The 280,521-nt window shown below is 49.0% G+C and overlaps 11 protein-coding genes across 17 annotated transcripts in view; 8 read left to right on the top strand and 3 right to left on the bottom strand.

The window, feature by feature from the left end:
* Positions 1-49,344, top strand: part of SLC2A4 (solute carrier family 2 member 4) — a 50,643-nt gene extending 1,299 nt beyond the window's left edge. The window contains exons 1-13 of one of the 2 annotated variants that reach the window (XM_083706807.1): positions 15,658-15,813; positions 21,339-21,458; positions 24,152-24,312; positions 30,629-30,753; positions 33,267-33,382; positions 35,590-35,752; positions 37,552-37,739; positions 39,509-39,613; positions 42,471-42,572; positions 44,176-44,379; positions 45,585-46,814; positions 46,891-47,219; positions 47,760-49,344. In XM_083706807.1, coding sequence (XP_083562933.1) covers positions 15,673-15,813; positions 21,339-21,458; positions 24,152-24,312; positions 30,629-30,753; positions 33,267-33,382; positions 35,590-35,752; positions 37,552-37,739; positions 39,509-39,613; positions 42,471-42,572; positions 44,176-44,379; positions 45,585-45,788 — 1,629 coding nt within the window. In that variant the 5' untranslated portion in view covers positions 15,658-15,672 and the 3' untranslated portion in view covers positions 45,789-46,814; positions 46,891-47,219; positions 47,760-49,344. Of the gene's footprint in view, positions 1-15,657; positions 15,814-21,338; positions 21,459-24,151; positions 24,313-30,628; positions 30,754-33,266; positions 33,383-35,589; positions 35,753-37,551; positions 37,740-39,508; positions 39,614-42,470; positions 42,573-44,175; positions 44,380-45,584; positions 46,815-46,890; positions 47,220-47,759 lie in introns of those variants that run through there. The other variant, XM_083706808.1, reaches the window with a different exon arrangement.
* Positions 49,345-52,431: 3,087 nt separating this feature from the next.
* On the bottom strand, positions 52,432-67,365 carry YBX2 (Y-box binding protein 2). Its single transcript, XM_083706921.1, has 10 exons — positions 67,063-67,365; positions 62,624-62,687; positions 60,355-60,388; positions 59,269-59,358; positions 58,883-59,176; positions 57,947-58,059; positions 56,777-56,951; positions 55,027-55,206; positions 53,977-54,069; positions 52,432-52,765 (listed from the first exon to the last, which is right to left on the bottom strand). Exons 1-9 carry the CDS (start codon positions 67,229-67,231, stop codon positions 54,019-54,021), a joined length of 1,170 nt encoding a protein of 389 aa, XP_083563047.1. The 5' UTR covers positions 67,232-67,365; the 3' UTR covers positions 52,432-52,765; positions 53,977-54,018.
* Positions 67,366-80,508: 13,143 nt separating this feature from the next.
* Positions 80,509-95,282, top strand: EIF5A (eukaryotic translation initiation factor 5A). Of its 3 annotated transcripts, none has more exons than XM_083707229.1 (6): positions 80,509-80,814; positions 87,444-87,630; positions 90,548-90,652; positions 91,463-91,594; positions 93,653-93,726; positions 93,890-95,282. In XM_083707229.1, exons 2-5 carry the CDS (start codon positions 87,466-87,468, stop codon positions 93,713-93,715), a joined length of 465 nt encoding a protein of 154 aa, XP_083563355.1. In that variant the 5' UTR covers positions 80,509-80,814; positions 87,444-87,465; the 3' UTR covers positions 93,716-93,726; positions 93,890-95,282. The 3 variants fall into 3 exon arrangements, with proteins under 3 accessions (XP_083563355.1, XP_083563356.1, XP_083563357.1); XM_083707230.1 differs by having other exon boundaries at positions 80,693-80,814; positions 87,441-87,630; XM_083707231.1 differs by lacking the exon at positions 80,509-80,814 and adding an exon at positions 84,371-86,647 and having other exon boundaries at positions 86,901-87,630.
* Positions 95,283-97,602: 2,320 nt separating this feature from the next.
* GPS2 (G protein pathway suppressor 2) lies at positions 97,603-111,225 on the bottom strand. The gene is made up of 11 exons (XM_083707003.1): positions 110,999-111,225; positions 109,176-109,285; positions 108,980-109,092; positions 107,264-107,343; positions 106,189-106,271; positions 104,123-104,273; positions 103,908-103,994; positions 102,834-102,913; positions 102,348-102,443; positions 102,003-102,086; positions 97,603-97,864 (listed from the first exon to the last, which is right to left on the bottom strand). The coding sequence occupies exons 1-11, from the start codon at positions 111,090-111,092 to the stop codon at positions 97,778-97,780; spliced, it is 1,065 nt and encodes a 354-aa protein (XP_083563129.1). The 5' UTR covers positions 111,093-111,225; the 3' UTR covers positions 97,603-97,777.
* A 3,804-nt stretch (positions 111,226-115,029) lies between these two features.
* NEURL4 (neuralized E3 ubiquitin protein ligase 4) lies at positions 115,030-184,764 on the bottom strand (the record flags this gene model as incomplete). Of its 2 annotated transcripts, none has more annotated exons than XM_083706502.1 (29): positions 115,030-116,871; positions 118,324-118,534; positions 120,028-120,140; positions 121,427-121,571; positions 123,992-124,099; positions 125,377-125,470; positions 126,288-126,467; positions 128,301-128,459; positions 130,054-130,218; positions 131,584-131,736; positions 132,924-133,022; positions 135,890-136,105; positions 137,495-137,640; positions 139,206-139,334; positions 141,284-141,459; positions 144,606-144,684; positions 146,130-146,206; positions 147,849-148,047; positions 149,798-149,960; positions 153,357-153,442; positions 155,002-155,183; positions 156,860-157,127; positions 158,898-158,970; positions 159,070-159,158; positions 161,300-161,411; positions 163,360-163,643; positions 166,503-166,568; positions 167,238-167,663; positions 184,572-184,764. In XM_083706502.1, 29 exons carry the CDS (start codon positions 184,651-184,653, stop codon positions 116,667-116,669), a joined length of 4,485 nt encoding a protein of 1,494 aa, XP_083562628.1. In that variant the 3' UTR covers positions 115,030-116,666. The 2 variants fall into 2 exon arrangements, with proteins under 2 accessions (XP_083562628.1, XP_083562627.1); XM_083706501.1 differs by lacking the exon at positions 184,572-184,764 and adding an exon at positions 173,306-173,518 and having other exon boundaries at positions 167,238-167,616.
* On the top strand, positions 175,015-185,193 carry LOC310829001 (zona pellucida sperm-binding protein 3-like). Of its 2 annotated transcripts, none has more exons than XM_083707137.1 (5): positions 175,015-175,755; positions 177,451-177,569; positions 179,824-179,936; positions 181,464-181,577; positions 185,030-185,193. In XM_083707137.1, exons 1-5 carry the CDS (start codon positions 175,453-175,455, stop codon positions 185,140-185,142), a joined length of 762 nt encoding a protein of 253 aa, XP_083563263.1. In that variant the 5' UTR covers positions 175,015-175,452; the 3' UTR covers positions 185,143-185,193. The 2 variants fall into 2 exon arrangements, with proteins under 2 accessions (XP_083563263.1, XP_083563264.1); XM_083707138.1 differs by having other exon boundaries at positions 181,464-181,552; positions 185,030-185,096.
* Positions 185,194-189,566: 4,373 nt separating this feature from the next.
* Positions 189,567-205,174, top strand: ELP5 (elongator acetyltransferase complex subunit 5). Its single transcript, XM_083707082.1, has 8 exons — positions 189,567-189,642; positions 191,267-191,327; positions 193,515-193,595; positions 195,235-195,461; positions 198,209-198,402; positions 199,736-199,846; positions 202,509-202,609; positions 203,986-205,174. Exons 1-8 carry the CDS (start codon positions 189,591-189,593, stop codon positions 204,092-204,094), a joined length of 936 nt encoding a protein of 311 aa, XP_083563208.1. The 5' UTR covers positions 189,567-189,590; the 3' UTR covers positions 204,095-205,174.
* Positions 205,175-206,913: 1,739 nt separating this feature from the next.
* On the top strand, positions 206,914-232,388 carry CTDNEP1 (CTD nuclear envelope phosphatase 1). 2 transcript variants are annotated; one of them, XM_083707154.1, is made up of 8 exons: positions 206,914-207,458; positions 219,962-220,028; positions 220,172-220,290; positions 222,457-222,528; positions 226,138-226,254; positions 227,120-227,231; positions 230,671-230,755; positions 231,572-232,388. In XM_083707154.1, exons 1-8 carry the CDS (start codon positions 207,357-207,359, stop codon positions 231,630-231,632), a joined length of 735 nt encoding a protein of 244 aa, XP_083563280.1. In that variant the 5' UTR covers positions 206,914-207,356; the 3' UTR covers positions 231,633-232,388. The 2 variants fall into 2 exon arrangements, 1 of the variants encoding a protein (XP_083563280.1); XR_014557119.1 differs by having other exon boundaries at positions 207,077-207,458; positions 227,120-228,283; positions 228,785-230,755.
* A 2,266-nt stretch (positions 232,389-234,654) lies between these two features.
* On the top strand, positions 234,655-243,093 carry GABARAP (GABA type A receptor-associated protein). The gene is made up of 4 exons (XM_083707262.1): positions 234,655-235,659; positions 240,284-240,362; positions 240,631-240,749; positions 242,464-243,093. Exons 1-4 carry the CDS (start codon positions 235,570-235,572, stop codon positions 242,530-242,532), a joined length of 357 nt encoding a protein of 118 aa, XP_083563388.1. The 5' UTR covers positions 234,655-235,569; the 3' UTR covers positions 242,533-243,093.
* Positions 243,094-247,642: 4,549 nt separating this feature from the next.
* PHF23 (PHD finger protein 23) lies at positions 247,643-257,143 on the top strand. Its single transcript, XM_083706970.1, has 5 exons — positions 247,643-247,786; positions 249,319-249,350; positions 249,982-250,083; positions 252,662-253,364; positions 255,603-257,143. The coding sequence occupies exons 1-5, from the start codon at positions 247,765-247,767 to the stop codon at positions 255,851-255,853; spliced, it is 1,110 nt and encodes a 369-aa protein (XP_083563096.1). The 5' UTR covers positions 247,643-247,764; the 3' UTR covers positions 255,854-257,143.
* Positions 257,144-259,398: 2,255 nt separating this feature from the next.
* Positions 259,399-276,026, top strand: DVL2 (dishevelled segment polarity protein 2). Its single transcript, XM_083706689.1, has 15 exons — positions 259,399-259,597; positions 261,140-261,209; positions 261,636-261,790; positions 262,512-262,621; positions 262,748-262,880; positions 265,074-265,164; positions 265,440-265,509; positions 267,470-267,609; positions 267,770-267,846; positions 267,936-268,003; positions 268,298-268,432; positions 270,473-270,604; positions 270,764-270,940; positions 273,244-273,468; positions 274,731-276,026. The coding sequence occupies exons 1-15, from the start codon at positions 259,410-259,412 to the stop codon at positions 275,198-275,200; spliced, it is 2,241 nt and encodes a 746-aa protein (XP_083562815.1). The 5' UTR covers positions 259,399-259,409; the 3' UTR covers positions 275,201-276,026.
* Positions 276,027-280,521: the final 4,495 nt, after the last annotated feature.

Genomic DNA, 280,521 nt, shown 5'->3' with positions numbered 1-280,521 from the left:
TTCCAGGAATGGATGAGCCCCATGGGAGGGAGGGCAGAACACAGGCCTCTTGCAAAGAACCCAAGGCGTCTTTCACGTTTTCAAAATGGAGGGTTTCTAGACCTCATGGAGTTTCGGGAATCAAGCCACCGAGTCGTGTTTGCTAGCAAAGTTTCTAACGCTCAGTGGAGAAACCGGATATTTTTTATGGGACGTGTAATGAATTGTCTTCTTTGGGGCACACCCGTTGTGACCCATTGCGGCCTGGAAGGAATAAAAAAATAATAATCGTAGAGTTGAAATGCACCCAAAGGTCATCTAGCCCAACCCCCTGAAATGCAGGAATACCCGGAGTGCTTCCTTTTGTTTGGGGACAGTCTTCGTGCTCGGGTGCCACGTTGCAAGGAGCTGTGTCCAGCCCAGCTCCTTTCGAGTGGATTTCGTTTTGTGTGCTCGGGGTCTGAGTGCGAATCGTGCCCCTTCGCCAACACAGGCTGGATCCCTTGATCGCGAGGAGGGAGCGCAAAAAGCTGCGTTATACTACTCCAGACCGGCACTCTGATTCCTTGCAAAAGGCGTTGAGAGGGGTTATTTAGCTGCGAATCCCAAATCCAGGGGGCTGGGCTGGATGTCCTTAGGGGAACCCCTTCCAACTCCCCCATTCTGTGATTCTTTGAGAAGTGTGCTGCCTCCGAGAATACAGACCTCGTGGGTCCAAGGCTTTACCTTCTTTTAATGCTATCCGAGTTGATGCCATTGCTACGTCTCGCGGCAGCGAGCGCTGCAGCTGAGCTATGCGCTGGGTGTAGCTTGGCTCGCTTACACGAGCAATGCAAGAACACAAAAAAGCTGTTGTGCACTGAGTTGGATCTAATAATAATAATAATAATAATAATAATAATAATAATAATAATAATTTTTTATTTATACCCCGCCCTCCCCAGCCAAGGCCGGGCTCAGAGCGGCTTACAAGCAATAATAAAAACAAGTTGAATGAATACAACTTAAAAACAAAATTAAAATACAACAATTAAAATATTGAAACATTAAAATATTAAAATGTAGCCTCCTCGCAGGAGGAGAAGGAAAAGAAAAAAGAAAGAGAGGGAGGGAGGGAATCAAATTGGCTCCAAGCCAAAGGCCAGGCGGAACAACTCTGTCTTAGAGGCCCTGCGGAAAGAAATCAGATCCTGCAGGGCCCTGGTCTCATGAGGCAGAGCGTTCCACCGGGCCGGAGCCAGTGTTAAAAAGGCCCTGGCTCTGGTTGAGGCTAATCTGACTTCCTTAGGGCCCGGGACCTCTAAAGGTTTGCTATTTATGGACCTTGAGGCTCTCCGTGGGGCATACCGGGAGAGGCGGTCCCGTAGGTACGAGGGTCCTAGGCCGTGAAGGGCTTTAAAGGTCAAAAGCAGCACCTTAAATCTGACCCGATACTCCACCAGGAGCCAGTGCAGCTGGAAAAGCACTGGGTGAATATGCTCCCATGGCAGAGACCCCGTGAGGAGCCTCGCTGCAGCATTCTGCACCCGCTGGAGTTTCTGGGACAGCTTCAAGGGCAGCCCCACATAGAGCGAATTACAGTAGCCAAGCCTGGAGGTGACCGTCGCATGGATCACTGTGGCCTCAAAGCAAGATTCTAGTCCTCATATTTCTGCGTGCAAGGCTGAAGGTCGGTAGGAATGCGGGAAGTTGATATTCCTGTTGTCCCGGAAAGCCCTGCGGCTCCCTCTCTGCCCCACATTATCTCATCTATTCCCCCAGCTCTGCAGGAATCTTTTTGCCCAGCGTGGGATTCGAACCCTGAACCCCAAGATTCAGAGTACCGACTGAGCTATTTTCGTCTATCGTTCCTTTGACTTTCCAGACATTTTTGCTATTTCCCCAGGGCTAAGTTTATTGTTTTGCCTTTTTCTCATTCTGACCTTCTTTTTTTAACCATCCATTGTTGTATACATTTTAAGAAAAGCATGCATTCGTGTATGCAAACGATGCAAAATTTGCATAATTTAAACTGTTCCCAAACCGCTGGATTTCTGCAGCGTTCTCCCCCGTGCTTGCCCAATTATGCCGCTCTGCTGAGAGAAACGCCATCAAGCCACTGCGGTAATTATAATCCCCGAACCAACCTGAGTAGCTATTTAGGAATTTTAATTGCTGTGGGTGTTCTTATGGGAGGCAGCGCGACCGAACCCATCCCTAACGTTACATTTGCTGCTGCAATTATTAGGTCAAGCCGTAACACACCCTCAGCTTACCTGTGTTACTAACTTGCAAAAACTTGACCTTCAAATGACCCTGTAGGCCGCTCTTGCGCCCATTTTGCAGATAGAAGGACTGAGGCTCAGAGAGAGAGAGAGAAAGACTTGCCCTAAGTTGCATGGGCTCAACTCTCTTTTCCCTTCTAAGCCAGGTGCCATTGGTGTACAGGACTGGAGACCAAAACAGGCAGGAGAAGGAATGCACAAATATTATTATTATTATTATTATTATTATTATTATTATTATTAACAATAATAATATATTTTATTTGTATCCTGCCCTCTCCAGCCAAAGCCGGGCTACTAACAACAAGTTAGTGTCCATAAAACCGCACAGTCAATTAATTAAAATATATTCTAATAATAATAATATCGGTAAATACTGGGAGGTGTTAACCGGAGAATATAAGCAGCGACACGGGTTCAACTTGGGACTTATAAGGAGAACAGGGAGCTGGTTTTGGAAATGGTTATCAATTTATTTGGCTGTGATTTGTAATAACTTGGAAAATCAATAGAAGCAATTGGCAAAAAATGGAGTGTGTTTTCTGCCTTGGGCTGGATGAGTTGGGGGGTCCCTTGGAAGCATACAGTTCTATGATTCTGTGACCCCAGCCTGGAAAAAAACATGAAAGGGACTTAGGGTTTGGGTGAGATGTTTGCGGGAAAGTGTGTCGCCTTGGGAGAGTCTTGAGGGCCGTTAGAAATTTTTGGAGGGCCGCAATTGAGGTTTTCAGGCCTTGCTCTCGACGCTGATGCAGACAGCAAACAGTGCCCCATATCTCTCTCTCTCTCTCTCTCTCTCTCTTTCTCTCTCTCTCTGTCTCTCTGTCTCTCTGTCTCTTTCTTTCTTTTCTTTCTTTCTTTACGTTGTGTTTTCTCTTTCCCCCACCCCACCAAGGGCTTCCTGCAGCTCCTCTCCCTGATTTCTCTTCCCATATTTTCTCTGCCTATTATAAAATTGTACATATCCTTACATATCCATCCGTCATGTTATTAACCAATAAATGTGTGTATGCTTATTCAACACTTGCCAAGGAGTCCAGCTCATTTTGTTGTCTTTTCAAATAGTTTGTAAAAAGTTCCCATTATCCTTATCTCAATTATCCTTATCTTGCAATTTGTAAGTCAGTTTGGCCAATTCTGCATAATTCATCAATTTTTCTTGCCACTGTTCTTTCATTGGGGTTTCCTCGTTCTTCCTTCCTTGTGCTATCAAGACTCTTGCCGCTGTTGTAGCATACATAAATAAATTCTTTGTGTCCTCGGCAGGTCTTGTGCTACAATCCCTAACAGGAATGCTTCTGGTTTTCCCCCACAAATGTCATTTTAAACATTTTTTTCAATTCATTGTATATCATTTCCCAATTTTTTAAACTTCTCTACACTCCCACCACATATGATAAAAAGTCCCTTCTTTTTCTTTACATTTCCAACAAATGTTTGAGCCGGTTTTGTACATTTTTGCTATTTTTCTTTCTTATTTAATACCTTTATTATACATTAATTAACATTAGTTGACACATATAATATTTAACTTCAACAATACATATAATACAAACAGGACACACCACACACATTACAACATAAACACACCTTAAACACTAACTTCTGAGTCTTCTCATTTTACCATTTACCATTTTGTTAATCTGTACACAGTTCATTTTTATTTTTTTAGCTTTCTTATCAAGAAAATTCTGTTATGTACTCTCTTTATATTTCAAGATTCATTCTAAGTTTGCCAGGAGTTTACCATGATCACAATAATTTTTAAGGTATTCTTTAAACATTATCCAATCTTTATTAACTTTCTGTACTAAATTTCCCCTTAATCTCCCTGTCATCCTTGCAAGTTGTAAATAACTGATGTTATCAGTTCTTTTCCTGTTCTTTACTATTAAAACCCTAGCTGCTGTGGTTGCGTACATGAAAAGAGGTCTAAGATTTTTCTTAATTTCCGTGGACGTAATTCCTAATAAGAAGGCCTCAGGTTTTTTTGTGAATGAGAATTTGAATATCTTTTTATGTTCTTTATACAGTATATGGTATCCCAAAATTCTCGCAATCAGTGCCCCATATGTAGTCCCTTTTCAATAGGCTGGTTTGGGCCCAGAATGGGTCACATCTGTGCAGGGTGGATAAAAATCCATGATTAAAATAAAAATAATATTAAAAAATCAGATTTTAAAAAATTTAAATCAGATTTTTAAAATAAAATGCTTTTGGAGGAAAAATCGTTCTAAAGATAGTTTAGACAGATTAGAGAACTGGGCCAAAACAAACAAGATGAATTTTAACAGGGAGAAATGTAAAGTATTGCACTTGGGCAAAAAAAAATGAGAGGCACAAATACAAGATGGGTGACACCTGGCTTGAGAGCAGTACATGTGAAAAGGATCTAGGAGTCTTGGTTGACCACAAACTTGACATGAGCCAACAGTGTGACGCGGCAGCTAAAAAAGCCAATGCAATTCTGGGCTGCATCCATAGGAGTATAGCATCTAGATCAAGGGAAGTAATAGTGCCACTGTATTCTGCTCTGGTCAGACCTCACCTGGAGTACTGTGTCCAGTTCTGGGCACCACAGTTCAAGAAGGACACTGGCAAACTGGAACGTGTCCAGAGGAGGGCAACCAAAATGGTCAAAGGCCTGGAAACGATGCCTTATGAGGAACGGCTAAGGGAGCTGGGCATGTTTAGCCTGGAGAAGAGGAGGTTAAGGGGTGATATGATAGCCATGTTCAAATATATAAAAGGATGTCACATAGAGGAGGGAGAAAGGTTGTTTTCTGCTGCTCCAGAGAAGCGGACACGGAGCAATGGATCCAAACGACAAGAAAGAAGATTCCACCTAAACATTAGGAAGAACTTCCTGACAGTAAGAGCTGTTTGACAGTGGAATTGGCTGCCCAGGAGTGTGGTGGAGTCTCCTTCTTTGGAGGTCTTTAAGCAGAGGCTTGACAACCATATGTCAGGAGTGCTCTGATGGGGTTTCCTGCTTGGCAGGGGGTTGGACTCGATGGCCCTTGTGGTCTCTTCCAACTCTAGGATTCTATGATTCTATTTAAGTTACATTATAGTCCAAAGGCTATTCATCAGGAAATAAGGATTTTTAAAAGTTTTTTCATGTCTGCTAAAACTCAGTCTAAGTTTTTTTTTTTTTTTTAAATTGTTTAACCACATCAGTTAACAAACATGGATATGTATGCTACAATGTTATTGCTTTAGTTAAATAAATTGTTTAAATTGTTATTAAGCGAATGATTGTTTTTCTCCTTCCAAAAAAGCACAGCGGAAAAGTTGTACAAATATAAAGAGTTAAATTATCAAACCTCACAATAATTTCATAATTACCTGTCAATGTATTTCTAATAGTAGAATCAAATCAGTAATTTCTGATATAACTGTAAAAACTACTCTGAAGATTTATTATTCCGAAAATGAAACTTTCATCTGGTTGGTAAATATTAAGATTATCCCAGCAAGGATGGGTCTTTCTGTTAAATAAAAAAAAAAGATTTAAATCGGGTCTTACTGACTCGTGATTTAAATTGATTTGATTTAAATCAGATCCATCCTGCAGCTGCAGAACTCTGCACGTTCTCTTGCGCAGAGTCTCCTGCAATTGTCTGTCATTCTGATGCATGTGCAAAGCAGAACTACCTTCTGTGACATCACGGAAAGAGCACGCATGTGGCGAGCGTGGCCTGGAGCTGTATTGCTAAATTCAAATTTTGTGGCCGTGCAATGGCTGCATCACATCCAGCAATTGGCATTTTGCTACCTAGCAGGGAGACAGGATCGCGTCCAAGTCGCCTCTGTCATTTAGCTCATGCACAAACGAGCGCGCTTTGCACCGATCTTTCACCACGCGTGCACCTCGCCTGCGTTATTCAGTGCGCACATAAATCCTGCACTATTTAGCCTTGCCATATTGGCATCCTGGAACATTTTCATGTGTGGCTCAGCTCCTGCTTATAAACATTGCTTTCATTTATTAAATCGCAGACCGGTTTGCAGTATAAAAACACAAAAAATGCTTAACAAAGTAACAAACTAAAGCAACACATACACACCCACAACGGTTTAAATGGCCATAGATTTAATTAGACAAAGGCCTGGGAGAATAGGAACATTTTTGCCTTGCAGACGGGGGAGCCACCACAGACAAGGCCATGTTCTTGCATCGCCACCCTCCGGACATGGAGGAGGCACACAAAGGAGGTCCTTGTGTGATGATCGCAGGGTCCCGGTTGGCTTATATGGGGAGAGGTGGTCCTGAGCCGTTTAAGGCTTGATAGACAGGGCCAGATTTAGGTTGGATGAGGCCCTAAGCTAAGAAGGTAATGGGGCCCTTTATATGTCCAGCTGTCCTTTGTCAACAACAAATTGTCCCGTTTTGTGTGTGTTGAGTATATGCTATATGGTCATTTATAGACCTAATAGGTCCATACACAACACAGAACACAGTATGTAGGTTTTATTTTATTTGTTTTTTTATCTTATATTTTGGAAATGTACATCCAGGTCTCTAAAGCCATATGCACATAACAAAATATGTATTTTATCAAAGTAAATGTTGAACTGAAATACAATTAAGAAGAAGTATTTTAATAGGGAAATATAATTGAGAAGAAGTGAAATAATTATTAAGCTCTAACTTAAAATGATTTTTCATTCATAACAAACTTCATAATGCAAACACATTGGCATTTGGCGATAACAAAAGTTCCTTTAGATAGACAATTTACAAAGACTCATAACCTAGTCTCGGGAAACTTGCTATAACCTGAAATAATAATAGGTGTAACTATATGGTGCAAACTAGCAGAATGTAGGCACCCTCTATATAGAAAGGAGCAAACCAGTGATATTTTAGGAGCAGGCTAGCAGGCAGGGCTCATTACTTACATCACAGGAGCCTACACAACACACAACACTGTTGCTGTAGGTGGGTGTTATTTCATTTCTTTTTTATCTTATATTTTGGAAATGTACATCCAGGTTTTCTTTCCTTTTATTTTTTGGGGGCCCCAAGAGAGTGGGGCCCTAAGCTAGAGCTTGTTTAGCTTATACGGTGGACGCTCGGGTTGCGAACGTGATCCGTGCGGGAAGCACATTTGCAAACCTCAGCGTCCGCAACCTACAGCAACACATCTGCGCATGCGCAGGTTGCGATTCGGTTCTTCTGTGCATGCGCAAAGCGCAATTTAGCGTTTCTGGGCATGCGCAAGCGCCAAAACCCGGAAGTAACCTGTTTCAGTACTTCCGGGTTCGGAGCGGTACGCGACCCGAAATCGCGCAACCCAAAAGCATCTGTAACCTGTGGTACTACTGTACGTAAATCGGGCACTGCTGATAGGTCAAAAGCAGAAACTAATCGGCAGCCAGTGTCATCGGGCCAGGATTGGCATTATAATGCTCAAACTGTTTTGCTCCGGCGCATAAATGGGCTGCTGAATTCTGCACCAGCTGAACTGTATTCAGAGCATAGCTGTCAACTTACAGATTTGAAAATAAGGGACCAGCAGCCTCGAAAATAAGGGAACAGCAGCCAAAATAAGGAAATTTCCGGGCACATGTATGTTCAACTTCTGAGCCAAAGGCAGAAAGCCCAGCCAGCAGCCAAACAAAGCCTCAAGCGGTGGTTCCCACAGCGCAGCAACCCGGCAAAGGGGATGCAGCAAGGAAAACCACCGTCCCCTCTCCGCTGGGAAGCGCTGAGCAAAGGCGAGTCCCCAGGCAAGGCAGCCGATTTGATTGGCACAAGGCATGCAAGCTCCACCCCCCAGTCGTTCTCAGCAACACAGTTGGAGCCTCCCTCCTCCCTGGCCGGCAGGGAGGGAGGGAGAGGAGCTGCTTCCTTTGAAACCCGGGAAATTTAAGGGACATCATCAGTAAGGGTCAGCAGCGGGACACGGCGCTGGGATAAGGGACTGTCCCGCCAGATAAGGGACGGTTGACAGCTATGATTCAGAGGCAGCCCTACATAGAACACATTGCAGTAATCTAACCTAAAGGTTACCAGAGCATAGACAATAGGAGTGAGGCTTCCATCAACACAGGCTTATGCCCTTATGTTTATTTTGGATTCTCCTTTTGGCTGGGAGAGCATCCATTTCTCAGATGAGATTCCACCAGGCTAAAGAGTCTCTGATCTGGAAGCTTTGGGTCCCTAAACCTGCTCCTGTAGGGCGATGCTGAGCTTTACTTGCTGGTGAGAGACATTCACCCACTCTGCACATGCTCAGAGGAACCGTCTTTTTTTAAAAAAAATCATTTCTTGCATTTCTACCCCGCCTTTTTCCTCCAAGGAGCGCAAAGCGGTTTGCACGTTTCTCCTCCCGCTCCTCATTTAAACCCCACAACGACCTTGCGGGGTAGTTTAGCCTGAGTAAAGGCAGTGGCTGGCTGAAGGAAGGCCAATGAATTTTGTGGTTCTGGGGACTTGAACCTTGGTCCCGCCCAGGTCTTGGACCAAAAAGTAGACCTGAGTTAGGCATATCTGTTAATGTCCATTAATTTCAATTAATGGTTCCCTCAGCACAGAATTCACCATAATTAAACATGACAAGTAAATATTGGGTTGTGACTGCTGGCAAATTGTAAACGCAACCACTTTCCTTCCTTCCTTCCTTCCTTCCTTCCTTCCTTCCTTCCTTCCTTCCTTCCTTTCTCTCTCTCTCTTTTTAAAAAAAACATTAATTTTATTTCACTTAATAATACGCATGAACATACAACACAAAGCATTAGGTTCAAAAATCAAAACTATATTATTATTATTATTTCCCTTTAATTCTATACACAGAGATTGATATTAAATCCTTAATGAATCACTTTACATAGACAAAGATATAAATACAGTATTTAGCTTTTATAAGATCGGCATAAATACAATCAAATATTTGCCACGAAAAGGTGTAAGATATTTAAGCTTTTAGCAAATAATTCCAGATTATCGCTCTCATTTTTTGCAAAGCTTTTGGTTGTTGTTGCTGTTTTTCTAAAAAAAAAAAAACATTTTATAATGTATATAGAAGGGCTATAACAAAAGACGGAAATTAAAAGCTGGAAAACCAAAACTATAAAATAGGCATGAGTACAATTGCATGTGGGTTAAGATAACAAAACCCAAGTGAAGAATATCTGATTATCAACCAGATTAAGTTACTGGGGCAGTGCGGCATAGTGGTTAGAGCGTCTTCCTAGGACCTGGATGAGACCAGGGTTCAAATCACCCTGAAGCTCACTGGGTGACCTTGAGCCCAGTCAGCCTGACCTCCCTCGCAGGGTTAAATGAGAAAGAGCCAGAATAGAGCCCCATACAAGACTTAGATCTCCTTGCAGAAAACACCTGGATATAAATGCAATTTTTAATGATAGCAATATGATACAACTGACCTTTTGCTGCCTCTTTTCGAAATCCCTGTGGCTTTTTTCTTCCTGCCTTAGCTTAGCTGGTAGTGCTTTGCCTACTCGGAAGTAAGCCCCAATGAATCCCAAGGGAGCTTGCTCCCAGGGTAACTGGGGGGCCGGCCTTATTCTGCAAGCAACGCTGAGCTTTTGCAGTGGGGATCGGAGCCGATTGCCAGCAGCCTGCAGACCCTCCAAGTGCCCCTATTTTCCCGGGACAGTCCCAGATTAACAGAAGAAGGGCCCGATTCAGGTCCGACGAGACCCTAAGCTCCTGAAGGCAATGGGGCCCTTTATATGTCCAGCTGTCCTTTGTCAACAACAAATTGTTGCTGTTTTTTGTGTGTTGAATATATGCTCTATGGTCATTTATGGACCTCATAGGTCCATACACAACACAAAACACTGTATGTCGGTTTTATTTTATTTGTTTTTTATCTTTTGGAAATGTACATCCAGGGTTTTTTTCCCCTTTAAATTTTTTTGGGGGGCCCTAAACTAGAGCTTGTTTAGTTTACACGTAAATCTGGTAATGGACAAAAACCATCCCCATTTTTTATTTGATCCTACAATGTCCCGCTTGCCCTTTCGGACGTCCCTGTTCCCATCGGGAAAACATTGGGACTTTTTTTTTAAAAAGCACTTTGCAATTGCAGTTCTTCCAGGCCTGGAGGCAGGAATGAACCTCAGCTGCTGGAGAGAGAGAGAAAAAAAGCCATATTTGGCTGCTTCCATCCAGATCAGGCCCGTCTCCCATTACGCTGAGTAATGGAGGCAAAGGCGCATGTCTCTGCGTATTCCCCTCTGGCCCTTTAAAAAAAAATTAAATTAAATTACACTTGCCTCGCCCAGCAGTCGAACAGGTGCTGGGTGCCAGGCCGCCTCCTGATTGACAGGCTCCAGGGGTTGTCAAGGCAGCCGCAGAGGCCCCCACCCCCTTCCTATTTCGGGAAGGGGGCAGTGAGAAGCCTTAAAAATAAATAAATGGATGTACCGTGCCATATTAGAAGCAAAAAACTTGTTAAGATGAATCGGAAGAGCCGCAAAAAGATCCCACTGAGCACATGGATTGAAAATATGGACAGACTAGTTACATACGAACAAATTGCATATCAAGAATGGATAGATATGAAGAAATCTGGAAGGAATACTTAAGCGATAAGGCATTAAAATGGTGGGAATTAGGGGGAGGAGAGGTGGGGAAATAATGTTAAAAGGGCGTAGTTATAGGTATATCAGTACTCAACTCTGAATTGTTAAATTGTATTCTTTTCTTTCCCCCCCCCCCAAAAAAAATTATTGGTTTTCCCAATATTATAAACAAACAAACACATAAGACAAACAAACATAAATCATAACCTTGTTGAAAATTACACTTATTAACTTTGTAAAAGTGACTTCCTCGCTCCCCCTTGGTTGAATTTCATTGCGTGTCCTTTTAACGGTTTCCCAAGTCACAATTCTTATCAAATTTAACTTAAACATTCACATCCTTAAATCTTCACTTTATGAAATTAAACATATTAATTCATCACTTAACATAAATAAAACCCTGAGCCAATTTAGTATCTGCAAGCTGTTTTCAGTTCATGTAACTTAACGTATTTAACTAAGTAATCGTTAAATTTAAATGGTATTCTTAGTGTTATTGTGGTTTTTGTTGCATGTGGTTTTTGTGGTTGCTGTTGGTATTTTTTTTAAAAAAAATAAATAAATAAAAATAATAAAAAAAAGCAGACCCAGTTTCCCAACCTGAACTTCAGACCCTGTCAAAGATGTTGCTGTCAAAAACAAAATTTTTTTTGGGGGGGGGGGAGAAGAGGATGGTGGGACACACACAGAGAGAGACAAGGACATTGGGGGGGGGGTCCTGCGCGTGCGAGTAACAGGACCCTCTCCCACACAGTGACATGCCCGTCACCTGCCACTCAAACGCATCGCGTGTCGTTCCCCACACACACACACACAAACAGAGGATGAAATCCTAGCTTACCTTGGAAACTTTCCCATCTCAGAGCTGGAAACTGGCAGGTGAAACCTTCGTTTCCCCAGAGACATGGGAAAGGGATTGAATGTTGAGGAGGTGGGGAGGCAGCGAGGCCAAATTAAGAGGAGGTATTAAAAGAAGGGGGGAGATAAACGGAAATTCTTACCGCGGATTTCTATTCCCGGAGGGCAGTCTGCTGGGATGGGATGGATCCTTCTCTCACACAGGTAAGAAGGGTCTAATAATAATAATAGTAATAATAATAATAATTTGAATCCTTCCACCCTTTGGAACTCCCTGCTGATTGACACCTGCCAGGGTCTTCGCTCGATTCTTTTTGACACCCCCCTGTAAACATCCTTGTTTAGACAAGCCTACCCAGGCTAATAATAATAATAAATTTTATTTTTACCCCACCCTCCCCAGCCAAGACCGGGCTCAGGGTGGCTAAGACCAGGTATAAAAACAATTGATAAAATACAACTTAAAAACAAGATTGAAGTACAACATTAAAATGCAGCCTCATTTCAGTAGAAACTTGGTTATAGAAAGTTGGTTTTAATCTGTCGTCTTCTTCTTCTTCTTCTTCCTTCGCCCTTTTTAGCTTCAAAGCATCCCGTTTTATCTTTCCGTAACAATTGGGCGGTGCCTACTTTTTAGGAAATAAATAACAACTTGTTCTGTTTCCCCTACCTACCCATCTCAAATATTCCACCGTGACCTTGAACGACCTTGCGCAACTCCATAAGGAGAACCCGGCTGCCTGATCATGCCAAAGGCTTTTTGGCATTCCTAGACAAGCAGAATCGTAGAGACCTCAGGGACACCCCAGAGGTCATCCAGCCCAACCCCTCTGGCAACGCGGGAATATGCAGGTGTCCCTTACGGGGCTCAAACCTGCAACCTTGGGGTTCTCAGCGAGAGCTAAGTGGAGCCCCCGTGTCCGGGCACAGTCTACCTTTGAACCCTGGCAGCTCAGGAGGAGGACAGTAATTATTATTATTATTATTATTATTATTATTATTATTATTATTTATATATATATATCCCGCCCTTCCCAGCTGAAGCCGGGCTCAGGGCAGCTAACAACAATAAAATAATACTGCATTCTAAAATCATTTCATTATAAAATTAATTCAAATCAAATTAATGGCAACCATTGGGCTGTGAAGATTGCCAAAGGAAGGGGTCAGACTGTGCCTTGGCCAAAGGCCTGGTGGAACAACTCAGTCTTGCAGGCCCTGCGGAAAGATGTCAAGTCCTGCAGGGCCCTAGTCTCCTGTGACAGAGAGTTCCACCAGATCGGGGCCACAGCTGAAAAGGCCCTGGCTCTGGTTGAGGCCAGCCTAACCTCTCTGTGGCCTGGGACCTCCAGGATGTTTTTGTTTGAATATCGTAAGTTCCTCCAGGAGAGGTGGTCCCGTAGGTACGAGGGTCCTAGGCAGTATAGGGCTTTAAAGGTTAAAACCAGCACCTTAAACCTGATCCTGTACTCCACCGGGAGCCAGTGCAACTGGTATAGCACCGGGTGAATGTGATCCCGCAGCGAAGACCCCGTAAGGAGTCTCGCTGCAGCATTCTGCACCCGCTGGAGTTTCTGGGTCAGCCCCACGTAGAGCGAGTTACAATAATCCAGTCTGGAGGTGACCGTCGCGTGGATCACAGTGGCCAGGTCAGGGCGAGAGAGGTAAGGAGCCAACTGCTTAGCTTGGCGGAGATGAAAAAATGCCGCCTTTGTTATAGCTGCAATCTGCACCTCCATGGAAAGGGAGGTGTCAAAGATTACACCCAAATTCTTAACGGACGGTGCTGGCACTAATTGCGCCCCCGCAAGAGATGGGACAAAATGACAGAGGGCGTTTTTGCCACCCCTGGGCTGGCGCAGTCAGACGCCGGATTGTGGAGCAGGTGGGGCTTTTGTTCCGAACCACCAGGGCTCTCTGTTTTCTGCCTTTAATGTTCATTTATTATCTTTGCACCGGCCGGCGAAATGGGGCGTTGTGAGCAAAAAGACCGCGTGCCTGAACTTCCTTCTCCTTTGAACCTCTCAAAAAAAAAAAGTTTTGATCTCACAATGGACCTGATGGCGCTTATTTATAGACTTCGCAGACGGCAGGCGGGCTTAGATCCGTCCGCCGAAGAGGGGAAGTGACACGCCATCCTTTAAATGCGGTCGCATTTTCAGGCACGTACGCTCCGCAGCGTCCTTTGCCAACCGGGCGCCCTCCTGGCGCCTTGCGCTACGACTCCCAAGACGCCTGGAGGGCGCCATGTTGGCGAAGGGCGTGTTGGAGACGGCCTCCCCCCAGGCCGGTCGTGAACTAGGGAGGCAAAAAATTAAGGGGGTCTCCTCTACATTTCCCCCAAAGCCATGATTAAAAGGGGGGGCAGGCATTGAATTAGATGTGCATATGTTATATTACAATTTCTTCCTTTTAAAAAATATATCTTTATTAAATTAAAATAAATACACTGATGAGAAAACAGAGGTACGTACAAGTAAGCAAACATACAATCAAAGAAATAACAGAAAAATCAAACAAACTGCCACACTATAAGATACAAGAAAGTTATATTCCACTTTTTTGCATTCAAACAAACATTAAAAATGAGTAAGTAAAAAGGAAACATCAAACATTATAAAGGCAGTTGGAGTCTCTGCCAGACTTCATCTTCTATTATCCCCCAGCGGTTAATCGCTCCCTTGTGCCACATCCTTTGTCGCAGCCGCTCAAACAAATGCAGGGAACTCTGCACGCGCTCAGAGGCCCTTTGTTCGCAGGAGCGAATTGTCGCTCAGCAAAATTTAATCTGTTGCCTGGTTGCCAGAAGAAGCCCCTTAAAGGTTTGCTGGAAATGGCTTGAGATTTGTTGCCGGTTAACCCTTGCTGTCCCTCCTCCTCCTCCTCCTCCCTTTTTTGGGGGTCAAGAAGCCCTTTCCGTGTTTACATTTCTGAAGCTTCCTGGCTCCAGCAGCATCCCCTAATATGGTCCTCTCTTGTGCGGATGTCTGTCAGGACAAGACGCCCTCCCCTGGGTGCTTGGGGTGGGAGGTCTGTTCCAGATTGCCAGAAAACAAATGCACTAATAAAAACACACACACACACACACACACACAACACTAACCTTAGCCACACTGCTGTCTCTCTCTTCTCCAGCAGAGCACAAACTCTCAGGGCCTCCAGACAGCCATCCTTAAAGTCTGCCTTTCCTCCTCCAGCTAAAAAAAAGAGAAAACCCACAATTTCCCCCCTCAAAAGGGGCTCCCAGCACCCCTGACCCACAAGCCAGCGGTGTTTGCCTTAAAACTCAAGCGGCAGGCAGAAATCCAACCGGTAAAGCGCCCCAACAAAGCCCCACGTGTCGGATCCCCCCCCCAAAGGAGCTCCCAGCCCCTCTCCACTCTGACCCACAAGCCACCAGCGTTTGCTTTAAAATTCAAGTGGCAGGCAGAAATCCAACCGGTGAAGCGCCCCAACAAAGCTCCACCTGTTGGATTTCCTCCCCTCAAAAGGAGCCCCCAGCCCCTCTCCACTCTGACCCACAAGCCAGCAGCGTTTGCTTTAAAACTCAAGTGGCAGGCAGAAATCCAACCGGTGAAGCGCCCCAACAAAGCTCCACGTGTTGGATTTCTGCCTGCCTGCTCAGGTGTAGAAAAACACGAGGAGCCAGCAGCGTTTGCCTTAAAACTCAAGTAAGTGGCAGGCAGAAATCCAACCGGTCAAGCGCCCCAACAAAGCCCCACGTGTTGGATTCCTGTCTGCCTATTCAGGGGGGAAAACAGGAGGAGCCAGCAGCGTTTGCCTTAAAACTCAAGCGGCAGGCAGAAACGCAACCGGTGAAGCACCCCAACAAAGCTCCATGTGTTGGATTTCTGCCTGCCGGCTCAGGGGGGAAAAAAACCCTGCCGGGAAATTATAACTTTGCAAGGGAGCTTTGCTCCGCCCGCTAGGCCGCACAGCCTGCTGCAGGGATCCCCCCCCCCTTCACCTCCTTCCTGGCCTGTCTGGCTGCCCCTCCCTGCCTCCCAGTGCTATGGAAACGGGCCTCGCCCAAATACCAGACCCAGAGGAAGAGGGAGGGGACAGGCCTCCAGCGACTGCGGCAGCAAGGAGGAGGCGTGAGTCACTTGGAGGGCAGCCTGGGAGCCGGCTCAGCATGATTCTCCGGAGGAAGGTATGTCTGCCATCCCCTTTGCAGCCCCCTTCCTAGCCCCACATGCTCCTTCCAGCCCCCAGAGAGGAGGCCACTACTAGCCACCCCAAACCAGTCGCCAGAAGAAGCCGCCAGAAGGGAGAGCGGCTCTCGAACTCGGACCCGGCTGGCAGGCTCCCCAGAAAAGGCATCTGTCTGGTTCGCCCCACAGAGGGACAGGATGCTGGGCCAGCGGAACGACCCACCGGCCTGATCCTGCCTCCTACCGTCTGTTTTGTGCAGCAAAATGCAGCCAGCTTCTGGGGTGGAGGATGGCATTGATGCCGTCTGGCGACCTTCATATGGGACTGTGGCGGCTTTGGTTTACGAGGGGCAGGGCGGGCATGGGCATGTGGAAGGCATTCCACCGGAAGCCGAAAACTCCGATGTTTTCGGAGGGCCGTTAAAGGACGGCAAAACCACATTTTCAGTGTGGCAGAAGCAGAGCGCAAGATATCCTTTAACGTGAGGAAATGGGCACAGAGGAGAAACCCACAAGGGGCACGGGAGCAGAGCCCTATAGCTCTGGACAGGCGTTGCTCACTCCTTGCACACCTAAATAGCCCCAGCGTGAGTGTTGTGCAAAGGCGGCAGCCTGGCACATTTTTGCGCCACTGCCCGGGGGTGAAATAACTTTCGACCTTGAGGCTGTGCGCCGTGGTGCGCCATCCTGGGGCTACGTGCGGTACGTGGGGTTATGGGAAGCCCTCATCTGCCAGCGCATCGCTGAAGAGCTCTGTGTCACAACACGCCTTGCTATCTGCCGGCAGACGGGCCGTCGGTGACGCAATATGTGGGAGACAGAATGCCCCCCAGGTATGGGGTCCTGTTCTCAGATGCCCGGGGGACCCTCTCCTCTCTTCTGAATCCCAGCGAAGGAGGAACATGCCCATTGCGGCTGTTCGCCATTGATCCTCCAGCGTTGACCTATGAGATCGGGCGCCTTCCACATTTATAAGACCATATTAGCGTGGCTGCGCCTGAACTTTGGAACTCCCCGCCTCTTGACGACAGGCCTTCAACTTCACTTTTTCTGGTGCCTGCTAAAAAAAACACACCAGAATCTGCTTTTCCTTTTATTGTTAGTTTAACTTTCGGATCGTCTTCAACGGCTGTTGTTAATCCCGGATCAATTTGCTGCGTTTTCCTTTTGGAAAGAATGTAAATAAATAAATTGGCCTGATCGGTTTTTCCAAGGCCATTGAAACCGGGGGCCATCACTGTCTTGCACAGGAGCAAATTCTGTGGTTTAATTGTGTGGCGGCTATGGGACAATTTCCCTTGCTGTGAGGTCCTAAGGCTTTTCTCCTGCAAAAGTTTTACCACTTTGGGGCAAGGCCGAAAACAGTCGAGGGTGTGTGTGTGTGTGTGTTTTTGTGTGCACGCTCCCTCTTTCCGGTACCCACCCCCCTCCACAAATGTGATCCTTTGAGACTGAGCTGGTCGCTGTTGGTGGTGAGGGGAGACAATGATAGTGGATAATATAATCACTATTCTCAAATATTGACATTACTCCTGCCAACCCGAGCGCAGTCCACGCCGGGCAGGGCTGGCCTCGCCCTAGTTCCTGGGAACTGGGAAGAGAGGGCAATTTGCAACATCTTTGGTTTCCAAAGCTCATTTCCTTTTGGTGCCACACACTGGGGGGGCAGGCGCCGTTGGCGATACAGGAAATATGGAATTATTTGTTTTCACCAAGGCCAATAATAAGTAGGTGAAAACCAGAAGCGGACTAATGCGGCAGTTTATGGGGCACCACCGATTCTCCCCTCTCTCCCAAGTTCCCAACAATATCTCTCTTCTGGGGGCTTCTTTTAAAAATCAAGGATGTCTGCATTTCAGAACAGGAAAATGAGTTGGTTTGGTGTCTCAGGTGGGAAATTGAAACGGGACACATCTGCCCTGCAGCGCACATTTTGAATAACATCATGATTGCTATTATTCCTTACATAATCATTACAGTGGTACCTCGGGTAACATACGCTTCAGGTTACAGACTCCGCTAACGCAGAAATAGTGCTTTAGGTTAAGAACATTGCTTCAGGATGAGAACAGAAATCGTGCTCTGGCGGTGCGGCAGCAGCAGGAGGCCCCATTAGCTAAGTGGTGCTTCAGGTTAAGAACAGTTTCAGGTTAAGAACGGACCTCCAGAACGAATTAAGTACTTAACCTGAGGTACCACTGTACCGTATTTTCCGCTCTATAAGACGCTCTATAAGTTTTTAGAGGAGGAAAACAAGAAAAAAAAATATTGTGAATCAAATATTGTTGAAGAGGCTTTGCAAGAGTTCAGCGATAGCTGTGCAGCCTGCATTCACTCCATAAGACACACACACATTTCCCCTTACTTTTTAGGAGGGAAAAAGTGTGTCTTATACAGTGAAAAATACAGTATATGTAAGGTAAAAATAAAGGGACCCCTGACCATTAAGGTCCAGCCGTGGACAACTCTGGGGTTGCGGCGCTCATCTCGCTTTACTGGCCGAAGGAGCCGGCGTACAGCTTCCGGGTCATGTGGCCAGCATGAATAAGCCGCTTCTGGCAAACCAGAGCAGTGCATGGAAACACCGATTACCTTCCTGCCGGAGTGGTACCTATTTATCTACTTGCACTTTGACCTGCTTTCGAACTGCTAGGTTGGCAGGAGCAGGGACTGAGCAACGGGAGCTCACCCCCTCGCAGGGATTCGAACCGCCGACCTTCTGATCGGCAAGTCCTAGGCTCTGTGGTTTAACCCACAGCGCCACCCGCGTCCCTCAATCATTATATGTACATCCACTGAATTCAAGATGTTTTGTTATGTCCTTTACGCTTTGTTGGAAGCTGCCCAGAGTGACTGGGGGTAACCGAATCAGATGGGTTGGGAACAATATTATTATTATTATTATTATTATTATTATTATTATTATTGCCTCCAGTACACATGTGTCTCAAGGCAATCTGCAAAATGCAATGAGAACTGTTCGAAAAGCAATCCTGAAAATAACATCCGATAAGATTCGAGGCGTGTGGACTAGGCTAAGCTGGCAAATCTAGTCCCTCGAATATAGTGAGAATTTAAGAACATTTCTCCCTAGGCGTGGAGTTCCATAGATTAACTATGTGTTGCATGAAAAGGTGCTTTCTTTTCTGTGTCCTCAATCTCCTAGCATTCAGCGTCACTGGAGTTCTAGTGTTATGAGAGGAAAACTTTTCTCTAGCCATTCCATCCCCCCATCGCATAATTTTATAATTTTCTGTAGGGAAAATTTATAATTTTATAATTTTCTCTTAAGATAAAAAGTCCATGGCGCTTGAAATCCTTTCTCCCAGGGGTACCGCTCCATCCCCTCAATCATTTCGGTTCTCCTTTCCCTGAACCTTTCCCAACTTCGCATTATCGTTTCTTTTCTTTTTCTTTTTTTATTCAAAATTATAACAAGACATATTATCCAAAAACATATCATCCTTGTTTTCCCCCCATTTTCCCTCCCACACAACCCCCCCCCCCGGCCCCCACCCCCGACTTCCCTCAGTTCCAGTCTTTGGATTCTCTAAGAATGCTATTTTCTGCATGTTACAAAGTTGTATAGATCCTCAAACTATTTAGCTGATTCTTATCAATAAAAAGTTTGTGCATGTTTATTCCAAACCTGCCAAGGAGTCCAGTTCGTTTTGTTGCATCTTCAGATACTTTGTAAAGGGTTCCCATTCATCTTTAAAGTCACAGTTATCCTTGTCCCGTTACTTATATGTCAGTTTTGCCAGTTCTGCATAGTCCGTCAATTTTTCTTGCCATGATTCTTTAGTTGGGGTTTCTTCAGTCTTCCATCCTTGTGCTATTAGGACTCTTGCGGCCGTTGTCACATACATGAAGATGTTTTTCAGCTTTTTTGGCAGGTCTTTCCCTACAATCCCCAACAAAAATGCCTCGGGTTTTTAAACAAATGTTAAATGGAACATTTTCTTCAATTCATTGTATATCATTTCCCAAAATTTTTTAATTACCTTACAATCCCACCACATATGATAAAATGTCCCCTCCTTTTCCTTACACTTCCAACATATATTTGAACTAGTTTTGTACATTTTCCCTAACTGCACTGATGTTGTGTACCATCTGTACATCATCTTCATGTAATTCTCGCATTATCGTTTCCGAGGCTGAGGCAACCAGACAGAGGTTTCTCGTTCTGGTCTAACTAAGGTAGCACTGTATATAACCAAGGTAGCACTGTATAGGGATAACCTGGGACTCTGGAGGTTTCTTAATTCCATCTCTGTGAGCCATCTTCTGAGCACAAAGTTTGCAACACGGGTGGTGGGTCCTTTTGGGAATAATAATAATAATAATAATGATAATAATAATAATAATAATAAATTTATTTAATGGCAACCATTGGGCTAGAGTTCTCTGAGGATTACCAAAGGAGGGGGTCAGACCGAGTCCAAACCAAAGACCAGGGCATGCTTCTGGGCATGCGCAAAGTGTGTTTTCCCTCAAATGTGGGGTTTTGCTTATGCTCACGTGCGCGACATCAGGACGTCAAAATATCACACGCATAAAGAATAAGTAAATAAATGTTTATTTATATCCCTCGCTCGCCGGCAGGGGAGGACTCACAGTGGCTAACACCAACTACGAATTACAATAAAACAATTACAATACAACAACCACCAAACAGTTAATTAAAATATGGCTTAAAATACAGCTTAAAATGCAGCCTCATTTTAGTAAAGGTAAAGGGACCCCTGACTATTAGGTCCAGTCGCGGACGGCTCTGGGGTTGTGGCACTCATCTCGCTTTACTGGCCGAGGGAGCCGGCATGCAGCTTCCGGGTCATGTGCCCAGCAGGACTAAGCCGCTTCTGGTGAACCAGAGCAGCGCACGGAAACGCCGTTTACCTTCCTGCCGGAGTGGTACCTATTTATCTACTAGCACTGGTGTGCTAGGTGGGCAGGAGCAGGGACCGAGCAACGGGAGCTCACCCCATCGCGGGGATTCGAACCGCCGACCTTCTGATCGGCAAGTCCTAGGCTCTGTGGTTTAACCCACAGCGCCAGTAGTAGCCCATAAATCAAGACCATAAAGGGAGGAAACATCAGATATTCACCTGAGCCAGCTATCCATGCTGGTCCTACATGTCTCAGCAAAAAAGCCAAGGGAGAATTTATATACCAAATCCCATATAAGGGGTCGTCAGAGTGAATCTAAGCTGAAGGCCTGGTGGAACAGCTCTGTCTTGCAGCCCCTGCAGAAAGATGTCAAGTCCCGCAGGGCCCTAGTCTCTTCGGACAGAGCGTTCCACCAAGTCGGGGCCAGTACTGAAAAGGCCCTGGCCCTAGTTGAGACCAATCTAACCACCTTGCGACCCGGGACCTCTAAAATGTTGTCATTTGTGGACCTCTCCGCAGGGCGTACCAGGAGAAGCGGCCCCGTAGGTACGTGGGTCCTAGGAATCCAGCTGCAAGCTGAGAAAAGGGATCCATCGCTCATTCTCTTTTTTTTCTCCTTGTTTTCTCCCAGGAAGGAGAGGAAGATTCGGGGAGCAGGATAACCCTCACCTTAATCTTGTCCGTCTTCACGGCTGTGTTGGGGTCCCTGCAGTTTGGATACAACATCGGAGTCATCAATGCACCACAAGAGGTTTGTTGGGGGGGGGGTCCCCCTGGAAGGAGAGAGGGTCAGACCCCAAGGCTGTCTCGGGAGAAAAGAGAGGGGTGGTCCCAGTCATCTGGAGGGCAGCAAGTTGGGAAAGGCTGAAAGAATGGAAGATAATTCTGTTTTTTTAAGTATATTATTGGGTATGAAAGGACAGGAAATTACAGAGTGAATCAAGACTGGGTTGTTATTATTAATTTCTCTCTCACACACACACTTATATGTGTATACACACACACACACACACACACACACACATTTTTATTATTTTTTTTAACATATCAGTTCCAACAGTCATACAACATGACTTCTCATCTTATACAATATTTTGGACTTCCCTCAACTCCTCCGATGATTTTCCGTTCTTTATCACTTATTCTGCATTTCTTACTTTCTGTATTACATATAATTACCCTTAACTAATAATTCTCTTCATGGTCTATATTTCAAATAATCCACCTTACAAAACTTCTTTCAGTCCTACTAGCGTAATCTGTAATCACAGTTACTTTTCAAATAGTTCATATATTTACTCCAGTCTTCTAAGAATCACTGATCCCGCTGGTTTCGAATCCTTCCTGTTAATTTATCTAATTCTGTGCATTATTATTAATTTCTAAACAAAAAAAATTCCTTCCAGTAGCACCTTAAAGACCAACTAAGTCAGTTCTAGGTATGAGCTTTCGTGTGCATGCACACTTCTTCAGATACACTGTACAAATATATTTTGTAAAATCAAAGCAGCCCCATTTTGTGTTACAGCGGAACCTCAGTTTTTTAACGTCTTGGCAGCCAAACGATTTGGAAGCTGAACGCTGAAAATCCGGAACTAATTGCTCCAATTTTTGAATGATATTCAGAAGCCGAATGTGCGACACGGCTTCCGTTTTGTATTCAGGCTTCCGTTTTCAATTTCCGGACATTTCGGAAGTTGAACGGTCTTCCGGAATGGATTACGTTTGAAAACCGAGACTCCACTGTATAAGAATTTGCATTAAACATTCTTCCAAATGTTTTTTAGCTACCTGCTTTTTACCAACAATTTTAATTTGTAATTTTTGTAAGCAACTTAGGTTGTTGGGGGTTTTTTTTGTACAATCGAGCGGTATATGGATTTTCTTAAATGAAAAAATGAAATGGTTTTTCTTAAATGAAATGACAAAACAATTCGGAACAGAAGGCAATGCCTCCTACGGAGTCAGACCAGTAGTCCGCCAAACCCAGTATTGTCCACACCAGCCCCTCTCAACCAGGTATTGTTGGACTACAACTCCCATCATCCACTGAGCCTGCTAGCTAGAGATGATGGGAGTTGTAGTCTAGCAACACCTAGGGAAAGGCGGCGTTCCCAACCCTAAATCCCAAGGATCTAAACCCGAGATGTTCTGCATGGCAAACAGCCGCTCTGTCCACGAACTATTATAGTAATCTAAAGAATTCACTGTGGATTATTGCTATGGTTTGGTTTGCTCTGATAAACTTAATAAATAGAAAGCCAGGTCCTGCCTCCGTACTCGCAATTTAAGATACGCAATAGAAAAGAGTTAAAGGTTGAGAGAAGAGAACCAGCAATGTTGGCTGTCTGTGTGTGGTTGTGCGCTTGTAGCTCATGCAACACAAATCAGGGTATTTTAAACGCACTTTAATAAATAAATTGTGAAACTATTATTATAATTTATATACAGTACTGGCAAAGCGAACACGTTTAATTAGAGGAAAAACCATCACTGACATTTGCGAAGGACTGGAAATTTCTCTCCTTTTGCATAGGAGAAAACGAACTTGAAATATTGGGGTGCAAAGATCGAAAAAATACTGGTTTATAGAGGATAGAATGGTTGAAGGAATGAAGATTCAGGACAGAGAGCTGGAAGTCATTTTCCTCTTCTATCTTTCTGTAGTTGTTTTCCCTTCCTTTCCCTTTTCTCTCCCTTTCTCTTTAGGAACCTCCTTTTATTGTTTTCCCCCATCTCCCTGACTTTGTTCTTTCTTTGGACTTAAGTAGCTATCTTACCTTAGTATATTATAGAATGATGCTCTGTGATGGGTCAGAGTTTTTGTATATGAATGATAAAGAAATAACTTATTATTTATTTAACTTATTTATTATGAATAATAATAACTTACAGTATTTTTCACTCTATAAGACGCACCAGACCACAAGACGCATCTAGTTTTTGGAGGAGGAAAACAAGAAAAAAAATATTCTGAATCTCAGAAGCCAGAACAGCAAGAGGGATCGCTGTGCAGCGAAAGCATCGATCACTCTTGCTGTTCTGGCTTCTGGGATAGCTGCGCAGCCTGCGTTCGCTTCATAAGACGCACACACATTTCCCCTTACTTTTTAGGAGGGAAAAAGTGAGTCTTATGGAGCAAAAAATACGGTATTTATTTATCATTCATAGATATACAAAACCGCTATAAGTTAATAAGTTAAATATTATTTATTTAACTTATTTGTTATTATTAATAATAAGTTATTTATTTATAATTCATAGATATACAAAAATGATGACCCATTATAGAGTAATAGTAATAATAATAATAATAATAATAATAATAATAATAATAATAGAGAAGTAAGCTTCTATTCTGCCCTCCATCCGAAGACCGCAGATCGGTTTGCGATATAAGAGGGGCTTTTCCCAACTGACCCTCTTCCTTCCTGCTTCGCTCAGATAATCGAACAGAACTACAATGCTACCTGGCTACACCGAAATGGGGAGCATATCGACCCCAACACCCTCAAAACGCTCTGGTCCCTGTCGGTCGCCATTTTTTCCATCGGCGGAATGATATCTGCCTTCATGGTGGGCATTGTCTCGGAATGGCTCGGCAGGTAAGCCCGCTCCGTGTGAAGCTGCAACAAAGTACCGTATTTTTCGCTCCATAAGACACACTTTTTTCTTCCTAAAATGTAAGGGGAAATGTCTGTGCGTCTTATGGAGCGAATGTGTGGGTCCCTGGAGCCGAATTGCCCAGGGGTAAAAAGCAGATCATGCTTTTTTTTTTTTTTTTTTTTGAAAGAGGGAATTGGGTGTTGAAACAAAGCCACAGATCGGGGAGAGAGATAAGGGACGCTGGAGATAAAGGAGGCTGCCTGGGAGGGGGAGGTAAAGACAGCAAACTTGCAAAGGGGGGGAAACAGGAAGACTAAAGCAATAAGGACAGAAATTAGAAGGAAAGGAGGAGCAAAAAACTGCTCCACTTAAGGAAAAGACACCAAGGCAAACAAGAGGGAAAGGAGTGTTGAAAGGAAGCAGCTGATCGGTAAGCGATCGGGAAGGGAGATAAGGGACGCTAGCAATAAAGGAGGCTGCCTGGGAGGGGGGAGGTAAAAGCCCATGGATCCTCCGGATTTTTACATTGGGTCACCCCAAATTCACCATCAGATCACATAGCATGTCCATGGCTACAGCTTGCACCAAAAGAATAACACACCCACTGTTGCCTGGGGCCGCAATGGTGCAAAAATGTGGTTGCAAAGCACGGATCCATATGGATCCTCAGGATTTTTGCATTGGGTCACCCCAAATTCACCATCAGATCACATGTCTGTGGCCACAGCATGAACCACAAAAATCATACACCCAGTGTTTCGTTCAGAATATTATTTTTTTCTTGTTTTCCTCCTCTAAAAACTAGGTGCGTCCTATGGAGTGAAAAATACGGTACCAGTAGAAGGTTCCTCTGAACATGTGCAGAGCGCCCATCCCTGGGCAAACTACAACCAGGGTGGATTTGATTTAAATCAAATTAATAATAATAATAATAATAATAATAATAATAAACAACTTTAATTTATACCCTGCCCTTCCTAGTTCAGAAAACCGGGCTCAGGGCAGCTAACAACAAATTTAATTGATGCAACAAAAAACCAGCTTAAAATACAGTATAAAACGTGAATAACAGTAAATTCAGAATTCAAAAATCAGTTTAGGGGGGAAATCCATCCAATAAACATTAGATGATGACCAGGGCTGGCTGGCTGAATTGGTCCTATTTGGGCCAGTGAGGAGACCAGGGGAGAATTAGCTGTGAGGTCCCAGAGCGGGTAATCTTCATAAAAAGGGGAAGGGGAATAAAAGATCAGGCTAATTTCAAATTGAAAGCCAGGTGGAATAGCTGTCTTTAAATCACAATTTAAATCACTAGTCTGTAAGACTTGATTTAAATCACTAATCGGTAAGACTTGGTTTAAATTCTTGCTGCTATAATCTTAATATTTACCAACCAGATGAAGATTTCGTTTTTGGAACACTAAATTTTCAGAGTAGTTTTTACAGTTGTATCAAAAATTGCTGATGTGGTTATATACTATTAGAAATGCATTGACAGATAATTATGAAATTATTGTGAGGTTTAATAAGTGAACTGTTTATATTTTTCTGCTGTACATTATTGGAAGGAGAAAAATAATCATTCCCTTAATAACAATTTAAACAATTTGTTTAACTAAAATAACATTATAGCATATGTATCCGTGTTTGTTAACCGATGTGGTTAAACCATTTTTTTTAAAAAAAGCAACAACTTAGACTGAGTTTTAGCAAACTTGAAAAACTTAAAACAAATCCTTATTTCCTGATGAATAGCCTTTGGACTATAATGTAACTTAAATAGAAATCTTTAGAAAGTTTTTTCCTCCAAAAACCTTTTATTTTAAAAAATCCAATTTAAATTTTAAAAAAATCAGATTTCTTTTTTTAAAAAATTGGCTTTTGTCCACCCTGACTACAACCAATCACTCCAAATTGAACGAGGATTGGGTAAATTGCCAATATTGGGCAGTGTTTGTGAGGTTGTAATACAGTGGTGCCCCGCAAGACGAACGCCTCGCAAGATGAAAAACCCGCTAGATGAAAGGGTTTTCCGTTTTGGAGGCGCTTCGCAAAACAAATTCCCCTATGGGGTTGCTTCACAAGACGAAAAAAATCTTACATCCCCCCGCGGGTTTTATTCGCTTTTTTCGCCCTTTTCTTAAGCCGCTAAGCCGCTTATCAGCTGTTCCGCTGATAAGACGCTTAACAGCTGATCGCTGGAAGCCGCTTGACAGCTGTAGCGCTAATCCGCTCAGCTGTCAATGGGCTTGCTTCGCAAGACGAAAAAACCGCTATACGAAGAGCCTCACGGAACGGATTAATTTCGTCTTGCGAGGCACCACTGTAACCGTATGAGGGGACATGACTGGCGCTGTGGGTTAAACCACAGAGCCTAGGGCTTGCCGATCAGAAGGTCGGCGGTTCGAATCCCTGCGACGGGGTGAGCTCCCGTTGCTCGGTCCCTGCTCCTGCCAACCTAGCAGTTCGAAAGCACGTCAAAGTGCAAGTAGATAAATAGGTACCACTCTGGCGGGAAGGTAAACGGCGTTTCCGTGCGCTGCTCTGGTCTCGCCAGAAGCGGCTTAGTCCTGCTGGCCACATGACCCAGAAGCTGTATGCCAGCTCCCTCGGCCAATAAAGCGAGATGAGTGCCGCAACTCCAGAGTCGGCCACGACTGGACCTAACGGTCAGGGGTCCCTTTACCTTTACCTTTAATAACCGTATGACTGGCAGTAATTCAAGAGGTGAAGCTTTGTCACTGCTTGCGGTACCCGTTGAATTGCTGTCTGCTATAGAGCAACACAGGAGCCAGCCCAGAAATAAGAATGTAGTCTTAATAGTTATTTGCAAGGTCACCTTACCCATAAAAGCATGCTTGTCCACTTTGTTCTGCAGAAATGGCACTCTTACAGGTGCCACATAATATTTGTTCTGTTCTTGGAAGAAATCAGGTACTGTATTTTAGGGGCAGCTTTAGACTTTGGAACTCCCTGCCTCTTGATGACAGGCAAACACATTTGCTGTACCCTTCCTGGCACCTGCTTAAAACCTTTTCGCTTAGGTAAACCTTTCCAGAAATATGTACCGTATTTTTTGCTCTATAAGACTCACCTTTTCCCTCCTAAAATGTAAGGGGAAATGTGTGTGCGTCTTATGGAGCGAATGCAGGCTGCGCAGCTATCCTAGAAGCCAGAACAGCAAGAGGGATTGCTGCTTTTACTGCGCAGCGATCCCTCTTGCTGTTCTGGCTTCTGAGATTCAGAATATTTTTTTTCTTGTTTTCCTCCTCCAAAACTAGGTACATCTTGTAGTCTGGTGAATCTTATAGAGCGAAAAATACAGTACACTGATGTGTTTTGATCTCTCTTTTGTCCGCTGTTGATCCTTTTAATCTTGTAAGTGTTTTAAACTGTTTTTAAATCCCTGTGGAACGCCATAAACAACCATCTGACTTTTAGAAGACATCTGAAGGCAGCCCTGTTTAGGGAAGCTTTTAATGTTTAACAGACTACGGTATTTTAATACTTTGTTGGAAGCCGCCCAGAGTGGCTGGGGAAACCCAGCCAGATAGGCAGGGTATAAATAATAAATTATTATTATTATTATTATTATTATTATTATTATTATTATTATTACTATTATTACTATTATTACTATTATTACTATTATTATTATTAGCCACCAATAGCCCTCTCCACCGCCGTGAATTTGCCCAGTCCTCACCATCATCTTAATTGATCATTTTAATATTTCTTGTAAACTTGCTCCAATATTCTTGGAAGCTGCTCAGAGTGGCTGGGGAAGCCCAGCCAGATGGGCGGGGTATAAATAATAATAATAATAATAATAATAATAATAATAATAATAATAATTATTATTATTATTATTATTATTATTATTATGTTTCAGGACAATCCAACAGTATATAAATTTTGCCAGAAAGTAACCAGCAAATAGCTCAGAAGTCTTCTCAGAAAATGTGATTTATATACCGCTGGGTGGTCCGAAAACCTCTAAGCGGTTGACAACAAATACGAAAACTCTATTTCTTTATTTTATCGATAGTCTTAATACTTCTCGTAACCTGCTTCGAGGTTTCACGACAGCCAAGCAGCCCGTAAATCTCGTTAGTCAAGACATAAATAGGAATTATTATCAGAAAACGGCATTTGTACACCGATTGGCCTCTATAAATATGAAAGTTAGAAATAAAAGCGGTGGAAACCGTTTAAACGATAAATTAAAACCCACAGCAGGCTGAAGAGAGATTAAAACAGATCATCGTTGACGTGTCCAGATTGGTTTGCCGGAACAAAAAAATGCTTTCAGCGAGCGGTTAAGACCTGTATAAACTTAACTTTGATTTTACGCTCCTGCAGGTTGTGCCCTCAGAGGCTATATGCAAGCTGCAACTTGGAGCTGGGATTTTAATCCCTCGTTTCTTGGGGCGAACAAATAATCGTTCCTTTTTCTACAGCAGAGGAACCTAGCCTGCTGTGCGTGGGCCGGATCCAGCCCTACACGCTGTGGCAAAAAGACTTGCCAGCCTTTGCTCTTTATCTCCCGATCTGAACGTTAGGGAGAGATGTCTAAAGGGCAAGATTATCTCCCAGCACTGATAATCCGGAGATAAAATATTGTTTGGATGGCTCTTTAGAGATCCTCTCTAGACAGCGGCCTGAGGATCAGGGAGGGAGGGCAGATAAAAGAAAACCCTTCGTCACACAGCGCAGAATTAACCTGTGGAACTACCCGCCACAGGAGACAGCGATGGCCAACAACTTGGATGGATTTCAAAGAGGATTGGGCCAATTTGTGGAAGAGGAGAGGGCTCCCGAGATCTGCTAGGCAATATGGCTATGCTCCAACTCAATGGCGTAACGTTGGAAAATGTCAATCGCTTCTCCTACCTGGGCAGTTATCTTTCCACAAGGGCCGAAATTGAGGCCGAAACCCAGCATCACCTGAGCTCTGTGAGTGCAATTTTCTCCTGATTGAAGTGCGGAGTGTTTGAGGACCGGGACATTCGCAGGGAAACCAAAATGCTTGTTTACAAAGCTATTGCACTGCCAATTTTACAGTGTGCTTGGGAAATAGGGTCCATTTATAAACGCCATCTCCAACTCCTCGAAAGATTCCATCAACGGCGTCTCCGGAAATTTTTACACATCACTTGGGAAGACAGGCGAACTAATGCCAGTGTACTGGAAGAAGCAAAGATCACCAGTGTCAAAGTGATGGTTTTTCAACGTCAACTTCGTTGGACTGGTCATGTTGTGTGGATGCCTGATTGTCGTATTCCAAAGCAACTACTCTATTCCGAACTTAAACATGGAAAGCGTAATGTTGGTGGTCAATAAAAGAGGTTGAAAGACTCTCTCAAGCCAAATCTTTAAAAGTGGAGTATGAACACTGACAACTGGGAAACACTGGCCTGTGAGCGCTCCAATTGGAGAACAGCCTTGACCAAAGGTGTCATGGGCTTTGAAGATACTCGAACTCAGGACGCAAGGGAGAAACGTGCTAAGAGGACGACACGCTTGGCATATCCACACCGTGATCAACTCCCACCCAGAAATCGATGTCCCCACTGTGGAAGGACTTGTAGATCCAGAATTGGCCTCCACAGTCACTTGCGGACTCATTGTTAAAACCGTGTTTATGGAAGACAATCTTACTTGGCTACGAGGGGTTGCCAAAGAAGCTTTGCCTCCACAAGATGCCTCTGACAGTGGCGACAGAACATGGCCATTGTGGCCTCTGTGATTTTGCCCAATTCTCTTTTAAAGCCACCCAGGTTGGTAGCCATTTCTGCCTCCTGTGGCAAGGAGTTCCGCAGGTTAACGCCGCGCTCTGTGAAGAAAGACTTTCTTTTATCTGAATTCTGGTGCTCTGAGAGGAGGAGGACAACTTTACCGCTCTCTACGCCACACATAGTTTTATAAATGTCTAATCTCGTCGCCTCTTCCTCGCCTTTCCTCTAAACTAAAAAAATAATAATTCTTCAGTGCTGCAACCTTTCTTCACAGCAGAGTCCCTTGACCAATCTCTAAGGGGATTTGAGTCGTAAGTCAGTGTAGTGGTTAGTGTGTCAGGCTAGGCTCTGCGGGACCAGGGTTCGAATCCTGAATCAGCCACGAAATTTCACTGGGTGACCTTGAGATTCAGTCCCTGCCTCTCAGCCTAATAATCTACCTCGCCAGGTTGTCGCGAGATGAGGTGTGGGGGATATGATTGTAATAAATAAATGAAAGGCCATATTAAATTCTTCGAAACGAAACTAGCCGAACAACAACAACAACAGACGCTTTCCTTTCCTCTGTGGTTTTTAGGAAGAGGGCGATGATTGTGAACAATGGCTTGGCTTTCCTCGGCGGCGGTTTCATGGGTCTGGCCAAACTCGGCAAGTCCTACGAGATGATGATTATCGGACGGTTCCTGATTGGGGCTTTCTCAGGTAAGGAAGCGGGTTGGGATAGATGACCTTTGGAGGGTCCCATCTAACAATTCTATGAAAGGACACACAGGTTTTGAACAAGTTATGCTAGTGGGTATAGAGAAGCAAATCTGGATATATTTTTGTCGGTAGGGCCAGGTGAAAATGTTTCTCTCTAACCTGTCCTTTGGCTGGTTATTCGTTTAAATGTGTTTGTGGAAGGGGATTTATTGGTTTGCTTTTGTTTCATTACATATTTTGCGTTCCTACCTTGTGTTTTTATGCGGTGAACCGCCCTGCGACTTTCAGATCTTCTACATCTCAGGTCTCGATTAAAATTGCTGTGCTGCGTTATACAGGAAGACTCATTCTTGCTGGTCCAGTCTCAATATTTACAACCAGATGAAGGTTTCATTTTTGGAATAATAAATTTTCAGAGCAGTTTTTACAGTTATATCAAAAATCACTGATTTGGTTCTACTATTAGAAATTCATAGGCAGATCATGATGAAATTATTGTGAGGTTTAATAAGCGAACTGCTTATATTTCGACAACTTTTCTGCTGTACTTTATTGGAAGGAAGAAAATAACAATTTCCTTAATAACAATTTAAACAATTTGTTTAACTAAAACAATAGCATTATAGCATATGTATCCACATTTGTTAACTGCTGTGGTTAAACAATTTCCTAAATAAAAAACTTAGATTGAGTTTTAGCACACATGAAAAACTTTAAACAAATCTTTCTTTCCTGATGAATAGCCTTTGGACGATAATGTAACTTAAACAGAAAACTATCTTTGGAAAGATTTTTCCTCCGAAAGCATTTTATTTTAAAAATCCGATTTAAATTTTAAAAATCTGATTTAAAGAAAAAAATCCGATTTACTGTAAATTTTAAAAAATCCGATTTCTTTGGGGGTTTTTTTTTTTAATCATTGATTTTTATCCACCCTGGACTGGAGCATCATTAATTTCATGGTAGACCCACCCCTGGGAGAAATTAGCCTACAAAAGTCTACAATTAATTTAGTTGCTCCGCCCCCTTTTGACTCTGGCTCCGCCCACCATGGCCATGTGGTTCCCTGGGACTAGAAAAAGCTTCACCAAAGCGACTGCTGGTTTGTGACTCAGCCGGAAATCATCCTCTGCAGCTGGTCGTAACGTGACAAACTCCCAGACGCAGAGAGGGAACATTTGAGTAACGGCCGCAGCAGACGAGAATCTTGGATGAACCTTTGGACTGAAGAGTCATCGATACCCGTCAGCAAGGCTGGATGCGTGCCCAGGGACACGGTGCCAAGGCAGAACTGCGTCTTGCGAAGAATAAAAGGGGGCCCTTCCTTTCCCACCCTGTTTTGGGGCTTCCTGGAGTCATCTGTGGAAGGAAGCCGGGCTCATTTAGCAAGGGGGATAAAAGGCATTCTCTGTTTGCCTGGGCAGTCTGGCCAGAGTGGCGAATGCTCTGGTTATCTCCCGCTTGGACTACTGCCATGCGCTCTACGTGGGGCTACCTTTGAAGGTGACCCAGAAACTACAACTAATCCAAAATACGGCAGCTAGACTGGGGACTGGGAGCGGCCGCCGAGACCACATAACACCGGTCCTGAGAGATCTGCATTGGCTCCCAGGACATTTCCGAGCACAATTCAAAGTGTTGGTGCTGACCTTGAAAGCCCTAAATGGCCTTGGTCCTGTATACAGTGGATGCTCGGGTTGCGAACGTGATCCATGCGGGATCCACATTCGCAACCCACAACATTCGCAACCCGCAGGTTGCGATTCGGCGCTTCTGCACATGCACAAAGTGCGATTTAGCACTTCTGCGCATGCGTGACTGCCGAAACCTGGAAGTAACCCATTCCAGTACTTCTGGGTTACGCCGTGTCCGTAACCCGAAAAAACGCAACCTGAAGAATCTGTAATCTGAGGTCTGACTGTAATCCAGAATGCGGCAGCTAGACTGGGGACTGGGAGCGGCCGCCAAGACCACATAACACCGGTCCTGAAATACCTTCATTGGCTCCCAGGACGTTTCTGAGCACAATTCAAAGTGTTGGTGCTGACCTTGAAAACCCTAAACGGCCTCAAAGGGCCAGGAGATCTGAAGGAGCATCTCCACCCCCATCATTCTGTCCGGACACTGAGGGCCAGCTCCAAGGGCCTTCTGGTGGTTCCTTCATTGCAAGAAGTGAGGGTACAGGGAACCAGGCAGAGGGCCTTCTTGGTGGTGGCGCCCGCCCTGAGGAACGCCCTCCCTTCAGATGTCAAGGAAATAAACTACTACCTGACTTATAGAAGACATCTGAAGGCAGCCCTGTTTAGGGAAGCTTTTAATGTTTGATGCATTATTGTATTTTAATATTTTGCTGGAAGCCGCCCAGAGTGGCTGGGGAAGCCAACCAGATGGGCGAGGGTATAAATAAATTATTAGTAGTGTTCCAGTTCTGTGATTCTTCCGACAGCAGCTCCTGTTTTGTTACATTCTTCTGGCTGTTTCCCAGATTGATCCTATGTTTCCTCCCATGCCAGGATTTGCTTCGGGTCTGGTGCCCATGTACGTGGGCGAAATCTCCCCCACTAACCTGCGCGGAGCGCTGGGCACACTGAATCAGCTGGCCATCGTCATCGGCATCCTCATTGCCCAGGTAAAGAATGATTCCGCCCTCTCTCCCTCACACACAGACACGTAGCGTAGAATCCTAGGACTGTCGAGTGGGAAGGGATCCCTGGAGGTCATCCAGCCCAACCCCAACAATGCGGGAACCACCATTGGCTAGATTCTAGGAAAATCAGAGGGCTCTGTTAATGGGATTTATCCATTCCAGACTTTGGAAAACAACCCCTAAAACAGAAGTTTAACATGAGTTTTGCTATCTAACGAGACCATTGATCCATAAAAGGAAAGCAAAAAAGCAATGTACTGCAGTCACACAATCAGTCAGTCGGTAGCTGAACTGGGTTCCACACAGTCACAAGAACAACAGCAAAAAGCCACAAAAACAAATATGCAAAATAACAGACAGACCTCAGCGCAACACTCAAAACGGAAGTGTGGCACTCAAAACGGAGCACATTCGGCTTCCGAAAAAAGTTCGCAAACCGGAACACTTACTTCCAGGTTTGCAGTGTTTGGGTTCCAAGTTGTTTGAGTACCAAGGCGTTTGAAAATCAAGGGACCCCTGTAATCTCTTTGTTGAGTTTTCTGATGCAGCAGCAGACTATACAGGGTTTTAATAATAACAATAACAATAACAATAACAATAACAATAACAATAACAATAACAATAACAATAACAATAATAAATTTTATTTATACCCTTGCCTTGCCCCAGGTGCTGACAACCCACGCTACGCCGCTGGCCCCAAGTCATTGAAAATATATTCAGTATCTGCTCATAGCTCAAAACTGAAAAAGCATGGGGCATTTAAGAATATGAGAAGATCCCTGCTGGATCAGTCCAATGACCTGATTAATTAAATAATAATAATAATAATAATAATAATAATAATAATAATAATAATAATAATAATAATTTCAGAGGCAGAAGCATGATCATCTTTTCTGGTAGCCACCAGTAGCCATCTCCTCCTCTGTGAAGTTGTCCAGTCCTCTTAAAACCATCCAAATTGGTGGGCATCACTTTTTCCTGTGGGAAGGAGTTCCACAGTTTAACTATGCAGTCGTACCTTGGATCTCAAACGCCGTGGCTCCCAAACAAAGTGGCTCCCGAACGATCAAAACCCAGAAGTGAGTGTTCCCGTTTCTGAACAATTTTCAGAAGCCGAATGTCCGGCGCGGCTTCCGATTGGCTTGCAGGAGCTTCCTGCAGCCAATCGGAAGCTGCGCTTTGGTTTCCGAAGGTTTTGGAAGTCAAACGGATTTCCATTCGGCTTCCGAGGTACAACTGTATCTCTGTGTGGCCGCAAAAAGTATGGGGTATCGCATTATTGGGGGAAATTGGCTAAGGATATGAAGGCTCTAGCTCTGGAGTCAGCAAACTTTTTCAGCAGGGGGCCAGTCCACCGTCCCTCAGACCTTGTGGGGGGCCGGACTATATTTTGAAGGGAAAAAATGAACAAATTCCTATACCCCACAAATAACCCCAAGATGCATTTTAAATAAAAGGACACATTCTACTCATGTAGAAACAGGCTGATTCCTGGACTGTCCATGGGCCAGATTTAGAAGGCGATTGGTCTGGATCCGGCCCCCGGGCCTCAGTTTGCCTTCCCATTCAGTGGTTCTCAACCTGGGGGTCCCCAGATGTTGTTGGACTACAACTCCCATCATTCCTAGCCAGCATGACTAGTGGTCAGGGATAATGGGAGTTGTAGTCTGACAACATCTGGGAACCCACAGGTTGAGAACCACTGAATGGTCTAGCTGATGGCTTTGTGGAAATCTGGTGCCCTGATGTTCTCTGTTGAAAATTCAAATGTTTGGCATCGTCTGGAAATATGTTTACAACTACAGTGGTACCTCGGGTTACATACGCTTCAAGTTACAGACTCCGTTAACCCAGAAATAGTGCTTCAGGTTAAGAACTTTGCTTCAGGATGAGAACAGAAATCGTGCTCCAACGGCACGGCAGCAGCGGGAGGCCTCATTAGCTAAAGTGGAGCTTCAGGTTAAGAACAGTTTCAGGTTAAGAACGAACCTCCGGAACGAATTAAGTACTTAACCTGAGGTACCACTGTATGGTTAAAAACATCCTTTCTGTGTTTCTGTTCTGTCCAGAACGGGGTGCGCTGGGGGGGGTGGGCATGTTCCCTGGAACCTGCAAAATCTCTTTTGAAAAATGAATGAAACGAGAAATATGTCAGGTGTCTAACTGGCTTTTTTGTGCAACAGGTGTTTGGTCTGGACAGTCTTCTGGGCACAAGTGAGCTCTGGCCGCTCTTGTTGGGTATTTCGGTCGTGCCTTCCATCCTCCAGCTCCTGATGTTCCCCTTCTGTCCAGAGAGCCCCCGATATCTCTACATCATCCGCAACAAGGAGTCCAAGGCCAAAGAAAGTGAGTTCTCCCTCTCCATTCCCTCTGCCTTTCCCCCATTCATAGAATCGTAGAATTGTCGAGTTAGAGAGTTGTTGTTGCTGTTTAGTCGTGTCCGACTCTTTGTGACCCCCTGGACCAGAGCACGCCAGGCACTCCTGACTTCCACTGCCTCCCGCAGTTTGGTCAAACTTGAGAACACTGTCCCACCATCTCGTCCTCCGTCGTTCCCTTCTCCTTGCGCCCTCCATCTTTCCCAACATCAGGGTCTTTTCCAGGGAGCCTTCTCTTCTCATGAAGAGGCCAAAGTCTTGGAGCCTCAGCTTCAGGATCTGTCCTTCTAGTGAGCACTCAGGGCTGATTTCCTTCAGAATGGAGAGGTTGGATCTTCTTGCAGTCCATGGGACTCTCAAGAGTCTCCTCCAGCACCAGAATTCAAAAGCATCCATTCTTCGGCGATCAGCCTTCTTGATGGTCCAGCTCTCACTTCCATACATCACTACTGGGAAAACCAGAGCTTTAACTATACGGACCTTTGTTGGCAAGGTGATGTCTCTGCTTTTTAAGATGCTGTCTAGGTTTGCCATCGCCTTTCTCCCAAGAAGCAGGCGTCTTTTAATTTCGTGGCTGCTGTCACCATCTGCAGTGATCATGGAGCCCAAGAAAATAAAATCTCTCACTGCCTCCATTTCTTCCCGAGTTAGAGAGGGATCCCCACAAAGTTCTCTAGCACATCCCCTGGCAATGCAGGTGTTACACCTAAGTCACGTGACTACAACATCATTTTCTTTTCTTTTTAAATAGATTTTATTTTTTTAAAAAATGGGGGGAAATACCACGGCTAATGTCAGATACCTTTTCATCAAAACTGAAAAGTTAACCTAAATCAAAACGCAGACCAGGAAGAGAAAAGGGGTGGGGAAGGTGAAGGGAAAAGAAAAACAGTAAGAAAGAGAAAAGAAAAAAGCAGAAGATTATTTAACGCATCCATTCCCAACAAATCCACTTTCTATAAACCTTATCTTCAATCTTCAAACCCAGATATCATAAGCCCATTTTCTTTTTCATGTAAAAAGCCTATTCGATAAGAAGTTTCCAGTCTTTAGTAAATGTTGGCGGTGGTTTTTCTCTGATTAAACACATCAACTTTGCCATCTCGGCTAGGTCCAATAATTTTAAACCAACCATTCCTCCATGGTAGGTAATGATGAATTTTCCCAACTTTGTGTATATAAGTGTCTCACGGCTTGTAATCATATACAGTGATACCTCGGGTTACAGACGCTTCAGGTTACAGATGCTTCAGATTACAGACTCCGCTAACCCAGAAATAGTGCTTTAGGTTAAGAACTGTGCTTCAGGATGAGAACAGAAGTCGTGCTCTGGCAGCAGCAGGAGGACCCATTAGCTAAAGTGGTGCTTCAGGTTAAGAACAGTTTCAGGTTAAGTATGGACCTCCGGAACAAATTAAGTACTTAACCCGAGGTACCACTGTATCAAAATAAAGTTCCATAGTCTTTTTTTCTAATTGTGTAGCCATCAGTTCCAGCAGGAAGAGTTGTGTTTTCAGCCGACCAACTCTACAATATCCTTTACGAGGCAAGGAGACCCAGAACTGCACACACAGTGCTCCAAATACAGTCGGGGGGCCACAGATTCGAATCACGCCATTGTTCGATATTGGCAGTTTTCTGTTTGATCCCTCGCACGTAATCTTCCTTTCTTCACGTCTGCCGCCCCCTGAGCCTCCTATCTCTCTCACTTCGTGTTCAACCTCCCCCCAAAACACACAGTGACACCCCCTCTTCTTCCCCCCCCAGGTCTCAAGCGACTGACCGGCCAGGTGGACGTCACCGCGGCTCTGACAGAGATGAAGGAGGAGAAACGAAGGATGGATTTGGAGCGCAAAGTCTCCATCGCGCAACTCTTCCGCTGCCGCATCTACCGGCAGCCCCTGCTGATCGCGGTGGTCTTGCAGCTATCGCAGCAGCTCTCTGGCGTCAACGCGGTGAGTTTGCTGCAGAGGGAGGAAGAATAATAGAACTGTCGAGTTCTAAGGGACCCCAAGATATCATCTAGTCCAGCCCCCCGCAATGCTGGAATCTCAGCCGAAGAATCCCTGACGCCCAACCTCTGCTCAAAATCCTCCAACCAAGGAGAGCCCTCAAACCTCCGAAGGAGTCCGTTCCACGACCGAACGGCTCTTACCGTGAGAGGGACGCGGGTGGCGCTGTGGTTTAAACCACGGATCCTCTTGGGCTTGCCGATCGGAAAGTCGGTGGTTCGAATCCCCGCGACGGGGTGAACTCCCATTGCTCTGTCCCAGCTCCTGCCAACCTAGTAGTTCGAAAGCACGTCAAAGTGTGAGTAGACAAATAGGTACAGTCATACCTCGGGCTGCAGACACTTCACGTTGTGGTTTTTTGGGGGGGGTTACGGACCTGCCGAAACCCGGAAGTACCAGAATGGGTTACTTCCGAGTTTCAAGGGCCACGCATGCGCAAAAGCGCTAAATAGTGCTTTGCGCATGCGCCGAAGCACCAAATTGCAACCCGTGCATGTGTAGACGCGGGTTGCGAACGTGCATCCCACACGGATCATGTTCACAACCCGAGCGTCCGCTGTACTGCTGTGGCGGGAAGGTAAGTGGCGTTTCCGTGCGCTCTGGTTTCCGTCACGGTGTCCCGTTGCGCCAGAAGCGGTTTTGTCCTGCCGTCCGCATGACCTGGAAAGCTGTCTGTGGACAAACGCCGGCTTCCTCGGCCTGAAAGCGAGATGAGCGCCGCAACCCCAGAGTCGCCTTTGACTGGACTTAACCGTCCAGGGGTCCTTTACCTTTTTTACCGTGAGAAAGTTCTTCCTGAGGTTTAGTCAGGATCTCCTTTCTCACGATGGTTCAGATCCTACTTTCAGGAGCAGGAGAAAACAAGTTTTCTTTGCTCCCCATTCTCAAATAGGGGGACGTTTGCCTCCCTCCAGTCTGCAGGGACCTCCCCAGTTCTCCAAGAATTCTCTGGGATTATAGACAGAGGTTCTGAGATGACACCCGCAAGCTCCTTTGGCACCCTTGGGTGCATCTCATCAGGCCCTGGAGATTTAAAGCAGCTACTCCCTTCGCCTGTTGTCTTTGTCCATGGAGCTGGAGGAGACTCTTGAGAGTCCCACGGACTGCAAGAAGATCAGACCTCTCCATTCTGAAGGAAATCAGCCCTGAGTGCTCACTGGAAGGACAGATCCTGAAGCTGAGGCTCCAAGACTTTGGCCTCCTCATGAGAAGTGAAGACTCCCTGGAAAAGACCCAGATGCTGGGAAAGATGGAGGGCACAAGGAGAAGGGGACGACAGAGGACGAGATGGTGGGACAGTGTTCTCGAAGCTACCAGCATGAGTTTGACCAAACTGCGGGAGGCAGTGGAAGACAGGAGGGCCTGGCGTGCTCTGGTCCAGGGGGTGACGAAGAGGTGGACACGACTAAATGACTAAACAACAATAACATTCCCTTCGCATCTCTTTTCCTCTCTTGGGCCATAGCTCCCTCCCTGCATCACTCTATTCCAGACTGCTTTCATTTTTGGGGTAAAAAAAGAGACAAAGTAGGTGTTGAGCAGTTAAGCTGTTGAACAGGAGCAGGAGAGGAAGTGGAATTTTTTTGTGGCGGGGTTTTGATGGCTGTGAAGGGGGCAGAGTTGGTCCACCCATGAGGCAAAATGTCTTGGGCCAGCCCTGCTGGGGGACACTGTCATTTGACCGCTCTCTCGCTCTCTCTCTGTCCTCTTAGATATTTTATTACTCGACCGACATCTTCAAAAAGGCCGGCTTGGACAAACCCATCTTCGCCACCATCGGGGCTGGCGCTGTGAACACGGTGTTTACCGTCGTTTCGGTAAGAACCTCCCGCTGCTGTATCCGTTCCTGGCAAATCTTTTATTATATATATATATATTAATTGACTTAAGAAAATTATATAGACAGCAAAACGAAGAAGCCTAAATTAACATTGCCTTCTACCGATAAGAAATAATAATAACTATTACAATAATGAAAATACTAAAAATACATTTACTTCCCCTTTTGAACTTCTATTCTGGTTACAATATATTACTATTCTATAAGAATCTATTATATCCTTTGCTGTCCCATATCTTATTTTATTTCCCAAATTCAACCTAACCCTCCCCTCCTCCCCATTGCTTCCCTTCCCCGTGTGAGATTTTCCCATCATAATATTTTTTCTAGTTGCTTTAATCGCAGTGATCCATGCGACGGTCATTTCCAGGCTTGACTACTGTAATTCGCTCTATGCAGGGCTACCCTTGAAGCTGTCCCAGAAACTCCAGCGGGTACAGAATGCTGCAGCGAGGCTCCTCACGGGGTCTCTGCCATGGGAGCATATTCACCCAGTGCTTTTCAAGCTGCACTGGCTCCCGGTGGAGTACAGGGTCAGATTTAAGGTGCTGCTTTTGACCTTTAAAGCCCTTCACGGCCTAGGACCCTCGTACCTACGGGACCGCCTCTCCCGGTATGCCCCACGGAGAGCCTCAAGGTCCATAAATAACAACACCCTAGTGGTCCCAGGCCCTAAAGAAGTTAGATTGGCTTCGACCAGAGCCAGGGCCTTTTCAACACTGGCCCCAGCCTGGTGGAATGCTCTGCCTCATGGGACCAGGGCAGTGCGGGATCTGATATCTTTCCGCAGGGCCTGTAAAACAGAGTTGTTCCGCCTGGCCTTTGGCTTGGAGCCAATTTGATTCCCTCCCTCTCTTTTTTTTTCCCTTTCTTTTCCTTCTCCTCCTGCGATGAGGCTACATTTTAATATTTTAATGTTCCATTATTTTAATGTTGTATTTTATTTTTGTTTTTAAGTTGTAATCACTCATCTTGTTTTTATTATTGCTTGTAAGCCGCTCTGAGCCCGGCCTTGGCTGGGGAGGGCGGGGTATAAATAAAAAATTATTATTATTATTATTATTATTATTATTATTATTATTATTAAAAAAATAGAATAGCATGAAAACTGTTAAATTATAATTACTTCTTTTGTCCTTACATGCTTAAAAATTGCCTATTAAGAGTTCTGCTTTAACACCATACTTCTTCATATATTCCCCTAAGCATTCCCATTCTGTATAGAATTTTTGATTGGAGCAGCCCCTGATTGATGCAATCATTTTTGCCCGGCCAATCTTTATACGCATTTAATAAAAAGTAAAAATAGCAATAGTGGGACACGGCTGGCACTGTGGGTTAAACCACAGAGCCTAGGGCTTGCCGATCAGAAGGTCGGCGGTTCGAATCCCCGCGACGGGGTGAGCTCCCGTTGCTCGGTCCCTGCTCCTGCCCACCTAGCAGTTCAAAAGCACACCAGCGCAAGTAGATCAATAGGTACCGCTCCGGCGGGAAGGTAAACGGCGTTTCCGTGCGCTGCTCTGGTTCGCCAGACGCGGCTTAGTCCTGCTGGCCACATGACCCGGAAGCTGTACGCCGGCTCCCTCGGCCAGTAAAGTGAGATGAGCGCCGCAACCCCAGAGTCGTTCACGACTGGACCTAACGGTCAGGGGTCCCTTTACCTTTAATAATAGCAATAACAGTGCATTGGGAACATAAAAGGAATTCCCCTGCATCAGGCCAGTCACCCACCTAGCCCAGAATCCTGTTCTGACAGGGGGCAGCCAGTTGCTTGTGGGAAACCCGCAAGCAGGATTCGAACTCAAGAGCACTTGTGTGCTTTCCAGCAACAACATCTGGGGACCCACAGGTTGAGAAAGGCTGCAAGTTTGGACCAATGTGGTTGTCTCCCAGATGTTGCTTGCTGGACTACAACTCCCATCATGCATGACCACTGGGCCATACTGCCTGCTGGGAGTTGGAGTCCACCAGTCTCTGGAAGAATTGCCTCCTGCTCTGCAAGGCTTTTGACTACCTGAACCCCCTCCCTTTCCTTTTTTAGTTCGTCCTCTTCTCCACCTCTTTCTCTCTCTCTCTTTTTTTTTTTACATTTTTATTAATTTTTTAACACATCAGTTCCAACAGTCATACGACATAACTTCTCATCTTATACAATGTTTTTAGACTTCCATCAACACCTCTGATGATTTTCTGTTCTCTGTCGCTTATCATGCATTTCTTAATTTCTATATTTCTGATAATTTCTGATTTCTTTCCGCAGGGCCTGTATGACAGAGTTGTTCCACCTGGCCTTTGGCTTGGAGCCAATTTGATTCCCTCCCCCTCTTTCTTTTTTCTTTCTCCTCCTGCGATGAGGCTACATTTTAATATTTTAATGTTTCAATACTTTAATGTTGTATTTTAATTTTGTTTTTAAGTTGTATTCATTCAACTTGTTTTTATTATTGCTTGTTAGCCGCCCTGAACCCGGCCTTGGCTGGGGAGGGCGGGGTATAAATAAAAATTATGATGATTATTATTATTATATTACATTTAATTATCCTTAACTAATAATTCTCCTCATTATCTTTCTTGCAGTATTTCGAATAATTCACCTTACACAACTTCTTGCAATCCTACTAGCGCAATCTGTTCATCGCAATTGCTTCTCAAATAGTTCGCAAATTTACTCCAGTCTTCTGAGAATCTCTGGTCCCGCAGGTTTCGAATCCTTCCTGTTAATTTTATCTAACTCTGCATAGTCCATCAATTTCATCCTCCATTCCTCTTTCGTCGGTAGTTCTTCTCTCCACCTCTTTCTCACAACCGTCTTCATCTTTTCTTCTCTGCCCCAGGTGTTCCTGGTGGAGCGAGCTGGCCGGCGGACCTTGCATATGCTGGGTTTGGCGGGAATGGCCGTGTGTGCCATCCTTATGACGGTGGCCCAGGGTTTGACGGTGAGTAACTGGGCAGAGGACATAGCCCTTCATTGGCCTTAGGACAGCCTTCACCCAGCTGGCACCCTCCAGCTACTTTGGACTACAAATCCCATCATCCGCAGCCAGTATTGCGCTAGCTCTGGATGATGGGATTTGTAGTCCAAAACAGCTGGAGGGCACCAGGATGCCCTAGGCCTATCCACTGTTGATTTAACTCATCTTCTGTTGGGGCTATTTCATCTATGGGTCATCGTTTCAGCTCTCGCATACAGGGCCGGATTTAGGTTTGATGAGGCTCTAAGCTACTGAAGGTAATGGGGCCCTTTATATGTCCAGCTGTCCTTTGTCACCAACAAATTGTCATTGTTTTTCTGTTTTGAATATATGCTATATTGAAAGGTTACCAGCAAGTCCCTGGATTTACAAATCAGTCCCCATACAAAATCCATTGAAGTTGAAAAGTGTCCCCGGATTCATTGAAAAAAAATCTGGTGACCTAACTATATGGTAATTTATGAACCTAATAGGTATCTAAAACCATTTGCACATAGCAAAATATGTATTTTATCAAAGTAATTGCTACAACCAGTCCTTGCAGAATGTAGGCACCCTCTATATAGAAAGGAGCAAACCAGTGATATTTTAGGGAGCAGGCGAGCAGGCGGGGCCCATGACTTACATCCTAGGAGCCTACACAACACAAAACACTGTTGTTGTATGTAGGTTTTGTTTTATTTGTTTTTTATCTTATATTTTGGAAATGTACATCCAGGTTGTTTTTTTCCTTTACATTTTTTGGGGGCCCCCAAGAGAGTGGGGCCCTAAGCTATAGCTTGTTTAAAGGTAAAGGGACCCCTGACCGTTAGGTCCAGTCGTGGCCGACTCTGGGGTTGTGACGCTCATCTCGCTTTACTGGCCGAGGGAGCCGGCGTACAGCTTCCGGGTCATGTGGCCAGCAGGACTAAGCCGCTTCTGACGAACCAAAGCAGTGCACGAAAACGCCGTTTACCTTCCCGCTGGAGTGGTACCTATTTATCTACTTGCACTTTGACGTGCTTTCAAACTGCTAGGTTGGCAGGAGCAGGGACTGAGCAACGGGAGCTCACCCCGTCACGGGGATTCGAACCACTGACCTTCCGATCGGCAAGCCCTAGGCTCTGTGGTTTAACCCACAGCGCCACCCGCGTCCCTTATAGCTTGTTTAGCTTATATGTAAATCTGGCACTGCTCACATATGCCTTGGACATAAAAGGCAAGATACTAGGGCGGAGAGGGTATCCCTGGCTTTTGCCATTAATTTCATCTTCCTCGTTTTAAAGTACAGTGGTACCTCGGGTTAAGTACTTAATTCGTTCCGGAGGTCCGTTCTTAACCTGAAACTGATCTTAACCTGAAGCACCACTTTAGCCAATGGGACCTCCCGCTGCTGCCGCGCCGCCGGAGCACGATTTCTGTTCTCATCCTGAAGCAAAGTTCTTAACCTGAAGCACTATTTCTGGGTTAGTGGAGTCTGTAACCTGTAGCGTCTGTAACCTGAGGTACATATTTTACATATGTATACGACACATTTGGTCACGAGAGGGTTGACGCTGCGCCTCCCGTTTCTCTCCACCCACCGCAGGATCGTGTGCCGGCAATGAGCTATCTCAGCATGGTGGCCACCTTTGGCTTTGTGGCGTTCTTTGAGATCGGCCCGGGGCCCATTCCCTGGTTCATTGTGGCGGAGCTGTTCAGCCAGGGTCCGCGGCCGGCTGCCATGGCCGTCGCCGGCTTTGCCAACTGGACTTGCAACTTCATCATTGGGATGAGTTTCCCCTCGATCGAGGTGAGTTTCAGCCGCTAGCCCTTATATAGACTCTTGAAATCGCCCACCCTGTAGCATCATGATACCTGCATCACAGAAGGAGGCAGTCTTCAGCAGATATCTTGTCTGCCAGGATACCTGATAATGGTCACTGATTACCTGCATTACCTGGGCAGCCTGGCCATTCTTTTGTGATGGTTAATACTTTACTTCCTGAGTCCAGGTCACAAGCTCACCCTATTCATACACAAATACGCCTTTAAGACAGGATTTGTAAGCGAAAAGACAATTTCCCCCATTTTCCTGCCTTACTGCAGAGGATTATTTGAGGTCATTGGGAGAGTCAACATGGCTTCAGGATTGCTCTCTGATACTATTTCAGACACATGGTTGTGTTTGCCTTGTACATTTATGAACATTTACTTGATATCTGAGACCTATGTGTGACGCGGCAGCTAAAAAAGCCAATGCAATTCTGGGCTGCATCAATAGGAGTATAGCATCTAGATCAAGGGAAGTAATAGTGCCACTGTATTCTGCTCTGGTCAGACCTCACCTGGAGTACTGTGTCCAGTTCTGGGCACCACAGTTCAAGAAGGACACTGACAAACTGGAACGTGTCCAGAGGAGGGCAACCCAAATGGTCAAAGGCCTGGAAACGATGCCTTATGAGGAACGGCTAAGGGAGCTGGGCATGTTTAGCCTGGAGAAGAGGAGGTTAAGGGGTGATATGATAGCCATGTTCAAATATATAAAAGGATGTCACAGAGAGGAGGGAGGGAGAAAGGTTGTTTTCTGCTGCTCCAGAGAAGCGGACACGGAGCAATGGTTCCAAACTACAAGAAAGAAGATTCCACCTGACAGTAAGAGCTGTTTGACAGTGGAATTTGCTGCCCAGGAGTGTGGTGGAGTCTCCTTCTTTGGAGGTCTTTAAGCAGAGGCTTGACAACCATATGTCAGGAGTGCTCTGATGGGGTTTCCTGCTTGGCAGGGGGTTGGACTCAATGGCCCTTGGGGTCTCTTCCAACTCTAGGATTCTATGATTCTACCTTAGAATTCTTATAACAGGGTGGTTTCCCCGTCCTCGGAGGCTCAGGGGGTGATGCGTACGAGAACAGGGCCTTCTCTGTGGCGGCCCCTAAGCTGTGGAGCTCTTGAGGTCCTGCGCAGTGCGAGACCTGGCAGGGCTACAGTTTCTCACGCTCTCCTCTTCCTCCTCCTTGCAGGGAGCCCTCCACTCGTACGTCTTCCTCATCTTCGCAGCCCTTCTCTTTGTGTTCTTGATCTTCACCTACATCAAGGTTCCCGAGACGCGAGGCCGCACCTTCGACCAGATCGCCGCTACATTCCGACGGACGCCATCTTTGCTAGAACGAGAGATCAAGCCGTACACGGAACTGGACGAACTGAGCCCGGACGCCCATGAATGATAGGGTTTGGGCAGGCGGCGAACCCTAGCGCCCAAAGGACACGGCAAATGTACCGTGGTGTTCAGGGTAGCTGGCAAGAGGTACCAGGATCTGCCTAGCACTTTAATGGTGCCACAAGCCTTACCGGCGCGTGGTCAGAGTTGAACCCTATTTTTTTCTTTGTTTTCATTAGGTCAGTTTTTAGCCTGGATGCGTTTTTAACTTCATCTTTTTTAAGAAAGAAAGGGAAAACATTAATAAAAAGCAGGGTGGGCATTGTGGTGCGTGGGGGACACAGGCCCCTCGCCCCACTTTCTTTGTTTCGGAGGACAAGAAGCTCGTGGCGTCGAGCCAGGAGCCACGAGTTCCGATTCTGTAAATAAAGGATCGTGGGGGATTTGCACTGAGAGCGGACGCCCTGGGAGGCTGAGGTGCTGTCGAGATCCAGGAAACGCATTCTCCCCAAAAGCAAAGTTCAAAGGCATAGGCTGAATTTGAAAAAGGGGACGGTGGGGTGGAAGTAATAATTCTGAGGACAGCGACTAAATTAATCTTCTCACCGATTTTCGGGTTATTTATATGTTGATTCCATTTCCGCATCGAGCCAGGGCTCAGCCCTGACTTACACAAGCAGCTGAGGAAAGAATGCCCCAGAACATGTGCTGAGTTCTTTCCCACTCACACCCTAAGGAGCCACGCTCAGGCCTCTCCCATCACCCCGTTTTGGGGTGTGGGGAGGGGTCAGGGATTTTAGGCCCAAGGGCTGACCCATCTCCTTCTAGAAATTAAGAACTGGAGGGTGGGTATGAATAAAAACATCCCTGGATGCTTATGGAGATGTAATATGGTCAGTAGTGACGTTGCTGGGGTCTCAAGCCCCCCAAAAAACCATTTTCGCCTGCACCGTGGTTGCCTAGCAACAGCAACAATGGCTGCCTTGGACGTGTTTAGCGACCACCATGTGTGTTGCCTAAACACTCCTCTGTTGAGGACTCTGTGGGGGGGTGAAGTAGGGCAAGGGGGTCAGAATACAGCTCAGAACGGGAAGTAAGGGCGCAGACCAAGGCCCCATGCGCTTTAATCAGTGTTGGTTATGTAGTTTTCTACTGTATGGGAACTGTAGTTTTCTAATGGTGCCAAATCATTGGAAACCCCCCCCCCCCAGGCCCATTCCCAGAGTGGTTTAACAATCAGTTCCTCTTCATGGAGGACTCTGGGAATTGTAGTTCCGGGACAGGGACTAGCGGGGTCTCCTAACGATGCTCAGCATCTGTTACAAACTACAGCTCCCAGGATCCTTGGGGGGCAGCCATGACTGTTTGAATAGGTATCAGTTGTGTTTTCAACGTTGCATAGCGTGACTGTGGCCTAAGAGTAGGTGCAGAGAGGAGGATGTGTCACCCATTCTCCAGCTTTGAATGTCAAGGCCATCTCGACGGATGCCCCCAACCAGTGGCGTGGCGTGGGGGGTGCAGGGGGGGCCGGCCGCACCGGGCGCAACATCTGGGGGGCGCTCGCCGCCTCCGGAGTCGCCGAAGAGCCTCGGGCACAGGCTGTAGCAGAGCCCCATGTCTCGCGGAACCGACGAGCTGTGCGCGCGTCCGGGCTGAAGGCGTCTGGCAGGCAGCGGCTCTCAGCGCTCGCCGCGGTCCCTGCGCGTCAAGGCCGCGGAGGGCGCACCAGGCAGCCCCTCCTCACAGCCCCGCTGCCGCCGCTGCTGCTGCTGCTGCAGCTGCTGGGCCATGTTGCATTTTCCTCGCCTCTCTGCCCTCCTCCTCCGGGCAAGCGGCGTCGTTTGGGCAGCAGCGCCAGTGGCAACTCGCCTCAGATCACCTGACACGGACCCGCCGCCGCCGCCGTGGCTACCTTACTGTAAATACTCCAGCCCAGGCAGCAGCAAGAAGAAGCTGGCAGCGGCGGCAGGTTAGGGGCGCAAATTACTTGCCTTGCCCCGGGTGCTGACAACCCACGCTATGCCGCTGCCCCCAACAGCTTATTCTGCAGTTCTGGAACTCCCTCCTGCAAGGAATATTAAACCAGTGGCAAGGCCACTTGCGGAGGATGTTACAGCAATCGCTTCCTGTTCTCATGGTTGCTTTGGTTAGCGTGCCGGCGCAGAGAAACGCAAACTGCCACACGCCATGAATAAACCAAGAGGTCTCACTATGAGCAGAATCTAAAGTTACGTGGGTGGACTTGTGTAACGGGATTTCACCTCCTTCCATCTACTCCAGAGGCTCCCGCAAACCTCCCAGAGCAGATTATGAGGAAGCAGTGAAAAGATGGTGACATCCCATCATGGAAGCCTGTTGCTCTCAAGAGCGCATGGACAGCGCATAGAGCCCTGTGGTTTATAGGGCTCTACGAATGGTCCATAGCAGTTCAAAAAGGCTTCTCGTGTGAAGAAGAGAATCTGCGGCAAGGATTTCCCCTTCCTTTATTTCAGTGTGTCTTGCTTACAAGGGTCACATATTTTTTTAAGAAAAACTCAAACTTAGGTGATTGCGTCAGGGTGTGGTTCATCCTCTATTATTGCCAACTGATCAATGTTATCAGTTTGATTCCAAATGTATAGCTTGGTTTTCTGGAAGGTGAAAAGGTAATTTGCTTGCAAAACAAAAATGGAGGAGAGAAAGAACTCCAGGAAGGCCTCTTGGTCCATTGCAACCTGAGCTGGTGGGAAGTTGTAGTCTAAATTATCTGAAGGGCAGCAGGTTGAGAAAGGCTGGTGTACATGGCCACTGTCTTAAAATTGCAATAGCACTCACCTGAGATGTGCCGGAACTGAGTTCCAGATGGAAAAATGTCCTGGCCTCACCAGTTACAAAGCCCAACCCCACACCCTACCTCAAGGGCAATACTTGGGAAGGTGAAATAACAAGTTCTCTTCTAGGCAGAACAGCTGCAAGGATATGTATTTATATCGTTTGGCATTAATCGTAAATGGCAAGTATTAAACCGCAGGGAACCTGGCTAACCTAGTCGTTTTCAGGTATTGCCAAACTGGTTTGAAACCATTGGTGGTTTTCACCCTAAGCCTCGCAAGGACATCTTTGAAAACACGCTGAGCCTGGGAACACAGGGTTTCTTGGCTGGGAGCGATGGAAATTATAAAGGGATTTTAATGTTGTAGAACAGGGCCTGTGAAGCCGTGCCATCGGGAGTCCACACCATCTTACCAATCCAGAATTGAACACGTGTAGTGAACTTTCTAGTGGTTTGAGCTTTGCACTGATTCTTCAGCACTTTTCACCATGGCACTTAAACCCCATGGTGGGTTAGGACTACTTTTCTATTAAAGGTGGGCTTTTAAAACAAGAGCAAATGGACTGCATCACTCCATAGGCTACGTTAGCCACCCAGCACTCAAAATACTAAATGGAAGCAAGAAAGGGGGGGGGGAGGACACCCACTTTGTAAAAAGGGTTTCCCTCGGGACTGTGCAAAGGATTCTGTTTTCTGTGTATTTAATCGGAGGAAGAGACTCTCGAGATTACAGGCATGTTTGTGTGTGCGTGCGCATGATAATGTTTGTATTTCCAAGAAAAAATATTTGTATATAAAGAATAGACTCTTATACGGCTGTTGCTTACTTTACATTAGTTCTAAATATTTAATGCATAAGCAATCGGTTCTAAAAGGTAAAATGAACAGGATAGTTCAAAATGCCACACAGATAATAGGGGAGTTGAGTCTGCGCCGCTACTTCTTACAGACCTTGTGGGGGGCCGGACTATATTTAGCGGGGGGGGAATGAATGAATTCCTATGCCCCACAAATAACCCAGAGATGCATTTTATATAAAAGCACACATTGTAAAAACACACTGATTCCCGGACCATCCGTGGGCCAGATTTAGAAGGCGATTGGGCCGGATCCGGCCCCTGCGCCTCAGTTTGCCTACCCATGCTCAAGCCCATTGCTGGACGTATTTTTACATATGAGCAAAGAAACTGGCTGTAGTCTCCCACCTGCAAAAAATCAGTTTTTGCCAAAGAGAGCAACTGAGGCTGCTTAATTTTGCTGGGCCTTTACAGTACATGAAGATACGGGGTTGTTTTGGCTTAAGCCATGTCCCCGGCCCATGTACTCTAGTGGTGTCTACTTGAATTAACGGCAGCTCCCATGTCTTTTACCCCAAGACTTCCTGCATGCATACAGCACCCTCCACTCCTGAGCTAAGTGGCTCCTTCCCAGGGACTTAAAATTGAGATTATCCCAGCAAAAAAATGATGTTTCAGTTATGTTGGACTCCACAATGTCTTTACAGCAAGGCATTATTTATTACTGGTAGATGCTGGAAGTGCAATGCTGCAAATGCCACGTTGAGGCGTATGATGTGGGCATGTCCAGTGAGATGTTCAAGATGTTGACAATGACACAAGAACCTCGGATAAGACCAAAGACCCGTGAAATCTAGTATTCTGTTCCCATGGTGAGCAATCAGCTGCTTCTGGGACGCATGCAAGCAGGACCTCAAGAACTGGTATTCAGAAGACTAATGAGGACATCTAGCCATCGCAGCTAGTAGACACCAACAGCCCTGTCTTCCATGATTTTGTCTTAATTCCCTTTTAAAGCCATCCAACTGTGCTCACACTATAGATTTGTGCTTTTATCTATGCACTGTTGGAAAACAGTAGTTCCTTTTGCCTGTCCCAACATTCAGGTTCCTTGGTTGACCTTCCTTGGGTTCTGGAAAAGGAGACAAACTTTTCACTTTCTTCAAGCCACACATAATTTTTTACACCTCTTATCATGTCAACCCTTGCTCACTTTTCCAAATTAAAAGCCCCAAATGTTCCAGCCTTTCCAGTTCCTTCCACAATGCCATCTCTGAGATGCAGAGACTAGAACAGTACAGAGTGTTCCAAGCATTAGCACACCATAGATTTAAGGATTTACAATATTGGCAGTTGTATTTTTGATCTTTTCCCTAATGCTCCCTAACATAGAGCTTGCTTTGTGTACATCTGAAGCTGAATTTTTTGCCCCAATGTGCATTACTTTTATCATAATCAATTTATTAATTGCTTTCTAAACAACCGTCTCAAGTGATGCATTCTAAATTTAAAAATAGTTTAAATTGAGCCACATTTTAATGGCCTGCCCACCCCAGATTAGAGATCCTTTTGAAGCACTTCACAATCCCTTTTTCATTTTTTCAGCTTTGATTTATTTGCATTAGATACTGCTGACCTCTAAACTCCAGATCTATGAATGTTAAAAAGCATAAATCCAAATTCAGATCCTTGGGGCACCCCACTTCTTACAGCCCTCCATGGGCAGAACTGGCCATTTAATTCTACTCCTACTTTAAGAGGACCTGTTATCCGATCCCATGGCTGTGAAATTTGGTGAGAAGTCTTTTGGACTTCCAAAAAGCTTTTGACAAGTACACAACAGGTGGCATTCAGCCAAGTCCTCCTCAGAGGAAAACCACCAAAATTAATAAACCTAAGATAGTAATGTCCATTAACGACACCAGGCTAAACAGGACTTCCCTTTGCAGAAGTGATGCCGATTCTTTTTCAGCAAGACTTCTGTTTCCTTGAAAATTTCAACTTTAATCAAAACATACATTAAGTTTCCCAGAACACACATTAAGCAAAGTGGCCGGTAATATGCTGGGCTCCCTTTTGTTAAAAAAACTCACTTGTGTTACACTTTCCTGTTTTCAGGTTCCAACACCAAACTTAAAGAGACAAGTTACGTATTTGGTGGAAAATAATAAATTTCACATTTCAGTTCTTCTAGAACTCTGGTGTAGGATATGTTTTGGACCCAGTGGTTTGTTAGCAACCGTGGTGAAACACACCGGACTTGGGCTTCGCTCCAGGACAATGACTTTTGACGCTACCAGTGGTTACTTAGGTCTGATGCTTTCCTGCTCACCACATAAGCAGGAACAGCAACTTCCTTTCTGCAAAAACACTCCCTTGGGAAGCAGTAAGTTAAGCAAATGTAAATTCCTTTTATAGGCTGACGGAGAGTCCTGCTAGTACAATAACCACTACATTACTGTCTGCACTTGAGGAAGTTAGGTGCCACCTTTCTAATACAGTGGTGCCTCGCAAGACGAAAAGAATCCGTTCCGCGAGTCTCTTCGTCTAGCGGTTTTTTCGTCTAGCGAAGCATCCCTATTAGCGACTTAGCGGATTAGCGCTATTAGAGGCTTAGAAAAAGGGGGGAAGGGAAAAAACTCGCAAGACGTTTTCGTCTTGCGAAGCAAGCCCATGGGGAAATTTGTCTTGCGAAGCGCCTCGAAAAACGGAAAACCCTTTCGTCTTGCGAGGCATTCGTCTTGCGAGGCATTCGTCTTGCAAGGCACCACTGTATTTTAGAAGCCTCTTTTAAAAAAAGCAGCCTAGTGTGGGGCTGGTGTTCCCTATGGCATTCTCCCTACTCCTGGAGAATCTGACTTCTATCCATCCAAATGTCAGTTGCGGCCCCTCTGCATAGTACTAAGCAAGCAGCAACACTTGGTGCCAGGAACTATTCTCCACTTCCTCCAAGTATTATGGGGTAGTTCTTAGGATTCCTTAAGATCTAGATCGTCCACAAATGCCCTCACCAAGAGCTGTGGGGTAAAGGACAAAGCAGCACCTTAAGGCAACATTTATTTCCTTGTGGGGGGGAAGAAGAAAACACAAGGGACACAAAGTCTGTGCAATTTTTCTTTTTACTGACGCCCAAACTGCACACAATGGTTCACACAGGGTGTTCTTCAACAATGGGGGAGAAAAAAGTTAACTGAAGATTCAACAGCCAGTTTATTTTTCTCAAACTGGCAAAGCTGTGGGAGAGGAAAGACAAACCCCTCAGAAGGTTTTTAAAGCAAAGCGAGTTATCTTTTTGGTCAAATTCCCCCCCTCGGGTTTACTAAATTTTTTTTTCACATTCAGGGCTTCAACAGCAGCAAAGGGGGTATTGGTGAAGTTTGGGGTCTCTTCAAGTGCAGGATGAGGTAACTTGGGTTGTAGGCACATTGAGGACACCTGTGGAGGGGGAAAGATGTGGTCAGAGGCAAAAGGAGCAGCTGGAAGCAGCAGTTGTGGGGATGCATTTGCAGAATAGGACATAGGGCTGCTATTCCCACAAGGTAAATACCAAGCTCTAGCAGAAGTACAGAAGTTATGGGGGCATAATAATAATAATTTTATTTGTACCCCGCCCATCTGGCTGGGCTTCCCCAGCCACTCTGGGTGGCTTCCACAAAGACCAAAAATACACCAAGATATCACACATTAAAAACTTCCCTGAACAGGGCTGCCTTAAGATGTCTTCTGAATGTCAGGTAGTTGTTTTTCTCTTTGACATCTGGTGGGAGGGCGTTCCACAGTGTGGGCGCCACCACCGAGAAGGCCCTCTGCCTGGTTCCCTGTAGCTTGGCTTCTCACAATGAGGGAACCGCCAGAAGGCCCTCGGCGCTGGACCTCAGTGCCCGGGCTGAACAATGGGGGTGGAGACGCTCCTTCAGGTCTACTGGGCCTTTGAGACCGTTTATGGCTTTAAAGGTCTGCACCAACACTTTGAATTGTGCTCAGAAATGTACTGGGAGCCAATGCAGGAATGCAAGTTTCAAGCATAAATGTTTCCCACAAGAAAACCTTGAAAATTGTAGTTTATGGTGAGAAACAAAAGTCAGTCTGAATTTTCAGCAAGAAGTGTTAATCGCTCTTCTCAGAGATAACCCCTCAAGCCTCTCAAAGCATCCTCTTGTGCCTTTGAGAACTTAGAATTAATTCAGGAGGTTTGACTTCTTCCTTTGCAATGCAGCTCTTAAATGCTAAAAAGCTCCCTTTCAGAAGAGGCCGAAAACCAGAGATGGGGCCCAGCACATCTTGCCATCTTTACTTCTGTATTGCCATCTTTACTTCTGAAATCATATGCCCAGAGAAGCGCTATGGCACAACAGTAGTGGAACCCAAAGGAAGAGGAAGAAAAACTAGCTTGCTTCAGGGATTTAGAAGTTTCCATTCAGACTGTTTCCTAGCAGATGTAAGGCACACAAGTGCATCAAATTTGGAAATCTTAGACTGCTATCCTCTGATCCAGCTATTAGCAGGGCTTGAGCCAATTCCTCTGGCTAACCCACCTCACAGGGTTGCTGTGAGGATAAAATGGGGAGGGGAGACCACTTATGGCACAATACAAATAAATCAACATCATCTGTTCTGTTTTAGTGTTCCTGCCAAGGCGTCCTTACCAGATCACAGCTCTTGGCATCCCCTCACCGTGTGCAGGTTCATCACGCCAGTAGGGCTGGGGCCAGCTCTCCCCCAGGCTCAGGTGTTGAGATCTGCAAAGAAAAAAATAGCCCTGCTGACAAGCCTGTCCCTTTCTGTACTAATAACTTTGCTTCTCTGAAGTTAACTCACGGAGGACACCGTGTGGCAAAGGAAAACATGACAGAGTGCCAGAAAGACATAATGGCTCTTAGCCAGGGGTCAGCAAACTTTTTCAGCAGGGGGCCGGTCCGCTGTCCCTCAGACTTTGTGGGAGGCCAGACTATATTTTGGGGAAAAAATAATGAATCCCTATGCCGCACAAATAACCCAGTGATACATTTTAAATAAAAGCACACATTCTACTCATGTAAAAACACCAGGCAGCCCCCACAAATAACCCAGAGATGCATTTTAAATAAAAGCACACATTCTACTCATGTAGAAACATGCTGATTCCTGGACCATCCGCAGGCCAGATTTAGAAGGCGATTGGGCCGGATCCAGCCCCGAGGCCTTAGTTTGCCTACCCATGGTCTTAGCCATATGCAGCATAGCATTTCGGGTTCCATATACAGTGGTACCTTGGGTTACATACGCTTCAGGTTACAGACTCCGCTAACCCAGAAATAGTACCTCGGGTTAAGAACTTTGCTTCAGGATGAGAACAGAAATAGTGCTCTGGCAGCGCGGTGGCAGCAGGAGGCCCCATTAGCTAAAGTGGTGCTTCAGGTTAAGAACAGTTTCAGGTTAAGAACGGACCTCCGAAACGAATTAAGTATGTAACCAGAGGTACCACTGTACTGACAGAAGATGCAGCCTGCATTAACCAGAATTCATGCACCTTGGTTTACAACAGGGGGAGGCAAAACCTGTGCCCCCTCCCCACATGCCGTAGGACTGCAACTCCCGGCAGCCCCTATCCAGGAACATCTCTGGTTAGAATAGGGCTTCCTTGCTTCTGTGAATTTGTCCTGGGAACGGAGGACTCAAAGGGAACTAAGAGGCTTTCACTGCCAGCATCTACTTACATCCACAAGCTGTTGCTGGATTTCCGGCAGCGGCTGGGAGGGACTCTCCTGGGCTGGGGAAGCAGGCTTGCTGGCTTCCACCACTGCTTCTTGAGCCATCGCAGGTGTGCTAGTGGCAGGGGTGTCTCCACCAGCAGCAGCAGAGCTCGGAGCAGGCTGCTCTTTGGTAGCTGTGGTAGCCTTAGGCAGGAAAAAAAAGCTGGGTTGGGTTTCTGAATAGAGATTGGCATTGACACGCAGGCCATTTTTATGTTCGGTAGTTGAATGTGCATGCAGAGTGTGCAGTTCCTCAAGATCTACAGAAACCTAGCTCAGTTTATGGATGCCCCTCACCTATGTCAAAGTAAGGCACAAAATCTTGCCCATCGCACAGCCCTTCTGAACAGTGAGTGGGAGATTTGGATACTGAGAAAGAACAAGGCAGCTATGCCATGTTAGCAAGGCAGAGATAATAATAAATTATTTATTTATTTATTTATTATTATTATTATTATTATTATCATCATCATCATCATCATCATTATCATCATTATCATCATTATTATCATTTATTTGTACCCTGCCCATCTAGCTGGGTGGCTTCCAAGAGACCAAAATACACTAAAATGTCACACATTAAAAACTTCCCTGAACAGGGCTGCCTTCAGATGTCTTCTGAATATCAGGTAGTTGTTTATCGCTTTGACATCTGATGGGAGGGCATTCCACAGGGCAGGCGCCACTACCAAGAAGGCCCTCTGCCTGGTTCCCTGTAACCTCACTTCTCGCAGGGAGGGAACCGCCAGAAGGCCCTCGGAGCTGGACCTCAGCGTCTGGGCTGAATGATGGGGGTGGAGATGCTCCTTCAGGTCTACTGGGCCTTTGAGGCCATTTAGGGCTTTAAAGGTCAGCACCAACACTTTGAATTGTGCTCGGAAACGTACTGGGAGCCAAGAGAGATTTCTTTCTTTAGCAGAACCCTGTTTGCATTGTTTAAATTTCTTGCAAGGGTTGAGCATAGGAGCCATGGGTATAAATAAAGCAAACAACAGGGGCACCTCTCCACCCCAGTAAAAAAGGAGAAAGAGAGGGAGTTGGAAGTGAAGATTCGTTTTGCCTCCCTGCTTTGTAATATCCCATAGTTGGGACAAACAAATTTGTAAGCAAGCACTGGCTATATTTTACCTCTTTTCAAATTACTTCTACTTCCATTTAGAAGAGAAGACTATAATTAGCCAGTTTCAAACCCCACTGCCTTAAGAAGTTTAGCCCATGTTTACAGTGTACAGAACACATTGCTTTGTACATCTTTTAAGCCAATGGTTGCAGAATTATCTGGAGAGCTTTGGTGAGCAAGGTTCCTCCTGCTCAGAACATTTGATGAACACTTGGGTTAAGATAAAGAACCCACTCTCTTTAGATTATTATTTTTTTTAATTTAAACATATTTTATTATTCCAAAAAGCAAAAAACACAAAAAGAAAAATCTCTTTAGATTATGTTTCACCAGGGTATGCCTTTATTTTTAACTGATGTGAGCTGCTTTGGGAGTTGCTAACTCTCTGAAACAAAAAGGTAGCAAAGACAAACAAAAATAAATAGATAAGGCTTCCCGTCTATCTCAGCCATTGAACTTTTAACAAATGCACTAAACAAGGTCGTGTTCTAGAGCTTCCAAAGTGACTGAGACGGAAGAACAGAGGCTGGTATTGATGGCCAGAGATCTCATCCTATCCATCAGTAGGATCAGTCAGTAGTCCCTGGATCTCACCTCAGTTGCAGTCTGGCGGGCGGCAGCTGTTTGCTGGCGCCTGCGCTGGAAGTAAGGTCGGTTGCGCTGGCGCTGGGGCTCAGGACGGATGCCGTCCGCTGGGGCTTGTGCCGCCTTTGTCTCGCCATCTCCTCCCTCAGTGGTGGGCTGCTGCGGTGGGCGGGGGCGGAAAGGTCTGGAAAAGCAAAGGATAGTCACACTCTGCTTATGGAGCCGCCGCCTCCCAGATGAAATCAGGTCGCCCCTCACTCTGGCTATGCTCAGGCATAATTTGAAAACTCACCTTTGCGTTCAGGTCTTTGGAGTATGGTTGGTCTCAGGGCTGTATTACCTGCTGCTGCTTTTGTTGACGAAGATCAGTTTGTGGTTTAAAAGTTTTTTATGATTAACGCATTGTTTTAAGTTGTTAGCCACCCCATTCTCCCTTCTGGGACAAAGGGCAGGATATAAAGAATATCATGAAAACATTAAAGGAAGACTTAGTGGCTGAAAGGAAGCAGGAGATTATTTAGCAACATGGCTTAAGAACTTAAATAGCAAACTCCTTGTAAACAGCAGCTCCTCAAATGGGAGGTGGGGGAGAAAAGCAATTGGAAGAGGCTGCAGATTTCAAAGCAAAATGTGCATCTCCTCTTGAAACTGTTTATGAGATACTAGCTGAGTAGACCTTTTCCCATCCCTTTCAAAAATGCACCTTGCAGAGAGCTGTCGTTTCCATCCTGGAAAAGCAAAGGAGCTGCCATATACAGTTGTACCTTGGTTTTCGAACAGCTTAGTTCTCAAACGTTTTGGCTCCCGAACGCCGCAAACTGTTCTGGTTTGCAAACTATTTTTAGAAGCCGAACGCCCGACGGGGCTTCCGCTGCTTCCAAACATTTTGCAACGGACTTGCAGAATGGATTCCGTTTGACTTCCAAGGTACGACTGTACTCCCCTTATTCCTTTAAACACTATGCTGTTCCTTAAAGAGTAAGGAAGGTTCTCTTGTACATCAGATGAACAGCATACAAAGAGGACACCTGCCTAAATAACCCTACTCTTTGCTTTGATCATGTGGATATAGGTCCCCAGAAGGGATGTTGTGAAGAGAAAGATGGTTTGTAACTGAAATACCAGCCTTGGTGTTACTGGTTGAAGTCACAGACATGACGGTGCTGCCTGCAGCTTTACCTGCGGTATCTGGGACGGAAGCGAGGGGCTGGGGCTCTTTCACCAGCCTGGATCTGCTGTTGCTGATCTCCCTCAGGCTGGGTGGCATCTTTGGGTTCTGTGCTTTCACTGCCCTGAGGGAGAAATATCACAATGCCTTCAGTTCCTCGGGGTATTATCCCAAACTGCTCTTACCCCAAGGCCAGAAGAGCCACTTAGAACCATTGGTACAATACACCTACAACAAAGAATGGCAGGTGAACTAATGCCAGGGTACTGGAAGAAGCAAAGACCACCAGTGTCGAAGCGATGATTCTTCAACATCAACTTCACTGGGCTGGTCATGTTCAGATGTCTGATTATCGTCTTCCAAAGCAACTACTCTATTCTAAACTTAAAAATGGAAAGCGTAATGCTGGTGAGTCAATAAAAGAGGTTCAAAGACTCTCAAGCCAAATTTTTATTATTATTATTATAAACACTGGCAACTGGGAAACACCAACCAGCGAGCGCTCCAATTGGACAACAATCTTTACCAAAGGTGTCATGGGCTTTGAAGACACTTGAACTCAGGACAAGAGGGAGAAGCGTGCTAAGAGGAAGGCACGCTTGGCAAACCCTCACCGTGATCAACTCCCACCCGTAAACCTATGTCCCAACTGTGGAAGGACGTGTGGATCCAGAATTGGCCTCCACAGTCACTGTTAAGAGTGTGTTCAGGGAAGACCATCTTACTCAGCTACAAGTGATCGCCAAAGAAGATCATGGCTCAGTGGTGAAGGCCATTTGCCACAATGACATTCTATGCAAATTCACTTATGTGTAGGGCTGTGTTTTGTGTGTGAGTGAGAGATCACCAAGTGTTACTCCCACAGTGGCTGGAAAAAGACTAGATACTCTGCTTCTCCCACCTCTCAGCAGGTTCTCGAGAGAATTCCAGCCCCACAGAGGACTCACTTCTGCTGGCTGGGCCTGCTGCTGCTGGGCTTGAGCCCTAGGCCCTCGCACAAATCTCCGGCGGAAGAAAAATGGTGGGGGGCGCCTCCTTCGGGGGCGCTGCTGTACAGCATCATCAGCCCTCTCCCCCTCGCTGACCGTCTCTGCGGCCCCTTCTGTCCGGGTGGCATCCTGTGGCTGTTGGGCCTGCCGGGGCCTGGGGATGAACCTGCGAAAGCGGCGGCGGTTGGGAGCATAGCGGCTGCCCTTCACAGGAACACCGCCTGGGCCAGTCACATTGGCCGCCTCAGCCCCCTGCAAAAGAAAACAAGGAATAAAGGGAGTGAGGAGAGACTCTTCCATCGCAGTCTTCAATGGCTGGAAGGCTAGCGCCACAGTCCTCTTACCTTTTCTCCTTCCACAACATCAAACTCCACCGTTTCCCCGTCTCCCACACTTCGGAGGAATTTACGGGGGTTGTTCCTCTTAATTGCCGTCTAGTAAAGTGCAGAGAAGACAACATGAACTTTTCGGGAAGGCGATGTAACTCATGCTACATTCTCAAGTTTCTACCAATTCCCAAGTTAAACCCTTCTGTAAGCTCCACCAACAAACTATTTTGGCTACACCAAGTTTCTGGGATGCAGCATCGCTCTTCCTTGAGGAGTGGGGAAGAAAGCAAATACTTTATTCCCATCAAACCGTTACAGATAATGCACAAGAACTATATGCTAACTGAATTAACAAACTCTCAAACAATTGGAGATAGCTCTTTTCAATGTTCTTTTATAACAACCAGCAATTAGGAATGCAGGCTTATTTGGCTACTGATGCACGTTTTAAGAACAGAACATTCTCCAAACCATGTAGATAGACAGAGTAGTCCAAGAAGAACCATGTTGCTTGGGGTTTACAGGAATAATAACTTGTAGCAACTGAAGTTCTTCTAAAGCTTTATCTGGATAACAATGCTAACCTACCTTAATAGAGGTAGCTCCTAATCTACAAAAGAGTTTCACATCTATTTAATAAGTTACCCATCCAGTTCAGTAACACAAGCTTTGCATCCTTAAATCTTAGTGCCTATCTTCTCCTCCTGCGATGAGGCTACATTTTAATATTTTAATGTTTCAATATTTTAATGTTGTATTTTAATTTTGTTTTTAAGTTGTAATCATTCAACTTGTTTTTATTATTGCTTGTAAGCCGCTCTAATCCCGGCCTTGGCTGGGGAGGGCAGGGTATAAATAAAAAATATTATTATTTAATGGACATCTGATCATCTAAAGAGAAGGATTTAGGGGGTCTCTCTTTAATTCAAACAATGATTTTCACATCTAGGAAATTTCCTCTAGGAAATCCAGCAGAGCGCCATAATTCAGATTTCTGTTTGCTAACATATTTACCACATGGAACGAGCTTGTGATTGAGATACAAGCCTACAGCATAACAGAGAAGAGGGCAAAGAGAATGAAATTTAGTGTGTTTCTTACCTGGTGCACAAACACATCCTCCTTGGTATCATTCCTGTATTGAGGGAAGGAGAGGGAGACAAAGCTCAGAATACGCGGAGGGTGAGAGTTCTGGATTTCATGTACGCCAAATGAGGGCTCAAATTAGGGAGTGGGGAGGTATGAGTTCTACAATGCTCTCCCAATTTTAGCCAGATCCCATCTTCCACAGCTTGGAGGCAGGGAAGTAACAAAAGGTTTGTGGGGGGGGGGGGGTAATACTGACCCTGCTGCAATTTGAGTAACATGCCCAGCACCCACAACACAACTTTAACGTGTCTACTCCTATACCAGCCTACGTTCACGGTCACTACCACCATACCCACTTGGTACCTCTTCAGCTGGGACAGGCACCCAGCTAACCTAGTCTGAGGAAGCTGAGAGAAACGAGACACAAACATTGTTTTCCGCAAACGTAAAAGGAGAACCGTAACTGATCAGTTACAGGTAGGTGTTGGTCTGCCGTAGCTGAAACAAAACAAAAAAAATCCTTCCAGTAGCACCTTAGAGACCAACTAAGTTTGTTATTGGTATGAGCTTTCGTGTGCATGCACACTTCTTTATTTTGTTTTCATAACTGATCAGGTGATGATGCATGTGATAGCTATTAAGTTTCTACTGTATATTATGAGAAGTTTGAAATTCAGAATACAGAAATTCCCAGTCTGACAACGGGTCTCATTTAAGTTAAGCACTGCTGTTACACACACACACACACACACACACACACACACACACACACACACCCATCTGAAAGCTTCTAGCTCTCTGCTCTATCAGCTTCACCAGAAATCCATGCTATTAGTATTAACAGTGGCTTTCTGCTGGCATAGCCAATTCCATTTACATACAGCCACCCAAAGAGGGCATCATAGTACCAACACACAGCATGGATAAACATCCCAAGTCCTTGGCTGGCTTGCTGGGAGTGTCACAGCCCTGCTTGCTGGCTTAATCAGCTGTTTGTATTAGCCAAGCCACACACTGGCGTCTGACAGATTAGCAGTCCAACCAAGCAGCCCAGATTTCTAAAATCACACACGAGCAAACAGTGTTCTATTTGTAAGGGGATTCAGTCAAATGCACAAAGGTCCAAGGAAGCATCTTCCGAGCATTCAGATATAGAGAGACCTGTTAAGGAGTTCTTATGTTTCAGTACATTAGTTCTACAAGGATATACTGGAAATCTTGCTCAGGTATGCTCAAGTCTTTCACTAGAGTTATCTTGGGTGGGGCACAAGATTTTTTTCTGCGAAAGAACAGACCAGCTGACAATTTCTGGGTTAGTCTTTGCTCCTGTGACTCAGAGGCTCTCTAAGAGAAATTAAGGAACTGAGAAGCAGCTCTGTTTTGTGGCGCTAGGCTTAAGTTCAGGCTCAGTTCACCTAAGAGAAAGTTCATTTCATTGAAGTGCACTTCTCTTCCTTGCTAATTCACAGCCAACATTCAAAGCAAACTGAAGATATAGCTACTAGTCAGCGCTGTCTTAAGCATATATGGTGCCGGGGTGTAAAGATCCAATCCCAGGCGCACAGGAGGGTGGAGCTGGCCAGCCGCCTCAGCGTCTCGCTGGCTCGGTCACCCCCGAACTCGCGGCGCAGAGCCGCCTGCAGCAGAAGAGCCCGCCATGGCGCTCCGACCAATGGACGGGCTCTACCCCAGACTCAACTCTCAGGCCCCAGACTCTTGGCCTGGCGCCTCTGAGAGCCCGGCACCCCGCACCCCTAGTGCCTATGGGTAAGACGGCCCTGTTACTAGTCAAGCCTGGCCTCCTTTACATTCCCTTTTTTACCATCAGCCACCGCAGTGGGAATCTACTGAAGGGGACTTTCTTGAATGCTACTGTACTCAGGTTCTGCTTGCAGCCTTCCGATAGGCATCTAGAAGAATGAGATGCTCGACCAGATGGGCCACTGGTCTGATCTAGCAGGGTTCTAATCTTATGTAATCATTGTCAATTTATTATTTAAGTCAATAAATTTCAATGGATTAAACTACTGTAAAGTTGTCTTCCTTAAAAGCTTGATTGTAAAACTCAAAAGTTTAGCATTTTGTTGATCAGGAGTTGTCAGAACTCCAGCTGCTTCTGACTTCCTGAGATGAAGAATCCGTTGCAACCAAGCCTGTTCCTTCTTAGGGAGGAAGGATGGAACGTAAATCAAATTTATAAATTCATAAGCATGTAAAATAAAAGGCCCCAGAGTTTCATGCATCTTCCAATACCTTGGGGAGGTAAACAAGGGAGGCTCACCTGTTTATAAATCCATAGCCATTGCGGACGTTGAACCATTTCACAGTGCCCTGCACCTGGGTGGCTGCAAGTCGTTGGCAAGGAAGAAAGAAAATTCACATGTTGAGAGGCAGATACACTTCCACCCACCTGGTGAAACATCTTTCCCTTCTAAGCACACCTCCAAGCCACTTCCATACCCCAATACTACTCTGCAAGCATTAAGTGTTTGGGTTCAGGTCAGGAGTTCCAAAACAAGCTAAGATTTGCCCCTAAGGCTAGCCATTTTTTATTTCAACCCACTACGACTACACAGTTATTACATACTTCTTTGTTGTATGACCTTGGGGCGGGGTTGTGAGTGGTTTAAAGAGGGCGGCATAGAAATGTTTTAAAACAGAATCTAGTAGACACCTAGCTTGGCAATATACAGTCCCAGCTTCTCTAGGCTTTAAAGAAGCAATACACACTTTTAAGTTGGTGGTCAAGTCCCTCAATAGACTTTCAGGAGGCAGAATTCTCATGGCTCCAACTTCATTTGCATCAGTTTCAACTGCCAGAGGTCTAGCCATGTGGCATAGTGGTTAGAGTGTCAGACCAGTACCTAGGAAACCAGGGTTCAAAATCCCCAGCTATGAAACTCATTGGGTAACCTAGGTTCAGACACTGCCTCTCAACCTAACCTACCTCACAGGGTTGTTGTGAGGATTAAATGAGGAGGGGAACAAACACATGACACCCTGAGATTTAACAATAAAATTAAACTAATGGGGGATTTTAGCTCTCTTTAAGGCCAGGTAATATAAGCAAAAACACCTTAACTCTGAAGCAAGCAAGCCCATAGCCATTTCTCCCATGAAACCCTAGACACCCCCCGCCCTCACCAGCCCCAAACCAGGAACACTTCCCAGCATCCCCACCTACATAAGTGCTTATCCTGTAAAAGGCTACAGCACACCATTCGGTCATCTCTTTATGATGGGGGAATGTGAGAGAGGTGGCAGAATTTCAACTATTTCCAAGGCAAAAGGATCAAATTCCTCTGCCAGCAAGGGAGGAGTCATAGCTTCACCAATGGGCAACATGCATTGCACACCGGTCCCAGATTCAAACCCTAATATCTTCTAATTAAAATTAATTAACTCTTGCATTTATATCCCACTTTCAATGAGCTCAAGGTGGCATGTGTGGTGAGGTCCTTCCCCTCTTAAAAGAACCAGGCACATGCATAGCGGGGGGGGGGGCACACAGGGGGCAGTTGCCCACCCCAATCAAGTAATGAAAAAAAACCCCGCTTAGCTGACCAATTGCGTCACAGATAGTTCCGCCCCCCTAACAAAGCCTGGCTAGGCCCATGGGTACATGGAAAGCTATTTCCCAGGACTAGAGAAATGTATCCCAAAGTGTGACATGTATACCCCTGTGTATTCCAAAGGGTTTCAGAAATGTACAGGGCAAAAAAAAGCAAAAAGCTGCAGAATGCGATTCAAACACAAAATGGTATTAATTAAAACTTTTCCCAAATTATTTCTGCCCAAGAAATAGTATGCTGGTAAGACTAAAACTATCAAAAGGGGTGCACTATTATTGTAAGTTTGGGAACCGCTGAAGTAGAGCAACAAATTTAGCCAATTAAGGATCTAGCCAATTAAGCCCCAATCCCTTGGGGGAATGGCCCCCACCCTCTCTGGTGTCTTGCCCTCCTGCCCCGCCCACAAGCCCTTAAGTTACCCCCCTGCTCCACACATCAGTCAGAGTTTGTTTTAAAGGGCTCCCAAAGTAAACTTTGCCAAGTTAGTGTTTTTGTCAAATGAGCCACAACCCCTTGGGGGGGTGGCCCCCATTGCCTAGCCGCCTCTCTGCACCCAAATGACTCTGCTGACAGACCCTTAAGACTCTCCCTGTTCTCAGGACCTCGAAAGCCTGGTCTGCTATAATTTAGCCTTCGCTTTTTTTAAATAAAGTGCTGCTATCACAAATTTTGGGCAGTTAGTGGTTTTTGCCACCGCGCTGCCCCTTACTTCAAAGCCTGACCTATATAGCTCTTTTCATTTTAAAAAGTGCTCCTAATGCAAACTTTATCAAGTTGGTCCCTCCCCCAAAAAAAGCTGTAAAGTTTTGGGGGCGTGGCTCCCACCCTCCCAGGCCCGCCTCTGCCCAAGTGACCCTGCCCACAATCCCTCAAGCCACACCCCTGACCCACACCTCGAAGCCTAAGCTTCTCAAGCACTTTTTTGATTTAAAAAGTGTTCCTACAAACTTTGCCAAGTTAGTGGGTTCCCCCGCCCCACTAGCCCCGCCCCCAACCTCTTAAGCCAAACCCCTGTCCCACACATCAGAGCCTGACCGAATAAACACTTTTATATAAAAAAAAAACTTGGCAAAGAATGTGGCAGGAGCGGTTAAGTGTTTTTTTGCCCCAACCTTTTTGGGGCCCAGCCTTCCACCTCCCTGACTCTCTGCCCAAGTGACCCCACCCACAATCTCTCAAGCCACACCCCCTGCCCCACACCTCAGAGTCTGAGCTTCTCTAAAGCACTTTTTTCATTTAAAAAGTGTTCCTACAAACTTTGCAAAGTTAGTAGGGTTTCCCCTCCCCAAAAAATCCCTTGGGCACCTGCCCAACTAGCCCCGCCCCCAACCTCTTAAGCCACACCCCTGCCCCACACATCAAATCCTGAACGAATAAGCACTTTTTAAATATAACAAACTGCTCCTGCCACAAACTTTGCCAAGTTAAGTGTTTTTTTGCCACTATCTTTTTGGGGTCCAGCCTTCATCCTCCATGACTCACAGCCCCGTCTCTGCCCAGGTGACCCCGCCCACAATCCCTCAAGCCACACCCCCTGCCCCACACCTCATAGTCCAAGCTTCTCTGAAGCACTTTTTTCATTAAAATAATGTTCCTACAAACTTTGCAAAGTTATTGCAGTTTCCCCTCCCACCAAAAAACCCTTGGGCACCTGCCCCACTAGCCCCGCCCCCAAGTGGCCCCGCCCCAACCTCTTAAGCCACACCCCTGCCCCACATCTCAGAGCCAGAGTTTCTCTAAAACAATTTTCTCTAAAGTTCTACTACAAACTTTGCCAAGTTAGTGGGGTTCCCCCCCCAAAAAAAATCCATTGGGCACTAGCCCCGCCCCTAAACTCTTAAGCCACACCCCTGTCCCACACATCAGAGCCTGACCAAATAAACACTTTTTTAAAAAAACACCTGCTCCTGTCACAAACTTTGCCAAGTGTTTTTTCGCCCCAAACTTTATGGGGACCAGCCTTCATCCTCCCTGACTCATAGCCCCGCCTCTGCCCAAGTGACCCCGCCCACAATCCCTCAAGCCACACCCCTTACCCCACATCTGAGAGTCCAGTTTCTCTAAAGCAGTGTTTCCCAACCTTGTGCCTCCAGATGTTTTTGGCCTACAACTCCCATCATCCCTAGCTAGCAAGACCAGTGGTCAGGGATGATGGGAGTTGTAGGCCAAAAACATCTGGAGGCACAAGGTTGGGAAACACTGCTCTAAAGCACTTTTTTTCTCTAAAGCATTCCTACTACAAACTTTGTAAAGTTAGTGGGGTCCCCCCTCCCAAAAAAAAACCTTGGGCATCTGCCCCACTAGCCCCGCCCACAACTGACCCCGCCCTCAACCTCTTAAGCCACACCCCTTCCCCACACCTCAGAGCCTGACCAAAGAAAGATTTTATATAAAAACCTGCTCCTGCCACAAACTTTGCCAAGTGGTTTTTCGCCCCAACCTCCCTGACTCATAGCCCCGCCTCTGCCCAAGTGACCCCGCCCACAATCCCTCAAGCCACACCCCTTACCCCACACCTGAGAGTCCAGCTTCTCTAAAGCACTTTTTTCTCTAAAGAATTCTTACTACAAACTTTGCCAAGTTAGTGGGGTTCCCCCCCCCCCGCCAAAAAAAAAAAAAAACCTTGGGCAGCTGCCCCACTAGCCCCGCCCCAAACCTCTTAGGCCACACCCCTTCCCCACATATCAGAGCCTGACCAAATAAACATTTATATATACATATACATGTATACTCTGTTCCAGTAACAAGAAGCCGAAAGCACCAGCCTGAAGATGACGAGTGAGACCTCGTCGAAACGTCGCCTAGACACCCCAACTTTTACACGGGAAGACACCCGAGGACACCAAAACCTGCATTCCTGTACCCGTGAAAATCTACGAAAGCACATATATATATATATATATATATATATAAAATCCTGCTCCTGCCACAAACTTTGCCAAGTGGTTTTTCGCCCCAACTTTTTGGGGGACCTGCCCCCCCCCCAGTATCCATGACGCCCCGCCCCCTCCCCGCGCCCCCGCCCACCGCGCTCCAGAGCTCGGCGCTGGCCCCGCCCACCCTCAGGCCCCTCCCCCTCCCTCAGGTGCTCGCGGGGCAAACGGTTCCCTCAGAGGGTCTCCGCGGCCTCCTCCCTCAGCCCCCTCACCTAAGACGCGCTTGGCCGCCTGGCTCCGCGCCGCGGGTGCCGCGGGCAAGGCTGCCGCGGGCGGGGCGGGCTTGGCCGCGGGCTCCCCCGCGGGGCTCTCCCCGGGGCCGGTAACGGCTCCACCTCCTCCGCCTCCTCCTCCTCCGCTCTCCACAGCTTCGCTCAGCATCCCCGCCGGCTGCGTCCGCCTCTCCGCCGCCGCCTTCTCCTCCACCTGTTGGGTGTCTGCCTGCCCGTCCGTTGGTGCCGCCGCGGCCGCCGCCGAAGCGCCCCCTCCTCCTCCTCACCGCGCGCCCGCCCGCCTGCCTCTGCCGCTGCCCGCCTCGCGCCCGCCGGCACACCCTCGCCCCTCGCCCAACGCCCAATCAGCAACGGCCGCCGCTCGCTCGCACGCCCGCGCGCCCTCCGGCCAATCAGCACCCCGCACCTGCCTACCGGCCGCGCTGACCACCCCCCTCCCCTTTTATATATAGAGAGATGATAAGGCAGGGGCGGGGCGTGCGGGGGAGAGGCACGCCCACGCCCCGCGGCCATGCCCACGCCCCGCGCTCCCATTGGACGGCCGGGTCCCGCTCAGGTGCTCCGCGGCCACGTGGGGGCCGGAGTGGGATGAAGGATGCGATGCAACGCCAGCAGGGAGAGGGAATCCAGCGCCCGCGGCTGGGATGGCGAGGCGATTAATTGCTGGGCGTAATCAGGCTAATCAAGGTCCTGCCAAAGTTTTGCACCGCGGGGAGGTGTTTTTTTTTTTTTGCACGGCTGGAGGGAAAAGGCTCCGCTGCAAATCGGCGGGATTTGCTTCCGAGTAGACCGGGCTGTATATTGTCTCCCAGCTTATTTAACTTATATGCAGAATTCGTCATGCGAAAGGCTGGGCTGGATGAATCCCAAGCCGGAATTAAGATTGCCGGAAGAAATATCAACAACCTCAGATATGCAGATGACACAACCTCGATGGCAGAAAGTGAGGAGGAATTAAAGAACCTTTGAATGAGGGTGAAAGAGGAGAGCGCAAAATATGGTCTGAAGCTCAACATCAAAAAAACGAAGATCGTGGTCACTGGTCCCATCACCTCCTGGCAAATAGAAGGGGAGGAAATGGAGGCAGTGAGAGATTTTACTTTCTTGGGCTCCATGATCACTGCAGATGGTGACAGCAGTCAGGAAATCAAAAGACGCCTGCTTCTTGGGAGAAAAGCAACGACAAACCTAGACAGCATCTTATAAAGCAGAGACATCACCTTTCCAACAAAGGTCTGTAGAGGTCTGTAGAGTTGTTGTTGTTTAGTTGTTTAGTCGTGTCCGACTCTTCGTGACCCCATGGACCAGAGAACGCCAGGCACCTCTGTCCTCCACTGCCTCCCGCAGTTTGGTTAAACTCATGCTGGTAACCTCGAAAACACTATCCAACCATCTCGTCCTCTGTCGCCCCCTTCTCCTTGTGCCCTCCATCTTTCCCAACATCAGGGTCTTCTCCAGGGAGTCTTCTCTTCTCATGAGGTGGCCAAAGTACTGGAGCCTCAGCTTCACAATCTGTTCTTCCAGTGAGCACTCAGGGTTGATTTCCTTCAGTATGGAGAGGTTTGATCTTCTTGCAGTCCATGGGACTCTCAAGAGTCTCCTCCAGCACCATAATTCAAAAGCATCAATTCTTCGGCGATCAGCCTTCTTTATGGTCCAGCTCTCACTTCCATACATCACTACTGGGAAAACCAGAGCTTTAACTATACGAACCTTTGTTGGCAAGGTGATGTCTCTACTTCTCAAGATGCTGTCTAGGCCTGTCATTGCCCTTCTCCCAAGAACTCTGTAGAGTTAAAGCTCTGATTTTCCCAGTAGTGATGTATGGAAGTGAGAGCTGGACCACAAAGAAGGCTGATCGCCGAAGAATGGATGCTTTTGAATTCTGGTGCTGGAGGAGACTCTGGAGAGTCCCATGGACTGCAAGAAGACCAAACCTCTCCATTCTGAAGGAAATCAGCCCTGAGTGCTCACTGGAAGGACAGATCCTGAAGCTGAGGCTCCAAGACTTTGGCCACCTCATGAGAAGAGAAGACTCCCTGGAAAAGACCCTGATGTTGGGAAAGATGGAGGGCGCAAGGAGAAGGGGACGATGGAGGACGAGATGGTGGGACAGTGTTCTCAAAGCTACCAGCATGAGTTTGACCAAACTGCGGGAGGCAGTGGAAGACAGGAGTGCCTGGCGTGCTCTGGTCCAGGGGGTCACGAAGAGTCGGACACGACTAAACAACTAAACAACAACAACAGACCGGGCTGTCTGCACAGCTTGGTTTCCAAGAAGTGCAGCAAGAGGGGTGGACCACTGCCGCCGCACTCAGCTCTTTCACTTTCTGACGCCTCTGCAAACGCAGGACCTTGTCGTGTACTGTGTTGCAACTTGCGAAAGTGAAGTGCAGTCTGTACATCACAGATGCATTGCTTTCAGATCAGTTTTGCTCCTGGCCCTGGTTTGCAATAGCTACGCCTTTGATTCCAGAGGGTCTGGACATATTTACAGGCTGTTTGCGTAGGCTCGAGGGGTGCATGTGTTTCTTCATTACTTGCACTCCTTTTTTATATTATTATTATTATTATTATTATTATTATTATTATTATTATTAGCATATTAGCCACCATCTCTGCATCTTTTGGCATGCAGGTCTTTGCAGTTTGCAGAACATTTTTGGCCCTGATTGTGCATGCTTGATAGTCACTTGCTGTCTTCCATTTGCATTCGTGTGTATGCATGTATTATATATGTATTCTGTATACAGTATTTAACACGTATATCCGCCTATTTTTTTTTTATTTATTAAATTTTTATACTACCTTTCATCTGAGGATCACAGGGCGGTTTGCAATATAAGCATACAAAAATAAATGAGGATCGACTGACACTCATATAGGTGTGCATTGGCTTTATCCTTTTGGGCTTGCTTGCTTGCTATGTCCATCTTTATCTAGAAGCATATACATGATGCAGATACCTCCTAACTGATTTGCACCTGTGATTCCTCAAAAGTAAGTGGGTGATCTGCAGTTGCAAACAGTTTAACTCTTTCTTTTGCACCAGTCCTGAACAATCTGTGCATCCAATTCTGTAGCTGTTGCTTACTTGGGAGCAAGTCCCAAGGGAGGCTTGGCTTCCGAGTAAACATGCAGAGGGGATGTCTGCTTGTTTGTACTACTATTTGCACCTGAAGATAAGATTCAGCCACTTCTGATGAGACAGAATCATATCTTCATCCAGGAACTGGATAAAGGTCTCTCACTTGGCAGCAGGGTACAGCACCTTTGTGACCTGCAATTTCCTCTCTCTCTCTTTCTCTTTCTGGGTCAAACAAACTCCCCCTTGCCCCAAAGCAGAGAACTTGATTCTTCCATTTCATCCTCTTTTTGATTTTTGATTTCTTCCCTCTCTCCACCCCCCCCCCCTTCGCAATCAGTGTGCATTCTAATCTCCTTTTTTGTTATCAAGGCAAGGTAAAAGTCCAACAGCCTCATTTCCTTGTATAACCATTAACTAAAAATAAGGTGTTCTGCTGCTTTGCTTTCTGCTGCAAAACTGTGGCTCTCAATGTAATCAGCCCCGGCCAGGTCAGCCGGGGACAGATCTTGAAAGCACTTCCTTATTTTGGGACAGTGTAACAAAAAGTTGCTCTTAGTTAGTTTGCCTCTGTGCTGCCTCTTGGCTTCTGTCATAGGAAGTATTAGGTTTCCCCTCGAATGTTGCCTCCTGGGCCATTTAAAAATATTTTATTGTGATAAGAAACAAACAAATAAACAAGGAAAATTACACACTGCGTCTCCATTTTTTATTCATATAGTCTTTTTCACAGTTCACAGACGCTGTTGTCATAGACATGCAGTTTGGGGAAGAGAAAGCAGGAAGATAAAGGGGGATGGAGAGAGACAGAGAGGGGTTAATGTTCTTTTGTTCTATTGCATAGTGTTAGGGTAGGGTTTGTGTCAGCAACATTTATTTGTATATATTTGTACTGGCATTGTGAGAGATTAAGGGGTCCAGAGCTTGATTGGTTTTTAAGGTGAATTCCAAAGTCACAGATATGGCTGCTGGGAGAGGTTAGGCTGTGGCTCATCTCCCCACCCTAGGTAAAGGTAAAGGTACCCCTGCCCATACGGGCCAGTCGTGTCCGACTCTAGGGTTGTGCGCCCATCTCACTTAAGAGGCCGGGGGCCAGCGCTGTCCGAAGACACTTCCGGGTCACGTGGCGAGCGTGACAAGCTGCATCTGGCGAGCCAGCGCAGCACATGGAAACGCCGTTTACCTTCCCGCTAGTAAGCGGTCCCTATTTATCTACTTGCACCCGGGGGTGCTTTCGAACTGCTAGGTTGGCAGGCGCTGGGACTGAATGACTGGAGCGCACCCCGCCACGGGAATTCGAACCGCCGACCATGCGATCGGCAAGTCCTAGGCGCTGAGGTTTTACCCACAGCGTCACCCGTGTCCCCCTCCCCACCCTAAGCTGGTCTTAAACCAGCATATCTGCTTAAACTGGCTGTGGGAGTGCTGTGCATGCCTGAATTAAGCTAGCGGAAGTTAAGCTGGTGTAAACTATAGGTAAAGGTAAAGGGACCCCTGACCATTAGGTTCAGTCGTGGCCGACTCTGGGGTTGCGGCGCTCATCTCGCTTTACTGGCCGAGGGAGCCGGTGTACAGCTTCCGGGTCATGTGGCCAGGAGGACTAAGCCGCTTCTGGCGAACCAGAGCAGTGCACGGAAACGTCGTTTACCTTCCCGCCAGAGCTGTACCTATTTATCTACTTGCACTTTGACATGCTTTCAAACTGCTAGGTTGACAGGAGCAGGGACCGAGCAACGGGAGCTCAGCCCGTCGCAAGGATTCAAACCGCCAACCTTCTGATCAGCAAGTCCTAGGCACTGTGGTTTAACCCACAGCGCTACCCGCGTCCCCATTGTAAACTATACAAGCAATTAAAAACACATCCTTCCAAACTGGTTAATTGACGTGTGTTTTTAACTTTTTAATGGCTTTGTTGTACAGCTTTATGCTTTTCTCGCGGTAAACTGCTTTGATTTTTTTCAGTGACACGGTGGCATGCCATATTTTTTTTATAAATAAAATCAGTAAAAAGGGCAAATGGAGGTGGGGAATGTCAAGGGTTCAGAAAGAGATAACCAACGTTATCCTAACACCTTTAATTCATTGGTCCAGCCCACATAGCCTGCTGAAACTTACCCCAATGAAAAACAACAACACACAAGCATAACTAAATTAAATGGAAAGGCAGAAAATGAAGATTTATGGCTTACACCCTGTCTAGGAGCGGTCAGGAAGCAGCTTAATTTACACAAGAGGGAGGCTTGCTTTTGCCAGCTTAGAATTGCTGTGCCCAGGTACTGTAATCGCTTTCCTGGGAGTAATCTCCGTTTAACACAGTGGGACTTACCTCCAAGTAAATAGGCACAGGATTGGACTGCCTACAATGGTTTGTGGACAAAAAATAAAAGTAGCCTTCCACTTGCTCCAATGTTCCTTTGCTCAGCTGTGGTGGAGAACCTTTTCTGCTGAGTGAATATTCCTCTTTGGGTTTGAGGTGCGATTTCTTTCTCCTTTTCAATTTCTCTCTCTTGGAAGCTCCAGCAGAATCTTGATGACAAAAGACTTCAGGGAAACAAGACTTTAGGAGTGTGATTTCAGCCCTCGGCATCAACCCCTGTGGGTTCTTCGCTTAGCCTCAGTGTCCCAGTCAGTAAAATGGGAAGATTTGCCCCCTCCTTCCCTGTGATGTCATGAGGCTCAGCAGGCTGCAAGCATAAACTTGCTTTGTGCGGAAGCAAATGAAATGTGTAAAATTAAAATAGGTTGATATGTAGGGGGAGAGGCAAGGACATTCAAGGCGTAAGTGTTCTTTGGAGAAAATGCAATTATAAAATGACATCAACGATGAGACATAAAATACAAGCAAAAGCAAACTAATAATACACAAGTGCCTCATTGGTTTTTAACCCAGGATGACTAAGCAGTGGTCAGAATAGAATCCAAGTCCAGGGGAATTAAACTGCTGCTGTGCAGATTTGAGCCTTGATGTTGTCCAGTGGTTCTTAAAGTGGGGGCTGCTGCTCCCTGGGATTACCTGGGGGTGGTTGCTAAGAGGCAACGGGGTGCTGATGCACCCCACCCATCTGACTGGGTTGCCCAAGACCCTCTCAGCGGCTTCCAGCATATAAGGTAAAGGGACCCCGACCATTAGGTCCAGTCATGGCCGACTCTGGGGTTGCAGCGCTCATCTCGCTTTACTGGCCAAGGGAGCCTGCGTACAGCTTCCGGGTCATGTGGCCAGCAGGACTAAGCCGCTTCTGGCGAACCAGAGCAGCGCATGGAAACTTTGTTTACCTTCCCGCTGGAGAGGTACCTATTTATCTACTTGCACTTTGACGTGCTTTCGAACTGCTAGGTGGGCAGGAGCAGGGACCGAGCAACAAGAGCTCACCCCGTCGCAGGGATTTGAACTGCCAACCTTTGGATCGGCAAGCCCTAGGCAAGCCCACAGCTCCACTTGCATCCCATATACAACAACTTAATAAATTTACAGTGGTACCTCAGCTTAAGTACTTAATTCGTTCCAGAGGTCCGTACTTAACCTGAAACTGTTCTTAACCTGAAGCACCACTTTAGCTAATTGAGCTTCCTGCTGCTGCCGTGCCGCCGGAGCACGATTTCTGTTCTCATCCTGAAGCAAAGTTCTTAACCTGAAGCACTATTTCTGGGTTAGCGGAGTGTATAACCTGAAGTGTATGTACGTGAAGCGTATGTAACCCAAGGTACCTCTGTAATTGGATTTTGAATAAATGTGCAATCAACTGTTTTGGATTTTATTGTGTTGTTAGCTTCCTTAGCTGGTTGTGCAAAGTGCTGTTCTGAATAATGCTTTTAATAGGAGAGCGTAGTAGGGCACCGGGGATAAGTTTATGGAACCAAGGGGGGCAGGGCCCAAAAAAAGTTTGGGAAAACTAATGTAGTCGATACAGATTGCTGAGACCAGCTGTCTGCATTGCTCGCCCCACAAACTTGGAGATTCACACATATGAAAGATTCCCTGGCAGAAATAACACAGAACTCCAACTGTCAGGGGCTAAGGGCAAATGAGATGTGCAAACTCAGAGTTTGTGGTTTGTGGTCTTGTGTTTGTGGTACAGTGGTACCTCGAGTTACATATGCTTCAGGTTACATACACTTCATGTTACAGACTGAGAACTGTTGCATCTAGCTGATGGCTTTGTGGAAATCTGGTGCCCTGATGTTCTCTGTTGAAAATTCAAATGTTTGGCATCGTCTGGAATCATGTTTACAACTACAGTGGTACCTCGGGTTACATACGCTTCAAGTTACAGACTCCGTTAACCCAGAAATAGTACCTCAGGTTAAGAACTTTGCTTCAGGATGAGAACAGAAATCGTGCTCCGGCGGTGCAGCAGCGGCAGGAGGCCCTATTACTTAAAGTGGTGCTTCAGGTTAAGAACAGTTTCAGGTTAAGAATGGACCTCTGGAACGAGTTAAGTACTTAACCTGAGGTACCACTGTATATGCAGTCTTGAGGGTCATTTTAGACAGGGGTGGTCAACTCCCAAGGGACTGCGATCTACTTTCGTAATTAAAATCTGGCAGTGATCTACCCCCCTTTTTAGGGGTTCAGGTCTAAGTTGTTGAGAAAAGTTACATTTGGGGGGCAACGTTTAGGGGGGAAGGATCCTAAGGAGGAATGTCGATCTGGTGAATTTATAAATAAATAACAATATGTGAAACACTCGTATTAGGACACACTGATTGGGCGCTGTGAGGAACAGAATGCTGGACTACGTAGGACTTTGGCCCGATCAGAAGAGGTTCTTTTTATATTCACACAACCCAGTGGATAGCAGGCGCCAGCAAAGGAGAGGGGAGGGTGACCGGCTACCCCCTTACGGACACTCCCAGGATCCTCAGCCAAGATTCGCCACTGACAGGGGCATCCAGATGCAAAGGGGGCCGGAGACTGATGTGTGCTTTGGAAAAAGCAAGGAAGAAGATGAGAAACGTTTTACCTGCCAATATCTGCTCTTCAGGAGGGACGCGGGTGGCGCTGTGGGTTAAACCACAGAGCCTAGGACTTGCCGATCAGAAGGTCGGCAGTTCGAATCCCCGCGACAGAGTGAGCTCCCGTTGCTCAGTCCCTGCTCCTGCCAACCTAGCTGTTCGAAAGCTCATCGAAGTGCAAGTAGATAAATAGGTACCACTCCGGCAGGAAGGTAAACGGCATTTCCGTGAGCTGCTCTGGTTCGCCAGAAGTGGCTTAGTCCTGCTGGCCACATGACCCGGAAGCTGTACGCTGGTTCCCTCGGCCAGTAAAGCGAGATGAGCGCCACAACCCCAGACTTGGCCACGACTGGACCTAATGGTCAGGGGTCCCTTTACCTTTATCTGCTCTTCACTATAGGAATGTGCAGGTCTCTGACCTCCTCTGTGTCTGATCATTGGAGGTTTTTAAACAAAGGTTGGGTGGCCAGCTGCCATGAATTACTTAGCTATGATTCCTGCATTGCAGGGGGAAGGACTAGATGGCCCTTGGAGTTCCCTTCCAACTCCACAATCCTATAATTCTAATCACTTGGCTGATTCCTATTGTCCGATTCACACCTTGCTCCAGCTGCCCCCTGGTGTCTCCATCTGCATCCTGCATGCTGTATCTCTAGACTAGAACACGGGTAGGCAAGCTAAGGCCCCGGGGGCCGGATCCAGCCCAATTGCCTTCTAAATCCGGCCCGCGGATGGTCTGGGAATCAGCATGTTTTTAGATGAGTAGACTGTGTCCTTTTATTTAAAATGCATCTCTGGGTTATTTGTGGGGTATAGGAATTTGTTCATTTCCCCACCACCACCATATAGTCCGGCCCCCCACAAGGTCTGAGGGACAGTGGACCGGCCCCCTGCTGAAAAAGTCTGCTGACCCCCCTGCTCTAGTGTTATTGTATGTGTTACTGATATTGCAAATACAGTACAATCGCTGAGACGTTTCACTCGTTAACACCAGGAGTTCTTTAAAAAAGTATTCAGAGCAATGAATGGGGAAGAGAAGAAGTAAGCAGATTCAGCTCATAGTAGAGAGGAAGGAATGGAAGTTCTCCCACGATGTCTGCTTTATATACATTATTTACACAATGGCCCCCATGTGATTGGCTAATTCTGGGATTCTCCTGTAGGCCAATCAGGTTGCGGATTCACTTCCACCTGGAGCTGGATTGGGTGGCTCCTGTGGACCAATCAGACTGGTCCTAGAACAATAGGATTCAGAATGCAGTAATCAGACTGCTGCATTCTGGATCCTATTATTCCAGGACCAATCAGACTGCTGCATTCTGGATCCTATTGTTCTAGGACCAATCAGACTGCTGCATTTTGGATCCTATTCAACTCAGTACATAACACAACCTGATAACTCAACTCAATAATTAAAAACGGTTAAACAGAACTTAAAACTTTTCCATACAATATATATTGTTACAGGCCACCCCAGTCTCCACCAAGCAGTGTGCGAGATTGCAGGGGCTCCAGACGCTTGTCCTCGGTTCGTATCACCAGGCTTGATAACAGCTGACAAAGAGCAGGACACGTGATTCCTGCAAGCTCAATATTTTTTTAAAAAATTATATCCCACCCATTTGGCTGGGTTTCCCCAGCCACTCTGGGCGGCTTCCAACAGAACACTAAAATACAATAACCTATTAAACATTAAAAGCTTCCCTAAACAGGGCTGCCTTCAGATGTTTTCTAAAAGTTTGGTAGTTATTGTTGTGTCTAATTAGATTACTTCCATCTTTATGCTTTTTTAAAACAATACAGTAAGAGTAAATATCTTTGGAGGTCTTAGAACAAAGGAAGGAAGTCAATTTATGTTTATGTATGTTATGATATGGTTTTGCTTTGTAGATGTGTGTTTTTTCGTTTTTGTGTATTCAATGTTTGTAATTTTTGTTACGATTTTGCATTGAAAATAAAAGCTAAAAAAATAAAAAAAATAAAAATAAAAGTTTGGTAGTTATTTTTCTCTTTGACATCTGGTGGGAAGGCGTTCCACAGGGCGGGTGCCACCACCGAGAAGTCCTTTAAGACTACAGCTCCCATTATCCTGACCATTGGTCATGTGGACTGGGGCTGATGGGAACTGGAGTCCAAACCACATCTAGAGCAGGCTTCCTCAACCTCAGCCCTCCAGATGTTTTGAGACTACGATTCCCATTATCCCTGACCACTGGTCCTGCTAGCTAGGGATCATGGGAGTTGCAGGCCAAAAACATCTGGAGGGCCGAGGTTGAGGAAGCCTGATCTAGAGCAGGCATAGGCAAACTTGGCCCTCCAGATGTTTTGAGACTACAGTCCCCATCATCCCTGACCACTGGTCCTGTTAGCTAGGGATGATGGGAGTTGTAGTCCCAAAACATCTGGAGGGCTGAAGTTTGCCTATGCCTGATCTAGAGGGCCACAGGTTAGCTGCTGCTGCCTGGTTGGGACACGGGTCTGTTTTTCAGAGGCCGGCAAGCTCTCTTTCTTGACGTATGAGCCCTCTATTTCCATACAAGCTAATCATTATAAGAACCCTGCAGCATAAAAAAATCTGGGACCTGAGTTTGCTTCTTTTCCCTCCTTTCATGTCACGTCTTTGCAAGCCTTAAGGGCAGGAACAGGGTTTACGTTGATTACTTGGCAAGCTGCTCTGGCAGATTTTCTGGGGTAGAGATGGTTTGAACATACATCTACTGTATTTAAACGCACAAGCAAAGAAAAACAAACACAAAAAAACTAAACCTAAACGATTAGCCACAAAAGCAGCAATACATTATGAAATCAACTATAATAGTATATTTTTTTATATAGTGTCAACTATGCCGGGGCTTTTCAAATTGTGATCTGCAGGCCACATGAACTTCTTCCATGAGTTTCACAGGTGCTCCACAAGGTGCGTGTAAAAATGCAGTTAAGAATCACACAGTATTTAGCACCCGCAATTGCAACAGGCTGAAAAATCACCAAATGGTCCACCAAGAACCTAAGCAATTTTCAAGGGATCTGTGGGTGGGAAGTTTGGGAAACACTGTTTTATGTGCATCAAGCTTTAGAAGAATTCCCTGGCTGGGTTCCCTGGCTGAGGGGGGTTACAATCTAAAACCAGCCCCCCAAAACAGTGGGGGGGGGTGTGTGGAGTGGGGAATATGGAGGCACGAGCAGGTAGAATAATATGTTATTATTTCTGCTACACCAGGTTTCCCAAACGTGGGTCTCCAGCTGTTTTCGGACTGCAACTCCCATCATCCCTATCTAGCAGAACCAGTGGTCAGAGACGATGGGAACTGTAGTCCAAAAAACAAGCTAATCATGTCTACATTTACTCCTTCAGCTTCACTCCCTGTAAAGCAGTGCTGGCCAACCTGTCGTCGCCCCCCCCCCCCGATGTTAGGACTACAACCCCCATCATGCTTGCTCATTGGCCATGGTGGGTGGAGTTGACGGGAGATGGGAGTCTCCCAACAAATGACAGGCCACAAGCGTAGGGAGAGCAGCAGTGGGCAACCTGTGGCCGTCCTGATGTTGGCACTCCCAACTCCCATCAGCCTCAGCCAATATGGCAAACGGGTAATGGATGATGGGAGATGTAGTCCGGCAACTTCTGGAGGAGTGCAGGACTGTGTTGGATGTTGCAATGCGGGTTTTGTGGAGGGACTTAAAGGAAATGATGTGGTCACGTGGAGGCAGTTTGAGTGGCAGTTCCATCTATAAGGGGTAGGGAGGCAAATACAGGGAGGAGGTTGAAACATGAGGCTTTGGTACAGGGGTCAGCAAACTTTTTCAGCAGGTCCACTATCCCTCAGACCTTCTGGAGGGGGCGGACTATATTTTGTGGGGGGATGAACAAATTCCTATGCCCCACAAATAACCCAGAGATGCATTTTAAATAAAAGGACACATTCTACTCATCTAAAAACACCAGGCAGCCCCCAGAAATAACCCAGAGATACCCACTTCACATACCAAAGCATGGGTAAGCAAACTAAGGCCCGGGGGCCAGATCTGGCCCAATTGCCTCCTCAATCCGGCCCGCGGACGGTCCGGGAATCAGCGTGTTTTTACATGAGTAGAATGTGTCCTTTTATTTAAAATGCATTTGGTGGTTGGTGCAAGAGTCCGGAGAGAGCCCCAGAGAGGGGAGCCACTGGAAGAAGCGCCATGGGGTGCTGCTCCTGGCTCCTGTTTTCTAGGAACGGGAGAATGAAAGGGGAGCAGAAGGTGGGAGCTGATTTCAGGAACCCTAAAGGAATGGGTGATGTTTACTTTGTTGCCACACAACTATCTGCAAGCAGCTTCTGATGTCCCTCATTCTGAAGACTGCGGGAATATATGGAAACTATCAGGATCAGGAAACTCAGTCAAGAGGATCAAAGTGATGAAACTAGAAAATAATAATAATAATAATAATTTATTTATACCCCGCCCATCTGGCTGGGTTGCTCCAGCCACTCTGGGCAGCTTCCAACACAAAAACGTAATAAAAAATCAAACAGTAACGGTAACAATCTGATCCAATATAAAACTTTTATAACTTATATATAACTTTTATAACACAATAACTTTTTAAATAAATAACTTATATCAAAGCAACATTCAACAGTTCAGCAGAATCTAATAGTAAACAGTAAAATTAAACATCAGCAAATCATAATTAAGCAGTTCACACTTATCAGACACAATAATTACCAATCTATAATCAATACAAATAACTTAAGCGAGAAAAACATAGCATAGTTATCCTAACCAAATTACAATGTTATTAAACAGGGAGCTCTGGTTGTTGGGAATGGCAGCTCGCCGATATGAAGTTTTCGCTCTTTTATTTATTTCTCCACCTTTTAGAATGGCACGCGGTTTATTTCGGCACGTTTGAATGGTTGCAACCCGCGGTTGCCTTGGTAACCATGGCGGGCAACCTCTCGGCCAAGATGGCCGCCGAAGACCGCGTGGGAGGCTAAAAAAAGGCCAAAGGGCTCGGGCGTGCCGCTCTGCTCCCCCTCGCGCGCGCACTCTATGGTCTGGAGAGTTTCGGCAAGCGAGCGCTGGAGAGGCTGCCGGAACCCATGCGGAGCAGACGCGCATGCGCACCTACAAACATTTCCTCGGTAGGGAAGCTAGTCTCATTGGGATTTCAGGCGGACGGGCAAGGACTACTGGCGCATGCGCATTGGAAAACAAATGAGGGGGAGAAGGAACTCAGTTTCTGTGCGCTTGCGCGCTGCATAAACTCAGTCCCAAACGATGAAGCCGGACGTGTGGTTCTATTCCCACCCAAATGCACATGCGCAGTAGAACCCCACCCCGCCGGTCGCCTCGTGAGCATGCGTAGCCTCCTTCGCCCCTCAGACGCGCACGCTCAGAGCCGCTCCGGCGCCCCGGCGCCTACCCACAGCGCAGGCGCATTACGGTGTCGGAAGACGAGGCTCCGCCTCCTTCCCTTCCCCCTTCCTTCCCACCCATTGCGGCCACCTTCACTTTTTTTTTTTTTTTTTGGAGCGTTTCCTCCCAGTGCGCGTGCGGCAAAAGGAGAGGGGGGGGGGGAAGCGACAGCGCGAGAAGAGGCGGGAGGGAGGGGGGGAAAGGGCGAGAGGAGGCGATAAGTGCGCGTGCGCACTGCGGGCTGGGTTGCAGCAGGCAGCGGCGGCGGCGGCGGTTGAGCTCGCGGGCGGGTGAGTTTGGTGCGCGCGGGAGAGAGAGAGTGTGTGTGCGCGGGGCTGTCCCGTGTGTGCGCGCGCGCACGCGGCGGCGGCGGCAGCCGTTGCGGCGCGGCGCGGAGTGAGGGGGGGAGGGGAAGGGAAGAGGAAGCCTCACCGACCGGCGCTGCCGCCGCCTCAGCCGCGTGGCTCCCTTTCCCCCCTCACGGAACGAGGTGCCGCGCGCACCTTCCCCTCCCCCCCTCATTCTCCTCAGAGAGAGAGCGAGAGAGCGGGGGGGGGGGAGAGACGTGAGGGGGGGGCGGCGGGGGGAGGAGAGCCTGGCGCCCCCCGTGTCGCGTGCAGGAGGAGGCGGCGGCGAGGCCGAGGCCTGCGCTTGGGAGGCCAGGCCGGGCCCCTCTGCTGGGCTGACTCACGGAGCGGGAGAGGAGGGAGGGGGGGGCAGACGGCGGCGAGTCAGGCCCGGCCGAGGCCTACCTTGGACCGGGTTTCCTTTGGGTTACGCAGGGTTTGGGGGGGTGGGGAGGAAAGGGGGTGCCCATTGGGACAGGGTGAGGCCTGGTGTTGCTTTTTCATATGGGGGAGGGGCTCCCTCAGACCTTTTAAAGAAACATACGGGGGGGAGTGTTAGCCTCTGGTAACTGGGGTTTGCGGGTGGACTGTATAACTTGAGGTTTGGGGGCTCCTTTAGCTCTTGCGTTGGGACTGGCGTGAAGGAATAATAATAATAATAATAATAATAATTTATTATTTATAGCCCGCCCATCTGGCTGGGTCTCCCCAGCCACTCTGGACAGCTTCCAACAAAACCCTAAAATACTACCTATTAAACATTAAAAAGAAGGGAAGGGGTTGGTGGGGACCCTTTGATTTGGGGAAGGATCAGGGAAGGGCCTTTAAGGGGGGGTTGCCTCCTGCAGTTGCACAGGGTTACATTTTGGGGTCCTGCACCAGAAGGCCTTGGTTTTGGAGTGAGGGCTGAGCAGGAGTTGAAAGAAAGAAAGGGGGTTTTCTTTGGGGTGTGTGGCTCCTATATGAAGTCCACTCCCTGTTCTAGGGGCTTTACGCCCTGCTGGCTTTGGTATTGTGGGAAAGAAGGCCTTTGAGGACACAGGTGGGGGTGGGATCTGTTTCAACAAGGGGGTCAGGGCTGCCTTTAGGGGAGGGGAAGGGGCGTTGAGGTTCCCGCACTCTGCAAGGGGAGGCTTGTCCTCAGCTGAACTTGGGAAGGTAGGAGATGGGTGTGGTGGGAATATCCCTCGAAGGGCTGCTCTGCAAGAAACAGAGCTGGAGGACGTTTCTCCCCCAGAGAATTGACATTTTTGCTTAGGGTCACCAGCTCTGCCCCAGTTTACGGCTTAGGGAGACGGCTAGTAGGTATCAAAGTAAGGTTTTGGTAGAGAGAGCTGGAATTGCCCACAGAGGTGTGCATGCACACGAAAGCTTATACGAAGAACAAACTTACTTGGTCACTAAGGTGCTATTTTTTATATTTATTTTGATTGGGGATCATTTCACTAGATGAGGCAGTGGAAGGGGCTTCAGGTTAGCTGTTGGGGGAGAATTAGACGATTCCCCACCCTCAGGCAAGGGCTGGCCCCAGTTAGGGCTTGATGAAGGAAGGGAGTGGTGCCTGAGTGGGTTGAGAAACTGCAGCAGGTTAGCAGAAAGGATTGACTTCCAGCTGGCCCGGAAGGTCTGGTTTGGAGGATCAGTGCTGGAGCAGGAAGATGGCAGTTGAGGATCTCATAGACATGCTGTCTGGTGTTCCTGGCAGGCTGGTTCCTTGGGGAGTGAGCTTTGGAGTGGTTGATGCATATGACTACCCTTTGGATACATGCATGGCAGTAGCTGGCGGTGTCTTCACCCCCTTGCCCTCAGTTTAGGGCTCCGAACTGAGGAGAGTAGCCCTGCAGGAACTGACAATGGGGTGAGAAACCCCCTGACACTGAAGTTTGGGCCTTTAAGTATGGAACCTGGGATATATTTTTAAATTTATCAGATTTCTATACCACCCTTCACCTGAGGCTCACAGGCCAGTTTACAGTATAAAAGCACAAAAGTACATGCCATAGTAACAAAAACACGCCACGGAGAAAGTTAGCGTAGGTTGAGGAAGGAGCTGTTGCGATGAATCCCCCCTCCCCTTGTAGGAGAGGAGTGGATGAAGTGTGGCGGCATAGCTCCATAGTAGTTATAAATATATTACTGAATGCATGAGGGTATAGCAAATGTATTTTAAAGCTCCTGAATCCCATGAACCAATCCTCCATCTTTGCAGTTTTGTTGGAGAATGTAGGCAAACTCATTTATGGTTAAGAAGTTGGGAGGGGGAAGATCGTTCTCTCCTGGCTGGGAGGGATGGAGCTCGGTTGGTCTCCCCAGCTGGTTTTGGCATGGCTTGAAGACTTTCACGTAGCAGGCCAAGCTGTCTGGAAAGCAGGGGAGGCAGGGAGATGAGTCCAGGGTTGCAACTTCCAAACTTGTTCCCATGCAAGGAGAGGCAGAAAGGTGATACGAAGCTGCACGTTCCTTTGCAATACCAGCCATGCTGATGGTATTTCCTGCTTCTCCTGGTGTAGGGGCTGGGATCCCATTCACCACAGCACCTCATTTCCCCTCTGGACACGGCTTCCGGTCCCCCTTGAGGATGGCAGTGGCTGGGCTTCCATTGACTAACGGGGACCCTGGGCTGGGTGTGAATGACTGACTGAAAGAGGCCTTTCCTGCAGCAGCTGTGTTGCCACTGAATCTGTGCTTGGTGACTGGGAACCGTATGGCAAGAATTGCTAGGAATTTGGCCCTTACATGAGAACTGCAGTAACTGAATCTCCCATATTTTGCTGGGGGTGTTTCCCCATGGAATCTTTAAGGTAGCTCTGAAATGGAGGAGGGAGGGGGTGCAGAGGCACTGCCCGTAAATGTAAAGGGTATTTCTTCCATCCAAATGCTGTGGTAATCCTTACCCCCCCCCCTTTTCCCCTTTCCTTGGCCACGTGTGGCGCGCTCTGCAGTGGCAGCTTAGCTGAATCATGCTTGGTGTTGGCAGGAAGAGAGGGAGTCTCCAAACATGTGGCACGGAGGGCCTCTCTGCCTGATCACTTGGGCTAAAACTTCCTGCCTTTCTCCGCAGCTCCCTCCCTCTTTCCCACTGCTCCTCACCGCGGCGGCGGCAGACAAAAATCGGAAGCACGTGGTGACCTCGCAGGCGCACCCCGTTGCCGCCTGCAAAGGGACATGTCATGCCGCTTAAGCTGTTGCAGTTAACAGTTGTCCTAATCAATTATCGGAGCGTAGCGTGGGTCAGAAGCGGGTTTTTGGATGAGGAGGAGGTGGGGTGGCGGTGGCTGGAACTAAAACGAGCTCAGCAGATCTCTGGAGAGGGTAAATGAACCGACATGCTCCTCACGGCCTGGGAGGGAGTGCCAGGCGGCCATGTAGTAGCTGAGCGGAGCAGCTGTGGCTGCAGCCGCCACCGCCTCTGCTCCGCTTTGTCTTAACGCTAGGGTGAGCCTGCAGCACCTCCTCGGGAATCCAATCTAGTTTTTCCAGCTCTGATGTAAGATGGGGAGGGTTCCGGACGACTTGGGAGCCATGTGCCTGCACGAAATGAGGCGAGGCCCGGCCTTTGTCAGGGATCTCGTGGCCCGCTGAGAGTGTGAGTTGGTAATTTGGGGAGACTTGGCAGCGGGGGGGGGGGCGGGGAGTGTGCGTGCCTCAGTCCTTTCTATAATTGCTGAGGGGTCCTTCTCCTTAGCAGGGATTGGGATGTTACTGTGCGTTGCTGAGCTCTACCTGGAGTATCTACTCAGGACCTTTTAAACCTGGTGGGTGGGCATCTGCATGCTGAAGCCATTGCTGTGAGTTTTATTTGTTTTTAACTGGAAGGCAAAACTCCGGAATAGACTTACTGCTCATCACAGTCCTTGGGGCTTAAGGGTCTCACTTACAAGCCTCAACAAGTGAAGCTTTTTCATTACACAGAGAACACAAATGGTCTTTTTCTCAAATAAAGCTTTCTCTTCCCCTCTCCCCACCCCTTTGCATCCCAAGATCTTAAACCCTTCATTTTGTAATGACTTGCATTAGGGAAAGGCTAGCAGAACACCTTCAGACTCCAAATACTTACCTCTGGCGCTTTTGATTTCTTTCTTTTAAGCTATGCTAAATTTCCATAAAAATGCACTAAACGACTAGTCCAGGTAAGTTTTGAAGTGGCGCTGGGGAGGATGAACAGGCAGCCTTGATTGTTCTCCAAGGCAGGTGCGTTTCTCGCTTTTCCCCATCTCTGCCTTTGGCTCAGCATTAGTTTAGGGGGCAGCACGTCTTTCAGAGTGTGATGCTCATAATCTGGTGTAGTTTTACTGTCGAGGCACAGAAGCTGGTCACTTCCATTGCTCTCTCTTTCTCCCTCCCCTCCACTGAACCTTTGCCAAAATAGCTTGTGGCTGCCCAGGCCAAAAGGTATGTGTGCTGGGCAGTTTTGGAATTTGCTTGGGAGTGGGGCCCCTGCCCCGGACATCACACCAGCTTATTTCAGCACTTGCGCATTCCACATGCTTGAATTAATGGGCAACCTCCGTGCAGTTGGGACGCCGAGTTGTGCAGAACTCTTAAAACACAACCAGCAGCTCAGGCGTCGAGGGTTCCTTTACAGAAGGCAACGTGGAAAGAGAAATTGGTCAACGAAGCTGGTGTGATTTGGGGGGGGGGGTGGAACCAAAAGCGTGGCCCTGCTCCCACACGAACCCCCAAATGCACTACATATGAGCAGCACAGAAACAGGGCTTTTGCGAGATGGCTTAGCCCTTGTCACAGGTGAGAATTGACTTGCTTGCGCGCAGTGCTGGAAAAATGTCAAATTCCCATGAGCAGGCATTAGATTCTTAGGTGCCCGCCTTGCACAACACTGGAAACTCTGGATTAGTTCCGCCGCTGCTGCCATGGCAGCTCCTCTTGGCACGCAAAGATTGCAAGCAGAGCTCTGGACTTCCTGGAGTGCCAACTCCCCCCTTTGCAGAGCCAGACAGCTGGATTTTTGGGCTCCCTTAATCCTGTTGGCCGTACCGCCTTGGTTCTCATGCTGAGGCGTGCGTTTGACTGCCTAAGACTGCAGGCATGCAAGTGCTTCCTCGCCCCCCCCCCCAACCCTCACATAAGCTGGCGGTGACTTAAGCGTGGAGCCTTATGGCCATGCTTATAACTAGAGAGCTGCTATCAGCCTGTATTTCTCCTCTTGCCCAGAGCGTTGTTAACTGAGAACTGGCTCATCTAATGAAACGACTTGGCCGGCGTGATATTGACAAGCTAAAGTGTTTTACATGGCAAGTGGTTAACCTGTGGAATTCATTGCCACTGGATATTTTGTCGACTCAAAAAAAAGTTCAGAGTTTTTGCCATGAAAGATTTTTATTTTGGGGGGCGTTAGGGGCTTTGTGTATAAGCCTTGGTAGCTGAATGTGACCTGAGTCCTTCTTCCGTGACACTTCAGAGGCAGCGGCTGTGTATTTCCTCTCCACAGCGAGAACCTGATTACAAGGAAGGTGGGGTTCTTGGGATGCGATATTCTTTGATGTAGGCTAACTTCAGGAACTGTTTCTTTTGAATAGAACCTAGAAATCTGCCAATTAGAGCTGGGTGCAAAAGAAAAAAAATCTTTAAAAAAGAGTTAGAATTCTGAACCCGGGAATTTGTTCCAAGTCTTGGAACTGAACTGAGCTCACAGCCCTGCCACACAAAAATCCATTCCTGGTTGCCGTGAGCTTTCTGAAATTTTAATTCAGGGATGCGAGTCACTTTGTTAACATAGCTAAGCAATCAGAAATCCCTGAGCCTATACTTTGAGCCAGTGTGGTGTAGTGGTTAAGAGCGGTAGTCTCGTAATCCTGGGGAACCGGGTTCGCGTCTCCGCTCCTCCACCTGCAGCTGCTGGGTGACCTTGGGCCAGTCACACTTCTCTGAAGTCTCTCAGCCCCACTCACCTCACAGAGTGTTTGTTGTGGGGGAGGAAGGGAAAGGAGAATGTTAGCCGCTTTGAGACTCCTTAAAGGGAGTGAAAGGCGGGATATCAAATCCAAACTCTTCTTCTTCTTCTACTTAAGTTTTAGACATTTTCCAGCAAGGGCACCAGAAGAGCCTGCAGCTGGAATAAGGCCGAAAGGGGGCCCTTGTAGCCCAGGAATTCTTTTCTTGCAGTGACCAACTTGATTCCCCAGTGGGAAGTCCGCAAGCAAGAGTAGAGCGCAAGGCAATGACATTCTCTTCCCTGCATATCCAGCAATTGGTCTTGAGACACTTTCCTGATTCCTAACTTTGGAGGCTGTCACAGTAGCCATTGTTGCCTTATCCTCCAGGATTCGGTCTGTACCTACTTTTTATGGATCCCTGCTGTGAGCACCGCCCGATGCCGAATTCTATACATGCACAGGGTGATCACCTGAACTGCGCCTACCTCATCCATGCCTGCGAGGTTAGCCAGGCATTGCCCCACTCTGACTCACTCCGGCCTAAAGATGAGAAATCGTCCTGGGCTAAAGATGAGATCGGCAGCACCAACCCAAGCCTTTTTATTTTGCAAGATGATGCCGATGAGTTTGCCTAACCTTTCTTCCTTGTTTTTCTCTCTTCCCCAATGCCCCCAGCAGTTTCCATAACATCTGTTCCACCATGGCTGATGACCTAGACTTCGAGACCGGCGATGCCGGGGCCTCCGCGACCTTCCCCATGCAGTGCTCCGCTCTCCGCAAGAACGGCTTTGTGGTGCTCAAAGGGCGTCCCTGCAAGATTGTGGAGATGTCCACTTCCAAGACCGGCAAGCACGGTCATGCCAAAGTGAGTGTGGCTCGTCGCCCACGGCGGCTGGTGGCTGGTTTGCCCTCATGGTCCTCTTTGGGGACAGCTCTTGGTGTGAATTTGCATGCTTGTATAGGGCCGCCATACGTCCGGAATTTCCCAGACACAGCCGGAATTCATCCATCGAAAATGGTGTCTTGGCGGGATTTCGGAGAATTGACTAAAATGCATGGGGAAACCCTGATGTACGGCAGCCCGTGTGTTGATTTTTTAGGCTTTCCCCCCCAAAAATAGCTTAAAAACTTCAACTCAACATCTTTGGCAAAAAACCCCAAAACCCTCAACATCTTTTGTGTCCAGATTTTCACTTTTTGAAATATGGCAACCCTATGCTTGGTACTCCAGCAGGTGTTTGTGCATGTTCACGTGCAACAATGTTAGAAACTCAGATATATAAGCTAGGGACCAAATTGCTCCTTAAATTGAGGTTACAGTTGCCAAAATGGAATGTCTACTTGCCATTTGGGGGCAAGGCAGTTCTTGATTCTCATTTTTCAAATGGTGGACTGACAGTGATTGATTCTTATTTAAACATCCGGTTAGTTCAGATGACAAACCTTGAGCTAGTTAAGAACTCCGAGAACTTAAAAAAGAGCAGTCCCTTGATCCAGGCACAGTTCAGATTGTCCAATCCCTACCTCTTTCTCTTAATGGTGACACAGACCGTCCATATTCACTTGGTCACTAGTGGCCGATAGCCAGGTGCAAAATGTGCCTGGCTAATTTCAAACCCTGGACCCGTGTAGTAGTTTTACTGTAGTCCTCCAGCTTGCCTTTTATGTTGTGCATCTGGGCAGTTGCCCATGAGCAGGCAAAGCATGTTAAATCAGCTGGCTTTTAAGGAGGAGGAACATCAAAATTGAATGGGTTCTGACACCTGGTCCTTGCTGCCTCCCCTTAGTACATTGGTTCCCAGAGTGGGCGGTACCAGCCCAGAAGGGTGCTAAGAGGCAGGGGGTTGCTGGAGGGGTAATAGACTCTCCTGACTTTGAAAAGCTGGCATTACCAAATCAGGTTAATCAGTTTTGTTGAATTAAGCTAAATAGTTTAAGCTGGCTGTTGAATAAATGTGCAATTAATTGTTCTGGTTTTAAATTTTATCGTGTTATTATCTTCCTTAGTGGGTGGTGCAAACTGCTATTCTGAATAATGCTTTTTATAGGGTAGGGGGCACTGGGGATGAGTTTGTGGAACCAAGGGGGCAGTGACCTGAAAAAGTCACTGTCTTAGAAGATGGGGTACGTAGCGCAAAAAATGCCAGGAGGGCACCAGGTCTGGAGAAGGTGCTGGGCTTAGACAATAAGCCTGGAGCTAGAGGGTTTGTTCTTTACTTCCTCTCCCTGTGTCTGTCTCTCTTTCTGCCCTGGCACAATTTGAACCTCTTGTTGTTCTCTTCTCCATTGCATGCAGCCCTTCCTGGCTGAGATCATTATCTACATTTATAAACAGCCTTTCTTCCAGTGAGTTCAAGGCAGTTTGCAATATGAAATGCTGAAAAGTAAGGCGCAAGGTGGAATGAAAATGTTGTGTGAGGCTTCTTGGGTCTGCAAAGCATTGCTGTCTCCTCCGTCGCCTGCACTGGTCACCTTTCAGCCACCTGACCTCTGAGGCATGCTGCCATTTAGCTTCTCTATCTCCTGAGATCGTTTTCCAGCCCTTAGCCTCAAGGAACGACTTGCTTTAGAATGCGTTGAGAGGTCTGCTTTTTTGCCAAAAATGCAAGGCAACATACATGTTTAATCTCTTGAGCTCTGTTGGCAACAGTAGTTGTAGCCCCAGACATCTGGAGGGCACCATGTTGAGGAACCCTGGCTAAGTGGTGTACAAAAGTACCCAGAGTTTTTCAGTCTTGTCTACCGAGGCTGTATTCTCCTCTCCTGTGAAGAGCCAAAAGCCCTGCTTTCTTTTCACGTCAGTGGCATTGTTAAGTCACCGGTAGGCGATGCATTCTGGTGGCTTTTGGAGACTGTTTGGATGATACCTGGACACTTTAGGATGCAAGGCGTGTTTCCGTGGACTGACCTCTTGGTGTCTGGGGCTAATCAGGTTCTTGGGGCAACCTTTGTGGGATAATCACTTTAGTACCTGTTTGAATTTCCCCCTGCCCCAGTCAGCGGTTCTCAACCTGTGGGTCTCCAGTTGTTGTTGGACTACAACTCCCATCATCCCTGAGCTCTGGCCTTGCTAGCTAGGGGTGATGGAAGTTGTAGTTCAACAAAATCTGGGGATCCACAGGTTGAGAAAGGCTGGCTTAGATGGACTAGAAATAGAAACACAAAAAAAGGGAGTGGGTGTTAAAGTAATGCTTTGAACTTTGTGGAAGTTCAGCCTCTGAATTAGATAACCCAAAAAGTTAAAGGTGAAAGGCCAGTGGAGAAGAGACTGCAAAACGTGGCTGTTGGTATTCCTGATTTATTTGTTTCTTTAAAAAAAAAGGTAAATATTGAGTGTATAAATAACCCACACCATACTGCTACCCTAATGTGGAAACTGGAGAGAGGGAGAAAGAGAGAGAAGGAAGGAAGGAAAGGGAAAGAGCGGGAGGCGAGGCCTAGCTGTTGAGTTAGTTCGCAGCTTGACAAGGAGACTGGTGTGCAAGGCACAGAGTCCAGATCAAGTGGAGGCAGATATGGTGCCAGTGGGGTGCCAAGGGATCTGATTGCTGTGGACCAAAGCGTGTCCCCCAGTTCCAGACTGGGTGCGTTTGTGCCGGTGTCTGCCTACCATAGAGAGAGGGACTGCATCTGTTGAGAAGGGGGCCGGCCTCCCTTCCTGAGACAGAACAAGGTCCTTGCCTGTTTCCTCCGGACTTCTCCTGCAGGAACACCGGGGTGCTGTGTTTTTTTTTTAATGTGTCCCCATTAACATCCTGTCTTCCTCTCCACCCCCACTGTAGGTGCATCTTGTTGGCATAGACATCTTCACCGGGAAAAAATACGAAGATATCTGCCCTTCCACCCACAACATGGATGTGCCCAACATTAAGAGAAATGACTTCCAGGTAGGTGGGTGGAGCTGGGTGGGGTTCTCCCCCCCCCCTCCCCACTTCAGAGATGGGAATCCCGAAAGGAGAGTGTTGGTGTACACCCGCTATGGCCTGCCTGGCTTGCAAACTGGGTAGACTGCTAGCGCTGGCTGCTGTAGCAAGGATAGGCAAAATGGCCCTTCCGCACAGCTGCTGTGGTGGGCCAAGGAGGCAGGCTTCTGCCCTTCCAGAGAAATCTTTTTAGCTCTTTTGGACCCTCTCCCTCAGTTTTGAGCATTCATATATGATTCTTGCTACCGCTGGATGTGCCCCAGGGACTGTTAGTTTTGTCTCTTGGCACGGGGTTGTTCCCTGACAAATCACCTGCTGTTACAAACCTGGGGTGGTTTCAAAAAGGTGGCAGGCCAAGGCAGCTGGAGGAACAGACCCTCCTTCCTTTCCGTGCCAGGGTGAGCAGGAACAGGTTATCGTTGCCTGTTAAAATCAGTAGTTGCTTTTCCGCCATGGCAAGTCAAAGCAGCTTTAAAAAACTGCTTGCATTAAAACCTGAGGGGAGAGTGAAATTCACTAAAATATCTCAAACACTCTAAAAGGCCATATATATAGTTAAAAGCCAATGGGCAGTTAAAGAGGAATTCTTTTCTCTGGTGCCTGAAGATACACAATGATGGCGCCAGGCCAACCTCCCTGGGGAGAGCGTTCTGCAAGCAGGGAGCCACCACTGAAAAGGCCCCGTCCTTCTGTTGCCAAAATGCTACTTCAGTGAGTTTTTTTAAGTCAGGAGGGGGGCCTGATAGCTGGGCGCTGACTGTTCCTTTCCTCCAGCTTATTGGCATCCAGGATGGGTACCTCTCCCTGCTCCAGGACAGCGGGGAAGTCCGGGAGGATCTGCGCCTTCCCGAGGGAGACCTGGGCAAGGAGATTGAACAGAAATATGACTGTGGCGAAGAAATCCTGGTAAGAGAACACGTTGGGGGCCGGAGGGGAAGAGGTCTGCTGCTGCTGCTGCTGCTGCTGCTGCCGCCCTCCCTCCCCTGGCCCAAGTGATTGGGGGGGTGGGGTGTATTTAACAGCAGCGTTCCTTTGACAAGGTGCCCATGATATTCTTGTAAAGAATTTGCTGCCCAGGAGTGTGGTGGAGTCTCCTTCTTTGGAGGTCTTTAAGCAGAGGCTTGACAGCCATAGGTCAGGAGTGCTCTGATGGGGTTTCCTGCTTGGCAGGGGGTTGGACTCGATGGCCCTTGGGGTCTCTTCCAACTCTAGGATTCTAGGATTCCTTAGCCCAGAGAGGCCTGGGATGGCAAAGCATGGTGACGACTTGAAAAGCAGGGTAAAAACAAGGCGGAATACCAAATTCCAATCCCAGCCAGATGCAGAAATGATTCCATAAGGCTTTAAATTATGGAAGCACCATGTTTTCCTGTCCGGTGTAACATAAGCAACAGTGTGAACAAATTAAGCTTTGTTAGGGAGGAAGTTGCAAAGTTGAGCTGCCCAGGACCATAGACAGCCTTGCCTGGGGTTCCTGGCCACCAAATGGGAAGATTTTCTTGCAGGTGGAGTGAAGGAGAGAGAGCATGCCTGGCGTTGATCTGAGTGTGCGTAAGGCCAAATATCCCACCGCTGCTGTGTCTTTGAGGATGTTGGAGATGGGATAAGGAAGGAGGAGGGGAAACAGGGCACTGGTCCTCAGCTGCACAGTGGGGCGTTGGACAGCAGGAAGAGCAGGTTGCTTGTGCTGCTTCAGACGGCAGGACTTGGCGTCACTCTGCAGCTCAGAGCACCTGCTTCCCTTGCAGAAGGTCCCAGCGGCATCTTCAGGTGGGGAAAGACCGTTCCTGTATACCTGAAGGAGCATCTCCACCTCCATCATCCAGCCCGGACACTGAGGTCCAGCTCCGAGGGCCTTCTGGCGGTTCCCTCCCTGCGAGAAGTGAGGTTTCGGGAACCAGGCACAGGGCCTTCTCGGTGGTGGCGCCCACCCTGTGGAACGCCCTCCTTCCAGATGTGAAGGAAATAAGCAGCTATCCTATTTTTAAAAGACACCTGAAGGCAGCCCTGTTTAGGGAAGTTTTTAATATTTAATGCTGTATTGTTTTTAACATTCAATTGGGAGCCGCCCAGAGTGGCTGGGGAAACTCAGCCAGATGGGCGGGGTATAAATAATAAATTATTACTATTATTATTATTATTATTATATTTCTCTGCCTGAAACCCCGGAGAACCATTGCTGCCAGAGCAGGTGTCCCTGAGCTAGGCAGGCTGGTGTGACTCAGTAGAAAACCGCTTCTTATGTACGATATTGGTGGCCTTGGCAAGCTCTCCTTCGCCGGAGGTCTTCAGAACCCGGATGCCCATTTTGGATCATGCCTGGGCTGGGGCTAGCAGGACCTCACGATGGCTGGGCTCTTAATCCACAGTCGAGAGGCAGCGATGCTTCTGAACATCGGTTGCTGAGAACAGCAGGAGGAGGGAGGGCTGTTCTCGCACCCGGATCCCGCTTGTGGGTTTCCCATAATGATCATCTGGTTGGCCACTGTGAGAACAGGATGGTGGACTAGAGGGGGCCATTGGCTAGAGCCCTCCTTCCCCCCCCCAAATAATATTTATTATTTTCAGTAGGTAAATATAATAAAAAAGAAGAGATGTATAATAATAAAGACAAACAAAAAATAGGAGAAAAAGAGGGAAAAAGATACATACAACATATTGCCACTTAATTAATTAAAATTAAGTACCATCCATCTTCAAAAGCATAGTATTTGACTTCCTCGAATCTCTTCCATCCGAATTTCTTAGTAATTATATGTAGCAGTTTCCAGTATCAGTGTTTCAAAAAACCATATCACAGCCCTAATCATATTACATAACTTTCCTTATCGTACATTTTCTTATTTGTAAACTTAATTCCATTTGAATCCTAGGCCTCATTGTTTCTTTCAAGTGATTACATAGCTTTGAGAGCCCTCCTTCCCTTCTAAGCCCTTGATTCTTGCTTCCTCCCTCCCTCCTCAGATCACCGTACTTTCTGCAATGACTGAGGAGGCTGCAGTTGCTATCAAGGCCATGGCTAAATAAAGGAACCACAGGTGAGTGCAGACGCAGATCGGGAGGATGCTGTCCTGCTCGCTCGAGATGGAAGGGGAACGTGCAAGGCTTTTGCGGGAGATGGGAGAGGAGTCGTCTCTTACCTTCCTGCCACTGTCACCAACCCCTGTCACCAACTTCTCTTCTTTTTCTCCCACCTTGCAGGGCAGCAGTTTCAACTTGTTATGAACCAGAGAGGATCGCAACCCGCAGACTGTCAGATTTGGCTCCAAACCACCCAAATCTCTCTCTCTCTTTTTTTTTTTCTTTCCCCCCTCCTCTAAAAAGGACAAAAAAGCAAAACCCTCCCACATCCACTCACTCCCTTTTGAATTAAAACAAAAGAAAAGAAAGTTTTTTGTGGTCTTTTTAAAAGCAGAAAAGCTGGACGCTTAATTGTATTCCTTTTGTTATGATTTCACTTGTTTTGGTCCCCCTCTCGCCCCGGGGTCCTCCCAGTCCCCCTCCCCTCTCTCGGGTGCTAGTAACACTACAGTTGTTTTCTGGCAAGAGAAGTTGAGAATTTGCACTTAAAAAAAGGAAGGGGAAAAAAAATAATATTTAAACGGCTAGAAGGAGGGGGGGAAATTGCAGGAGACTCTTGTTGATTTTTTTTCTCTCTCTCTCCCTCTCAAGTTTTAATGCTTTCTGTTAAGATTGGTGGCGGTGCTGAGGAGGGAGCTGCCTTTCCCCCCAGAACGACAAACTGAGCAAAAATTATTTAAAAAATTACCGTTGCGAATTGCGAAGTGTCGCACTCTTAACCCTGTCAAATGTGTTTGTTCTCGTGAGCGTTTTCTGTTGAGGCAATGTGGGAAGGGGACGCGCGCCCCCCCTGCATAATGGTGGTTGCGGCAATTTGGTCAATTCTTTTGGGACAGCATCCTTTCTTGTGCTTTGGAGGTTAACCCATTAAATGTGGTTTTTTTGTGGGGGCGGCGGCGGCAGGATCACTGCTCTAGTTGCTGAGCTTGCTTAAAACTCCCTTCTTTAACCCCTTCCCTTCTAGAGCACAGGAGCCCGCCCCCCATCCCAGATCTGGAAGTGGGGGGGGGCAGGCGGTGTTCCTGCCAAAGGCACTGAACTCTGCACCCCCCCCCCGAAATGGGAGGAGAAACCCGCTCGCGGCTGCCTGGCGAATGACACACTTTTTTTTGCTCCTCGCCCTCATCCCACCTGGGCTCTGATCCCTGTCAATCATGTTCAAGGACCCCCCCCCCCTTTTTCCCTGGCAACCAGTGCTGTCGCTGCCTCCCTTCTGTCCTTGGAGCTAGCTACAAAGTCTCTAGCACGCCCCCCCCCTTTCCGCCTCAAGCCCTTTCCCCCAGGCTGGGTAACTGCGCATCCCCCACCTACGAGCTGTTCAGGGTAAGGGGGTCTTCTGGGGTAGGTAACAAACTAGCCCCCACCCCACCCGCTGCCCATTTCCTTGGTTCATATTTACTCCCCTCTGCTGTTCACAGGTCAGCGCTGTGGCCTCCTCCTCCTCCCTCTCCCCCTGTTAATCCAACACATTTGTTAATCAACCTCAATAAAAAAACAAGTTTAATATGAAAAACCCTTTTCTGGCTGTGTGTGTGTGTAATTTGTAAGGGACCGGGGCGGGGGTTACGTTACCAGCAAGTTCATTAAAACTATTGCATTATCATAGAATTTCAGAGTGGGAAGGGGCCCCCAAGGGTCATCCAGTCCAATCCCCTAAAATGCAATGTACCACCATTTGCAACTGGGTGGCAGCCTCTTCCTGGGGCCAGTAACTGATCAACATTTCCCAGAAAGGAAGCTCATTGTAATGGTTATGTGGGGTTGCTCGTGTGTAAGTTGCCGCCACTCCTGGCTAAGTGGCCTGGTTAAACCTTTCCTGGCTGGACAGCCCTTCACTTTGTGGCTGTTCAGTCGCTAGCAGTATCCGTCTGTGGGCGTTTCTTGAACCTCTTCCAGCAAAGAAGCTCTTTGACGCCAAGTCGCCGCCTACTTTCCCTGCGCGGAAGTCTTCTGCGCAGGGTGGGTTTGGGCAGCAGAGGACCTGTGCTCTTCTCGCTGGTCTCCTGCGAAGAGTCCTGGAGCCTCCTCTCCGCTTCCCCCATTGGCCCCCCTCTATCCCTGGTGTAGCGCTGATTATCTTCCCCAGCTGGAGACCTGCCTCTCTCCTTGCTTGGCCCCTCTCCAGCATCGCTGTGGAGCCTCGCCTCCTCCGCTAGTTGCGATGGCAGTTCCCTGCAATCACTGCAGGGACAGGTGCTAGATGAGGCAAAGGGCGGGGGGGGGGGAGTGTAAAAAATTTTAAATTAAATTTCAGTTCTGTGTGTGTGTTTTTTTGAGAGCCAGTGTGGTGTAGTGGTTAAGAGCGGTAGTCTCGTAATCTGGGGAACTGGGTTCGCGTCTCCGCTCCTCCACCTGCAGCTGCTGGGTGACCTTGGGCCAGTCACACTTCTCTGAAGTCTCTCAGCCCCACTCACCTCACAGAGTGTTTGTTGTGGGGGAGGAAGGAAAAGGAGAATGTCAGAGACTCCTTTGGGTAGTGATAAAGCGGGATATCAAATCCAAACTCCTCCTCCTCTTCTTTCTTTTCTTTTTTACAGTACAGTCATACCTCATACCTACGTTCTTTCAGGTTACGTCCTGCGGCGACTCGGAAGTATCGGAAAGGGTCACTTCCGGGTTTCACCGCATGCACAGAAGCGCAAAATGACGTCACATGCATGCACAGAAGCGGTGAATCGCAACTCGCAGACGCGCCGCTGCGGATTGCGTTCTTTTCATGTTCTTCTCATGTTGCAAATGCAACCAGAGGTACCACTGTATAAAAATGGGGGGGTTTCATAAAGATATGTGCTTCTCTTTTTTGTCCTGACCCGTGAGGTTTTCCCTCCTGCATTGAGAGTTTCGTAGGATTTTTGTTCAACAAACTACCTAGAATATTTGTTTTTGATGACTGTGACGACAGGGCAGTTCTCAGAAGCCAGCTCCAAAAATTTAAAATTTTCTGATCTCACGTGTTAATCTCTGAGGCGTAGGGAAAAAAGAAAGAGTACTTGTCACGTTACACTCAACCTTACTGGCGAGGGTCCAATGTGTATGCAGCTTGTTTAACAGACAAAACGTCTCAAACCAAAGGCCGGTGGCTGTTTGTACCCCACGCCCATTAGTGAAACCGGCACAGGGGAAAGCAGCCTTTTTGCCTCTCCGTATAAAATGGAGGGCAGTCGTTTTATGTACAGAAGCAGGAATGGAAAACACGACCCGTAGGTCAGCTGCCGTCTGAAAAACATTTGTAGCGCTGGTTAGAACAATGGGCGGTAAATTGACATTTCACTTTTAACCTGACCTGCGAGTGCGCTTGGCACGACAGCTACTGCAGGGAAAACACACCAAAAAAGCTGCTTTTCCTAGAAATGGGGGACTAGGGAGGGGGGACTGACAACAGGAAAGCACTTTGGACTCTTTGCACCTGGCAGGATTCAGCCGAACAAGCCTTTAGGTCTTTCCCCACTGACCTGCCCCAAAGTTTGAAAACTGCCTGTTTATACTCTTAAGCTGGTGGCCTTCAGACATGTTTGGACTCCCAACTCCCATCGGGCATTAGCCAAGACATCCGGTCCAGAACGTGATGGGCACCACCTTGGGAGAAGTGTCATACTAAATTATGAATGTGTGCAAAATTTGCTTGTTTTGCATACACTTAATTTTAGGGAAGCCACCCTGTTTCCTTCCCTCCGTCCACTTAGAAATACAAATGAGAGTCTACTACCTTCCGGTCAGCTCTTACTGCCCAAAAGTTCTTGCTAATGTTTAGCCAGACTCTCCCAATTTCTATTATTGGGGCAAGATAGTAAGGATGTGTGTGTGGAACAGACACATGCACCGTTGAACGCTCCTCGAATTATACAAAGTTTTATTTAGAGTGCAATCTCTGTTTTCACAAATTACAGCGGAGAAGGGGAGAATAAAGCCACACACATGGTCATCCCACGTATATTTTCTTCCTTTGCGCTGGGACTTGGGCTGAGGTTCGGGGGGGAGTCGAAGCAACGAGAGAGCAGGGCGGGGGCCTCACTTGTGGTAGAAGCGCTGGCCCTGTTGTGGGTGCTGGATGAACGGGTGCCGAGGTGCTGGCTGCGGGGAGGCCTGGAAACCAGACTGCAAGAGGGGAGAGAAAGAGATGTTAAAGGAAAGAAGTTTTCAGTGGTACCTTGGTTCTCAAACACCTTGCTTCCCAAACACCAAAAACCCAGAAGGAAGCGTTCCGGTGTTTGAACGTTTTTTGGAAGCTGAACGTCCAATGCGGCTGTCGGCTACTGTTTCCGGGGCGCCTGCACCAATCAGAAGTTGCCCCTTCGTTTTCGAACATTTCGGAAGTCAGACGGACTTCCGGAACGGATTAAGTTTGGCGCTTTTGTTTTTGCTGTTTATTTTGTGTTTTTGTTTTTGAGGCTTTTTCGGTTCATTTGTTTTTGTGACTGTGTGGAACCCAGTCTACTGATTGATTGATTGATTGATTGATTGATTGATTGATTGCATGACTGTGGAAATAGATAAAAGCCCCCCCCCCCCCCCGTCCAAACAATGACTATCAGAGCAGGTAATAATTTTTTTTGAAAAATTTATCATTACAATACTGTCTTATTTTATAGTACAGTACATTGTTTATTGCTTTCAACTTACAGATCAATGGCCTCGTTAGATAGTAAAATTCATGTTAAATTGCTATTTTAGGGGTTGTTTTTAAAAGTCTGGAACGGATTAATCCGTTTTGCATTACTTTCTATGGGAAAGCGCACCTTGGTTTTGGAACGGACTTCCGGAACGGATTAAGTTTGAGAACCAAGGTACCGCTGTAAAAGAATTAACGGTCACAACCGGAAGGTTGTACAGCAATCCCTCATCTTACACAGGGGCTAAGTGGAAATCGTGGAGGGTCCAACCCTTAGAATTGCCTAATGGGTGAGGAGGAGAGCGAGAGACAGCTTGTGTACTGAGCCAGCCTTGCTCAATGCCCAGCTACCAAGGCAGGGAGCTAAACACTCTTTGTGCCAGCGTAATCCCGGCTCTCCACCTCACTTGGGACTCGCGCTTTTCCAACCAGCCTGCCTTCATTGCACCCACTGAGTATGCAGCAAGATGAGGGGTTTACTGCCTTTGGTTTCCAGGCTGCTGGGTACTGGGTGGAAACTGCCAGTACATTTCTGAGCACAATTCAAAGTGTTGGTGCTGACCTTTATTAAAGCCCTAAATGGCCTCAAAGGCCCAGTAGACCTGAAGGAGTGTCTCCACCCCCATCGTCCTGCCCAGACACTGAGGTCCAGCTCCGAGGGCCTTCTGGCGGTTCCCTCCGTGCGAGAAGTGAGGTTGCAGGAACCAGGCAGAGGGCCTTCTTGGTAGTGGCGCCCGCCCTGTGGAACTCCCTCCCACCAGATGTCAAGGAAATAAGCAACTACCTGACTTTTGAAGGACATCTGAATGCAACCCTGTTTAGGGAAGCTTTTAATATTGAAGAAGTGTGCATGCACACGAAAGCTTATACCAAGAACTGACTTAGTTGGTCTTTAAGGTGCTACTGGAAGGAATTTTTTTTGTTTTGACTATGGCAGACCAACACGGCTACCTATCTGTATTGTATTTTAATACAGTGGTACCTCGGGTTAAGTACTTAATTTGTTCCGGAGGTCTGTTCTTAACCTGAAACTGTTCTTAACCTGCGGTACCACTTTAGCTAATGGGACCTCCTGCTGCCACCGGGCCGCCAGAGCACGATTTCTGTTCTCTTCCTGAAGCAAAGTTCTTAACCTGAAGCACTATTTCTGGGTTAGTGGAGTCTGTAACCTGAAGCGTATGTAACCTGAGGTACCACTGTATTTTGTTGGAAGCCGCCCAGAGTGGCTGGGGAAACCCAGCCAGATTGGCAAGGTATAAATAATTTATTATTATTATTATTATTATTATTATTATTATTATTATTATTATTATTTGTCTGGAGGGCCCTTGGGGTGCCGGTCAGGCTGTGGGCAGTCAGAGTGTCTCCTCTTTGATTCCTCTTGTGCTCCTGTCCTGGCCAAAAGATCACTTCCTCCCAGCCTGATCGAGTGTGCCTTCATGAGTTTATCATCTGTGTGCTAAATCAAGCCGGCCAAGGGCACAGCTGGGGTTGAATTCTTGGTGCCGGCCTGTGGAACTCCCTTCCCCTGGAGCCTTGCCAAGCAGCCAGCACTGTAAACCTCTCAGTTTCTGTCTCTGTCCCTCCCCAACCCACCTTCCAGTCTACGCAGAAACGGTTCAAAGCAGCAGAGGGTTCAGACCGTACCGAACACTGGGCACGAACAGGTTGCCCTCCTGTTAAGGGGCGCAGATTATTTTTAATAAAATGAAGCCAGCCAGGCCTCCCACACTGCTCACACCTTTGGCGATGTTGTGTTTTGGTTTGTTTAACCGCTGCTGCTGTTTTTCATACCAAAACTTGGTTCAAGAATCCTACCGGTAGTTTCGTGCTGGCGTGTTTGTTTGATTGGTTTATCTTTTTAATAGAAAGGTAGAGTAAAAAAATCCTCAAATCGCGAACAGATTGTCTGAACGTTTTCCAAGGAAGAGTCAGAAATACAGTTGTATTTTTTAAAAATAAAATACAATGGTACCTTGGTCCTCAAACACCTTGGTTCTCAAATTCTGAAAACCTGGAAGTGTTCCTGTTTTTGAACGTTTTTCGGAAGCCGAATGTCCGATGCGGCTGTCGGCTATTGTTCTCGGGCGCCTGCACCAATCAGAAGCTGCGCCTTGGTTTCCGAACATTTCGGAAGTCAAATGGACTTCCAGAACAGATTGTTTGGCGCTTTTGTTTTTGCTGTTTATTTTGCGTTTTTGAGGCTTTTTTAGTTTAATTTGTTTTCGTGACTGTGTGGAAGCCAGTTCGATTGATCGATTGTGTGACTGCGGAAATGGCTAAAAGCCCCCCATCCAAACAATGACTATCATCAGCGCAGGTAAGAAAAAAAATTAATACTGTCTGATTATTGCTTTCATTTTATGGATCCATGGTGTCGTTAGATAGTAAAGTTCATGTTAAATGGCTGTCTTAGGGGTTGTTTTCCAAAGTCTGAAACGGATTAATCCGTTTTGCATTCCTTTCTATGGGAAAGCGTGCCTTGGTTTTGGAACGCTTTGGTTTTGGAATGGACTTCTGGAATGGATTAAGTTTGAGAACCAAGGTACCAATGTAAAACTAATGCAGTGTTGTATTCTAGTAAAGGTAAAGGGACCCCTGACCATTAGGTCCAGTCGCGGATGATTCTGGGGTTGCGGCGCTCATCTCACTTTACTGGCCGAGGGAGCCGGCGTACAGTTTCCGTGTCATGTGGCCAGCATGACTGAGCCGCTTCTGGCGAACCAGAGCAGCGCACGGAAACGCCGTTTACCTTCCCGCCAGAGTGGTACCTATTTATCTACTTGCACTTGATGTGCTTTCGAACTGCTAGGTTGGCAGGAGCAGGGACCGAGCGACGGGAGCTCACCCCGCTGCGGGGATTCAAACCGCTGACCTTCCGATGGGCAAGCCCAAGAGGCTCAGTGGTTTAACCCACAGCGCTACCCGCACCCCCTTGTATTCTAGTAGCCCCGCATAAATTGATACACCAACATTGGCAGCATCCGACAGGAAGTCTGGTTGGCGGTTCTGCTGGGGACTGGCCTGTTCAGTGGGGGCTCTCCATTTGCAGAATGACCCCAACCTCAGACTGTACATAGGTCAGAGGCTCACTAGGGAGGAGAGCCACTCTGCATGCGCTCAGAGGTACTGCTATCCGACCTAAACGGAAGAGTCCGCGACCAGAAGGAGGAGGAGTATCAGGAAGAGTGGATTAAATTTAATGATTACTTAGTTAAATAAGTTAAGTTAAATGAACTGAAAACAGCTTGCAGATACTTAACTGGCTCAGGATTTTATTTATGTGAAGTGATGAATTAATATGTTTAATTCCATAATGTGAAGATCTAAGGATGTTAACGTTTAAGTTAAATTTCATAAGAATTGGGATTTGGAAAACTGTTAAAAGGACATGCAATGAAATTCAACCAAGGGGGAGCGAGGAAGTCACTTAACAAAGTTAATAAGTGTAATTTTCAATAAGGTTATGATTTATGTTTGTTTGTCTTGTGTGTTTGTTTGTTTATTTATAAAATTGTGGAAACCAATATTTAAAAAAACAAACAAACCCAGAGGTACTGCCGTGATATGACAAGGCTTGGGATCAAGTGCCGCTCCCCCCCACCCATCCAGCAAGATACTTACCGTGTGGGGCTGTTGTGGGGCGGTTCCGTGGGAGAAGCTGCCAGGGGAGGCTGGGCGGGCCGGGTGGGTATACGCCAAACTGGGCTATAAGGGAGAGAAAGCAGGGTGGGGTGGGCAAAAATCAGCAAGCGGGAGAGAGCAGGATGGAAAGGGGCTGGGCGTCGCGACGGCGGTGGGAGAGGCACCCACCTGGGACAAGGAAAAGGAAGGCAAAATTCACAACAGGCCGAAAACAAGGGGAAGAACGACAACACATTATGAGCACGGAAAACCGCGTTACTGGGAAGCACTGGGAAGAGGGGGAGTAGAAGCAGGAAGAGGGGCAATGTGCCTTCAGGTTCTTACCTTGGCAGCTGTCTGCATCTGCACAGGGATTTGGGGGGCTTGTAGGAGGCCCTGGTTCGGGTGCAAGGCTTGGGGGTGCATCGGGCGTAGGGTCGACTGGAGAGGAGAGGACAAGAGAGGGAGAGCAGAGGAATTAGACCGTCTCCCAAGGTGGGAGGGAATGCACTCTGCACATGCTCTGGTTATTTCACGGCTATTATTATTATTGGTGTCATACTGACTACTTTGGTTTGTGACAGTTTCCCTGATGACGTACCACTGCCGTTTGGTTTTTTAAAATATTGTTAGCCATCTTGTAAGACCTCTGTGGGATAGCCCAGTTGGCAAGAGCATAGGGCTCTTCATCTTGTGGCTGTGGGGTTGAGCCCCACGTTGGGGCCAAAAGATTCCTGCATTCCAGGGGGCTGGTGACCCCCGGGGTCCCTATCCAGCTCTATGAAAGAGCACAGACATTTTCAGAGAGCAATGCTCCTGGTGTGAACTCACCGAATCGGTAAATCCCGACTGCTGGTTTGCGTGCTCCAGTTGTTTCTGCAGAGGGATGGCCGTGCTGGGAGGAATGAAACCTGGAAAAGGGAAGGTTGAAAGAGCTAAGCGTCAGCCTTGCAAGGAAAGAAACAGGGCCTGGGAAGAAGTGTGGGGCTGGTTCATTTTCTCTTTCCTTTTCGGACAACATCTCCCACCGCAGCTCCCCTGCCATCTCATGTCCATGGAGGCGCAGGTCAGTTCTGTGTCCAGAGCGGCTGTCTGCCAGCTCCATCTGGTACGCAGGATGAGACCCTACCTGCCTGTGCACTGTGTGGCTAGAGTGGCGCATGCTCTAGTTATCTCCCGCTTGGACTACTGCAATGCGCTCTACGTGGGGCTACCTTTGAAGGTGACCCGGAAACTGCAACTAATCCGGAATGCGGCAGCCAGACTGGGGACTGGGAGTGGCTGCCGAGACCATATAACACCGGTCCTGAAAGGCCTACATTGGCTCCCAGTACGTTTCTGAACACAATTCAAATTGTTGGTGCTGACCTTGAAAGCCCTAAACGGCCTCAAAGGCCCAGTAGACCTGAAGGAGCATCTCCACCTCCATCGTCCAGCCCAGACACCGATTTCCAGCTCCAAGGGCCTTCTAGCGGTTCCCTCGTTGCAAGAAGTGAGGTTACAGGGAACCAGGCAGAGGGCCTTCTTGGTGGTGGTGCCCGCCCTGTGGAACGCCCTCCCAGCAGATGTCAAGGAAATAAACAACTACCTGACTTTTGGAAGACATCAGAAGGCAGCCCGGTTTAGGGAAGCTTTTAATATTTGATGAACTATTGTATTTTAATATTTTGTTGGAATCTGCCCAGAGCGGCTGGGGAAACCCAGACGGGTGGTGTATAAATAATAATAATAATAATAATAATAATAATAATAATAATAATAATAGGATTTGCCAACCCCTGGCATGCTCTGGTCCATGGGGTCACGAAGAGTCGGACACGACTAAACAACTGCAGACATTATTATTATTATTATTATCATTATTATTATTATTATTAAGATTTGCCAGCCCCTCTGCGGACTTACCAGGCTGAGCCGTGGGAAAGTGGCTATGGATTGTGTAGCCGGGCTGCTGTTGCGGCAAGTACTGCATGGTGGGGAAAGCAGAAGGCCCTGGAAGGGAAAGGAGAGGGGGGTGAAAGCCCGGACTGCTCTGCCCCTGCCACCCATGCCGCGGAGGGAAAAGGATGCAGCGTGGCACCCGATCGCCCGCCTCTCTCGCGCACGGGCTCCATCCTCACCTCGGATCGACTGGCTGCTGGCATAGCTGACGGGCACCGTGTGTTGGCTCTGTCCCACGGCATAAGGGCTGTGCCCGGACTGCCCGCCCTGGTACTGTCCGTGCTCTGCCGTGCTGGCGGGGAAAGTCGGCTGCGTGGCAAAGTGGCGAGACTGGGGAGACAAAGCGCACACAGAGACGTCCCTTAGGGTTACCGCGTGGTGCAGCAAACCTGCCTCACAACTAACCGCTTTGTCTTATTTGCCATGCGACGTATTTTTGTGTTTCCCTGCCGTAAACGGGCCTGTGGCGTTCGGAAGGAAGGGCAGCATATCAATTTAATAAGTAACTATCATACCAGCAGCAACAGCAAAGGCAGCACTGCCACCGCCCGCCATTTTGTGAGGGATGAACTAAGCGTTTTGTTTTGTGTATCTAGGGGGGGCCATACGGAGAATACTGCGGTCGGAAGCAGCATCCGGAAGGAAACTGGAAAAATATCGGGGGGAACCCAGGTCGGCAGTGTTGTTTCCCTTAAAAATAGCTCCAAAACGTCAATTTTTGTTGCGATTTTGCCAAAAACAACAACTTCCTCCCAAGCTCAACAACTTTTGTTTCTGGATTTTCACTTTTTGAAATGTGGCGACCCTAGCTTATCATGTTATGTGGTTTTATACTGTAAATGGGCCTGTGGTCCTTGGGATCGAGGGCAGGATATAAATTTAAATAACAACCACCACGACAATAACAGAGGCAGCGCTGCCACCGCCAACCATCTTGTGAGGGAAACGGGCAGAACATTTGGAGAACGTTTGACTCTGCTCATGAAAAGCAAAATATAACCACTTCCGAGGAGGAATAGAAAACTGTGCTCAGCCCCTGGCACGGTTCTCGCTTGCTTAGGCAGGCCTGCCTTCGTGGCATTTCAACGTGCGGTTTTTATTACGTATTGTTTGTTTTAGACGTATGGCTTTTACTTCTACTCTGAGAAATCTTACATCAATTTGGCTTTATATATCTGCCATGTGCAACTAGTCAATTGCGGGGCATTCCTGGTCAGTCATGTGATCCTGGTTGATCACCCCCCCCCCAAAAAAAGCTCCACAATGGTCAATCCAATGGGTAGATCACTGACAGTTTTTTTATATAGTGGGAGTAGATCGCAATCTCTTGGGCATGAGTAGGCAAACTTAGGCCCAGGGGCCGGATCCGGCCCAATCGCCTTCTTAATCCGGCCTGCGGACGGTCAGGGAACCAGCGTGTTTTTACATGAGTAGAATGTGTCCTTTTATTTAAAATGCATCTCTGGGTTATTTGTGGGACATAGGAATTTGTTCTTTCCCCCCAAAAAATATAGTCTGCACCCCCCCCCCCAAGGTCTGAGGGACAGTGGACCGGCCCCCTGCTGAAAAAGTTCGCTGACCCCTGCTCTTGGGAGTTGGACATGCCTGTTTCATATTATCAGTTTTTTAAACGGATATTTCACATTGCATTTTGCAAACTGCTTAGGAGGTTTCTGCTGATTAAGCAACGAGCCCCTCTTGCCAAATAAATCACCGTATTTTTCGCACCATAAGACGCACCAGACCATAAGACGCACCTAGTTTTTGGAGGAGGAAAACAAGAAAAAAATATTCTTAATCCCAGACAGTGGCGTAGCGTGGGGGGTGCAGGGGGGGCCGGCCGCACCGGGCGTAACATCGGGGGGGGGGCGCACTTGCACTCGCAGCTCTCTGCCCCTACCCGACTCGAGTGCTAAAATCCATGGGTTAGGGGGCGCAAATTACTTGCCTTGCCCCGGGTGCTGACAACCCACGCTACGCCACTGATCCCAGAAGCCAGAACAGCAAGAGGGATCACTGCACAGTGAAAGCATCAATCCCTCTTGCTGTTTTGGCTTCTGGGATAGCTGCGCAGCCTGCATTCGCTCCATAAGACGCACACACATTTCCCCTTACTTTTTAGGAGGGGGAAAAGTGTGTCTTATAGAGCAAAAAATACGGTAATGAATCCTTTGAGGAATACTATGACTTCAGTGTTGAACAAAGAGATCTGGTCTTCCCGGAACAACGGCGGGGAGGCACTCACTGTGATCACTGGAGGACCAAACATTTGCTTGGCTCGATCGGCAGATATCAAGGTACCGGCCCGGTTATGGCCTCCAGGGCTTCCTGCGGAGAAAGGAAAGGAATCCCATTGACATCAACCCTCCAAGCTGTCCAGAGGGCAAGAAAACTCCTTCCCAAAGGGGTGGGGGGTCAAGTCTTCTCTTTCCTCCGATAAAAGACTCTCCGGAAGGGTGATGTGACACACTATTTAATTGGGATCCGCCATTATGGGACAGAGATAAACAGTCATGGGGGAGGCGAGCTCTTAATTTATCATATCTGTACTTCAAGTCCGAATTGGCAAATCTCCCCTGAAAGACTAATGTTTGATGCAACCTGTGAGCCAACGCCTAGATTTCATTTCATGGGAACTGAGTGAAGATGGCGTCTGCCACCAGAGAAGGACTTTTGGGTTGATTTGGCATAAACATCAGCGTGTGAGGACATATTGCGAATGACAGACTTATCAGCTGCACACAAAAAAAAGGAGTCATACAAACTTCACACAGAAGCATATTACTGCTCATTTCAACTCTCCTGTGGAAACAACTCTGAGGCCATGAAGGAAGGAAGGATAACAACAGGAAGATTTAAAGAAGGAACTATTGGAAACTCAAGGCAGTAGAAACATAAGATGACTGGAACCCCACTGAACTCGAAGCATGGGAAGCCCCAACAAAAATTTATAATTTGGCAGAATATTTGGACTATATGAGGTGTATTTGTATAATTTGGAATGTGTAATGTGATCTGATTGGATTGTTAAAATGGAAAACTTAATAAATTTTTTTTTTTTTAAAAGTCTATTCTTTCCTCCGCTCTCCCCTCTCCCATACCTGAAATCTTAACAAGGGAGGCACCTCAGAGGCTTTATGCATGGAATGTCCTGGGTTCGAGTACGACATCTCTCGCTAAAACTGGACCGCAGGTGGAGACTGGCGGCCCGATTCAGCACAAGGCGACTTCAGGTGGGGAAAGCACACCTGCCTGATCCGTGGCCGAACTCTACGCGAATCCTCTTAATGTGCCGCCGACATGGCCAAAAAGAAACGCACCTTGCATGTTGAGGATGTGAGCCCCTGCGTGGACGGCCATTCCTTGCTGGTAAGCGGCTGCCGTCAGCGTTGTCATGTCGCTGTGGACAGGAGGAAGGAGGTCAATAAATCGCCTGCAATAATGGCGGTGAAGAAACCCAACTCAGAAAGAAACTTGATCTTTGCCGGCGCCTGCTCTTGCCATTCGCTGCCCTTTTTGCACATGGCTGTCATTGGCTCCCTTCAAGGTTTCCCACACATTGTGATTTTTGCGTACCGCAAAATATTGCCAGGTCAAAAATTACGAAGCTGATACAGTCGTACCTCAGAAGTCGAACGGAATCCGTTCCTGAAGTCCGTTCTGACTTCCAAAACGTTCAGAAACCAAGGCGTGGCTTCCGATTGGCTGCAGGAAGCTCCTGCAGCCAATCAGAAGTTGCAGAACCCGCGTCGGACGTTCGGGTTCCAAAGAACGTTTGCAAACCGGAACACTCACTTCCGGGTTTGTGGCATTCGGGAGCCAAAACGTTTGAGTCGCATGGCGTTCAAATTCTGAGGTACGATTGTATCGTGATATGGACTTCAAACCGGTATTGGACGGTACATGAACGTAATTATTTTATTCTTTTAATTTCTATATCACTTTATATTTTTAAGAAAAAGCTCAAAGTGGTTTACAGCAGGGGTCGGCAAGGATTACCTCGCCTGGGTGAGCTCACTCCCGCAGAGATCGCTCCATGGGCTGGATCGCGTCAACCGAGTCCCTGCTCTGCGCTGAGCTGGTTTAGCTCAGTGCACAGTGACTCACTGAGTGAGCGGCTTGGTTCAGGGGCGGCTTGGTTCAGTGGGCTGTTTAAACAACCTCCATGGACCGCTTATGGCCCATGGACCACAGGTTGCGACCCCTGGTTTACAGCATATTAAATCAATAAAACATAAATAAAACAATCTGAAGAAAATCTAATATAGAGTATACAGTCAAAGCAAGATGTGGATCCTTATATTACCCTACAGGTTGCTAAATTCCTAACAGCCGTCCTCTCGTACAAGAGACGGAATGGAATGTTAGCTGATTATTGATAGTTATAAGAATTTTCTATAATGACATCAGATATTGATTTTAGTGTAGTGCCTAGAATTTTTAATCTTAATCTTAAACTTTTCTTATGAATGGCTAATATCTGTCCTTGTGAGTTGTGAACTGTGTGGTTTGTACGAGTCCGCTGTTTTATTTGATTTGTTTTGTTGGGTTGTGTTTCATGATGGGTGTAAAGCCGAATAAACATTTTGATTTGATTTGAGTCAAAGCAACATAACATCGCCCAGCCCTATGTGGAGGCCAGCATTCCAAGCACACTCACACCACAGAACAGGCTATGGGCAGTTTTATTTTCAATTCCTTGCCTAATAACTGCTAAGCACGGAATTCGCCTTTTTCTTTTAGAAGACATCTGAAGGCAGCCCTGTTTAGGGAAGCTTTTAATGTTTAATAGGTTATTGCATTTTAGTGTTTTGCTGGAAGCCGCCCAGAGTGGCTGGGGAAACCCAGCCAGATGGGCCGGGTATAAATAATAAATTATTATTATTTTTCACAGCGGTCAAACCCTGGCTCAGCATCTCCACGAGGACCCTGTGGTCCTGCTCCTGCTCGGTCACAGCCAGTTCAGAACCCACAAACATAAACACACAGTTAGGATTTTCCCCTCTGCATCGCTAGACGTTTGTGATCTCGCCAACCTTTGCTCCTTGCGACGTCGTTTCTCCTCCTCGTGAAGCACTTTTTTCAGCTGAAGGAAAAGCTGGTGCTTCTCCTCCTGTAGGGCCAGCAGTTTCTCTTCCAGCTTCATGATCTGCGGGTGGAAAAGGGGTCGGAGGTGAGCTGGGATGTCTCCAGGGATGGAGGTCTCCCAAAACAAAGGGCCGCCCCACAGACCTGCTCCTTCGTCTCCTCCAGGGACATCCGCTCTTCCATCTCCTTCTTCCGACGCCTCTCCTGTTCCTCCTTCATCTTCTGCTCCATCATCTTGTCGACTTCTTCCTCCTCTGCAGGACCAGGGGGAAAGGCATAATAATAATAATAATAATAATAATAATAATAATAATAATAATAATTTATTTATACCCCGCCCACCTGGCTGGGTTTCCCCACTCTGGGCGGCTTCCAACAGAATATTAAAACACAATGATCTATTAAACTTTAAAAGCTTCCCTAAAGAGGGAGGATGATGATGATGATGATAATAATAATAATAATAATAATAATAATAATAATAATAATTTTTATACCCCGCCCATCTGGCTGGGTTCCCCAGCCGCTCTGGGCAGCTTCCAACAGAATATTAAAACACAATAATCTATTAAACATTAAAAGAGGGAGGAATAACCTTCCCAAAATGCAACTTCCATGGAGCCTCAACTCAGTTGAAGACTTGTTCAGGTTCTGCACTACTTAGGCAGGAAGAACCAGTTGCACAAATATAGGATAGCGGACACTTGGCTTGCAAAAAGGATCTAGGGATCTTGGTGGACCACAAGCCGAACGTGAGCCCACAATGTGATGCAGCAGCAAAAAAGGCCAATGCTATACTAGGCTGCATCAATGGAAGTCTAGTGTCCAGATCAAGGGAAGGAATAAGGTAAAGGGACCCCTGACCGTTAGGTCCAGTCGTGGCCGACTCTGGGGTTGCGGCGCTCATCTCGCTTTACTGGCCGAGGGAGCCGGCGTACAGCTTCCGGGTCATGTCGCCAGCATGACTAAGCCGCTACTGGCGAACCAGAGCAGTACACAGAAATGCCGTTTACCTTCCCGCTGGAGCGGTACCTATTTATCTACTTGCACTTTTGACGTGCTTTTGAACTGCTAGAGGTGGGACTGAGCAACGGGAGCTCACCCCGTCGCAGGGATTCGAACCGCCGACCTTCTGATCGGCAAGTCCTAGGCACTGTGGTTTAACCCACAGCGCCACCCGCGTCCCAAGGAAAGGAATAGTCCCGCTGTATTCTGTCTTGGTCAGACCACGCCTGGAAGACGGCGTCCAGTTCTGGGCACCACAATTTAAGAAGGATAAGGTGTGCAGAGTCGGTGACCAAGATGGCCAAAGGCATGGAAAACAAGCCTTATGAGGAACGGTTGAAGGAATTGGGTATGTTGAGCTTGGAAAAGAGGGGACTGGGAGGAGATCTGACAGCCATCTTCAAATCTCTGAAGGGCATGGAAGATGGAGCAATCTTATATTCTTCTGCTCTGGAGGGTTGGACAGATTAAAGTTGCAAGGAAAGAGATTGGGACTAAACTTCAGGAAGAGCTTTCTGACAGTAAGAGGCATTTGACAGGGGAAGGATCTCTCTGGGATGATGCTGGGCTCTTCTTCCTTGGAGGTTTTTAAGCAGAGGTTAGAAGGTCTTGGAAGTTTCAGTTGGGATTCCCGGATTGCAGGGGGTTGGGCTGGATGAGCCCTGGGGTCCCCTCCAACTCTGCAATCCTGGGATTTCTCCCGAGCAGGTCAGTGGCGGTCGGCATCCTCCCAGCCTAGTCTACCTGACAGGGTTGCGGGTGCGGGGATTGCGCGCCGCCTGGAGCACCTTGCAGGCGGGATACAAACTCAAATGCAAATGCATGCAAATGCAAGTACGTGCAACTGCATGCAAATGAAACGACAAATGCAAATACAAGTACATGCAAATGTATGCAAATGAAAATGCAAATGCAAGTACATGCAAATGCATGCAAATACCCCCCCCGCCTCTCTCTCTCACCCTGCCGCTTCCTCTCTCTCTCCACCATGACGTGCCGGTGCAAGGCGCGGGCCATGGCCGAGCTCAGCTTCGGCCTCTCCAGCAGCGCCGGCATGGCGGCCTCTCCGGCTGCCCGGGGCGCCCGGGACCCAAGGCGGAGAAGGAGGCTCCTCGGAGGCCGCGGGAAGAAGGAGGAGAAGCAGCCCGGGAGAGGCGACGCCAACACTCCGCGCGGCTTCCTCTTCCGGGTCACAGCCGCCCCGCCCCCCCCCACTGCCGGGGACCCAGGAGTCCGGGCAGGCTCCACCCCCACAACTGGCTGAAGGGGACCCAGGAGTCCGGGAAAGGGATCCCCGCTCTCCCCCAACTGAGAAAGGGACCCAGGAGTCCGGGAAAGGTCTCTTCGCTCTCCCCCAACTGAGAAAGGGACCCAGGAGTCCGGGAAAGGTCTCTTCGCTCTCCCCCAACTGAGAAAGGGACCCAGGAGTCCGGGAAAGGTCTCTTCGCTCTCCCCCAACTGAGAAAGGGACCCAGGAGTCCGGGAAAGGTCTCTTCGCTCTCCCCCAACTGAGAAAGGGACCCAGGAGTCCGGGGAAGGGATCCCTGCTCTCCCCCAACTGAGAAAGGGACCCAGGAGTCCGGGGAAGGGATCCCTGCTCTCCCCCAACTGAGAAAGGGACCCAGGAGTCCGGGGAAGGGATCCCTGCTCTCCCCCAACTGAGAAAGGGACCCAGGAGTCCGGGGAAGGGATCCCTGCTCTCCCCCAACTGAGAAAGGGACCCAGGAGTCCGGGAAAAGTCTCTTCGCTCTCCCCCAACTGAGAAAGGGACCCAGGAGTCCGGGAAAGGTCTCTTCGCTCTCCCCCAACTGAGAAAGGGACCCAGGAGTCCGGGGAAGGGATCCCTGCTCTCCCCCAACTGAGAAAGGGACCCAGGAGTCCGGGAAAAGTCTCTTCGCTCTCCCCCAACTGAGAAAGGGACCCAGGAGTCCGGGAAAGGTCTCTTCGCTCTCCCCCAACTGAGAAAGGGACCCAGGAGTCCGGGGAAGGGATCCCTGCTCTCCCCCAACTGAGAAAGGGACCCAGGAGTCCGGGGCTGGGATCCCCGCTCTCCCCCAACTGAGAAAGGGACCCAGGAGTCCGGGGAAGGGATCCCTGCTCTCCCCCAACTGAGAAAGGGACCCAGGAGTCCGGGGAAGGGATCCCTGCTCTCCCCCTGAGAGGGGGACCCAGAAGTCCCCGGACAGGCGCCCCCCTCTAACCAGCTGACTGGAAGGGACCCAGGAGTCCTGCGTGCTCCTGCTCAGAAGGGAAAGGGACACAGGCATCCGAGAGGGCGGAAGAGCCCTGCCACTTGTGGCCTAGGGGGTTTCCTGTCGGTGTGAGGGGTGGGGAGGGAGCCTTATGAAGCCCCCCCCCCATCTGTGCTGAGGGAAGGTCGCCTCCCCTCCCCCCCAACCCCAGATGTGAGAGAAGGGACCCAGGAGTCCGAGAGGCAAAAGGAGCGCTAAGTGCTGCTGGCGACGCCCTCTCTGCCCGCTGGCCTTTCCACACGTGAGACACGTGTCTGTCTGTGTTCTGGGGCCTCATCCTATTTTCCTGACATTGCAGTCTGCTTTGAACTGTTTCCTGGATTTTAAATGGTTGTAACCAGACTTGGGACCATTTGGTAAACAGGGAGGGGGCGTTGGGTGATAATATTGTTATGAATAAATCCCCTTTATTCCTCTTCACCCCTTTGAGAAGCTGACCTCCACCCCATCAGAAACACACACACGTTACAAGCGCCTTTCTTCCTTTCCTGGGGGGTAGCCCCACTGAACCCCATGGGACTTACGTTTAAATACTGTATTTTTCGTCCCATAGGACGCTCCGTCCCATAGGACGCAACTACTTTTTTGGGGGGGAAATAAAGGAATTTTCCCCCCTTTATTTTCCCCCCAAAACCAGGTTGGGGAACAGTGAGATGGCGGTGCTGCGCCTCCCCGCTGTCCCCCGAGCTTGTGGGGCTGGCCGATGTCTGCCTGGCGCGAGGGGCGCTCTGCTTCAGGGCGCCCCGCGCGTCGGGTGGCAGGCTACTGTCCGCAGCATGGGGAGCCCTGCGGGGAACTCCCCACGCTGCGGATGTCTGCCCGGCGCCAGGGGCGCTCTGCTTCAGGGCGCCCCCCCGGTGCGCAAGGCTTGCCAACACCTGCGCGAAGCATGGGGCATCCTCCGAAGGGCGCCCCGTGCTGCCAGCTGCCGCCCGCAAGCCTTGCGCGTCCGGGGAATTCCCCCCGGGCGTGCAAGGCTTGTGGATGTCTTCCTGAAGCCTGGAGAGCGAGAGGGGTTGGTGCGCACCGACGCCTCTCGCTCTCCAGGCTTCAGCAAAAGCCTGCATTCGCCCCATAGGATGCACACACATTTCCCCTTTATTTTTGGAGGGGAAAAAGTGCGTCCTATAGGGCGAAAAATACGGTACATATTCTGAAGTTTGTGGGTGCTGGACTCCCCTAAACTCCTGGGTCGTTAGGGGGCAGCGCCCTGAGTGCGGCCAAAATTTGGCACCCCCATAATATTTTTTTATACAATAATTGTGTAGGCACCCGTATAAATATTGGACTATTATTATTTTGCACCCGGCACCACCCTAAATCCAGCACTGGTCCATTGGACGCTAGAATCTCAGTAAGGCTTGGGGTGTCAAAAGTTTATTAAGCTAGGCTACTACTCTCCTGTGTGAAGTGAAAGCTATAATAATAATAATAAATTTTATTTATACCCCACCCTCCCCAGCCAAGACCGGGCGGCATTTGGGACCTTTTAAGTTTAAGAGACGACACGATAGAAGCTTGTAAAATTAAGCGTGGCAAAGGGAAAGTTTTCCTCGTAACACGGGAAATCCCGGGCCCCCCGTGAAGCTGAAAGGTGGAAGATTTAGGCAAAGGAGGAAGATGTACTTGCTCATCCAGGACACATTTAAACTGCGGAACTCCTTGCCACAGGAGGCCAACTTGGGTGGTTTTCATAGAATCCTAGAGTTGGAAGAGACCACAAGGGCCATCGAGTCCAACCCCCTGCCAAGCAGGAAACACCATCGGAGCACTCCTGACATATGGTTGTCAAGCCTCTGCTTAAAGACCTCCAAAGAAGGAGACTCCACCACACTCCTGGGCAGCAAATTCCACTGTCGAACAGCTCTTACTGTCAGGAAGTTCTTCCTCATGTTTAGGTGGAATCTTCTTTCTTGTTGTTTGGATCCATTGCTCCGTGTCCGCTTCTCTGGAGCAGAAGAAAACAACCTTTCTCCCTCCTCTATGTGACATCCTTTTATATATTTGAACATGGCTATCATATCACCCCTTAACCTCCTCTTCTCCAGGCTAAACATGCCCAGCTCCCTTAGCCGTTCCTCATAAGGCATCGTTTCCAGGCCTTTGACCATTTTGGTTGCCCTCCTCTGGACACGTTCCAGTTTGTCCGTGTCCTTCTTGAACTGTGGTGCCCAGAACTGGACACAGTACTCCAGGTGAGGTCTGACCAGAGCAGAATACAGTGGCACTATTACTTCCCTTGATCTAGATGCTATACTCCTATTGATGCAGCCCAGAATTGCATTGGCTTTTTTAGCTGCCGCCTCACACTGTTGGCTCATGTCAAGTTTGTGGTCAACCAAGACTCCTAGATCCTTTTCACATGTACTGCTCTCAAGCCAGGTGTCACCCACCTTGTATTTGTGCCTCTCATTTTTTTTTTGCCCAAGTGCAATACTTTACATTTCTCCCTGTTAAAATTCATCTTGTTTGTTTTGGCCCAGTTCTCTAATCTGTCAAGGTCGTTTTGAAGTGTGAAGGTTTTAAAAGAGGATGGGACAAATTCCTGGAGGAAGAGAGGGCTGTTGGTGGTTGTGCTCTCCTGCAGCAGTTGAAAGCGGCAATGCTTCTGGCCACGAGTTGCTGCAAACTGCAGGTGGGGAGAGGGATCTTGTGTTCGAATCCTGCGTGCAGGTTTCCCAGAGGAAATAGACCCAGCAGGCTCTATTTTGGTTGTAGGGAAAAGAGACACGGACACTGAACCAGCTGAATCCTGGTTTATAAACCCTTGCAAGGAAGTTGGGGAGAAACGCACTGTACAACCTTTTAAACTTTTGTTCAAAGAAAAAAAAGGGAAACGAAGTTTTTTTACAGAGGTTAAAAAAACAAAACACCCCAATGCATGTCATTTTCCAACAAATAAAGTGAAAAAGCAGCATAAATACCATTTAAAATATATATAAATCAAAGGGGGACGGGGTGGGCATTAAAAGCCATGTACCCTTTCGCCCCTCAAGAAAATTCACATTTTTTTTTTTTAATTTTAATTTGACAACCAACACAAGGTTTTAAATAAATAAGGGAAGGGAGGGGGGAGAATAATCAATAGTCTTGAGAAGGGAAAATGGGTGTTAACACACACTTGAGAAATGCGTGCCGGGCTCCTTCAGGATATAAAGAGCAAGGAAATTTAATTTGCGGGGGGGGGGGGGGGAGAGGGTGATGTGCTTGTTGTATGGGGAATGGGGGGGGGGGTCGGAAGAAAGGAGGAATCGCCGGAGTTCTCTGGAGAGAAATCGTGGTACGGGTGGCGAGTTCGAGAAGCTGGGTGTGAAATTTGATAAATCTGTGTCTCTTCTCTTAGGTGGGAATAACTGGAGGGAAATCGTGGTTTGGTTTGAGTTTGAGAAGCTAGGCGTGAAATTTGATAAATCCATGTCTCTCTCCCCCCCCCCCCCCGGAACCCACCTTTGAAACCTTCCACGGGGTAAGTGCTTGTTCACAGACTGCGTTAATTAAACACACACACACACACACACACACACACACACACACACACACACACACACCATTCCACACCTTACACCACAACCTTCTTGGGGCGGGGTACACAAGAGTTGGTGCAGAAGGCTGAAGAAAGGGTGGTGGTGGGGAGGATGAAAATTAAAAACACGCACACGTACTAAGGAGCAAGGAGACCCACGCTTGGGGGGCGGGTGTGAATCTGCCCCTCTGCTTTCTCTTCCAAGGAGGGGGCAGCGGCTGCCCCCTTCACGCCACCCTCCTGAAATGTCCGAACCTGTCGCAATGCGGCCGTCGAAGAAAAAGAGAGGGGGCCGATATCACCCCCAACCCCCCCCCCACACTTCCTATCCTTTCCCAATGAACAGACTCAACACTGCAGGGGAGGGCGAGTTTGGGAGGGAGGGAGGGAGGGAGGGAGGAAAAGGGTGAATTTTGCCGGTATAGAAACCCCTGGGCGTTCCAGAAAGAGCCCCCACACCCCAAAATCTGCAAAAGTCCTTTTGTGGCAACTAATTCCCCTGCCCCGCTTACCCCCAAAACCCCCTCCCCTCATGCTCTTAAATACAAGGCTCAACTCAACACTCCCCAAACATCCCAACCCCCCCAAGTTTAGCTTGTCTCTGTGCAAAAAAAGGAAAAATTGGGGGGGTAGAAGAAGCAGCCGTCTGTGGCCACAAGGGGGCGACGCCGTCCTCTGCCCCACTGAGAGACAGGGGGGGCAGTCTTTTGTGCCTGTCGTCGTCATCCCCCCCAGTCTGTGCGTAGCAGGGAGTCAGGGGTTTTGTTTTTTGGCAACAGCCTCTACCCCCGCCGCTCTTCCCCGCCGAACGCCGTGGCGTCGTCATCGTCAGCGCTCCTGGGCGGAAGGCGGTCCTCATTCCACGCGGACGAGGAGCCCGTAGAGGACGGTAGCACCTTTCTCCTTGGTGACCCACTCGATGTCGGCGCTGCTGAAGCGGGGGTCCAGGGGCTCGGGGGCCGCCAGCGACTGGGCGCAGACTTTGTAGGACCCGGGGCGGACGCACACCTGAAAGGCCACCTGGGCCGAATGCTGCCGGTGGGACTTTGGGTCTTTGAATCTGTGAGAGAGAAGGCGGGCAGAATCAGGGGGCCGTGAGGTTAGCAGGAGACCTAATAATAATAATAATAATAATAATAATAATAATAATTATTATTATTATTATTATTATTATTATTATTATTATTTATGTATTTATATCCTGCCCTCCCCAGACGAAGCCGGGCTCAGAGCGGCTAACAACAATAAAAGTAACACAGCATTCTAAAATCAGTTCATTTTAAAATCAATTCAGAATCAAATTAATGGCAACCATTGGGCTAGAGATCTGCGAGGATTACGAAAGGAGGGGGGGTCAGACTGTGTCTTGGCCAAAGGCCTGGTGGAACAGCTTCATCTTGCAGGCCCTGTGGAAAGATGTCAAGTCCCGCAGGGCCCTAGTCTCTTGGGACAGAGCGTTCCACCGAGTCGGGGCCAGGGCCGAAAAGGCCCTGGCCCTAGTTGTGACCAATCTAACCACCTGGGACCTCCAAAATGTTGTCATTTGTGGACCTTAAGGTCCTCCTTGGGGCATACCAGGAGAGGCGGTCCCATAGGTACGAGGGTCCTAGGCCACATAGGGCTTTAAAGGTCAAAACCAGCACCTTGAACCTGATCCTGTACTCCACCGGGAGCCAGTGCAACTGGTAAAGCACTGGATGAATGTGATCCCATGGTGAGGACCCCGTAAGGTGTCTCACTGCAGCATTCTGCACCCGCTGGAGTTTCTGGGTCAGTCTCAAGGGCAGCCCCACGTAGAGCAGTTACAATAATCAAGGCTGGAGGTGACTGTCATGTGGATCACAGTGGCCAGATCAGGGCAAGAGAGGTGAGGGTCACCTGGCCCCCTGAAATTGGCCTGATCCTGTCAACTGTCTTCAAGTTACCAGGGGTTTTTTTTTGGGGGGGGGGGGAGATCTCTAAACTCTTGGATTTTGAGAATTTATTTCCCTGCTTTTCAATCCAGATGAACAGTATCACCTGGACTGTCCCCCTGCTGGCTCTCTCACCTGCTGCCAAACGGTCTGCTTCTTTGAGTTGGAGAGGAAATAAGAAGCCCATTTCTCCCTCCCTTCCTTTTTTATTCTGTTTACTGCTTCCACATGCTCCTCCTTCTTATTGATTACAACAACCCCGTGAGGTAGGTTAGGCCGAGAAAGGCAGCGACTGCCCCCCCAGTTGAGCTTCAGGATCCGAACTCTGATCTCTCAGCTGCTAGGGTTCAACACTCTCAACGCCAACGTTTCTCAAACCCAGGTCCCCCAGCTGCTGTCGGACTACAACTCCCATTACCCCTAGCAGGCAGGACCAGCAGCCAGGGATGATGGGCGTTGTAGTCTGACAACAGCTGGGGGACCTGGGTTTTGAGAAGCGCTGCTCTAACCACTGTGCCACACTGCCGCCCCAGCTCCTCGGCCAGGCTCACCGAAGGTCCCAGTAACAGTGCACACACACACACACACGGGATACGTACTGCACTTTGGTGGCGAAAGGCTCCAGTCCGGCGTAGCGCAACGTGGGAGACAGCAGGACGCGCTGAAGATCCTCGTGCCCGTGTGAGCTGTTCTCCTCGGGCTCGTGGTACCCCCCGCTGCCGCCCCCGCCACCCACGCCGCCGCCACCTCCGCCGTTGACGCCTTGCGGGTCCGCCTTGACTGGGCGGCAGCTCAGGATCGACGTGCTTCCTGCGAAGAGCGAGGAGCAAGAGACACAAGGTGGAATCAGCCTCTCCCGATGGGCTTACGGGGGAAGCGGCGGTTGCTTGTTCCCATTGTTAGGGTATGTATTTGGCGCCTCCTTTTTCGGTGTCTAGGCTGTAAACCGCCCTGCGGTCTTTGGATGAAGGGCGGCGTATAAATCTCATCAATAACAATAATAATAACAATGCAAAAAGCAAGACCCAACGCCATGGGTAGGCAAACTAAGGCCCGGATCTGGCCCAATCGCTTTCTAAATCCAGCCCACGGACGGTCCAGGAACCAGCGTGTTTTTACATGAGTAGAATGTGCGCTTTTATATAAAATGCATCTCTGGGTTATTTGTGGGGCCTGCCTGGTGTTTTTACAGGAGTAGAACGTGTGCTTTTATTTAAAATGCATCTCTGGGTTATTTGTGGGGCATAGGAATTCGTTCATTTTATTTTCTTCTTCAAAATAGAGTCTGACCCCCCCACAAGGTCCAAGGGACAGAGGCCTGGCCCCCCTCTGAAAAAGTTTGCTGACCCCTGCCCTACACAATCTCTTGGGATGTCTAGATTGGGAAAGGTTCCCCCGCTCAGGTAGCCCTCCGAGGTTTGAGTCTGTGTGTGCTGAGCTTTCCACACATGGCTTCTCCATGTTGCCTTTATTTATTTTGTTAAATAAATCATGACACAGAGCAGTACAGTGGTACCTTGGTTCTCAAACCACATCTGTTCCGCAAGTCCGTTCCAAAACCAAAGCGTTCCAAAACCAAGGCGTGCTTTCCCATAGAAAGTAATGCAAAATGGATTAATCCGTTCCAGACTTTTAAAAACAACCCCTAAAACAGCCGTTTAACATGAATTTTACTATCTAACAAGATCATTGGTCCATAAAATGAAAGCAGTTAACAATGTACTGCAGTCACCCAATCAATCAATCAATCAATCAATCAATCGGTAGCTGGACTGGGTTCCACACAGTCACAAAAGAGAGCCGCAAAAACAAAAACACAAAATAAACAGCAAAAACAGACAGACCTTGGCGTAACACTCAAAAGGGAAGTGTGGCACTCAAATTGGAAGCGTAACACTCAAAATGGAGCATGTTCAGCTTCTGAAAAAGGTTCCCATACTGGAACACTTACTTCCAGGTTTGCAGTACCTGGGTTCCAAGTTGTTTGAGTACCAAGGCGTTTGAGAACCAAGGGACCATTGTATGTCATATGTGTTGCTGTTCATTTAAGGTTTGATTCGCCTAATTTTAAGACCTGCTGAGGAGCAGGTGGTGGTTGTTAGGTGTAAAACCACAGAATTCAAAGTGGGTGTTCTTCCTTTCCCCCACGAACTCTCATGGGACGCGGTTTCCTAGGAACAAAATTTGAGCTGTCTGTTGAGCAGGGGGAGGAACTGCCCCGTAGGGGACAGTGACAAAGGGACTGCAGAGGCAGAAGCTGGCATCCCGTACCCCCAGCAAACACAACCTGGGCACCCCCTTACCTGGCACCAACTCTCCTTGATCCAGCATGCGCCGGACGGATCCGATGCTTGTCCCGTGATAGGCCATGTGCCATTTCTTACAGGTGCTGCCCACCTCCAACCGGGGATTCACCCTGCCGAGAGGAGAGGAAAGGGTTATTTCGGGGTGTCTGGCACTCCGTTACGCTGAGGTCTGTCAGTTTTTGCTATTTATTTTGTGGTTGTTTTCGCAGCTCTTTTTTGTTTTGTTTTTGTGACTGTGTGGAACCCAGTTCAGCTACTGACTGATTGTGTGACTACAGTACATTGTTTATTGCTTTCATTCAATAATAATAATAATAATAATAATAATAATAATAATAATAATAATAATTATTGTTATTATTATTATTATTTATACCCCGCCCATCTGGCTGGGCTTCCCCAGCTACTCTGGGCAGCTTTCAACAAAATATTAAAATAGTAATGCATCAAACATTAAAAGCTTCCCTAAACAGGGCTGCCTTCAGATGTCTTCTATAAGTCAGGTAGTTGTTTATTTCCTTGACATCTGAAGGGAGGGCGTTCCTCAGGGCGGGTGCCACCACCGAGAAGGCCCTCTACCTGGTTCCCTGTAAGCTCACTTCTCGCAGGGAGGGAACCGCCAGAAGGCCCTTGGAGCTGGACCTCCGTGTCCGGGCAGAACGATGGGGGTGGAGACGTTCCTTCAGGTCTACTGGGCCTTTGAGGCCATTTAGGGCTTTCAAGGTCAGCACCAACACTTTGTGTGCTCGGAAACGTCCTGGGAGCCAGTGCAGGTCTTTCAAGACCGGTGCTATATGGATCCATGGTCTCGTTAAGACAGTAAAATTCACGCTAAACGGCTGTTTTAGGGGTTGTTTTTAAAAGTCTGGAACGGATTAATCGGTTTTGCATTGATTTCTATGGGAAAGCGCGCCTTGGTTTTGGAATGCTTTGGTTTTGGAACAGACTTACGGTTTGAGAACCACGGCACCACTGTATACATTTTTGCCAATTTGCTCAATGTTAGGCCCGGCTTTCCAATCCAGCCTCCGTAGGTAAAGGTAAAGGGACCCCTGACCATTAGGTCCAGTCGTGGCCGACTCTGGGGTTGCAGCGCTCATCTCGCTTTACTGGCCGAGGGAGCCGGCGTACAGCTTCCGGGTCATGTGGCCAGCAGGACTAAGCCGCTTCTGGAGAACCAGAGCAGCGCACGGAAATGCCGTTTACCTTCCCGCCGGAGCGGTACCTATTGATCTACTTGCACTTTGAGGTGCTTTCGAACTGCTAGGTTGGCAGGAGCAGGGACCGAGCAACGGGAGCTCACCCGTCATGGGGATTCGAACCTCCAACTTTCTGATCGGCAAGTCCTAGGCTCCGTGGTTTAACCCACAGCGCCACCCGCGTCCGACCTCCGTACCTGAGGTTAAAACGGCACCACCCAAAAGGCAGAGCGTAGTCCCGGGGAGGCTCCCCCTGCTTGTAGTAGGCCTCGTCGCCCCGGAGCTTGTGACACGACTCACAGTAGCAGAGGCTGAATTTGGAGTCTTCCACGAAGTAGTCGTCTGGCAAAAGAGATCGAATGAGGAAGAGGAAGCCAGGTCAGAAAAAAACAGGGGAGGGAAATCCAAAATATGCCCCTGTGTGTTCTGCCACGGCACACGAAAAAGAACCTTTGGCAAGGCTATAGCATTCGCATTTTGAAAACGAATAAAGAGCAAGCTGTTTCTTGTGTGGCAGCGCCTGAACTTTGGAACTCCCAGCCTATTGACATCACTCAAAAGTAATAATAATAATTTATTATTTATACCCCGCCCATCTGGCTGGGTTTCCCCAGCCACTCTGGGCGGCTTCCAACAAAACACTAAAATACAATAACCTATTAAACATTAAAAGCTTCCCTGAACAGGGCTGCCTTCAGATGTCTTCTAAAAGTCTAGTAGTCGTTGTTCTCTTTGACATCTGAAGGGAGGGTGTTCCACAGGGCGGGTGCCACCACCGAGAAGGCCCTCTGCCTGGTTCCCTGTAACCTCACTTCTCGCAATGAGGGAACCGCCAGGAGGCCTTCGGAGCTGGACCTCAGTGTCCGGGATGAACGATGGAGGTGGAGATGCTCCTTCCGGTCTACTGGGCTTTTGAGGCCACTTAGGTCTTTCGAGCTCAGCACCAACACTTTGAACTATGATCGAAAACATACTGGGAGCCAATGTAGGTCTTTCAGGACCGGTGTTATATGGTCTCGGCGGCCGCTCCCAGTCACCAGTCTGGCTGCCACATTCTGGATTAGTTGTAGTCTGCGGGTCACCTTCAAAGGTAGCCCCACGTAGAGCGAATGGAAGTGCAAGCGGAAGATAACCACAGCATGCATCACTCTGGCCAGACAGTCAGCGGGCAGGGAGGGTCTCATCCTGTGTACCAGATGGAGCTGGTAGACAGCTGCCCTGGACACAGGGCATTTGTTTACATGCAGGAGGTAAGAAACTTGCTGCAAGGACTCAGCTACCTTAGTAAAAAAACAGTGTTTTGAGTGCGTTATAAACATGCAACAGGCGGTGGCATTGGAGAGCAATTAAAAATAAAAGATTTACCATAGCCGTTTCCCCCCTTTTGTTTCAATGATTTAATTTCTGACGTACTTATAGCGTGTTTTTTCCTGTGTGTAGATCCACCCCAATCGGTTTTTAGTCTGTTTTAATTTCAAAGGCCTCCAATTTTTTGTTAATTTTGCTTACAGATAATTTTATTCTTTTATCTGTTTTGTAAACTATTTTCAGGGTTGTTGCTGTTGTTTTTACAACCAAACGATGTATAAATTTCATGAAATGGGCAGATAAGGCCACATTTGCACCACGCATTCGAAACACTGTGATACCAAGTCCTGGCTTCTGCCCAAGGAATCCTGGGAAGTGTAGTTTGTTAAGGGTGCTGAGAGCTGTTGGGAGACCCCTCCCCCCCCGGAGTGGTTTAACCATCAACTCCTCTTCCCAGGGAACTCTGGGAACTGTAGTTCTGTAAGGGTGCATCGTTCCTGGCAGACCCATCTGGAAGAGATGCTTCTATTTAAAAAATTAAAGTACAGTGGTGCCTCGCAAGAGGAAATTAATCCGTTCCATGAGGCTCTTCGTATAGCGTTTTTTTTGTCTTGCGAAGCAAGCCCATTGACAGCTTAGCGGATTAGCGCTATAAGTGGTTTAGCGGCTTTTAGCAGATCAGCTGATAAGCGGCTTAGGAAAAGGGGGAAAAGGGGGGGAACCCGCAGGAACTCGCAAGACATTTCGTCTTGCGAAGCAAGCCCATAGGGAAATTCGTTTTGTGAAGCGCCTCCAAAACGGAAAACCCTTTCATCTAGCGGGTTTTCCGTCTTGCGAGGCGTTCGTCTTGCGGGGCACCACTGTATTCAATTAGTGAGGTCTGATTTCTACAAACTCTTCCTCTTTTTCAAAGAAAGCCTTCCCCAATCTGGTTTCCTCCAGGTGTCTTGGACTACAACTCCCATCCGGCTGAGCCCCACTGGCTGATGGGCTTTGTAGTCTAAAATGTCCGAAGGGAACTGGCTGGAGAATAATAATAATAATAATAATAATAATAATAATAATAATAATAAATTTTATTTATACCCCACCCTCCCCAGCCAAGACCGGGCTCAGGGCGGCTAACACCAGATATAAAAACAATTAGTTGAAATACAACTTTAAAAAACAAGATTAAAATACAACATTAAAATACAGCCTCATTTCAGTGGAAACTCAAATCAAAAACTTTTTTGGGGATGAAAACGTCAAGTCTTCACCAAGGCGAACTATCCAGACTGGTCCTACATGGGCCAGAAAAAAGCCAGGGAGAAGTGAAGAGAAAAGAGAAGGCTCTCTCCTAAACAGTTTTAAAAAATAAAAAATAGCATAAATATATTTTGTGCATGTTCCTAGGCCTGGCCGGCATGGAATAAATTATGCAAATCTATGCAAAGGTGCCTAATTTTGCTCACCAGGCAGCAGTAGGAGGTCTTTGAAGCGGGCACAGAGGGCGTGGTATTCACAGGTCTTCATGGTGTTCAGGTCTACGGGGGGAGTCCAGCAGACGCTCTCCTTGATACCTGCAAATACAGGTGTTCAATACAGGTGAGCCAGACACCCACACCTCTCCAGGTGATACGTGCCACCTTTGGCTATCAGAACTTTGTCACCGCTAAAAAACTGGTTGCTGTTTCTTTAATGCTAAAAGAACTAAGTCAACATGAGTCAGCGGCCTACAATGACTCAAGCAACCTTTCACCAAATTGTAACTGTATAGAGTGCAATGACAAACCTAGACAGCATCTTAAAAAGCAGAGACATCACCTTGCCAACAAAGTTCCGTAGAGTTAAAGCCATGGTTTTCCCAGTAGTGATGTATGGAAGTGAGAGCTGGACCACAAAGAAGGCTGATCGCCAAAGAATGGATGCTTTTGAATTCTGGTGCTGGAGGAGACTCTGGAGAGTCCCATGGACTGCAAGAAGATCCATTCTGAAGAAAATCAGCCCTGAGTGCTCACTAGGAGGACAGATCCTGAAGCCGAGGCTCCAAGACTTTGGCCTCCTCATGAGAAGAGAAGACTCCCTGGAAAAGACCCAGATGTTGGGAAAGATGGAGGGCACAAGGAGAAGGAGACGACAGAGGATGAGATGGTGGGACAGTGTTCTTGAAGCGACCAGCATGAGTTGGACCAAACTGCGGGAGGCAGTGGAAGACAGGAGTGCCTGGCGTGCTCTGGTCCAGGGGGTGACGAAGAGGCGGACACCACTAAACGACTCAACAACAACAACAACATATATAGAGTGGTCAATATTAGTGTTGAGTGTGGGTTGGCTGGATGGTAGAAAGCTGGTTGTGTTTGGTGTGCGTAAAAGCTGTCGATCATGGTTGGGGAAGAAGGCTTTTAAAGAATAAAAGCAGCAATACAGTGGTACCTCGGGTTACAGACGCCTCAGGTTACATATGCTTCAGGTTACAGACTCCGCTAACCCAGAAATAGTGTTTCAGGTTAAGACCTTTGCTTCAGGATGAGAACATAAATTGTGCTCCGGTGGCGCGGTGGCAGCGGGAGGCCCCATTAGCTAAAGTGGTGCTTCAGGTTAAGAACAGTTTCAGGTTAAGTACGGACCTCTGGAACGAATTAAGTACTTAACCTGAGGTACCACTGTACTCTGCAAAAATACTCTTTCTCAAAGACTCTTTTGTGCCAACTAAGGTCTGAGGACCAGGCAAAGGAGTAAAAAGGAGGTCGGAACCTTTTCTTTTTCAAAACACTGACAAACATGCAGCAGCAAGGGTTGCAAAAACAAGGACCAGTTCTGGAAAAGCAAAGGGGAGACGGCGGGACTGTATGCTCACCATCCACCATGTCTGCCTTCTCCATATCGCCCTGGTTGTGGGGGTCGTCTCCCTCCGCGCCCACGGCTGGAGTGTCATTTGTCACGATCGTAACCTAGGAAGAAAGCAGTGCTTGAGACGCAGGGAAAATAAGGACAGAGATCTGGGAAGAGGAGGAAGCCCTCTCCCGTCCCAGAGCTTCCAGCAACTGGTCTTCAGAAGCATTACTGCCTCTGACCATGGAGGTATTATTATTAATGATAATAAAATTATTATTAATAATATATCATCCTATGCCCGGAGGTCTCTGAGCGGTTCACGAAACCAAATCAAAATATGAAAACACAAAATTTTTCGCTCCTTAAGACGCACTTTTTTCCTCCTAAAATGTAAGGGGAAATGTCTATGCGTCTTATGGGGCAAAGGTGTGGTACCTGGAGATGAATTGCCCATGGGTGTAAAGGAGATCATGCTTTTTTTTTTTTTTTGAAAGAGGGAAGGGGGTGAAACAAAGCCCAGATCGCAAGCGATCGGAAGCGAGATAAGGGACGCTAGCAATAAAGGAGGCCGCCTGGGAGTGGGGAGGTAAAGACAGCAAACATGCAAGGAGAGGAGATAGGAAGACTAAAGCAACAAGGAGAGAAATTGGAAGAAAAGGAGGAGCAAAAACTGCTCCAGCTAAGGAACAGACACTAAGACAAGCAAGAGGGAAGGGAGTGTTGACAGGAAGCAGCTGATCGGTAAGCGATCGGGAAGGGAGATAAGGGACGCTAGAGATAAAGGAGGCTGCCTGGGAGGAGGGAGGTAAAAGCCCATGGATCCTCAGGATTTTTGCATTGGGTCACCCCAAATTCACCATCAGATCGCATAGCATGTCCATGGCTGCAGCCAGCACCAAAAAAATCCTTGGGGGAAACCCAAACCGCTCTCACCTGCTCGCACTGCCCATAGAGGTCGATGAGGACATAGCAGGGGTTCAGGATGTCCTGCGCGGCCACGCCCTGGTCCATGCCGTTGACGTAGAGATGGAGGCAGCTGCTCGAATCCACCAGGAGGCCCAGCACCGTCCCCTCGGGGCAGGTGTCCAGGTTGGGGCCGTAGTTCTCACAGATCTGGAGCGGAGGGAAGAGGAGAAGCTGGGTGTTTGGAGAAGAGGAGGCACTCAGCTCCGCAAGGTGACACCTGGCTTGAGAGCAGTACATGTGAAAAGGATCTAGGAGTCTTGGTTGACCACAAACTTGACATGAGCCAAGAGTGTGAGGCGGCAGCTAAAAAAGCCAATGCAATTCTGGGCTGCATCCATAGGAGTATAGCATCTAGATCAAGGGAAGTAATAGTGCCACTGTATTCTGCTCTGGTCAGACCTCACCTGGAGTACTGTGTCCAGTTCTGGGCACCACAGTTCAAGAAGGACACTGACAGAACTGGAACGTGTCCAGAGGAGGGCAACCCAAATGGTCAAAGGCCTGGAAATGATGCCTTATGAGGAACGGCTAAGGGAGCTGGGCATGTTTAGCCTGGAGAAGAGGAGGTTAAGGGGTGATATGATAGCCATGTTCAAATATATAAAAGGATGTCACATAGAGGAGGGAGAAAGGTTGTTTTCTGCTGCTCCAGAGAAGCGGACACGGAGCAATGGATCCAAACTACAAGAAAGAAGATTCCACCTAAACATTAGGAAGAACTTCCTGACAGTAAGAGCTGTTTGACAGTGGAATTTGCTGCCCAGGAGTGTGGTGGAGTCTCCTTCTTTGGAGGTCTTTAAGCAGAGGCTTGACAGCCATATGTCAGGAGTGCTCTGATGGGGTTTCCTGCTTGGCAGGGGGTTGGACTCAATGGCCCTTGTGGTCTCTTCCAACTCTATGGTTCTATGATTCTATGATTCTAAGGGCAGAGGGTCTGCGCACAACTCCACTGTGATGCATCACCAGCTAGACATGGCAATATACTGAGGATATATCACCATGTCTGAAAGAAGGATGGAGCTATATAGAGCAGGGGTCAGCAAACTCTTTCAACAGGGGGCCAGTCCACTGTCCCTTAGACCTTGTGGGGCCGGACTATATTTTTTGGGGGAAATGAATGAATTTCTGTGCCCCACAAGTAACCCAGAGATGCATTTTAAATAAAAGCATTCTACTCATGTAAAAACACGCTGATTCCCAGACCGTCTGCAGGCCGGATTGAGAAGGCGATTGGGCCGGATCCGGCCCCTGGGCCTTATTTTGCTTAAAGGTAAAGGGACCCCTGACCATTGGGTCCAGTTGTGGATAACTCTGGGGTTGTGGCCTCATCTTGCTTTACTGGCCGAGGGAGCCGGCGTACAGCTTCTGGGTCATGTGGCCAACAGGACTAAGCCGCTTCTGGTGAGCCAGAGCAGCGCACGGAAACGCCGTTTACCTTCCCGCCGGAGCAGTACCTATTTATCTACTTGCACTTTGACGTGCTTTCGAACTGCTAGGTTAGCAGGAGCAGGCTTCCTCAACCTCGGCCCTCCAGATGTTTTTGGCCTACAACTCCCATGATCCCTAGCTAGCAGGACCAGTGGTCAGGGATGATGGGAATTGTAGTCTTGAAACATGTGGAGGGCCGAGGTTTAGGAAGCCTGTTCTGAAACAATGTCAACACAATAAATAAATACAGTGGTACCTCGGGTTACATACGCTTCAGGTTACAGACGCTTCAGGTTACAGACTCCGGTAACCCAGAAATATTACCTCGGGTTAAGAACTTTGCTTCAGGATGAGAACAGAAATCGTGCGGCAGTAGCAGGAGGCCCCATTAGCTAAAGTGGTGCTTCAGGTTAATAACAGTTTCAGGTTCAGAACAGACCTCCGGAACGAATTAAGTACTTAACCTGAGGTAGCACTGTATGGGGGTGAGGGTGGAAGCCACAGAATGTATTTGAAAAGAACCCGGCCCACCGCCTCCCTCCCTCCGCTCACCTTGAGGGAGTTGTGGAAGACCGAATCGCGTTGCAGCAGCCAGGTGGAGCGCTTGAGGGAGCAGGCTGTGGCGGGGAAATTTAGCCGCTCGGGAGAGCTGCCAATGACCCCCAAGGAGAGTGACGACGTCCACTGCTGATTCAAGGAGTCTATCTGGAACTGAGGACAGACAGGGCAGGATATGAGCCGAGAGGTTTTGCCACGGGGCGGGGGTAGAGACAGCATGCGAGAACACACACACACACACACACACACACACACACACACACACACACCAATGCATGTGCCACAGTCTTAACATTGGTGCAACACCACTTAATTATTTTTATTTATTCAACTTCCATACAGCCCTCCACCCGAGGACTGAAGGATGGTTTAAAATATGAAAGCACAAAAAATACTGTATTTTTCGCTCCATAAAGCGCACTGAACCATAAGGCGCACCTAGTTTTTAGAGGGGGAAATCAAGGGAAAAAAATCTTATTCCCCGCCCCCCCAGTCCCAAAGAGCAAAGAAGCCGAGACAGCCAGCGGGATCCATCCCGCTGGCTGTCTTGGCTTCCTCTATAGCCGCGCGCAACCTCTCCAGCCGGGAGAGGCTGCACGTCCCTATGGCAATACCCCCACATCCAGCAAAAGCCCACAGGAGCCGCGCACCCTTTAAGGAGTGCGCGGCTCCTGCGGGCTTTTCTACGAGGAGGGAAAAGGGACTGACTGGCCGTGCCAGTCCCTTCTCCCTCCTGGGGAAAAGCCCGCAAGAGCTGCACGAAGCTTGTGTGTGGCTCTTTGGGGCTATTCCTGCCTGCCTCCCCCCCCCCCTGCATTCACTCCATAAGACACACATACATTTCCCCTGGAGCGAAAAATACGGTACATAGCATAGCAGACACAGTAACCCTCCCCATAGATGAGTGGTGTTCATGGCCGAGATGACTGGCAGAATCCGGGACCAAGGAGAAGAGTCGGTGGAAGAAGATTGGAAAAAAATTAAAGTATTATCTTCAAAAATATTGTAAAATTAAGGACTGTTAGAAAGATGTTGGAAAAAGAAAATTAGGTGGTTTTGGTAGCAATGATATAAAGGATTAAGTAAAAATGAGTTGATGAAACTGACGAAAGAGAGGACGTTAAACTATAATATATTAAATTAAATTACTTAAATGAAAATAAGGTTGGAAGGATTTGCTGAAAAAACGATTTGAACTAGAATACAAAATTGGGAGGTGTGAGGAGGTCAAGGAAACAAGTAAAGGAAGAAAGTTATGTAAAGGTTTAATCTGTTCTTTTTTAAGCGAATGTATTTTTATATCTTTTTTTTCTTTTTTCTTTTTCTGTTGCTGTTGTAGTCTTTTTTTGTATTGTTCTTTTTTCTTTTTGTAACTTTAAACTCTGAATAAATATTATTTTTAAAAAAAAACATAGATGAGTGGTGTCCAAACTTTTTTCAGAGAGGGCCAGATTTAAGTGAAGGGCCGTAAGGGCCGACCAAATTTGTTGACCTTTTTTTAGGGTTGAAGCAGTTGAACTTTTTTTTGGATTGAAGTTGTTGAGGGGTTTTTTAGGATTTTACCCCAGGAAATAAACTGCCACAGGGGCCGAATTAGGCCCCCGAAACGGACTTTGGACATGCCTGCCATAGACAGCATTTATTTAATTACTATTTATTTGTTACCCTACAACGGCCTTCGCAAACCCCATGCCCTCCAGAGGTTTCTGTGGCCCCAAACATCTGCCCTCCTCCTCCTCAAACCCACCTGGAAAAGCTGCTGTGGCGGCAGAGGCTGGGCCACGACCACGATGCCCTGGTTGTAGCTGGAGACGCGCGTGGCCGTCAGGTTGTTGTTGGAGAGAAGGATGTTCTTGCCGTGGTTTTCCAGGAACTCCATGGAGGACGTGGCGGCCGGGGCTTCGTTCTCACACTGGGAGAGAGAGATAGAGAGACGCGGAGTCAGGTAGATGGAAAGAGGCATGTGAAAAGGATCTAGGAGTCTTGGTTGACCACAAACTTGACATGAGCCAACAGTGTGACGCGGCAGCTAAAAAAGCCAATGCAATTCTGGGCTGCATCCATAGGAGTATAGCATCTAGATCAAGGGAAGTAATAGCGCCACTGTATTCTGCTCTGGTCAGACCTCACCTGGAGTACTGTGTCCAGTTCTGGGCACCACAGTTCAAGAAGGACACTGACAAACTGGAACGTGTCCAGAGGAGGGCAACCAAAATGGCCAAAGGCCTGGAAACGATGCCCTATGAGGAACGGCTAAGGGAGCTGGGCATGTTTAGCCTGGAGAAGAGGAGGTTAAGGGGTGATATGATAGCCATGTTCAAATATATAAAAGGATGTCACATAGAGGAGGGAGAAAGGTTGTTTTCTGCTGCTCCAGAGAAGCGGACACGGAGCAATGGTTCCAAACTACAAGAAAGAAGATTCCACCTAAACATTAGGAAGAACTTCCTGACAGTAAGAGCTGTTTGACAGTGGAATTTGCTGCCCAGGAGTGTGGTGGAGTCTCCTTCTTTGGAGGTCTTTAAGCAGAGGCTTGACAACCATATGTCAGGAGTGCTCTGATGGTGTTTCCTGCTTGGCAGGGGGTTGGACTCGATGGCCCTTGTGGTCTCTTCCAACTCTATGATTCTATGATTCTAGGCACAGAGGAAGGGGCGAAGTTTGGTGGCAGAGGCGCCTGGAGAAAGTCCCGGCTTCTGTTATTGTGATTTATTTTATTATTGGTCAATCCCAGGTAGGGCTGGGCTAAGACACACACGCCGGGCCTGAAACCCTGGAGCGTTGACTCCAGCCAACGCAGGCCAGGCTCTCCTCACCTGGCACCCTCCTGATGCGGTGGACTATAATAATAATAATAAAAATTATTTATACCCCGCCCTCCCCGGCCAAAGCCGGGCTCAGGGAAGTTAACACCAATAAAATTAGGGAAGTTTTTAATATTTAATGCTGTATTGTTTTTAACACTCAATTGGGAGCTGCCCAGAGTGGCTGGGGAAACTCGGCCAGATGGGCGGGGTATAAATTATTACTATTATTATTAGACGCAGAAGGAAATGATAAATAACAGGACCCACAAAAGGAAGTCCAGGGGATTCCCTGGGATCTTGTTTTTATGATTTATGTTTGATATATCTCTGTAAAATTTTAATTTGAAAAACCAAATATATAGATAGATGATAGATAGATAGATAGATAGATAGATAGATAGATAGAAAGAAAGAAAGAAAGAATAATAATTTTGCCCAATATTTGAGGCATGCTCATCGCAAGTACTCACGGGAGTGGCTGCTTCCTCCTCCTCTTCCTCTTCGCTGTAGGGCTCCGAGGTGACAGAGGGGGGCTTGGTGCCGTCTGCCTCTTCCAGCATGGTGGAGCTGACAATGGAGACGGCCGTCACTCTCCCATAGAGATCAAGCACGACGTAGACGTTCTGTGGGGAAGGGGCAGGCAGGGTGAGAGGTGGAGGAGTCAAGGGGCTCCTCCAAGCCTCTCCTCTCTAAACTCCTCCCGTGTTTTTTTTTAAAAAATATGTTAAGATTTTATTAAATTAATTTCAGTTGATAAAATATATAAGTGAAGGAAGAAAAAAGAGGGAGAAAGGAAGTGCAAAAAAATACAATAATCTGATACAGTGACTATAATCAGCTACACTTCCATACATTATTATATAGAAATATGAATCATATTATTTGAAAGGAAGAGACAGAGTCTCTTTCGTGGGAGTTCACAATACGGTGGAGTCATAAAAAAGTACTCAGTAACATTGATGGCCTGAATCTAGTGGGTCTCTTATGTTTTTATGGGTTGCAGGGAAGAAGGTGAAGGAAGAGGGAGATGGGAAAACCTAAGAGACCTATGGATGTTAGACTACGCCAGATTGGCAAAAATGACCGGGAAAATCAAAGATCAAGCGGACAATAAATTTAACCAAGAATGAGGAATTTTTTTAAGTTACTTGAAAGAACACTGCAAACAATTGAAAACATTAGCAGGATTTTAAAAACACTTGCAGCGAAGTGAGAACTATGATAAAAATTGAGTTTTAACAAAACATGGAGAATATGATACAATGCAGTTTGAAAAGAATATCTGGGGGAACCATGCAGGGAAGTTGGGGGATTCTGAGAATCCTATTTGTAAAATGATTACGATTCAGGTATGATGTCAAACGGTAAAAGTGAAAATGAATTTTAAAAAAACTTTTTTTGAAAAAAAGGATAGAGCCCACCTATGTTACCAAATATTTTTAACGACACCACTGTGGATATATTGTTGGCGGCACTTTGGGCAACGAGGGTGGTGTGGCAGCGAATCACGTTTACAAGGAGACTCTCGTCAGCTCGTGACGACGGAGACCCGATTGGAAACCTGCCTTCCGCCTTACTTTGAAAGAAAAACCAGGCATCGCAGGGCTGAGCCAGCAAAAACAGGTTTGTCGTTATACTTGCAAGCCACTCGGAAGCCTGTTTTTGCACCAGCGGGATAATAATCCTAATGCCATAGGAGGCTCATGGGACACAATTGCAAACAGATTGAGTGTGTGGCACAGAGTTACCGAAACTTCAGGGAATAACCGAGGGAGCGAGGGCCACATTCAGCCTGCGCCCGGCCCTTTACCTTGGCCACTCCAGCCGCTGCTGGCCCCATGTCTTCTCCGTCGATGAGGATGTGCATGGTGTCGTCGGTGCAGCGCTTCACCCCCACGCGACTCCCCACCTGTCCGGGAGGGAAAGCGTCACTGTCAGGTCTGTAGGATTCAAGGCCCCAAATACAGAGAGGGTGCCTGGTTGGCTAAGGCTGAGGACTGCTTTCCCTTTAACAAATATGCGTCCCCAACGAACCCAACGGCAGAGTCCTCCTGGCCTCTCCTCTCTGCTTATTCCAAAGACAGCTGAGAGGACCCCAGAGTGTGGGGCAAAACTGCTGCCAAACGAACAATTCATGCTTTGCCAGATAGGCACGCAAAGGGGCAGAGGCCCAAAGAGCTTTTCTGTAAAATTTGGAATTATGAAAAATGAAGCAAGCCATTGTGTCCGCTACGAAAGCATTGCGTTGACTGGGTTTGATTTGTTGACAACACAGTGGTACCTCGGGTTAAGTACTTAATTCGTTCCGGAGGTCCGTTCTTAACCTGAAACTGTTCTTAACCTGAAGCACCACTTTAGCTAATGGGGCCTCCTGCTGCTGCCGCGCCACCGGAGCATGATTTCTGTTCTCATCCTGAAGCAAAGTGCTTAACCCGAGGTACTATTTCTGGGTTAGCAGAGTCTGTAACCTGAAGTATATGTAACCTGAAGCGTATGTGACCTGAGGTACCACTGTAGTTTCTGATCGAATTCCACAAGCCTCTCCACCTCTGCCATTTGCTTTCTCTACGCCTGACAGGCACGTATAAGCATTCTGAAACACAGGCCAGTTGCTTCATCAGGCATCCTCAGTACATAAAGATAGTAGGTTACTTTGATGTAGTTTAATCTTTAGATAGATCTTAGGGGCCAGGAGGAGAGTTCACAAGGAGATGGTAAATACTGCCATCCTGCTTCTCCTGTTTATGGCCTCTGGGGTTTTGCTGAATGCATTCCTCCTTTTATTCCTATTTTATTTATTCTGGACTACTATGCATGCAGCTGGACGCGGGTGGCGCTCTGGGTTAAACCACAGAGCCTAGGACTTGCTGATCAGAAGGTCGGCGGTTCAAATCCCCGCGACAGGATGAGCTCCCGTTGCTCGGTCCCTGCTCCTGCCAACCTAGCAGTTCAAAAGCACGTCAAAGTGCAAGTAGATCAATAGGTGGGAAGGTAAATGGCGTTTCCATGGCCTGCTCTGGTTCGCCAGAAGCGGCTTAGTCCTGCTGGCCACATGACCCAGAAGCTGTACGCCGGCTCCCTCGGCCAGTAGAGCGAGATGAGCGCCGCAACCCCAGAGTCGGCCATGACTGGACCTAATGGTCAGAGGTCCCTTTACCTTTACTCTGCATGCTCAAGTAGGAAATAGTTTGTAGTTTTAACTTTAACTTTGTCCCCATGTGGGGTTTTTTGAAATGCTCAGAGGAAATCTGATGGGTTCTTAAGAACACTGTGTAAAAAGTTATTTTGTGAATAAAATGACCTGGGCCGAGGCGTGGAGGGAATTATTATTGGCACCTCCTCCCAGAGTCTGGGTTTTTGGCGTGCGAAAACCGAAACATTTGGCTTCCGAGACACCTGAAAACCGAGGTACCACTGTACTTCCTTCCTGCCTAGGCATCTCAATCTCTCCATCATGCCTCCCAGCTGATCACACATCCAAGTCTGAGCTCTGCGGCTCAGACACCATTTTGTACTTTTGAGACTTCGATAATTATAAACCTGCCTGCCGTTTGCTGTTATAACTTCAAGGCATAGGCTATGTAAGTAAATACGACTTTTACATCTTCACAAAACAATGTGTGTGCAGTTGTTATTTTTAAGGAGGCAAAAGGGGGTGATATAAGGGAAAATCCACTCTGCCTTAAAGCATTCTGGATTATTGCTTCTATAACAGCCTTTCTCAACCTGTGGGTCCCCAGATGTTGTTGAACTACAACTCCCACCACCCCTAGCTAGCAAGGCCAGAGCTCAGGGATGATGGGAGTTGTAGTCCAACAACATCTGGGGACCCACAGGTTGAGAAAGGCTGTTCTAGGTTAAATCCACTTCGTCTCAGCTGTATAGCTGAAGGATAGCTGAAGGAGCGCCTTCACCCCCATTGCTCAGCTCGGGCACTGAGGTCCTCCTTTGAGGGTCTGCTGCTGGTTCCCTCACTGCAAAAGGTGAAGTTACAGGGAACCAGGCAGAGAGCCTTCTCGGTAGTGGTGCCCTCCCTTCAGATGTCAAGGAGATAAAGAACTACACAACTTCTAGAAGCCACCTGAAGGCAGCCCTGTTTTGGGAAGCTTTTAATGCTTGATGTTTTCTTGTTTTTATATTTTCCTGGAAGCTGCCCAGAGTGGCTGGGGAAGCCCAGCCAGATGGGCGGGATATAAGTAATATATTTATTATTATTATTATTATTATTATTATTATTATTATTATTATTATTATTATTATAGCTGCAAAGGGTGGCACTCTGCTGAATTCACTCACACGAGCAAGGAAGGATAATAATGAAGCAATACATCTTCTCCCAGGGATGCGGGTGGTGCTGTGGGTTAAACCACAGAGCCTAAGACTTGCCGATCAGAAGGTCGGCGGTTCGAATCCCCGTGACGGGGTGAGCTCCCGTTGCTCGGTCCCTGCTCCTGCCAACCTAGCAGTTCGAAAGCACGTCAAAGTGCAAGTAGATCAATAGGTACCGCTCCGGCGGGAAGGTAAACGGCGTTTCCATGCGCTGCTCTGGTTCGCCAGAAGCGGCTTAGTCCTGCTGGCCACATGACCCGGAAGCTGTACGCTGGCTCCCTCGGCCAGTAAAGCAAGATGAGCGCCGCAACCCCAGAGTCGGCCACGATGCTCAGGGGTCTCTTTACATCTTCTCCCAGTGTCTAAATCCAGTACTATGCAGAGGATCCCTTAATCTTCCACCAGGCCTGTCCCCCACACCCAGAAAAACAAGACCTCCGCACTCACCCCCAGGCGCTCCAGAGAGCACCCGTAGTTCTGCTTCTGGAGGATGCCGTTCCGACGCACCTCGGAGCCTGTCACCAGCCAGGTCACCTTGGAGCGGAGGTCCAGGAGGGACGACGGCAGCCCCGCCACCGTGTAAGGAGCGTCCAAGGGCAGCAGGGTGGTCAGTCCCACGTGGACAGAGCCCGCCCACTTCTCGTCCAGCTCATCAATCTTCACCTAGAGGGGGAGGGGAGAGCACAACAGGGCATGTACAGTGGTCCCAATTTAGATAGTTCTATCCCTATAATTGCCCAAAGAAAAGCTTCTGGCGTTTTTTTTACAAAAGTGATTTTAAACAGCCTTCCCAATTTGTTATCTATCATTTCCCAGTAAGCTTTAACCTTGCTACAAGACCACCACATACGATAAAAAAAAACCAACCTCCTTTCTCTTTACATTTCCAACACTTGTTTGATTTAGATTTACAGTGGTCCCTTGGTTCTCAAACAACTTGGAACCCAAACACTGCAAACCTGGAAGTATGTGTTCCAGTTTGCGAACTTATTTCGGAAGCCGAACGTGCTCCGTTTTCAGCGTCACCCTTCCGATTTGAGTGCCATGCTGACGATTTGAGTGTTGCGCCGAGGTCTGTCTGTTTTTGCTATTTATTTTGCGTTTTTGTGGCTCCGTTTTTTTGTTTTTGTGACTGTGTGGAACCCAGTTCAGCTACCGATTGTGTGACTGCAGTACATGGTTTATTGCTTTTACTTTATGGATCCATGGTGTCGTTAAGATAGTAAAACTCATGTTAAATGGCTGTTTTAGGGGTTGTTTTTAAAAGTCTGGAATGGATTAATCCATTTTGCATTACTTTCTATGGGAAAGTGCACCCTGGTTTTGGAATGCACTTTGGTTTTGGAACAGACTTCTGGAACGGATTAAGTTTGAGAACCAAGGTACCACTGTACTTATGTTCATATTTAAAAGCATTTGTAAGTCGCATTTGCAATTCCCCAGTCAAATTCAGTTCCAAAAGTTAAGTTTTCTAAAAAAAGGAAGGGAGTTTTCTAAAAAAAGGGAGAAGAGGGAGAGACGAAGGGCAGAGAGAGGATCTGGCTGTGGATCACTGAGAAGCATAACAGCCACAGCTACAATTTTTTCAGAACCAGGAAAGAGGAATGCTGTTGCTGAATTTGCACAGCTCTTTCCTCCTCCACAAAAGGGACGCGGGTGGCGCTGTGGGTTAAACCACAGAGTCTAGGACTTGCCAGTCAGAAGGTCGGCGGTTCAAATCCCCGCAATGACGGGGTGAGCTCCCGTTGCTCGGTCCCTGCTCCTGCCAACCTAGCAGTTCAAAAGCACGTCAAAGTGCAAGTAGATAAATAGGTACCGCTCCAGCGGGAAGGTAAACAGCGTTTCCGTGCGCTGCTCTGGTTCGCCAGAAGTGGCTTAGTCATGCTGGCCACATGACCCGGAAGCTGTACGCCGGCTCCCTCGGCCAGTAAAGCGAGATGAGCGCCGCAACCCCAGAGTCGGCCACGACTGGACCTAATGGTCAGGGGTCCCTTTACCCTTTACCTTCTTCCTCCACACACGCAAGTGTTTCCTCGCGCACACAGTCCTCACCTCAAAGATTTCGTCCGTCTTCAGTTCCTTCATGCTGAAGACGATGCCGTGGCAATAGCCAGCCACCCGCACGGCCCGGCAGCCGTCGTCCTGAAAGGCCACGTTTTTGCCACAGCTGCTGTGGAAACGGTGGGCGACGCCGGGTACTGGAGGGGGCGAAAAAGAAAGGTCAGGGGACAAGTGCACGACTACACTGGGGGACAGAGGAAAGTTGCGCAGCCGCAACAAGATGGGCAGGCACAAAGGATGGAAAAGATTCCAAGCCGGCTTGTGGTGGTGGCAGGACAGAGGGCGTTATCTCCCGCTTGGAGTACTGCAATGCGCTCAACATGGGGCTACCTTTGAAGGTGACCCAGAAACTACAACTAATCCAGAATGCGACAGCCAGACTGGGGACTGGGAGCGGCTGCCAGGACCATGTAACACCGGTCTTGAAAGACCTTCATTGGCTCCCAGGACATTTCCGAGCACAATTCCAAGTGTTGAAGCTGACCTTGAAAGCCCTAAACGGCCTCAAAGGCCCAGTAGACTTGAAGGAGCATCTCCACCCGCATCGTTCTGCCCGGACACTGAGGTCCAGTGCCAAGGGCCTTCTGGCAGTTCCCTCCCTGCGAGATGTGAGGTTACAGGGAACCAGGCAGAGGGCCTTCTCGGTGGTGGTGCCCGCCCTGTGGAACGCCCGCCCATCAGATGTCAAGGAAATAAGCAACTATCTGACTTTTAGAAGACATCTGAAGGCAGCCCTGAATCGAGAAGTTTTTAATGTTTGGTGTTTTCTTTCTTTCGTTTAATTTGCAGTTTCAAAAACAGGGAGCATATTTAACCCCCCTTCTTCCTTCCCCTCTCTCTGTCCCATTTACAACTTTGCACCAAATAATGCATGTATACATATACCATATGACTTCCCTTCCACACTTTTCCTGGTTCCTTTTGCTTTTCTACTACTCCGCGTAATGCACTTGTTTTTAATCATCCAATTTGTTCTCTATTAAATACTCTATCTATTTCAACTGTGCTGGATTCACTCGAGACCTGCTAAGCTACGTATTTGTCTGCACTTAAAATATTCAGTAAACATTATCCACTCCTTATATTCCTTATCTTCTGTTTTCTCCTATCCTGTTCGTCAGACCAGCCAGTTCAGCATATTCGAACATTTTACACTGCCTTTCTTCCTTAGTGGGTACTAGACCTTTGTGCCAATAAGGTTCAAGCTGCGCCAGTGGCATATAGTAATAAACTCTTTTGCTTTCTTAAGGCCTCTGTTGTTACCATCCCCAAGAGGAAAATCTCAGGTGTTTTGGGGAAAGTTTTTTAAAATATCTTTTTAAATTCATTATACATAGTTCCCCAATATTCCTTAATTGTTTTACAGGACCATCACATGTGAAAAAAGACCCCTTATTTTCATTACACTTCCAACATATACCTTTTTCTTTTCTAGACATTTTAAAAGACATTGTTGCCAACCTGGTGGGTGTTAAATACCACCCGTTTGATATTTTATTATGCTTTTAATTCCGCCCAGAGTGGCTGGGGCAACCTAGTAAAGTTGGACAGGGTACAAATAATAAAATAATTATAGTTAGTGGTCCTGTACTGAGTCCAGAATAGCGCTCTGTGGGGTTCCAGGCAGGGAGCGTTCCCAGTTTTGCCTGGAGACGCTGCCGAGGTTGGAAGCAGGTGTTCTCTCCTGAGCAACTGTTCTCACCTGGCGAATGGATGGGGAACGACTTCTCAGTGATGTTGCTGGTGGACAGGCTGTTGTCCATAGGCCCCGTGGCACTGGTGATCGACACCTGGACGCACTGGCCGTACAGATCAACCACGGCGTAGACCTCTGCAGCGGACAGGGTGGGGTGGGGGGTTGGCGGGGAGGCAGAAGGGAGAGAAAGGCTGGTTTAGCAGAAAAGATGACCAAGGGTCTGGAAGGCAAGCCAGATGAGGAACGGTGGAGGGAGTTGGGCATTTTTTGCCTGGAGAGAAGGCTATCTGTCGTGGATGCTTAGTTGCGATTTCTGCACTAGAGCGGGTTGGACTAGATGACTCTGGGGGTCCCTTCCAACGCTTGACAGCAGACGTCAAGGCAATATGCCGTATGCATGGATCAATCACGGGAAGGCAAATCAAAGCCGCGAGTGCTGTGAATACTTTCTTTATCCTGAGCAAACTGTTTTGTATGACTGGCCTTTCGAACTGATGAAGCGTGTAGTGAAACCTGTAATATATCTGGAGAACAGGTCTCCTTTTGCCCACTTACGTTACTCTCACCAGGGCGGTGGCTTTGATTCGCCTTCCCGTGATTGATCCATGCCTACGGTTTTGCGTTTCCAACTCAAGACTTATTGAAGAACATCTCACCCAGTTCAATCTTTGAAAAACAACTTTGAAAAAACATTTTCGTATTCTCCAGTGTGCTACCCTTGCCGTTGTGGCGGCACGGGGCTGCCGTTCTGTGACTGGACTTACGCTACTTGTTGAACGGTTCATTTATCCAGTCTGTACAACGTTTACTGCACATGGAATTTTTTAAGATACAGTTGTACATTTATCCACTCCATGTTTACAGTATCTCCAGGCTTTGTTTTGCACATGGCACCTTAGTATGTTTGTTGCTTGAATGGTTACAAGTCTAGCTCCATTCTAATTATTATTCTAGTAAATTTGGTTTTAGACTTATAAGCCAGTTTGTGGTGTTGTTGTTTTGTTGCACAACGCTGGGACCTGCCTTGAGCAGACTAAACTCAGCCTTGTCTATCCCTGCCTGGAGATGTCATTGGCGGAAGTGAACCCGGGACAAGCAGGTGTCTCTCCCTCCCTCCCTCCCAGCCCCTCGTGCCCTTACCCTGGATGGTTACGTGGGAGCTGGCTGAAGCTAAATCTTTCAAAGACAGAGGTCCTTTGGGTTGGGTCTGGACGATATGGGATTGGGGGGGGCAAACTCCCATCTCTTGCGGGGGCGCAATTAGTGCCAGCACCGTCCATTAAGAGTTTGGGTGTCATATTTGACACCTCCCTTTCCATGGAGGCGCAGATTGCAGCTACAACAAAGGCAGCATTTTTCCATCTCCGCCAAGCTAAGCAGTTGGCTCCTTACCTTTCTCGCCCTGATCTGGCCACTGTGATCCACGCGACGGTCACCTCCAGACTGGATTATTGTAACTTGCTCTACGTGGGGCTGCCCTTGAAGCTGACCCAGAAACTCCAGCGGGTGCAGAATGCCGCGGCGAGACTCCTTACGGGATCTCTGCCATGGGACCATATTCACCCAGTGCTTTTCCAGCTGCACTGGCTCCCGGTGGAGTACAGGATCAGGTTTAAGGTGCTGGTTTTAACCTTTAAAGCCCTATATGGCCTAGGACCCTCGTACCTACGGGACCGCCTCTCCTGGTATGTCCCACGGAGGACCTTATGGTCTTCAAACAAAAACATCTTGGAGGTCCCGGGCCACAGGGAGGTTAGACTGGCCTCAACCAGAGCCAGGGCTTTTTTGGCTGTGGCTCCGATCTGGTGGAACGGTCTGCTACAAGAGATTAGGGCCCTGCGGGACATGACATCTTTCCGCAGGGCCTGCAAGACAGAGCTGTTCCACTAGGCCTGTGGCCAGGGCACAGCCTGACCCCCTCCTTTGGTAATCCTCACAGAACTCTAGCCCAATGGTTGCCATCAATTTGATTTGAACTAATCTTATAATGAATTGTTTTTAGAATGCTGTATTATTTTACTGCTGTTAGCCGCTCTGAGCCCGGCTTCAGCTGGGGAGGGCAGGATATAAATTATTATTATTACCCTTCCCTGGCGGCAGCCCCGAGCAGGCCACCCCCTGGTCGACGCCGTTGATGAAATAGTGCAGGTCTCCCTTGGCCGTGCGCATCATTCCAATGCGCGACCCGGTGGTCAGGGAGTCCAGGTCGCAGCCGTAATTGTTGCGCATGGTGTTCCCATCCTGCATGATGGCTGTGCCGCTGGGAGGGGGGAAGAGAAAGAGAAAAGATGAGTCTGCGTGGCGCTCCTTCTGTGGTTGCGGGACCCCCTTCCCTGCTCCAGCTCTCCCACCCCAGGCACTAGTGTCTCTTTTTATTATTAATAATAATATTTCGTTATGAAAATTTCATTTATAGGAAGCTAGAGTGAAAGGAAAAAAGAAAAAAGTGAATTGAGAGTGAAAAAAAGAACAAGACTGTTACCGTACCGTACGTTAGCATATAGATAAGTATATTCTTTGTTTCCTAATACAGTAGTAACTCGGAATCCGTTCGGAAGTCCGTTTGACTTCCAAAACGTTCAGAAACCAAGGTGCGGTTTCCAATTGGCTGTAGGAAGGTCCTGCAGCCAATCGGAAGCCGCGTCATACATTTGGGTTCCAAAGAACGTTCGCAAAGCGGAACAGTCACTTCTGGGTTTGTGGCGTACGGGAGCCAAAACATTTGACTCGCAAGGCGTTCAGGATCCGAGGTGCAACAAATGTCCCCACCGTGGAAGGACGTGTGGATCCAGAATTGGCCTCCACAGTCACTTGCAGACTCATTGTTAAAACCTTGTTTATGGAAGACAATCTTACTCGGCTACGAGGGATTGCAGAAGAAGAATAATAATAAGAAGAATACTACTACTACTAATTATTATTATTTATTATTTATACCCCGCTAATCTGGCTGGGCTTCCCCAGCCACTCTGGGCAGCTTCCAAAAAAATATTAAAATACTGTAATACATCAGAAGAAGTACAGTGGTACCTCGGGTTAAGTACTTCATTCGTTCTTAACCTGAAACTCTTCTTAACCTGAAGCACCACTTTAGCTAATGGGGCCTCCCGCTGCTGCCGCGCCGCAGCCATGCAATTTCTGTTCTCATCCTGAAGCAAAGTTCTTAACCCGAGGTACTATTTCTGGTTTAGCAGAGTCTGTAATCTGAAGCGTCTCTAACCCGGGGTACCACTGTACACGAATGGGTGTTATTTGCAAATGATATTCTTCTGTTTATTTCAAAGCCTCAAATTGGTATCCCTAATCCGACTGATGCTGTTGGCACCAGGGTCAAGATTTGCTGGCCCTACCATCTTCTGTGTGCGTCAAAACTGCCAAACAGCCCTGGTTGCTGGACCGGATTTGGGGTGGGGGCACGTGCAGCTAGTAAGAGCAGCCCTGCAGCAGCCAGATCAGGATCCTGCCTCCCTCAGTGGCTCAGGCAGATGTCCTTCATGCGGAGCCTGAAAGCCAGTCTCTGCCCCAGATCACAGCTTTTTCCCAGCACCTTCCTTCTGACACTGCGCCAGGACTGTCCACAAGGGCATGGCAAAGTTAAAACCATTTTATTTAAACCCAGGTGTTTTAATATCAGGGTATTTTTTAACGGGTGCAATTGATTTTTTTCAGTTGGCGCCTATTATAACGTTTCTGGCGTTTTGAAATGTCGTTACACACAGCCCAGAAATCCACTTTAGGGTGGTGAAGAAGGGGAATGATTGCTTTGCTTCATTCTTGTTTTTATTATGTACTTTGTGCTTTTATGCTGTGAAATGCCCTGATATCTGTGGAGAAAGGGCGGTATACACATTTTTAAAATAATAATAATAGTAATTTTTAAAATAATAATACATATAGCTCCCAGTATGTTTCCGAGCACAATTCAAAGTGTTGGTGCTGATCTTGAAAGCCCTAAACGGCCTCAAGGGCCCAGTAGACCTGAAGGAGCATCTCTACCCCCATTGTTTTGCCAGACACTGAGGTCCAGCTCCGAGGGCCTTCTGGCGGTTCCCTCATTGCGAGAAGTGAGGTTACAGGGAACCAGGCAGAGGGCCTTCTTGGTGGTGGCACCCGCCCTGTGGAATGCCCTCCCACCAGATGTCAAGGAAATAAGCAACTATCTGACTTTTAGAAGACATCTGAAGGCAGCCCTGTTTAGGGCTATTTTAGTGTTTTGTTGGAAGCTGCCCAGAGTGGCTGGGGAAACCCAGCCAGATGGGCGGGGTATAAATAATATGTTGTTGTTGTTGTTGTTGTTGTTGTTGTTGTTGTTATTAACAAGATTCCAAAGTACAGGTTAAGCATTCTGGAGGGGAAGGACTGTGCCACTTAGCTGTTTCTCAGCCTGTTATCATTTATTTCCCTCCAAATGAGTTTCTCTTGCTGCCAGTTCTCCCCCCTGCCCCTGGCAGTGTGGTGTAGTGGTTAGAGCAGGCATAGGCAATCTTCGGTCCTCCAGATGTTTTGGCCTACAACTCCCATGATCCCTAGCTGACAGGACCAGTGGTCAGGGGTGATGGGAACTGTAGTCCAAAAACATCTGGAGGGCCGAAGGTTGCCTGGGTTAGAGCAGTGGTTTCTCAAACTCGGGCCTCCAGCTGTTGTTGGGACTACAAATCCCATCATCCCTAGCTAAGCAGGGCCCGTGAGCAGGTACAATGGGAGTTGTAGACCAACAGCAGCTGGGAACCCGAGTTTGAGAAACACTGGGTCAGAGTGCCAGGCAAGGACCTGGGACGCCAGGGTTCAAACCCCTACTCAGCCATGATGCTGAGTGATTTTGGGCTAGACACTCTCAGCCTAGCCTACCTCTCAGGGTTGTTGTTGTGAGGATAAAAAAAGTGGGGGGAGAATTACTTACACTTCCTTAAGCTCCTTGGGGGAAAAAGGTGAGTGTGGCGTTTGCCTCCTAGGTGGGTCATAAGGAAAGGGTTAAAATGGGTGTGATGTGATTGGCCAGTGAGAATGTAAGGGGGGAGTAAAAGTTAGAGTGGGAGGTTTTGAAAGTCACTTGAGGCTTGGGAGTTGGAGAAGGAAGAGGGAGGCTTAGGTGTGGGCTGGTCGAGTTGTATTGTGAGAGAGTGAGAGGAATTGTTAGGTTGAGTCAGATAGACAATTGGAATAATCAGTTTGGAGTTGTTAGGAACGGAGATTAAGAAACTGACACGAGAAAAATAAACCGAAACCATACGCTTGTTCCGGCATTTAAAAATAAACTTGATTATTTGTTAATGTTAACAACTGCCTGGACTCCGCGTGTCCCCGTGAGATGCGGGGTGGTGGCAGCGAAGAAAGCAATCACAGTGGTGGCACAGGGTCAATAGACCGTCAAACGTCCGGGGGCCCTGTGTAATTATTATTACTCACCTTAGCATCCACGTGTCGTAATCGATATCGGTCATCGTGTTGGGGAACTCCAGGTCCTCTGGGCGGATGGCAGTGACTCCTGGGAAGGGGGGGAAGAGAGAAGGGAGGGTTAAAGAAGTGTAGTGATCAGGTGGGATTGCTATGAGAAATTAGAAAAAATACGGAGCGAGCCATTTGTGTCAGCAATGAAAGCATTGCGTTGACTGGGTTTGAGACAATTTTGATATGATTTTTCATCAATCCATGCCTCTGCATCCCTGACCTATTTCTCTTGCTTGGCAAGTCACGTACACAGCCCAGTTGCCAGTTGCTTCATCAGGCATCCTCAGTACATATAGTAAGTTACTTTGATGTAGTTTAATCTTAGGGGCCAGGACGCGGGTGGCGCTGTGGGTTAAACCACAGAGCCTAGGGCTTGCCAATCAGAAGGTCGGCGGTTCGAATCCCCGCAATGACGGGGTGAGCTCCCGTTGCTTGGTCCCAGCTCCTGCCAACCTAGCAGTTCGAAAGCACCTCAAAGTGCAAGTAGATAAATAGGTACCGCTCTGGCGGGAAGGTAAACGGCGTTTCCGTGCGCTGCTCTGGTTCGCCAGAAGCGGCTTAGTCATGCTGGCCACATGACCCGGAAGCTGTACGCCGGCTCCCTCGGCCAATAAAGCGAGATGAGCGCCGGAACCCCAGAGTCGGCAACGTCTGGACCTAATGGTCAGGGGTCCCTTTACCCTTTACCTTTAGGGGCCAGGAAGAGAGTTCACAAGAAGATGGCAAATACTCTTTCCTCACCGTCCTCCCCTGTTTACTCCTATTTATGACCTTCCTAAAAGCATTCCTCTTCGCTTCCTCTTTTATTTACTCTGAATTGCATATACATGCTCAAGTAGGAAATTAGCTCTTTGTAGTTCTAACTTTAACTTTGTCCCCACGTGGGGTTTTTTGAAATGCTCAGAGGAAATCTGATTGGTTCTTACGAACACTGTGTAAAAAGTTCTTTTGTGAATAAAACGACCTAGGCCGAGGGGTGGAGAGGAATTATTATTATACATACTCCTCCCAGAGTCTTGCTGGTTCAAGCCTCTGTGTGTTATTAAAGGTAAAGGGACCCCTGACCATTAGGTCCAGTCATGACCAACTCTGGGGTTGCAGCGCTCATCTCGCTTTATTGGCCAAGGGAGCCGGCGTACAGCTTCTGGGTTACTAAGCCGCTTCTGGCGAACCAGAGCAGCGCCAGAGCGGTACCTATTTATCTACTTGCACTTTGATGTGCTTTTGAATTGCTAGGTTGGCAGGAGCAGGGACTGAGCAATGGGAGCTCACCTCATCGTGGGGATTTGAACTGCTGATCTTCTGATCGGCAAGTCCTAGGCTCTGTGGTTTAACCCACAGCGCCACCTGCATCCCCTGTGTGTTATTAATCAGAGTCTAATCCTTCCTTTGCTTTGGGAACACCACAAGAAGAGTCAACACCCCTCCGAGGGAAGAAAGAGAGGCAATTCTGCTCCTTTTCGACCTCCCTGTATTCCTCACCTGCTTCGATGGAGCCAGACCAGCGATCCACCATCTTCTGAATGACGATCTCAAAGAGCTCCCCGTCTCGGAGGGGCCTGCAGTGGAATAAATGGAGGATCCCCTATAAGAACTCTTTCCAGAGAAGCTCTGGCAAGAAGCAAAATAACTTGGTTTAACTGTATACAACTGGAGCTACGGACAAGGAAGTGGTTAAGGGAAAAGAAGAACTGGAAAGAATAAACAAAATTTGAAAGAAAAGACTATAAAAAGGGGAGATAAAGAAGAAAATATAGTTATAAAAGGGGAAACCAGTGAAATTTATAAAATATTAGTAGAAATGGAGGAGTAACAAGATCAATTAAAAGAGGTGTGGGAAAATATGGGAGAATGGTACATTGCAAAATGTTGTCTATAAGGATAAAAGAAAATTATTATAAATTAGTTTAGAGATGGCATTTAACACCAGTCAGATTAAATCAAACAAACAAGGAATATGCGGTGTAATGTTGGAGAGGATGCCAGGAAACTGGGAATTATGTTCACATGTGGTGGGGATATAAATATGTACATTTTTCTGGCAAAGGGGGTTTAAGGAGATAGCAGAAATCACTGGGATAAAGCTGACCCAGAGTCCAGAGGTAGCATTATTTTTGAATTACGATAGGGTGCAAGGTTCACAGGCTATGAAGGACTTGCTCACAGATTTATTGACAGATGCACGAGTTATTATAGCTAGGAAGCGGAAGGGGCAAGGGGAATATAAAATGGAAGAATGGTTTAAAGAGGTGTGGGATATAGCTATTAATTATCAATTAACATGTGCCATTAAGGTGAGACAGGGAATATGCAGGAGAAATTATTTTGAGGAGATATGGAAGGTGTTAGTAGAATTTGTACTGTTAAAATGGAAAAGGGTTGAACCATCGCAAGAGGTGCTGAAATTTTGGGAAGTTGGTGCCCAAAGGTGGATGGAGGATAATCTACCTACAAAAAAATGGCAGATAAAGATGATGGACTACGCCAAATTGGCGAAAATGATCGGGAAAATCAGAGATCAAGAGGACAATAAATTCAACCAAGTATGGGGAATTTTTTTAAGTTACTTGAAAGAACACTGTAAACAAGAGAAAACATTAGCAGGATTTTGAAAACACTTGCAATGAAGAGAGAATATGACCCAAAAAATGAGTTTTAAGAAAATATGGAGAATAAGATATGATGCAGTTTGAAAAGAATATCTAGGGAAACCATGGAGGGGGGGAGTGAAGTTCAGGGATTCTGAGAATCCTTTTTCTAAAAGGTTTATGATTTATTTATGATGATAAAAGCTAAAAGTGAAAATGAATTTTTAAAAATGTTTTTTAAAAAATTCGGGGGGGGGGGAGTTGGATAGTTACAATGGGGGTGGGGTGCACATTTTTATTCTTATTTATTTATTCTTATTACTTTGTCAAAATAAAAAATAAAATGATATAAAAAAGAACTCTTTCCTGTAACATTAAACCACATTTTATTGTTACAACCAAACACATCCACCAGCCAAAGCTGTTCTTGACGTGTACAGAAAATAGTCCTGCTATTTAGACTTGGAACTCTTATTAAAGTTTTGCTGGATGCAAACCGTTTCCTGTGCTTCTAAGCCTCAGATTGCGGCGCAATTCCCCGAAAGGAGGCACACTGTTTTGGGACTGGCAGGGGAAGAGAAGTGCCGCTGCCTGCCTCCGCTTGCCCACTGACCGGTTCGAGATGACGATGGCGTCGTTGAACTCGCTCCGGCAGTTCTGCCGCAGCGCCGTGCGCCCGCCGTTGGTGATGACGGCGTTGTTGCCGTGCAAGTGGTGGAAACGCAGGTCACTCCCGGAGGCCACTGAGGACGGGCTGCTGGGAGACAGCTGGTTGTTGCCTTCGGAGAGGTCGTCGGGGAGCGGAAGGAGATCTGGGGGAGAAAAGGCAGAAGGGGAGGAGGTCAAATTTCTGTTTTACAATTCAGAATACAGTGGTACCTCGGGTTAAGAACTTAATTCGTTCCAGAGGTCCGTTCTTAACCTGAAACTGTTCTTAACCTGAAGCACCACTTTAGCTAATGGGGCCTCCTGCTGCTGCCGCGCCGCAGGAGCCTGATTTCTGTTCTCATCCTGAAGCAAAGTTCTTAACCTGAAGCACTATTTCTGGGTTAGCGGAGTCTGTAACCTGAAGCGTATGTAACCTAAAGCGTATGTAACCCGAGGTACCACTGTACTCATTTAAACATCTCTAAAATATCAACCGTTTCCCTTATTCTCTTTCCATGGCTCATTTTCCCTGCATATTTTACATAAACTAAACCATTCAGTATGGGACGCGGGTGGCACTGTGGGTTAAACCACAGAGCCTAGGACTTGCCGATCGGAAGGTTGGCGGTTCGAATCCCCGCGATGGGTTGAGCTCCTGTTGCTCGGTCCCTGCTCCTGCCAACCTAGCAGTTCAAAAGCACGTCAAAGTGCAAGTAGATAAAAAGGTACCGCTCCAGCGGGAAGGTAAACGGTGTTTCCATGCGCTGCTCTGGTTCGCCAGAAGCGGCTTAGGCATACTGGCCACATGACCCGGAAGCTGTACGCCGGCTCCCTCGGTCAATAAAGCGAGACTTTAAGAGTCGGTCACGAATGGACCTAATGGTCAGGGGTCCCTTTACCTTTAAACCATTCAGTATTCCATTATTCCATCCATCAAAACCCATTTACACTGTTGAATTCATCTTAATGCTTCCAACGTTTTCAAGTGTACACAATTTCCCCCCATATATTCAATAAATGTTTTCCAATCGGCTCTAAAGGTATATGCTTCCAGTTCTCTTATTCTATATGTAAAGTCTGCAAGCTGCGCATATTCCATCATATTGCTATTCTTCTTTGGTTGGGACTTCGCTCGTTTTCCATTTTGGGGCTAACAAAACACAGGCTGCAGTAGTGGCACACATAAAGAACCTTTTTTGATGCCTGGGAATTTCCATCTGAATTGTCCCCAACAAAAAGGACTATGGGCTGTTGTTTTTTTGGGAAAAGTACTTTTGAACATTTTTAAAAATTCATTATAGACTATTTCCCGATAGTCTTTTACCCTTTCACAGGTCCACCACATATGAAAGAATGTTCCCTCAACCTCATTGCATCTCCAGCGCTTATCGGGTTCAGTTTTATACATCTTAGCAAGCCTAAGGTAAAGGTAAAGGGACCCCTGACCATTAGGTCCAGTCGTGACCGACTCTGGGGTTGCGGCGCTCATCTCGCTTTACTGGCCGAGGGAGCCGGCGTCCAGCTTCCGGCGTCCTGGTCATGTAGCCAGCAGGACTAAGCCACTTCTGGCGAACCAGAACAGCGCATGGAAACGCCGTTTACCTTCCCGCCGGAGTGGTACCTATTGATCTACTTGCACTTGGACGTGCTTTGAACTGCTAGTTTGGCAGGAGCAGGGACTGAGCAATGGGAGCTCACCCCGTAGCGGGGATTCGAACCACCGACCTTCTGATCGGCAAGTCCTAGGCTCTGTGGTTTAACCCACAGCGCCACCCGTGTCCCTTTTGTTAGCAAGCCTGGTCGGAGTTAAATAGCATCTTAAGGGCCCACACTGAAACCCCATGATGGCTGAAGCCGCCGCAAACAACATCACCCCCCCAAACCTGTTTCCCGCAAACCCCTGCCCTTACTTACCTGTGTCATCCACAATGGTAGCCTGAGCTGCCTGCCCGTACAGGTCCACCACGGCGTAGATGTTGGGCGGCACATTCCATGCGGCAGGGCCCTGCGCCACCCCATTGACGAAGAAGTGCAGCGTACCGTCCTCCTTGCGCACAACGCCCACGGTGTCTCCTGCCTGAGGGAGGGAGGAAGGAGAAAAATCAGACAGGACAAAAGGCTTCCAGAATTCCAGCTGTTTACCAACTCCATCTGAGACGCAGGCTGAGACCCTCCCTGCCCGCGGACTGTCTTGCCAGAGTGGTGCAGACTCTAGTTATCTCTCGCTTGGACTACTGCCATGCGCTATGCGTGGGGCTACCTTTGAAGGTGACCCGGAAACTACAATTAATCCAGAATGCAGCAACCAGACTGTGGACTGGGAGACCACATAACACCGGTCTTGAAAAACCTACACTGGCTCCCAGTACATTTCTGAGCACAATTCAAAGTGTTGGTGCTGACCTTTAAAGCCCTAAACGGCCTCGGTCCTGTATACCTGAAGGAGCGTCTCCACCCCCATCGTTCTGCCCGGACGCTGAGGTCCAGCACTGAGGCCCTTCTGGCAGTTCCCTCCCTGCAAGAAGCCAAGTTACAGGGAACCAGGCAGAGGGCCTTCTCAGTGGTGGCGCCCGCCCTGTGGAACGCCCTCCCATCAGATGTCAAAGAGAAAAACAACTACCTGACATTCAGAAGACATCTTAAGGCAGCCCTGTTTAGGGAAGTTTTTCATGTGTGACATTTTAGTGCATTTTTGGTCTTTGTTGGAAGCCGCCCAGAGTGGCTGGGGAAACCCAGCCAGATGGGTGGGGTACAAATTATTATTATTATTATTATTATTATTCCCAGTGGATCAAGCTAGCGGCCCACCTAGTCCACCATCCTGTTCTCACAGTGGCCGACCACATGCCCATCGTGGGAAACCTGTCGGCAGGATCTGTGTGCAAGAGCAATACTCTCTTGTTGCAGGAATTTATGTATAGGTGGGGGGGGGGTTGCTCCTCCAGCAGATATCATGCACATGCAGCCCACTACCAAAACCAGCACAATCCCTTTTGTGACTTTGGTGATTTGTCCCCACAAAACACTTCATCACAGTTTCTTCCTATCTATTCAAAGGGCCTTTGCTGCACGACACCAAATGTAAGAATTCACTGATCAATGGATCTCTGTACTGGCTCACTGGGAAAACTTCAGAAATTCCTATAGACAGGTGAGCTCAGCACCTCAGCAGCCCCTCTGCCTGAGTGATAATCCCTGGCATCCTGATACCTGAGTGCCAGACAGGTAGCCATTCCAGAAAGAACAAACCGAGATGAAGACAAAAGGGTGTGATGAACCTGGCTGGGAAACAGGGAAATGTAAATATCTCTTTTGTTTCACTTGAGGGGTGTTTGGTGGAGGGCAAGGAGAACCATGGGGCAGGGTCCAGGATGCTCAGATTACGGCCACCAGACCTCCCCTTTCATGATGTAACCGTGATGTAGTTTGGGGCATGTAACGTGGGAATTAGCAGCTAATAAAAGTTTGGGTTCTCTTTTTTTCCGGGGCTTCCATCTTGTTCCACCTGGTGGCAGGTGGGAGTCCTGTCGCGAGTCTTCAATCAAGACCAAGCCTACTGGCTGCTGTTTTGCTCTGGGATTCCTGGCTGGGGTCCTTGCTTTTTGTCCAAGGGAGCCCTCAGATTTCTCCGTTAACACACCCTCCTGTGTGATTTAGCAGCATTGCTAGCAGCCACTAAAAACCTTCTCCCCTGTCAACCTGTCTATTCACCGAAACATCTGCAGAGGCCTAACGGAACAGACACAGCCTTTCTCAGTCTTGGGTCTCTGGATGTTGCTGGACTAAAACTCCCATCATCCCTGACCACGGGCCATGAACAATGGGAGTTGTAGTCCAACAACAAGGATAGCTCAGTTGGTCACAGCAGGGTGCAGATAACGCCAAGGTCACAGGTTTGATCCCCGTAAAGGGCAGCTGCAGATTCCTGCACTGCAGGGGGTTGGACTAGAGCAGGCATAGGCAAACTCGGCCCTCCAGATGTTTTGGGACTACAACTCCCATCATCCCTGACCACTGGTCCTGTTAGCTAGGGATTCATCCGGTACTATACCAGCTGCACTGGCTCCCGGTGGAGTACAGGATCAGGTTTAAGGTGCTGGTTTTAACCTTTAAAGCCCTATACGGCCTAGAACCCTCGTACCTACGGGACCGCCTCTCCTGGTATGCCCCACAGAGAAACCTACGGTCTGCAAATAATAACATCCTCAAGGTCCCAGGCCTCAGAGAGGTTAGGCTGGCCTCAACTAGAGCCAGGGCCTTCTCGGCTGCGGCTCCAATCTGGTGGAACGCTCTGTCCCAAGAGACTAGGGCCCTGCGGGACCTGACATCTTTCCGCAGGGCCTGCAAGACAGAGTTGTTCCACCAGGCCTTTGGTCAGGGCGCAGCCTGACTCCCTCCTTTGGCAATCTGCACAGAATTTTTGCTTAATGGTTGCCATCAATTTGATTTTAATTAATTTTTATAATGAAATGTTTTTAGAATGTTGCATTATTTTATTGTTGTTAGCCGCCCTGAGCCCAGCTTTGGCTGGGGAGGGCGGGATATAAATAAAATTTATTATTATTATTATTAAGGTTGAGAAAGGAGACCTTAGTAACGCCTTAAAAAGTTGTTCTGAGTGGCGGTTCTAATTTTAAGCTGCTATTGTGCTATTCACCAGAAAATGACAATGATTTTAAATTATGTTTATTATATGTGAAAAGGATATACTCTAAAAAATAAAATAAACCCGTTTTTTTTCTTTTCAAGCAGTAAGAGATGTCCTCAGCTTTACTGAAGTTGCAGATAAAAAACTTTAGCTGAGTTCGAATCTGGGGACCAGTCATACCTGCTTCTGTGATCTCCCTTCTCTAAAGCAAGGGGCTTAACAAAGTTTGATTTGATTTTCTACATTTCTATGCTGCTTTGGAATTGCAAAGCTGCTTACAAACGATAATTAATGACAAAGCAATAGAGCATCACAAATACAACGGAAATCATGTGTAGAAGTAAACCCCACAGGTTCTGAATACCGTATTTTTCACCCTATAGGATGCACTTTTCCCCCTCCAAAAATGAAGGGGAAATGTGTGTGCGTCCTATGGGGCGAATGCAGGCTTTCGCTGAAGCTTGGAGAGCGAGAGGGGTTGGTGCGCACCGACCCCTCTCTCTCTCTCCAGGCTTCAGGAAGCTATCCGTAAGCCTGGGGAGCCCGCGGGAGTTCCCGCAGGGCTCCCTAGGCTGCGGATAGCAGCCTGCTTGCCCGAGCGAGGGGCGCACTGAAGCAGAGCGCCCCGCGCTTCGGGAAGCTATCTGCAGCCTAGGGAGCCCTGAGGGAGTTCCCGCGGTGGGGGGGGAATAATTTGTTTTCTTTGTCCCCCCCCAAAAAAACCTAGGTGTGTCCTATGGGCCGGTGCGTCCTATAGGGCAAAAAATACGGTACTTCTTGTCTATTATTATTGTAGTCATTCCCCCCCCCCCCACAAAAACTCACCTTCAAGCGGTCCAGGTTGTGGCCGTATTCATCCAAGATGGTTGTTCCATTGTGCATCACCCCGTTCCCCGTCATCATCCAGGTACCTGTGGGAGGTCAGGAGGGAGACAGGAGAACAGACAAGTGAGAAAGGATAGGGAAGGCGACGTCGAATCCCAGGATTTAATTTACAAGAAAGTCCCCAAACCAAACAGGTTTCCACTCCTCAAGATCAGCAAAATGAAAAAAAACGGGACCATGCAGATCCATCGAGCTTTCCTGGGTTGCCATAAGGCTGTATTGGGTGCCCATCTACTACCAAGCCAGATTAAGTTTTAATAAATTAAATAAGCTAATAAATTGTTTTGATTTGCAAAGCCCTGAACCACTTAGGTCCAGGAGACTGCCAGAACCCTTCTATCCCTGCTTGACGACTGAGATCACCTGCAGGAGCATCGCTGGGCATGTTTTCATCAAGCCCGTTTGATGAAAACAATGAGAAACTGAGCCTTCAGTTTCATCGGCCAAGTCCTGAGGAACCATCAGCCACCAGAGATTCAGCAGGCGACTTCTGTGCAAACTTTTAAAACGCCTGCTGAAAACATTACAGTGGTACTTCAATTTACGAACTTAATCCATTCCGGAAGTCTGTTCTTAAATCGAAATTGTTCTGAAACCGAGGCGTGCTTTCCCTAATGAGGCCTCCCGCCGCCGGTGCCCTTCCACCGTTCGGATTCTGTTCTTAGACCGAGGTAATGTTTGCAAACCGGGACACTATTTCTGGTTTTGCGGAGTTCGTAAACCGAATCGTTCGTAAGCAGGGCTGTTCTTAAATTGAGGTTTCACTGTATTTTTTTACCTCACAAGGCCTGTGCGGGAAATTAAGAATGCATCCTTCCACAATGGTTAACCAATGTGTCTTTTTAACTTTTGACCGTTAACACTTCAACCTAAATACACAAGACCCCCCCATCTCCCCCTTGAGAAACAGATGGGGAAAATTAAGCACTGGAAAAGAGAAGTGGGGGACTCCCTCGCCCCCAACACACAGAACCAAGAAAAGCTGAAATGAACAGGAAAAAATGTTTAAGACTTTCTTTTGGGAATTTTAAGTGCTGAAATGCCAAGGGAGCAGAAAAGACTATTTATGTATGCAACCACGGCTGCGTGATTGCTACTAGCCCAGAGGTGGAAAGAAGAAAAAGTCCCGATCAGAGAAGAATTGCAGATCAAGTTGATGGATTATGCGGAAATGGCAAAAATGACCGGAAGAATCAGAAATCAGGAAGACCAAAATTTTAATAAGGAATAGGAAAAAATTATAATAATTTATCTGAAAAAATCATTGTAAACAGTTAAAAACATTAGTAGGAATGGAATAACACTTGGTGAATTTTGGATATAATGGAGATGTAAAAGATTTGCCTTATTGTAAAATATGCAGGAGGAAATGACTAACAATACGATACACAAAGAGGAGGACGGAAGCCCAGGAGATTCTGCGGAATCTTGTTTCTATATTGTATGTTGATATGTGATTGTAAAACTTTAATTTGAAAAACCCAAATAAATAAATGTACAAAAAAAAAAGAGAGAGCTAAAGTTGGAGGAGGTGCTGTTCCCACCACGGCCACTAGGAGGCCCCAGCGGCGTGAGGGCCTCTCACCTGATCGCAGGTTGGTCATGGTGGACGGCAGCTGCAGATAAGTGGGGTTGTGGGTGGTGACTCCAATCTCGATGGAGCCGGCCCACTTGTCCACCATCTTGTCGATGCGCACCTGGAAGACCTCGCCGTTGCGCAGCGGCCGGTTGCTGAGGACCACGCCGTGGTTGAAATCGTCCGTGGCGCTGGAGGGATGAGAGCGCCGTTAAAGAGCAGCCACAGTTGGAGGGGCTTGTTCAAAGATCAGGGCTGAGAGCAGCTGGCTCTGGGGAGGAGCCCTGCTTACAAACGCGCCTTATGCCGGGGCCGGGATTCAGTGGTACCTCAAGTTAAGAACTTCATTCGTTCTGGAGTTCTGTTCTTAACCTGAAACTGTTCTTAACCCGAGGCACCACTTTAGCTAATTGGGCCTCCTGCTGCCGCCAGAGCACGATTTCTGTTCTCATCCTGAAGCAAAGTTCTTAACCCGAGGTAATATTTCTGGGTTAGCGGAGTCTGTAACCTGAAGCGTCTGTAGCCCGAGGTACCACTGTACTGGTCCTATCTCCACCAGGGTTTCTACAACTCCGGCCCCCAGCTGTTGATGGACTACAACTCCTATCACCCCCGACCGCTGGTCCAGCCAGATTGAGGTACAATCCTGACAAGACAGAAGTACTGCTTTTGGGGGAGAGGGGTCGGGCACGTGTGGAGGACTCCCTGGTCCTGAATGGGGCAACTGTGCCCCTGAAGGACCAGGTGCGCAGCCTGGGAGTCATTCTGGACTCACCGCTGTCCATGAAGGCACAGGTCAGTTCTGTGTCCAGGGCAGCTGTCTGCCAGCTCCATCTGGTACGCAGGATGAGACCCTCCCTGCCCGCAGACTGTCTCGCCAGAGTGGTGCATGCTCTGGTTATCTCCCACTTGGACCACTGCCATGCGCTCTACATGGGGCTCCCTTTGAAGGTGACCCGGAAACTACAATTAATCCAGAATGCGGCAGCCAGACTGGGGACTGGGAGCGGCCACCGAGACCACATAACACCGGTCTTGAAAGAAATTGGCTCCCAGTACATTTCCAAGCACCGTTCAAAGTGCTGGTGCTGACGTTGAAAGCCCTAAACGGCCTCAAAGGCCCAGTAGACCCGAAGAAGCGTCTCCACCCCCATCGTTCAGCCCAGACACTGAGGTCCAGCTCCGAGGGCCTTCTGGCGGTTCCCTCCCTGCAAGAAGTGAGGTTACAGGGAACCAGGCAGAGGGCCTTCTCGGTAGTGGTGCCTCCCTGTGGAACGCCCTCCCAGCAGATGTCAAGGAAATAAACAACTAACTGACTTTTAGAAGAAATCTGAAGGGAGCCGTGTTTAGAGAAGTTTTTAATAAAACTGATGTTTTATCGTGTTTTTAATATCCTGTTGGAAGCCAACCAGAGTGGCTGGGAAAACCCAGCCAGATGGGTGGGGTATAAATAACAAATTATTATACAGTGGTACTGTGGGTTAAGAACTTAATTTGTTCTGGAGGTCCATTCTTAACCTGAAACTGTTCTTAACCTGAAGAACCACTTTAGCAAATGGGGCCTCCCGCTGCCGGAGCACGATTTCTGTTCTCATCCTGAAACAAAGTTCTTAACCTGAGGTAATATTTCTGGGTTAGCGGAGTTTGTAACCTGAAGCGTATGTAACCTGAAGCGTATGTAACCCGAGGTACCACTGTATTATGATGATGGGAGTTGTAGTCAAACAACAGCTGGAGGTAGGCCTGGGAGGGACCCCTGAACACCAAACCTGGAGAGGCGGTCACTGCGTTAGAGACCCCAGCTGTGTGTCTTGGTGCAAGGCAGTCCCCTCCGTCCCTGGGGGAAGAAGGGCTTTGCGGCACGTACTGGGGGCGCAGGGCGGTTCGTCCCTCGTTGATGATGGCGGCCTTCTGCCCGCAATTGGGGTGGAAGAGGAGGCGCTCAGGCTCGGGTTCGCTCCCCGTGGCATCAATGGCGCGGCGCCCGACGTCCGGCGAGAGGGCCCTCATGATGGCGTTGTTGCGCCGGAGGCGATCGCTGTGGTTGTGGTTGTGCACGATGGTGACCTTCACGGCCATGCCGTAGAGGTCCACCACACCATAGACCACGAGCGGAGTGAGGGTGGTCGCCACACCTGGAAGGAAGCAGAGAGAAAATTGGAGGATGAATGGTGGCTAACAGATTGAGGCTGAATCCTGGGGGACTCCCCGGTCCTGAATGGGGTAACTGTGCCCCCGAAGGACCAGGTGCGCAGCCTGGGAGTCATTTTGGATTCACCGCTGTCCATAGAGGTGCAGGTCAATTCTGTGTCCAGGGCAGCTGTCTACCAGCTCCATCTGGTACACAGGATGAGACCCTCCCTGACCTCAGACTGTCTGGCCAGAGTGATGCATGCTCTGGTTATCTCCCACTTGGACTACTGCAATGCGCTCTGCGTGGGGCTACCGTTGAAGGTGACCCGGAAACTGCAATTAATCCAGAATGCGGCAGCTAGACTGGTGACTGGGAGTGGCTGCCAGGACCACATAACACCGGTCCTGAGAGATCTGCATTGGCTCTCAGTACGTTTCCAAGCACAATTCAAAGTTTTGGTGCTGACCTTTGAAGCCCTAAACTACCTCAAAGGCCTAGTATACCTGAAGGAGCGTCTCTACTCCCATCATCCAGCCCAGACACTGAGATCCAGCTCTGAGGGTCTTCTGGCGGTTCCCTCATTGCAAGAAATGAGGTTATAGGGAACCAGGCAGAGGGCCTTCTCAGTAGTGGCGCCCGCCCTGTGGAACGCCCTCCCTTCAAATGTGAAGGAAATAAGCAGCTATCCTATTTTGAAAAGACATCTGAAGGCAGCCCTGTTTAGGGAAGTTTTTAATATTTAATGCTGTATTGTTTTTACACTTGATTGGAAGCCGCCCAGAGTGGCTGGGGAAACTCAGCCAAGATGGGTGGGGTATAAATAAATTATTATTATTATTATTATTATTATTATTATTATTATTATTATTATTATCTGGACCACGCAGGAGGAGGAGGCGGCATGCAGGGCACAGAGCTGCTGCACAGATCAAGGACCGCGCTTGTCAGGCAAGATCCAGTGCCCCTTGGTGTCTGACCCTTTAAGAAATGAGCTAGCTTGATTCTCATTCAGTTCAGAGTTCAATTCAAGTCCCTCCAAATTACCACTGGCAAAAGAAAAACCTAGTTTATAAAACAGCCTCCCTCTCAACGCCACCCCTCCCTTGGCCTTGACATTGCTCTAATCCCTGTATCTACGGGACCGCCTCTCCTGGTCTGCCCTGCAGAGGACCTTAAGGTCCATGAATAATCATAGTTTAGAGGTCCCGGGCCCTAAGGAAGGCAGATTATCCTCCACCAGGGCCAGGGCCTTCTCAGTGATGGCTCTGACCTGGTGGAATGCTCTGTCCCATGAGACCAGGGCCCTGCAGGATTTAACTTCCTTCTGCAGGGCCTGTAAGACAGAGCTATTCCGCCTGGCTTTCAACTTGAACTTAGCCTGATCTTTTATTCCCCTTCCTTCCCTCCCCCTCCCCTTTTTCTGAAGATTACCCGCTCTGGGATCCCACACCTAATTCTCCCCTGGTCTCCATGCTGGCCCAAATAGGACTAACTTAGCCAGCTAGCCCTGGTGATCATCTAATCTTTATTGGATGGATTTCCACCCTAAATTGATTTTTGAATTCTGAATTTATTGTTATTCACATTTTATGCTGTATTTTATGCTGTTTTTGTTGCATCAATTAAGTGTTTTAAATTTGTTGTTAGCCACCCTGAGCCCGGTTTTCTGAACCGGGAAGGGTGGGGTATAAATAAAAAAATATTATTATTATTATTATTATTATTATTATTATTATTATTAAAAGTTCCTAGACCTCATGAGCACACTGACCTTGGTCTATGCCGTTGATGTAAAAGTGAAGAGCATTGTTGGACTTCCTGGTCAAGCCGATGTGGTCTCCTTCCTGCAGAAACAGAGAGGCGAGAGAGGGTGGATTTCTGGGGAGAGTGGAAAGGGGTCGAAGTCCCCACAAGGACTGGGGATGAGGCCACACTCAGCTCACCTGTAGCTCATCCAGGCTGAACTCGCAGTACTCTCGTCGCGTCCCCTTCCCATTGGTCAGGATGCCACAGCCGCTCATCATGATGGTTCCTGGGTGGGGATGACAAGAGGCAGGACTCAGGAGCCTGATTGGCTGCCGATGGAGCCGGGTACCAACTCACCCTCTCCAGAGTCAAATGCAGGTCCTTGGTGCTACTGTAGCAGGATTACCTGTATACCTGAAGGAGCGTCTCCACTCCCATCATCCAGCCCGGACACTGAGATCCAGCGCCGAGGGCCTTCTGGCGGTTCCCTCCCTGTGAGAAGCCAAGTTACAGGGAACCAGGCAGAGGGCCTTCTTGGTGGTGGCGCCTGCCCTGTGGAACTCCCTCCCACCAGATGTCAAAGAGAAAAAGAACTACCAAACTTTTAGAAGACATCTGAAGGCAGCCCTGTTTAGGGAAGCTTTTAATGTTTAATAGGTTATTGTATTTTAATATTTTGTTGGGCTGCCTTCAGGTGTTAAGGCCGAGGGCATTGTGGTGGTTCCCTCATTGCGAGAAGTGAGGTTGCAGGGAAGCAGGCAGAGGGCCTTCTCGGTAGCGCACCCGCCCTGTGGAACGCCCTCCCATCAGATGTGAAGGAAATAAGCAGCTATCTTCTCTTTAAAAGACATCTGAAGGCAGCCCTGTTTAGGGAAGTTTTTAATATTTAATGCTGTATTGTTTTTAACACTTGATTGGAAGCCACCCAGAGTGGCTGGGGAGACTCAGCCAGATGGGCAGGGTATAAATAATAAATTATTATTATTATTATTATTATTATTATTATTATTATTATTATTACTAGCAGCAATGAGATCGGCTACCACATCAGATTCATGGTATATAAAGACCTTTAGCAACCTGGGAGCAATTTACCTGTGAAATCATCACTGCCCCATCTATGCCCACTTGACTGCTTTGATCTGTGGGTGCCACATCAATGCCGGCTTCACAATCATAACAATATTTTCATTATTTATATGCCACCTACCTGACTAGGCTGCCCCCAGCCACTCTGGGCAACTGCCAACAAAATATTAAAGACACAACAAAACATAAAACATTTTTTTTTAAAAAAAACAACTTCCCTATACCAGGGCTGCCTTCATTTGTCTTCTGAAAGAAATGCCAGTCTCCTAGTGAGGAAGCATCTACACTGCAGAACTCACTGCCTATTGATACTCTTCTAAAGGGTAAAGGGACCCCTGACCATTAGGTCCAGTTGTGACCGACTCTGGGGTTGCGGCGCTCATCTCGCTTTATTGGCCGAGGGAGCCGGCGTACAGCCTCCGGGTCATGTGGCCAGCATGACTAAGCTGCTTCTGGCGAACCAGAGAAGCGCACGGAAACGCCGTTTACCTTCCCGCCAGAGTGGTACCTAATTATCTACTTGTACTTTGAGGTGCTTTCGAACTGCTAGGTTGGCAGGAGCAGGGACCGAGCAACAGAAGCTCACCCCGTCACGGGGATTCGAACCGCCAACCTTCTGATCGGCAAGTCCTAGGCTTCTAGGCAACTGATAAAAACATTTTTGTTTAGAAAAGCCTACCCAGTTATCTAGAAGGCTATGTGCTTTAATCTGATTTAAAATCAGGTTAAATTGCTGATTTCAGATTTCTGGAATGTTTCGAGTAGTGAAAACAACAATTTTTTTACCGACAATTTTACTGTTTTTCTGACAACCGAGTGGTGTCCAAACCTTATGGAATTGCTAAAAATATACAAACTCTCCATGCTGCAGTAGTGCTAAAGGTAAAGGTAAAGGTAAAGGTAAAGGGACCCCTGACCATTAGGTCCAGTCGTGGCCAACTCTGGGGTTGTGGCGCTCATCTCGCTTTATTGGCCGAGGGAGCCGGCGTACAGCTTCCGGGTCATGTGGCCAGCAGGACTAAGCCGCTTCTGGCGAACCAGAGCAGCGCACAGAAACGCCGTTTACCTTCCCGCCGGAGCGGTACCTCTTTATCTACTTGCACTTTGAGGTGCTTTCGAACTGCTAGGTTGGCAGGAGCAGGGACTGAGCAACGGGAGCTCACCCCGTCGCGGGGATTCGAACCGCCGACCTTCTTATCGGCAAGTCCTAGGCTCTGTGGTTTAACCCACAGCGCCACCTGCGTCCCTCAAGGCTACAGAGGCCTTGTTAAAAGCAACCAGTTCCTCTCCTGCCCTTCCTCTCCCACAAACCCTGACAGAATGAGCGAGGGGGGTTACCTGAACGCAGGTTGGTCATGGTGGCTGGGTACTCCAGGTTGTTAGGATTGTGGGTAGTGACCCCGATTTCAATGGATCCTGACCACTTGTCCACCAGCTTGTCGATTCGGATCTGGAAGAAGCAGCAGAGCCGTCAGCCATTTTACATGCCCAGGGACCTAGTCCTCTTCCCCATCCCTGGCCTGTCTCACCCTGGGACCTGTATCTCTCTAGATGCCTTCTGTCCATCTCCGGCACCTAAATCAGCCTCCCCCTAAACTGCTTCCTTCCAGCTGTTTCGGACTACAACTCCCATCAGCCTCCCGCCCCCCGGGCAACGTGCAGTTCGAGAGCTGCGGTTCAAAACGGCTGGAGCGACTCAGGGTTGGGAAAGGCTTGCTAGACCACAATACCCATCGTGCCCAAACACTGGGTATGTTGGCATGGGGGCTGATGGGAGCTGGAGTCTAGCAACATCGGGAGGGGTGCAGAATCAGCTGCCACTGCTCTGGGACAACCAGGGAGAAAGGGAAGGCTCGACGCTTTAATGTTAGTGCAGAAGAGGGAAATCTGGACAGTCTAGATGGGTTTTTTCCTGGGCAAAAAAACTGCAATTGCCAGAATTTTCTCTTCTAAGCACCCACCAGCAGGCCTCGTTTTGGAATGGGGTTTGCATGTGCCTCTTCTGTGTCAACAGGAACATAACTCACAATGAAACTGCCAGCCTGGCATGTTCCTGTATTGAGGAGATACTTCAATACAGTGGTACCTCGGGTTAAGAACTTAATTCGTTCCCAAGGTCCGTTCTTAACCTGAAACTGTTCTTAACCTGAAGCACCACTTTAGCTAATGGGGCCTCCCACTGCCGCCGGAGCACGATTTCTGTTCCCATCCTGAAGCAAAGTTCGTCACCCGAGGTAATATTTCTGGTCCAGTCAAAGGCGCTCATCTCGCTTTCAGGCCGAGGGAGCCAGCGATTGTCCGCAGACAGCTTTCCGGGTCATGTGGCCAGCAGGACTATACTGCTTCTAGCGCAACGAAACACCGTGACGGAAACCAGAGCGCACGGAAACGCCGTTTACCTTCCTATTTGCCTACTTGCCGTTGCGTACTTTTGAACTGCTAGGTTGGCAGGAGCTGGGACAGACCATCGGGAGTTCAGCCCATTACGGGGATTCGAACCACCAACCTTCTGATCGAGAAGCCCAAGAGGCTCCGTAGTTTAGACCACAGCGCCACCCGCAACCCTATTTTTCAGCTAGTAATGCAGCCCAACCCACCAACTGTATTTTCCTTTTCACAAATGGGAGAAAATACGATAGCCTGGAGAAGACTGAGGGGGGATATGATAGGTAAACGTAAAAGGACCCCTGACCATTAGGTCCAGTCGTGGCCGACTCTGGGGTTGCGGCGCTCATCTCGCTTTATTGGCCGAGGGAGCCGGCGTACAGCTTCCGGGTCATGTGGCCAGCAGGACTAAGCCGCTTCTGGCGAAGCAGAGCAGCGCACGGAAACGCCGTTTACCTTCCCGCCGGAGCAGTACCTATTTATCTACTTGCACTTTGAGGTGCTTTCGAACTGCTAGGTGGGCAGGAGTAGGGACCGAGCAATGGGAGCTCACCCCGTCGCGGGGATTCGAACCGCCGACCTTCTGATCGACAAGTCCTAGGCTCTGTGGTTTAACCCACAGTGCCACCCGCGTCCCAGGGGATATGATAGCCGTCTTCAAATATCTGAAGGGCCGTCACATGGAAGACGGAGCAAGCTTGTTTCCCAGAACAATGAATCCAAATGACATGAAAGGAGAGTGCAACTAAACTTCAGGAATTCTCCTTTCCAGGACTTTAATTCTGAGCGATCGAAGACTGCGCCTGCCTGCAACCAACCTCTCCTCTGCCCATTTCATGCCTCTTCTGGTTCTGGGAGACATGGGAGAAAGGGAGCTGGTCGCAGCAGGAGGGGGAGGAAACACTCTTCACCGGCCTGATTCACTTCTGCCCCTTGATCTCCCCCTCCTCTCCTGCTCCAGTTTCTGCCTCCGATTCTGGACTTCTCTCTGCCCCCAATTCTCCCCTTCTCACCTCAAACATCTCGTTGTCCCGCAGCGGACGGTTAGTCATGACGACGCCGTTGTTGAACTCATCCAGCGGGCGCCTCCGCTCGGCCGTCTTGTTGTTGTTGCTGAGCTTGATGAGGGTGCCGCACTTTTCGTGGAAGAGGAGGGCGTCGTTTGAGGTCATGGGGGGGGCTCCGCAGGAGGCAGAGTCCGAGGGCGGGCTGCCCAGGCTGACGTTCAGCAGGCTGCCGTTGTAGGCCGACAGGATGGCGTTGCTCACCACCTCCGACAGCTCCATGCTGGAGAACCCTGCAGGCCGGAAGAAGAGGAGTTTGGATTTGATTTGATTTATTTTTTTTAATAATCTTTATTACTTTTCAAACTTACAAGAAAAGAAAAAAGAAAAGAAAAGGCAGGAGAAAAAGACAAAGTAGAGCAGACAAGAAAAAAGAACAAAAGAAAAAACAATACAATAAACAATACAATAAACAATACAAAACACAACCTTAACACTAAACTGAACAAAACAAAACAACAACAATTTAAAAACATATAGCATGCCATTTCATTACTCTATCTTTCATTCCCTTATTTCATCGACCTCCTCTCACCTCCCTTTTTGTATTCCACTTCCTTTCCATCTTTCTCTATTTTTATCATTCTGAGTATCTTAACGTATTTTTAACCTTATTTTCCATTAATACTAAAGTACTTATTTATACTTAACTCCTTATAACATTTCTGCTAAAGCCATAAAGTTTCATTCCAACAATTTTCAAACACTCATTAATTTTACAATATTTCTATATACAAACTTTAAATTCCCAATCTTCTACCACCAGAAGAGTTTGGATTTGATATCCCGCTTTATCACTAGCCGAAGGAGTCTCAAAGCGGCTAACATTCTCCTTTCCCTTCCTCCCCCTGTGAGGTGAGTGGGGCTGAGAGACTTCAGAGAAGTGTGACTGGCCCAAGGTCACCCAGCAGCTGCATGTGGAGGAGCGGGGAAGCGAACCCGGTTCACCAGATTACGAGTCCACCGCTCTTAACCACTACACCACACTGGCATCAGAGGAGGAGGAGGAAAGCGCTGTTAAGAAGGGGACAAGACCCTTTTTGGTACACACTCCAAAATAGCTCGCAAGGTCTCCTGTCCCAGGATGCTCAACACATCTACTGAGAGCAAAGGACCCTGGAATTGCTAAGATCAGTCTGTGGGAAGGTAGTAGGTATTTCTACATACACAGTGGAAAGGCCACCAAACACTGGGCAGTATCAAACGCCCTTTCTACACCGGGGTCCCCAACACATGCCCAATTACAAGGCCTTGTTTCGTTCTCAATGTCAATGGGAACAAAGAGCATAAGGAAAGCTGAATCAGGCCAACAACCCATCCTTTATTTATTATTTTATTTTATTTATAGGCATCTCCCCACTTAAAGGTAAAAGTAAAGGGACCCCCGACCATTAGGTCCAGTCATGGATGACTTTGGGGTTGTGGCGCTCATCTCGCCTTATTGGCCGAGGAAGCCAACGTTTGTCCTCAGACAGCTTCCGGGTCATGTGAACAGCAGGACTAAGCCACTTCTGGCGAACCAGAGCAGCGCACGGAAACGCCGTTTACCTTCCCGCCAGAGTGATACCTATTTATCTACTTGCACTTGACGTGCTTTCAAACTGCTAGGTGGGCACTGAGAACTTACGTGCAGTCGAATTGTGTGTGACTGCGTACATGCACAGCGTCGACAAATAAATCAATTTAAACTGCGAAAATAGTGCCAAAAGAGCAGGGAAATAGCTAGCAGTCCTGGGAGCCTTTGCAAGGGCAATCCCATGAGCCTTTGCACTGAACTTTTGGGCCTTTTCAAGGGGTTCCAGATGTTTAGAGGGCGTTTACAGGCTTCTTAGGGGGAGCCCCCCAATATGCCATTTTGCATAGACACGTGGTACCCGGGAACATAACCCCGGCGAAAGTGGAGAGATGCCTGTATTAAATGTGTTGTATACCACCCTTCAGGGACGCAGGTGGCGCTGTGGGTTAAAGCCTCAGCGCCTAGGACTTGCCGATCGAAAGGTCGGCGGTTCGAATCCCTGCGGCGGGGTGCGCTCCCGCTGCTCGGTCCCAGCGCCTGCCAACCTAGCAGTTCGAAAGCACAAAGTGCAAGTAGATAGATAGGTACCGCTCCGGCGGGAAGGTAAACAGCGTTTCCGTGCACTGCTCTGGTTCGCCAGAAGCGGCTTATTCATGCTGGCCACATGACCCGGAAGATGGACACTGGCTTCCTCGGCCTGAAAGCAAGATGAGCACCGCAACCCCAGAGTCGGCCACGACTGGACCCAATGGTCAGGGGTCCCATTACCCTTTACCTTTATTAGCCATCAATAGCCCTCTCCTTCTCCATGACTCTGCCTCATCTTCTTTCAAAGCTGTCCGCGTTGGTGGCTGCCACTGCCTCTTGTGGCAGCAAGTTCCACAGTCTGCTGTGTGAAGCATCTATTTCTTTAGGCCCTCCCAAATCTCCAGACATGCTGCTGCAGTGGGTAGCCCCAATGTGATGGCCTGGGACTCGGGCTCGGAGCCAGAGGAGTCTCAGGCGGCATCTGAACCTGGTCTAGGGCCTGATTCTGAAGAGCCCCAGTCTGCCCAGGTTCCCCTGCAACAAGCACCAGCTGGGCCGAGTCAGGGGCCTGAGCCTGCCCTGGCTCCAGATGTGGGGATGACCTCGTTGCCTCCAGCTGGGCCATCACTTACAGCTGCTCCACTTGGGTCAGAGGAGGCTGAGGCGGCCTCTGGGTCTAGTAACCCACCGACGTCTCCCGAGCTGCAGAGACTGAGGTCTGAGAGAAGGAGAGACCTGAGTACTCGCAGGAGGAGTGCTCGCCTTCGGGCAAAACAGGGAGGTGAGTCGCCGGGGGATCAGGCCCGGCCGTTACCCCGACAGAGATAAAAGGCTGTCGGACCCCGGCCCAGGTTGCAGGAGCAGTGTTGCTGTTTGCCAGAACCTGTCTGAGACCCTCTGCCTGTCCTTGCCTGGTCTCCTGCCTTGGCTCTGTTGGACTGACTCCTTGTGGAATCCTTGGATTCGGGACCGGACCTGGACCGTGTTGCTCGGGTTACCCCTGGGCCCAGAACACCCAAGTCCTCCAGAGTGGAAAGGAAATGCTCACCGTTCTCCGACTCCAGGCTGTTGGGAAATTTATCCGGGCGGTTCTGGTTGCAAGGCAGGTCCAGAGCTGCAAAATGAGGGGGAAAGGAGGTGAGGGCTTTGACTCAACACCAGCTGCTATGCCCTCTAACTGCAGTGCACAGATCCCTCCGGCACTATCAGGACCTGACATAGCTGTCAACTTTCAGATTTGAAAATAAGGAATCAGCAGCCTCAAAAATAAGGGATCAGCAGCCTCACCTGTCCCGGGGACAGACTAACAATCCAGGATAGCAGCGGGAAACGGTGCTGGAATAAGGGAATTTCCCGCAAAAAAAGGGAAGGTTGACAGCTATGTATCAGGACAACAACAACAGATCGACCCCCATGATTCAGATCACGGCACATCTTTCTGCTGAAAGCAGAGACAGTGGCAACAGCTCCAGGTAGAATCATAGAATCCTAGAGTTGGAAGAGACCCCAAGGGCCATTGAGTCCAACCCCCTGCCAAGCCGGAAACACCATCAGAGCACTCCTGACATCTGGTTGTCAAGCCTCTGCTTAAAGACCTCCAAAGAAGGAGACTCCACCACACTCCTGGGCAGCAAATTCCACTGTCCAACAGCTCTTACGGGGATCGAACCTGCAACCTTGGCGTTATCAGCACCCCGGCCTCTAACCAACTGAGCCACCCAGAAGCCATTGGCCAAGCGCCCCCCTGCCCGAGATGCCTTGCAGGTGAGCTGTTCTCCCGTACCTTCATCGTGCGCGATGGCCTCTTCCGCCTCCTCGGGGCTGCTGGGCACCACCGTGATCTGGGTACACTTGCCATACAGGTCCACCACGGCCCAGACGTGGAGGGGGATGCCGGTGGCGGCCACACCGCAGTCCTGTCCGTTGACCCAGAGGCGCAGCTCCCCGTTGGCTGTGCGCTGGATCCCCACGCGGTCGCCCTCGCTCAGCTGGTCCAGGTCCTGCCCATACTCCTCCAGGATAGAGCGCCCGTCCCGCAGCACCGAGCAGCCCGAGATGATCCAGGAGCCGCCCTTGAGGCCTGTGGCACTGCTGGGGAAGTCGAGGTGGTTCGGGTCCAAGGCTGTCACGCCAATCTCGATGGAGCCGCTCCAGGAATTAACCTGCGGGAGGCAGAGAGCCGTGTTAGGAACCCGTAGATATATGTAAGCTAGGGGGCAGGTAAAGGTAAAGGTACCCCTGCCCGTACGGGCCAGTCTTGACAGACTCTGGGGTTGGTGCGCCCATCTCACTCAAGAGGCCAGGGGCCAGCGCTGTCCGGAGACACTTCCGGGTCACGTGGCCAGTGTGACAAAGCTGCATCTGGCGAGCCAGCGCAGCACACGGAAACGCCGTTTACCTTCCTGCCAGTAAGCGGTCCCTATTTATCTACTTGCACCCAGGGGTGCTTTCGAACTGCTAGGTTGGCAGGCGCTGGGACCGAGCAGCGGGAGCGCACCCCGCCGCGGGGATTCGAACCGCCGACCTTTCGATCGGCAAGCCCTCGGCGCTGAGGCTTAAGCAGTCCCTTAAACCTGGAATGGCTGTTTGCCAGGGGGTTGGACTGCATGACCTTTGGGGATCCAAACCAATCGATTCTACTACATTGTTTGATTGTAAAGGTAAAGGGACCCCTGACCATTAGGTCCAGTCATGGCCGACTCTGGGGTTGCGGCGCTCATCTCGCTTTATTGGCCGAGGGAGCCGGCGTACAGCTTCCGGGTCATGTGGCCAGCAGGACTAAGCCGCTTCTGGCGAAGCAGAGCAGCACATGGAAACGCCATTTACCTTCCCGCCAGAGTGGTACCTATTGATCTACTTGCACTTTGACATGCTTTCGAACTGCTAGTTCTTAAAACAGGACCCCTGGATGGTTAAGTCCAGTCAAAGGCGACTATGGGGTTACGGCGCTCATCTCGCTTTTAGGCAGAGGGAGCCGGAGTTTGTCCGCAGACAGCTTTTCGGGTCATGTGGCCAGCATGACTAAACCGCGACCTATGCAATGGGACACTGTGACGGAAACCAGAGCGCACGGAAATGCCTTTTACCTTCCTGCCACAGCGGTACTGATTGATCTACTTGCACTGGTGTGCTTTCGAACTGCTAGCTTGGCCGGAGCAGGGACCGCGCAACGGGAGCTCGCCCCGTCACGGGGATTCGAACCGCTGACCTTCTGATTGGCAAGCCCAAGAGGCTCGGTGGTTTAGATCACAGCGCCACCCATGTCCCAGGTATGCAAGAAGGAGAAACACACACAGGGGAAATGGAAAAAGTATTGACTATGAGCTAGGGCAGAGGTCTTTAAACGGTGGTTTGTGAGTTCCAGCTGCAGCAAAGTCAAATACGGTGGACGCTCAGGTTGCGAACGTGACCCATGTGGGATGCACGTCCACAACCTGCAGCGTTCGCAACCCGCAGTGGCTTGTCTGTGCATGTGCGGGTTGCGATTCAGTGCTTCCACACAATGCACGACTTAGCGCCTCTGCACATGCGCGACCGCCAAAACCCAGAAGTAACCGATTCCGATACTTTCAGGTTTTGGCGGTCCGCAACCCGAGGTATGATTATATCTCTGCAGTCAGCCCTACACATTCATTGATGTGACTAGGGAGGGCCAAGATGCCCAGCAAGGGTTCTGCGATTCGCACAGCAGCGCAGGTGCACACGACATGCGCCTTTTACTGTGCACGAGTCAGCTGGCTCAAAGCGAAACGCCGGTTGCCAACCCGGTGCCCGGAAATCTCCGAGCAGCTGCAATTGGACAGGCGTCAGTAGCAAACCACCCGGGGAATTTCAAACACTGGCAGAAAGGAGGAGGAGATGAACGCAGAGTCACCGCACCCCACAACAGAAGATCCCGCTTTTGCTTACAACAGAGGCAGTAGCCAAGATGTCAGCCTCCCGCTGCTTTAGACTACAACTCCCATCATCCTTGCCCAGTGCCTGTGCTGGCTGCGGCTGCTAGAGCCGTAGTGTGACACAATGGGTCAGTGCGTCTGGCTGTTAACCAGAAGGTTAGTAGTTCGAGCCCACCCAGGGGTGCCTGAAGGCAGGATTCCTGAATTGCAGTGGGTTGGGCTAGATGACCCTTGTGGATCTCTTCTTCTATTACTTATTTATTTTTATTTTACATATGTACAACCCAACCCTCCCTGACTGCAGGTTGCAGAAATATATCACTGTATTGAAACAAGTACAGATTCTAATCAAAGGACATACAAAACCATGGTACTCAACGGGTGCAGCCCTTTCTCAAAGGAAGAGCACTCTTAACGTGCACAGGGGTACTTGACAGGCTCAAATCAACAGAGCCTGGAGTCAAGGCCTCTACGGAGAAACAGCTCTCAAGTGGGATGTACAAATAAACTTAAAAAAAATGAGCCATTTTCCCCCTCCACCATATGATTTTTTTTTTTAATCTCCACTCCCTCCCCAGCTCTCCTGAGCTACCTGGGAAAATTTAGGAAGGAGAGAAGGAAAATGCTTAAAAATTGGGTATTGGGCCAGAATTAGCACCCTCTCTTTCTCTGCTCAGGAAATGATCATATCACAGCAGCTCTGGGTCAGACAGAAGGACAACTCGTCCAGGGTCCTGCTTTTCCAAAGCAAAGCCCACGTAGCACCTTGGAGGCAAACGCTCTCCTCCAGGCCAGGAAATAAAATTTCTTCCGGCTGCTCTGCCTTAGCTGAACCTGCCCACTTTCCCACCTGAGCTCATTCAAAACAAGCAATTGTGTTTGTTGCTTTGCAGGCTACCCAGGATTCAAAGGGAAGAGCGGAGAGACAGAAACATTTCAAAATTTGCAAGCGGACAGAGCACCGCACCATAGTGCTCCTCTGCAGACAGATAAGCCCTTTCCTAGGATACGCCAATCCATGCCGACACGTAAGATCAGAAGAGGCCTGCAGTGGGATCAGGCCAACAAACCACCTAGTCCAGCAGCCTGTTCTCACAGCAGCCAAAGGTCTGGGCACAAGAGCATTTTCTACAGACTCCCAGCCCTGACTCCCAATAGCTGGTATTCCAAGACACCCCACCTCTGACAGCGGAGAGAGAATACTAAACCACTGTGGTTAGATGGCACTGATAGGCTATTTGTCCAAACCATTTTTTAAGCCATTCAGGTGGGTGAGCAACGTGACCTCTTGTGGCAGTGAGTTCCATAGTTTAACAAAGCGCTGTGTGAAGGAGTATTTTTCTTTGTCTGCCCTGAACTGTTCAGCATCCTGGTGTTATGAAAATGAGAAAAAAAACTTTTCTCCACCTTCTGAACTTTTTTCCAGCTCCACATTTTCTGATGCGAGGCAGCCAGAACTGTACACAGTATTCCATAGGTGGTTGCCCCAGAGAATTGCAAAATGGCATTATGATACATGTTGGGTTTTAAATTTGCAGTCCCTTTGCTAAATGTCTATTGTTTTCCTGTGGCTCCAATTTGTCTACAGTACGCAGACATTGGCACTCACAATCGACGTTGGCTCTTAGAGAGAGTGATCATACTCTCCAATCTCGGCCCTCACTGCTCTTGAACTCGGCACACGTGGCCCTTACTTCCCATAACCTGTTTCCCCACTCCCTCTCAGTCACCTCTTGCCCCAGATGCTGCTATTCTCCCTCAGTGTAGCCCACCTCACAGGGTTGCTGTTAGGCCCAGATGAAGAGGGGAGAGGACCATGAATACAGCCTTGGAGCTCCCTTTCTGCTTCCTCCACACAGACCTCAACAAAATCCGCCTCCAGATACCTCCCTTTACCTCTCATATATTCCACCCTGCTCATCTCTGCACCCCACAGGCTGATCTCCCAGCCCCACACACCCCAGTTGCCACCAAATCACCCTCCACACACCCTGATCTTCCTTCATCATCTTACCCAGCATTTCCCCTGCTTATTCTGCCCTTCTTCCCACCCACAGTTACCCCAACATGTCTCCCACTCAGCCACCCTCCGAACACCCCGCTTCCCACTCCTCCGGTTGCCCCACCTGCACCCCAGTTGCCCCTCCCTCCCTCCCTCCCTCTGGCACCTGCCACACTGGGGGGGGATAACTGTGAGCTTTCCTACATACAAACCCAGCTGAGCTCCCACCCCCCTCCCAGCCTAACCTTCTTCCCTCTTCTTACCTCAGCTATTCTCCCATCTCCCCACCCTCCACATACCCTGATCTTCAACCTTCACCTTACCCCCGTTATCTCCCCACTTACCCCTCACCTGGCCCCCACTTACCCCTCACCTGGCCCCCACGTACCCCTCACCTGGCCTCCACATACCACCCTCTTCACTCTTCTTAGCCCCCCAGTTACTCCAGTCACCCCCATCTCCTGATCGTCACCCTTCATCTTACCCCAGTTATCCCCTTACCCTCCACATACCCCACCCTTCTGACTTTCCCCACCCTCCACATACCCTTATCTCCAACCTTTCATCTTACCCCACAGTTACCCCCGTTATCCCCCTCACTTACCCTCCACATACCCCACTCTTCTTACATCCCCCCACCCTCCGCCTACCCTGATCTTCAACCTTTCATCTTACCCGTTGCCCCAGTTATCCCCCCTCACGTACCCCCCAGTCACCCCACCCCCTACATGCCCTAATCTTCACCCTTCACCTTACCCCAGTTGCTCCCCACAGCCTCCATGTACCCCACTCTTCACTCATCTTACATCCCCCCAGCCTCCACATCCCCTGATCTTCAACCTTCCATCTTACCCCAGTTATCCCCCCCTCACTTACCCTCCACATCCCCCACTCTTCACACATCCCCCCACCTACACATCCCCTGATCTTCAACCTTTCATCTTACCCCCCAGTTACCCTCCCCTTACCTACTCTTCCCTCTTCTTACCCCCAATCACCCCACCCTCCACATCCCCTGATCTCCAACCTTTCACCTGACCCCACAGTTACCCCAGTTATCCCCCACTTACCCTCCCCTTACCCCACTCTCCTTACCGCCCTGTTACCCCACCCCCTACCCTCTGCATCCCGATCTTCACCTTACCCCAGTTACCCCCCACAGCCTCCACATACACCTCTTCACACATCCCCCCACCCTCCACATACCCATATATTCAACCTTTCATCTTACCCCACAGTTACCCCCCTCACTTACCCTCCACGTCCCCCGCCCTCTTCTTACACCCTCTGCCTACCCTGATATTCCCCTCGCTGTAACCCAACAGACGCACCCCACCCTCTCTGCTGGGGGCACCCCGGTTCCCCCACACACACTTACCCCACTCTGCACACTTCTTACCCCCCAGTCACCCCACCCCCTACCCTCCACATCCCCCCTGATCTTCAACCTTCCACCTTACCCCCCAGTTACCCTCCCCTTACCTACTCTTCCCTCTTCTTACCCCCAGCCACCCCACCCTCCACATCCCCTGATCTTCAACCTTCCACCTTACCCCCCAGTTACTCTCCCCTTACCTACTCTTACCTCTTCCTACCCCCAGCCACCCCACCCTCCACATCCCCTGATCTTCAGCCTTTCACCTTACCCCCCAGTTACCCCGCCTCACTCACCCTCCACGTCCCCCCTCTTCTTACACCCCCCCACCTACCCCCTCTTCCCCCTCCTTCTCTGCTGGGTTCCCCCCCACACACTTACCCCACTCTGCACACTTCTTACCCCCCAGTCACCCCACCCCCACCCTCCACATCCCCTGATCTTCAACCTTCCATCTTACCCCCCAGTTACCCCGCCTCACTCACCCTCCACGTCCCCCCCTCTTCTTACACCCCCCACCCCCTCCCTCCCTCCCTCCCTCTCTGCTGGGGGCGCCCCAGTTCCGCCTCTCCCCTCACCTTCCTGTCGATGCGGACGGTGAAGACGGCGCCGGGGGCGAGGGGCTCCCTGCTGAGGACCAGCCCGTGGTTGAACTCCTGGCCGGGCTGCGAGCGGGCGGCGCTGCGGCCGCCCCGAGACACCGTCACCAGCCGCCCCGTGCGAGGGTGCAGCAGCGGCAGCGCCGCCGAAGAGGGCCCCGCCGCCCGCTCCCCGCCGCCCGGGCCCAGCATCCCGCCCCTCCGCCGCCGCCGCCGCCGCCTGCCCCCCACCCACGGCGGAGGCACCAGGGCGCACAGCCGCGCGCGACGGACGGCCGCGCTTTACGGCACAGGGGCATGCCTCCGCCGGCCCGCTTGGCGGCAGGAGGGCGCTCCGACGCCCCGAACGCTTTACGGCAGGAGGGAGGGAGGGAGGAGCGCAGCGCCGCCGCCGCCGCCGCGCTTTACGGCAGGCTGGCGCAACGGCGACGTGCCACCTTTTCCTTTCCCGGCAGGAGCGCTTTACGGCAGCGGGGGAACATCATGATAGTTTATTGTTATTGTCCATTTCATTCCCATACCGCTTTATATTTTTGAGGCGGGGGGAGGGACCTCAAAGCGGGTTACAACCTGCATTGAAACATTAAATGTATAAATGATATTTTTTTTATTCATTATTAATTCTATTAATTAATAACAATACCTTGTTAAAATGCCAAAGCGTCGACAAAAATTTTGCTTATTGGTATTTAATAATAGGACATGACATTGGTACAAATGCAATATTTCAAGGTGTTAACAATAATTGATTATTAATGATAATAATAATGTAATGTTGCAGCAATACAAATGCAACAGGTGCAATAAAAATTACGTTATTGGCATCAGTACAGTGCACTTCTTTCCTCGCGTCTTTTTACATTGTAAAACTATTGTTAGCATTAGGTATTAACATTTTAATAGCATAGTGATATGACTCTTGAGCATCAGCATTATTATTATTCATTTATTTATACCCCGCCCATCACATTGTTAGACTTGGTGCATTCGTTTCCTCCTTCCAACCTGTTTTCTTTTTGTGTCGCGTCTTTTTCAGATTGTAAACTCTTCTCTCTTTTCTTTTCTTTTTTTTCATTTTAGCAAGTTGCAATATGCCTTCTTTTTGGCCGACGAATAGGATTTTAAAAACTCTTTAGATAAAATTAGGTATTTTTTTAAACAGCATTTATAGACCGCGTGATTGCAGTAAAGCCTCTAAGCAGTTCACAAGAAAAATCATTGATACCTCAGTGGCATATTTCAAAGCTACACAGCATGCCTAAGAGTAAGAAACTGCTGCCAATCTATAGTGGGGGGGGGGCATGTGTGTTAATACAGTATTTTACTCTTTTCAAGGCTGCAGTCATAACCCCACTTACCTGTGAGTAAGCCCCAATAAGACTTACTTCTGAGTAGACACGGTTAGGCTTGCAGCCTTACCTTGCAATCCCTGCCTGCATGATTACCTAGAAGCAAGTTGCACTCTGTCTAATGGGGCTCAGTCCCCAAAGTTATGTGTGCTTAGCACCCCGAAATCAACAGGCTGAAACATACCCCAAAGTTGTGGTGCAGCAAGCTTTTTCTTCAACAAATCCATCCTATCTCCATCTTCACCCACCAGAAAAAAGAGTAGTAGCCTTATTTTATTTTATTTTATCGTTTATTTAAATGAATCAGTACTAATTTGTTGTTAAAAAAGCAGTTTGCAACAACTGTAACATAAAACCACACAATAAAAACCATGTAGAAAATTGAAACCAGATAACTGTTGCGGAAAGATAATTGCCTGCATAACCTGCCGGTATAGCAAAGTTTCAAGGCAGGCATTTAAAAGTCGAGAACAGAAGACGCCTGCTGACTCTCTAGTAGCAGAGAGTTCCACAGGACTGGGAAAATGACAATAAAGGCTCGGTTTCTTTTTTTGTTGTCAAATGAGCCTTGCAAACTGGAGGAGCTCTAACCATTTCATACAATGAGAGGAAAATACTCCCCATAGCAATCACCTTTTGGTCCAAGACAGGTGTGTGATGAAGGGAGGGAGGGGGGAAAAACCTGTTAATCACCTGATGCAGGTGAAGCTATAAAAAACTGCTGCTAGGGGTATTTTTCCCTTTCTGGGCTGAAGAAGGCCTTGTAGGGTGTGAAGAATGGGGGGCTATGGCTGGCTGTTCGTTTGCTTAACTGTGGGGGCGATGCCAGCCCCACTTAGAGTTCATACAGGACAGTGGTTCCCTTCGACCCAGTCCTGGTGGGTTCAGCAAACTGGGCCTTACTGGGTGAAGGTAAAATGTGACCAGTCCCAAGTTATTGTGTCAGTGGAGAAAAGTCCAGGAGCCAAAGAGCTGGTGAAACCCAGTGACCTGACCCTGGGAGACTGTTCTTATACCAGCCTCGAAGGAGAAACTGTGGTTTTTGCGGTCGCCCTCCAAGCGTGCGGATCCCAGGTCCAGGTGAGATGTTGGGGTTCCTCCTCTGTCTTCTCTATTCCTCCTTCTGGGTGATGTTGAAATGTTGGGAACAGAGCCTTGCTTTCCTTGAAATAAAAAATTAAGGTGATGATAGATAGATAGATAGATAGATAGATAGATAGATAGATAGATATGATATCTTTATTGTCATTGTCCCTTGCGGAACAATGAAATTGAAAAACTACATAAAACTACATAAAAACTACATAAAACATTCAAAAACCCCTAAAAACTCTAAAACCCCATTTTAAAATACACTATACTACAGAGACCCCTTATGCTGCGTTTAGAACCAGAATTGCATTAGCGTAGAAACTGTTTTTCAGACGGCTAGTCCTGGCCTTTATAACCCTAAACCTTCTTCCAGAAGGCAGAAGCTGAAAGAGATCATTTCCGGGGTGCGTACTATCATGTGCTATCTCTGCCGCTTTCTTATGGCACTTGGCAGCATAGATTTGATCTAAGGTGGGAAGAGTGCACCCAATAATTCCATCTGCAGTCTTTACAACCCTGGATAGCATTGTTTTTTCCCCTAACCTTGCAGCTCCCAAACCACACGCACAGACCATAAGTTAGTACACTCTCCACAGTGCAATGGTAGAATGCCATATATTCATAATTGTGCCAACCAAGCGCATACATAGATGTGTAGCCCACATATCTGGAACAGCACAGGAAGAGCGCCCTGAAACCATTTTGACTCCCAAACTGACCACATGTTTTCTCTGCAAGGAGGGAGGGGGTGAGGAAACCTTCCCATTGTCTCAGGAATTGGGTAATCACCATCTCAAAGGAATGGGCAGACTAGCAGGAAAGGCAATCAGATAAGGCATTATCAGATAACCTGGCAGACAGGGTAAAAAACAAGGCACTCGGATTTCTGTTGTAGACTGCCTTTTCTGTGATGTAGGTATGGTGTTTGTGGGGCTGGTCTTGGGTTACACCCCTTCTGTGATGTCTGGAGGGGTGGTCTTGAGCTCCAGGGCGGGCAATTTAAAATGTCTATATAAGGGCGGGCACACCTGGGTTCGGGGTCCTCCTCCTTTCCTGCGTGGGAGGGGAGCACCCTGTTGCAACAGTTCAATAAAGATCAGGCTTATGAGCTGCTTTGCTTCTCAATATTCTCTGGTTGTCCTGTTATTTTCTCCGACCGATGGAGAACCTACAAAGGACTTTATAAGGGCTCTTCTGTCCCCCAGAAGGGAATAAGGGCAGATTTTCGTTTATTAGACTTTCCTGCCTTTGGGCTGGCTGAGGACTTCTCAAGCCTCTTGCGTCTGGGAACTCTCCATCGCTTGCCAACGAGAGGCAGCGTGGTGCAGTGGTTGCAGGGACCCGGGAGACCAGAGTTCAAATCTCTCGACTTGGCTGTGAAACTCACCGGGTGCCTCTCAGCTGAACCTACCTCACAGGGTTGTTGTGCAATTGAATGAGGAGGGAGCGAAGCATGTGTGCCACCTTTAGCGCCTCTGAGAAAATGGTGGGCTGCGAATGCAATAAATAAAATAAAGTAAGTTGCAGATGTGGATTAAGGTTTGGAGCTGTGTCCATCACCTAATAATAATAAATATTTTATTTATACCCTGCCCATCTGGCGGAGTTTCCCCTGCCACTCTGGGCAGCTCCCAATCAAGTGTTCAATGCTGTAGTGCGATTCTCTGTTTATTCTGCCAACAGCTGACTCCAGGCACCGTGATCTACAGAAATATTTTGTTTTACAACGCGGAAAGGCCTGCTCCCACCACAGCTGAGCCCAGCCTGCCATCTGCAGTCCTCATTGAGTGTCATTGTCCAAGGTTTGCAAAAAAAATCGTGTAAGGTATTTGGGGAGAGAGGGCATGAGAAGAGGGCCTGGATGGTTCCCTACGATGAATGACCTCTCAGGTTAACTTGAGCTGGGAAAACCTATATTTGTAGGTGCATCTTACATTCTGGAAGACAAGGAAATCACAAATACAAAGGCTTATTATCGGCATTACCCCATATACATTTAAAGTGCTAATACATCAAATAATAAATAATTTCCCCAGCCACTCTGGGCGGCTTCAAAAAAATATATTTAAAATATAATAAAGCATCAAACATTCAGAGCTTCCCTAAACAGGGCTGCCTTCAGATGTTTTCTAAAAACAGCTATGGCTTCCCCAAAATAATTCCATGGACTGAGGTTGTGGGGTTTTTTTTTAGGAGATCCTTATTCTCCTCAGAGATGTGCAGTTTTTGGAGTGGTTTAACAACCAATCCCTCTTCCTGAGGAATTTGATTAATTGTGAGGGAATATGGGGGATTCCCTGTACTTTTTTCCGGGGGTACTCAGGGGTACTAGCATCTCGTCCTGCAGAAAGAGCACTGGTTTGAAATGTGGCTCTTACTATAACAACTTCGTAGTGAGTACTACCAGCCAGTGGCGTAGCGTGGGGGGTGCAGGGGGGGCCGGCCGCACCGGGCGCAACATCTGGGGGGGCGCGCTCGCCGCCTCCGGAGTCGCCGAAGAGCCTCGGGCGCAGGCTGTAGCAGAGCCCCATGTCTCGCTGAACCGACGAGCTGTGCGCGCGTCCGGGCTGAAGGCGTCCGGCAGGCAGCGGCTCTCAGCGCTCGCCACGGTCCCCGTGCGTCAGGGCCGTGGAGGGCGCGCCAGGCAGCCCCTCCTCACAGCCCCGCTGCTACTGCAGCAGCTGCTGGGCCATGTTGCATTTTCCTCGCCTCTCTGCCCTCCTCCTCCTCCGGGCAAGCGTCGTCGTTTGGGCGGCAGCGCCAGTGGCAACTCGCCTCAGATCACCTGACACGGACCCGCTGCCGCCGCCGTGGCTACCTTACCGTAAATACCCCAGCCCAGGCAGCAGCAAGAAGAAGCTGGCAGCGGCGGCAGGTTAGGGCTTAGGGGCGCAAATTACTTGCCTTGCCCCGGGTGCTGACAACCCACGCTACGCCGCTGCTACCAGCAACCTCTTTCTTAAGGAAAGCAATGGGAGGTACCTAACCGGTCTCAGGATCTATCCATAACAAACTACAGTACCCAGAACTCTTTGGGGGAAGCCACGACTGTTTAAGGTGCCATCTTAGTGTTTTATGGTGTGAATGTGGCCACAGTGTCTCTGGGCATCTGCAGAGTGCCGTCGCTTAATTCAGGGCTGGTGACAGCTGGTGTCCCAGAAGATTTGCAGGGCCACAGATGTCCTCTATCTTGGATTGAATAATGTTGTAGTCACGGCCAGGAACAAGGGACCAGAAGGCAGATAATGCAGATCCCGAACCAAATTTGCATTGCAGCCCAGTAGTATATCTTAGGCTTTTTTAAGGACAACGCACCATTTAAGGCAAGCTATGGGAATACTGGGGACGCAGGTGGCGCTGCGGGTTAAACCACAGAGCCTAGGACTTGCCAATCAGAAGGTCGTTGCTTCAAATCCCCGCAATGACGGGGTGAGCTCCCGTTGCTCAGTCCCTGCTCCTGCCAACCTAGCAGTTCGAAAGCACCTCAAAGTGCAAGTAGATCAATAGGTATCGCTCTGGCGTTTCCGTGCACTGCTCTGGTTTGCCAGAAGCGGCTTAATCCTGCTGGCCACATGACCTGGAAGCTGTGCGCTGGCTCCCTCGGCCAATAAAGCGAGATGAGCGCCGCAACCCCAGAGTCGGCCACGACTGGACCTAATGGTCAGGGGTCCCTTTACCCTTTACCTTTATGGGAATACTTATTATCTCAGTAGGCAAGCAGCCTACCACACGTCCTTGTTCGCCCCTCCAAGCCATGAGAACTGGAGAGCAGGACAGGTGTATGTGATTTGGGGTGAGAGGGATGAGCAGTTTTAGTGACTTACCTGGTGCAGGTGTGGTTGGGCTTGGTGGGCAGGGATTGACCAACCTGAGCAACACCTGTATTTCTGAGCCAGTGGCAGTGAGTTCCATAGGTTAACTGATGTGCTGCCCGTGGGAATCAGTGGCACAGAATTATCTGAACGGACCTTTTAAGTATGTAGCTTTGGTATGATGCACCCTCGCCCTTTCATGTAAATTGTTTTTTTCCCCAGACTGGTGTTGTCTCTTTCACAGGCAAATGCCCTTAGGAGGCTCAAGGAATATCAGTGAAGCAAAAGGCTCCAAGATGCTGGCGAAACTAAGAACAGCTGTTGGGCGACAGAAAAGAAATGTCTATTGGCAGCAAGGCAGGTGTCTCTGAAAGGAAAAGCATCATGGGTATATCTAGGTCAGCCTCCCTCCGATGCCCTCCAGATGTCTTGGACTACAACTCCCATCATCCTTGGTCAGCTTAGCCAATTGTCTGGGATGATGGGAGTTGTAGTTCAAATTTATCTTGAGAGGGAAGGCTGACATAAAACGTGGGGCATGTCTTTTGGCTTAGCTCAGTGGTGCCCAAACTTGGCCCTCCAGCTGTTTTTGGACAACAACTCCCATCATCCCTAGCTATCAGGGCCAGTGGTCAGGGATGATGGGAATTGTAGTCCCAAAAAACATAAAGAGGGCCGAGTTTGGCCACCACTGGAGCCTTAGCTTGATGCTTATAATGTGTGCAATGGTCATATGTCGTCTTTTTTTTAATTCTCATTTCTGTTAAATTATCGTTGAGACCAGTGGCTCATACGTAGTAATGCAACCCGACCACAGAACTGGCAAATGGTTAAAGAGGAACGTAACAGCTGAATGTTAAGGTGGAAAACAGATAAGGTACAAGGAGGGTTCAAACATGTACAGTAAAAAAATGGGTTGAGTAAATTTTTTTTCCCAAGGTGTGTTTTTGGATGAGATGGTGGGACAATGGGGTAGCAGAATGTGGTTGGGCAAAGGATGAAGAGCTAAGATAATAATAATAATAATTTATACCCCGCCCATCTGGCTGGCTTTCCCCAACCACTCTGTGCAGCTCCCAACCGAATGTTAAAAGCACAATACAGTTGTACCTCGGGTTACAGACGCTTCAGGTTACCGACGCTTCAGTTTACAGACTCTGTTAACCTAGAAATAGTACCTTGGGTTAAGAACTTTGCTTCAGGATGAGAACAGAAATTGCTCACCGGCGGCAGCAGGAGGCCCCATTAGCTAAAGTGGTGCTTCAGGTTAAGAACAGTTTCAGGTTAAGAACGGACCTCCAGAACGAATTAAGTTCTTAACCGGAAGTACCACTGTATAGCATTAAACATTTAAAATTTTGCTAAACAGGTGTCTTCTTAAAAAGTTCCCTTCAGGTGTCTTCTAAAAGTCAGGTAGTTGTTTATTTCCTTGACATCTACTGGGAGGGTGTTCCACAGGCCGGGTGCCACCACCGAGAAGGCCCTCTGCCTGGTTCCCTGTAACTTGGCTTCTCGCAGGGAGGGAACGCCAGAAGGCCCTCGGAGCTGGACCTCAGTGTCCGGGCAGAACGATGGGGGTGGAGACGCTCCTTCAGGTCTGCTGGGCCTTTGAGGCCGTTTAGGGCCTTAAAGGTCAGCACCAACACTTTGAATCGTATTGTAGTTTTGCCTGTTTATGTCTCTCCTAATGGAAATGCTCTTGCAGACTCTCTGTACCGTTTGGTATAGCATTACTGAATGAAGCCTGACTCCGAGGGGATTTGGGGTGAGCCGCTGTACTTGAACCGCCCCCGAGGGGAATATCCCCACATGCAGAACATCAAAGAATGCATCACAGAAATCTGGGAATTTACAGAACTCGTCTTTGTCTTCTTCACTTTACAGAGAACTCGTCTTTAATTCAAACGGAGTCCAACGAGGACACCACCCTTGCTTCAACCCAGGGCACAGTTCCAGAGGCGGAGAAGAAAGTGGTGATTGTGAAACACAAGTCAGCACGTGAGACCAGCCAGCAGGGAAACACTAGCTTCATTCTTTGGCTCTTTGGTCTCCTTTGAGAATCTGCCCCTCTCTTGCTTGGTTACTCCCAACAGTAAAGTGAACTCAGGTGGCCAAAGACCAGTGGCGTAGCGTGGGGGGTGCAGGGGGGGCCGGCCGCACTGGGCGCAACATCTGGGGGGCGCGCTCGCCGCCTCCGGAGTCGCCGAAGAGCCTCGGGCACAGGCTGTAGCAGAGCCCCATGTCTCGCGGAACCGACGAGCTGTGCGCGCGTCCGGGCTGAAGGCGTCCGGCAGGCAGCAGCTCTCAGCACTCGCTGCGGTCCCCGCGCGTCAGGGCCGCAGAGGGCACGCCAGGCAGCCCCTCCTCACAGCCCTGCTGCCGCCGCCGCTGCTGCTGCAGCTGCTGGGCCATGTTGCATTTTCCTCGCCTCTCTGCCCTCCTCCTCCTCCTCCGGGCAAGCGGCATCGTTTGGGCAGCAGCGCCAGCGGCAACTCGCCTCAGATCACCTGACACGGACCCGCCGCCGCCGCCGTGGCTACCTTACCGTAAATACCCCAGCCCAGGCAGCAGCAAGAAGAAGCTGGCAGCAGCGGCAGGTTAGGGGTTAGGGGCGCAAATTACTTGCCTTGCCCTGCGTTAGGGGTGCAAATTACTTGCCTTGCCCTGGGTGCTGACAACCCACGCTACGCCACTGCCAAAGACCGTTAACTATTTCTGCAGCAGGGTCCCTGTTGCCAGGATCCCACAGCTGCCCAAACAACCTGAAAGGGGGAGCTTTGTCGGCATGGTGTAGAATTATAGAAAAGGGACCCCCCAAGATCATCCAATCGAACACCCTGCAATGCAGGAATCTTAGTTAAAGAATCCCTGGCAGACGGCCATCCAATATCTGCTTTAAAAGCTCCAAGAAAAGAGAACTTACTGCCTTCTAAGGTAGTCTCAATACCATGAGTAGGTAAACTAAGGCCTGGGGGCCGGATCCGGCCCAATCGCCTTCTAAATCCGGGAATTTGTTCATTTTTTTCCCCAAAAAATATAGTCCGGCCCCCCCACAAGGTCTGAGGGACAGTGGACCGGCCCCCTGCTGAAAAAGTTTGCTGACCCCTGCTCCATACCCTCCAGCATTTCTCCGATGAAAATAGCGACGTCCCATTTCATAATGATGATTTTTACTATTTATACCTCACACATCTGACTGGGTTGCCCCAGCCATTCTGGGCAGCTTCCAACGTATATAATACAGTGGTACCTTGCAAGACGAATGCCTCGCAAGACGAAAAACGCGCAAGACGAAAGAGTTTTCCGTTTTTTGAGTCGTTCCGCAAGACGAGTTTCCCTATGGGCTTGCTTCGCAAGACGAAACGTCTTGCAAGTTCTTGTGAGTTTGTTTCCTTTTTCTTAAAGCCGCTAAGCCGTTAATAGCCGCTAAGCCGCTATTAGCCGTTCTTCGCAAGACGAAAAAACCGCAAGAGACTCACGGAACGGATTAATTTCGTCTTGCGAGGCACCACTGTAAAACATTAAACATAAAAAAACCCAAAAACCTTTCCCTATACAGGATTGCCTTCAGATAGCACGGGGGGTCAGATAACTGAAAGAAGATTCCACCTAAACATTAGGAAGAACTTCCTGACAGTAAGAGCTGTTTGACAGTGGAATTTGCTGCCCAGGAGTGTGGTGGAGTCTCCTTCTTTGGAGGTCTTTAAGCAGAGGCTTGGCAACCAGATGTCAGGAGTGCTCTGGTGGGGTTTCCTGCTTGGCAGGGGGTTGGACTCCATGGCCCTTGGGGTCTCTTCCAACTCTACGATTCTATGAACTCCATACCCCCCAATGTTTCTCCAATGAAAATAGGGACACCCTAAGAAAAAGCGGGACATTTGGGGATTAAATCAGAAACGGGGGTATATTCTCTAAATCAGGGATGTCCCTGGAAAATAGGGAGACTTGGAGGGTCTGTCGCACAGCTCCAAAATAGGCCCAGCCATCAGCATGACCTGTTCCTTAGTTTCCAAAGGCCTGTCCGAACAGGAAGATCTTTGGGGAAAGGACAAGGAGGGAGCCAATCTAAGTTCTCTTTGGGAGGGAATTCCGCAATTTGGGAGCAGCCACCGAGAAGTCTCTTTACCAGATTTTTTCCAATGAATGTGGGGACACTTTAATTCATTGCTACACGTTTGGGATGTTAATTCTGCAGTGATGGTGGTGGCAGGGGGGCGACGGCCACCTTGACCCTCAACCACCGTTTCCCCTTCCTCCGAGGCTTCTATCTCCTTTCTCCATGAGTCTGGGTAGCCCCTGAGTTGTTGGTTCTTCGGTGGTGGTGGTGGGGAAGCGGTGCACAGTGATTCAGGCATGGAAGGTGGAGAAGGAGGGCCAAGAGCAGCGGCAGCAGTGAGGCTCGGGCAGCACAATGCCTCCCTTCTCATCGGGGCAGCCCCAATCCCATTCCTACTTGCGTGCAAGCAGGAGAGGGCGGGGATCCCTCAGCTGGGAAGCGAGGCTTCCCGTTGCCTAACTGAGAGATCCCTGCCCCCTCCTTCTTGCACGCAAGCTCTGATAGGCAGCGTGAAGCCTCCCTTCACAGCTTAGTTGCTGGGGTCAGGGAAGGTGGAGGCAGCCCGGAAACTGCATCTTTGAGCCCCTACACCACCATCATATGGGGACTTCTGAGCAGCTCCTGAAGCCAGCAAGACCCAACTGCTCTGGGCTGCTGAGACTGCCACTGCTGCATTTCCCGGGGACATTAAATGAAATCCGGGGACATTCCGGGGATGGAATTTGTCCGGGGACTTATTTGCAAATCCGGGGACTCTCCCCACGAAGCGGGGATGTCTGGTAACCCTACTCTAAGCATGATGCTGATGGGACCCAGATAAGGTGCTCACCTGATGATCCTTAGCACCTGGCCAGGTTTGTAAAGGGAGATACGATCTTTCAGATTATCTGGGCCCAAACCGTTCCCCCTTAGCCTAGCACCCTGCTATATCATACAGTGGTGCCTCGCAAGACGAAAAGAATCCGTTCCGCAAGTCTCTTCGTCTTGCGGTTTTTTCGTCTTGCGAAGCAAGCCCATTAGCGGCTTAGCGGATTAGCGCTATTAGCGACTTAGCGGGCTTAGCGGATCAGCTGTTAAGCGGCTTAGCGGATCAGCTGTTAAGCGGTTTACCGGATCAGCTGTTAAGCAGCTTAGCGGCTTGGAGAAAAGGGGGGGGAGGGGAAAAAACCCGCAGGAACTCGCAAGACATTTTCGTCTTGCGAAGCAAGCCCATAGGAAATTTGTTTTGCGAAGCACCTCCAAAATGGAAAACCCTTTCTTCTAGCGGGTTTTCCGTCTTGCGAGGCATTCGTCTTGCGGGGCACCACTGTATTTGGAAAAAAAATAGTGTGATCAGGGCCTTTAAAAAAAGAGGAAATAATCTTCACTGGAGTTTTGCTGTTCCTCCTTGCAGTGATGATGAAGGACCCCGGGATGATAATGGCACTGATTATCGTCGTATCTTCGCTTGCGCTCGTCCTTTTTGCCATGATAACCCAGTTCGTGTACCAGAGATGCGGGGGCTGATGCCGCTTAGTGGGGAGTTGTAATTAATTTTGTGTGTGCACGTGTTAATAAAACAAGTTCTCTGTGCAGTTGTATTGTTGTGTGTTTGGGAGGGTGGGGGGGGGGTCAGTCTGGATGATGCCCTGAGTCCCCAAGTCTTGGGGTCTTGTACCCAGTGAAGGTTCAACTCTAACAGAGGGTTCTGTTGCTGCTGAACTAGTCAGAGAAGCATCTTAGCAAGAGAACGGCCTTAGATGGTCATTTAAATGTCCTCATCAGCACCCCAAAAGGTTGCCAAGTGATGGTTCCTGTTATCTATTCAGTGGATCTCATAGCTGTCAACTTACAGATTTGAAAATAAGCGTCCAGCAGCCTCAAAAATAAGGGATCAGCAGCCAAAATAAGGGATTTTCCCAGCACAGGTATGTTCAGCTTCTGAGCCCGTCCGAGCCAAAGGCAGATAGCCCAGCCAGCAGCCAAACGAACCCTCAAGCAGTGGTTCCCACAGCGCAGCAACCCGGCAAAGGGGATGCAGCAAGAAAAACTACCGTCCCCTCTCCGCTGGGAAGCACTGAGCAAAGGCGAGTCCCCAGGCAACGCGGCTGATTTGATTGGCACAAGGCATGCAAGCTCCACCCCCCCAGTCGTTCTCAGACTCCTTATTGGGTGAGCAATGCAGCCAAGCAACCCAGTTGGAGCCTCCCTCCAGGCAGGGAGGGAGAGGAGCTGCTTCCTTTGAAACCCAGGAAATTTAAGGGACATCATCAATAAGGGACAGCAGCAGGACACGGCGCTGAGGGACAGTTGACAGCTATGATGGATCTGTGTTTGTCTGAGCTCGAGTCTGGACTGAGGATCCTGAGCTCCTGTGTTCTTTTTTATTATTATTTCTTTTTATTGAATTTCACATAGATAACCAAAAGAGAAAACAAAACAATTCCAAAAGAGATATCCAAACATAACATAAAAATAACATCAGTTTCCGTTACAGTTCTTTGTCTTCGCACTTAAATATTTATATCTTTAAATCTTTAAATCTTTAAATCTTTCCTCTACACACCTATTGACCTCCATCCCTCCCGATTTCGGGCTTCTTAATAAAAATACTTTCTTTTTCCTGCAGCTGATAATTGTTAATGGTTTACACATCGTAAGATCTATGTCAAACCTGCTATAGTTTTTAAGTTTCTCTAATTCCCTTCAATGTATACCATAAATTTATTCCAGTCACTAATAAACTGTGTATTTTTTTGGTTTCTGATTTTTTGTGTCACTGAGCTCCTGTGTTCTGATTTGATACATGATGTCCAATCACAGAACATTCCAGGATTTCGGCTTCTGCCATTGGCCCTTGAACTCATGAGTCGTGATTCGCAGTTTGGAAGTTTAGACAGCCAATCATGTCGGGAGTGGGAGCGGCCCAGGCTTTTAGGAATGTATATAAGCAATTGTTTGCCCCTGTTTCCCAGGTATGTAGTTCAATTAAGGTTCTTGTTATCGCTTGTGTCTTGCCTTGTGGGAACCCAACTACACTTCAGTTCCCACTCAGGGATGGTCCCTTCCAGGCTATTGGGTGGGCCCTTTCCCCACTCAATATCTAGCTGCTAGGGAGGAGAATAACAGTGTGTGAATGTCCATGAGATGGGCTGGAAGGCTGGAAGTTGGAGACACAGACATGCCTGCACTGTGATGGATTCAAAGCTGCAACACCAGGGCCAGGGCCTTCTCAGTGATGGCTCCGACCTGGTGGAATGCTCTGTCCCAGGAGACCAGGGCCCTGCAGGATTTAACCTCCTTCCGCAGGGCCTGTAAGACAGAGCTATTCTGCCTGGCCTTTAATTTGAATTTAGCCTGATCTTTTATTCCCCTTCCTTCCCTCCCCCTCCCCTTTTTATGAAGATTACCCGCTCTGGGATCCCACAGCTAATTCTCCCCTGGTCTCCTTGCTGGCCTAAATAGGACTAATTCAGCCAGCTAGCCCTGGTGATCATCTAATGTTTATTGGATGGATTTCCCCCCAAATCGATTTTTGAATTCTGAATTTATTGTTATTCATGTTTTATACTGTATTTCATGCTGTTTTTTGTTGCATCAGTTAAGTGTTTTAAATTTGTTGTTAGATGCCCTGAGCCTGGATTTTTGAACCGGGAAGGGCGGGGTATAAATAAAAATTCATTATTATCATTATGTATAAATAAAACCATATATCCTAAAGACACCACCGAAACAGCAAACACTGGAATCCCTGGATTAATCTCGCTGCCCAGAGATTAGGATGATCTGTGGGTTGTATCCAATGTGAGGGCGTAGACTCAGGCCCATTGATTCTAGTGGGTCTAATCTAGGTAGAACTTAATTGCACACACCCCAATATGTGTGTGTGATCTTTCTTCCACTTAAGAATAATCACAACGATCACCCATTTCCTACCCATTCCACAGCCCCCTTTCCCCTGCGCCCAGAACGGTCGCTGACTTGGTTCTCTGCCTATCGAAGACTTGCCTCACTTAATTCCACTTATGAATCACTTCCTATATAAAATATCACCAGTGTTGAAGCAATTATTCTTCAACATCATCTTCGTTGGACTGGTCATGTTGTGCAGATGCCTGATGATCGTCTTCCAAAGCAACTACTCTATTTTGAACTTAAAAATGGAAAGTGCAGTGCTGGTGGTCAACAAGAGGTTGAAAGACTGTCTCAAGGCAAATCTTTATAAATGTAGTATAAACGCAGACAACTGGGAAACACTGGCCTGCGAGCACTCCAGTTGGAGAACAGCCTTTACAAAAGGTGTTGTGGGCTTTGAAGACACTCGAACTCAGGACGCAAGGGAGAAACGTGCTAAGAGGAAGGCATGCTTGGCAAACCCTCACTGTGATCAACTCCCACCCGGAAACCAATGTCCCCACTGTGGAAGGACGTGTGGATCCAGAATTGGCCTCCACAGTCACTTATGGACTCATTGTTAAAACCGTGTTTATGGAAGACAATCTTACTCAGCTACGAGGGGTCGCCAAAGAAGAAGAAGAAAAAATATCTCAAAGCAGTTTTGTAAAAAAAGCATCACCAAAATTTGTTAAGAAACGAGAGGCTTTTCTCTTAGGAATTGTAGGTAACGAGATAAATAGAAAGGACCATAAAATATTCCAATATACAGTAACAGCGGCAAGAATATTATTGGCCCAGAAATGGAAACAAGAGCAATTACCAACGTTGGAGGAATGGAGAACGAAGCTGATGGACTATGCAGAACTTGATAAACTGACTGGGAGATCAAAAATTCATCGAGGACTGGGGAAAATTAACAAATTATTGGGAATGTTTAAGTGATAATGAAATAACGTTAGTGTCATTTAGAGAAGCTCTGTGATAAAATTAAGAAATATTGTAAAAAAGTAAAATAAAAGTGGGGGGAAGGTGTAAAGGCAATATAAAAATTTGGAAATGTGTATTAAAATAAACTAAATTTGAATGATTGGCAGAAAAGCCGAAGGAAGTCAAAAATTGAAAAATTTAATAGAAACTGTATTGTGGCATGCTTGTATGTTTGTATGGAAAATTAATAAAATATGATTATAAAAAAAGCATTACCCAAAAAAAAAAAAAACCAACAACAACCAACCACTACAAAATTCCATACATTATTTAAAAAATGCTTCGCTATGTTGAAACAATCCTAAAGCAGATGCAGCCTGAGAAATATCTCTACTTAAAAGGTTTGCTGGAAGAGGGAGGCATTGAACAGGCGCCGAAAAGAGCCACTTAAAAACGCATCTTGCAAAAGGGAGGTCTTCAGAGGCGCCGATGAACAATATAAACGGCGCCTGTGTAATATGTAAGCACCAAAGGGCAGGCAGAAATTCAACAGGTTGAATCTTCCCCAGGCTAGTGCTCTTGTACATGTTCTGCCTCTTTATTGTTCATTCATTCATTGCATTCACGTCGCCGCCTTTCTGCCAAGGCGGTTTGCCGTTTTCAAGTCCAGCTGCTGCTGCTGCGAAAGGAACAGCATCTCCGGTTCAGCAAACGAGGATACCTGCAGGCGAGCCTGGCGCCCTCCAGCTGTTTAGGACTACAACTCCCGTCAGCCCCCACCAGCCTGACAAGTGAGGACCTTTTTCAGGCGTCTTGACTGCTGCCTGTCCAAAAAGATAAATATATAATCTGCATACACAGGGACAGGACCCTTCGCGTTTCCAAGCCGCGTTCACGGCAGCTATTTTAAATCCGGGGGAGGGTCTCCCGTGTTGCTGGGGAGTTATTCCCCCTCAAATCACTTCAATCCGGCAGCCTCAGAAACAGCATCCCTCAACATGGCGGCGCCCATGCGGCGGCTTTCCGTACAAAGGGCCTTCGCGGGCGCTACGGACCCGCTTGTCCGTACAGTGACGTCAGCGGAGCGCGCCGGGCGGCGTGAGCGAGAACACAAGGCGCCCGCGCCGAGGGGCGGGGGAGGCAGGAGAGGGATGCTTGGGGAGCTGGTGGCCGGAGGGGCCGAGGGTCTCGTCCTTATCCAAGGTGAGGTGGGGGGGGGAGAAGGAGGACCCCCCTACTGGAATGGGGCGGGGCAGGGACCCACCTTTCAGGGAGGCCTTAGCTGAGATTCCTGCATTGCAAGGAGGTGGAGTAGATGACCCCTGGGGGACCCCTTCCAAATCTGAAATTCTGTGAGGTTTGGGGGGGGGGTCTCTTGCCCCACTTTGTTAGCAGCTGCTGTGGGGGTGAATCAGAGGCCTGGGGTGGGGGGCTTGGCCATTCCCCTTGCCCCCTTTTCCTTCATTGTTGTTGTTTAAGTTACAGATAGGTAGCCGTGTTGGTCTGCCATAGTCAAAACAAAAAATACCTTCCAGTAGCACCTTTAAGATCTGAAGAAGTGTGCATGCACACGAAAGCTCATACCTAGAACTAACTGAGTTGGTCTTTAAGGTGCTACTGGAAGGTATTTTTTATTGTTGTTTAGTCGTTTAGTCATGTCCGCCTCTTCGTGACCCCCTGGACCAGAGCACGCCAGGCCCTCCTGTCTTCCACTGCCTCCCGCAGTTTGGTCAAACTCATGTTGGTAGCTTCGAGAACACTGTCCCACCATCGCGTTCTCCGTCGTCCCCTTCTCCTTGCGCCCTCCATCTTTCCCAACATCAGGGTCTTTTCCAGGGAGTCTTCTCTTCTCATGAGGTGGCCAAAGTACTGGAGCCTCAGCTTCAGGATCTGTCCTTCCAGGGAGCCCTCAGGGCTGATTTCCTTCAGAATGGAGAGGTTGGATCTTCTTGCAGTCCATGGGACTCTCAAGAGTCTCCTCCAGCACCAGAATTCAAAAGCATCCATTCTTGGGCGATCAGCCTTCTTTAGGGTCCAGCTCTCACTTCCATACATCACTACTGGGAAAACCAGAGCTTTAACTATATGGACCTTTGGCGGCAAGGTGATGTCTCTGCTTTTTAAGATGCTGTCTGTCTCCTTTTCCTCATAGCTCCTATGGAAGTGGAGGGGACATGGGGCAGGGACTTAGGGGAGAGGTGCAGGGGGTTTAGGGCAGGGGATTAAGGGGGAAGTATGGGCTGGGAGGATTCAAGTGAAAGAGGGGGTTCCTGGAGGGCAATGAAGGCGGAAGGTGTTGTATGAGACAATCTTTATTTTGTTTTTATATATGTTGAAACCTATGGGACGCGGGTGGTGCTGTGGGTTAAACCACAGAACCTAGGGCTTGCCAATCAGAAGGTTGGCGGTTCGAATCCCCGCGACGGGGTGAGCTCCTGTTGCTCGGTCCCTGCTCCTGCCAACCTAGCAGTTTGAAAGCACACCAGTGCAAGTAGATAAATAGGTACCGCTCCGGCGGGAAGGTAAACGGCGTTTCCGTGCACTGCTCTGGTTCACCAGAAGCGGCTTAGTCCTGCTGGCCACATGACCCGGAAGCTCTACGCCGGCTCCCTCGGCCAATAAAGCGAGATGAGCGCCTCAACCCCAGAGTCGGTCACGACTGGACCTAATGGTCAGGAGTCCCTTTATTTTACCTTATGTTGAAAGCTGCACAGAGTGGCTGAAGCAACCCAGTGAGATGGGTGGGGTAACAAATTATTATTATTATTATTGAAAGACTTCCGGCGGTCAATCTGTTCTCCATTCATCCTGGGTTTTCCTCCTGCAGACTCCGTCGCCTGCGAGGGCCGCACCCTCCTCAAGAGTTTCGTGGAAGCATCGGCCCAAAGGTGGGTGAAATTCACCTTTAGACTTTGGGCACTTAGCCCACTCCCCACCACCACCACAAGGCAAGGATGGTTTGGGTGGGCGGGCCAGGTAGCTGCAACCGTCCTCTCTCCAGATCTATGAGGAAATCCTCAAAATTTCATATACAGTGGTACCTCTAGATACGAACGGATCCGTTACGGAGCCCCGTTCGCATCTAGAGGTAAACATATCTATCGACAGCACGTCTAAGCATGCGTGCGTCGCTTTTCGCCACTTCTGCACATGCGCTGGATGTCATTTTGAGCGTCTGCGCATGCGCAAGCGGCGAAACCCAGAAGTAATGTGCTCCGTTACTTCTGGGCTGCTGCGGAGCGCAACTCGAACGCGCTCAACTCGAAGCGTATTTAACCTGAGGTATAATAATAATAATAATATTTTTTTATTTATACCCCGCCCTCCCCAGCCAAGGCCGGGCTCAGAGCGGCTTACAAGCAATAATAAAAACAAGATGAATGATTACAAACTTAAAAACAAAAATAAAATACAACATTAAAATAATGGAACATTAAAATATTAAAATGTAGCCTCATCGCAGGAGAAGAAGGAAAAGAAGAAAGAAAAAAAAAGAGAGAGAGAGGGAGGGAGGGAATCAAATTGGCTCCAAGCCAAAGGCCAGGCGGAACAACTCTGTCTTACAGGCCCTGCGGAAAGAAATCAGATCCTGCAGGGCCCTGGTCTCATGAGGCAGAGCGTTCCACCAGGCCGGGGCCAGAGTTGAAAAGGCCCTGGCTCTGGTCGAAGCCAATCTAACTTCCTTAGGGCCCGGGACCACTAGGGTGTTGTTATTTATGGACCTTGAGGCTCTCCGTGGGGCATCCCAGGAGAGGCGGTCCCGTAGGTACGAGGGCCCTAGGCCGTGAAGGGCTTTAAAGGTCAAAAGCAGCACCTTAAATCTGACCCTGTACTCCACCGGGAGCCAGTGTAGCTGGTATAGCTCTGGGTGAATATTCTCCCATGGCAGAGACCCCGTGAGGAGCCTTGCTGCAGCATTCTGCACCCGCTGGAGTTTCTGGGACAGCTTCAAGGGCAGCCCCGCATAGAGCGAATTACAGTAGTCAAGCCTGGAGATGACCGTCGCATGGATCACTGTGGCCAGGTCGGGGCGGGAAAGGTAAGGGACCAATTGCTTGATGCGGCAAAGGTGGAAAAATGTCACCTTGGCTGTTGCTGTAACCCGCGCCTCCATGGAAAGGGAGGCGTCAAGGATTACACCCAAACTCTTAACGGAAGGCAATGTACGTACAGGAGAGAGGAGGAATCTTATGAGTGGCCAGAAATATGAGGTGCAGGAGGGTATTCAGTCACTGTGTGTCACACACACACATTTTCTGAATGTGTGCTGCTGAGTGCAGCTTTGTGGAATAGTGGCCTGTAAACGTTCAGTTAGAGTAATAATATGTTTCCTCTTATATTGTGGGTGTATCGTCAATCAGTACCCAAACTGAAATAGGCATCTGATATGCCCTTATTAGTGACATCAAACTTTAAGTTGTGAGTACTTTCTGAAGGAGATTTGCACCTCCAACCTCCCCACTCCTGGTGCTCCATAACCACAATATGTCACCCTGATCCTTTCAGACAGGTGTAGCTCACCATTGGCGTAGCATGGGTTGTCAGCACCCGGGGCAAGGCAAGTAATTTGCACCCCCTAACCCCTAACCTGCCCCCGCTGCCAGCTTCTTCTTGCTGCTGCCTGGTCTGGTCTGGTGTGGTTCTCTCCCGCGCTCAGCGCTGTGCTGGGCGGCCGCTGCACTGTCCCTCCCCCAGATAGTCCCCCCCTCGCTCTCTCTCCGCACCGCACGCCTGGCACCCTCCCCCTCCACAATGGGCGGCGACCCGGCAGCTCGGATCGGATTCGCACAGCCAGCACTGCAGTGAGAGAGAGTGAGTGAGCCAGGTAGGGGCAGAGAGCTGCGAGTGCGAGCACGCCTCCCCCAGATGTTGCGCCCGGTGCGGCCGGCCCCCCCTGCACCCCCCACGCTACGCCACTGTAGCTCACCCAAAAGTCTAGAACCAGCTCACGTTCTCCCTCTGGAGCCCAATCTTCTTGCCCTCAATCTCCGCTTTCCTCTGCTTTGCATTGTGAAGGGACCACTTTCTCTCTCCCCCAAAAGCATAATCAGCTCTCGCCTCTATTCCTCCTTTAGGGATGAATCTGTTCACGTTTTCAGCTTTGAGGTCCCGGAAGAAGAATTCAAAGCTGGATTCAGTGCCGAAGTCACTGCCCGGTGAGTGCGAGAAAGCCACTGAGATAGCCTGGCCAATGTGTTTCATGTGCTGGTAACCTCCAGACCCGATTGATGCACATCCAAGAGACTGCAATCTACTCCCAGTATAAAAAAACCTGGCAGTGATCTACCTATTGTCGCAAAAAGGAGTGTTCGTGGGGTGGGTGGATTGCCCAGAGTTGTTGAGCCCAGAGTATTTTCGGGGTAGGATTGCCCAGAATTCTTCAGCTTTTATTTGTTAACTTTCGGTAAACTTTATTCAATCCCACAATCGATAAGGGTCTTGCGATCTTCCGGGATCAGCTGGGGATCTACCAGTAGATCGAGAGGTACTGGTTGGACATACCTGCTCTATGTGGAGCTACCCTTGGACCTGTTCTGGAGGCTCCAGCCCATGCAAAGTGCTGCAGCTGGGCTGTTGATGGGACAGACAGTTGCCAGCACATCACTGCAGCGCTTAAAAGCTTGCACTGGCTGCCCCTAGGACCCCAGACCATGTTCAAGGTTCTTGAATGAATTCACAAAGCCTGGGAGTACTTGGGTCCAGGATACCTCCCTTATATACCTGCCTGGTCACCGATGTCCTCAGGGGAGTCACTGCTATGACCCTGAGATTATCGTCGGAGACCCTTCTTCATACGCCTCCTCCATGAGAGGTCTGGAGGGTGGCAACTCGAGAACGGGGCCTTTTCTGCAGTGGCTCCCCATTTGTGGGATCTTCTCCCCAGGGAGCCTCACCTGGTGCCATCATTATGCACCTTTAGGTAAAGATATTCCTTTTCAACCAGGCCTTTGGATGACTGACATCCGTTGCTCTTTTAAATGCGTTGTGGGAGGGGGGATTATTGGTTTGTTTTCGTTCCTGTTTGGATGATCCATTTTGCGATTTTTATATTGTAATTGTATGTTGTGAACAGTGTTACAAACTCTTTCTGCTTTTTTTGATTAATTCCAATTGATCTTACCCATTGCATGCTTAAAAAAAATATTTGCACGCCGCTTAGAATGGGGCGGTCCGACTTTCCATACCAAGTGGGCCGCCAGAGAACTTTGACAGAGGACCGGCGGGCCGCATACTGAATTAAATTTTCATATTGCAAGTTAAAGTGTCCATTAATATTATGTAATGTACGCAGTTAGTGAACTTAATTAAATATATATAATTAAATAAACAAGAGATTTAATTGTTAAACAGTTTTATCGTACAAACAGAGGTAGATGGTCTCGTTAGAAATGCATGACCAAAGAAAAATTAAAATTTTAAGGCTTTAAGGAGTTTTCTCTTGAATGCTTAGAAACTTCAGTAAATAGATTTGAACCAGCATTTCCCAAACTTGGGTCTCCAGCTGTTTTCGGACTACAGTTCCCATCATGCCTGACCACTGGTCTTGCCAGCTAGGGATAATGGGAGTTGTAGTCCAAAAACAACTGGAGAAGTGAGTTTGGGAGACACTGGTTTAAACACACACACACACACACACACGTTATCTGGTTTCTATAATGTAACAGCTTCCAGTAGGATTTTCTTTCTCCTCTAGATAGATAGTCCTGCCTTAATCTGGCCCATTGGTGGTGGTTTTTGTTGTTGTTGTTGTTATTATTATTATTATTATTATTATGTTAATATGTTTTATCCAAGGATACAGTTCCACGATGCCTTCCGGGATCCCCTGGGCTGGGCTGGGGAGCCCCATGGCTTCACCCTGGGAGACTTCTGTGCCTCGGAATTGGTGGGCCGGTTGACTCCAGGGTCTCCAGGCCCTGTCACGGTCGTGCTGGATTCGCTGAGCTGGCTGCTTCTCCGTTTGCCATTTGCCGGCGTCTGCCAGGTCCTTCCGCAGCTGCCCAGGAGAGCAAAGGCTGCTGGTGAGAGAGGGGGGATGTTTTCAAGGAAGCCTTGTTGTTTAGTCGTGTCCGCCTCTTTGTGACCCCCTGGACCAGAGCACGCCAGGCCCTCCTGTCTTCCACTGCCTCCCGCAGTTTGGTCAAACTCATGCTGGGAGCTTCGAGAACGCTGTCCCACCATCTCATCCTCTGTCGTCCCCTTCTCCTTGGGCCCTCCATCTTTCCCAACATCTGGGTCTTTTCCAGGGAGCCTTCTCTTCTCATGAGGTGGCCAAAGTCTTAGAGCCTCAGCTTCAGGATCTGTCCTTCCAGGGAGCACTCAGGGCTGATTTCCTTCCGAATGGAGAGGTTTGATCTTCTTGCAGTCCATGGGACTCTCAAGAGTCTCCTCCAGCACCAGAATTCAAAAGCATGAATTCTTTGGCCATCAGCCTTCTTGATGGTCCAGCTCTCACTTCCATACATCACTACTGGGAAAACCAGAGCTTTCACTATACGGACCTTTGTCAGAATCAAGGAAGCCTAAAGGTAAAGGGACCCCTGACCATTAGGTCCAGTCGTGGCTGTCTGGGGTTGCGGTGCTCATCTTGCTTCCGGGTCATGTGGCCAGCATGACTAAGCCGCTTCTAGCAAACCAGAGCAGCACGGAAACACCGTTTACCTTCCCACCGGAGCGGTACCTATTGATCTACTTGCACTTTGATGTGCTTTCGAACTGCTAGGTTGGCAGGAGCAGGGACCGAGCAACGGGAGCTCACCCCGTCGCGGGGATTCGAACCGCCGACCTTCTGATCAGCAAGTCCTAGGCTCTGTGGTTTAACCCACAGCACCACCCGTGTGCCTTATACCACCCTTATATACCCTAGGAAGCCTAGGGTAGCTTTAAAAGAGGGTTGAGCAAATTCATGGCGGAGGGGGCTGTCAAAACTTACTAGCCGTGACGACTGTGTTCTGCCTCCAACGTCAATGCCCCTGAATTCCAATTACTGGAAACCACAAGAGGGGAGAGGGCCACTCCTGCGTTCGAATCCTGCTTGCAGGTTTTCCATAATGGGCACGCAATTTGCCACTGTCAGAACAGGATGCTGGACTAGATGGTCCATTGGCCTGATCCAGCAGGACTCTTCTGACGTTAATTTTCTCATATGCATTTACAAGGCCCTTGTAAATACCTTGGCCTGCTTCCTTATACAGTGGTGCCCCGCAAGACGAACGCCTCGCAAGACGGAAAACCCGCTAGACGAAAGGGTTTTCCGTTTTGGAGGCGCTTCGCAAAATGAATTTCCCTATGGGCTTGCTTCGCAAGACGAAAATGTCTTGCGAGTTCCTGCGGGGTTTTTCCCCTTTTTCCCCCCTTTTCCTAAGCCGTTAAGCAGCTTATCAGCTGATCCGCTGATAAGCCGCTTAACAGCTGATCGCTAAAAGCCGCTAAACCGCTAATAGCGCTAATCCGCTAAGATGTCAATGGGCTTGCTTCGCAAGACGAAAAAACTGCTATATGAAGAGAATCGCGGAACGGATTAATTTCGTCTTGCGAGGCACCACTGTATCCCTGCCTGATCGCTGAGCTCTTTGGGGGAGTCAAAGACCTCTGCTAAACATCTCCCAAGACAATAATGCCCACTTACACCACAAAGAACTCATAACCCACCTACTTTTAGCAGCCAGAAACATCATAGCCAGACACTGGAGAGACCTGTCAGGAGTAAACCTGGACCAATGGTATCAAATAGTACGGGAAGCAGCCTTATTAGAGAAAACTAACCAATAAACCATAGCTGGCAACTTTTTCCTTTTTTTAAGGGAAATTCCCTTATTCCGAATAGGATTCCTCGCAAGAAAAGTTGACAGCTATGAATAAACTGAAACTGACATGGGGGCAAATAGAATAAGACGCCTTCACCCTGGTATGGTTCCCCTTTATCACATACACAGCCTAACAACAAGAGTCCACCGACAACATACAAATCAATCTGGCTAACCCGATTCAAAAACACACACACAGACCCCGCTCTCACACAAAGCAAATCTCACTACAGTGGTACCTTGGGTTACATACGCTTCAGGTTACAGACTCCGGAACGAATTAAGTACTTAACCTGAGGTACCACTGTACAGCCAAGCAGAGACAACCAACCACACGCTAAGCTGCCCCCCAACCTCTCTCACAATAAGAAATACAATAAGTGAAAAGTAAGAGAACCCACACAAGTAACGCTGACACAAAACCCCACACATACACTAAGCAGACAAAAAGAAGCATAACTACCTGACCCCAGCCTACTCACCATTCCCTCCCTCCTCTTTTCTTCCTAACCCATGGGTAGGCAAACTAAGGCCCGGGGGCCGGATCCGGCCCAATCGCCTTCTAAATCTGGCCCACAGATGGTCCAGGAATCAGCGTTTTTTTACATGAATAAAATGTGTCCTTTTATTTAAAATGCACCTCTGGGTTATTTGTGGGGCATAGGAATTCGTTCATCCCCCCCCCCTTCAAAATATAGTCCTGCCCCCCACAAGGTCTGAGGGACAGTGGACCGGCCCCCTGCCGAAAAAGTTTGCTGACCCCTGTCTAACACTGTATGTAACACCAATGTCTCGCAAGAAATGAAACTGATTTGTAGAAAACACAGCTTGAAAAAAGAGACAACGCGTGTATTTTTGTAAACTCAGAAATCTTTAATGAAGATTTATTAACAAGAAAAAAAGGCTGTTGTGCTGACGTGACGGGTCTCGTGGCTTTCCCAACATTTCCTGATCTTCTGCAGGTCTGAAAATTGCCCGGCTGGTGACCCTAGTCCATGGGGACTTGCACCATTTTGGACAGCTGGAAGCCTTGCATGCCCTGGCTCGCGTTGTGGTGGCTCTGGAGCCGGCGCCGTGGGATGTGTCCCAGGGGGACGAGGCTCCCCGAGTCGCCGTCACATTGCACAGGAAGAAAGGTGGCAAAGTGCTGCGGAAGGTGAGGCTGTTCAGGGGTCAGACGGGGAGGTGGACTGGGCAGCGCAGCAGGCATGTCAGGGAACTGCCATCAGCAGAGAGGCGAGAGATAGAGGGGGAATTGCGTTACAGGGAGCCTCCGAAAATCTTGTGAAGCAGTTCCTCCTCCGGCGAGGAGGAAAGCCCCTCCTCCAGTGAAGAAGAGGTGAAGGGACCAGGGGATGCTAGGGAGAGCCTCAACACAGAGCCTGAGCAAACCGGAGAGGGGGGAAGTACGCCCCTGCCAGCGCCCATTCTGCGCAGTAAGCTTCGGCGCAGGGAGGGAAGGAAAAGGCTGGGTTTCCCAAATCTAAAATCTGACTGTTCAGTCCGTCTGAAACGGGCCCCAAAATCACGTTTTTCCTTCTCCAAGGGTGCATTAGCTAAAAACCATTAACTTGAGCTGTTGAGCAAATGCATAACAGGAACCCAGCTGTATAAACAAAGCACTCTCCCTTATCAGTCCATGAAGGCTGGTAATGATGGATGGCCTTGTCAGTTCCGAGTGGAGCAGGGATGACACATCTGGGTCTTACCTTACATCTCATCTGGGTCTTATCTTACATCCTGGCCACACTGACGCGCAGACCTTGTCAGCCGCCCGGGAACGGCACCAGGAGTGCTCTTAGAGTTGGCGACCTTCTTACCCCAAGATAAGGAATACACCCTTATATGGTCAAGAGTACAGGAACAGGAAACCCTTTTATGCTTAAGAGTACAGGAGCAGGAACATCTGTGATGTCAACTTACGTGTATAAGCTTACGTGGCTGGATTCCTGGGGAAAGGGGGAGAGGGTGCCTGGAGGATATATATACTGCATGGAATCTCTCATTTCTTTGGCCTTGCTGTGAGCTGACCACGCAAGTGCCTTCTGCTATCCGGAGAGCAGAATAAACTCTTTATCTGAACCAAACCTTGGTGTCATTTGACTTCCTTCCTCCCGTCCGGGAGCAACGCGGGAGCAGACTTTACCAACCAATCGGTAAAGTCTAATAAAGCTACAGGGTGATGTGACTTTTATGCTGGGGGAGGTATAAAAACCGACCACTCCCAGATTCTGCTATCAATTGAGCCAGACATGAACTTACGACGCTCTGCACTGTAAATAGTTTGCATCAAGAATAAAGCCTGGAATAGACAGGTTGGAGTCTTGCCTGCTTACTCTCGAGCAACCACACCCGCACCTGACCAGTCGTAAACCCCGCCTCCTGAGAAGAGCCGGTTTCTTTGCACCAAGAGTTAACTTCCCTTACTAGGTGTGATTTATTGCTGACCTGCTCCTGACACCCCTCGCCCCTCTTTTGCTCCCTCCCAGAAAGAACGCTTCACGCTCCTTCCGGGTTTTCTCCTGAAGCACCTTGGCGAGCTGCCACGGGACGGCGTTTCCGAAGGGGACCGTTCAGAGGATGGCAAAGCCTCACCTACGGTAGGTGACCTTGCTTGCTTATTTACCGTATTTTTTGCTCCATAGGACGCACCCGACCATAAGACGCACCTAGCTTTTAGAGGAGGAAAACAGGAAAAAAATATTCTGAATCAAATGTTGTATAAACTACCGTATTTAATAAACAGCTGGTATATCAGAATCATATTACAGCCATGTAAAGTGAAAAGCAGTTAACAGTGGCATTAATAACCATCATCACTGTCATTTTAATATTTTAATGTTCCATTATTTTAATGTTGTATTTTATTTTTGTTTTTAAGTTGTAATCATTCATCTTGTTTTTATTATTGCTTGTAAGCCGCTCTGAGCCCGGCCTTGGCTGGGGAGGGCGGGGTATAAATAAAAAATTATTATTATTATTATTATTAACAAATGAAGAGAGACTTTAAGGTTTGAGTACTCTTCCAGTCTTCTGTGAACCCCAAGAACTCATCACTGCTAGAGTCAGAATTTATGAAGCTCAGTTGCTCACAGTCACTGACATCACTTTCTTCATGTAAAATACCATCTTTGTGTACAAGCCCCCTTTTCCAGCCTCCTCCTCCTCTCCATCCCTTTCACCCGAACTCCTCAGGTGACGTCTGCAATTTATCCCCTTCCTTGCTCCCTCTCCTTTGCCCTCTACCATGATTCTCCACTCACGGCAACCTACGGTACCTAGTCTCCCTTCACCCAGCTTCTTGGTCCCCCTCCTCTCCATCCTCTTCCTCCCCTCTCTCAGCGAACAGCCTGCCCGCTGCTCCAAAGTTTGAGGAGAAAGGGCAGGCAGCTGGCAGAGCAGCACCCCCTACCCCCTTTCAGCAGCCCAGGAGTGCAGGGCATGGGCATACAGCCTGGCCGCTGCTGCAAAGTTTCTCGGGGCTGCAGGGGGAAGGAGAGGCTGCCGGCAGAGCAGCGCGGCTCCCCACCACCACCACCACCAAAGAGCAGCCCAAGAGCGTGCCGCACTCCGGCAATTTGGCTCCAGGGACCACACATTCGCTCCGTAAGACACACAGACATTCCCCCTTAATTTTTAAGAGGAAAAAAGTGTGTCTTATGGAGCGAAAATACAGTAGCTAAGCATCCAGTTCTGTGGGCTCTGGGGCTCGCCAGCAGGCCGTTTGTGCCAGGGAGGAATGGTAAGGTGGGGGTGGCAGCAAACGAGACGGGAATTTCGTTGGGTGCTGGAGCTCCAATAATAATAATAATAATAATTTTTATATCCTGCCCTTCCCGGTTCAAAAACTGGGCTCAGGGCAGCTAACAACAAATTTAAAACACTCTAAAACACTTAATTATAAAAAGAGCATAAAATACAGTATAAAAACATGAATGACAATAAAATTCGAAAATCAAAAATTCTACCCAATTACCTTAAGGAGTAACAAGATGCAGGGCTCGGACTCCAGAACCTCCTTTCTTTGCTTGGAACATAGGCACCTGCCTTGAGTTGAACCAGACCTTTATCTAGCTCAGTATTGTCTACACTGATTGGCAGAGACTCACCGGGGCTTCAGGCAAAGCTTTTCTCCTCTCTTAACACTAGAACACGTGGACGGCCAATGAAACTGAGCGCTGGAGATTCAGGAAAAATACAAACTCAAACAGAGATCTCAAACTCAAGGATACAGTGGTACCTCGCAAGACGAAATTAATTCATTCTGCAAGTTTTTTTCGTCTTGCGAATTTTTCGTCTTGCGAAGTACAGATTCCCACAGTATTAACGGTTTTAAGAAAAAGGAAACAAACTCGCAAGACGTTTTCGTTTGCGAAGCAAGCCCATAGGGAAATTCGTCTTGCGAAGCAACTCAAAAAACGAAAAACTCTTTCGTCTTGTGAGTTTTTCGTCTTACGAGGCATTCGTCTTGCGAGGTACCACTGTATGTATATCCAATTATGGATCAGAAACCAGGACAGGGCCCTGTTTCGATGTATTCACCTTCATCAGCTAATTTTTTAAGGGTCGTGTAAGTTTGAAGAATTCATATAAATATATCCTGTTACTTTCTACGTTTCTCAGAGATAACAGAAAAGCTCAAGATACACAGTGATCTACCCACACGTGGTTGTTATCTCTGAGAAACGCAGAAAATAACAGAATATTTTTATACGAATTCATCAGGCTTACATGACCCTTTAAAAATTAGCTGATCGAAACAGGGCCCTGTCCTGGTTTCTCATCCATAATTGACTTCTGACTTCTGCTTAGTGATTGAAACCAAGACCTTCATGTCGAATCTGATTGTGAACTAGCATGAATTTACTGGTTTCTGATCCATAATTGGATATACATACCCTTATGAGTTTGAGTTTGTAATCTCTATTTGAGTCTGGAATCCTTGTCAGAATACATACTTTTGAATGGATTAGTTTTTGTTACAATTGACTATTGATTTGCGAGTAGGGACCACTCCCACTACTGAAAGTTATATTGGCCAGAGTTCTTGGTGTTTTCTTTTCTTGGTATAGTTAATAGCAAGAACTCCGTCTTGGCTCGCAAGGCACTAGAGTTTCAGGCCCATCCAGATCCTGTCTTCTGCCCATTAAATTTGTACCCATTTCACCTGTTCCAAGGCTGAGATTGATAGCAGCTGTCCCATTGCTTTGCTGTCAAATCTTTCCCTCCTGCTGGTATTGACTGGGCTTCTTCCCCTCTCAGGCTGACCCAGCCGCCAACTTGACCTTTAACCTGCGCCTGTCGGAAGCTGAGCGCCGGGCCAAGGAGTCCGTCCCTCTACCGTACCAGTTCAGTGACAAAAAGTAAGTCCTTCGGGGTCGGGATGGGATGTGGATTTATTGTTGTCAATCTTTGCCAAGTGTCTTTGTCTTATTGATGATGTCCCTTAAATTTCCCGGGTTTCAAAGGAAGCCTATGAGAAGGCCTTCTCTGTGGTGGCCCCTAAGTTGTGGAACTCCTTCCCCACAAAGGTGCTTCTGGCAACTTCACTATTAAGCTTTTCTTTGCACAGGCCTTCTGTGACCCCCTTGAGGTGTATATTTTCATGACCTGCCTTAGTTCTGTGATTCTAAATTGTTTTAAACTGTATTTAAAGTTGTAGTCTAATGTTAGGAGACCCCCCACTTTCCCTCTTAGAGCTAGTTTCCCAGAATTCCCTGGGAAAGAGGGATAGACTGTTAAAACCACTCTGCGAATTGCAGCTCTCTGAGCAGAACAGGAGGATTTCCTGGCAACTCTCAGCACCCTGGACCAAACACAGTTCCCAGGATTCCCTGGGGCGGAAGCCATGACTGTATAAAATGGTACAAAATGGCTTTAAACATATAGCATAGATGGCACCTTACTCTTTGTAAAACAAAAAGTGGATGCCTATGGCTGCAACTCCATAATAATAATAATAATAATAATAATAATAATAATAATAATTTATTTATATCCCGCCCATCTGGCTGGGCTTCCCCAGCCACTCTGGGTGGCTTCCAGCAAAATATTAAAATACAGTAATGCATCAAAACAAAAAAAAATTCCTTCCTTAAAGACCAACTAAGTCAGTTCTTGGCTCATACCAAGAACTGACTTAGTTGGTCTTTAAGGTGCTACTGGAAGGAATTTTTTTTTGTTTTGACTATGGCAGACCAACACGGCTACCTATCAGTAATGCATCAAACATTAAAAGCTTCCTTAAACAGGGCTGCATGGGACGCGGGTGGTGTTGTGGGTTAAACCACAGAGCCTAGGACTTGCCAATCAGAAGGTCGGCGGTTCGAATCCCCGCGACGGGGTGAGCCTCCCGTTGCTAGGTCCCTGCTCCTGCCAACCTAGCAGTTTGAAAGCACATCAAAGTGCAAGTAGATCTTGCGGGAAGGTAAACGGCGTTTCCGTGCGCTGCTCTGGTTCGCCAGGAGCGGCTGCTGGCTCCTTCGGCCAATAAAGCGAGATGAGCGCCGCAACCCCAGAGTCGGCCACGAATGGAACTAATAGTCAGGGGTCCCTTTACCTTAAACAGGTCTGCCTTCAGATGTCTTCCAGAGGGACATTTGGGCAGCACTAGAGATTGGACGTTCGTGTCCTAATTTATGCTTTATGTAATTTTTAAAATTTTGCACTGGCAGGGGCTGATGGGAGTTGACCGGCATTTTCACCCTGCCTCTAACCCCGCCTTCTCGCCCTGTTGCAGGAAGTCGTCTCTGCTGCAGACGCCAACCAGCCAGGGAAAGATCTATTACGAGCCAGATGCTGCAGATGACATAGACGAAGAAGACCCAGACGACGACTTGGATGTGTGAGCGATGGAGAGTCAGCTACAAATGGAACATTCCGGTGCCTTATCGAAAGCCACCATCTTGGATGGCCCCTCTTGGCTTCTTCCCACTAGAACATCCGCTTGGACCTACCTATGAACATAGATGTCAACCGTCCCTTATTTGGCGGGACAGTCCCTTATCCCAGCGCCATGTCCCGCTGCTGTCCCTTATTGATGATGTCCCTTAAATTTCCTGGGTTTCAAAGGAAGCAGCTCCTCTCCCTCCCTCCCTGCCGGCCAGGGGGGAGGGAGGCTCCAACTGGGTTGCTTGGCTGCGTTGCTCACCCAATAAGGAGTCTGAGAACGACTGGGGGGTGGAGCTTGCATGCCTTGTGCCAATCAAATCGGCCGCGTTGCCTGGGGACTCGCCTTTGCTCAGCGCTTCCCAGCGGAGAGGGGACGGTGGTTTTCCTTGCTGCATCCCCTTTGCCGGGTTGCTGCGCTGTGGGAACCACCGCTTGAGGCTTCGTTTGGCTGCTGGCTGGGCTTTCTGCCTTTGGCTCGGAGGGGCTCAGAAGTCAAACACACCTGTGCTTGGAAAATCCTTTATTTTGGCTGCTGATCCCTTATTTCCGAGGCTGCCGGTCCCTTGTTTTCAAATCTGTAAGTTGACAGCTATGCCTATGAAGGGGAAATCACCCCTCGCCTTGGGAATAGATATGCACAGCTAATAGGAAGGAATCGTCCCTGGAGGGGGGGAGACACAGAAGCCGCCCAAAAACTTCTGGATGTTCCTGCAGGAGCTGCCAGAATCTATCTCTTTTACATGCTAAATGGACGCAATCCTGACCCCTTCCTGCTATGGCTATGCAAAGAGAAGGGGGTTGACACAGGAAGTTATTCTGTGGAAAGAACATGGTTGTTGCTTTTTTGAGGATAAACAAATGAAGATTTTTTTTTTAAACCAGACATGGATTGTTGATTTATTTATTTTTTTTAGGGGAAATTTGACATATCACACCCATTTCAATATTTCTCAGACAATAGTTTCTTTGGCAAATATTCAGTGTTGTTGTTTTTTTACAACTAAAAATAAATTCTGTTCTAGCGTGTTGTCAAAGTTGTGAAGTTATGCTCCTTTATAATAGGAAATTCGCCAAAAAATTGACACTTCCGGCATGTGTTGCCTTCCACCTGTGTTATCACGGACTTTTAAAAACAATTTTTGGAAATCAGACACTATTTCCGACGGACGAATCCTGGATATGTCCGGGAAATCCAGGGCGTATGGCAGCCTTACTTTAGAAATGTTCCATTTTATAAAATTATTTGTATACCGCTGTATAGTAAAGGTAAAGGGACCCCTGACCATTAGGTCCAGTCGTGGCCGACTCTGGGGTTGCGGCGCTCATCTCGCTTTATTGGCCGAGGGAGCCGGCGTACAGCTTCCGGATCATGTGGCCAGCAGGACTAAGCCGCTTCTGGCGAAGCAGAGCAGCACACGGAAACGCTATTTACCTTCCCACCAGAGTGGTATCTATTTATCTACTTGCACTTTGACGTGCTTTCGGACTGCTAGGTTGGCAGGAGCTGGGACCGAGCAACAGGAGCTCACCCCGTCGCGGGGATTCGAACCGCCGACCTTCTGATCGGCAAGTCCTAGGCTCTGTGTTTTAACCCAGAGCGCCACCCGCGTCCGAACACCCGCTGTATACAAGATATCAAAGTGGTTTGCAGCAATAAAAACATAAAACCTTGAAAAGTTAAAAACAGATGTCAGTTAACCCTTGTGGAAGGATATATTCTTAAAACTGCCTGCCTTGGCCTGGTGAAATAGAATTCGTTTTCAGCAAACGTTTGAAAGTTGGCACAGGAGGCAGAGGCTGAATCTCTAGTGGCAGGGAGTTCCTTATGTTCAGACAGCCTTGCTTGCTTTCAAAGAAGTGTGCTTTCTTTCTGAAAGCTGCCTGCTTACGCTTTAAAGGTTCTCCCCTCTTCCTTTTTGGACAATCTAGTGTAGGGGCGTTTAACCTTCCTGGTGCCATAGTCGGATTTTTCTAATTCTTCGCCTTTGCAATGCCTGCTACCTTCTAAGCTGGGCTGCCCCAGGAGTCATGTGTGGACCCTCCTCCTACCGCGAAAAGCCCACCACCTTTTTGGACACAGCGTTTGCTGCCTTGGGGGGGGGGGGAATTCACTTCTTCATGCTCTGCGGAGTTAAACTATGGAACTTACTCCCACTGGAGGCAGCGATGGCCACCAATCTGGATGGCTTTAAACGAGGATTAGCCTGGGGGAGATGGTTAAGTTGCAGGAGGGGGGTGGGAAGCCTGGGCGAGGACAGAGGACCAGTCCAGCCCCATCTTCAAACCTATATTTGAAAAAGAAAAGCAAAAATACATTTGCCAAGCACAACAAGACCCAACTGGGGCACTCCGGCTGCAATCTCTTCACCCCAATGCCCAAGCACAGTTGCACAAAAAATTTGGCTTTCTCGCTTCTTTTCTATGAGCGACTTTCCCAGTAGGGGAATATTTAATTTATTTTTATTTTATTTTATTTTTTTAAAAATGTATGTTGAGCCCGGAAGCAACCCTCTGCGTGTAGGTCTATAGCTATACATCTAGAAGCAAGCGAGTGTGGTGTTTCCTCGCGCATGCGCCGTTTCCTCCCTGTTCGCCCCTCCCCGGTCGTCCGGCGCATGCTCAGACCCGCAGACGCTCTAATCAGCGCGCGCCTGCTCACTTCACCCTCCTGTTTTTTCCCCCTTCAGCTGGCGGTGTATCTGTGTGTCTCGTTTTGCGCGTGCGCAACTCCGCCTTCCCCGAGCCCCAACCTTGTCCGCATGCGCGGCTGTGTCCTCGCGCATGCCTCTTCCCCCACCGCCACACGCTCCAACTCCCGCTACTTAACCGTCTCCTCCAGCGCTTCGACGCAGGCGCAGTCCGCTCCTCGGCGCCGTGGCCGCCTCTCCCTCGGCTTCTGATTGGACGCTGCCGCGCGCGCCCCGGAAGCAGACTGTGGCGCTGGGTCGGTTGCCCCGGAAGCGGACCGAAGAAGAGGACTACGGTCGGCGGCGGGGGAGGGGGGGAGCGCTTCCCCCCTAAAGCCGGTAGCGACCGTCAGCGGGGAGCTAAGATGGCGGCGCCCGCGGGCACGGGCTGAGGCGGAGGGCGGCGGCCCCTCGCCCGCCTCGCTTTCCCCTTCCCCCCTCCCCGGCTCCTTCCTTCCGCCCGGCCTCCCTTCCCCGCTGGAAGCTGGCGGAGCTGGGCCGGGCCGGGGGCGCGGCGGGCCCCGCCGGCGGGATGATGCGCTCGCAGTGCCTGCTGGGCCTCCGGGCCTTCCTCGCCTTCGCCGCCAAGCTCTGGGGCTTCCTGCTGTACCTGCTGCGGCGGCAGGCCCGCACCGTGAGTAGCGCCTCCCCGACCCCCGCGCTGGCTGGGTGGCTGGGTGGGGGTCGCTTCCGGCTTGGAAAGAGCTCCAAGGGCCAGAGTGCCTCTGAGGACGTGCAGAGAGCGATCGTTCCCTTTTCAAAGCCAGGCGCCGGCCCCCTTCAACGCGGGAGGGAGAGTGGGGTTGCCTCAAGCTGGGAATCCTCCTCGCTTTGCACCTCTCTGCCCTCCCGACCAGGGTGACCCTCCGCCAGCCCAACATAAGAGCATAGGAAGCTGCCTTGTTGTCAGAACCATTGGTCCTCCTCGCTCGCTATTTGTGCTGACCGGCCTCAACTCTCCAGGGTGTCTTTTGCGTGCAAAGCAGATGCTCTACCTGCCAGCTCCATAGCTACTACATACATGCTCCCTGTTTCCTTGAAAGAGTTGTTTCGAGGGGTGTGCGTGCATAGAGGAAGATATTTGTGCATACCTTGCCTTGTGCGTACTTCCCCAGTTCCATGGCCGAAGGTTTGGCCAGGGTGGAAGGTTGTAACAACTTCACACCTTGTTGGGTTTACTGGGTATGGGTTTTACTGGCTTGTGTGCGTGAGGTCCAAGTGTAGAGCTGAGAATCCTGGCCTGGGGTTTGTACCAAAGCCTTGGCTCAGGTGTTTCCCCTTGCTGGAGGTACCCTAAAGTGATTGGTGTGTGGTTGATGCTGTGGCAAACAGTTCAGATGCTGTTTAAATTGAGCTAGCGAGGAAATGCTCTGGTTTCAGACTTTGTTGACAGTTCAAGTGCCTTTTCAAATTTGGCCCATAGTTTCTCAGCCAGTGGTTACAGTTTCTCACCATTGACCCTGCAGGGGATGTTTTACTAAAAGTTTTGCAAGTGCCGTTTCAGCTTTAAAGAAAACGAGAAGTACCCTAAAAACACACACGGCCAGATAGTGGAGATAGCGAATACCAGCGAGTGAACGTGTCACCAAGTTTAAAAGTGTAGTAACTTAACATTTCTGAAGTGGCTTCTTGAAAGGCAGCCTTTCCCAACTTGGTTTTGGAATATCGCTCCCATCAGGAGAGTTACAGTCCAAAACAGTTGGCGCACACAGTGTTGGAAAAGGCTTCCTTAGGTCACAGCAGAAGTAGTTTATAGGGAAACAATGGGGTACCAAAGCAAGGGGGGGTAACTCTTCCCATGAACCCATTTGGCCTTAGAGGAAGGGTATTTTTGAGATTGGGAGCTCAGTTGAAACAAAACGTCAGGCCTGTCTGTTGAGCCTGAAATTCCTTTACAAACTATACGTATGTAAAACTTGTTTTGATTGGTTAATGCACTTACAATGCTTAATGGTGCCGTGCAGTTTCCTGTTCCTTCAGCTCACAGCTTCATCAAATTTTGGGTGCTTTTTCCAGATATCCTTAGGAATCAATCTGCAGGGATTGCCATCTAATTTTCTCTCTCAACATCTTTAGACGGTCATAGACTGCAAACCTCATCTTCCCTGTCGTTTGGCCAATCTGGCTAGGGGTGGTGGAGTTGTAATCCTCAGTGTCTGAAGGGCATTTGCAGTTTCTGTTTTACACTCCAGTTCAGTACACCCCTGCCCCATATGTGAACTGGGACTGGAGGAAAAGGAAACTAGAAGCAGTAGGAACTACAAAACAATTTTATTTGCAATTTCCATCCTGAGGTGTCACAATCAGCTTTTCAATCTGATTTCCATCATTTTTGTTTGTTTCAGATGATTTTGGAGGGTGGGAACAAGATTGGGGTCCAATGGTTCTATTAACAAAGGTTAGAAGGGATTTGAGGAAGAGGAAACCAGGGTGCTTCGGTTTTCATGGAGACAGGAAGTGTGAAGCTTGAGATCCTGGAGATTTCAGTGTTTGGTTAGAAGCTTGACTGCTCCTTTAGCTACAGCCATTGTTGTTGCTGTGTGTGCGTTTGTGAGAGAGAGGGACAACCTGTACCTAATTATGAAAGGTACAGCTTTCCTTCTCCTAAGTTTCTAGTGGGCCTCTGTTTTCTTCCTTGTGCCCCTACCATGCTGAGGACTGCCGGTGCAGTTCAAGTATTGGGCTGGCTTTAGATGTGGGATTCTTGGGTTTAGGGCATGGTTCTCCCACAGATCACTCCATCTTGGTTACCTTGTGTGTAAAATTGAAATAAAGCCTGACTGGGTGAATGCTGGGACAGTGGCAACGGGAGCATGAGTTTGTGGGGAGGCAGGAGAAGCTTTCGCCACACTCACAGTTAAGCAGGTTGCCATGTTTGCACCTGAGAGTTTCAAGCCCAAACTAGACTGGTTCGTGAGCCCGTTTCTTTGACACTTGACTAATAAGATACTTGGAAGGTGTGAAATATGTGGAGGGTAGGTGTGTGTGGAGCAGCTCTTGTCTAGATGCTGCCAGCATATGGCAGGGAGTTTATCACCAGGTGGTACACTGATAATTTTACATCCGTGTGGCTGGTTTCTACGGATGTTGGTTTTGGATTACTGGTTTTGGAGGAAAATGGGTTGGGATGTCACGGGGCGGAGGAGCTACCTTGAAGCCCTTTGGTCTCCCTTCTGGTCCTGGGACAGCTGCCAGGGAGGATTCTAGGAGCGCTTAAAATACTTGCCGTTCAAGATAGCTGTGGGGCACCAGGGATGCCGTGCCCTCACTGTGGCGCGTGTGTGTGTTCCAAAAGTTTGCTGTTGGCAGAAATATAAGGAAGCGAGTGCCGTGTGTGTGTGTGCCTGTGTGACTCCAACTTGCTGTCTTTTCTTCCAGGCACAGCTACTGCTGGATCAGGCTGGGTCTCCTCCTTGGGGTCAGCGATGGCAGGGTGCTTTGGGAGAAGTCGCCCAATGAAACATTACCTTGTTTCCCTCTGATTCCTATTTAGACTGTGGGGAGTTGAGAGCACCTGAAGGGTCTGAAGCCCATTTAGGCTGCCTGCTCTCTGCTTTATCCCTGGCATGAGAATCTATTAAGCTTTCCCAAGCTGCTCTGTCCAGGCCCTGGACACAAAATTGACCTGTGCCCCCATGGACAGCAGTGAGTCCAAAATGACTCCCAGGCTGCACACCTGGTCCTTGTTACTTCATGCGGGACCAGTGAATCCCCCTGTCCCCCAGAAACAGTACTTCTGTCTTGTTGGGGTTCAACCTCAATTAGTTGACCACCATCCACACACCCCAACCGTCTCCAGACACCCAAATGCACCCGATCCATCTGGTTACTCCCCTGAGAGTAGTTGCTTTCCCCCCATGCTGACTGGTGGTGTTGACCAACCTTCCCCAACCTAGTCCTGGCTGGGAGTGGTAGTTCAGGGTATCTGGAGTGTGGCAGATTGCCAAGGGTGGAGGGAGCCTAGTCCTGAGTGAGGCTGGGGGCGTTCTTCCTAACAGAAAGATTGTGATTGGGAGTGTCGGTTCCCCTTCTAGGTGACAAGCAAAGGGGATGTTGGATTTTTCCAAGGCAGCTCAGGAGTTTATTAATTTTACTTGTTAAATTTGTATACCACCCTCCATGCGAAGATCCCAGGGCGGATCACAACATAAACATGCAAAATGAGAGCAGAAAATACATAATAAAAACAAGAACAAAATCAAACCAATAATCCCTCCCGTGGCCTGAACATATTTAAAAGACCATAGAATCAGCCAAAGCCCTGGTTATAGAGAAACAGTTTTGCTTGGTGCCTAAAGATATTGTAATGGTTCTAGGGGTTGCTCGTGCGTAAGTTGTCGCCACTCCTGGCTGGGTTACCTGGGTGAACCCTTTCTGTCCGGACAGCCACCCATCCGTGGCTGTCTCAGTCGCTGGCAGAATCCGTCAGTGGGCGTTTCTTGAACTTCTTCCAGCAAAGAAGTTCTTTGACGCCTAGTCCCCTCCTACTCTCCCTGCGCGGAAGCCTTCTGCGCAGGGAGGGTGTGGGCAGCGGAGGACCCGTGCTCTCCCCGCTGGTCTCCGGCGAGGAGTCCTGGAGCCCCCTCGCCGATTCCCCCTTCTGCCCCCCTTCTCCACTGGTGCTACGCTGATTTCCTTCCCCAGCAGATGGGCTGCCTCTCTCCCTACTGGGACCCTCTCCGGCATCCCTATGGAGCCTTCCCTCCGCCTCTGGCTCTGATGGCAGTTCCCTGACAGATATGTAATGAAGGTGCCTTCCTGGGGAGAGCATTCCACAAACAGGGAGCCACTGCAGAAAAGGTCGGTTCTCGTGTGGCTGCCCTGTGGACCTCTTGTGGAGGAGGCACATGAAGAAGGGCCTCGGATGGCGATCACAGGGTCTGGGTTGGTTCATATCGGGAGAGGTGCTCTTTGAGGTATTACGGTCCTGACCTGTTTAAGGCTTTATAGGTCAAAACCAGCACTTTGGAGTGGGCCCAGAAACTAATTGGCAGCCAGCGTAGTGTTACACGCTGAAACCTTCTTGCTGTGGTGAGCAACCTGGCCGCCGAATTCTACACCAGCTGAAGTTTCTTGAGAGGCCGACCTCTGAGGAGAGAGGGCAGGGAGCAGTCACATCAGGGGAAATAATGAGAGTGGCTTGGTGACAGCCTCAACCATCATACAATAGACAAGGCAACGCTTTTGCTGTTAATTTTAATACCCGCACTTCGGATGTTTCCTTTTCCTAGACTCCAGCGCAGAGCTTCTAGGAGCCCGAGCACGGAGGGCCCTGGGCAAAAGCGGGCTTCTCTAGGTGCCACTGCAGAATTAGAGGTTTGAATGTGGAGGTGAAATTTGTGGCGGGTGAAGCTGGGAGCTGAACGGCGTGTTGTGCCGGGTTAGGGATTGTCAGGCTCATCTAGTACCCCAAAGAAATGGCTAGCAAATAATAATAATAATAATAATAATAATAATAATAATAATAATAATAATAATAATAATAATTTATACCCTGCCCATCTGGCTGAGTTTCCCCAGCCACTCTGGGCGGCTCCCAATCAAATGTTAAAAACAGTACAGCATTAAATATTAAAAACTTCCCTGAAGAGGGCTGCCTTCAGATGTCTTTTAAAGATAGGATAGCTGCTTATTTCCTTCACATCTGAAGGGAGGGTGTTCCACAGGGCGGGCGCCACTACTGAGAAGGCCGTCAGTCTGGTCCCCTGTAACCTCACTTCTCGCAATGAGGGAACCGCTAGAAGGCCCTCGGCGCTGGATCTGTGTCCGGGCTGAACGATGGGGGTGGAGATGCTCCTTCAGGTATCCTGGGCCTTTGAGGCCGTTTAGGGCTTTAAAGGTCAGCACCAACACTTTGAGTTGTGCTCGGAAACGACGCCAGGCCAGGCAAGGTGTCTGTCTTTCTTGCTCAGGCAGCCAAGGGCATCCTTTTCCATCCCACCCAGAGCACAAACCCAAACAATGTGTGACACGGGGAGTGCAAAAGCCATCTCTTTGTTCACTCGGCTTCTTTTCTCCTTGTTCCTCAGCCTCCCTCTAGTAAGAGAAAACTTACATGCATGCTGGCTTTCTTTCTTTCTTTTTTAAAAATAACAACCCACTTGTCAACACCAAACCCCAGAAACTTCCTTTCGCAACCAGTTCCAAAGCTCTGTCAAAGTGATGGTGAGGTTCTGCACTTTGAGGCCCCAGCGACTTGGAGAGGAAGCGGAGCCTCTGGTTTAGTTTCTCAGTCTGTCTTTACGAGAGCAACCAGGGGGAGTGGGGTTACTCTGGAGTGGAAGGTTGGATCTCCTTAAGTCCACCTGTGCCTCTTACACCCCTCCCTCCACCATCTGCTTGATAAGGAAGAGGTGCCCCCTCCCAGGCAAGAAATCTGCCTCTTCCTGGATCACGCTCACAGCTACATGGGCTTCAAGGCCTGGACTCTTGACTTCTTCTGCTTACACCTCTCTGCCAACTTTTCTGTCTGTGTGAGAAGATTTGTTTTCTTCACGACATTTATATCCCTTCAAGGAGCTCAAGGAGGTGTACATACATCTTCCGCCGCCCCCACTTTATCCTCACAACAACCCTGCGAGGTAGGTTAGCCTGAGAGCAGTGTTAGGAATCAGCCAGGCGCCGGGCAAATTTTGCAACCGGCACAGGTCCAGTTGCCACTCTGCAGAGATTTTGGGGCACCAGGTTGGCAATCGCAGTTTAAAAACCTCTGCCTTAGTCCATAGTTAATACTATTTCCATTTCACCGGTGTTTCTCCTTCTTGCATACTGGGGCACGTGAATTGTTGTAAGAGCAAGCTACAGTCAAGCAATGTACAGTGGTGCCTCGCAAGACAAAATTAATTCGTTCCGCAAGTTTTTTCGTCTTGCGAGTTTTTCGTCTTGCGAAGCACGGTTTCCCATAGGAATGCATTGAAAATCAATCAATGCGTTCCTATGGAAACCGCCTTCAGACCAGGTCCGGGGACAGTCTGTCCCCCGACCTCTTCTGAAGGCTGGCGGGGGGCGAAAGTCTTTGCTCCCCCCCCCCGCCTGCCTTCCCGGGGGCTTTAAAATCGCCCCGGGACAGCGGAGAAGTCCTCCGCTGTCCCGGGCGATCGTAAAATGCTGGCGGGCGGCAAAAGTCTTTGCTCCCCCCCCCCGCCTGCCTTCAAAAGCCGTCCGGGATAGCGGGAAGCGCTTCCCTGCTATCCCGGACTGCTTTTAAAATGCTGGCGGTGGGGAGCAAAGCCTTTCGGCCCCCGCCGGCCTTCCTGGACCTCTTCTGAAGGCCGGAGGGGGGGAAAGGCTTTGCTCCCCACCGCCAGCATTTAAAAGAGGTCCCCGGAGATTTCCCTATGGGCTTTCTTCTTGCGAAGCAAGCCCATAGGGAAAATCGTTTGGCGAAGCGACGCAAAAACCGAAAACCCTTTCATCTTGCGGGTTTCTCGTCTTGCGAGGCATTCGTCTTGCTGGGCACCACTGTAGTTGATATCGGAGAATCATAGCATTGGAACGGACTCTGAGGGTCATTTACGATACGATACAATAATCTTTATTGTCATTGTCCCATACAGAACAACGAAATTGAAAAAATCTACATCAGACATTCAAAAACCAACAAGCCTGCTATCCCAACTATCCCAGCCTGGTTAGCCCCCTAAAAACTCTGATACCCCATAATTAAGTACAATATACTCCCATAGAGACTACCTTACACTGCGTTTTAAACCAAAATCACATTGGGATAGAAACTGTTTCTCAGGCAGCTGGTCCTAGTTTTTATAACCCTGTACCTTCTTCCAGAAGGCAGAAGCTGGAAGAGATCATTTCCGGGGTGCGCACTGTCCTGCGCTATCTCTGCAGCTTTCTTATGACACCTGGAAATGTAGATTTGATCCAGGGTGGGAAGAGGGCACCCAATTATTCTCTCCGCAGTCTTTGCAACCCTGGACAGCGTTGTTTAGTGACGGCAACCTAAATTTAAGATGCCATTTGGCACCCGGCTTATATATCGTGAGATTTTAACACTGGCTGAGTCTAGCACTCTTGATCGCTATGCCACACTGGGTGTTGGGTCAAAGCATAGGAAGGGCTAGCTAGAGTCTTTCTCAAACGGGGGTCCCCGGCTGTTGTTGGACTACAACTCCCATCACCCCTAGCTAGCAGGACTAGTGGCCAGGGGTGATGGGAATTGTAGTCCAGCGACAGCCGGGGACCCAAGTTTGAGAAACATGGAGCTAAACTGTAGTATCTGCTGCCATGGCCCCAGACGGCCTCTCACCAAATGTGTGTAGGAGAGAGAGAGAGAGAGAGAGAGAGAGAGAGAGAGAGAGAAGGCAGGGCTGCCCCCATGATAAGGGTTTGGGGCCCACGATGCTCTTTGATTCCCCCCCACTCCACCCCGAGGCTGCTCTGTTTCCTTGCTGGGCCTCCAATCCCCGCTCTCTCTCTCTCCTTCCAGCCCCCAGTTCCTGTGCCTTCTTCTGGGATAGGGGCCTCCTGGCCTCTGGCCGGCTTCCCAGTCGCAAGAGGCTGCCCTGGCTAAATTTGGGAGGGGACCACATGGGGCGGGAGGGTGTCGGCCGCAGGCATGGGACTTGCAGGTGCCTGCCAAGGGCAGTTGAGGGGGCAGCTGTCGTGTAAGCGAGTGTGGGTGGGTAAGGAGCCAGGCCGGGCCGGAGGGGGGGGCGTGGAAGAGAGCGAGAGACAGACCCCTGGGCCTGCGGCCATCTATGTGCCCTTGCAGAGGAGCCTTTTGAGGAAAAGCAGCAGGTGGAAGGCAAAAATAGATCTGGACAAGCACGAGATGAGGAGAGTCACCCCATTGGCCTCTCTGGCCCAGTGCGGGCAGCTCTGGCGGGCAGCTGAGACCTTACCTGCCCTCTGTGGTTGTTGGAGGGCTTTGGCATCTTCAATGGCGTTCCCTGGCATGGGCTCTGCGCCCTTCCCATCCCATTTCCTAGAGGCCTCCTTTCCCCAAGAGATGCTCCAGGAGGGATCGTGTGAATCTCCGAAGGCGTTCTGCACTCTCGGTGCGGAAATTCTGCAGCTGGGGGCCTTACGTAAAAGGCAGTGCGTTGCAGGGGTTAGAGCAGGGGTCAGCAAACTTTTTCAGCAGGGGGCCGGTCCACTGTCCCTCAGACCTTGTGGGGGGCCAGACTATATTTTGGAGAAAAAATGAACGAATTCCTATGCCCCATAAATAACCCAGAGATGCATTTTAAATAAAAGCACACATTCTACTCATGTGAGAACACGCTGATACCCGGACCGTCTGCAGGCCGGATTGAGAAGGCGATTGGGCTGGATCCAGCCCCTGGGCCTTAGTTTGCCTCACCATGCTATAAAGTGTCTGGAAACCAGTCCTGATGAGGGACAGTTGAAGGAGTTGGGTGGAAAAGAGGAGACTCAGAAGACGCACGAGAGGTGATTGGGACGGATCGGGCCCCCGGGCCTTAGTTTGCCTACCCATGGGTTAGAGTGCTGAACTGTGGCCTGGGAGACGGGTTCGAATCCCCATATAAGAGCATTCTCCGCACTCTGTGGTCTCCAGCAACTGGCATTGAGAAGTGCTACTGCCTCGTAACTGTTGAGGTGTGGTTGAGATTCCTGCAGCATTGCGGGGGGTTGGACTGGATGACGCTCAGGGTCCCTTCCCACACTAAGGTTCTACGATTCCCCAAAGGTAGATGGCGGCATTTTAACTGTACAATGGTAGAAACGACTTCTGGTGTGTAATCCTTTCCCCCTTTACGCGGCTTTGATGATAGCTTCTGGCTGCTGAGAGGTTTGTTGATCAGTCAGACAGCGATCTAGCTACCTTCCTGGCCTCTGAGGCAGGTCTGGTGCATAGCTGTCAACTTTCCCCTTTTCTTGCGAGGAATCCTATTCGGAATAAGGGAATTTCCCTTTAATAAAGGGAAATGTTGTGGATATATTGGAAAAGTTGGAAGCAAGAAAGAGCTGCAAAGCGATGTTAATGTTTATTGACGCTGAGAAGGCCTTTGACAATGTATCCTGGAGTTTTATGTTATATAACTTTGAGAGTATGGGGGTTGGTCAAGATTTTTCAAATGGTATTAAAACGATCCATCAAGAACAAAAAGCTAAAATCGTTGTAAAGAATGTGGTATCGGAGGAAATTAGAATTGAGAAGGGAACCAGGCAAGGGTGGCCACTTTCCCCTCTGCTGTTTATTTCAGTCCTAGAGGTCTTGCTAAGTATGATTAGAAAAGATGAACAAATTAAAGGTATTACAGTAGGATCCAAACAATATAAATTAAAAGCCTTTGCTGATGATTTAGTATTGAGATTACAAGACCCAGAATCCAGTGCAGTAAAAGCACTGGAGCCGATACAGGAATTCGGACAGGTAGCGGGATTTAGGTTAAATAAAAAAGGGAAACGTTGACAGCTGTGGACTCCTGCGGTGCTGCTGGAGTGCCAGGCACTGTCACCAGGTGAACTTCGGCACACCTGGAATGCAGACAGAGTGTTTCGAGCGTCCAGAGGGTTTCACGCACCTTGCGCCAAGAATCCTTACTTAACGGCCACCTTGGAGGGTGGGTCAGTGTTCTCCTCCCACCGGCTGGGACAGAGACTGGGGATTTCGACTTGCCTAAAAGAATTTGCTCAGGGCAAAAGTGACTCTTAATGCAGGCCTTTTGGTTCAGAGCTCAGTCCCTTCACCGGTCTCTGTTTAAGGAGAGGGCCCTTGGCTCGGCGGCAGGGCAACTGTTTGGCATGCAGAAGGTTTTATCCCTGAGGCCGCCTTCTGCTAAAAGGATCTCTGCCGGAAGGTGATGGGATCCGTCTGCCTCTGCCGGTCAGAGCAGGTGGTACTAGGCCCCGTGGACAAATAGGCCAAACTGGTACAAGGCAGCTTCTTTTCTTCTGGCACTTTGAAAAAACAAACCCAAAGGACGGAAGGTCTTTTGGCAAGAGATTTGAGAGGGAATTTGAGGCTGTGCGGGGAGGATATCTGATAACTTGGAGAACTCTGGGACCGCCTCTCCTGGTATGCCCCACGGAGGACCTTAAGGTCCACAAATGACAACACCTTGGTGGTCCCAGGTCGCAAGGTTGTTAGATTGGTCTCAACTAGGGCCTTTTCAGGACTGGCCCCGACTGGGTGGAACGCTCTGTCCCAAGAGACCAGGGCCCTGCGGGACTTGACATCTTTCCGCAGGGCCTGCAAGACGGAGCTGTTCCACCTGGCCTTTGGTTTGGATTCAATCTGACCCTTATGTTTCCCTCCCCTTATGTTTTGATCTATGGGCTACTTTTAAAATGAGGCTGCATTTTAAATTGCATTTTAACCTGTATTTTAAATTGGGTCCCCCCCCCATTACGATTTTACTGTAATTTTACTAGTGTTAGCTGCCCTGAGCCTGGCTCTGTCCGGGGAGGGTGGGGTATAAATAAAATTTATTATTATTATTAGCTTGCGGGATTCTCTGTATAATGTTTCCGCTGGTCCAGAATACTCTGGTGGCTGTAACTTTTGTTTTGCCATTTGTTGCATTTATACCCTCTCTTCCAGGGTGGCGTATATGGCTCTCTCTCTCTCTCCTTCCCAATTTAATCCCTGCAGCAACAACCCTGAGAGGTAGGCTAGCGTGAGGGAGGCCATGGCTGGCTCCTTTGGTCACGTCCAGCGAGCTCCTCAAATGTGTGGCGAACACGCAGCCTGCTCCTTGCCCTGCACGGTTCACCCAGCTTCTCCTTTCCAAGCTGCTTGGAGTGACACCTTTTTCCTGTTGAGCAGAATTCAGCAGAAATGAGCAAGTGGCCAGGCTGCCCAGTTCATAGCGGTTTCCTTGGAAGTAGGAAGAGGGGGTTGGCTTTCAAAACAGCTGAACGCCAGGTGCAGGCCTGGTTACTGCGGGGTTTTCCTTTTAAAAAGTCCGAAACCTGCAAAGGCGTCAGTCACAAAGGTATCCTGGAGGCTGTTAGTATCAGTAGTGACACCTGCCTCTCTCAGCTGGGCCTGGAATAAGCGGCTTGCTTAGGGAGGAGGTGCAGGCAAGGTCAGCTAGCCTCTCTTGATATCCAGCTCTTCTGGCCTGAGTGTCCTGCCTTCTGCAATGTTAGAAATTCAGATATATAAGCCAAAGGGCACCTTGAACCTCAGCTATGGTCGCCACAAGAGAATGTCTAGGCGCTATTTTGTTCATGCAGTGCAAATTATTATTAATTTCATTTCTATACCGCTTTACAAGGGACGCGGGTGGCGCTGTGGGTTAAACCACAGAGCCTAGGGCTTGCCGATCATGAAGGTCAGCGGTTCAAATCCCTGTGACAGTGTGAGCTCCCGTTGCTCGGTCCCTGCTCCTGCCCACCTAGCAGTTCGAAAGCACCTCAAAGTGCAAGTAGATAAAGAGGTACTGCTCCGGCGGGAAGGTAAACGGTGTTTCCATGCGCTGCTCTGGTTCACCAGAAGCGGCTTAGTCCTGCTGGCCACATGACCCGGAAGCTGCACGCCGGCTCCCTCGGCCAATAAAGTGAGATGAGCACCGCTGCCCCAGAGTCGGCCACAACTGGACCTAATGGTCAGGGGTGCCTTTACCTTTATACCGCTTTACATATATCTCAAAGTGGTTTACATCCAGTCAACCAATCCTGAATAAAAGAAATTAAAGCTTCAAGGAAAATATTTCAGATGCCTCTCTATGTGACATTTTGCTCCCCCCATATTTATTTACCCGCTTAATTTATAGAGCTGCCCCATAGCAGAAGGATTCTAGGAAGTCAGGGTGCTTGCAGTGGTGAGTGTGTCGGACGAGGACCTGGGAGTTCCGGCTTCAAATCCCTGCACAGTCCTGAGTGACCTTGGAGTCCGTTGCAGCCTCTTCACCTACCTCACAGGGTCGTTGTAGGGATTAACTGTTGAGCGGGGCGAACCATGTATTCCTTGGATGAAAAGGTGGGAGATAAATGCAAGAAATGAGCTCACCTGCTTGAAGGACCAGCCAGATGGAAATGTCTGTTGCTAACCTGGAGTCCAGAGATCTCCACGGGGCTGCAGTTGGACCAGTGCTGGTCGCAAAACGCGCCTGGCACCTGCCTAATTTCTAACACTGGTCCTTCAGGTCTTCTTTCTGGGCCACCCTTTATAAACTCACCCCCCCCCCTTTTCCTGTGTCTGTCCGGCAGGTGATCCAGTATCAGACGGTGCGCTACGACATTCTTCCCCTTTCCAAAGTTTCACGGGAGCGCCTCAGTAAGTACATTGCCCTGTAGAGAAGGGGGGGGTCTCCCTGGTTCCCTCCCCCTGGCCCAGGCTCTCCCCAGAGCACTGGAAGGAGGGAGGTATGTAGGGCACTGAGCTGTTTGTCTTGACGCTCCTCTCCCCACCTCCACCAGACCAGGTGAAGAGGAAGATCCTTGTGCTTGACCTGGACGAGACGCTGATCCACTCCCATCACGACGGAGTCCTGCGGCCCACGGTGAGGCCTGGCACTCCGCCCGACTTCATCCTTAAGGTGAGCCGTTCTTGGGTGCGGGAGGAGCTGGGCGCGGGGGGCGCAGGTAGCAGGGGCTGGTTGGACGCAGAGGAATGGACCCAGAGAGGAAGGCTCAGAGCCCGGGGATTGGCGGTGGGATGACGATGAGTGGTCAAGAGCCGAGGAAGCTGGGAGGAGGAGGTGTCGGAAGCCGAAGGGGTAACAGGGCTTAGTGAGCTGGGAGAGAAAAAAGCAGGAGGGTGGGAGCCCAGGAGACAGGTGGAGAGGTTGATGATACACATACTGTATTTCTCAGTGTATAAGACGCCCCCCATGTATAAGACGCCCTCCAGGGGTGCCGACTTATAAAAAATATTGGGGGGGCGGGGGCCCATACCGACCTATAAAAAATATTGGGGGACCCAAGACCTACAAACCGCTGCTGCTGGGGGAACGAAAGGGGCGAGCCCCGGGCTGCCCCAACCTTAAGTGATCCTGTGAGGGCCCGCCCTTTGCGGCAGCTGATTGGCTGCCGCCGTGGGCGGTGAATATTAATGAGCTAGGGGGAATCCCCGCTTCTCGCGGGGCTGACGCCCGCCCCGCGAGATTGTTGATGGGTCGAGAGCCCGCAACCCCACCCCCTCTCTAGATCGGGAGTGGCTTTGTTTTAACTCATTACTGAATGTATTTTAAAAGGTAACTATCGTCAAACAAGGAAAATAAAAAATACCAACATAATTTTGTGATTTTACAAAGCATAATATAACTAACAATTTTCTTAAATTATTGGGGGGGCAGAGCCCCCCAAGTGAATTTTTGAGGGGGCTCGGGCCCCCTCAGGCCCCATGGAGTCGGCGCCTATGTCTTACCTTGTCTCTGATTTCTTGGGGGAAAGCCCTGGGGAGAGGAGGGGACTTTCAGTCTCTGCCACTGGTTTTCATGGAGGAAGACTCCTGGGAATGAGCCGTTTTGCTCATTAGGCCTGAGCCTGACACTCAGCCAAGTCTGTGGAGATCCTGCTTTTAGGCTAACAAAGAGTTAACTCCATCTTTGAACTCTGTGGTTACTGACCTGCACACACCAGTGACAGCAGGTGTGTAGGCTCAAGGGAGGAGGCGGCCCTCTTGGCCTCCAGAAGGTGCAGCAGGGAGGGTTTGCAACCTTTAGCCAGTTTGCGGTGGCACAGCCATAGCAGAGGATCTCTGCACCAGCCAGTCTGCATTCTTCATGTGTCCAGGGCTGCTTTCCTGGCTTCAGAAAGCAGCTGACTTGGCTTGGGTGAAGCCCTGAAGTTTCCACACTAGCCACTGGGGATTGAGTTTGGCCTCGTTTTTTGAGGATCAGAGGCAGCTACGGAGCCTTAAGATGATGATGTTGATAATTGTTTTATTTATATATATATATATATAAATAAATTATAAATTATATAAATTATATAACATTAAAAGCTTCCCTAAACAGGGCTGGCTTCAGATGTCCTCTAAAAGTCTGGTAGTTGTTGTCCTCTTTGACATCTGGTGGGAGGGCGTTCCACAGGACAGGCGCCACCACCGAGAAGGCCCTCTGCCTGGTTCCCTGTAACTTGGATTCTCGCAGTGAGCGAACCACCATAAGGCCATTGGTGCTGGACTTCAGTGTCCGGGTAGAACGATGGGGGTGGAGACGCTCCTTCAGGTATACTGGACCGAGGCCGTTTAGGGCTTTCAAGGTCAGCACCAACACTTTGAATTGTGCTCGGAAACGTCCTGGGAGCCAATGTAGGTCTTTCAAGACCGGTGTTATATGGTCTCGGTGGCCACTCCCAGTCACCAGTCTGGCTGCTGCGTTCTGGATTAGTTGTAGTTTCCGGGTCACCTTCAAAGGTAGCCCCACGTAGAGCCCTGTAACATGGCTTCTCACAGCGAGGGAACCCCCAGAAGGTCCTCAGCGCTGGACCTCAGCGTCCGGGCAGAACAATGGGGGTGGAGATGCTCCTTCAGGTCTACTGGGCCTTTAAGGCTGTTTAGGGCTTTCAAGGTCAGCACCAAGACTTTGAATTGTGCTCGGAAACATACTAATCAGTGAGTTATCTTTACCAACCTGCCGATTTCCTGGTGGTGTTGGACTACAGTTGTAGTCCGGCTGTTGTAGTCCACAGCATCAAGAAGGCTCTGGGCTTCATTTACTTTGCCAGGCTTTGACTAAAAGGCCTTCCTCTGTTTCCAGGTTGTCATAGACAAACATCCAGTCCGCTTTTTTGTACACAAGAGGCCTCACGTGGACTTTTTCCTAGAAGTGGTAAGAAGCTTGTGTGCGAGACAGACCTTTTATTTATTTTATTTTATTGATTACAGTGGTACCTTGGGTTACATACGCTTCAGGTTACAGACTCCGCTAACCCAGAAATAGTAACCCCGGGTTAAGAACTTTGCTTCAAGATGAGAACAGAAATCGCGTGGCGGCAGCAGGAGGCCCCATTAGCTAAAGTGGTGCTTCAGGTTAAGAACAGTTTCAGGTTAAGAACAGATCTCCGGAACAAATTAAGTACTTAACCCGAGGTACCACTGTACTGTATAACATTGCCATTATTGTTATTATTTATTAAATTTCTAAACCACCCTTCATCTGAAGATCCCAGGGCGGTCTACAATATAAACGCACAAAAATGCATACAATGATGATGACAACAACAAAATACCCCCCCCCCCCAAGTTTAAAAGGCCATTGATTGTTTAATTAATCAATAGCCAGGCAGAAGAGGAACGTTTTTGCCTGGGACTTAAATATATGTGACAAAGGTGCCAGGCGAGCCTCCCTGGGGGAGAGCATTCCTCAAGTGGGGGGCCACCGCAGAAAAGGCCCCGTTCTCGTGTTGCCACCCTCTGGACCTCTTGTGGATGGGGCATTTGAAGAAGGGCCTCAGAAGATGATCTGTTGGTTCATATGGGGAGAGGCGGTCCCAAGCCGTTTAAAGCTTTATAGGTCAAAAGCAGCACTTTGAATTGGGCCCAGAAACTAATAGGCAGCCAGTGCAGTCGGGCCAGGATTGGCGTTATAGGCTCAAAGCATCCTAGGTCCAGTGAGCAATCTGGCTGCTGAATTCTGCACCAGCTGATGTTTCCAGACCGTATTCAGGGGCAACCCTATGTATAACGCATTGCAGTAATCTAACCTGAAGGTTACCAGAGCATAGACAACAGACGTTAGGCTATCCCAGTCCAGATAGGGGTACAGCTGGTCCACCCGCCGTGGATGGAAGGCAAAGGATCCAGAACTGGGGTCAGCTACCTTTTTCAGCTGTGGGACAGTCAGCCAGCCCTCAGACCACAATAATAATAATAATAATAATAATAATAATAATAATAATAATAATAATAATAATAATAATAATATCTTTATTGTCATTGCCTCCTCTCGGGGACCATGAAATTACTTGGCTGCTCCATCCACCCAGGTAGGGCACTCCACACAAAATCAAAACAACTACAGAAACACTAATTAAAACAATACAGTATAATACAGCAAGGAAGATTAGATGACTTTCAAAGTCCAGGCTTCCCATTCAGGGCCGAGATCGCTCTGGAGAAGAAGCTGTTCTTAAGACGGCTCGTTCTTGTCTTCATCGTCCTGTATCTCCGTCCCGACGGCAGGAGCTCGAAGAGACAGTGACCAGGATGCGATGGATCTTTTACTATGTCCAGTGCCTTCCTATGGCACCTTGTGGCATAAATCTGCTCTAAGGTGGAGAGTGGGCAGCCAACAATGCTCTCTGCTGCCTTCACAACTCTGCACAACCCCATCCTGTCCTGGGTAGTACAGCTTCCGTACCACCATGTGGGCGGCTGGACTATATATATATATTTTTTTGGGGGGGGGGGAAATGAATGAATTCCTATGCCCCACAAATAACCCAGAGATGCATTTTAAATAAAAGCACACATTCTGCTCATGTAAAAACATGCTGATTTCCGGACCACCCGGGGGCCAGATTGAGAAGGCAATTGGGCCACACCCGGCCCCTGGCCCTTAGATTGCCTACCACGATCTAGAAGGACCCCCAAGCTGCATACTTGCTCCTTCAGAGAGAGTGTAACCCCCCTCGAGAGCAGGCCAGCTCCCATCCATCCAGTCTAGGAAACAGCCCCCTAATAGTACCTCAGTCTGGATTGAGCTTGTTTATTGGCTCTCCTCCAGTCCATTACTGAGGCAAGACATCAGTCCAGCACATCCCACTCTCCCACACCTGCAGATGTAAAGGAGAAGCAGAGCTGTGTGTCTGCAGAACATTGCTATCCCAGCTTTCCTTCAAGGAGACCAAGACGTGCCAATTCTCCGCCCCTCTATATTTTTATTGTCGCAACAACCCTACAAGAAGCAGGTTAGACTGAGCGATAGCAACCGGCCTGCAAGTTCACCCCGGCGGGCTTCACGTGGCCAAGGCAGATTTGAACCCACAGCTGTGACCGCTGCACTGCCACTGATTCGCTGGGCGTGCTCCTTTCCAAGCCTCTCAGCCTCACGCTCTTGAGCTGGACTATGTTGGGAGGCCCAAACTCCCCTCACTGAGCTCCGTGGAGAAACTGCCAAGCATTTATGAGCATCCTGGCACACTGCCGATGCTGAAGGACTCTGTCCTCCACCATGCCTGTCCACCAGCCCCTGTTGACAGGGGCTGATGGGAGTTGTAGTCCAAAACATGGGGAGGGTTCCAGCTCGGGAAAAGTTTACTTGGAGGGTGGTGTAGTGACATTGGGGGGGGGGGGAGTAGTAGCCAGGGCAACAGGGAAGACGTTGTGTGTTGCCCACTCGCATCACCCGGAAATGTTTTGAACTTGGGTGGCCTTTCGAGTGATGCACACTCCCAGGGATGGATCTTCCCAGAGAGAAGGTGGTGTGCTAAATCCATTCTGTCCTGCTCCACCCTTGCCTTGTCTGGTTCAAGGGTGGAGAGCTGATCCCAGACCCGACTGGATCAGCCAGCCTTGCCTCTAATCGCCGGCACCTGTTTCGCCTAATCCGCGTTAATCCTGCTCAAAGCAATTCGTCCCAGCTTCTTTAGGGTAGTAGTCCCTTTCCTCTTCACTTTCTCTCTTCCCACTGCTTCCCGGAAACTTGGAAAATTTGAAGCAGGCCCCTGGAGCTTTGCTTTGTTTACTAAGGCTAGTCACCATCTCCGTCAAATCCAGGGAAGGGTGCAAATCATGGAATACATAAAAGCACATGCACCAACCCAGGCGCTGCAACTATCCCCTGAGGTCCTTCGTCACGGGTGTTGCGGAGGGTGGCGACACAAGTACGGGGCCTTTTTTAGTGGTGGCTCCGCACTTGTGTAATGCTCTCCCCAGGGAGGCTTGCCTGGCGCCATCATTACTTAGCTTTAGACTTGATAGTGGGAGGGCTGGCCAGAACCTGAGAAGCTGCCAGGGGGGAGGAGGCTGGGAAAGAGGAAGAGGTGTTCACTGAAAGCCCCCAAAAGCATCACAAGGCTCTTGTTGCAGGTTGATAGGAGCTATGAGCAGGAAGCAGCTTCTTCCGTTAAGGGCTGAGAACTGAAGGGGGTGCTTCTGCAGGACTAATAATGGGTGCCTGCTGCACTCTGCCTGGCTGTCGTTCTTTGGAGGGGCTGGCGTAATAACCGGGCCACAATCCGTTCATAAAGAGCTTTTCAGACCGACAAGTTTTAAGTGATGCTTAAATGTAATCTGTATTGGGAGGGCATGGAGGATTTGGGGAGATTAGATGGCGTTTCCTGAAAGTCTGATTTGGATTACGTGTGGGTGAAAGTTGCCGAAATCTTGGGCTTTCATCTGCCTGCGAGAGTTAAAGGGGTTTTTTGTGTGTGAAAGACAAAGGGAGCTCCCCTCTGACTTTCCATTTCCTTTTCTTCTCCCCGTCCCACCAACTCAGGTGAGCCAGTGGTATGAGCTGGTGGTCTTCACAGCCAGCATGGAAATATATGGCTCTGCTGTGGCCGACAAGCTAGACAATAATAGGAGCATCCTAAAGAGAAGATACTACAGACAGGTGAGTCCTTTGCCCCTTACGGCTGTACGTTGGGCCTGTGGAGTTGGGAGAAGAAGGGTCCACCGTGGTGATATAGCAGTGGCTCAAGGGGAAGGCTCCCCGCTTCGGCTTGCTTGCTGCCAAATGAGGGGCACATCTGGATGTGCTGAGAGAAGGCTACCAGGTGCGCTTGGGTTACCGTAGCAATGCCAGCAAGGTCGTGCACTTGACTGGCTGAGTCGCTCCCCCTTTGGTTCAGGAATGCAGAGACGGGTATAATATTCTCTGGGGCATTGCTTTCATTATGTAAGTCCTGTCCTGATCATAGCTGTCAACTTTTCCCTTTCCTTGTGAGGAATCCTATTCGGAATAAGGGAATTTCCCTTAAAAAAAGGGAAACGTTGACAGCTATGATTCTGATGCTCTCCTGCTTTGCTGTCAAGGTCTGACTCTGAATCTGTGAGAGTCAGGGGAGGAGGCTGTGGGTTTTACGCAGCAGCGTCAGCTAGCAGGGTGATAGCGTTAGCGGATCTCTCCGTATATAAGCATCCTCACTTCAAAGACCAGAAGAACTGGATAAAGTCCATAGTGGCGTTTAGCTTTGCCTTGTGTCTGGAAATAATGAACACTTCGAACAGTGCGGGAGAAGAGATTTCCCCATAACCGTGGGACTCTGGAAGAAGCCGTTCTGCTGGGAGCAGGAAATCTCTGAAGACTCAGCTGGGGCTCAGCATCTTCTGCTGATCCATCACACGGGTTCAGGTGTGCTGAACTTACCAGCTGACTTCCACAGGTCACCCACCTGCCACCACCGAGCAGTTCAAGAGAGGATTGCTATTTCTGTCCTGTGTGCAAACATATCCCCCCCCCCTTTCTCTCCTTCTAGCACTGCACTTTGGAGCTGGGCAGTTACATCAAAGACCTTTCCGTCGTCCATAACGACCTGTCCAGCATAGTCATCCTGGACAATTCGCCAGGAGCCTACAGGAGTCATCCAGGTAGGCGGCTAGACCCGCCATCCCCACTGAAAATTGGTGGTGGGTGAGGGGTGGTGTCCTGTGCCTTGACCGGTGGTCTGCTTGCTGGGTGAGGGGCCACTCTCTGCAGCCCAGGATGTCTCGGGTGGGCCTGCTGTATCTTCCTCCTTCCTCACTCCCGTCCCCGGGAACTTAAGGAACCAGCCACTCATTCCCACAGGAGGGCATGCCATTTTAGGGGGTGAATTCTTGCAGATATATTCAGCGATTCATCTTAAAAACACATTTCCAGGTGTGAGGAGTTCAAATCTGCTATTCTTTTTGTACTTGGTAAGTCTACGTTCGATCAAAAAGCTCACAAACTGCTTCCGGTAAACCAGAGATTTTTAATTTTACCTTCGGAAAATGTCAGGTGATGCTGTAAACATTTTAGTTTCTCTGCATGAAACATATCCTCCTAAGCGCACTTGTAATCATGAAACAACATCAGGAAGTAATGGCATCGGTTAAGAAGAAATGCAAACAAGAAGTTGCATCCCTGGACATCAGCCGCAGACTTCTTGGCCTCTGATACACGCCTCACGTTCCTCATGAGTTACACCCTACCTGCTGACACTGTGACTTGTTTCACGCGCCTTGCTATAGACCGAGCATGACAAAGCCGTTGTGAAATTTGTATGGGCTTGCTAGCGAACTTCCACTGTAGCAAGTTTACATGTCAAAGGAGGTTCCTATAGCCTGTCGGACCAGTCTGTCAGCTCCAACAGGGATGAAGTGCTGGAGTTGCTGGAAAGTGTCTTCCTTGGGTGTACACAAATATCTCCTCCCGGTGTGTCGTCATCTCCACACCTCAAGTCACCGATCTTTTGGACACCAGCTCTCGTCTCCTCACGGTCATCTGAGCACAAGCTTGTCGGGATTAACATTTTGCTAAATGCATGTCGTGCTGAGCACTGGACGGTTGGCCAAACAGCATCCACCACAACCTCCTTTTGCAGCCTAACTCTCCTTGACAAAATGTGGAGTGGGCCTTCCACCCAAAAGTGTTCTACTCTGATGTCGAATCAGCAGCTGTAGTGTTGTTGTTGTTTAGTCGTGTCCGACTCTTCGTGACCCCCTGGACCAGAGCACGCCATGCACTCCTGTCTTCCACTGCCTCCCACAGTTTGGTCCAACTCATGCTGGCAGCTTCGAGAACACTGTCCCACCATCTCGTCCTCTGTTGTCTCCTTCTCCTTGTGCCCTCCATCTTTCCCAACATCAGGGTCTTTTCCAGGGAGTCTTCTCTTCTCATGGGGTGGCCAAAGTCGGAGCCTCAGCTTCACGATCTGTCCTTCCAGTGAGCACTCAGGGCTGATTTCCTTCAGAATGGAGAGGTTGGATCTTCTTGCAGTCCATGGGACTCTCAAGAGTCTCCTCCAGCACCAGAATTCAAAAGCATCCATTCTTCGGCGATCAGCCTTCTTTATGGTCCAGCTCTCATTTCCATACATCACTACTGGGAAAACCATAGCTTTTACTATACGGACCTTTGTTGGCAAGGTGATGTCTCTACTTTTTAAAATGCTATCTAGGTGTAGTACATGCAGACAATGCATGTATCAGTCTTAAATCGCTGAGGGTTCTGCCTTTAAGGCCATGTTTTGAAACCCGTATGCAACAAAGCCCGTTTGCTGTTGTTAACCACCTTGAATGGCTCACTGGACCCATTTCCCTGCCCTTATGGCCTGTGTGATCCGATACCTCTGCGCTTGATCATTAAACAGATCCTTTACGACATTGCCACTCAGTGAAGAGGCCCTGCAATGGAGAGTTTGGTGCATGGAGGATCAATTTCAAGTTCTGTAGCATCTTGCCAATGTTACCTGTTTTACTTGCTTGTTAGACAAGGTCTTCCATCGAGTGCTGCGATCAAGTGTCGCAGGGGTAACTTGCTGGCGTGGAGGGCACAAACCAACCAGATCAGCTTACGACCACGCTTGACCTCTACAGCCCTCCGAGCCAGTGTTAACAATTGTAGAATTGCCTCCAACAGCCTGCAATCTCAATGCCCACCTTCATGAAATCCACAAGATTATCAGCAATAACTTCAGCTGGTTTTTCTCTCTATGTATAACACGCCCCCCGTGTATAAGGCAACCCCTATTTTGGGGACTCCAAATTAAGAAAATGGGGGGAGATTACCATGAGTTGTTGAGCTTTTTTTTGGGGGGGATTGCCGAAAATCACTTGCCCGCTTGACCAACGCTCACAATTGCCAAAGCCACCAATCGTCTGCCCGCTCGCCGCCAATCGCCCACACAATTGCCGCAGCGGCAGCCAGTCAACAGCCGGTCTTGCCACAGCCACCAATGACCCGCCAAATCACCACTGACAATCTGCTCACAGCTGCAACCAATCACCCGTCACCCCTCATCACTATCCGTGTATAAGACGACCCCCAATTTTTAACATTATTTTTAAATAAAAAAAACAACAACATTGTCTTATACACGGAAAACTATGGTAATTCTGTTCTGGGGGCAGCTGATCTGAATTGTCCACTTTCAGCATAACATTAGTTTTATTTTGGCAGCCATCAAAGAAAATGAAGTCAATTTCACCCCTCTGACAAGAGATAATTAAATTCGTGATCCAGGGATTTAATCACTTTTTCTTGGGCTCTTGACTTTATTGCGATCATCTGCAAGTCTCTCGTCTTCTTCAGTGACCAAACCAGCAGCGGTGATGGCAGCTGTCGCACACAGACCAACACTACATCCAATGCTCTGCGTAGCAGCATTATGTGTTTCCAATGTGTTGCACTCCGTCTTGGTTTTCCTAATGTCCATTCATAACTTCTGTCATGTCCATCTTGGGGCATCGGTGGCTATTTGTTCTTCATTTTCACCAGCTCAGAAAATTATTTCATTTGATGGTATTGAAGCATCCTGCTTAGTTCTCTGCTTCTATTCAGCAAGCGTTCTTCTCTCGTCTTCCTGCCGCTTCCGCTTTTCGGAGTTGTCTGTTACGCTCAAGCAGATCCGGCAAGCCAATCTGATGTGGTCCAAGAGAACCAGTCTTCTCTGGCTTTCATTAAAACAAATTACACCTGCAATTGTGGATGCAACTATACATACATTTTTTTCACAATTTTAAAAAATAAGGGGTCATCTCTTTCAATCCCTTGTGATGCAGGAATATGATGTAAGTGTTCTCTGTTCAGTCCCCTGCAGCGCTTGTGCATTGGGAATAAGGCAAGGCTAAAACTCTCCACTTTGGGATGTGTGTGTGTGTGTGTGTGTGCGCGCACACACACGCAAAAGATTCTTTGGCTGTATGAGCCCCTTCTGTATCTCTCCCTCCGGCAATCTTAAGTGTTTCGACCCAAAGCACAGGTTTGGTCAGAGGGGGTTAGGGTGTGGTTCAAGCGCAGTGACGGTTGTGTTTGTGTGTCTCTCCCTCTCTGTGCATCCGGCAGATAACGCAATACCTATCAAGTCCTGGTTCAGCGATCCCAGCGACACGGCACTTCTCAACCTGCTCCCCATGCTCGATGCCTTGAGGTAAAGCTCTGGGGTGGAGCTGGGAGGAGAAAAGGGAACGGGGATTCTGTGAGCTGTTCTAGAAGAGCCCCGCGTCTGTGTGTTTCATAAGAACATAGGAGCAGCCTCCTGGATCTGTTCAGCATCCTGTTCTCTCAGTGGCCAACCTGATGCCCCAAGGGGAAACCAGAGAGCAGGATCCGAGCCTTTCCCTTCCTGCGGTTTCCAGTAACTGGCATTCAGAAGCATTGCTGCCTCTGACTGTGAAGGGAGAACATAGCCATCCTGGCTAGCAGCCATCGGTAGCCCTTCTCTTCTTTTAAAGCCATCCAAGCTAGTGGCTGTTGCTGCCTCCTGTGGCAGAGAGTTCCACAACTGATCGTTTGGGTTGCATTTTTCTGGACCGTTTCCAATTCTACAACGGCGTTTTTGAGCGGCGGTGACCCAAATTTGGTGTTCCAGATGCGGTCTCCTCCCCTCTTGCGCAGGCTGTTGAGTCTGCTTGTCGCTTTCCGTGAGTGCGATATTTATTGCCCTAGAACTGGTTGACGTGCGGGACCGAATCCCGTGGAAGATTAAAATAATAATAATAATAATAATAATAATAATAATAATAATAATAATAATATGTTATTTATATCCCACCCCAGCTGGAGCCAGGCTCAGAGCGGCTCACAACAATAAAAGTAACACAGAATTCTAAAATCAATTCAAAATCAAATTAATGGCAACCATTGGGCTAGAGTTATGTGAGGATTACCAAAGGAGGGGGTCAGACTGTGCCTTGGCAGGTCTTGTGTGGCTCTTACTCTGTCTCTCCCCCGCTTCCTCCTCCAGGTTCACAGCTGACGTGCGGTCGGTGCTGAGCCGAAACCTGCACCAGCATCGCCTTTGGTGACGGTGGCTCCTCCTTTCTTCAGGGCTTGGCCCGCGACCTCTGCCTTATCCCACCATCGTGACCCCCCCGCCTTGGTCGCTTGGACTCTGGCGAACGTGTCCGGACTCAGCCAACCAGGAGGGGAGGAGCTGGGAGTGAGCCGGCCGGCGCCCCGCACGCCTCTCCCTGCGCCAGCCAGCTGCGCCGAAGACCACCGCCCCGCCCGCCCGCCCGCCCGCCGGGGGACTGGCCAGGACTCTGCAGGGCAGCAAGCGGGGCTGGCGCCATTGGCACGATGGCACCAACTGCTTGGGGGGGCAGATGTACAAGAAAGGGGGTGAAACAAGCCAGCCGCACGGAGGAGTGCGACGGACACTTTGAGACGAGGCTGCGTTTTCTCATTTTAAAGACCGAGCTCCCTGTACAAAGATCTTATTTTCCTTCGTTTTCATTTCTTCTCCCTCCCCTTACGCTCTTGATAGAGAGAGAAGCCCTTTCATCTAAGGCCATCTATTTTTTAGATGATTGACAGGCCTGGCTTAATTTCTCCACCCCCCATCTCAAAGTCTTGTCCCCTTTTTTTGTGGAAGTAGGAGTGTCTTCCCTCCCCCCTTTTTTCTCCTCCATTGGATTTGTGTTGAGGAGGCCACTCCTTCCAATCTGCCCCTCGTTTTATTTTATTTTTGACTTTTTTGGGGGGGCGGGGAGGGATCGAATGATGAGATATTATAGCCTTGAACTGAGGTGGAAAAAAAACAACAACCCGACAACCCTAAATGATTTTCAGGAGTTCTTATTGCCAATGGGGGCAGGGGGTGCGGAGAAGATCACAATGGTTGAGTGGCTGGCTGGTTTTGCCGTACAACTGGTTTTGAGATCTTAATTCATCTCCCTTCCATATTCAGACCTGTACATTGCTGGAGGTTTCACAGGGGGAGTGTTGTCTGCGTAGGGGTAGAGCAGGGTTCACTGTTATTTATAGTTGATAGCTGGTAAGATAGATCAGTGAGGGAAATACCGTCTTTTTCACTCTGTAAGACGAACCAGACCACGAGACACACCTAGTTTTTGGAGGAGGAAAACAAGAAAAAAAAATCTGAATCTCAGAAGCCAGAACAGCAAGAGGAATCTCTGCACAGTGAAAGCAGCAATCCCTCTTGCTGTTCTGGCTTCTGAGATAGCTGCGCAGCCTGCATTCGCTCCATAAGACGCACACACATTTCCCTTACTTTTTAGGAGGGGAAAAGTGAGTCTTATAGAGCAAAAAATACGGTAGTTACAAGGAAGGTGGGCTTGTGGGGGGCAGAGAATAGATTCCTCTCTTTGCAGGTAAAAGTAATGTCCTTTAAAAGCCTCTTGTCCTCAGTCTCGTGGGCCAGGGTGGTACATTCCAGGGCTCTGCAACGTTTGAGGAAGGGAGAGAGATAGTTTCCTACCCGTCTAATTACACCAGCAGAGCGAAGGATGTTACCTTTCCTTCCTAGGAAATGAAGTTGTCGGCAGAAAAGGCTCAAGAGTAGCATACTTGCTTTTAAACTAGGCTTGAGTTTTTCATCCAAGGCCCAGACCGGACATGGGAACTCTAAATAGAACTGTCAAAATGCTTGCCCCACTGTGTAGCTAGAAAATGAGGCTTCCAGCTAAATCATCTTTGCAGGGATGTTTGCCCAGAGTGCCTATATCTCTTCCTTCAGTTCCTCACCTTTCAGCAACTTTTTATCCCTGGGGCTTGGAGTAGATGCAGTGAAATGGTACAGATAGTTACCAAGCACCTTTGTGAAGAGTTCAGAGGGAAGGGAGAAGCAAGCCCAGGAGTGAATGGCTACACTGCCGGAGGCGAATCCTTGAAGGAACGCAGCCAGCCACTGTCCTACCCTAAACATACGGAAGTGGAGCCTGCTGCAGATGGGGTCTGTCAAGCCACCATCTCCCGTGTTACTGTTAATTGTGATATCCCTGGTGCCTGGGTAACCAGTCCGCCTGTGCCCACCCTCCTCGGTAGGCAAGCTTGCTCTTTTTCTCCTGTGCGCCGGAAAAGCAGGCTGCAGCTTGCAGAGAAATGGTTCCTCTCCTTTGACTAGTTTCTCTTCCTCCTCTTTTCACTTCAGCTTTTCTTCGCACCTCCCTCTGCTAGGAAGTGGCACAAATAGTGAAGGGGAGGAGAAATGTAGACCCCACCTTCTTATGAAGAAAGCCAGCCAGCCTCTGAGTGGGGTTTTTTGGGGAGGGGGCTTTCTCAGGAGGTGGGGAGGTTTGATTTAATTGCTTGCATTTCCATATGCATTTCCTGAAGGAGCGTCTCCACCCCCATCGTCCATCCCGGACACTGAGATCCTGAACCGAGGGCCTTCTGGCCGTTCCGTCATTGCGAGAAGTGAGGTTGCAGGGAACCAGGCAGAGGGCCTTCTCGGTAGTGGCGCCTGCCCTGTGGACCACCCTCCCTTCAGATGTGGAGGAAATAAGCAGCTATCTTCTCTTTAAAAGACATATGAAGGCAGCCCTGTTCAGGGAAGTTTTTAATATTTAATGCTGTATTGTTTTTAACACTCGATTGGAAACCGCCCAGAGTGGCTGGGGAAACTCAGCCAGATGGGCGGGATATAAATAATAAATTGTTATTATTATTATGATTCCCTCGGCCGCTTCAAAAGCTTGGCTGGGGGCTGGTTCCCCACCAGCCAGTATCCAAACGGGGGTGGAGAAGCTTCTTCCCCAAATATAGGCAAAGCATCCTCTTCCCCTCCCCCCCCCATTCTGTTTTCGTGCCTGAGCTAAGCTGCCCCCTGCTGGATCCCGGTTGATCCTCCTGCCCCTGAGAAAGGCTATTTATTGGCACTGCAAAGCTCCAATTTGGGGAGAGGGGGGAGGGAGGCAAGGCTCTATTCTGGCAGGGACCCAGGCGTCCTGCCAGAGCAAGAGGGAAGCTGCCCTCTCCCCCCCCCCTCCTCCTATTGGCCACCCTTCACGTGACTGGCTCCCCGCCTGCCGCAACTGTTTTCCGGGGCGGGTACACGTGACAATTCCTCTCCGCTGACGTCAGTCACATGACGAGTCGCTTCGCCGCCGTGGCCTCCTGATCCTTCCGCACCTCATTTTTTTAAAATAAAAATAAAAACAAAACCCTCCGGTTTTACATCGCCGGCTTCGGCTGCCCGAGCCTTCGGCCGCTCCGCTTCCCACCCCCCTCGACGCGCCCCCTTCCTCGGAGAGAGAGGAGGAGCGGCGCCCCCCGCGGACTACTTTGTTTTGGTGTCAACACGGCACGCCAGCTGCGCTTGCGCCGGTGGCGTTCGTGAATCCCATTTGACGTAACGCTTAGACGCCACACCGGGGGCCGCGAGGGAGGTTTATCCAACGGGGCCGGCCCCTGGGCGGCGACGGGACCTCACAGCCGGGCGGCTGCGGGGCTGGGAAAGGCCGGCGGGGCTTGAAGCGCCCGCCGCCTTCCGCTACGCCGCCAGCGCCGGCTGTTTCCCCCTCTCTGCCGCAAACTGCGCCACTTGCGTGAAAATGGCGCCCTCACAGCCACGCGACTAGCGCAGGGCGGGCTGTGACGGCGCCTCCTCGCTGCCGGAGGGGAAAAGCGGAGGCCGCACAGCCTCCCTCAGTAGTGGCGGCGGCGGCTTCTTCTCCTCCCCCTCCCCCCACCTTCTAACGGACGCTCGCGTGAGGAGCGGAGCCGCCAACGGCTTTCCGTATTCTCGCTCTCCGCTTGCGCCGCCTGCGCCGCCTCCGAGGGCCGCGCCTACGCCTCCGGCGCAGCGGTTGGCGGAAGCCTGGCTCGCCCCGCCCCGCGTATCCCTGCGAGCGCGAGAGAGAGCGAGAGGGGCGGCGGAGGCGTCTCCCCGCGCGCCTGCGCGAGAGTGCGCGAGTGTCTGTGTGTGGCGCGGCCCCGTCAGCTGGTCCGTCTCCGTCGCCTCCTCGCCCGGCCGCCTCAGCCGCCGCCGCCGCCGCCGCCATGAAGTTCGTCTACAAGGAGGAGCACCCGTTCGAGAAGCGCCGCTCGGAGGGCGAAAAGATCCGGAAGAAGTACCCGGACCGAGTCCCGGTGAGTCCGAGAGGAGCGCGCGAGGAGGAGGGAAGAGGAAAAAAGAGGGGAGCGAAGACCCCCCCCCCAATCCCGGCACAACGCCCCTTCCAGTATCCCTCCGCCCCAGAGAGATTATAATAATAATAATAATAATAATAATAATTTATTCTTTATACCCCGCCCATCTGGCTGGGTTTCCCCAGCCACTCCAATAAAACCCTAAAATACAATAACCTATTAAACATTAAAAGCTTCCCTAAACAGGGCTGCCTTCAGATGTCTTCTAAAAGTCAGGTAGTTGTTTATTTCCTTGACATCTGGTGGGAGGGAGTTCCACAGGGCAGGCGCCACCACCGAGAAGGCCCTGTGTCTGGTTCCCTGTAACTTGGCTTCTCGCAGGGAGGGAACCGCCAGAAGGCCCTCTGAGAGAGACCCCCTTCCTCGCTTTAATGCCCCCGCGCTCTCCACTTTCTCCCCCCTCTGATCCAAAAGGGGATTTCCAACCCCCACAAAAGCCTCCCTTTTGCTTCCCTTTTTTTTTGGCACCGCCCTCCAGTGTCTTACAAAGCGCTCCAGGCGGCTTACAAAACAAAGGTCCTCACGCTCCACCGGCTGGAGGGGGGGGGGGAAACGGACCTCCAAAGTCCTGTTTCCTCCCCCCGCCCACCAGCTGCTGCTTTTGTTGTTTTTTTGTGCTGCCACCATAGTGCATTAAACTTCCCCCAACGGCTTACAAAAAAATAGGAATAATAATATATGCACCGTTCATTAAAGGCTTCCAGGGCAAAGAGAAGCTACAGGGAGGGGAAACCCCCGCCCCTTGTTTTGTTCACGCAGGCGCCCCTCCCCACTTTGCAAAACAAGGACAGCTTTAAAATATGTAAAGATCGGGGCTCCTTTGGGAGGAAGGGCGGGATTTCGAGATAAGTCCTGCAGGCTGGAGAGCGGAGCAAAAGCACGACTTCCGCGCCTCCCTCAAAGTTTACTTGTGAGCAGACAAACAACAAGCGGAAGTGATCTCCTTGGTGCCGAGGGAGGGTAGTATTGGTGGGGAAGGGGGTGGCTTCTTCTCTGGAGTAAACAGGGATTGGGTTACCCTTGAAAATACGGAAAGGGACTTGGGGCATGTTGAAGGCCAGCGACGTCTGTCACAGGATGGAAAAGGTCCTGGAAGCGAACGCCGGCCGTGGCCCACCTGGTAGCTTCCAGATGTTGGGCTGCGGCTCCTGTTAGGCAGGCACCACGTTGGCAAAATGTGCTCACCTTGCCCTGTTGTTCTCGCTGCAGCAGCCTAACACGGCTACCCCGAGAAATTGGGACTTCCTCTTTAAACAGGCTTGTGGGTTTGCCCATGGATTCCCACTACTGTGAGCTGTGACTCCCAGGTAGCTGCAGCCGTGCGGTTCTGGTACTCCCAGCAGGCCCCACTTCTTGAAAAGAGTGCCTTTGCCTGCAGGCTTAAGATTTGCTCCCAAAGAGGATGGTCCCACTCGAGTTTGTGGGATTTAGGCTGGAGTAAATGTGCTCGCAGGGATGCGGGTGGCGCTGTGGGTTAAACCACAGAGCCTAGGACTTGCCGATCAGAAGGTCGGCGGTTCGAATCCCCGCCACGGGGTGAGCTCCCATTGTTCGGTCCCTGCTCCTGCCAACCTAGCAGTTCAAAAGCACGTCAAAGTGCAAGTAGATCAATAGGTACCACTCCGGCGGGAAGGTAAACGGTGTTTCCGTGCGCTGCTCTGGTTCGCCAGAAGTGGCTTAGTCCTGCTGGCCACATGACCCGGAAGCTGTACGCCGGCTCTCTCGGCCAATAAAGCGAGATGAGCGCCGCAACCCCAGAGTCGGCCACGACCAGACCTAATGGTCAGGGGTCCCTTTACCTTTAAATGTGCTCGCAGAATCCTTTTTCATACGCCACTTTTGCCAGACGTATGAAGCATTGCCATATGTACATGTTTTATGCGTACAGAGAACAGCCATGGGGAACAGAGGCAATAACACTGTGGCCAGAGAACGGGAGCTTTCCTTTCCTCCTCATTTTGATTTATGGCCTGCCCTAAATTCAGGAGACTCGAGACAGGTTGTATACTTCCTTTCTGCAGCTCTCTCCTTTATAATCGCCACCGATACGCTCGATAGAGTACGGTTGCGTTCAGGAACTGGAGGCAGAAGTGGGTCTTGAAGGAAGTGAGGGAGATGGCATCACAGATGAATTTTGGGAGGCGGTGCTTTGCTTTGTGGTGTCATCCCTCTCCCCCCCCCCCCCCTTCTTCTGGGTGGTTATGGTAGAAAACAGCCTTGCCACACAGTCAGATTGGCCTGCTCTGAGGCCCTTATCGCTTTGCCTGATGGTTTTGCAGAAATGAAAGCAGAGCTCCCCCCCCCCCCCGACGCACGATGCCTGAGAATCTCCCTCTCCATTTTGCAACCCTGTAACGGCACAGGAACCTTTCCAGGGGAACAAAATGGAACGTCCTGATTGCCTAATGTGGGCCAAGATGACGTAGTGGTTAGAGCAGGGGTCAGCAAACATTTTCAGCAGAGGGTCGGTCCTCTGTCCCTCAGACCATGTGGTGGGCCGGACTATATTTTTTTTGGGGGGGGGGGAATGAACCCACAGAGATGCATTTTAAATAAAAGCACACATTCTACTCATGTAAAAATACCAGGCAGGCCCTACAAATAAACCAGAGATGCATTTTACATTCTACTCATGTAAAAACATGCTGATTCCCGGACCGTCCGATTTAGAAGGCGATTGGGCTGGATCCGGCCCCCGGGCTTTAGGTTGGTGACCCCTGGGTTAGAGCGTTGGACTAGAACATGGGAGACCAGGGTTCAAATCCCCACTCAGCCATTAAGCTCCCTGGGTGATCTTGAGCCAGGCACTCTCCCTACCTCATAGGGTCGTTGTGGCACCAACCTCAAGCTCCTCAGAGAAAAGGGTTGGATACCAATGTAATGAGTATATAATGTGAGGGAGGGAGAAGCTAGAGGCCTTATTCCAGGCCCATGTTTTTCTAATGGGGGACCCTTAACATAGATCAGAGTGATGCTTGCCGACTGCTCTCCCCAAGCCGTTGCTGTCTGGGACATATCTATCTTGACTCTGTTGTTAATAAAAACAATATTTATATCCTCCCTCCCCAGCCGAAGCTGGGCTCAGAGCGGCTAACATGTTATCCCCATGTTGCCAATGTTGTTTATCCCACACAGCCTTTGCCAACCTAGTGCCCCTCCAGATGCTTTGGAGTGCAACTCCCACCAGAGGCTGATGGGACCTGTAGTCCAAAACAAACCTGGAGGGCTCCCGGTTGACGGAAGGTTTCCACGTGGCTTCTGGTATCTGAGTACTTGAACTCGTCCCTGACTAACATAGGGAAAAAACCCCAAACCAGCCTTACAAGCAAACGCGCAGTTGGAGCAACCTTAGGGCCTCATATGCAGGTTATGGAGGCTCTGGACTCTTTCCCAGGCTTCCTCGGCTGTGTTGCATGAAGGTTTTGACAAATGGAGAGCTTTTTGATTCCTCCACCCCGAAAAAGGTGGGTGATCTGTCAGACTTGGAATGAAGGATTCCACCTTCTCCTGGCCAAGGATCTCATCTTGCCTGGCTGACAAGGATTCATTCAGCAGGTGGTGATGCTTCCCTTCCCTGCCGCTGCCCCAGCCTGGGGATGCGTGACGGGGAGAGATACACCTGTTTAATTTCTGCCTGCCTGTTATTTGTTAAAAGCACAGGAGCTCGGCTACTGAAAGGAAAACTTGGCAATCTTTCGCAGAAGGCAGAAGGCTGCCTTAGCAGGTTGCTTGGGAGGAGGAGCACTGGGACTGCCATCCTGAGAAGTCCTAAAAATCTCTGGTGACATTTAATCATCTCATGGAGCCTCTTGCCTTCCCCTGTGTGCAAATGTTTAACTTTTCTTTCTTTCTTGCTCTTCTGGGAATAGTTGTGAATGAGGCTGTCCCGGCCGCCTCTCGGTTTGTTTGTTTGCTTTCCTTGCAACCTTTACACTTAGCCAGGCAGAGGAAATTCCTGGGCAGGATTCAGGACATATAAAAGGAAGCTAAACTTTGCAGCTCACCAACTTGAATGGCTTTAAAAGAGGATTAGGCAAATTCATGGCGCAGGAGAGGGCTGTTGACAGCTACTAGTTATGATGGCTATGCTTTACTTATACTGTTGGAGACAGGCAGCAGTGCTTCCGAATGCCAGCTGCTGGAAACCACAGGAGGGGAGAGGGCTCTTGTGTTCGAATCCTGCTTCCAGGTTTACCACAGTGAGAACAGGATCCTGGACTGAATGGGTCATTGGCCTGATCCAGCGGGTTCTTCCATACTAAATCTGACCTCTGCTTTGGACCGGTGTTCTGGGGCTCTGTCCTTCTGAAACAGTCCCCCATCTTCTCAAGGCCTCCCATGATTCATGCTGTCTCAGCCCTGCTGTGACCGGCTTTCCAGCTTCCCACTGTCACCAGCAAAAGCTTCTCTCAGCAGGCAGGCCGGCCGGCCTCGCCTCTTCCTCGAATAACTCGTCCGGTTGCTCAACCGTTCCTGTAATTAGGAAATGTTTTGGTGCTCCTGCGTGAACTCTTCCTCTCTGCCCTTCGCTGACCCAACCCCTGTTTCTCTCTCAACTTTGCAGGTTATTGTGGAAAAGGCGCCCAAGGCCCGGATAGGAGACCTGGACAAGAAGAAATACCTTGTCCCGTCAGACCTCACAGGTACGCACCCAGTTGGATGGCCCAGGGCCCAGCCTGAGGATTGGGAGTAGTGGGAAGGGGAGGGGGCAAGATGTCCGCACATTGGAGGGTCAAGTGAAGTGCTGGATGAAGCTGTCTGGGCAAGACCCATTGATTTTGGAGACCTAGGTTTGTGGCGCCTGATGAAACGGGTGTATCTCGTTGGCATGTCAAGATCTCGCCTCAATCTCTGTCGTTTTATTCTGCTCCTTCAGCTAACAGATCCGTTCTCCCCCTTTCTCTCCCCCAGTTGGGCAGTTCTACTTCCTGATCCGAAAAAGAATCCATCTCCGAGCAGAGGATGCCCTCTTCTTCTTCGTCAACAATGTCATCCCCCCAACCAGCGCCACTATGGGGCAGCTCTACCAGGTGGGTGTGCCTTATGTCTGCTGCTCAGGTTTTTGTTGTTGTTTGTTTAAGAAAATGTGCATCGCTTGAGAAGTGACTCTCTGCAACAGTCTTTGAAAATCTCAATTAATGGGTAACAAACAGGTTGGAAAAGAACAAACTAGGGGAATTAAAAGACAGGGGTTGAACCAGCTGCAGCATTCAGAAGGGAAAAGGTGGGGCAAAGGCATTGCCACACCACCCCTGCCGAAACCAAAGCGTGGAGCAAATTTGTATTACCATGTGTGGGAGTGGAGAGGTAGCGGTGAATTAGGGTTGAATTACCTGCTGGCGACCTTTAGTCCACTGAGCCTGGTATCTGTTTCTTATGTGGACTACAACTCCCATCAGTCCCAGACTGGACTGGTGGGAGTTGTTGTTATATTCTTCTCCACCCATCATGAAAGCAACTGCAGACCAAAGAAGAGGGTGGGTCATTAAAACTGCAAGTGGTGGTATTCAATGCCAGTCTTGTTGTGAGTAGACCCATTAAAGGTTAATTAAAGCCCATTCAATTCAATTCACTGCTAGCATTGAACACCACCCTGCACCTGAGCTGTCAAAGGCCAGGGCAAAGAGGGGTGTTTTCAGCATGTGTTGCAAGCTGCACAGTGAAGGTGCCTGGCACATCTCTCTGGGGAGGGATTCCCCTCCTCTGGAGCTGCCACAGACCAGGCTCCCTCCTGGGCCGCCACCCCCTGAACTTCTCAGGGCAGTGGAACTACCAAATGCTTGGGAAGTAAATAATAATAATAATAATAATAATAATAATAATAATAATAATAATAATATAATTTATATCCCGCCCATCTTGCTGGGTTCCCCCAGCCACTCTGGGTGGCTTACAACATATATAAAAACACAGCAAGGCATCAAGCGTTAAAAAACGAAATATCCTATATGAGCAACAAATAGAAACCAATAATAACAGCATAGTAAAGGTAAAGGGACCCCTAACCATTAGGTCCAGTCGTGGCTGACTTTGGGGTTGCGGTGCTCATCTCGCTTTACTGGCCAAGGGAGCCTGCATCCAGCTTCTGGGTCATGTGGCCAGCAGGACTAAGCCGCTTCTGGCGAACCAGAGCAGTGCACGGAAACGCCATTTACCTTCCCACCGGAGTGGTACCTATTTATCTACTTGCACTTTGACGTGCTTTCGAACTGCTAGGTTGGCAGGAGCAGGGACCGAGCAACGGGAGCTCACACTGTCACGGGGATTTGAACCGCTGACCTTCATGATCGGCAAGCCCTAGGCTCTGTGGTTTAACCGACGGTGCCACCCGCATCCCAATAACAACATAATAACAATATTAATAAGGTGATAGAGACACCATGTGGTGCATTTTCACCAGCAACATCAAGAATGTAGTTTAGTCTGGAACCTGTGACTTGAGATTGTGTTCTAGGAGGGTAGACTTGACTCTTGTCTTGTGCTGGAACCGCGGTTTCCACCAACTGGAACTGGATGCAGAAGTCATACACTTAGAATTAAATATAATGGTGTTTCTTTGTAACTGCTGAAAGAGTACCAGGAGGAGGACAATGCAAAGTATAGGGCTCTGGCTGGTCTACTCTGAACGGGCAGAAAGGCTTCGGATTTGAACCTTGGCACCCTTGTCCCTGGGCTCTGCCTGTTTATACCCCTGCCCGAATTATGCCTTGACTCCGGTCTTTTCTTTTCCGCCCCCCTTTCCAGGAACATCACGAGGAGGACTTCTTCCTGTACATTGCCTACAGCGATGAGAGCGTCTATGGCAGCATGTAGGGCGTGCCCACACCTGCTGCCACCAGGGGGCGTGTGCTCCTGAAGGGACCTGCACTTTTTGTTGTTGTTTGTTGTTGATTTTATGTTAAAGAGCCTTTTTGTCCCAGGGAAGGGGAGGGTCTTTCTTTCTTTCTTTCCTTCCTTCCTTCCTTCCTTCCTTCCTTCCTTCCTTCCTTCTTTCTCTCCCATCCTTTAAACCTCCTTCCCTTATGCCTAATCACACTTCCTCCTCCCGTTCCCCTCCCCTCGCTCTGGGCTTTCTTTGAGGTGGTTGTGGCTAAAATAAAATACCTCTTTTTCTTTTGGTGGTTCCCGCCCCCTTATCTCCCTCCCATATACCATTTCCCCCCTTTTTCTCTCTCTTCCCCACCCCAATTTTTTTTTTAAGGGGTAAGAGGCCTCAAATACTGAACAGGAAAAAAAATTTCCTCCCCCATTTCAGTCTTGCATCTTCACTACCGCGCCCTGAGTTTGCTCCTATCAGGGCTGTGCTCCGCCTGGCAGTTTCTGTAACCAGAGGGGATGGGGAATGCTAATTAAAAATATATATATAAAGAGAAATTTTGAGCCTCTAGAGATTTTCTGCGTGATTGTACCGATTGAGGAAAAGTTATCGGCGTCCTGGTGTTAATCGGGAATTTCGGAATTTAAAATTGCAAATACTTGGGGGGTGAACTTGTAGCAGGGGGGTTAAGCTGTTGGCAGGGGTTTGGGGTCTGGTTGCAAAGTGGTTTCCTAAATGAATGGGTGATGGGGGAGGGCAGTGATCTTGGCTACTTTTAATCATAGAATTGTAGAGTTGGAAGGGACCGCGAGAGTCATCTAGTCCAGTGTTTCCCAACCTTGGGCCTCCAGCTGTTTTTGAACTACAATTCCCATCATCCCTGACCACTGGTCTTGCTAGCTAGGGATGATGGGAGTTGTAGTCCCAAAACAGCTGCCCCTGCAATGCAGGAATATTATGCCCGATGTGGTACTCGAACCCACAACCCTGAGATCAAGAGTCTCATGTTGTACTGACTGAGCTATCCCAGGGATAGATATTCTAGACTGGAATCCCAGGACCAGATCCTGAGTGCGTACATGGGCAGTTGCCACCCACTTGGAGGAAGAGGTGACTAGACTACAAGTCTTGGGTGAGAAGTGACAGCCAAGACCCTCTTAGCAGAATAATGGAAGGTGGGTTGTTAAGCAGGGTGTTTGCCTCAAAAACTAGAGGGGTGGAAGAATACTCTGGCTCCAGATGAGAGCTATTCAAGGCTACCAGCAGCAGAAAGATAACCTCATTAGCCTGGAGAGGCCTGCATTTTTGTGGATTCAAGGAGCACTTCACTCTCCCTCTGGGGAGATTTGATGTTCATTGCTCAAGGTGCAAAGCACATAATGGAGCTTTCCCCATCTCCCGAGATCCAAGATACATGACTTTTTCTGGACCTCTCAGCGGTGTAAACGCTCGGGTAAACGTCACATCATTTTACTAGATTAGACACACCTGAGAAATTGCAGCACCACGTGAAGATATATAGTAGCCTGCCATTTCAAGATCAAGAAAGAAGGAATTGAATCTCAACTCAAGTTTTTCCTGCGACCGGTTTGATCACTTGGCAAGAAGTGAATTCTTAGACCTTGGACGATACACTTTCTACCCCTCTCTGTGCCTTATTACAGAGGTGGGCTTTTCCCATTTCAGCTCAGCCATTCTGCACGCAGACCTTATTATATTGTTACAGTGGTACCTTGGTTTATGAACTTAATCTGTTCCAGAAGTCGTTCCTAAACCAAAGCGTTCTTAAACCAAGGCGTGCTTTCCCATCGCAGCGGAGGACTCAATTTACAAATGGAACACACTCAACATGTTCTGCTTCCAAGGCAAAGTTCACAAACCAAAACACCTACTTCCGGGTTTGCCGCGTTCTTAATCCAAGTTGTCTATAAACTAAGCTGTTTTTAAACCAAGGTACCACTGTACATTCATATCTCACCTTCCCTCAAAGGACCTGAAGGTGGCAACACGTAGGTCTCACAACATGCCCAGTGAGGTAGGTTAAGGTGAGAGAGTGACTGGCCAAAGGTCAATCAGTAGTGAGTGAGCTTCATGGTTGTGTTTAGATTCGAACTCTGGTCTCCTATGTTCTAGTCCAACACACTAACTGTTAGGCCACACTGCCTCTCTAGCTGCTTGGCTTTACTTAATACTAACTTCAGTTCCAGGACAGTTTTTTATTATTATCATTTTTATTTTTTACCAACAACCAAACCACAAACAGTGAACCCCCCAGACGGCTGATACATTGGGTATACATAATAATAATATATTCAAATCAACCATATGTACAATTTTATATACGTTAACACTCCTCCATCCACAAGATTTATTTAACTTTTAACATTTTAATTGTACCAGTTCCAGGACAGTTGAAGGAGAGAAATAAACTAGTAACAGTTCAGGTGTGTAGGTTTTAAGGCCCAGCCCGGGGGGGGGGGGGGGAGGCAAAAGCAACCAGGAATCTTGCCTTTACCATTCAGATTTCACTGTATCTTATCTGCATAAGAGAAACCTTCTGGATCAAGCCAGTGGCCCACCTATGTCCAGCATCCTGTTCTCACAGTGGCCAATCCCTGGTGTAATGGTTGTTGGATCAGGCCCTGGGGAACGACTGGTGATCTGGGTGGGTAGGTGGAGCAGCTGCTGCCTCTCTCAGCCTAGCCTACCTCACAGGGTCCTTGTGTGACGATTGAATGAGCTGTGTGTGCTTGAACCATGTGCTATATGTTGTTGACCTTGGAGGACGGGGGAAAGGTGAGATGTCAATGTAACAAATAAAACAAATACAATGGTACCTTGGTTCTCAAATGCCTTGGTACTCAAACAACTTGGAACCAGAACACTGCAAACCCAGAAGCAAGTGTCCCGGTTTGCAAATTTTTTTCAGGAGTCGAACGTGTTCCGTTTTCCGTGTTACACTTCCAATTTGAGTGCCACGCTTCTGTTTGGAGTGTTACGCTTAGCTCTGTCATGTTTTGCTATTTATTTTCTGTTTTTGTGGCTGTTTTTGTGTGTGACTGTGTGGAACCCAGTTCAGCTGCTGATTGATTGTGTGACTGCAGCACATTGTTTATTGCTTTCGTTTTATGGATCCATGGTCTCGTTAGAGAGTAAAATACATGTTAAATTGCTGTTTTGGGGATTGTTATTCAAAGCCTGGAACGGATTAATCTGTTTTGCATTGCTTTCTATGGGAAAGTGCGCCTTGGTGTTGGAACACTTTGGTTTTGGAACGGACTTCCGGAATGGATTTATAGTGGAACCAAGGTGAACTTGCTGCATTGTTTTTAACACTCGATTGGGAGCCGCTCATAGTGGCTGGGGAAACTCAGCCAGATGGGTGGGGTATAAATAAAAATAAATAATAATAATAATAATCTCTCAGGGTCCTTTCCTACCCTAAAAGGGGGTGGGCATTGTGGACGGTCAATCAAGAACCCATTTGCTTTTGAACCCAAAAATAGGGTCCTTTCCCATCCAATGGGGAAAGAGATGTTGTTGTTTAGTCGTTTAGTTGTGTCCGACTCTTCGTGACCCCCTGGACCAGAGCACGCCAGGCCCTCCTGTCTTCCACTGCCTCCCGCAGTTTGGTCAAACTCATGCTGGTAGCTTCGAGAACACTGTCTCACCATCTCGTCCTCCGTCGTCCCCTTCTCCTTGCGCCCTCCATCTTTCCCAACATCAGGGTCTTCTCCAGGGAGTCTTCTCTTCTCAGGAGGTGGCCAAAGTCTTGGAGCCTCAGCTTCAGGATCTGTCCTTCCAGTGAGCACTCAGGGCTGATTTCCTTCAGAATGGAGAGGTTGGATCTTCTTGCAGTCCATGGGACTCTCAAGAGTCTCCTCCAGCACCAGAATTCGAAAGCATCCATTCTTGGGTGATCAGCCTTCTTTATGGTCCAGCTCTCACTTCCAAACATCACTGCTGGGAAAACCAGAGCTTTAACTATACGAACCTTTGTTGGCAAGGTGATGTCTCTACTTTTTAAGATGCTGTCTAGGTTTGCCATCGCTTTTCTCCCAAGAAGCAGGCGTCTTTTAATTTCGTGTCTGCTGTCACCACCTGCAGTGATCATGGAGCCCAAGAAAGTAAAATCTCTCACTGTCTCCATATCTTCTCCTTCTATTTGCCAGGAGGTGATGGGACCAGTGGCCACGCTCTTAGCTTTTTGGTGTTGAGCTTCAGACCATATTTTGCACTCTCCTCTTTCACCCTCATTAAAAGGTTCTTTAATTCCTCCTCACTTTCTGCCATCAAGGTTGTGTCATCTGCATATCTGAGGTTGTTGATATTTCTTCCGGTAATCTTAATTGCAGCTTGGGATTCATCCAGCCCAGCCTTTCCCAGGATGAATTCTGCATGTAAATTAAGTAAGCAGGGAGACAATATATAGCCTGGTCATACTCCTTTCCCAATTTTGACCTAATCGTTTAAGGCCATACAGCTTTAACTATACGGACCTTTGGCGGCAAGGTGCTGTCTCTGCTTTTTAAGATGCTGTCTAGGTTTGCCATCGCCTTTCTCCCAAGGAGCAGGCGTCTTTTAATTTCGTGACTGCTGTCACCATCTGCAGTGATCATGGAGCCCAAGAAAGTCAAATCTCTCACTGCCTCCATTTCTTCCCCTTCTATTTGCCAGGAGGTGATGGGCCCAGTGGGGAAAGAGACAGCCTGTCCACAAATAACCCCTGGGGTGTGTGTTTCTTCTTCTACCCCCCACATATTTCCCCATTTCCCTCCTTCTAACCACCTCTCCCCACCCTCCCCTCCTCCTTTCCTAGGGCGTCCCTTCCCAGACCACATCTCCCAGCATGCCCCTCTCCTCTCCCTCCATTTTGGAGCCTGTGAGAGGAAGAGGCGGGCCCCGCGCCTCTCCTTCCTCCCTCCTCCCTCCTTCCCCGCGCGCTGCGCCTGCCGGGACCTGGAGTCCTCGGCGGGGGGACTCGGTCTCCCGAGATGCTCTGCGGCGGCGGCGGCGGCGGCGCCGAGGGGCGGGGCCTGGCTGTGGGGCTCCTCCGGGAGGGAGGAGGGAGCGGCGGAGTCGGGCGGCACCGGCGGGCGAGGGCGGCGGGTCTCTGGGAGGGTCTTCGCGGCTTGGGGGGCGCTGGCGGGTTCCCGAGCCCCGCGGCCGTCGCGGGCACCGGCGGGGCGGAGAGGCGGCCGACTGGCTGGCTGGGCAGGGGGCCGGCTATGGCGGAGCCCAGCCCTGAAGGTAAAGGGGGCCTCGCAGACCCACACTTGGGGGGCGGCGGCGGGGGGGGGGGACGCCGCTGAGGCTGTGGTGGTTTTTTTGTGCTTCTCCACCAGCTTCTGTGGGGGCGCCCCTCCCAAGGAAAAAATATTTATTTATTTATTTTGGTTGGGGGGGGGGGAAGCTGCGGAGACCCCCAGTTGTGGGGCTGGGAGTGTGTGGGGAGGAGGAGGGCCGGCGACGCGGATTTCGGGGAGCCCCGCCGTGTGGGGGGCTGGAGTTGCGAGGGGGGCGAGTGGGTTTGTTGTGGGGGGGGAGAGGAAAAGTGGACGCCCCTCCCGGGAGATTAGGGGGAGAGGAGAGGTTGGGGGGCTGGCGTTGGGTTGGTGTGTGGGGGGGGAAGCTAAGGGGGCGGGAAGGAAGATGGCTTGTTGGGGGGGCAAAGTGGACGCCCCTCCTGGGAGGGAAAAGAGGCCGCGAGATTTGGGGGGGGGCTGTTCTGGAGTTGGGGGGGAGGGTGTGCGTTGGGGGGGGGAAGGAAAGAAGAGGCAAAGTCCGTCGGTGGAAAGGGGTCACCGGTTTGGGGGGGGGGCAGGTGGTGTCAGAGCAGAGAGAGCCTGATCGGTGGGGAGGGGAGACTTGGGGGGGGAGGAGGAGAGAGGAAGAGAGTTGGTTATGGGGGGGCAGCAGCACCCCTTTTTTTCCTTGCTGGGGGGTTGGGTAAGATGGAGGCAGCGTCGTGGAGTGGGGGGGGGCTGTTGTGTTTGGGAGCGGCTAGGAAGAACCAGGTGAAAGGGGAGCGAGTTGGAAGTGTGGGGGGGGGGAGAAAAAGAGGAGGGAGTCGGACCGGGGAGAAAACCGGAGTGGGGGGGGGAAGAGAGGAAGAAAGTTGGGAGGGGGAGGGGAGGCACGTGGAGGAGGGGCGGCGGGGGGGGCTGTTGGGTGCGGGGGGGGGAGAGAGAGAGCAATGAGGAAATGAGGCTTCCTAAGGGGGGTGTTTGTTGGAGTGCATTAAGGAATTGGGGGGCACTGGGGGTCTCAGATCAGGAGGGGGGAGACAAGCGTCCTGGGTGTGTGTGTGTCTCGGGGGGGGGGTGCGCTCCAGCTTCCCCCTTTACGCTTCCCTGTAGAAATGGCGGGGTGTCTTGTCTGTCTAGGTCTGATCTTGGATTTTATGGGGGGGTAGACACTTCTGTGTCTTGAGCGTATATTTTTTTGGGGGGGTGAGGTATAAGCCTAAATATATTTTGGAGTGGAAATTTGGGGAAGGGTTCAAAGCTGGCGCGGTGGGGGGGGCTGCACCGTAGCCTCTGAAGACTGTAGGGAACCCCCCCTCCCCAAAATAAGGGGTCCGGGAGGTTCTGTCAGGGCTCGCTGGCACCCCCCAGCCATCTCCCTTGACTTGCCTCCGGGTGGGGGAATCCCTGTGCCTTGTTCTGGGGGAGAAAGTAGGATTTTTTTCCTGGCTTTGTGCTGGCCGGTGTGGAGTTGCTGCAAGTCTCCTTTCCTGGACCCCCCCTCAACTGACCCCCTTCCCGGTTCTTGTTTTCCAGATCCGCCTCCAAACCTCAAACCGGAGACACAGGTAAAAAAACACAAAATACAAAAGCCTCTGTATTTGATGGTTGATTCCCCCCCCCCCAAAAAAAACCTACCTCAAACTTGGGATTTTTTTATGGGGCCCATTTGTTTCCGTGGGGTGGCTCCGTTCTTTTGGGGGACCCCCTCCTCTTCCTCCCCCTGCCTTTTTATCCCTGCTCCCTTGGAGGAGGCCAAAAGTCTTTCCGAAAGGTTGCAACATCCTTTTTGCATGTGCTCCCCCCCCCCCTTAGCAAAAGAGAGAGAGAGCGAGCAAAGGATATTCTGTGGGTGACGGAAAAGGCTCTTTCCCCCCCTCCCTCCCCTCCCCCCCATATTTAACCCTTTGCACTCTTTGCATGTCCTGGGAGAGACCTGACTTGCATTTCTAGCTGTGGGAGCCTGTGGTTTTTTTGGGGGGGGGGCGGGAACAGGATGTTACCGCTCAGTTCTCTCTCTCCCCCTGCCTCTAGGAATAGCTCCCCGGTTTTATTATCACCAGTTGTGGGGTAGTGTGATCCTATGGGGCTGCGGTTGTGAAGGAGCCTAGAGATTTGTGGGTGGCCGGGAGAAGGGGGGGGGGCTACCTCTGTGTGCATTAACACCTCCCCTCCCCACTTCCTGCTTCTCTCCCCCAGTCTCACCAGCCTCCGGAGAAGCGAAGGCGAACTATTGAGGATTTCAACAAGTTCTGCAGTTTCGTCCTAGCCTATGCTGGCTACATCCCTTCCTCTAAGGAGGTTAGTTTGGGGGTTTTCCCCCCAGCGATAATCCTGCCCCCCCCAACTCCCCTTTTATCCTACTGAACAAATATGCGTCCACTCAGTTTCAAAGCATGCAGTTTAATATTTGTCTGGTGTGTATGTGTGTGTGTGTACAGGGGTTGTTCAAGCCCCTTCCCAGAAGCAGGCTCTGTGATCTGTTGTTAAATCCAAACCCAGCTCCGTGAAGTTCTAAAAAGGTGCATTTGGGATTGTTCCAAACCTTCGCTCCTAAGCCCTTGGCCGCCTCCTCTCTCGGCATTGTCTCCACGCAGTCTTGTTGCCAGAGCCCCTTGGAAGCTGTGGCAAATGCCCGCGGGAACTACGAGGCCCAGAATGCCCTGCGGCATGGCCATTTTGCTGGGAGGCCTGGGCGTGTTGCATACTGGGAAGTGTAGGCTGCTGGGGGCGGACATGTCCTGGCTTGTTATGCGGCACGGCTCGGGAGGCTTCCCGAAGTGCATGCTGGGAGTTGTAGTTGCTCTTTCCTGCTACGGACCTGCCCTTCCTGGGACTTCCCCTGAATCTGCTCACAAGGGCTTAGGGCTAAGGAAGGCTCCCGTCCATCTCCCCACACCAGGGATTTATTGAACTTCCATATCAGATGGGCCACCATACCTCTTGTTTTAGGAGTTAGGCATCGGCTTATGGGTGTTGCTTGAAAGGCTCAGTGGTTGCAAACACAAGACGTTTGCTGCTTCAGCTGTCAGGGTACTCTCTGCTCCCATTTTTTAAAAATCCCTTTCTACCAGTTTGTCTCTCTCTAGGCAGAGTTTGTTCTAATACTCCACGGGACACTTTTTTGCACAAGGGGAACAATTTTTTTGTGCTGCTGGGAATGTGGATTCTAACCGGGAGCTCTGCTGTCGCTTAAAAGGAAGTTGATAAAAGTACACATAATAAAGATGTACCCTCTCACTATATAAAAGGGTCTAGGGACTTCTGTTTCAGTGTATCTGAAGTGTGCATGCACATGAAAACTCATACCAGTAACAAACTTAGTTGGTCTCTAAGATGCTACTGGAAGGATTTTTTTTTTTATAATAAAGATGAATATCGTTTATTTTCAACTTTCGTGCAACTTACTAAGGCTTACTTACTCACTTGCCTTTTTTTTTTTGCAAGACACCTTTATTTTTCTTGTTCCCTCTCTTTTGATTTCTCTCATTGCCACCTTCTTGTCTGTCTCTTTCTGTAGCTTTCCCTCCATTTCTTTCAGCCAGAAAATTTTCTAGGGCAAGAGGCTCCCAAACTTTTCTTTTCCCCACAGACCACTGAGAAGCTTACTAATTTTTCTGCCGGCTGTAGCGCTCGTAATAGATTTTGTGTGATTTTTCAACCGTGTTTTTATTGCTTCTTTCTGTTTCTCACGTACTGTATATTAATGCGCTCTTTAGAATTCAAACTGCAATATAAAGCATGTTATAAATAAAAGAAGCCATTAAGAAGAGAGTTAAAAATCAATATGAATATTTAAATGCGATGGATGTGGCACCTCCTGGCTTCAGCCCACAGCTCGCTCCACAAAACACTACGGACCATTGCACTGGAGCGAGGGAAAGGAAACTGCCTTTATCCCGAGTTATAATATTGGTCCATCTCAGGGGTGAATCTGCTATAAAACTGATGGAGAGAGGGGCCCCAGAAGTGACTTTTGTCCACATTGCTTAAATGTTTCGCGTCTAGTAGACCCAGTTTGAGTTGCATGACTCAAATGGATTAATTTTTTTGTTGCATCTATTTCCACATTTTTGTTCCATCTATTTCCGGGGACGCGGGTGGCTCTGTGGGTTAAACCACAGAGCCAAGGACTTGCCCATCAGAAGGTTGGCGGATCAAATCCCCGCGACGGGGTGAGCTCCCGTTGCTCGGTCCCTGCTCCTGCCAACTTAGTAGTTCGAAAGCACGTCAAAGTGCAAGTAGATAAATAGATACCGCTCCGGCGGGAAGGTAAACGGCGTTTCCGTGTGCTGCTCTGGTTCGCCAGAAGCGGCTTAGTCCTGCTGGCCACATGACCTGGAAGCTGTACGCCGGCTCCCTCAGCCAATAAAGCGAGATGTGCCATTAATCTGATTTGAACCGATTTTATAATGAAATGATTTTAGAATGTTGTATCATTTTACTGTTGTTAGCCGCTCTGAGCCCGGCTTCGGCTGGGGGGGTGGGATATAAATAAAATACTATTATTATTATTACTATTACTATTACTATTATTATTTATTAGTCTCATCTTCTACTGACTGAGGTATCCACAGGGACCACAAAGGAGCTCTCAGCTGATATCGGCTTTTCAAAGCCTGATAGTCATTATGCATTATCAAAGTCTTTCCTGCATTGCAGAGGGTAGGACTAAATGACTCTTGTGGTCTCTTCCAATTCTGCAATTCTATTTACACCACCTGCTACAACCCTTGCCTCTCAGGTCTCCCCCCAGGAACCCCACTGCCCCCTTGAATCCCACTCCTCTGGGAGGAAAGAGCAGAGGAGAGTCCTGGGCACCCGGGAAAAGTAGCCTGAGGAATTAATCCCTTGCCTCTGCCCTCCCCAAACCCCACAGGAAAATGACTGGACGCCCTCTGGCTCGAACTCCCCCATCCGCCCCGAGAGCGTGGTGGACAGCGACGGCTGGGAGTCGACGCACTCGGACCTGCACACCATCGAGACCTTCGTCAAGAAGGCCAAGTCTTCAAAGAAGAAGGCGGCCTTCCGCCGCCTCAAGTCCGACAGCTCTCTGCTGGAGAAGATGAAGCTCAAGGACTCCCTGTTTGACTTGGACCCCGTCGGCAAGCAGCAGCAGCCGCCGCTGGCGGGGCCAAAGGGGGCCCTGGACAAGAAGAAGGACAAGCGGAATCGGAAGTCTGCCCTGGACGCGGGCGGAGGAGCCAAGCGGAACCGGGGCGGCGGCGACCCGGTGGGGGAGAAGCGCTCTCGCATCAAAAAGAGCAAGAAGCGAAAGTTGAAAAAGGCCGAGCGGAGCGAGAAGAAGCACAAGGCTTCCCTGAGCGAGACGGACTCTGAGGAGGAAGAGGGGGCGGCAGTGGCGCCTCGGCGGCCCGGAGGGGAGGAGGGTTCGGCCACGGCAGCCACGGCGCTGGTCTCTGTGCAGGCTCCGCCGGAGCTGTTGGCCGCCAGCTTCCCCATTAAGCTTGAGGACACGGAAGGGAAAGGGGGGATCAGTACGGAGACCAGCCAGGATGGGGAAGGCAGCTCCAGCGAAGGCGAGATGAGGGTCATGGACGAGGACATCATGGTGGAATCAGGTGAGGAGGCGGAGGTGTCCCGGAAAGGGCACGGGCAACGCAACTTAATGCACAGTGATACATGGGCGTGAAAGCAATAGGCGCATTATTAGTTGCGTTTATATCCCGACTCCCCCCCCCCCAGTTGCTCAAGGTTCATGGTTTGCCCCACCTCCTGTTAATCTCCATAACCCTGTGAGGTGGGTGAAGCTGAGATTTGAACCCTGATCTCCCAGGTCCTTTTCCAGCACGCTAACCTCTGCACCACGTATGTCACCAGGTAATGCTCCCCCCTGCGTTCTTGGAAGTTTCGTCTGATTTTCAGCTGATTTTCACGTTTCCACCAAACTGTCCTCTGGAATCAATAGCCAGTGGCAGGCTTCTCCTCTGTCATCAAACACCTCCAGCTTACATTGTTGTTGTTTTTTTAATTTAAAGTATTTGCTTTACATAAAAAGCCCCTTAAATTTTCAAAGGAGAGGGTTGCTTTGTTTTGTTTTTGTTTAACTGCATCATATCAGGCTCCTCTCCCCATCTCCGCACACATTTTCCCCCACCCAAAAAGTGGGGCCCGGAGTATAATAGTGCTTTTTTTAATTTAGCAAAAGCTTTTTAAAAAGTCAAGCGAGGGTTGGAGCTGGATTGTGCTTTGCTTCTCACATTCGTTGGAACGCCCACCGCCCCAGAGAACCTTCCTGATTCCTCCAGGGTGTGTTGACCTCACAAAGCAGTGAGGTCTCTGGAAGATTAAGAACATAACAAATGACTGACCTGTGGGAGCTGTAGTTGAACTACATCAGGGAGGACCTTGGTGGATCTGTTCAAGGTCCACCTCTTCCAGCATTTCTTGCCAGCGTGCTAGCAAGCAGTGACGTTGTTTGGGCTTTCTCCAGAATCCCCAGGGATACAACCCTGGCCTTGGTTTTCTTAAGCATCTCCGAGGTTCCGCCTTGCTGGGATGCTCATTATTTCGCGCCCCTGTCTTTTAATCTATTTTAAGCTGCTGCGAGGTGCCTTGGAGTCTTTCCGAGGAAGAGATGTTCAGGATTTTTTTTTTAAATAATATTTATTACTTTTAAACACTACAAAAGAGAAAAGAAAGAAAAAAGCAAATGGAAAAAACCAATACTATACAATATATAAACATTGCACAACACAACATAAACCAAATCAAACAAAAACAATTTAAAACTCAGATCATATCATTTCAATATCTTACCTTTCATACATTTGTTTCAGGGACCTCCTCACACCTCCCTTTTTGTCTTCCACTTCTATTAATTGTTTCAGCAATTCCTTTCCATCTTCCTCTATTTTCTTTCATATAGTTATCTTAACATATTTTAATCTTATTTTCCCTTTAATACTCTAATAATCTAATTGTACTTAATTCCTTATAACGTTTCTACTAAAGCCATGTAACTTCATTCCAACATTTTTCCAACACTCATTAATTTACAATACAATTTCTATAAATAGTCTTTAAACTTTTTCCAATCTTCTTCCACCGTCTCTTCTCCCTGGTGTCGGAATCTGCCAGTCATTTCCACGAATTCCATATAGTCCATCAACCTGGGAGGTGTTCAGGAATTTAATGAACTACAGTTCCCGTCAGCCCTGACCAGCACAGCCTGCAGGCCGATGACAGCTGTAGGTCAAAACATCTGGAGGGTATACCAGCTTGGGAAAACTGCAGTGTGCAGTTGCCCAGTGAGGCAGCAGTTCTCTGTGCATTCCCTTTCCTAACTGAGTGGGGTGAGTGGACTGATTTGGGCCAAAGGGAGCAGGATTTTTACCAGGCTCAGGTTCAGATCTTGCACATAGGTAATAAACGTGGTTGCTGACTGTCCTGATCTGGGATTTCCCCATCCCTCATATTATACCAAACATCTCTGACGCTTTCAGCTCTGTGAGGGTGGAGTGGGTACTTGCTATACACCTATCCTGACGTAGGCAGGTAATTTGTCTTCTATATTTATTTATCTTTTTGGTCATGGTTTTATTCCACTTCTAGGCAGGGTGTAAATGCCACGAATCAGCATTTACCACCCGTTCAGCCTTTGATTCTCAGTTTTCATCACGCGCTGCCTGTTTACCCTCAAACATATTATTATTATTATTATTATTATTGTTGTCTTATGGACTAGAAACTTAAAAGCAAAACTTGAGGTTCTCGTGGTGATACATTTCAAGCCAGATAACCAAACGTGCGATTGCGGGTGAGCAAAATTTCTGAAATTTGTTCCTCTGTTCCTCCAGGGGATGACTCTTGGGACCTCATCACTTGCTACTGCCAGAAGCCATTTGCGGGCCGCCCCATGATCGAGTGCAATCAGTGCGGCACCTGGATCCACCTCTCCTGCGCCAAGATCAAGAAGACCAACGTCCCCGACATCTTCTACTGTCAGAAGTGCAAGGAAGGTTCTCGCAAGCTGCTGCCGCTGCTGCCGCCCCCGGCGGTTCCCAGCGCAACCGTCGCCGTTGCGTCCAGGGGAGGTGGGGAGCCCTAGCTCAGGAGGGGAGGACAGGCGGCTCTGCGCTGGGCTTCCATCCCAGAGGGGCAGAAAAGACTGGACAGGGTCGGGAGCCTGCTCTGGACTGGTAGCCAAAAGGAGCCTCAGTTCCTTGGAGGCGGAAGACGGAGGTGCTTGGGGTATTTGCGGTGGTGGTAGTCCCAGCACCCGGGAGGCAGAGAGGCTGTCCCTCCAGGCAGATTCTGGCTGGCAATTGCAGGCCTCTCGCTTCAGACCCACTCCCGCTTTGGGGGTTGATCCTGGCCCACCTCCATGTTCTCTGCGAAGTAGAATGGCATTCGGAGGCTGACACCGGTGGGCCGGAATGATGAAACTGAAAACCAGGAAGGTTCCTGTTTTCACTTGCTGGGATGCACATAGCGTTGGGGGAGAGGCAGAGAGAAGGCACTAGGAAGTGGGGTAGAAGCATCTCTTCGTTTTTGTTTTAGCTCTTTCCCCCACCACCTATCCTCCCCTGCCCCAGTAAAGTTCACCTGTAAATAGACTGAATGCAAAAGGGTTTTTTTTCTGGCTTTGTTTATTTTCTCCCTCCCATCACACTCCCAGTTGGAAGACTCTTCTTTATTTTCTTTTTTAAAAAATGTTCTCTGGCATTTGTTTAATGCCTCCAGATTCAGAGTTTGATTTCAACTGAGGGATACAGCCCAAGAAAGGAGGCTGGATAAAAAAAATGACTTTTTATTTTTTAAGTAAACCTTTACAGGGGTTTTTTTTTTCCTTTGGAGGGGGCTGGAGATTTTGGCCCCGCTGAAACTGAATAATATATATATATTTTAAATTCTGAGAGAGAGAATAGAAGGGTTTTGTTTATTCCCCCTCCCCAGTATTAACATCTCCCAGGGATTGTGAGGGGGTGAACTTTGTCAGGAAAACCCTTGCGATTTTGCTGGCTTCAAAATAAAAAGGGACAACTTATTTGTGTTTTCTGACTGCTCCCATTGAGCATAAGGATGAGGCAGAGGTTCCAGAGAGCGAGACAAGAGTTTGGGTTTAATGAAGAATGGCAAGCCCACTTATTTTTTTAAATAAAACATCAGAAACTCCCCATGCCAGGATTCCCAGTTCTCTCATAACCCCTGTTCTGCTGCAAAACCTATATTTTACCTGCTCCCCATTTCAGGTTAGCTGTTCTGATCAGTGGGGGTTTCTGGCTGGGTTCCCCCCCTCCAGCTCCCACCCTTTTTCGTTATAATATTTGAAACTGTGTACATGGCAGAGTTTTTGAATGTAAATAAAAGATGTGGACCCTTTTGCGTTTGTACAGAAGGCTGCGGTCATCATTAATGTTCCTTCCTTATAAAACAAAGGCACTGCTTTGGGGAGGGGGGCAGATTGGTGTACAGTGGTGCCTCGCAAGACGAAATTAATTCGTTCTGCGAGTTTCTTCATCTTGCGGATTTTTCGTCTTGCGAAGCACGGATGCACCCTGGTATTAACGGTTTTAAGGAAACGGAAACAAAGTCGCAAGACGTTTCGTCTTGCGAAGCAAACCCATAGGGAAAATCGTCTTGCGAAGCAACTCAAAAAACTAAAAACCCTTTCGTCTTGCGCGTTTTTCGTCTTGCGAGGTACCACTGTAGTTGGTCAATGCTCTGAATGTGGTTGAACCTTTCTGGCCCATCGGCCACATTTGATCTTGGCCAATGCTCTGAATGTCTTGTGCCATGGCCATGCGTACACACACGCACAACACGCACATGTGGAGCCCTGCACACAGCATGCACCCACTTCTGTGCAATGGGCTGTGAATCACGGTGTACTTGCTTCCAGTGTGATCATTCTAGATTTCCATGCCAGCACCTGCTTTGCATTCAAAAGGGCTCAGGCCCAATTTCTGGCAGATCCAGGTAGGTCTGGGCATATGCTCTGTTTTGAAGCCCTGCAGATCCACTGCCAGTCTCTGTGTAGACAGTCCTGAGTTAACTGCCTTGCAAAAGGCAGCTTTGCGTGTTCCTAAGTGCCCCTGCTTACGCAGGTGGCGCTGTGGGTTAAACCACAGAGCCTAGGACTTGCTGATCAGAAGGTCGGCAGTTCGAATCCCCGCCTCGGGGTGAGCTCCCGTTGCTCAGTCCCTGCTCCTGCCAACCTAGCAGTTCAAAAGCACATCAAAGTGCGGGAAGGTAAACGGTGTTTCCATGCGCTGCTCTGGTTCGCCAGAAGCGGCTCAGTCATGCTGGCCACACGACCCGGAAGCTGTACTTTGGCTCCCTCGGCCAATAAAGCGAGATGAGCGCCGCAACCCCAGAGTCGGCCATGGCTGGACCTAATGGTCAGGGGTCCCTTTACCTTTAAGTGCCCCTGCAAAGCAGGCTTGGGTGGTCTTATCCATGGCAGGGGAGAGGAGTGGAGAGTCTCTTATTGTTTCTCTGGCATTTAGCAGGAAGAAGAAGAAGAGGAGTTTGGATTTGATATCCCGCTTTATCACTACCTGAAGGAGTCTCAAAGCTGCTAACATTCTCCTTTCCCTTCCTCCCCCTGTGAGGTGAGTGAGGCTGAGAGACTTCAGAGAAGTGTGACCAGCCCAAGGTCACCCAGCAGCTGCAGGTGGAGGAGCAGGGAATCGAACCCAGTTCCCCAGATTACAAATCTGCCGCTCTTAACCACTGCACCACACTGGCCATTGTTCCTTGTGCAAAAGAACTTTTGCAGGGTCTGATGTTTGTGTGGCTCTGTGGACTTTCTGCTGTGGCCACGCATTGCTTGCTGAGCAGCTGGAGGTCAGGTCATAGCCTTGGCCTCTACTGGCTCCCAGGTCCCTTTTAATCCCAGCACCGCCTTCTCTCCCTCTCCCGATTCTTTTAAATACTAGGTCACCTCCCGGTCTATGAAAGGAAAAGCCTCTGAGTATTTTTCAGCGCGGCTCCTGAGCATGTGCAGAGTTCCTGACCCCCGCCAGAGGCCCCTCCCCCTCCCCAGGGAGCCGTCAGTCCCGCGCTCACGTGACAGGAGGCTGTTCCTGCCGGAGGACAAAGACGGGGAATGTCTTTTTCCCTCCTTCCGCCCTCCCCTTCCGGGGCGTCACGAACTTCCGCCTCCCCTCATGCCCCGCGGCGTGCCGCGTCATTGCGCGGGCGCGAGGCTCACGTGACCGGGGGCTCCGAACGCGGCTCTCGCGCACGTGACCCCTTCCTCCCGCTGTTGGCCCAATCAAGGGCAGGGGCGGGGGGAAAAGAAGGGACCGTCACGTGGCGCGGCGGCGACACCGCCTTCCCGTCACGTCTGTTTATGCCTAGTGGGAGGAGGACGACGACGGGGGAGTGGAACGTGATGACGTAGGGACGCGCCGGGAAACGCTGCCGCTGCGCGAGGGGAGTCTCGCGCCGCGCTCCCCGCCTGCCCTCTCTCCCCCCCGCCCCTCCGCCTCCTCCGAACGTTCTCTCCCCGCCTCCTCCCACGTCGGCCGTTTTCTGCCCGTCTGGCGGCGCGCGGGAGCTGATTGGTGGGCGGGGCGGGCGGGCGCGCGGTTGCCATGGCGCTGGCGGCGGGCCCCGGGCCTGGCTGTGGCGGCGGCGGGGCGGCGGCGGGGGCAGCGATGCCGGGGGCGGCTTCGGGGCCGGCGGCGGGCGAGACGAAGGTGATTTACCACCTGGACGAGGAGGAGACGCCCTACCTGGTCAAGATCCCCGTCCCGGCCGAGCGCATCACCCTGGGCCACGTCAAGGCGGCCCTCGCCCGGCCGGGAGCCAAGTACTTCTTCAAGAGCATGGACCAGGACTTCGGGTACGAGACCCCGGAGAGAGAGAGAGAGAGAGAGAGGAAGGGCCCGCCGGCCTCCCCGCGCGAAAGGAGAGAGAGAGAGACCTCGAGGGGAAGGGACCCAGGCGTCCGAGAGAGAGATCCTCAGCTCCTAGGGACCCAGGCGTCCGAGAGAGGGAGAGGCACGCCCTCCCCCTCAGCTCCTGGGGACCCAGGCGTCCGAGAGAGGGAGAGCTCTGCATGCCCGCCCCCTCAGCTCCTGGGGACCCAGGCGTCCGAGAGAGGGAGAGCTCTGCATGCCCGTCCTCTCAGCTCCTGGGGACCCAGGCGTCCGAGCGAGGGAGAGGCACGCCCACCCCCTCAGCTCCAAGGGACCCAGGCGTCCGAGCGAGGGAAAGGCACGCCCTCCCCCTCAGCTCCTGGGGACCCAGGCGTCCGAGAGAGGGAGAGCTCTGCATGCCCGTCCTCTCAGCTCCTGGGGACCCAGGCGTCCGAGCGAGGGAGAGGCATGCCCACCCCCTCAGCTCCAAGGGACCCAGGCGTCCGAGCGAGGGAAAGGCACGCCCACCCGGGAGAGGCACGCCCGTTCCCTCAGCTCCTGGGGACCCAGGTGTCCGAGGGAGGGAGAGGCATGCCGATCCCCTCAGCTCCTTGGGACCCAGGCGTCCTGGCACACCTTTGTGGTCACCCAGGTGCTTTGGAGAAAGCCCTCCCCTCACACCATAGGAGCAAATGCACCAACAAAATTTCCCATCCAAGAGCTGAGCGCCCACGCATTTCTGTGCCAGGGTCGAGGGGCCAACCTGGCCCTCCTGCCTCACACCAGAGGACCCTGAGAAAGGGGCTCTGATGTTCTTGAGGAGGGTCTCCTTGCCCTCCTTAAGGGGTCTGGGAGACAGCCCTGCCCTCGGCCACACACTTCGCAGAGACACCAGGCACCTGGGGAGAAAGGACACCCAGGAACCCGCCTTTCATTGCATCCTGCTAGTGGTCCATCTAGCTCAGTAGGGTCAGCACTGACTGGCAGTAACTGCCAGGAGACGTTCCCAGGTTTACCTGGAGATGCTGCCGTGGGTTGACCTTTGGCAGTGAAATTAGATGCTCCTACCGCTGAGATGTGGCCCTTCCACAGAAAGGGAACCAGGCCTCTGGGAGGCAGGATCCACCCCATCTCCCCCCACCCTCCCACAGGCACCCAGAGCACACCCTTTCTGCACTTTGGGGTGCTTGGAGTAGCTTCCCTCTGCTTCATAGTTGGGAGTACCAGGGGCCACAAGCATCTACAGTGGTACCTCGGGTTACATACGCTTCAGGTTACAGCCTCCGCTAACCCAGAAATGGTGCTTCAGGTTAAGAACTTTGCTTCAGGATGAGAACAGAAATCGTGCTCTGGCGGCAGCAGGAGGCCCCATTAGCTAAAGTGGTGCTTCAGGTTAAGAACAGTTTCAGGTTAAGTACGGACCTCCAGAACGAATTAAGTTCTTAACCCAAGGTACCACTGTAGTCGCTTCTTGCTCCTCGGAAGCCCCCTTTCCTGATTCCCTTTTCTCTTCCTTCTGCTTGAAGGGTTGTGAAGGAGGAGATCTCCGATGACAACGCAAAGCTCCCTTGCTTCAATGGCAGAGTCGTTTCCTGGGTATGAAGTTGGCACATCGTCTCGCTGTGGTCACCCTCCCTAGCCTAGACCTAACTGTGGGCTGGCTTTAGGCCACAGGTCTGGGGTCTTGCTTTGGCTCTGGGTTCAACAGTGGAGGCCTCCTACCCTCAAGCCCTGCTTGTGAGCTTCCTGGAGACACCCGGCTGGCCTTCTCCTTTGCCACAGCCATGCTGGCTGCACCTGGTGGGGAGTTCTAGTCCAAAACATCTGGAGGGGCTTGTGGGAGGCCAGCCTAGCAGGAGCCTTTGGCCTCATCCAGCAGGGCCCATTTCCTCTACTTAAATTCCTGGCGTTTGGCTTCTGAGGGTTTATTTAGTTCCCAAACTGATGGTCAGTTTTTTGGGGGGTTAGGATGGGGGGTGATGACATGTTCCTCATTTTTCCTTCTCCTTTTCCCTGCCACAGCTTGTGTCTTCTGAGAACCCGCAGCCTGAGCTCCCTCCCCCTCCCCCTCCTCCCATAGAGGTACGACCAGAACCTTCGCCACCTCCGCCGCCACTTCCTCCGTTGCCCGTGGAGCGGACTAGTGGCATTGGGGATTCCCGACCCCCTTCCTTCCAGTGAGTAAGGGGAGACTGAACGTGGGCTTTTGGGTTTCCCGCTGGGTGGGTGTGCAGTGTTTCTGAGTACCATTTGCTGGAAACCACAGGGAGAGTGCTCTTGTTCTCAAGTCCTGCTTGCAGGTTTCCCATAATAAGCTTCTGGTTGGCCACTGTGAGAACAGGGTGCTGGACAAGATGGGTCATTGGCCTGATCCAGCAAGTTATTCCTATGTTCTTACAGTGTTTGGCTACTGCATGCTGCATAAATGGAAATTCTATTTATTAGATTTATACTTTGTCTTCCCCCAAAGGAGCCCAGATCATATATCTGTGTTCTTCAGGAAATTTCACAGAGCCAAGTTCACATTTTCTAATTCAGATTTATTAACAAGGCAACCAAATGTAGGTTGTAGTCAAACAGAACCATACAAACGTAAATTATACGTAATAACTATACAGCAATATAAGATCTTGGCCTGTACAATATATTATTGTTTTATTTGTTAAATTTGTATACCATCCTTAATCGAAAGATCACAGGGTGGTTCATAACATTAAAACACAACATGAGAACAAAAAAATACTTTATCCAATAGGTTTTTCTTTTCTGAGCCAAGCTTGAGGGGATGTATTTGAGGGTTTCCTGAATGAGGGACTTGGGGAGGTGCCCATTCTTAAACTCTGGTAGGTACTGTTGTGATACATTTCAGTGGTGGAGGCCCTTTCCCTGTCTTTGCAGCCCAAACATCTCCAGCAGCCACGAGAACCTGGACCACGAAACTGAGACTGAGTCCGTTGTGTCGCTGAGGCGGGAGCGGCCACGCCGCAGGGAGAGCATGGAGCACGGAGGTCAGTGGCCGCCTGGGAGCACAAACTCCGGGGTCTCTGTGGGCTGCAGGGGATGGGTGCATGTGTGTGCAGCGGCCATTTTGTGAGTCCACCTTACGCTTCTCTCCTTGCCTTTAAAATAATTAGGTGGGCACCGGCTAAACGGGCAGTCCCGCTTGGAGCGGCACCTGGCTGGGTACGAGAGCTCCTCCACCCTGCTGACCAGCGAACTTGAGACCACCAGCCTCTGTGACTCAGACGATGATGACACCATGAGCAGGTGAGGGGCAGAAATGGGCCGGCATTTTCGGTTGCAAGTAGCCAGTGGGTCCTTCCCCTTGGAAATGCTTCTCCTGGGATCTGCAAAGCCAGGAGCGCTCAGCTCCTGGCCCTGGGCAGTGTGGTTAGAGAGTCTGACTAGGAAGTGGGAGAGACCAGGGTTCAAATCGCCATTCACCCAGGGAATTCACTGGGTGACCTTGAGCCAGCCATCACCTCATAGCCTAGCCCAGGCTTCCTCAACCTCGGCCCTCCACATGTTTTTGGGCCTACAACTCCCATGATCCCTAGCTAGCAGGACCAGTGGTCAGGGATGATGGGAATTGTAGTCTCAAAACATCTAGAGGGCCAAGGTTGAGGAAGTCTGGCCTAGCCTTCCTCCCAGAGCTGTGCCTGATGCCAAGAAGATGAAAGATGGGATTTGCCTCACACCAGGCTGGGAAACGGCGAGAGGTGTCAAGGAAGAGCCCTGCTGTCTAGCGGGAGTGAAAACTTGCACTGTTCTGGCTGCTAAATACAGTCATACCTTGGAAGTCGAACAGAATCCATTTGGAAACCAAATCACGGCTTCTGATTGGCTTCATGAAGCTCCTGCAGCCAATCAGAAGCTTCGGAAGCCCCGTTGGACATTCGGGTTCCAAAAGAACATTCACAAACTGAAAGAATCACTTCTGGGTTTGTGGCGTTCGGGAGCCAAAACGTCCCAAGTTTCAGGGCATTCGGAGTCCAATGTACTGCTGTATGTCACTTGACTAAAGGAAGGAGTTTGCCTTGGCTGCATTAAGAATTGGGTGTGCAATCCTTGGTCCCACCTGTGTTTAAGCCTTTGGAAGGTTACCCCTTTGCTGTTGCAGGAGGGTCCATGATTCTCAGGTGTGCAGCAGCCCCTTCCTGCACACCAGGCTCATTTCTCAGTTTTGGGTGATGAGCTCTATTTGGGCTCCTGGGCTCTCTCTTGGCTAGATGTCCTCTTTTCGGCTTGAGCAATTTGCAGCAAGCCACCAAGAATGAATTTCTATGCCCCACAAATAACCCAGAGATGCATTTTAAATAAAAGGACACATTCTACTCATGTAAAAACATGCTAATTCCCAGACTGTCCATAGGCCAGATTTAGAAGGAGATTGGGCCGGATCTGGCCCCCGGGCCTTAGTTTGCCTACCCATGGGGTAGGCAAACCTCTTGGCAGAAGAGAACCCCCTTTTCGCTGGATGGCCTCCTGGCCGTAAGATCTTACCACGAGGATGCTGATAGCTAGAAGGTGGAAAGGAGGGACTTTGCCAACAAAACAAGAATGGCAGGTGAAAATGTTTGAATATGCGGAACTGACAAAAATGACAGGGAGAATTAGGAATCAAACAACCCAAAAGTTTAGTAAAGAAATGGGTTAATTATTGAGCATATTTAGAAAAACATAGTTCCCATACGAAACCTTTAACATGCTTTGACTAACGTTCGCAATATAATATGGCGTAAAGAATACAGACAACATATCTTGAGAGCCAGTGTGGTGTAGTGGTTAAGAGCGGTAGTCTCGTAATCTGGAGAACCGGGTTCGAGTCTCCACTCCTCCACATGCAGCTGCTGGGTGACTTTGGGCCAGTCACACTTCCTTGAAGTCTCTCAGCCCCACTCACCTCACAGAGTGTTTGTTGTGGGGGAGGAAGGGAAAGGAGAATGTTAGCCGCTTTGAGACTCCTGAAGGGGAGTGAAAGGCGGGATATCAAATCCAAACTCTTCTTCTTCTTCTTCATCTTAAGTTAATTGTTGTAATATAATGCAGTTATTGAGGAAACGAAGAACCCATGCTGAGATGGAGAAAAGGATGGAAGAACTTTATTTTATTTATATGAAACATTTATTTTTTTGGTAACATTTTGCTTTCGGTGTAACATATTTTTGCAAGTTGGTGGATGGTGTGTTTTCTTTTTACTTATGTGATGCAATAGTTAAATTCAATAAAATATACCGTATGTTTCAGTGTATAAGACTAGGTTTTTTCCTTTTAAAATAATGTCAAAAATTAGGGGGCATCTTATACACGGGGGCAACTGCCCGCATTTTCTTTAATCTGAGTCCCCCAAAATTGGAAAAATTGGGGGTGTCTTATAAATGGGGACGTCTTATAGATGGAAAAATGTGGTGTGTGTATATATATGGCAGTTGGGTCTCTCTCCCTCTCTTTCCTTGGCAGGTTCAGCAGCTCCACGGAGCAGAGCAGCGCTTCTCGCCTCCTCAAGCGCCACCGTAGGCGGCGGAAGCAGCGCCCGCCACGTCTCGAGCGGGTAGGTTGGCATGGGGGGTCTGCAGTGGCCATGTGGGTTGCTGTTCCACGGGTGATGGAGGAGGCAGGATCTCTTGTACTGCATGGAGGGGGAGAGGAATAAGCTTCTGGAAGAGTGGGGCTGATCCTCACTCTGATTCCCCCTTTGCTTGAGGGTTTCCAGCATGTGTCTTGTTGGTTTCTGTGCTGCAGTACATGGGCCGTTGGCCTGATCCTGCAACCAGGCTCTTCTGAGGTCCCTCTGCTCACTCCTTTCTTTCCCAACTCTTCTTTCAGACTTCGTCCTTCAGCAGCGTCACCGACTCGACCATGTCTCTCAACATCATCACCGTTACCCTGAACATGGGTAAGGGTAGTGCTTTTTTTCTGGGGGATGCATACCCCTAAACATTTTGTGAATCTAAGTTTGGTCTCATTGAAGGGCAGTATTTCAATACAGTGGTACTTTGGTTCTCAGACTTAATCTGTTCCGGAAGTCCGTTCCTAAACCAAAATGTTCCAAAACCAAGGCACGCTTTCCCATAGAAAGTAATGCAAAATGGATTAATTGGTTCCAGGCTTTTAAAAACAACCTCTAAAACAGCAATTTAACATGACTTTTGCTATCTAATGAGAACATTGAGCCATAAAATGAAAGCAATAAACAATGTACAGCAGTCACACAGTCAGTAGCTGAACTGGGTTCCATACAGTCACAGACACAATAGAGCCACAAAAATGCAAAAAAATTAGCAAAAACAGACAGACCTCAGCGTAACACTCAAAACGGAAGCATGGCACTCAAATCAGAAGGATAACACTCAAAACAAAAGTGTGGCACTCAAAACAGAAGTGTGACTCTCAAATCGGAAGCATAACCTCAAAACGGAGCACATTTGACTTCTGAAAAAAGTTTGCAAACCGGAACACTTGCTTCCAGGTTTGCAGTGTTTGGGTTCCAAGTTGTTTGAGAACCAAGGTACCACTGTATGAGTAGGAAAATGAGAGTACCCCTAAACATTTTTTTTAGAAAAAAAAGCCCTGGGTAAGGGAGCAGTTGAGGGGGGTGAGGTGAGAGAGAGAATTGAAATGGAAAAGGTTGAGTGGCCAAAATGGGGGATTGCAGAGGCAATGGAAGGCAGGGCTGTGCGTGTGAGAGAATCACTATAAGGGAGATTGTTGAAGTCTGTAGGCTGGCTAGCAGAACAGCAAAATGCCAGAATAGGCATTTTTAAGCAGAGTTCTTCTGGTGGGCATAGCATCTCTTCTCTACTTTTATGAGAAAGTAAGGCAGGAACCTGCCAGCGGGGTTTAAGGGATAGATCAGGGGTGAGGGAGCCTGTGTGCCACCCCAAGTTCGTTGGACTCTCAACTCCCACCAGCCCCTGCCAGCAGGGGCAGTGCTCAGGGTTGATGGGGGGGGGGATAACCACATCTGGCTCCTCTCACGTTGACTTGGGAGGTCCACCAACCCTCCTCTCCAGATCTGCCATCCTCAGTTTCTTCATTTATTACAGTGGTGTCAAGACTTTTTTCAAAGAGGACCAGATTTGATGAAGTGAAGGGCTGTGGGGGCCGACCAAAGTTGTTGACCTTTTGAACTTGTTGACCTTTTTTTAGGATTTTACCCCAAAATAAATAACATCCCTTCCCCACACTCACAACCTAAAGGCTATAGTAGTAGTAGTAGTAGTAGTAGTAGTAATAATAATAATAATAATTATTTTATTATTTATGCCCCGCTCATCTGGCTGGGCTTCCCCAGCTACTCTGGGGGGCTTCCCAAAAAAATATTAAAATACTGTAATACATCAAACATTAAAAGCTTCCCTAAACAGGGCTGCCTTCAGATGTCTTCTAAAAGTCTGGTAGTTGTTGTTCTCTTTGACATCTGGTGGGAGGGGTGCCCAAACAGTTTTCAAAGAGGGCCAGATTTGATGAAGTGAACATGCGTGAGGGCCGACCAAAGTTGTTGACCTTCTTTTAAGATTGAAGTTGTTGAGCTTCTTTTCGGTTGTTTGAAGTTGTTAAGGTTTTTTTTTTAGGATTTTACCCCAGGAAATAAACAGGGGCCAGATTAAACTGACCGGTGGGCCGGATTAGGCCCACAAAACAGACTTTGGACATGCCTGATTTATTAGAATCATTAGAAGGGACCCCAAGGGTCGTCCAGTCCAACTCCCTGCACTGCAGGAATCACAGCTAAAGAATGCCCGACAGGTTGCCATTCAGCCTCTGTTTCTAAACCTCCCGTGATCACCCACCACCTTCTAGTTAATTGCTGGACTTGACCTCCTTTATTCTCCCCCCGCCTTTTTCCTGAGCAGAAAAGTACAATTTCCTGGGCATCTCCATTGTGGGGCAAAGCAACGAGCGAGGAGACGGGGGCATCTACATTGGCTCCATCATGAAGGGCGGCGCGGTGGCAGCAGACGGACGGATCGAGCCCGGGGACATGCTGCTGCAGGTGAGCCTGGCGGCTGCGGGGGGGGGGGGAGAGAGGATGCTCCTCAAAGCCCTTGGGGAGCTTCCTTCCCGTTTTGGGGGGCTGAGGATGGGGAGAGAGCAGCGCCCCGGAGCCACAGCATCAAGCCGGCCTAGCAGTGCTTGTTTCTTCTCTGCCCCAGGTCAACGACATTAATTTTGAGAACATGAGCAACGACGACGCCGTGAGGGTCTTGCGGGAGATTGTCCACAAGCCGGGGTGAGTGGGCTTTTCCCCCGGGCACCCTCCAGAGCGCTGGGCTGCCTTGCGGGGCCAACCTTGAGCTCACGCTCGCCTTTCCTTTGCAGCCCGATTGTGCTGACAGTGGCCAAGTGCTGGGACCCCTCCCCGCAAGGCTATTTCACCCTGCCTAGAAGTAAGTGGCCGACACCTGTGTGTTCCCCCCCCCAAACCCCCGAGAGGCTTTGCTCTGATTCCACCAGACCAAAAAGGAGTGAAACGGACTTCCAAGCCATAGCAGGCCACAGGTCCCCCTGTCCCCCAAACCTAAGATGCTTTGCCAAACACCCAGGCAGAATTTGGGCTCTGGATCTGGAAATGTCCTGGTTCTAGGGCCTAGACTCTGGGATGGGGGAGAGCAGGGCAGGCCGGGAGCCTCGGTTCGCTGGGGAGTTTCCTAAGGCTTCTTCCCTGTCTGTGTTGCGTCCAGATGAGCCAATCCAGCCTATCGACCCAGCGGCTTGGGTCTCCCATTCAGCTGCCCTGACTGGGGCCTTTGCTGCCTACCCTGGGAGCAGTTCGATGAGCACCATCACCTCGGGGACCTCCGTCACTGAGACTGAACGTGAGTGACCCATATTGCTCTGCCCTGATTATTACCCGGGGGGTGGGGAGGAGGGAGAGGACAGGGGCAGAAGGAGGTATAAGCCCTCTTCTGAAAATCTCTGTGGCCCCTCTTTCAAGAAGCACTAGGTGTCGGCTGCTGGACCCCCAGTGGGAAACCCAGCGGCATATTTATTTAAAAGCAGTTAAAGGTAAAGAGTAAAGGGGACCCCTGACCATTAGGTCCAGTCGTGGCCGACTCTAGGGTTGCGGCTTTGTTGGCCGAGGGAGCAGACGTACAGCTTCTGGGTCATGTGGCCAGCAGGACTAAGCCACTTTTGGCGAACCAGAGCAGCGCATGGAAATGCCATTTACCTTCCTGCTGGAGCGGTACCTATTTATCTACTTGCACTTTGACGGGCTTTCAAACAGCTAGGTGGGCAGGAGCAGGGAATGAGCAACAGGAGCTCACCCCGTTGCGGGGATTCGTACTGCCGACCTTTTGATCAGCAAGTCCTAGGCTCTGTGGTTTAACCCACAGTGCCACCCATCCCTTAAAAGCAGTTACAAAGCGCTAAATATTTTTTTAAAAAAACCTAAGCAGTATATAATATAGAAGAGCAAACAGTATTATTTGAGTAAAAATTCAATCTAAATCCAATAAATCAGTGGTATGAAGCATATTTAAAAGGATAGAGATGCTAATACAGTGGTACCATGGTTTAAGAACAGCTTAGTTTATGAGCAGCTTGGATTAAGAACACTGCAAACCCAGAAGTAGGTGTTTTGGTTTGTGAACTTTGCCTTGGAATAAGAACATGTTTCGCTTCCTGTTGAGTGTGTTCCATTTGTAAATTGGGTCCCCCGCTGCTATGGGAAAGCACGCCTTAGAACGGACTTCCAGAACAGTTTAAGTTCGTAAACTGAGGTACCACTGTAACAGAATCCAGGCATATAAAGCAGTTTAGTCTTATGGGTCTGGGAAAGCAAAAAGGCCAGTCTTTACAAGATGGCTGAAGCAACGGATGTTTTGCTGCTTTGCGTATGAGAAGGACTTTCTGGTGGAAATGGCCCTTCTTTGGGTCACCACCTTATGATATTCTGCTGGATGTGATGCTGCGAGCAAAATTTGCCCAGGCAATCCAAGACTTTTGTCCGGGGGCAGGCAGCCTTTGGGTCACTTGGCCCAGGTTTTTGGGTTAGTAAGGTTATTAGCCCTGAGGCCTGAATGTTGGAAGATTCAAAAGAGATAAATGAGTATTTGATAAACTATGGAACTCATTCCAGCAGAGGCAATGATAGCCACGAACAGGACTCTCAGTGGCTGTAGCCAGGATGGCTGTGCTTTGCCTCCACAGTTACTGAAAAATGCAGGAGGAGAGTGTGTTTTTTCTTGTTCTTTCACAGTGTTTTTATATGCAGGATTATCTTAAGTCTCCCATCTCACTCCCTTGTTTCTGGGTCATTCGCACCAATTGTCTCATTTGTCTTGCACATCCACAGAAGATCCCAGGATCTGAGCATTTTTCACACCTTTCCCTCAACATTATTTCTTTCTCCCCCCCTCCCCCCCAAATACATTTAATTGAGTGTTAATAATGCCAGGCAGTTACAGAAAAAAAGAGAAGTGAAAGAAAAAGGAGTTTTTAAAAAACCCTTAGTCGTCACAATTGTCAATAAAGAAAGAGTTCAGCTCTGCAATTTACTGAGTCGGTGGTAGAACATTCCAAGAGGGAAGGGGCATTGTGGCCCATGATTTTTACAAAGAGCTCCATAGTCTGAATCATAACGATTTCAATATTTTTATTTTAAAATATATATAGAAAAAGTAGACACTCTGATAGATCTGTGGGACTTGAGCTGCTGCGTTTGCTGTTTGGTCTGATTTTATTTTATATGTCAAGAAGACAATCTGGAGCACATTGGCCCCTGGGGGCACTTTTAGCTGCTGCAGAAAAATGATGCCTCAGCTCCCCTGGGGGAAACCTCGCTCGGGATCTCGCATCCCAGGGAGTTTGACGCAGGTCTCTCTTTCCCTTTTCCCCCGTCGTCCCACATTCAGGCTTTGACGACTTCAACCTGTCCATCCACACCGACATGGCCTCTGTCACCAAGGCCATGGCTTCCCCAGAGTCGGGGCTGGAGGTCCGTGACCGCATGTGGCTGAAGATCACCATCCCCAATGCTTTCCTAGGTACCGTGCTGAGGAGCGGGGCAGGCGGGAGGGTGGAAAGGCGGCAGGGAGCGGGATTCGCCTCCCCAGGCCCTGAAGCGAGGGACCCATGCGGCCCTCCGTGGCAGCCTCGCTGGCCCCCTGGCTCTGTCCCTCACCCCTGTCGCCCACCCCTCCCAGGCTCGGATGTGGTGGACTGGCTGTACCACCACGTAGAGGGCTTCCAGGACCGCCGAGAGGCCCGCAAGTACGCTAGCAACCTCCTGAAGGCTGGCTTCATCCGCCACACGGTCAACAAGATCACCTTCTCTGAGCAGTGCTACTACATCTTCGGAGACTTCAGCGGCTGCGAAAACTGTAAGGAGGAAAAAGCTTTGCTCAGAACTGTAGCTCTGCTCCAGCCTTCCCCAAGCTCTGTCTTCCTTCCTTCCTTCCTTCCTTCCTTCCTTTCTCCTCCTCCTTTTCTTTTTCTTTCTCTCTCTCTCTGTTCTGAATTACAACTCCCATCATCCCCAACCCATGTGGATGTATAGCAATGCACCTGTTGGAAGTTGTAGTCAAAAACACCTGGAACCAAAAGCAAGAGGCATTCCCCACATTGCTATGGGAGCGCAGCGGTGAAGGTTGCTTGGAGTGCAAGGGAACAGGGTCCAGGCATGTTCAGAGGCACCCTGTTCTGAATTCCTTCAAACAGGTTCTGGCCATTCAACCTAGATGGGCCTCAGCCCAAGAGAAGAGATGATTAAGGCAATAATAATAATAATAATAATAATAATAATAATAATAATAATAATAATACTGTAATAGTAATACTATAATAGTAATACTATAATATTACTATTGTGTATCTGAAGAAGTGTGCATGCACACGAAAGCTCATACCTAGAACTAACTTAGTTGGTCTTTAAGGTGCTACTGGAAGGATTTTTTTTATTTTGTTTTTAGTAATACTATAATAGTAATAGTAGTAACAACAACAACAACAACAACAATAAATTTTATTTGTACCCCGCCCTCCGCAGCCCAGGCTCAGGGTGGCTAACATCAGGTATAAAAACAATTGATTAAAATACAGCTTAAAAACAAGATTAAAGTACAACATTAAAATGCAGCCTCATTTCAGTAGAAACTCAAATCAAAAACTTTTTGGGGATGAAAACGTCAAATCTTCACCAAGGCCAGCTATCCAGACTGGGCCAGAAAAAAGCCAGGGAAGTCCCCAAATAGGAGGGGAAAGAGAAAGGAAAAAGGAAAGAGGACGAAGGGATCAAGTTGATTCCAAGCCAAAGGCCAGACGGAACAACTCTGTCTTACAGGCCCTGCGGAAAGAAATCAGATCCTGCAGGGCCCTGGTCTCATGAGACAAGGGATGGAAACATCTGGGCTGGCGGGGGCTGGTGGGAGTTGTTGTCGAAAACATCTGGAGGGTGCCAGCTTTGGGGAGGGGGGCAAGGAGGCCGCTCTGTTCTCCGTTTGCTGGATTTCACACCCGCACTGTCTGCCTGCCTGACCTGCTTGAAGCTTTCAGGTTGGCCTCTGCCTTGTTGCCGAAAGCCCTGAAGCTGGTCACAGCCATGGACTTTGTTGAATTTTCCGTGTGCTCCATCCCATAGTTTGCCAGGCTGTGGAATACAAACGCACACTAAATTGCACTGCTGAATTAGACCACATGGTCAGTCCGAGCCAGCTCAGCTGAGATGGTCTTGGGTTCCTCCTAGGCAGGCTGTAACATGGGAGAGTCCTGAGGAGGAGAATAACACAGGTTGTTTTAGTTGCTAAATCATTCCCTCTGCCCTGTGTAATTGTCTTCAGGAATGATCTGTACCTCATTCCTTTCCATTCCACCTTAAAAAAAATATATATATTAGTTTTTCATTTACAACAATCCAATAATAGCCTCATTACAGTGGTGCCCCGCAAGACAAACGCCTCACAAGACGGAAAACTGATTTCAATTACATTCCTGTCATAATAGTAATCCTTTATACAACAGCTGCAATATTCATAACTTCTGTTCTTGTTTCAGTTACAGATAGGTAGCCGTGTTGGTCTGCCATAGTCAAAACAAAATTAAAAAAATTCCTTCCAGTAGCACCTTAAAGACCAACTAAGTTAGTTCTAGGTATGAGCTTTCGTGTGCATGCACACTTCTTCAGATACACTGAAACAGAAGTCACCAGACCCTTCTATATAGTGAGAAGGTGGGGAGGGGTATTACTCAGAAGGGTGGTGGGAATGGGTGATTGGCAGATGGCTGTGATGAGCCTGTTGACGACTCTTAACGACTGCAATAGGTCTTACAGGAAAAAGCAAGGGGTGAGAAGGTGAAAAATGGCTTTGTCATGTATAATGAGATAAGAATCCAATGTCTTTGTTCAGACCAGGTCTCTCCATGGTTTTAAGTTTGGTAATAAGTTGCAATTCAGCAGCTTCTCTTTCCAGTCTATTTCTGAAATTCTTTTGTAATAGAACAGCTACTTTGAGATCTTGTATAGAATGTCCTGGGAGATTGAAGTGTTCTCCTACTGGTTTCTCTGTCTTGTGATTCCTGATGTCAGATTTATGTCCGTACATAATAAGTTGCTGGCCAGCAGCCAGCCTCTTTACATTTTCTCCACTTGGGTGGACTCCTCATTCCCGGTTTCCTCTTCCTCCTCCAGACATGGCCAACCTCTCCCTCAACGACAACGATGGCTCCAGCGGTGCCTCCGACCAGGACACCCTGGCCCCGCTCCCCTTGCCGGGCGCCACCCCCTGGCCTCTGATGCCCACCTTCTCCTACCAGTACCCGGCGCCCCACCCCTACAGCCCCCAGCCCCCGCCTTACCATGAGCTCTCTTCCTACAGCTACGGCATGGGGAGTGCCGGCAGCCAGCACAGCGAAGGTACGGGGGGGGGGGGCAGCCCTGGATCTCGTCTGGCCCTTTTATTGTGTTGGCAAATGGCCCTCGCTCAGAATCATAGGAGAGTTGGAAGGGCCATCTAGCCCAAGGGCCATCTAGCCTCAGCCTCAGCAATGCAGGCATCTTTTGGTCAACATGGGGCTCAAACTCTCCACCCTGAGATTAAGAGTGTCAGGCTCTTCCGACTGCTGTATTGGGGTATCAGGGCTGCGGGCTGGCCAGTGGAAGCTGTTGGGTCCCCCACTTGGGACAAGCAGTTCCCAGCCTTGCATGATGCCCAGGCACAAGCAGGGCCCTTCAGGATTCGCTGGATGAGTGAGTGAAGGCCCTGTGTGAGTGTCTGGAGGCGGTTGGCTAACAGATTGAGGTTGAATCCTGACAAGACAGAAGTGCTGTTTTGGGGGGACAGGGGTGTGTGGGTGTGTGGAGGATTCCCTGGTCCTGAATGGGGCAACTGTGCCCCTGAAGGACCGGGTGCGCAGCCTGGGAATTATTCTGGACTCACAGCTGTCCATGGAGACTCAGGTCAAATCTGTGTCAAGGGCAGCTGTCTGCTAGCTCCATCTAGTACGCAGGATGAGACCCTCCCTGCCCGTGGACTGTCTCTCCAGAGTAGCGCATGCTCTGGTTATCTCTCGCTTGGACTGCTGCCATATGCTCTATGTGGGGCTACCTTTGAAGGTGACCAGGAAACTGCAACTAATCCAGAATGCGGCAGCCAGACTGGGGACTGGGAGCGGCCGCCGAGACCACATAACACCCGTCTTGAAAGACCTACATTGGCTCCCAGGACGTTTCCGAGCACAAGTTAAAGTGTTGGTGCTGGCCTTGAAAGCCCTAAATGGCCTCAAAGGCCCAGTAGACATGAAGGAGCATCTCCACCCCCATCGTTCTGCCCGGATACTGAGGTCCAGCGCCGAGGGTCTTCTGGCAGTTCCCTCCCTGCGAGAAGTGAGGTTGCAGGGAACCAGGCAGAGGGCCTTCTTGGTAGTGGCATACCCTCCCATCAGATGTCAAGGAATTAAACAACTAGTTGACTTTTAGAAGACATCTGAAGGCAGCCTTCTTTAGGGACGTTTTTAATGTTTGATGTTTTGTCGTGTTTTTAATATTCCATTGGGAGGCGCACTCCATTGTTTCTTGAGACAGACTGCTGCCAACAACAACTAAGTATTATTATTAGAGAGTGGGTAAGCATTGCTTCCCCTGACTTACACGCCTCCTCTCTCCCTTCTTTTCTGCAGGCAGCCGGAGCAGTGGGTCAAACCGCAGTGATGGCGGTGGCGGTGGCGGTGGGGCCGGCCGAGGGGCCAGCAAGCCCAAGGAGGAGAAGGCGGGGGCCGACTCCAAGTCCGGCAGCGGCAGCGAGTCGGAGTACTCCATCCGCAGCGGCAGCCAGCGTGGCGGGGTGACGGTGGGGCCCTGCGGGGAGGGGTCTTCCCAGCGCAGCCAGCACAGCCTCCGTTCCCACCACTCCCTCCACGCGGCCTACGCTGCTCCCGGGGGCATCCCCCTGGCTTACAACCCCATGGTGGTCATGATGGTCCCGCCCCCCGCCCCGCCCTCAGCTGCTGCGGCCGCCACGGCCGTCCAGCCCCCCGGCGCCCCCCCAGTGCGCGACTTGGGCTCGGTGCCCCCCGAGCTCACGGCCAGCCGCCAGTCGTTCCACATGGCCATGGGGAACCCCAGCGAGTTCTTTGTCGACGTGATGTGAACTGAGGCTGGGGGGGGTCCCTGAGCCCCACCTTGCGCTCACCGCCGTGGCCTCCGTCCCCAGAGCCTTCCACAACCCTCTGACCTCTTGCCGGGGCTTAGTGGCCTCCCCCTCCCACACACATGCCACAAGAGAGCCTTTCGGATGGACCCAAACATTTGCTTCTTGCCGCCAGTTGGCACACGCTGTCGTCCTCCGACTCGGCCGGAAGCAATGTGGCCCCCATCCACTTCCGTGGCACCTCCGTGGCTCAGCTTAGGGCTCGCGTGACCCACGCCCGCCTTGCCAGCAATTTTTCCTTCACCAGCAGAACCGTTTGCCTTCATCCCGTGATGTCACACGTGGCTTCCGTGGCCACAGGAGATGGCTTGACGGGTCCTCTCTCGTTTAATTGCGTTCAGATGGCTCCGCCTTCCATATTGTGAGCCGTCTTTTTTTACCTTCTTTTTTTTAGTACCGTGGCTGGCTTGGCCACTTTTTAATCATGTGACTCAGGTCTCTAGAATCATGTGACCTCTGCCTCCTGTTTTGTATCTGCCTTGAACTGGTGTCCTCTGAATTTTGGCCTCCCTCAAGTTCCGTGGTCAGGTGGCTGCCTTGGAATGTCACATGACCCAGAGCAACGGCCCAGGACTTCCTGTCACATGACCTGATCTGTTCTATGGTTTTGTGAGCAGGTGAGTCTCGATGTCTCCGCTTCTTAGCGGAAGAGTAGATTCATTTGATCCCCATCCCTGCACCCCACTTGATCCCAAAAAACCCGGTGTCAATGAAGTGCTCATTTTGTTTTGTGCTGTTACTTTTTTTTCTATTAAAGAGGAAACTTTCTTAATTTTTTTTATTCATGTTTTTGGAGTTAAGATGGTTCATTTTTTTAAAAAAAAAAACCCTTCCTTTTGTATAAAAGTCTCCCCCCTGCCCGAGATCTCATTTTTACACTAACCCCCCCCCCAAACGTGAGATCGTTCTTTTGGTTTTTTTTATTGTGTTTTTCTAACACTACAACTCTTTGTGTTTTGAAGGGTTTACAACCAAAGTGTCACTGGCGACGTTTGATTCCAGGGTCGCTGCCAGAATTGTGCTCTTTGCCCTGTTTGTAATAGAAAATGTGTTTCTTTCCTTCGCAGCCTGTTGCTGTTTCAGCTGCTAATGTTTTCCATCCCGTGTGGGGGGCGGAGGCAACTTGAGGCAAAACCCCAACATCCTTTGCCCCCTGTTTCAATCCCAGGGAAAGACCAGGCCATTGATGTGGGATAGGAGTCCTTTTGGTTCTAGGGCACAGAGTTCAGATTCCATCTTCAGGCTGTACATAATAATTACCATATTTTTTGCTCTATAAGACTCACTTTTCCCCTCGTCTTATGGAGCGAATGCAGGCTGCGCAGCTATCACAGGAGCCAGAACAGCAAGAGGGATTGCTGCTTTCACTGCGCAGCGATCCCTCTTGCTGTTCTGGCTTCTGAGATTCAGAATATTTTTTTCCTTGTTTTCCTCCTCCAAAAACGAGGTGCGTCGTGTGGTCTGGTGCGTCTTATAGAGCGAAAAATACGGTATTTTGTTGGCAGCGGAGAATGGATCCTTTCTGCCAGCGAAAGGAGGAATACATTCTCTGTCATACAAAGGGGGAACTCTTGGATCTAGGCCTGTATGGACCTCTTGTGTGCGACACTTTTGGGGGAACACAGCTCAGGACTGAAATGCGTCTGTTTTGCTCACAGACGTGTCCCTCCCCCCCAGCCCTTAAAATTCTTTTTAGAGAGAGAATTCGGTTTTGAAGCCTCTCCACTGGGCAGGATCTTCAGGCTTATAGTCCACCCTTTACCTTGCGATGTAGGTGGGCAGGAGAACAAACCCCAAAGAATTTTCACCTGCAAATTGTCGCAGTAAGCCCCAAAACCAGGTTTTGTGCGGCCCGGGCAGATTGTGCCTGCTTTGCTCCTTCCCTCTGGAGCTGGGGAGAAAGAAACCACAATTCCTGCCTTAGTATTATGTCCGACTCCAGAGATTGTAGTCTCTCTAGCATTGCCATATCGTAAGAGCAAAAAAGAGAACAGTCCAAGCCGCTGCCAGCCCGAGCTGGGGAAATAGGCATGCAGTTGCGGGTGTGCAGAGCCCCCTCCCCCCCAAAAAATACCTGGACATTGCCTTTAAAATGTAAAAATCCGGATGGGCATGTTAGCCCCCCAAAAGAGGGCATAACCGGGTTTTCCCGGACATATGGCAACCCTACTCTAGGGCCAAATAAGCTGCCATCCCCTAAGCCAGGAATCTTCATTTTTTTTTTAATCGCAGGAGCGAATTGGGCTCATGCAAAGTAAAGGCCTGGTTTTGTGGCTTTTGGAACACGTGAGTGAATCGGGGGGGGGGGGGGATATTTTGGGATTCAGGGCCTTTCTAACTAGGGACGCCCAGGATAAGAGCTGAGAGCCGAGATTCCTCGACGCTTCCATCCTCCTGGTTTCAGAAGCCAGGCCAGGGACTCTTGCAGAACACAACCTTTTCCTCACCTGGATGGGAAGGTGGTTCGGCCGGCTACGCTGCGCCTCTCAGTTTCCACACCCAAGCGCAGAGCGTGGATGTTGAAATTTGCCTCTTGTTACCTCCTGAGCGGTGCAGGTAGTATGTTGGTCTCGCTTCCTGCGCTCTCTCTCTTTTAACTCTCCTGTCGCTGCGCCTTCCAGAGTTGTAGCAATTCTATCCCCTGAATCCTGCAGAGTCTCATCCGGGGAAGAAGGGAAAAAGTGGAAGGGAGGAGGAAAGGGATTCAATGCCCCCACCCCACCCCGATTTGCCTCCCTCCCCAAACAGGGTACGAACTTCCTCTTCAATGGTGCTACTTCCTTCCCGCCTGCACGTTCCTGCGAGTCTTTGTCTCTAGGTTGCAGCAGGAGACACCCCCCTAGGGATTGGGGCCCCTCTCCAGTATTTAGCCCTCCCCTCTCTCTAGGGGCCTGGGTGTGTGTGTGCGTGCGTGTGATCGGTAGCAGATAACTATTTTGTAATAACATATTTATTTTTTAGCTCTTTTGTGTACAAAAAAAAAACCACCATTCAGTAATAATTAAAAAAACAACCAAATAAAACCCAAGTGTGTCAACTTGTGCGTTTTGTTTACGTGATGCTCGAAGGGGTTTTTTTGGGGGGTGGGGGGTAAACTTGGATGGCAAGATTTTGAATTGGTGCTTTAGGCATCTTGCAGTTCTTTGGCAAAAACCGGTCTTCGATACTCAAGGTCAGGGGTCAGCAAACTTTTTCAGCAGGGGGCCAGTCCACTGTCTCTTAGACCTTGTGGGGGGCCAGACTATCTATCTATCTATCTATCTATCTATCTATCTATCTATCTATCTATCTATCTATCACAAATTCCTATGCCCCACAAATAACCCAGAGATGCATTTTAAATAAAAGCACACATTCAACTCATGTAAAAGCAAAAGTTTGGGGGAGGGGAGTCCAGGGTGGCTATGGATTAAATTTATGCTGCGTGGGAATGTTTTTTTTTTCTTTCCCCTGCCAACTGGAAAGTAACAGAAACCCCAACATTCCTGCTGCGGAATAGATAGGTCCCTTCACACTCCAGTCATTTCCTACCAAATTCTGCATGCAAATAGCGCAGGAGCATTTCCCCAAATCAAGAATGCTTTGCCCTCCTTAAATATATTCCAGGCAAGGTTGGCAGCAAGGAATGGGAGAAGATACTTTCTAACAGCACAAGGCAAGGTAAATAATGGAACAATTTCAAATGGGATGTTTTGCTGGCAGCAGAATGGAGGACCTTGCTTCTTCGGAGCGGCTACAGACTTAAGAGAAAATGAGATTGTCCCATGATATTGGGGGGGGGGGGGTTCATGCAGATTTTGCCTCCTCTATTTGTCCCACAAGATAAACTTGCGGTTAAATTAGAAGAGTCACGCAAGGCAGAATCTGGCCCTACAGGTATCGCTAGACTACAATTCCCATCGTCCCTGGCTATTGGACATGTCAGTTGGAGCTGATGCGAACTAGTTTCCTCCCAATAGCTGCCTGGAAGAAGCAGGCCACCCCTTGCAGGTTGATAGGCGGTGGGCACTCTGCACGGGCTCAGTGGCACCATGGTTTATGGCTGCATCCGGCCAAGACAAACCAGGATCTGAGCCAGAAAGACGGGGCACGCCAAGTGAAGCGAGAACGCCCTTGTTTAAATTCTGCTTCTTTCTTGCCTTGGGACCCCAACATTATTCTTCAGACTGGGCTGTGGACCTCGCTTTCTGTGGCCTAGAAACCCCTTGAGCCCTAATCCCCTTGCTTGGTTGTTGGGGAGGGCGGGAACTGGGCAGCCTGCCAGGGAGACCCCTGTTCCCCTCTGCACATGGACAGATGCACCCCTGGCTACAGCTTTAAATTAACCAGCATGGCGCATTGGTTAGAGTGTCGGACTAGGACCTTGAAGACCAGGTTTCAAATCCTGACTGGTTGACCATCGGCCAGTCGCCGCTTGTCTCAGCTTAACCTACCTCACAGGGTGGTTGTGGGGAGTAAAATTAGCGGGGCGGAGAACCATCCATGCCACCTGGATCTCCCTGAAAGAGAAAAGATGGTGTAATAAACATAAATCTGCTCTTATTCCCTTAATGGGGGACACAAGAGCCCTTATAGAGTCCTTTGTAGGTTCTCCATTGATTGGAGAAATTGACAGAGGCCAACCAGAGAATATTGAGAAGCATTGTTTACCTCCTGTCTGGCAGGTGACCTGTTAATGGTCACTTGATCGGATTGCCTGAGGAGCCTGGCCAGTCTTTTGAAATGACAAATACTTATTCCTGAGCCAGGTCACAGGCTCACTCTATTCATACACAGACATACCCTTAAGACAGGATTTGTCTTAAACCGAAAAGACAATGGGGAGGCTTTTCCATTTTCCTTCGACCTTGCAGAGAAATATTTGAGGTCAGTTTGGGAGGGACAAAATGGTTTCAGGACTTTTTCCTGTGGGGTTTCAGACATGTGGTTTATATATTCAGTTATGAACATTTTTATATACTGTGTGTGTGTGTGTGTGTGTGTGTGTGTATATACACAGTGTGTGTGTATATATATATGTGTGTGTGTGTGTGTGTACACACACACACGACCTTAAATTTTTTATTTCAGTGGGGCACTAATACAATAAAGCAGTGTTTTTTTTCTGGGGGGTACGCAGGGGTACACACACCTCTAAAAATTTTCTGAATCTAAGTTTGGCCTCATTGAGGGGCATAATTTCAATATGAGTAGGAAAATGAGACATTGGGGGGGGGGGAAGCACTGCAGTAAAGGAATAAATGCACCCCGGGGTGCAACAG

This window comes from Podarcis gaigeae, assembly GCF_964106915.1.
Source record: "Podarcis gaigeae genome assembly, chromosome: 13".
Taxonomy (NCBI): Eukaryota; Metazoa; Chordata; class Lepidosauria; order Squamata; family Lacertidae; genus Podarcis; species Podarcis gaigeae.
The sequence above is the reverse complement of the archived record's forward strand: the minus strand, read 5'-3'. Positions and strand labels throughout refer to the sequence as shown.

Excerpts from the sequence above, each read along its gene's own strand:
- YBX2 (XM_083706921.1), bottom strand. The coding sequence starts at position 67,231 with ATGCTGAGCGAAGCTGTGGAGAGCGGAGGAGGAGGAGGCGGAGGAGGT. Across the intron at positions 59,177-59,268 it reads ATGTTGTGGAAGGAGAAAAG|GGGGCTGAGGCGGCCAATGT; the intron begins GTAAGAGGACTG and ends TTTCTTTTGCAG. Across the intron at positions 56,952-57,946 it reads TTCCGTCCCAGATACCGCAG|ACCTTTCCGCCCCCGCCCAC; the intron begins GTAAAGCTGCAG and ends TTGCTTTTCCAG.
- EIF5A (XM_083707229.1), top strand. The coding sequence starts at position 87,466 with ATGGCTGATGACCTAGACTTCGAGACCGGCGATGCCGGGGCCTCCGCG. Across the intron at positions 87,631-90,547 it reads GCAAGCACGGTCATGCCAAA|GTGCATCTTGTTGGCATAGA; the intron begins GTGAGTGTGGCT and ends CCCCCACTGTAG. Across the intron at positions 91,595-93,652 it reads ACTGTGGCGAAGAAATCCTG|ATCACCGTACTTTCTGCAAT; the intron begins GTAAGAGAACAC and ends CTCCCTCCTCAG.
- GPS2 (XM_083707003.1), bottom strand. The coding sequence starts at position 111,092 with ATGCCGGCGCTGCTGGAGAGGCCGAAGCTGAGCTCGGCCATGGCCCGC. Across the intron at positions 109,093-109,175 it reads TGGAGGAGACGAAGGAGCAG|ATCATGAAGCTGGAAGAGAA; the intron begins GTCTGTGGGGCG and ends TTCCACCCGCAG. Across the intron at positions 102,087-102,347 it reads AGATGCAGACAGCTGCCAAG|CCCAGTTTGGCGTATACCCA; the intron begins GTAAGAACCTGA and ends TCTCCCTTATAG.
- LOC310829001 (XM_083707137.1), top strand. The coding sequence starts at position 175,453 with ATGGGGGGCTATGGCTGGCTGTTCGTTTGCTTAACTGTGGGGGCGATG. Across the intron at positions 175,756-177,450 it reads CGTGCGGATCCCAGGTCCAG|CTGACTCCAGGCACCGTGAT; the intron begins GTGAGATGTTGG and ends TTCTGCCAACAG. Across the intron at positions 181,578-185,029 it reads TGTGAAACACAAGTCAGCAC|TGATGATGAAGGACCCCGGG; the intron begins GTGAGACCAGCC and ends TCCTCCTTGCAG.
- ELP5 (XM_083707082.1), top strand. The coding sequence starts at position 189,591 with ATGCTTGGGGAGCTGGTGGCCGGAGGGGCCGAGGGTCTCGTCCTTATC. Across the intron at positions 189,643-191,266 it reads GGGTCTCGTCCTTATCCAAG|ACTCCGTCGCCTGCGAGGGC; the intron begins GTGAGGTGGGGG and ends TTCCTCCTGCAG. Across the intron at positions 198,403-199,735 it reads GTGGCAAAGTGCTGCGGAAG|AAAGAACGCTTCACGCTCCT; the intron begins GTGAGGCTGTTC and ends GCTCCCTCCCAG.
- CTDNEP1 (XM_083707154.1), top strand. The coding sequence starts at position 207,357 with ATGATGCGCTCGCAGTGCCTGCTGGGCCTCCGGGCCTTCCTCGCCTTC. Across the intron at positions 207,459-219,961 it reads TGCGGCGGCAGGCCCGCACC|GTGATCCAGTATCAGACGGT; the intron begins GTGAGTAGCGCC and ends TCTGTCCGGCAG. Across the intron at positions 230,756-231,571 it reads CCCATGCTCGATGCCTTGAG|GTTCACAGCTGACGTGCGGT; the intron begins GTAAAGCTCTGG and ends TTCCTCCTCCAG.
- GABARAP (XM_083707262.1), top strand. The coding sequence starts at position 235,570 with ATGAAGTTCGTCTACAAGGAGGAGCACCCGTTCGAGAAGCGCCGCTCG. Across the intron at positions 240,363-240,630 it reads TGTCCCGTCAGACCTCACAG|TTGGGCAGTTCTACTTCCTG; the intron begins GTACGCACCCAG and ends TCTCTCCCCCAG. Across the intron at positions 240,750-242,463 it reads CTATGGGGCAGCTCTACCAG|GAACATCACGAGGAGGACTT; the intron begins GTGGGTGTGCCT and ends CCCCCTTTCCAG.
- PHF23 (XM_083706970.1), top strand. The coding sequence starts at position 247,765 with ATGGCGGAGCCCAGCCCTGAAG. Across the intron at positions 247,787-249,318 it reads GGCGGAGCCCAGCCCTGAAG|ATCCGCCTCCAAACCTCAAA; the intron begins GTAAAGGGGGCC and ends CTTGTTTTCCAG. Across the intron at positions 250,084-252,661 it reads ACATCCCTTCCTCTAAGGAG|GAAAATGACTGGACGCCCTC; the intron begins GTTAGTTTGGGG and ends CAAACCCCACAG.
- DVL2 (XM_083706689.1), top strand. The coding sequence starts at position 259,410 with ATGCCGGGGGCGGCTTCGGGGCCGGCGGCGGGCGAGACGAAGGTGATT. Across the intron at positions 259,598-261,139 it reads AGCATGGACCAGGACTTCGG|GGTTGTGAAGGAGGAGATCT; the intron begins GTACGAGACCCC and ends TTCTGCTTGAAG. Across the intron at positions 261,791-262,511 it reads TCCCGACCCCCTTCCTTCCA|CCCAAACATCTCCAGCAGCC; the intron begins GTGAGTAAGGGG and ends CTGTCTTTGCAG.